The 285,694-nt window shown below is 48.4% G+C and overlaps 3 protein-coding genes, 1 long non-coding RNA gene and 2 pseudogenes across 59 annotated transcripts; 2 read left to right on the plus strand and 4 right to left on the minus strand.

Moving 5' to 3' along the window:
* Positions 1 to 8,653: 8,653 nt before the first annotated feature.
* On the minus strand, positions 8,654 to 35,316 carry USP2 (ubiquitin specific peptidase 2). Of its 6 annotated transcripts, XM_054525254.1 has the most exons (14): positions 35,062 to 35,316; positions 34,029 to 34,296; positions 26,310 to 27,124; positions 13,704 to 13,754; positions 13,056 to 13,179; positions 12,750 to 12,861; positions 12,543 to 12,653; positions 12,292 to 12,356; positions 11,667 to 11,770; positions 11,499 to 11,579; positions 11,274 to 11,352; positions 11,000 to 11,107; positions 10,704 to 10,824; positions 8,654 to 10,371 (listed from the first exon to the last, which is right to left on the minus strand). In XM_054525254.1, exons 3-14 carry the CDS (start codon positions 27,081 to 27,083, stop codon positions 10,284 to 10,286), a joined length of 1,818 nt encoding a protein of 605 aa, XP_054381229.1. In that variant the 5' UTR covers positions 27,084 to 27,124; positions 34,029 to 34,296; positions 35,062 to 35,316; the 3' UTR covers positions 8,654 to 10,283. The 6 variants fall into 6 exon arrangements, with proteins under 6 accessions (XP_054381229.1, XP_024110769.1, XP_054381232.1 ...); XM_024255001.3 differs by lacking the exon at positions 34,029 to 34,296 and having other exon boundaries at positions 35,062 to 35,303; XM_054525257.2 differs by lacking the exon at positions 11,000 to 11,107 and having other exon boundaries at positions 11,232 to 11,352; positions 35,062 to 35,262.
* LOC129048798 (uncharacterized) lies at positions 35,238 to 198,876 on the plus strand. Of its 50 annotated transcripts, XR_010135580.1 has the most exons (6): positions 44,533 to 44,763; positions 45,839 to 45,978; positions 50,422 to 50,544; positions 125,044 to 125,210; positions 171,972 to 172,063; positions 172,183 to 172,522. XR_010135580.1 is itself a non-coding variant. In XM_063711468.1 (5 exons), the coding sequence occupies exons 2-5, from the start codon at positions 45,968 to 45,970 to the stop codon at positions 171,995 to 171,997; spliced, it is 327 nt and encodes a 108-aa protein (XP_063567538.1). In that variant the 5' UTR covers positions 44,526 to 44,763; positions 45,117 to 45,967; the 3' UTR covers positions 171,998 to 172,522. The 50 variants fall into 50 exon arrangements, 5 of the variants coding, with proteins under 5 accessions (XP_063567537.1, XP_063567536.1, XP_063567538.1 ...); XR_010135583.1 differs by lacking the exons at positions 44,533 to 44,763; positions 45,839 to 45,978 and adding exons at positions 35,238 to 35,505; positions 36,025 to 36,306 and having other exon boundaries at positions 50,371 to 50,544; positions 171,972 to 172,522; XM_063711468.1 differs by having other exon boundaries at positions 44,526 to 44,763; positions 45,117 to 45,978; positions 171,972 to 172,522.
* On the plus strand, positions 58,850 to 59,333 carry LOC103891929 (hippocampus abundant transcript-like protein 1; annotated as a pseudogene).
* On the minus strand, positions 73,532 to 78,512 carry THY1 (Thy-1 cell surface antigen; the record flags this gene model as incomplete). Its single annotated transcript, NM_001133391.1, is given in 4 exon segments — positions 73,532 to 74,880; positions 75,416 to 75,751; positions 76,230 to 76,290; positions 78,456 to 78,512. Coding segments are annotated over 3 exon segments (486 nt in total). The 3' UTR covers positions 73,532 to 74,767.
* Positions 198,877 to 230,909: 32,033 nt separating the features above from the next.
* Positions 230,910 to 238,933, minus strand: LOC112135535 (uncharacterized). 2 transcript variants are annotated; one of them, XR_008511455.2, is made up of 3 exons: positions 238,700 to 238,933; positions 235,326 to 235,469; positions 230,910 to 234,773 (listed from the first exon to the last, which is right to left on the minus strand). It is a non-coding gene; the product is annotated as an uncharacterized LOC112135535 (long non-coding RNA). The 2 variants fall into 2 exon arrangements; XR_008511454.2 differs by having other exon boundaries at positions 230,910 to 234,786; positions 235,342 to 235,469; positions 238,700 to 238,878.
* Positions 238,934 to 256,364: 17,431 nt separating this feature from the next.
* On the minus strand, positions 256,365 to 257,825 carry LOC100432296 (keratin, type II cytoskeletal 8-like; annotated as a pseudogene).
* Between the last annotated feature and the right edge of the window lie 27,869 nt (positions 257,826 to 285,694).

Raw genomic sequence — 285,694 nt, forward strand, 5'->3', positions numbered from 1 at the left:
TGGCTGAGAACACCCAGCAGAAGAAACTAGGTGCTCTGTGCGGGGATGTGATGAGGGGAGCTCTCCCCATCCCCATCACCCAAGGCACTGAGTGAGCACTTGAGGGGTCGCTGGGAGGGGAGAGAAGTTGCAGACAGAAGGGAGCCTTGGGTGGTCTGAGAAAGAAGCAGGGTAGAGGGGGTGGACAAAGCCAGCTGCCCACCTTTCCTCCCCACCAGGGTGACAGGGGTATTGGCCAGGCCGGGTCTTTGGAAGGCCCCTGGTAGATCACCGGTGTGACCAGGACAAGGAGAGAAGAATATGGCGTGAGCGGGGGGACTGGCTGCTCATTCCTGGGACCCGTAAGCCCGCAAGAGAAAGGACAGGGAAGGGGGAGAAGGTGCCCAGGTCTTGGGGAGGGTTGGGGTGTGGAGTCTAGCCATTGGGGCTGTTGCACAGTAGGAAACCTACACCCTGCAAACAAGATTACTTCATGCCTGTTTCTCCATGGGCGAAGTCCTCTTGGAAAATCCCAGCCTAGCCCTGCTGTCCTCAGGGAGAAAGGAAAGGGATTGGTAATCTGTTTTGTGTTAGCCATGCTTAGGCTGAGAGTTTGGCAGGGAGGCAAGTGGGGAGAGAGCCTCATATTTCTGGCTACTATTTGTAGAATGTCTGGGCAAGAGGGCTACGTGCAGTTTCTCTCCTTTCATAACTATGAGGTAGCGTCACCATTTTACAAATGCTGGTGCTGGACTCTGAGAGGTTATGTCACTTTCCCAAAGTCACACAGCTGGTAAGATACAGAGATGAGAGTTGAGCCTAGGAATGGATAGATCTTAGGCTCACGTTTTCTATGATGTACCTCTTTCACCCCACATTGGGGCTGAGGCATGCTGGGGGAGCAGAGAGATCAGAGTGACACAGGGGCAGAGTGAGGAACCCCTTGGGGATGGAAGCAAAGAGGACAGACTGCCCTCCTTGCACTCAGGAAAGGAGATGCCTCCACCCACAAGTTTTTCTCCATTCGTCCCTGGAGGGCCTTAGTTTGCTTTTGTTTAGGTGGTCAAGCTGTTTCCTGGACGCTTGGAAGTCTAATGGTGCTTGATCTTTAGGGAAGAGACTTTTTGGGAGCTGTAGGGACAGGTGCTCTTGGAGAGGATCAGACAGTCCCTGACCACAAAGTACTTCTCATTCTGGCTGGATCAAGACAGAGCAGGATCCCTGCCACGCTGTATGTTAAGAGCCTGGCCACAGGGGCAGCTTCATGGACAGAGTGGCCCTGCGCTGAGCTTTGAGGATGATGAGCTGGGAGAGCCACGCCCTTGGGTCTGCTCCTCTGAAGCTGCTCGTTTGCTGTGATCATTGAGAGAGAGGCTGCTGTGCCGGGGTCTGGCCTGGCACTGGGCTCATGGAGCCGACTGAGACAAGGTGCTCTCGTCTCAGGGAGCCCCTGCTCTGCTGTGACAGTTCTCAAAGTGGGACCCGGGGCCTTTTCTTAGAGGGCTTGAGAGCTTAGAACTAGGCTCATACTAACACTAAGACATGATGTGCCTTTTTCACACTCATTCATGTTTTCCAGACGCTCCGTGACGTGTGATATGACAGTGGGTTGAATGCTGAAGGAGACGTGAGTCCAGCTGCCTTCTATTAAGCCAGATGCTAAAGAGATTTGCACAAATGTAAAACCACGCTGCCATTCTTACTAATTTTTTTTTTTTTTTTTGAGATGGAGTTTCGCTCTTGTTGCCCAGGCTGGAGTGCAATGGTGAGATCTCAGCTCACCACAACCTCTGCCTCCCGGGTTCAAGGGATTCTCCCACCTCAGCCTCCTGAGTAGCTGGGATTACAGGCGTGCGCCACCATGCCCAGCTAATTTTGTATTTTTAGTAGAGACAGGGTTTCTCCACGCTGGTCAGGCTGGTCTGGAATCCTGACCTCAGGTGATCCGCCCACCTCAGCCTCCCAAAGTGCTGGGATTACAGGCATGAGCCACCGCGCCCGGCCCATTCTTACTAATTTTTTTTTGTTTGTTTGTTTCAGAAAATATAGGTTTTTAAAAAATTTTTTTAAATTTTTTTAAATTTGCAGTTTTAGTAGAGATAGGGTCTCGCTGTGTTGGCCAGGCTGGTCTCAAACTCCTGGACTCAAGTAGTCCTCCTACGTCAGCCTCCCAAAGTGCTGGGATTATATGATTTAAAAAATATTATTGGCCAGGCATGGTGGCTCACGCCTGTAATCCCAGCACTTTGGGAGGCCGAGGTGGGCGGATCACGAGGTCAGGAGATTGAGACCATCCTGGCTAACATGGTGAAACCTGTCTCTATTAAAAGTACAAAACAAATTAGCCGGGCATGGTGGTGGGCGCCTGTAGTCCTAGCTCCTTGGGATGCTAAGGCCCGAGAATGGGGTGGACTCAGGAGGCGGAGCTTGCAGTGAACCAAGGTCGCACCACTGCACTCCAGCCTGGGTGACAGAACGAGACTCTGTCTTACTTTAGTTTGTAAAGGGTTTATTATATTAAAATTTATTGTTTAAAAATTAGTAAGAAAATACTTAAATTTCTCTCAGCTTTAATATTAATTTGGTAAATATTAATAGATAGAACCCACAGAAAGCAAAGGTCTTTGGGGTTCTCCATAATTTTTAAGAATGTAAGGGGGGTCGGGTGTGGTGGTTCTTGCCTGTAATCCCAGCACTTTGGGAGGCCGAGGCGGGTGGATCACGAGGTCAGGAGATCGAGACCATCCTGGCTAACACAGTGAAACCCCATCTCTACTAAAAATACAAAAAAGTTAGCCGGTCATGGTGGTGGGTGCCTGTAGTCTCAGCTACTTGGGAGGCTGAGGCAGGAGAATGGCATGAACCTGGGAGGCGGAGCTTGCAGTGAGCCGAGATTGTGTCACTGCACTCCAGCCTGGGTGACAGAGCAAGACTCCGTCTCAAAAAAAAAAAAAAAAGAAAAAAGAATGTAAGGGGGTCAGCCGGGTGCGGTGGCTCACGCCTGTAATCCCACTTTGGGAGGCTGAGGTGGGTGGATCATCTGAGGTCAGAAGTTCAAGACCAGCCTGGCCAACATGGCGAAACCCCATCTCTACTAAAAATACAAAAATTAGCCGGGCATGGTGGTGAATGCCTGTAGTCCTGGCTACTTGGGAGGCTGAGACAGGAGAATTGCTTGAACCCGGGAGGCGGAGGTTGCAGTGAGCCGAGATTGCACCACTGCACTCTAGCCTGGGCAACACAGCAAGATTCTGTCTCAAAAAAAAAAAAAAAAAGAAAGAAAGAAAGAAAGAATGTGAGGGAGTCTTTTGAGAAGTGTGGTTCACTGGACAGAGATGAAGACAGTTTACTGGGCCGTAAGTCTGGAGATTAAATGCTGGGTAATCCGAAGAAACAATGACTTCCTCTGATGGGGCCAGCAGGAGGACTTCCTGGAAGAGATGAGCCTTTAGTCTAAAGTTTGAGGGTTGAAAAGGATTTGAATAGGCGAACTTGGGGGTTGGTTAGGGAATTCCAGGAAGGAGGAGAGGCTTAGCACTGTGGCCTGAGGAGCTTGGGCACAACTGGGTCTCAGAACTGTTCCTGTGAGTGGGGAGACAAGAGAAGGGAGGCCAAGGGGAGGCCTGGAAGACCAGGAAGCTTCTCTCTGCTTTGCTGTTACCCACGGCCATCCTCGACTACACCCAGGACTCTGCGGGCACAGGCACTCCTGCATCTGGCTGTGTTTTGAAGGGGTTTCTGGAGGAAAGGAGGGGAGCCAGGGGCCAGCTCAGGGTTGGGGAGTGGCACACCTAAAACACACTGAGAGTGAAATCCACTGCAGACCCCTCAGCTCATCACCTCATGTCACCCTTATTCCAGCCCCGGCGGCAAGAGGAGGGAGGTAGGTGTTTTCTTCTCATTTTCTGGATGCCACTGAGGCTCCTGGAAGTTAAGTGCCTTTGCCCAAAGTTGTACAGCTGCCCAGGGGCAGGGCTGGGTTGCAGAGCTGGGGCTGTTGGAGTCCTGGTTTCCACTTTTTTTTGTTTTTGTTTTTTTGAGACAGGGTCTTGCTCTGTCACCCAGGTTAGAGCGTGATCACAACTCACTGCAGCCTCCCCCTCCCAGGCTCAAGCAATCCTCCTACCTAAGCCTCCCAAGTAGCTGAGACTACATGTGTGCACTACCATGCTTGACCAATTTTGTAGAGAAGGGATCCCCCTATGTTGCCAGGTCTCGAACTCCTGGGCTCAAGCAATTCTCCTGCCTCGGCCATAGGCTTCCCTAGTCTTTAGAAGTGTGGGAGATAGCAGCTCAATCCCATTACTTCCTCCAAGAGGCAGATGCCCCCAAATATCAGGAAATTGGAAAAGCCAATTCCTTGATTTTGGAATCCGTATTTAATGGGCATTCTGTTTAGTTTGGGCAATGCTATACTTACATACATCAAGTGTATTGTTCAGGAAAAGAAGATAAAAGCATCCAGAGAGATGAGAGGAATTAAATATTTGCTAAATAGGGACAGTGTTGGTTTAAAAAAAAAATTTGCTGAGGATCACCCACCATGAGAATCTCAATGGAGCTTTGATGGTGTAGTCCTGGAAATGGGAGTTGAGCAGGGGAAGTGGACGTTTGTTGAGTTGTTGAGTACCTACTATGTTGCCAGACACCCACCCATCCCCTCTTCTCCCCTCCCCTCCCCTCCTCTCTCCTCCCCTCCCCTTCCCTCCTCTCTCCTCCCCTCCCCTTCCCTCCTCTCTCCTCCCCTCCCCTCCCTTCTTTTCTCCTTCCCTCCCCTCCCCTCCTCTCTCCTCCCCTCCCCTCCTCTCTCCTCCCCTCCTCTCTTCTCTCCTCCCCTCCCCTCTTCTCTCCTCCCCTCCCCTCCCGTCCTCTCTCCTCCCTTCCCCTCCTCTCTCCTCCGCTCCCCTCCTCCCTCCTCCCCTTCCCTCCCCTCCTCTCTCCTCCCCTGCCCTCCTCTCTCCTCTCCTCTTTCCTTTCTCCCTTTCCTTTCCTCTCTGTCTTTCTCCCCCCCTTCCTTCGTTTGTGTGTATGTGTGTGTGTGTGTGTGTGTGTGTGTGTGTGTGTGTGTGTGTCAGGGTCTTGTTCTGTCGCTTAGGCTAGAGTGTGCTGGTGTAACCACGGTTCACTGCAGCCTCAACCTCCTGGTCAATTGATCCTCCCACCTCAGCCTCCCAAGTGGCTGGGACTACAGGTGCATGGTGCTATGTCTGGCTAATTTTTGTACTTTTTGTAGAGACAGGGTTTCACCATGTTACCCAGGCTGGTTTCAAACTCCTGGGCTAAAGTTATCTGCCCATCTTGGCCTCCCAAAGTGTTGGAATTACAGGCATGAGCCACCGTGCTTGGCCAGACACTGTTTTTCTTAACTGGCACTCACAACTCTGAATAGGTAATGTTATGCTCAGATTACAGATGAGGAAATTGAGGCTCAGAGAGATTAAGTAACTTGCTTGGGCTGTGAATGCTAGTCTCTTTCTGCTGCCTCCTGCATCCTGCACAGGTGCTTGTTTCTGCTCGTAATGAAGGATGGGGACCCTCAGAGGTGTCCAGCTCAGACAGACCTACTAGGGTCCAGGTAGGAAGCAGATCATGGTGGTTTTGCTGTTGGCTTTGTGTGAATGTCACACTGCTGTTTGGCTCAGTTCCTAATAGATACAGGGTTGGAAAATTTGCCGCAGAAAGTCCTGCAAAATGCTGTCAATTATTCAAACTAAAGGCAGAGTACTCAGATGGAAAGAGAACTGGGTAGGGAGTCAAGATACCCAGGTTCCATCTTGTCTCTGCTCCTGACATGCTATGTGGCCTTGAGCAAGCCTTCTCTAGGGCTCAGTATCCTCACTGCCAAATCGAGATCATGGACAAGGTGACCTCTGTGATCTAACTCTAAAGCTTTATAGAGGCCGGGCATGGTGGCTTATGTCTGTAATCCCAGCAGTTTGGGAGGTCAAGACGGGCAGATCACCTGAGTTCAGAGTTCGAGACCAGCCTGGCCAACATGGCGAAACCCTGTCTCTACTAAAAATACAAAATTAGTCGGGCATGGTGGTGCATGCCTGTAATCCCAGCTTCTCGGGAGGCTGAGGCAGGAGAATCGCTTGAACCCAGGAGGTGGAGGTTGCAGTGAGCTGAGATTGCGCGACTGCACTCTCACCCTGGGTGACACAGTGAGACTCCGTCTCAAAAAAAAAAAAAAAAAAATATATATATATATATATGTAAATATAGCTTTATAGAAAGAAATAAGCATTCTGCGCACTGGTCACTTAAAAAAATTCTATAAACTGGAACCAGGGAACTAGAGTTAAGTTCCGTATCTTGGGACTTGAGCATGTGTTTAGAGGAAAAGTGACTTAGAATGATTGATAGCATGGGAGTGGAGACCTTCAAGATCCACAAGTCCTATCTCAGTAATTTGCAGATGACGCATGGAGGCCCAGAAAGAGGGAGGTTCTTGTTCAAGGTCACACAAGAGCAGTTGCAGGGGAAGCCCTTCCCCTAGGGAGAGGCCTGCTGGATCAAGAGCAAACAATGAGGGAAGAGAGCCAAGTTGCTAGGAGGCAAAGCTTGATGGACAAAAAAACGTGGGGACAGACCTGCGTGTGTTTGTGGTCTGTATAACACTAGGACCTGTTGCCATGGGGATGAGAAAGCACCACAGATTAATTACTGAAGAGCTGGGAGCAAGGGTGGTGGGCCTGAGTGGAGCCCCTGCCCTCAATGTCTCCTACAGTCCATCTGTTCTCCAGTGGAAGACAACAAAAATTACAGGGCTGCTTCTACCTCCAGTGAAGAACTAGTCAGAGTACAGCCATTCACTTTGCTACAAGCCTAATGTTTTTATTTTGAGGGGATCCTGTTTGCCTGTGGCTTGGGGGCAATCATCAGGGTAAGATTTCCAATCACACCCTGGGTCAAGCCACCCTCGGGGCAGGCCAGGGAAGTTTGGGTCCCTCAGGGAGAAATTCCAAGTTTTAAGTCACTGTTATTTTCAATCCCTCTTCTTTACTCTTGGGAAATGCTTAGAAAAATGCCCCCACAGCTGTTCCCCTCCATGAGGTGGGTTTGATAGCAGCACACAGGCCTTAAGTGACAGCAGGTGCTTCTGTCTCAGCAAGGATGGAATAGTCAGGCCTTTATTTTTCAGTGTCTGGAGCAGTGAAGGCAGTGAGGAAGAATCCTGATGAAACACTCCAGGCTCACCTGGTGGAGCCTTCAGCTTCCCTAGTTCTAAGACCAGCAGCAGAAATGGAAAAGCTGAACAGTGCTAATGAAGATGTGAGACCAAAGGAGATGTGGGTCACCGAGTGCACCAAAGGCGTCACCGCTTTTAGGGGTTAAATCTGAAGTCTTAAGAAAAAGCACTTTAGGGAACAAAGCCTGTAACATAAAGGTAACTGTTTCTAAGTATTAAGTGGTAAAGCTGAGATCTTTGATTTATCAAAGACTAAGCCCTGGCTGGGCGTGGTGGCTCATGCCTGTAATCTCAGCACTTTGGGAGGCCGAGGCAGGCAGATCACCTGAGGTCAGGAGTTCGAGACCAGCCTGACCAACATGGAGAAACCCCGTCTCTACTAAAAATACAAAAACAGCTGGTCGTGGTGGCGTATGCCTGTAATCCCAGCTATTCGGGAGGCTGAGGCAGGAGAATCGCTTGAACCCAGGAGACGGAGGTTGTAGTGAGCTGAGATCACACCATTGCACTCCAGCCTGGGCAACAAGAGCGAAACTCTGTCTCAAAAAAAAAAAAAAAAGAAAAAAGACTAAGCCCTGGTCACTCCACATCCAGGTAATGATACTCTGCTCTAAGAGCAAGTTTTGCTATATTTGACATCTGCTGGAGAGATGTATTTTATCTCATCATAGGTCTGTGAAGACACCCAAGTGTTTCTGTTTTCATAGAGACAGGTCTCACTATGTTGCCCAGGCTGGTCTCAAACTCCCAGCCTTAAGCCATCCTCTCACTTCAACCTCTTGAATTACTGGTGTGAGCCACCATGCCCAGCCCCAAGAGTTTCAACAAAGAATTAAGAGAGTAGCCCATACCAGCATTAAAAAGTAGACAGTTCATTAAAAAAAAAAAAGGATATGTGAAAACCGTGTCACATAGGAGAATGTCCTGATTCTTAGGAGATGTATGCTCAAGTATTTAGAAGTGGTGATATAACACCTCACCTGAAAATGTTTCGGCAGACAGAATAAAGTACAGTTGACCTTTGAACAATGCGGGCTTGAACTGTGTGGATCCACTTTCACGTGGATTTTTTCAACCAAATAAGGATAGAAAATACTGCATTTGTGAGATGCAAAACCCACATATATAGAAGGCTGATTTTCATATATGCAGGTTCTGCAGAGGTGACCTTGGGACTTGAGTATGGTGCAGATTTTGGTATGTGCGTATCTCGGAACCAGTCTCCCTGTGTATACTGGGGATGGCTGTATATTTAAATGTGTTTGTAAACAATTGGTGAATCCAGATGAAGAATATAGTGTCCAAAATATGTATTGTTTCAATTTTTAAAAAATTAAATGTTCAAACTGAAAAGTGGGTAACTTTTTCCAGAAACTTGGAATTTACAAACTGGCTGAAGCAATGAAATAGATGGCCCCTAATATACTAGGAGCCCTTCCTAGGTTCAAACACTCCCAAATCAAGATTCCAACATCTGCCAACTGATTTCTCAAAGCTATTATTTATTCTGTACAAGGTTCCACTGTACATTAGACATTCTTCTACTCTTGCTTACACAGTAAACAAGTGTACACTTGCCCTTGGGCTCAGGTTCACAGGTCTTCTCTGGAGAAGGGTGTCAGGCCAGTAAAACTCAGGATGTCTTTCTCTGATGCCTCCTCCTAGGAGCCTGGAACGTGCCAGGCTCCGCGGGGCACAAGCGGGGCCCAGCTGTGTGGGTGAACAGCTTTACTCTCTAGGACAGCACAGAGTTTTATCCAACTATGTAGGGCAAAATTGAGCCCACAGGAAAGAACCATACAACTGAGGCAAGATGTCCCCAAATACCTAGGCTCCAGCTCCCAGGGCAGGATTGGAGACCAACGCCAAGAAGAGCTGAGGGGTGGCCTGGGCATCCCTGAGAAACTCGGTCCAAAGGGCCTATTGTCTAGGAGGCTCTGAGAAGGGGGCGGGGGCAGGAAGGCCAGGGGGAAAGGGATGTTAAGAGAATAAATAAAAGGGAGAGAAGCTCTAGGGACGAGGGGCTTGTGCTATCCTTCAAACAGCTGGGGAGCAGACCAGGGGTGGGTTAGAGGACGTGGGCGGGAAGAACTTGATGCCCTGTCGGAAGGAATCTACCTGCTTTCTTCTTCGCCTCACTGCAATGCACGAGCCAGGGCTAAGGGCAGGATCCCTTTCCCGGGCGGGTTCGAACACAGCACTGGGCAAAAGGGAAGAGGCTGAGGGATATTTCAGGAGGGGCAGTTACCCCCTGGTCCCCAAATGCTATAAGGCACAATTCTTGGAGGCAACTAAATTCCATTCAAAACATTAAAAAACAAAAAAAACAAAAAAAACACCCAAACCCCCAAAACAGAAACTTGTTTTAGATCCCAGGTCTACTGTGGCTGTGCTTGGGGCCTGGCCAACGCCCACCTAGCACCACGGGGGGGCTAGCATTAGAAAAGTTGTACTTGGAAAACAATAAAAGGACCAGTGCAATGTCCCAGCTATGAAGAGGCCTGAAGGAGAGCACTCCAGTCTGAATACTTTAGTTATGGAAATTAAAAAAAAAAAAGTTGGGCTTTTTAAAAACCAAAATCAGCGTTTTCCAAAGATGTCCCTTCGTCTGTCCCCTGGAGTTAGCAGCGTGAAGAAGGCTCTTGGCTCAGGGCTCTGGACGGGCGAGCGGTGCGAGTTGGAGATGGGCGCCGGCTCCTTCGCGGCGCGGGAGTCCAGGCGGCGATGCTCCCAGCGAGCTCCAGAGGGCGCTGTCCCCTCGGAGGCGCGGGCGCTGCGGCAGGAAGCGGCGCAGCGAGGGTCTTCTCCCCACAGACGCGGTTGTTTCTGACACATGGGAAGACCACAAGTTTACAAATGCAAACGGAGACGCCGAGGGCACGGGGCGACGCTGGCTCCACGTCCAGGCGATCTTCCCTGCCGGGCCACAGCTCAGGAACGCCCGGCTCCTTGCTCCAGACCCTGACCAGGCTGCATCCACTCCTGCTCGGCAGCTTCAGGTTTTTCTCTTGTCAGGTTTGTGTGTTGTTGTTGTTGTTTTGTTTTTGTCTTTTTAAAAAACTTAGGGAGCGGGGCCACCACGGGGAAGGGAGAAGGGACGTGGCTCCTGGCGCTACATTCGGGAGGGCGGGCTGGCCAGTTCGTAGAAGAGCAGGTAGGCGTCGCTGGTGCGCACTTGGCTGGAGGACATGGGAGTGACGCTGTGGAGAGAGCGGGGAGTCAGCCCGGAGGGGGCAGGATGCGGAGACCCCGCGCCGGCTTCTTTCCGTGCCCCCGAAGCCGGCCGGCGTGTCTTTCAGGGAGCCTCCCCACGGGCAGCGGCTTCGTGGCCTTAAACTTTCCCATCCATTCGCGGTGTAAGCCGTGCAGGGTGTGGGGGGGGGTGGGGGGAGGGTGGGGGAGTGGGGGGAGGGTGGGGGGAGGGTGGGGGAGTGGGGGGAGGGTGGGGGGAGGGTGGGGGAGTGGGGGGAGGGTGGGTGGGAGGAGAGTGGGTGGCTACAGCCAGGGGCTCCGGCCCTGCCCTGGCTCTCACCTGGAGTCGTTGAAAGTGTGCCACTCTCCTGTCCCTGGACTGCGACAGTAGGCTGTATAGTGGCCACCCATGGTGGTTCCGGAGTGATTGGACACAGCGTACAGGTTGTAAACAGCATGGTCTGAGGAGGAGGCAGCCGTCAAGCCCCCGAGGCCCCCCTGCCCCGACTTCCTCCCTCCAGCCTCTCCTTCTGGGTCTCTGAGCAGCTGGTGCTGGCAGCTCCCCTTCCTCCTGCTCTCCCTCCGGCCTTGCACACCTGCATCTTCATTCTGCCCTGCCTACTCAAAGATACTCACTGGTGTTTTCTGAGGCAAATTCTCTTAAGTCCAGGTCTCTTAGGGGGAAGTTCACAAATGTTGTGAGCTTGCTGGTTCGGATCCTGGATTCTGAGAACCGCTTCAGATCTGGCATTGACGTGACTCAAGGATAGTCAAACCAATGCAGAAGGGCAGACAACAAAAGGAAAGCCTACACGGTCCGTTTTTTCCGACTGTTCCCCTCACCTATGGGCCCCTTGTCATCAGTTACCCTTGAAAGTCATGTCCCAGCCCTGATGGATCTTAAGGATACGGAGCACCAAGATCTTTGGGAACCTCTGGATGGAGAACTTCTTTATACACCGTTTTCTGCCTCGGCAGCGACAGCATGTCTGAGAGACAAGACAAACAGAAAGAACTTGTGGGGGAAGTCAGTGGGCCCCAATCCAGTCACTCCTCAGCTGGATCTGCTGGTATCAGCCTCTTCCCAGTAGGTCCCACGGAAATTTGTTCTTGCTATTACCGAAGGGTGACTTACTGGCTTTTCATCTCCATCAAGCACATCCTCTTTGGTGAAGAGCCTCATGCAGTCCATTAATGTCACCTCAGGATAACCTCGCTGGGAAGGGGAAAAAAGCAAAGGTCAGAGGTCAATATGAAAGGACAGGAGAGGGAGTTCAACAAGGCGGGCAACTGGGGTGCATACCTTAGCAATGGGCAGTGAGAGGTCCCAGAAGGGGTCGAAGACTGTAGAACAGTAACCACAATCTGTACACGTCAGGGAGCTCTTTAGCTGCCCAACAAAGAGATCTGGGGAAGAGAAGGCCATGAGATGCTGAAATACAGGAAGTAGAGCATGGTCTTCTGCACAGCAGCTTTTATTTTTTTTTTTTGAGATGGAGTTTTGCTCTGTCCCCCAGGCTGGAGTGCAGTGGTGCAATCTCGGCTCACAACAACCTCTGCCTCCTGGGTTCAGTGATTCTCCCGCCTCAGCCTCCCAAGTAGCTGGGATTACAGGTGCCCACCACCACGCCTGGCTAATTTTTGTATTTTTAGTAGAGATGGGGTTTTGCCATGTTGGCCAGGCTGGTCTTGAACTCCTGACCTCAGGTGATCTACCCGCCTTGGCCTCTCAAAATGTTGGGTTTACAGGCATGAGCCACCACGCCCGGCCTGCACAGCATCTTCTTTCTTGCTGTTCCTGCTTTGCTTTGTTGAACACCAGGCAGAAACAGGCTTCCCCGGGAGAGTGATTCTTGGGGCTTTTCATGCTCCACTCAGGCAAGAGCAGGCAACAGTGAAAATAGGCCTCTTCCCTTTCACGCGCTTACCCCCGATCCTACTGTCTTCCCGTTCTAGATATTTTCTCCACATCTGTCGGCCTTTCTCGTCATCACTAGGAACCAGAGAGAGACAACAATTGGGTCAAAGCTCAAAACTGAAGTTTAAGGGTCTGTCAATCTAGATCCTAAATCTTCAAAAGTAAATCAGATTATTCCCAAATCATTAACCCCAAAGTGGTGGGTAAAAATCTTGAGTTCACAGAAGTTTTGCTTCCCCACAGCATTCTCCTCTTACTTACGGAAGATGATCGAAGTTCTCAGGGTTGGACTTAGGTCTCAGTGTCACTCGGTTCACCTCATTATGGAGCCCATCCAGAAGAAAGCGAAGGAACTCCTGAGCGTCCTGCTGACTGAACCCAAAGGAAGGAGGGTGAGCAACACCTCTTGTCCTAAGAACCTGCTCCTACTGCCACCCACCTGAGAGGACATGTCTGCAAGGCCCTTACTTATAGCCAACAAAGCGCGGTGCGTATCTCTGGATCTGGGTCTTGAACTCAGATGGGCTCACCACATCACTGGGGGATGAAGTCCATATGGTCTGAATTAGTTTTGCAAACTCTATTGGAAGGAGAGAGTGTACAGGACAGCTGAGATATTTTCTATAAGAAACTCTGAAACTAGAATCCCAACAAAAAGCAAGCAGAGAAAGACAGACAGGATAGGAGTGTCTAAGACACAACACCTAGAACAGCCCCAGGGGAGTGGAGGAGCATCTGGGGGTAGGTAGGGGCACGTGACAGAGGGCCCCTCACCTTCCATGAGGGCTGTGTGTGCATTGCTGCCGTGGTGCAGGTCCCGCATGTAGAGCCTCTGGAGGCAGTAATCTCTCAACTCCCGAGTGTTGCTCAGGCACTGCAGAATTGAGTTCATGAAGCACTGCAAGAGATGACCAGGCTATCAGTGGGGAGACGAGAGTCCCGTCTTCACCTGTGTTACTTACTATCAGAGGCTCTCTGGTTCATCTACCTAGAATCCTTTCATAGGAGGCTATCCTTTCATAGCCTCAAGTTCCTCTTTTCATAAGTGAAAGGGGTGAAGTGAGGCAAACCCCCACTCCAGGCATAGGTGACATAATTGGTTATTTACTATAGAGGTGCACAAAAGGGCATGGATGTGACAGACAGAAGTGTGTGGGAAGTGATGGGCATCCTTTAGGGGAATGATCCAGGAGAGGAGCAGGCTGATGGGTAAAAGGGCAACTCCCTTTTAGCAGTGCTTCCTGCTGGGGGTGGGTAAAGCACAGCCCAGCAATTCTGTGAAACACCAGCCAGGAAGGGCAAGTGCCAACTGGCTGAACGGGTAGGGAGTCAGCCACAACCAGGAGGGGACTCTGGTTATATGGCTCCTGTCAGGATAGTAGGGGGTGGGCCTGGGGAAGAAGCAGCCCAGGAAGAACTCACCGTGTTCCCAAGGTTTCGAAGACCAGCCAGACCCTGGGCACTCTTAGAATTCTGTAAGCAAAGAACATATGGCAATAAGGTGGAAGCAAAGATGCTAGGCCTGTGCTGGGCTCTCTCGTGCAATTTTCTAACCAGCTAGAGCCACAGGCAGCAGGCCACACATAATAGTCTTTCTTCAACTTTACCCATCTATATACTTTGTAGGAAAGAGGATTGAGGAATGCCTGTTATTTTCTTTCTTTTCTTTTTTTTTTGAGATGGAATCTCATGCTGTCACCCAGGCTGGAGTGCAGTGGTACGATCTTAGCTCACTGCAACCTCCACCTCGTGGGTTCAAGCGATTTTCCTGCCTCAGCCTCCTGAGTAGCTGGAACTACAGGTGTGTGCCACGATGCCCGGGTAATTTTTTGTATTTTTAGTAGAGACAGGGTTTCGTCATGTTGGCCAGGCTGGTCTTGAACTCCTGACCTCAGGTGATCCACCCGCTTCGGCTTCCCAAAGTGCTGGGATTACAGGCGTGAGCCACCGCGCCCTGCCTAAATGCCTGTTATTTTCAACAACCAACAAAAATATTCTTCAGGGCTTTACTTTATTGAGTGTGTATTGACTATGCATCTCCCTACCCCCCATCTTTATGTTATTCTCCATTCTCTGCTACAGTGGAGACTAGGAATTCATATATTTGGTACATATTGACTCCTTACTATAAGAAATTTTGAGTCACAAATCCAGGTGCTATCTCAAATGACCTATATTTGTACTCCTAGAAGTCCAATATATAAAGTAGCTCTCATAATAGACACTTTGAGGAGGTTTTGAAAAGTTAAACAACAAAACACCTTGAGTTTCGATCTTCAGTTGGGAAAAACTCAAGTAAGCCTGCCATTGCCAGAGACAGGTGGAATTCCTTCCAGCTGAGCTCAGCTCCTAAGGGCTGATTAAAGGCTGGGAGAATCCTCCCTGCCTGGCTCAGGTTTCAACATCCTGACTGGCCACTGGCTGGGAATCCTGGAGATGGCAGATTGGGCCCGCAGAGGCAAGGGCCTGGCTGAAATTGCCACTCTTGCTGTTGGCCCTATACCGGAGGCGGGTGAGGGGGGTTGGAGAGAGAACGGGTGCTGGATCGAGGACTCTGAGCTTATTTGTCAAGGTCTCTTGGCTAATCCTGGGCATATCTCCAAGGAGTCAGAAAACCTTCAGGCTCAAAGGGTTAAAGGAACAGTTTGCAGATGAGTCTGCCACCCACTCTCTCAGGGAGGGGACTGGGAGCAGGCAACTCTGGAGCAACACTGGGGCATGCGTGGGGCCAGCTCAGCCCTGATCAGAACAGGAGCCTGAAATAACTCAGCTAAAATTACTCATGCCGTGTGCTGACAGCCTATGAGGCTGTCAGCAGCTCAAAGCCCATGAGGTTGTCAGCTTGCGGGGAGGGGGGTGGGTGGGGGAGGAGCAGGCTGAAGGAGGGCTTTTCTCAAGAACTGCCTTACCGATCCCACAAGTAAGAGGATCCCTTCCTGGCCAGCTGTCACGGCTAGCACTAACAGGTAGGGAAGAAAAATATACCCAGAAAAGAGACCCAGTTTAAACCTGCAGCTAGAGAGAAAGGCCAATTGGCAGCAGGTGGGATATAAGCATCCTTAGAGAACTTGGCTAGGGCTGGCAGTATATGGCCCCACACGACATCTGAATCTGACTAACTGACAGTCAGCAAGAGGGCCACAACAGAGATAATTCCCTGGGACAAAGACCTTCTCAGCATTTTCCAGAATTGGTGAAACGCTGCAAAAGTCTCCATGTTGCCCACTCGGAACTAAATGTTAAAGCTTGCCCACAACAGAATACCCATCCTTACGTCTATTTTTGGCAGTGCTTTATTAGTTCTTAGCCCCTGTGCCTCAGATGACATCTGTCTAAACAGGCTGCAGGGGAAAGCATTCTACCACTGGTGACCGTGTCAATGTTCACCAAAGCAGGCCCTCAGCTGAGACAACAGTCACTCAGCGCTAATGGGGGTGGGGAAATGGGAAAACGGAGTCATCTGTCTACAGAAGCACTCCTGTGGTGTTTTAAGATGTTGACACTTAATTCTGACCCAGCAATGAGGGGCAAGAAGGACACTTCATCACCCACGATTACTATTCTTGAGGATCTAACCCCTCTATTGGGCTGGGGGGTGGGGAGATGGGAGAAGCTCCTTTAAGGCATCGTTAGGACCCTTGGTTGTTATGTTTTAGGGTGGGGGTTGATGCCTTTGTCTAAAATTTCCTCAGCTCAAAACCACATGCCAATTTCTAGGTGCTCTGTGTAGAAGGCGGGTGGATAACAGGAGTGGGGGCGACAGAGGAGGGGGAGCAGGGCTGCTCTATGCCCAGCCAGATATTCTTCTGCCAAGAATAGGAAATCAGGAGCTCCAGGGAAAGTCAGCACTTTTCATTTCAGAGGGGAACAAAATGTGCCCAGAATGACCTTTCTTACAGGACAAACAATCCTACCTCAGGGTCGACAGGGAGAAAGGGGCTAGAACTGTGGAAGGTGGGAGACCCTGCACAGCCAACCTCTTTAGGTGAAAGCCAGAGAAGGAAATGACCCCAGGTGTTATGATGGGACACATGTGCAAAGAGTTGAGAAAGTTTGGACCCAGTCTTCCTTCCACTCAGCCATCAGCAAACCTAGTTTTGACTCAGTAGCAAGCACTGTTGCAGGGAGCAGATGGCACCTCCACCATCAGCAAATAGACAGCTTTCACCTCTAGAGGAGAGGAGCGGGGGCTCAGGAGAGCCCTGCCTGGGTTAATGCAGAGGTAGCATCTGGGCACCCTTCCGTAGGAGAGGCCGAGGTTTGTGTCTTCACACCTAAGACCCCAATCAAGGGCTTTCCCGCCTACCTCACCTGTGTGGTGAGGGTCGCCCCAAGTCCTGGCTGCAGCTAGGAAGCCTGGTGTGGCCCTGGCACGGGGCAGGGCACGCACTGCCAGCACGGGAGCTGGTGCCTGTTACATAAGACCTGTCAAGCTCGGGCCCCTTCTCCCTTCCCTAGGCGGGCAGCGCCCAGCCTCGGCCCCGGCATTCCCCTGGGGGCTGCTTCTGCGGAGGGACCCGCTGCCCGCTGCATAAATGGAGAGGACGGAAAGAAGGGGAAGTTGCCCTCTGTCACCTGTCCGCACCTCCTCTGCCCTTCACAGGGTCAAAGGACCCCGGTCACTAACCCTTGGGAAAGAACCCTTGGTGGACAGTGAAGGGGAGGCGGCCCCTTTCTGCCCAGCCTTCCTCGCCGGGGTTTGGCCTCAGAGCAGTACCCCGGCCGGGTCCAGCGTGCTGCCCTCGCACACCGATCGAGACCCAGTCAAGGTTATGCTTTCCTGCACCTGTCCTGATAGGTGCCAGGAATTGAGAGGCCAAGAGCCACCACCTGGTGCCGGGGCCACCGAGAGGGAGGGGGCAAGGGGGACTTCCTCGGACCTCCACCCGGGGAGGGGACCACGAGTAAGCGTGCGATCACCTGGGGAGGGGGCATTCCTTGCCAGGAGACCCTGGGAAAGGAGGGGTGGGGGCTGGGAAGAATCCGTCCCCTCACCTAGGGGCGCGTGGCGGGCAGAGGCCAGGGAGAAGGCGGGACCCCAGGCCTTCGGCGCGGGGGTCCCGGAAAAGGGCCCGCGTACCTTGGCTTTGTTGAGCAGGAGCCCCACGAAGGTGGAGAGCAGCAGGGACGGGGAGAGAGGGGAGCGCGGCCGCAGCTCCTTGGCGAGGGCGGGAAAGGGGGCGGCGGGGGGCTCCTCGGGCAGGGTCACGGTGTACGAGGTGCGCATGCTGGGGGGCGGGCGGCGGGCTTTGGCCCTCGCTTAACGTTGGCAGCGGGGGCGCGGGGGGAGTCCCCGCGCGGTGACACAGTCCGGACGCCGAGGCCGGCGAGACCGCCACAGGACAGCGTCCGCGGCGCCCGGAGGTAACCGTTACCGCGGGGCCCGAACGCGCGCTCCTCCGCCTCAACCTCCCCGGCGTGCGCCGCCAACCGCCCGGGTCCCGGCTCTCGCGCTCCGGCCGACTGGCTGCCCCGCCGGCGCCTCGGGCCCGGCGACGTCAGCGTTGGGGCGGGGCCAGACCCTCAGCCCCGCCCCACCTCGCCTCCATTCCGCCCCCGGCGCCGGCACGCGGACCTGAACGAGGCGGCAAGGTCGGTTCTACCCCGCCGGGCCTTCCCCGCGCTCCCCGGCGCCCCCAGCCCGCTGACCCCCGGCCAGGCAGGCCCGCGGGGGAGGCAGGACCGGAGCCCGGAGGCCCTGGCCGGTCTCGGGGTTGATGCTCAGCTCAGGATAAGTGATCTTTGGGGCCCGCAGAGGACGTCTCCCCAAGACCCAGTGTCAACCGGGTGAGCTTCCCCCAAGGCACCATTACACTTCCTAACTCTTGAGGGGGCTGCAAAACATTTTGAGAGCGTGATGAAAGCTCTTCTGTCTTCAGGGCGAAATACGTATATGCACAAACTTTTGTCTAGAGTTCCGGGGGTACTCAGGCCCTCGTGAAGCCCCAAATTCATGCAGTCTGTGGAGGTCAATGGGCCCAGGTTAAGAAGATGGACCTTCACGGCCTAGGGGCTGAGCTGCCCTCCTCAAAACAGTCCTGTTTGGCTTCTTTCAAGAGAGGCAGTGCTCATATTTTATAAGGTCCAATAGGTCACCTTCTCATTTGGCTCCTGAAAAGAACCTTTTCTGGTCTCTTCTAACCAATTACCCAGCTCCAGCTCTCCCATTCTCAAATTTGACTTGTTTTGGGGAGCTGGGGAGAAAGCAATACAATAGTGGGAAAATAGGCGCTCAGCTGGCATGGGGCGAGTGTTCTACTCTGGCCTTAAGCGCAGCCATGCTGTAAGATCAGGGGTCTTTAGGTTTCGTTTCTGATGCCCCACCCCTCCACCTAACAGGGAAGCTCACGAATCTGCCTAGAGAAAGTATCTTGTTTGGAGCTTGCTGGCTATTTTTAGCCAGTATTTTTAGCATTTAAAAATACTCCAAGAGGCAGCAGTGTATGCTGTTACTCATCTGTGGGCTCCTTCTGTTCCTTCTGGTGTGCTCATCCCCACATGTACACGCACACATGACCGCAGCTACATGGGGACTGTGTCCAGGACACATGTATGGCGGTACCCTAGGCCACCGACAAAGCAGCAATTTCATGCCAATGAGAGAGGGATGGGGACAGTTGCCCCCTCCCCTGTGTGCCAGCAGTGTGGTGGGAGAAGGGGGCAGGGGACAGGAACCACAGGCAGTCTGCTTGTGATCAGTGAGAGTGGGCATATGAGGAGTGGCGATCTCTACAGTCACTGTCCTCACCCAGACTCTGACTGAACCTGGACCCCGGACAAACTGCAGCAGCCTTTCTCCAAGCCTCCTTTCCAGCCAAACGCTTTCAAGCCAGCCCTACACCATCTGAAGCAATATTTGCATCTGATCTCATCACTCTTCTGTCCTGAAACAACTAGAGCACCTGCCCTTGCATCCAGCCCCGAAACCTCAGATAGCCTTTCTCTAAGGCTGTTTCAGATAGCCTTTCTCTAAGGCTGTTTCAGATAGCCTTTCTCTAAGGCTGTTTGTCCACAGGCCCACCACCCTCAGTCTTCTCTGACCACTGCTGTCAGCCAGCCTGTGCTTATCCTCTGCTGAAAAACCAAAACTGCCACTCAGTAAATACTTATTAGATCCCAGGCACTGGGTTAAGGGTTTTATATATATTATCCCAGTTAATTTCTATAACATCATGCTGTAGTAACTATTACCTCTATTTTATTTGTTTTTTTTTTTTTTTTTTTTTTGAGACGGAGTCTCGCTCTGTTGCCCAGGCTGGAGTGCAGTGGCTCAATCTCGGCTCACTGCAACCTCCGCCTCCCGGGTTCAAACAATTGTCCTGCCTCAGCTTCCCGAGTAGCTGGGATTACAGGTGCACACCATCATGCCCGGCTAATTTTTGTATTTTTAGTAGTTTCACCTTGTTGGCCAAGCTGGTCATGAACTCCTGACCTCAAGTGACGTGCCCACCTCAGCCTCCCAAAGTGCTGAGATTACAGGCATGAACCACCACGCCCGGCCTATTACCTCTATTTTATAGGTGAAGGACCTTAAGCCTAGAGAGGTCAAATGACTTTCCAGGACTGCAAAGTTAATAAATGACAATGTGGGGCTTTGTCTTACAGCAAAACCCACGCTTGTAACAGGAAATTCTGGGAGGTACTTCCTGCTCTCTGCCAATTACCTACTTGTAAATTCTGCCTAAAATTTGCATCTTCCAAAAGCCTTCCCTATTAACTCCACCCATCTCTAAACTCTCCATTACTGCATATCCTCAGTCTATGCGCATTCAGTTTGCATGGTGTTAATTTATCTTAATATGTTTATCTTTGTTTTATAAGTGTTTCGAAGAGTCCTATAAATGGTCTTAGATTGTGTGTGGCTTGTCATGGTTTTGCCAGCACACTGAAACCTCCTCAAGGGCAGGGTTGTGGGTTCTCTTAGTGGGTTCTTAATAAATGGTGTTGATCTTGTCTCTAAAGAGGGCCAGACCAGCCTCTGCTAGGAATCCTGGGAGTCCCACTAAGCCTCAGAGGGTGGGGTGTGAGTCTGGTTTTGCGTGTTGAACACATGTGCTGCTGGGCTTGGGGGAACCTGCCCAAGAGGTGCTCACCCCCTATAGCATTTGGCCTGTTTCCCCATTACTTAGACACAGTGATGTAAGCACTCCCACCCAGGACATCTGGGTGTTCTGCCAGCTTGCTCTCCCTCTTCCCTGGGATTTAGGAGGTTAGAGGGGTTGCTAGGAGCAGGGAGGGCCAGATGCAGAAAGCTTTAGCGTGGGAGCACTTTGAGAAGTCTGGGGTGGGGGGAAAGAATTCACACAGGGTCCAGTCTAGTCAAGCAGGTCTGACTGCTGCAGGACATGGCCACAAAGGACCTTGGCTCATCTCTCGGCCAGCCAGGTCTCTGTGAGATCCTTTCTCTTCACTGCCATTCTTGGAGTGGGATGGATACAAAGGATAGAGGCTTCTGGCATCTGAATCTGGCTCTGGCTCAGTGACTCTCTGTGCTTCAAATACACAAAGCTAATCTGAGCTGGGCTCATTCCTGCATCCTGACTGCTGTTCCTCAGAACCTGGGCTTGGCCTGCTTCCCCTATAGGATAAGTAATTTTTGTCACCTTAAATCCTTCCTGGCATGAGATGGAGTGATATAAATGAAAGTTAGGGCTAGCTCTACGAGGGCAGGGACTGAGAGTATCCTGCTTCTCTCAGATCTGCGTGGGCAGCTTAGGCCAGGGTTTGGTGACACTGCTGGGGCTAAGGCAGATGTCTTAAAGCCTGGCTCCCAGCATGTGCCTGCGATTACCACCACAAATGGACAGACCGGTGGCCTGATTGATTGATGGATGAAAAGGTAGGGGCTCTGAGTCCTTGTTAGGGGTTGGGCTTTTGCCCCACAGTGCACCCTGGGGAGAGAGGGTCAGCCCATCCTCCCCACTCTCTGTAGGAAGGTCTGCTTCCCTGCATGACGTGGACCCCAAGAGGCCAAAAGCTCCGCGCTCCTTTGAGCCCAGGCAGTCTGGCCTGAACCAGCTGGATTCCAGAGGCCCACACACCTCCTTCTTTTGCATATGTCTCCGTCTGGGGCGCTAGTTTTATGTATGTATTGAGGTGAGAGAGTACAAGGGGCCACGTGTGCAGCTTTGGGCTCTGAACATGATGTTCATTTCTGCAGCTGGTGGTCAGTGGAGCGGCTCCCCCAGGGGCAAGGAACATTTTGCCAGGCTTGGATTAACTTCTGCATTGCTGAGCCCCACCCCAGCACCACATTAACTCATGAAGACATCCTGGAGTGGGGGTGGAGGAGGAGGCGGGAGGATGGTGCTGGGCACCGATTGAGAAATTGAGCCTGGATAAGGCAGCACCAAGGCTAACAGCCAGGATACAGCCCACAGCCGGTCTGCAAGGGATGGAGACATCAGTATCTTGCTGATTCTAGTCACAAACCGCAAACCCACTGCCCTTTCCTTCGCAGCAGCTAGTACAGCTCCTGGCCAAGGGGCCCCTCTGGCTTAAGGTCCTTTAGTGACCTTCTAATGCTGCCAACACAGATTCATGACCTCAGGAAGTTCAACCTCCTCAGGGTGGCTGAGTGATCCCGGGGTGGGAGTAGGTGAGGACAGACCCCAGGATCTCAGGCTGCCAAGCTGGACAAACAAGAAAGTAGGGATGCAGGCCAGTGTGACTGCGTGAACGGAGCGAGAACGCGAGGGACGAGAGGCGAGTTGTACTTCTCACCTAGGAGCTCCAGGACAGCCCCTGCTATCCGCAATTTGTTCTCTTTGGAGTAACCTCCGCTCACTGCAGGGCGGCATTCAAGTCCAAAGTCCCACCCGAGGGAAAAATCACATGACCTCAGCTTATATAATCTCCCTGTCACTGAACAGCTGGAACCCAAGGCTTCGGAAGATGAGTCAGCAGCCCCAGTGGCAAATAGGACCCAGGTATTCAGTTTCCCAGACCTTTGCTCCTAGAAACAGGTCCTAGAGCAGAGGGCAAGAGTGTGGAAGACACTGGGTGGGTGAGAATAGGCTGGGCCAGACTCTGAGCCTCGGCCCTGGCTCTGCATCCGAGTTGCAGGTGCCCAGCTTGCTGACTGTGCTCTGGAGGGCCCTGGGCCAACCCCTGGCCCTTCCTGGGGAGAGGAGAGGGTGGCCTGGGCAGGGCGGGGCAAGGGCTGGACAGAGGCCAGCGGGCAGAATGCCAGGGCTAGGGAGGAGCAGCTGGAGGGGTGGAGTGGAGGGGGATTAGGGAGGATCGTAGGGGTTAAAGCGCAGCCCTGGCAGGGCTCAGTGGGAACAGCTTGTCCTTCCATAGACCCCGGGAACAGGAGAGGTGGGGCGGAGTGGGGAGATGACAGGGTTGGGATTGGGGCTCCTGGCTCTCTGCAGGGCTGAGCCACCTGAGCTGGCTTGGAGTCCCCACTGGGGGTAGTGAACGCTTTTCTTCCACCATCACTGTTCCTCCTCTCTGTCTGCATTTTAAGTAGAAGGTGGAGTCTCAGGGGAGGCCCTCATTATACAAGTGCTGAGCTGCGCCCCCCTGGCCTGGCATTTTGTTGGTGCTTACACAAGCATGGGGAGAGGATCATTCTGAATTTATGTGGTGCCCCCTGCCACCCCCTGCCAGCTCTGTACTCATGCTCAGCTGAGTCTGTGATATTCAAAGTTAGTGTTGCCTGTTACTGTTAATGAGGGAAAGAAGTCTGGCTAGAACTGTTCTCCCTGGTCACAGCCTGCTGTTGACCTCCCTTAATGAATGCCAGCTGTAGCTCCAGTCAGCTACCCTGAGAACCCCCTGGGACACAAGATGTACTTTTTTTACCCTCTGTTTCTCCCATGGGGTTGGTGGGGGGGGCTTCCTACTCTAGTCAGCTGCCAAATGCCCCCTTTCTATGATCTCTTTTCCCCCCTTAAGTTTAAATGACCTCTTCCGCAGCATTTTATTGATTTCACATTCTTCCACCTTCATTATTTGCTTTGAGCCTCATGGCATGCTTGTGAAGTGGGCAGGGCAGGCGTGATTGTTCCCTTTTACAGTCTAGGAAATACAGCCCAGCTGATAGGTGTCCAAGGTTAGAGAGGCCAACTGTTCCTTCCACTGGTCACGAGCAGCCCGTCCCAGCCTCAGATGACCTCTCCCTTTCCGTCCACCTGTGACACTCAAGAACACTCAGGGCTGCCTCCCGTTGTACCTATTTAAGAACTTATTTCTCGGCCAGGTGTGGTGGCTCATGCCTGTAATCTCAGCGCTTTGGGAGGCCGAGGCGGGTGGATCACCTGAGGTCAGTTTGAGACCAGCCTGGCCAACATGGTGAAACCCTATCTCTACTAAAAATACAAAATTAGCCTGGTGTGGTGGTGCATGCCTGTAGTCCTAGCTACTTGGGAGGCTGACACAGGAGAATCACTTGAACCCGGGAGGTGGAGGTTGCAGTGAGCCGAGATCGCACCACTGCATTCCAGCCTGAGTGAGACAGAGCGAGACTCCATCTCCAAAAAAACAAAACAAACTTATTTCCCTAAGTGAATTGTGAAGGCACTGAGGGCAGGGACTGTTGCTCGCACACATCTCTTGCCTCCCAAAGCACCGGAAGCGTACAAGGAGGACTAACATTTACTAAGCAACATGCCAGGCACTTTCACATACATTATCTTTTCATTCCTCAAGTACTCTATGAAGTGGGAACTATGATCACTCGTTTTACAGAGGAGGACACAGGTTCAGAAGCTAAGGGACCTATCTGAGGTCACACTGCTAGTAAGCTGAGCACCACAAATGAGTGCCTCAAAAGGCAAGATCCCCAGATGGAGATCTAGAAAGAAACGGGACCCAGTTTTAGAAAGAAGTGGTCCAGGCCCCACGAGCAGGGTTGTTCTCACCTCAGCAAGACACGCTCTGCTCCAGGAAACGAGGATAAGAGGGGTGGAGAGATCAGGTCGAGGTTAAATAAAGGTCTTGTACTATTGACCCTGGAGAGGCCTCTGCTGGTTGGCAGTGTCTTCTGGGGCATGAGCTCAGAATGAAACACTAGCTCAACTGCAGGGCATTCCCGGCTAAAGTGCCTTATGAGTTGCTTCTGGATGAGGGTGGCTGAGTTTGTCCCAGGGCAATCTGCCACTTCTTTGAGGTCCTCTCTCAAAATTCCCTTCACCTTGGCCCTGGAGCCGGGGGGAGGAGCCAGGGTTGTCCCTTCTGGAGAGGTGGAGGGCGGCAGACTCCCAGGAGGGTTGGGCCATGCCTGTGTGGGGAGAAGGCAGATTCCCAGTGGAACCTGACCCCCAGTAAAGGGGAATACTGCTCTCATGATTGGGGCTGAGGGTGGGTCTGTAGTTTAGTCTGCGGTGAGGTTTTCCATTTCAGCATGCCTAGAGATCACCCAAAGAGCTTGTGGAAAGAGCAGCTTCCCAGGCCCCATCCCGAGAGAGTTTGCTTCAGTGGGTTTGGATGAATCATTAAGCCCTGCAGTGACTCTGACACAGGCAGTCTGCAGACCCCACTTTAAGGAGCACTGCTGACCATGAAACAACCTTTCTCTTCTGAGCAAGGGGAGGGAGCCCCGCAGAGGCTTCTAGGACCCAAGCCCCTCCGAGGAGAGCCATATTCTAATTGCCCTGGGGTTGAACAGCACCAGCCGAGTCCAAGTGAATCCTGCTCCACTCCAAGCCCAGCACGCGGCACCCTGAGAGCTGATACTTCCCCGCCAGGCCAGCTCTGTTGTGACACATCTCTCTTCTCCACTCCTTTCTACAGTGGATCCAGCCCTGCCTTGTCAAGTTCTGAATGTTCTGGGAGGCACCAGCATTTCTATCTCCTGTGCCACTTCACAGATGGCACAACAAAGCCAAGACTCCCTAAGTCATATTATCAAAGTTGCTCTCTCAAGACCTTTAGTTATGCAAGCTTCAAGGTCCTGCCCCTATTCCTGAACCCCTGCTGCATTTGTCTGGATCAGCCCTCCAAGCAGCATTTCTTGTTGTGGCACGCTGTTGTTTTCAAAATGTACTTGTTCTAGGAGTAGGGAGGGGTACATAAGGTAATGGAGGAGACACAGCACCCAGCCCTTCTGCCCATATGCTTGTCTGTCCATCTGTCCACCTGCCACCTACCCATGTATCCACCCACCCACCTATCCACCCACCCACCACCCACCCATCCATCCATCCATTCATCCATGCAATCAGCAGGTCAGCCCCCATTGTGGGAGGCACGTGGCAGGGGATCTAGAGATAGGATTTCTTTTTCCTTCTCTGAGAGCTTGCCACCTAATGGGCACACTAATAACTACAGAAAAGGCAGATGTCGTCAGTGCCCCAAGAGAGGCTTGTGCAGGGATTAGTTGCGAGCGAGGCCATGCCAGCCCTTGGTCAGTCTCCAGCAGAGCCTCTTCCCTCATTCCAGCTGAGGCAGGGTTGGAATAGAGATATTGGATTGTCTCAAGCCCTAGATAAAAATTTCTCCCCTACTTTCTCCAAAGCCATATGATAAGCATTGCTGTCTGATACCTTGGTCCTGAGTATGCCAGTGTCACTCAGAGGAGAGTCCCTCTTCCCCTGATGTCTTATGTCCAAATGTAAAGCCGGGCCTTGGGGCTAGGGAATAAAGCCTGCACAAGACGGGTGATGCAACCACAGCAAGGAGGCCCTCCTGCCACAGGGTGCACTGGTGGTCTGGGGCCCCCCGCATCTAGCCCAGGTTGGGGCAAGGCCTGCAGGAGACACTGGCATGTCACATAGAAAAGGAGAAGGTGAGAAGAGTGGTTCATTGGGCGCAGCAGAGCATTCCTGAGAACACTGCTGGACTATCCTCGAGTGCACGGGCCCTGAGTGGGCTTTCTAGGCGGAGTGGGAAGGCCCCTCCCCTCGGCACAGAGCCCTAGGGGCACCAGATGTGCCAGGATGACTTCTCTTGTTTGTCTCCACCAGGAGCAGCCACCAGCTGCCATCAATCATCAGTCAGGTTGGGAGTCGAGCCCTCAGCCTGGCTGTTCTCCATCAGTGGCTGCCTCCCCAGCCCATCCCCGGTCCCCAAGGGTAAACTCACCATGCCGTCTCTCCCCGGGGAGCTGGAGCGGCTGGGCCCAGGGGCCTGACCCTTTCCCTTCTCCCACAGTGTGTAGCGGCCAATGGGTCGGTAGGTTGGGCTGAGGATTTCAGGGACTCGTGAGGGAGGGGCCTGGGAGGGCACCTGAGATGCACTGCCCTTGCGACCATAGTTCTCCAGGTAGTCGACCAGGTACTCAGGGCGGCTGGCTGCCTGATAGAGCCCCTGCAGGGTGCAGAGCTCCTTGCGCGTCCGGGCCAGCATGGGGCTGCGGCCCAGGTTCCCGGGGTCTATGCGGTAGCTATCTGAGGTCCGGAGGCTGGAGAAATCCCGGGCCAGGTCTGATTGGCTGTCCGACTTCTGGGTTAGGGTCACCCCCTGGTCATAGGGATTCACGGGCAGGTAGCTGAGGCAGTTGTTGGTCACTCCATGAGGGAATCCGCTGCCCCCGCTGAGGCCACTGCCTGAAGGCCGCTCAGTACCCCGGGTCTGGCTCTCTGCCCGCTTACCACCCCCAGTGATGTCGGGTCTCAGCAGGGGGCGGCCCCGGTCATAGTCCAGGAGGGAGGAGGGGCCATAGGTACGGGGACGGGTGAGGAAGCTGCTGGTGGGGACCGGCTTGAAACCAAGTTTGTCCTTCTCCAGTAAGGAGGCAGCCAGGTTGGCCCCATAGGAGGAGGGGGTGTAGGCACCATAGCCCGACTTGGCATAGTGGGCATCTGTGTAGCGGGCCGATTCTGTGTAGCGCTTCAGGGTGGAGGAGAGCTGGGACATCCTTCCGGGCGGCACTCAGTGGGGACTGGGAGCCTCATGGGCTGAAAGACAAGGAGAGTAGTTGTCAGAGGGCCCTGCCAGGTGTCGGGCTTCCACAGACCCGCTCCTTATCCCCAGCTGGGCCAGAACCTCAGAGCTCCCAGTCCATTTCCACAAGAGGCAGGCTGGCTGCTGAGAAACACACATGCACGCAGGTGTGCACAGGGGCTTGCTTGCACCTGTGTGCTCACACCTTGGTGAGAGTGCGAGGGATGAGGTGGCTTTTATATGCCACACGGGGAGTCAGCGCATCATGGCCATTCAGAGACTCAAACACGCAAGCAGGGGCTACCCGACCTCCACAGCCCACCAAGCCGTGCAGTCTTCCAGCTCAAATCCCATTGCCTCAGCATCTGCAGAAACTCTTGAGCTGGGGGGATGCCACCGACCCCTGGGTTGAGAATGCTGGATATTTCAGGAGTTAAGACCACTTCTGTCCCTTCTGACTTATGTGATGAGCAGGTGTCTTTTTGGAATCCTAGACTGTCTGTGCTGGAATGACCTGAAGATCATTTGGTCAGATCCCCTGTGAGGCCAAGGAGGCTCAGGGGAGGAAGTAATGGGGTGTGGGTGGGCTGGGGAGGTCGTGAGTGAGCATGCAACAATGAGGGGCCAGAACGTGGTCTCCAGACCCTTTCCCCAGACACCAGCACCTGCTGCGTGGTCCCACAGTGAGGGACACTCACTTCACTGAGCTAAGCTTCTGTTCTAAGTGGAGTTAGGGCCCTGTGGTCTCCCAAGAGTTCCTCTACCAACACAGGCTTCTTCTACCAACACGGATCTCAAATTGGTCCTAGCGATGCTTGTGCAAAGGTGGCCCCCTACAGTCCCAAATCTTGCACTGCAGGTGGCATTCCCAGTCCTTCCCTGCTCCAGTCCTGCAGCTGGGGAGGGTCTAGTGAAGGAACACAGACACTGCTGAATGTGGAGCTTTGAGAGCCCCAGAGGATCATGAATTTTAATCTATCTGTTATACAGATGGGAAAAGTGATGCTTATTTGCCCCCAGCCACACACCAGCAGAGCCAGGACTGGAATCCAGGTCTTTAAAATCCTGGCCAGTGTTCTTTCCACTTAACCTTGAGTTACCACCCCCGCGTCAGATTTAGGGTCAGTTGGGGACCCCCAGAGGCCTTCCATCACCGTAAACGTGCAGCCTGTATCCAATGGAGCTGGAGTGGCAGAGGAGCAAGTAGGGTCAGACGCCTTTCCCTGAGGGCATCAGGGGCTCTTGGGGGGCTTTCTAGGGGGACGGAAGCAGAGCCATCCAGGACTCTCAGAGTCGTGGGACTTGCCCTGTCATGGACTAGCTGGGTGATTTTGCACTAGTCATGTAACCTCTCTGAGCCCCAACTTCCTCATCTGTAAATGAGTAAAACCATCATCCTCATAATTCCTACCTCACAGGGCTGTTGTGAGGAATAAATGAGATAACAACATGTGAAGGGCTCCACAATGACAGTGGTTACCATCTCCTCCCCCAGCTACTGCGAGGCAGCATGGCTCCGCCCTCTGAAGGTCTATGATAATATCAGGGCTGGCTGTCTCCCAGCCTGGCCAGCCTCTGACCTCAGCTTGGGATGCCAGGCCTCCCCCTGCAGCCCCCAGCGAGAGAAGCAGGCAGTGGGCAGACATCTGGCCACTCAGCAGACACTGGCTGGGCAACCCAGCCCATTAGGGCAGAGAGGAGCTGGTGCCAAACCCCAAATGCGAGGGCTTGGCAGAAAGCTCTAGAATCCCAGTCCACACAAGGCTTTGGGGTAGGTACAGGGGTGAGAGATGAGCAGGTGGCTTCCACATAGGCCCGGAACAGCATTCCTTGACCCTGCCTGAGAACTCCAGCAGTTTTCAGTCCAGGCTGACATCAGAATGGCCTGGTCCATCTTACTGTCTACCCTTTTGCCACCTGGCCCAGGGGGCCCCTGGCCCTTCATGTACACTCCTTTGCTCACTGTGCCCAGCACAACTTTCACCCCTTTCTAGGAAAAGGTAACTGGGGGATGATGTCACACAGCATTAGAGGGAAACCGCAGGGGGAGAGACAGACAGAGGCACAGGGTGGGGGTGGGGGCCCAGTCCTGCTCTATTTTGCTTTGGAGAACTCCATCAATAATGCAAAGTCAAAGAGACTCCAGGTCTCAGGAGCTGGGCTCTGGGACACCAGGCAGCCAATCAGATACAACCCCCCCAACAAGGGTATGAGCTCATGGCTCCTCCCCACAGCTCTCCCTCCCCCTCCCCCACAGTAAGGCTCTCAGGGAATTGGTATTCTGCAGGCAGCGCCCCAAGCCTGTGACATCCCTTGGCCCTGCTGATGACGCAGAAGTGCTGGGGCCAAACAAGGTCCAGAGGACAGGGACAGAGAGCTCTGAAAGGCTTTGGAGTCGGAGGTGGGGCCACATCTCTGGCCCACAGATTCCCAGGAGGGCTCCCAAATCCCCACTCTCCCTCCCATCTGGCAGGTGATTGCCAGACCCGTCTGCCTGCTCCCAGCAGCCCTCCCATCACTAATACTCTGTGGAAGCTGCCTCTCGGCTCTGACATCTAGCTACAGTTCCGGTGCCTGGGGAGAGGGTTCCTACTGGGGCCGGGGCCTTCCACATGTCTCTCCCCTCCCGCAACCCCCAGTTTCACTCTCAAAGGTCCTAGCACCTTCCAGGTGAAAGCGCAGCCTGGGTTGGTGCCCCTTGGTATTACCTGCACCGCTGTCCCTGGAGGCCACAGGATGCACTATGGGCAGGAGAGCGGGCTGGGGCCCTGGCCGGAGTCTCGCTGCGCAAGACAGGGACAGGACGGGCACTCACATGGCTGCGAGTCTCCCTGTTGCCACAGGAACAGCCTGAACTGAATGGCCCTTTCATGGGGCAGTGGGAGGCAAGCCGATTGGCTGGGATCCCCCATACCCCTCCCTGCCCAGTGCGGGGGGCCCCTGCTGCCCAGCTCCTTTCACTGTTTACCCAGAGCTGGCAAGTACAGGCACGCAGCTCCAGGCAGCGCCTCCCCAGGTGTCTGCCACCTTGGACAATGGGGGTAGTCCCCTGCCCAGCTTCTCCTCCTGGCCATCTTCACTGAGGTGTCCTGACCCTTCTTTCTCTGTCAGAGATTCCTGTCGCTTTGCTCAGTTTCCCTCTCCTGGGAGGTGCAGCAGAGTTCCTCTGCACAGAGGCACTGGGCTTCCTGTCAGGACATCTGAGCCAAGCAGCTGTCACCCCAGCCGGCTGGTGCTGATCACCTCTGAACCAGGCCCCAGGCATATTGAGAACTTCACATGCAGCTTCTGAGTCCGTCTTCTCTGCAGTCTCACATCAGCTCTCATCGGCCTTTGCCATGTGACGCATTCTTCTAGATGTGCTTCATACACAGAGCACCCCAAAAAGTCTTGGTGCAGGTTTAAGCTGGGATTCTTTCAGACATAAATGTCTCCAACTTACACACCTCTTTGGACAGATTAAATTATTTAAATTAAAATTAAAAAACATTCACAATTAATATATAAGAAATTTAAATATGGAAACTTTCAAACGAAGTTCTTAGCATTCGTATTTCTGAAGTTATTAAAGCTTAAAACTGCACTAAGGCTTGGGACACAGTGTATTAACTCACTGAATCCTCCCGACTCCTTTAAGCGGTAGGTGCTGTTATCATGTCCATTTGCAGATGAGGAAATTGGCGATGCTGGGAGTGATGTGGATTTCCCAAAGTCACACTGGGAGCAGTGGCAGAGCTGGGCTGGACTCGTGCTCTGTCTGCTATATCTGGCCTGAAGCCCAGACCCCTGCTTCACTCTTCCCTGGCTCTCCATGGGACGGGTCAGGACTGGGACCTGTGGGTGGGGTTTGAGGGAAGGACCACCACAGGATCCAGGTGTCCGCCATCCAGCAACAGCATGGGGTGTACAGACTCCGGCAGGAGCAGCCCTCTGGATTTTCCACTGCAGGTGAATGAAAGCGAAGCCAGGCGCAACTCGAGCCCCAGAACAATACTGATCGGCTGTGAGATGGTCCAGGAAGCCTCCATTTCACCCACTGTGCCAAGCCCCTGCGTGTCCCCTGGCACCAGCATCTACCCCAGCTCGGGGCCTTGGGTCCCTGGCCTGTTATAGCAAGTCCCTAGCCTCCTACCCTGGCTGCAGCTTGGCCCACTCCTCAAGGTACCCATGCTGGGTGAGTCAGAGGTTAAAATGAACCCCGTCCCCCTGGGGCAGCCAACCCCTTTGCTTTAGCCACTGTCATTTCCTGTTGCTCATGTGAAGGGCTCCCTAACCTGCCCAGCCAGGGGAGGGACTTGCTCCCCAGGAATTCCAGGCGCTCCTGCCCCTGGGGGCAGGGGATGGGTGATGCCCCACATCCCAGTAACCTTCATGGCTTCTCTCTGCCCAGATCTGCTTGGCTTTCTGGGGTGAAAGCCTGCTTTGCTACTGGGGCCTGGATAGAGAACCTCTAGCTGAGTTTCAGAAGCATGCCTAAACAGGGTTAAGTCTCTTCCCTCCTACTCAGGTGCCCAGAAAAGGTGAGTGGGGAGTCCCAGGCAGTCCCGCCAGGTGGTTGGGAGCCTCCACAGTGGTGACCTCAGAGCTTCCTAAAGCCACTTGCTAACAGCATCAGAATGTGCTGACCTTGAAGGACAAGGCGGGTGAGAGGGGGCCCTGTATCCTTCCATCTGCACTCCGACCCTGCCTCCCAGGTGCTCGGGTCACCTGCTGCACTATCTGGGCACAAGTGTCTGGTCCTGGAGGATGGGATGAGGAAATCCTGGCAGGTGTAGAGGACATGGGTAGAGTAGGGGATCGGGGGGCGGGGGCATATTTATGCTCAAACAGTCCTTGAACTCTGCCTACTCCTCTCAGGCCCCAGGGCCTGGGCTGGCCCCCTCCCCTCCAGCCTGTCACTAGGCTCTATCAGGGGCTAGCACCCGCTGATCCACCAGCCTAATCCTCTTGCCTGCCCTGGCAGAGGGTCATCCAAGGGAATTTGGGTCCATTTCTCTTTCTTGTGCTCCCAGTAGTTACCCAAGAGCTGGGGGAGGGGAGGAGGTAAGATAAAGAGACTGGAGATAAGGCAAGAATCCTGACTGGTGGAGAAGAAGTGGATGGGCCCACGGGAGTTTCTATAGGGTGCTCCTTGATTTGGGGTGTGAGTGGGTGGGGATCTCTACACTTCCAAGACAAGGCAAAGAAATGGGCTTCCAGGCAGTATTTGGATCCTTAAATTCTCTTTTCCAAGCACCTCTGCCCAGGTACTCTCCTGGTGCCTGCTCCCCAGGGGAGATCTCCGGTCTCTTTCCTTCTCCTCTAGGGCCTCATCTTTCCTCTGTTCTCAGCCTCCAGAGGAGCCTTTGGTCTTGCCCCTGACACCCACCAGGCCCAGTGGGGTGGCCTCTCACATGCTCTCCCAGATTCACTGATGTCTTTCCTCTAGGTAGAGTCCCAGAGAAGCTCAGATACCAAAGGGGCAGCTACTGACCTGTGTCCAGGGGCACTGGATGGGAGCTGGGGGCTTCTCCTTCCCCAGCAGGGCAGGGAATGCAGTGGAAAGCCCAGAAGCTGGAGCCTGACTCTGGGCTGGGTAATCCGGAGCTCAGGTTACTGGCTCCGATATATATAGTATCTTATCTGACCTCGCAGACTCGCAGAGATGGCGAGTGCAACTCACTTGCATTCCAAGCCCCGGGAGAATTAAAGGGGCAGTGGCGTGCCCACCTTGAGGGGCTGCCCTTTCGGGCCATTGCCAGCCAAGGACGTCTGTGAGGACTCTTGGAAGGGGGGCATTTTGAAGGGGAACAATTGGGAGATTCAAGAGGAAAGAGGACTGAAAGGAGCACAGAGGGGTGGAGGTGGAACTTGAGACAAAAATACGGAGAAAGTGGATTTTCCGGAGCAGTCAGTCACAGAATTAGAGAACAGGAAGAAGCTATACAGTTAGCCCCACTCTTAATTTTGAGATAGAGTAGACCTAGAGAAAGAAAGCAGCTTGCTCAAGGGCATATCCAGATAGTGAGAAGCAGAAAGGGGACTAGTACTCAGGTTTCAGTCCAATATTCTTTTCTAATGGACTTCTAGGCCTGGGCTTGGAGGCTAGTTCTTTCCCTTATTGGCTCTGAAATAGTGGATAAGTCACTTAAGTTCTCTGAACTTTAGCTATTCAATCTGCAAAACAAGAATAATAATAATAATGGTCTATCTCAGTTGTGAGGATTAAATAAAATATTTGTAAATTTCATGGCCCATAGTAAGAGTTCAATAAACAATGATGATTATTTTGAATACTTCCACTTATTATTATAATTAGTGGTATTATTAGTAATAGTGCCTTACCAGGTGAACCTTCCTAGGGAGAAAAGGAAGGTTACTCCTGGGGAAGTGTTCCTTTCTTTTTTTTTTTTTTATTTGAGACGGAGTCTCCCTCTGTCGCCGAGGCTGCAGTGCAGTGGCGCGATCTTGGCTCACTGCAAGCTCCGCATCCTGGGTTCACGCCATTCTCCTGCCTCAGCCTCCCGAGTAGCTGGGACTACAGGTGCCCGCCACCACGCCCGGCTATTTTTTTTGTAATTTTAGTAGAGACGGGGTTTCACTGTGTTAGCCAGGATGGTCTCGATCTCCTGACCTCGTGATCCGCCCGCCTTGGCCTCCCAAAGTGCTGGGATTACTGCACTTTGAGCCACTGCTCCTGGCCGGAAGTGTGCCTTTCTAACGCCAGAGAACAGTCCCATGGTTTTCTGAACTGACCATGTCCCATAACTGGGAAGGGCAAACAAGGCTTGCCATCTTCCTAGATGTCCAGTCCACCAAGCAGAGAAAGGCCAAGCCCATCTGGGCTCCTTCCCCCTTTGCCTAGAAAAATACGGCAAGCGCAGCTTCCCCCAGGCCACCAGGAGAATGCTTGGCCCCTCTGGGGTGGTTCCACTCTACCTGTGGGAGGGCTCAGGATTCCAGGGCCACGGAGCCGGGCTGGGCAGGGTCACAAGAGGAAGGAACCGGGTTCTTAGCCTCTCCGGCCTTGGTGCACTTGTCTGCTCCCAGGACGTTTCTCGATGGCTCTCCCCGAGGACTGGGAGTACCCAGCCTGGTGCCTCCACCCTGTCTTAGCACAGGCTACTGACTCAGCCCAGGTCCTGATGATGCACTTCAGAGGACGCCCTCATTCCAGTCCTCATTCTGACTCCAGTCTGACATGCATCTACAACATCAAAGGAGGGGGCCTGCCTCGACCTTAGCCCAATCAGCTCTCCTTTCCTCTGCTTTACGGGGGTCCATCTGGGGGATGTTCTCATGTCCATTCCAGGGGAGGTGAGCAGCCCTTACCACTACCTCCAGCTCAGTCCCATTCTAAAGGCAGCCAGGTCAGGAGGTAGGATGTTCACTCTTCAGGGAAGGGCTAGAATGGGTTGGCTAGGGCTTCCCTTGACTGTTGAGAAGTTGCTCTCTTCGGAGCACCGCGTGCCTGCTTCTGGTTTGGGACTGGTGAGAATTTCAAAGCTGCCTCTTTCTGGTTTGGGATTGGTGGAAAATCTCCCCTGCCGCTTAATTGTTGCCCACCCCCCGCCCCTATCCTCCTTTAACAAACTGACCAGATACAGCCCGGGGAGCTTTAAGAGCAGCGAGTGAGCTGCACGCACACGTGGGGAGGGGGTTTGTCAGTGTCGCTCTCGGGCCACATACCACCGATATACACAGGGCACAGCGGGGAGGACCCGCCAAAGCAGCATTTCCTTAGAATACACTGATCAGCACACAGTTGGCTCTTCCGGGCGCCCTGGGCTGTCAGCAGGCAGCCCTCACACAACTGGCAGACACAGCTGGAGCGTCCCTGCACAGCCGGCTCTCTCCCTATATTTCTAGTGTCCACTCTGCCCAGGCTGTCGTGGACACCTTACTTTCTGAGCTCCAAACCGGCACTGATCCCCGAATCCCCCCTCCCGGATCCCCGACAGGTGGCACGTACCCTCCTCTTCTTGGAGGATAGACGAGTCGAACCGGGCACAAGCATGGAGCTGCGGGTGAGTCCCGGCTGGCGCTGGCGCTGGCGCTGGCGCGCCGCAGTGAGCACCAGCTGACGCAGAGGGCTCCCCGGCCTCGGCTCCTGCCTGCCTCTCTCCCACCTCCGCCGGGGGCAGAAGGGACCTCCCCGGGAAATCGGCGCCACCCAGCGGGCAGCCGCCTCATCGCGCCTGGGCCGGCAGAGCCACACCCCGCGTCTCGCGTCACTGAGTCGCGTCACGGCTATTGGCTTGTTCCTATTGTGGCGTCATTAGAGCCCGGCCCGGCTGGGGTCTCCCAGGCGACCGATATACACAGAGAACCACGTGGAGGAAAAGCACGCGAGTTTGGAGGGGGTGGAGCAGGAACAGAGGTGGACTGGAATGTCACACGACGGGGCAGCTGGAAGGTATTGGGAAAGAAGAGGGGTCATGGGAGAAGGCTCGGAACTTGAACCCTGGGGCGTATCAACTTTCAGTTTTTAGGGAAGGCTAAACGTCCCCCACTCCCCTTCTCACCGGGCGGGGGGAGGTCCTGTTCCTCAGCCTCTTCGCTTTTTCTCTGCTGTCAAAGATACTCTCCGCTCATTTTACTTTCATGGGACCAGTGATTAGTGATGAGTGCCTGAGTGGGTAAACGGAGGCACTGAGTCAATGAAAGAATTCTCTTTGGTCTTTTCAAGAAAAAGCCGAGACAAAACTTGAATTTTTGCTGCTCCCATTCCTTTTATGTAACCTTCTCCCGACTCCCCCGATGTTGATGAGGAAAATCGCACAACCAGGTAGCTGGGTACCAAGGCAAATCCAGGTTTTCAACTTCAGCTGCTCCATCCACCCGTGCAGCTGCCCTTAACTCCTCCCATCTTCACCATAGATCTCTCTCTCCATCGCTACTCTCCTCAAGTCCTTCCTTCTCTTCTATTTCACAGAGAAATCAGACGCAATCAAGAAGGGAATACTTAAATTTCTACCTACAAACATGTCTGAATCCATTCTCACCAGGAGCAGTGAAAGAGGCACCCCTGTTCTTGTCCAAGGCACTATTTATTCCCTTCTTGATTTCAACTCTTTTTTTTTGTTGTTGTTTTGTTTTTTGAGACGGAGTGTCGCTCTTGTTGCCAAGGCTGGAGTGCAATGGCGCGATCTCAGCTCACTGCAACCTCCAGGTTCAAGCAATTCTGCCTCAGCCTCCCAAGTAGCTGGGATTACAGGTGTGTGCCACCACGCCAGGCCGATTTATTTTATTTTTTTTAATATAGAGTCTTGCTCTGTCGTCCAGGCTGGAGTACAATGGCACAATCTCGGCTCACTGCAACCTCCTCCTCCCAGGTTCAAGTGATTCTTGTGCCTCAGCCTCCTGAGTAGCTGGGATTACAGGAGCCCGCCACCATGCCTGGCTAATTTTTGAATTTTTAGTAGAGACAGGGTTTCACCGTGTTGGTCAGGCTGGTCTTGAACTCCTGACCTCAGGTGATCCACCAGCCTCAGACCCCCAAAGTGCTGGGATTACAGGTGTGAGCTACTGCACCCGGCCCCAGCTAATTTTTTGTATTTAGTAGAGATGGGGTTTCACCATGTTATATTTCCTTAGGGCCCTCATTCCGTCACTTCATTTTACAGATGGATATTGGACATGCCAGTCACTCTTCTAGAAACTGGGGATATAGCAGGGAACAAAACAGGCACAATCCCTGCCCTCAGGGAGCTTACATTCTAGTAGAAGCAGGACTAAATAAGTAGAATATGTAATATGTTAGATGGTGCTAAGAGCTATGGGGCACATCAAGCAAGGAGGAGATGTGTTTGGAGAAGGTAACATTCAAGTGATCTGAGGGAGGCTAGGCGTGAACTACACATAAATGTGGGGAAAGAATGTTCTAGGCAGAGGGAAGAGTAGAAACAAAGGTCCTGAGGTGGGAGCGACCTGCCACTTTCAAGGAAGAACAAAGTCAATGTGGCTGGAGTGAAGAGAGAGAAAGATGGGGAAAGAGTGGGAGATGCGATCAGAGAGGTCAGGGAAGGACTCAGCCTGTAGGTCCCCAAGGCCATTCTGAGGACTTTTATGAAGCTACTGGAAGGTTTTAAAACAGAGGTGTCCAATCTTTTGGCTTCCCTGGGTTATGGTAGAAGAAGAATTATTGTCTTGGGCCACACATAAAGATAGCTGATGAGCCTTAAAAAAAATCACACAAAAAAACCTCATGTTTTAAGAAAGTTTACGAATTTGTGTGGGGCCACATTCAAAGCCATCCTGGGCCACATGTGGCCTGCATACTGTGGGTTGGACAAGTTTGTTTTGAGCAGAGGAGGGACACGGATCTGATTTTTGTTTTAACAAAATACCTTTCGCTACTGTGTAGAGAACAGATCTGAAGAGAGCAGAAGCGGGAGACCATTTAGGAGGTCATTGTGAGCATCTGGTTAGTGTGGTAGCAGGACAGGTGATGCAAAGTGGTGGATTTTGTAAGTATTTTGAATGTGGACTAACAGGATTTTCTGATGAATTAGGCAGTGTGGGGAGGAGGGAGGAATTTTTCACCTGAACCTTAACTGAGGAGGGGAAGGCTGTGGTAGGATAATCGCTTGAACCTGGGAGGCAGAGGTTTTGGTGAGCCGAGATGGTGCCACTGTACTCCAGCCTGGGCGACAGAGCGAGACACAGTTTCAAAACAAAAAACATATGTCTACTAGGCATCCAATGGAGATGTCAAGAAAGCAGCCGCATATGCAAGTTTGGTGTGGTCTGGGCTGGCAATAAAAGATTGAGAGTCATCAGCATATGGAAGTTATTTAAAGCCAGGAGATGAGAAGAATTACCAAGGGAGCAAGTGTAGATAGAAAAGATGTGCAAGGACTTAATTCTGGAGCTCTCCAATATGAGCTTGAGATCAGTTGGAACCATCAGAGAGATGGAGGCATAGGACCAGTGTAGTTGAGGAAAAAAAACCCAGGAGATGGTGGTATGCTAAAGGCCAAGAGAAGGAAACTTACCAAGGAGGAGGGAAAGGTCAATTGTGTCAAATGTGGCCCGTAAATTATGTAAGATGAGTTTGAGAATTGATTGATTGATTTTTTTTTGTTTTATGTTTTGTCCCTCCCTTGTCCCCCCACTGGAAAGTATATAGAGCAAAGATAATTGATGGAAGGTCATTGGTGATTTTGACAAGAACAGTTTTGGTGGAGTGGTGCGGGTAAAAGTCTGATTGCGGATGAGTTTAAGAAAGAATGGGAGGAGAGGGATGGCAACAGTATAGACAACTCTTTGGAGGAGTTTTGTTATAAAGGAAGGAGGGAAATTGAATGGGAGCTAAAAGGAGAAGCGAGGTCAAGAAAACTTTTTAAGTGGGAAAAAATAGTTACATGTTATATGCTGACGGGGAAGAGCCAGTAGAGAGTGAAGACTGACAATGCAGTGGGGAGTGAGGAGAATGTCTGAAGAAATGTCCCTGATGAGGGGAGAAGGGATTGGACAGAGTCCAGAAGCAGGGGGGCTGGCTTTGGTTAGAGGACTGATGGCTCATGCAAAGTAAAAAGAGAGAAGGCACGATATTTGGGCATAGATGTGGGAAGGTGGATTGATGTGGGGGAAGCTGGTGGATATTATCTCTTTGTGGCCTTTTTTTTTTTTTCTCTTAGTGAATTAGGAAGCAGGGTCAGTTGACTGTGAGGATGAAGGGGAAAGGCTTAGAAGTTTGAACCTAGAGGTGGAGTTCTAAAAAAGTCACTGAGAGCAGTGATTCTCAAACTTTAGTGTGTATCAAAACCACCTAGAGAGCCTATTAAAGCCCTCCCACAGCCTGGGCAGCATAGAGAGACCCTGTCTCTACAAAAAATAAAAAAATCAGCCGGGTGTGGTGGTGTGTGCTTGTGGTCCAGTTACTCAGGAGGCTGAGATGGGAGGATTGCTTGAGCCTGGGAGGTCAAGGCTGCAGTGAGCTGTGATCGTGCCACTGCACTCCAGCTTGAGCTACAGAGTGAGATGCTATCTCAAAAGAAAAAAAAAAAGCCCTCCCTTCCCTCAGACGTTCTGATTCAGTAGGTCTAGGATGGGCCCAGGAATCTGCATTTCTAACAAGTTCTGGGTGATGCTGCAGTCGCCTGTATGGGGATGACCCTTTGAGAACTACTGTGTGAGAGAGTGGGGCAGTGACTGGACTCGAATTCCCACAAATGCAGTGTGGTTGTCAGGCGGCATCGGGGGCCCAGCTGAGGTTAGAAATCATGACTTGAAAGTGTCTCCAATCACATCCCACTCACAATTGCTTGCACATGTTTGGAGTTCTATCTCTTTAAAACTTCCATTTTCTACTGACTTTTCCTTTGACATATAAAAGGCTCCACACCCTTCCTCTTTAAAAAATGAAAATCTTTAACTTAGGTTCTAGCTCTCCCCTCTTCACAATTCTCTTGGCAGAGTTGTGCATGCTGTATTTCCCACCTCCTAGTCTATGCAGCATCCACAACACATCTGCTCTCCCTCCAACCTCAGGACTCTTCTGTTAGGCATCATTACTGATCTAGATGCTAAATCCAATGGGCACTTTTTAGTTGTAATCAGTCACTTGACCACCTACAAATCTGATAGCTCCAACCATTTCCTCCCTCAGCTGTCTCCTCCTTTAGGTTTTGTGGACACACTGCTTTTCTGGTTTTCCTCCTGACAGCTGTCGCCTCCTCATTTTCCTTTCCCCCTGGTGTTCCTTTATCCTCCTTTCAGGGCAGCGTATAGCACAGTGGTTGTTATATGTGAAGGTCGTAGATTTACTGGGGTAACTTCTGATTTCTCTGGCTCCTAGCTGTGAGACATGAAACATTTATATTTGTTTCTTCATATATTTACAAAAGTGAGGCTGGGCATGGCAGAATGTGCCTGTGGTCCCAGCTGCCTGGGAGGCTGAGGTGGGAGGATGGCTTGAGCTCAGGAGTTTGAGTCCAGCTTGGGCAACATAGGGAGACATTGCCACTTAAAAAAAAAAAAAAGATAGGCCGGGCGCGGTGGCTCACGCCTGTAATCCCAGCACTTTGGGAGGCCGAGGCAGGCGGATCACGCGGTCAGGAGATCGAGACCGTCCTGGCTAACACAGTGAAACCCTGTCTCTACTGAAAATACAAAAAACTTAGCCAGGCGTGGTGGCGGGCGCCTGTAGTCCCAGCTACTCGGGAGGCTGAGGCAGGAGAATGACGTGAACCTGGGAGGCGGAGCTTGCAGTGAACCGAGATCGTGCCACTGCACTCCAGCCTTGGCGACAGAGCGCGACTCCGTCTGAAAAAAAAAAAAAAGATAGTAGTAGCACCTGCTTCACAGGGTTCTCATTTGAAGATCCAATGAGTCAGTATGCATGAAAAGCTTACAACAATGCCTGGCACGTAGTGAGTATGTAAGCATCACTCCGAGTTACTACTCATCTGTCAGGTACTGCTTGTATAGGCTGATGATGCAAAAAATCTGTATTTTCAAGCAGGCCTCATTCCTGAGCAGCAGTCATAATTATCCACCTGCCTCCTGACATCCCTAGATGCCTCATCAGCATCTCAGCCTTGACATGCCCAAACCTTCAACTCAGCATTTTTCACTCAGTTTTCCCCCTTTCTTTATTCCCCACATCCACGAATGGCGCCACCATCTGTCTGGTTCCCTGTTCAGAAATTCGGTAGTTTCTAGCTTCTCTCAGTCCCTTGATTCTTTTTTTTTTTTGTGAGACAGAGTCTTGCTCTGTTGCCCAGGCTGGAGTGCAGTGGTGAGATCTCGGCTCACTGCAACCTTCACCTTCCGGATTCAAGCGATTCTCCTGCCTCAGCCTCCCGAGTAGCTGGGATTACTGGCGCCTGCCACCATGCCCGGCTAATTTTTGTATTTTTGTAGAGATGGGGTTTCGCCATGTTGGCCAGGCTGGTCTCGAACTCCTGACCTCAGGTGATCCACCCGCCTCGGCCTCCCAAAGTGCTGGGATTACACATATGAGCCATTGCTCCTGGCCACAGTCCCTTGATTCTTATAGTGGTATTATCTTATTCTACAGACTCAGATATGCAGGAGCATACATATAACATTGTTTTTTTCTGTAATATAACTACATTTATAATATTTTTTACACACTTTTTATTTTTCTGAGACTGTCTTGCTATGTTGTGCAGGCTAGTCTCGAACTCCAGGGCTTAAAGGATCCTCTGGCCTCAGTCTCCAAGTAGCTGGGATTACAGATGTATGCCACAGTGCCTGGCTCTTATGTTTCTATTCTGAGCCAACTTCTATTCTCCTGGAATGTTGGATGCTTCATTTTAATCCATTGGTGAAATCTCCCCTCCTCTCTCCAGGGATTACCTTAATTCTGGGAGGGTGTCTCATGTATATATTTTGTCAAAGCATTGGCGGAAGTGGGTCCTGTTATTAAGTGGCCACCCAATGTCCTCTGAGATATCCTCTGCCTGGCTCCTGCTTGTATGGCCTCTTTAGGTCTGGTGTCTCTGTGCTACCTCTCAGTTGCTCTTGGACACAGGGTTCATTCTACTGCTCCCATGCCCTGGAGTAGCATGAGAAAGTGTGGCACTGTCTATGGTTCAAGCTGCCTCCACAATAGGCTACCCTCTGCAGCCATGTCTTCTTTTGGGGGGTCTTGTCTCCTTCCTAAGGCTCTACCTTGGATATAGTTCTGGGGCTCCACTGCCATCAGGTCTCAAAAACTTACTTGGGGGTTTTGCTGTCTCTCTGCACTCAGGTGCCTGAGGACAGAACCCACCACTGTCTGTGCTGTCACTACGTTCCTGCTGGCTCTTGTCTGCGAGTTGTGCTCATGCCATGGAACTGGGGTGAAATCAGTGCGAGGCCTTGCTTTACCCAGAGTATTTCCTGCACATCTTCTATCCAGACTGGGAGTCCTTTCTGTTTTCCTAAGGGCCTGCCTAGGCGATTGAAATTCAAAAGTCAGAAGTGGCTGTTTCCCCTCATTTTTGTTGTTGCATCTTTTCACTGAGGCAGTAGCGCAAAAGCTAGGCTGCTCGAGCTGAGGCCATAGGAGAGAAGGGGAAGAAACCACAAATAATATTGTAAGATGTCATCATATCCCCTATATTCAGTGAGCGCCATGGATTCTACGTCTTTAGTCCCCCTAAAATTTCCCCCTTTTCACCCACATTGCTTCTGTCATAGTTTGGGGTTTTATTGTTATGTTTCTTCTGGTTTGAGAGTATTCCCTTCCTAATCACAGGGTTAGGTTGCTGAAACAGTGGGAGGTTTTGCAGATGAAGATCCTTGATAAAAGATAAGATTCAGAAAACTGAATGACCTATGAACTGCCTGATAAATACTGTATCTTCACTAAAATCACAACTAAAATTTAGCACACTAAATAAATTATCAACAACAGATCTGAAATTAGCAGTAGTATGTATTGTGTAATTTCCACATATCCCTGGGTGATTTAATGTTTTTAGGATTTCCCTGCAGTTCCAACAAGAGAGTGGTAAATCCAGTTTGTTTTGATGCAGATGATGTATTGTTAGATATTCTCTTTGGGTCAAATTGCTAATCCAGACATCCAGTACCTTCTGATTTGAGGATTTCCAGTTATTGCCCTCACTGGCCCCATCGTGGTCTTCAAAGCAGCTCTGGGGGACCTGGCTTGAGATTAGATCCTGTGATTTTTGAAACCTTGGTGAGGGGAAGCAGGAAAAACTATTTAAAAGTTGCAGGCCGGACGCGGTGGCTCACGCCTGTAATCCCAGCAGTTTGGGAGGCCGAGGCGGGTGGATCATGAGGTCAAGAGATCGAGACCATCCTGGCCAACATGTTGAAACGCTGTCTTTACTAAAAATACAAAAAATTAGTCGGGCGTGGTGGCAGGTGCCTGTACTCACAGCCATTCGGGAGGCTAAGGCAGGAGAATCACTTGAACCTGGGAGGCAGAGGTTGCAGTGAGCCGAGATTGTGCGCCACTGCACTCCAGCCTGGCAACAGAGCGAGACTCCATCTCAAAAAAAAAAAAAAAAAAGTTACAGCCAGGCGTGGTGACTCACGCCTATAATCCCAGCACTTTGGGAGGCCGAGGTGGGTGGATTGCTTGAGCCCAGTAGTTTGAGGCCAACCTGAGCAATATGGAGAAACCCTGTCTTTACAAAAAATTAGCCAGGAGTGGTGACACGGGCCTGTAGCCTCAGCTACTTGGGAGGCTGAGGTGGGAGGATCACTTGAGCCCGGGAGGAAGAGGTTGCAGTGAGCCGTGATCATGCCACTGCACTCCAGTCTGGATGACAGAGCGAGGCCCTGTCTCAAAAAAAAAAAAAAAAAAAAAAAAAAAAGATGCAAGCGCTTTTCACTTTCTAGAGAAGGAGACTTCAGTTTTTCAGTTCTTCTTGGGGCTGACTGTTCTTTGCTTTGGGAAAATCACTACAAACGGCTTTATTTCCTAAGTACAAAGCCATATCCATCAGTGACCTGAGCGCGGAATGTTAAACGTGTGTGAGTGGGAATTGTGTTTTTATGGCATCTTGCTTTTTAGGGGGTGACGGGGGAGACAGGCGAAATTTCTTCTCCCCGAGTGTCCAGTGCACTGTGTGGAACACTGTTGCTGGGGCTTGGTCCAGCAGGTGTTCACAGGAACTGAGGAGCAAGACAGAGGGCTAGGGAGGGCTTTGCCTCGTCAGAGGGCCAGAGGTGAGAAGGAAGTGGGTGGGCTCTAGACGTAGGGGGCCCGATGGACATTTCTGGGTGTTCTCACTTGACATGTGCTGTAAGCACGTGAGTGGTTTGCTGGGGCTGGGGGCGCTGTGGGTGTGCGATGTCTGTGCTGCTCTGTAGGAGGTGGACTTCTGCTGTCAGCTGTGCTGAGGCAGGAAATAAGGAATGGGGGAGTGGTGGGCCTTGGACTAGCTGTAAAGAGAAACCTCTCCCTCTTCGGGCCTCATGGCGCTATGTCCTGGACTCTGAGGTTGGGGTGTGCTCAGAGCATTCCTGGGCTGAAGGTAAGCTGACTTTTGCCTCAGGGAGCCAGGCAGAGAGGTTCCTATAAAGGCCCTTCCTCTTGTTCCGCCTCCCTACATGAGTGCAGCAACTATGGAGCCGCTCCGCCTTGAGAGGGCAGTGGTTCAGACACCCCATATACACGGTGTAGTCCAGCGTTGTCCAGTAGAACTTTCTGTGATGACGGAGAATGATTTCTGCTCTATCCAGTACGTCAGCTACTGGTCTCATGTGGCCACTGAGCACTTGAAATGTGGTCAGTGTGACTGAGGAACTGAATTTTAAATTTATGTAAATTTAATTGGTTTAAGTTTAGTCTCATGTAGCTAGTGGCTACCATATTGTACAGCAATACAGATGGCAGGAAACTATAAAGCTGTAAAGTTCCAAAGTCTGAGCCCAGAGCAGTGACAATGGCTGTCATCATCATGAGATCACAGAGGATCAAAGAGGCTGAATCACAGCTGGGTAAGTGGTGGAGCTGCCCTAGAAGGCCCTGCAGCAGGAGGGCGCAGTCTCCTGACCAGGCCAGGGCCCCTCTCTGCAGGTGACCACACCACAGAAGGCGCAGTGATCCCCACATGGTGGAAAAAGTATCAGGCCTGTACTGTAAATGGATTACCTGTCCTCTCAGTAACTGTCTGACTTGACTTGACTCTGTCATACCGATCCTCCCTGTCCATCTCAGTCACTATGAGTCTGGAGAGCCCAGGTAATCCCTAATCACCACAGCTCACGTCTCTCCTGTTGCATCTCCTTGTTTGAGCCAAGGCCTCACCCTTTCCTCTCCCCCTGCACCCTCTCGTGGCCCTGGCACTGCTCTGGGCTGAGCAAGCCCCGCTTTGTCCTCAAGCCCTCCTCCAAAGCTTCTCTTGATTTTCTTGGCTTAAGTGAAACTCGCTTTCCCCTAAGGACATCATTCCCCCGAAGCCCTCTGAAACAGAGCCTGCTTTTCTCTTACCCTCACATGCTGCAGAGTCAGGAGGTGGGATATTCATTTGCATGGGCTGCTATACAAATTACTACGACCAGGTGGTTTAAAATAACAACTTCATTCTCTCCTAGTTCTGGAGGCTGGAAGTCTGCAATCAAGGTGTCAGAAGGGCTGTGCTCCCTCTGAAGCCTCTAGGGGAGATCCTTCCTTGCCTCTTCCAGCTTCTGGAGCCTCAGGTGTTTGTTGACTTGTGACTGCATCACTCCAATCTCTGCCTCCATCTTCACGTGGCCTTCTTCTCTCTGTCTCCTGTTTCTCTGTGTCCAACTTTCCCTTGTTTTATAAGGACACTAGTCATTAGATTAGGGCCCACCTCATCTTAACTTGATTACACCTGCAGAGCCTGTTTCCAGGTGCGGTCACTTTGACAGGTGGTGGGGATAAGTGTCTTGCTTACCTCTCTTCTGGTAAGCAGCCCTGCTCTCTGGAGCTCCTGGTGTCTGGTTTTGGTATTGCCATCTTTTGTTGCTGGCAGCTGCTGGCTTCAGGGAACTTCATCTCCTTTACAACTGGCTCCTGGCCCATTGTCTTCCTCTCTGCCCTTCTCCTTCATCATCTTGGGATGGTCAGCAGCCATGTGGACGATCCTTCCAGCTCTCTGGCCTGTCACTTTGGACCTCTTGAATCCCTTTCTCATTGTGGGTCATCTGCCCACCTGCCAGCGTCTTCACGTCCTTACACAGTAGACTCTATGATGCCTCATTAGACTCTCTCCTTTGCCAACTTCCTTCAATTTTTTGCCCCTCCTTCTTTCTGCTGCTCTTGCCTGGAAACACCTGGATCTTTGCTGAAGCCATCTTCTCCACCTCCCTGTGCCTGCACTCATGCAGTTGGAAGATACAGATCACCTGATTAGGTCCACTTTACGTTCAGGACCACAGACCTCAGATGGACATACTCAGCACTGCCCAGCATTTCTATTATGTTTCCCTGGTATGTTTATTTTCCCGCCATATTTTCTATTGCTGTATAACACATGCCCCAAAATCTAGTGGCTAAAAAAATACCCATTTATTTTATTATTATTTTTTAAAAAATGATAGACATGAGGTCTCATATGTTGCCCAGGCTGGTTTCAAACTCCTGAGTTCAAGCAATCCTCCTGCCTCAGCCTCCCAAAGTGCTAGGATTACAGGCATGAGCCACTGCACCTGGACAATATCCATTTCTTATCTTACAGCCTATAGGTCAGAAGTCCTGGTGGGCTCAGCTGGTTCTCTGGTCAGGGTCCCACAAGACCAAAATCAAGGTGTCAGCTGGGCTGGACTCATGTCTGGAGGCTTGGGGCAAGGATCCACTTCCAGGTTCATTCAGGTTGTTGGTAGACTCCAACTCCTCATGGCTGCAGGTGTGTGGCCCCTATTTCCTTGCGTTAAAGAAAAATCTGAGGCACAATAATATTTTTGAGTTTATTTGAGTAAGAAGCAATTGATAAATTGGGAAACACCAAACTGAAGAGGTCTGTTCTGGCGGCAAGCCATCAGGGGCAAGTATTTATGGGGTAAATACAGAAGCAAAACCAATAAATTATTTGGTTGGTTGCAATTATACAATTGCCTTATTTGGCCTATCCTGTTGGAAAGTCCTTGGTTATATAGTATAACTGTGTTGGCTATCTGACTGGTTGAGCCTATGATTTGTTTTTCCTTAATATAGGCATTTATAAGAAAAAAGTCAAGTTTCACTTATGTTTGCAAATCAAGCAAGGTTTAGGTCTCGTTATGAAGCCTCACTGGTTTTGTCTGCTCAGGGATTCTTCAGGCCTAGTATCCCTTTAAATTTACTTTAACAGCTCCCCACTTTTGGTCATTCTCCCAGCAAGCTGAGAGTGTGACCAAACAGTATAGCATTCCTCTCAGTAACCAGGTTACCATTATTGACTAGTTACTGGAACAAAGAATTGTGTAGATGTTGTCATTCTCAACAGTTTCATTGGAATGTAAGGTCAGGTAGTCATCATTATCTGCAGTTGCAGAGTCATCATAGGCTTGAGTGGTGGGGTTGTTGAGTTCTTCTAGTTGTCTAATCCTGACGGCAATTATTTGATGTGTGAGTGGTTAGGGTCTCACCTGAATGCTGCTGGAAAGCATTCAAATCCCTTGAGAGGATACAATGGACTACAGAGATGAAAACCATGATTATAAGGAGAATAATAGCCAAGAATTGAAAATTCTCTGGAGCAGACATTGAGCTCAGGAGTTCAAGACCAGCCTGGCCAACATGGTGAAACCCCATCTCTACTAAAAATACAAAAAGCCAAGAATTAACCCATTAAATAAATCAGTAGATCAGGTAGATCGCACCTATCTGATGAGGAACTTACATTTGTTTAAGATCATTTGAATTGGGGGCAATAATTTCTTTTTTTAAAAAATTATTTCCATAGGTTTTTAGGGGAACAGGTGGTATTTGGTTACATGAGTAAGTTCTTTAGTGGAGATCTGTGAGATTTTGCTGCATCCATCACCTGAGCAGTGTACACTGAACCCAGTTTGTGGTCTTTTATCCCTCACCTTCCTCCCACCCTTTTCCTAGAGTCCCCAAAGTACATTGTATCATTCTTATGCCTTTGTATCCTCATAGCTTAGCTCCCACTTATGATTGAGAACATATGATGTTTGGTTTTCCATTCCTGAGTTACTTCACTTAGAATAATAGTCTCCAGTTCCATCCAGGTTGCTATAAATCCATTAACTCCTTTTTATGGCTGAGTAGTATTCATATATATATATATATATATATGTATATATCAATCACAGTTTCTTTATTCACTCATTGATTGATGGGCGTTTGGGTTGGTTCCATGTTTCTGCAGTTGTGAATTGTGCTGCTATAAACATGCATGTGCAAGTATCTTTTTCATAAAATGACTTGTTTTCTGGGTAGATACTCAATAGTGGGATTGCTGGATCAAATGGTAGTTCTACTTTTAGCTCCTTAAGGAATTTCCACTCTGTTTTCCGTAGTGGTTGTACTAGTTTACATTCCCACCAGCAATGTAGAAGTGTTCCCTGATCACCGCATCCACACCAACATCTATTATTATTATTATTATCATTTTATTTTTTTTTTGAGATGGAGTCTCGCTCTGTCTCCCAGGCTGGAGTGCAGTGGTGCGATCTTGGCTCACTGCAAGCTCTGCCTCCTGGGTTCACGCCATTCTCCTGCCTCAGCCTCCCGAGTAGCTGGGACTACAGGCACCCACCACCACGCCTGGCTAATTTTTGTATTTTTAGTAGAGACGGGTTTCACTGTGTTAGCCAGGATGGTCTCTATCTGCTGACCTTGTGATCCACCCGCCTTGGCCTCCCAAAGTGCTGGAATTACAGGTGTGAGCCACCACACCTGGCCCCCATTATTTTTTGATTATGGCTATTCTTGCAAGAATAAGGATGTATCACACTGTGGTTTTAATTTGCATTTCTCTGATCATTAGTGACGTTGAGCATTTTTTCATACGTTTGTTGGCCATTTGTATATCTTCTTTTGAGAATTGTGTATTCACGTCCTTAGCCCACTTTTTGATGGGATAGTTTGTTTTTTTTTCTTGCTAATTTGTTTGTGTTCCCTGTAGATTCTGGATATTAGTCCTTTTTTGGATGTATAGATTGTGAAGATTTTCTCCCACTCTGTGGGTTGTCTGTTTACTCTGCTGACCGTTCCTTTTGCTGTACAGGAGCTCTTTAGTGTAATTAAGTCCTACCTATTTATCTTTGTTTTTGTTGCATTTGCTTTTGGGTTCTTAGAGATGAAGTCTGCCTAAGCCAATGTCTAGAAGAGTTCTTTTTTCCAATGTTATCTTCTAGAATTTTTATAGTTTCAGGTCTTAGATTTAAGTCCCTGATCCATCTTCAGTTGATTTTGTATAAGGTGAGAGATGAGGATCCAGTTTCATTCTCCTATATGTGGCTTTCCAGTTATCCCATGGGGCAATAGTTTCTAATTTATTGACATAGAAACAACATTTTTTTTTTGAGACAAGGTCTCACTGTGTCACCCAGGCTAGAGTGCAGTGGTGCAATCGAGGCTTACTGCAGCCTTGACCTCCCAGGCACAAGGGATCCTCCTACCTCAGCCTCCCAAGTAGCTAGGACTACAGGCATATGCCACCACACCTGGCTAATTTTTGTATTTTTTTTTTGGAGATGGGGTTTTGCCACAGTGCCCAGGCTGGTCTCAAAACCCTAGGCTCGAGTGATCTACCCACCTTGGCCTTCCAAAGTCCTGGGATTATAAGTGTGAGCCACCATCCCTGGTAAAACATTTTTTTAATCAATAAAAGCACAAGCTCTTCTTTGTTAAACTGTGAGGTATCAAGCACTTCTGTTTTGGAGTACTTTTGAGGCTAAATTGTTCATTTCAGATTATATTGCTCGAAGAGTATTCAAGTTATTCTATGAAAACAAAAGAAAAACAAAGATTAATATTTGGAGCAAATTATGATATAAGTCTTTGTGTCTGGAGGGTCAAGATTTGTAGATTTGAGTTTGAAGTATCTTTAGATGGTGGAATGAAGATGGCATTTGAGAGCTGGTTGTATCATCAGGTGGTGTTCTGGTGAACTCACATAGCAGCAGGCATAAAGGTTGTCTATACATGGTCTGTTGCAGTGATTTTTGCTGAAGTTTGAAGTCATTCAGTTTCCGCTTTTAGGACTTGAGAAAAGGGCAGTTTTAGTTTTTAATGAAACTAGAAAACTTCAGGATTCAATCCAGTTTATAGATGGATAACAAATCTCAAGGAAAATAAACAGGACTAGAATTTGGTAATTGGTGCTCTACAGTTTTCTATTGAAATGTAATCTTTTTAATAGTCACTCTCATTTTTATAAAAAATAGTCACAGATTTTTTTAACAAAATAAGTCTAGTTTCAATAAGGTAGATCTGATTATATAAGTGCAACACAGATATTAATTCCATGTGAGTTTTAAAATATGATATTTTAGTCAGTGCTTTGGTAATATCCAAGGGGCTTTACTGACTTTGTATCCGTCAACTTCAGTTTTTTAAAACTATGTGGTATCAGCAGTCCCTTAGCCACCCCGGCTGATGTCTCAGTAAGTTGTATGCCTCTACAGTCCACTGGCTTTGGGCTCAGTTCAGCACTAGGACTCGCCTAGGAGTTGCAGTCCTTGTGGCCTAGACTGCCTTTCAAGTTTCTTTAGAGCTCCAGAGCACTTTAGCCCATGCTGGCGAGGCTTGTGGGGACTCAAGTTCATGCTGCTGGGATTGGCAATTCCCCTCTGGCTAGGGCTGCTTTAAATGCTCCCCCCCATGGGTGGGCATTAACTGAGTTTGGTCTGGTTTTGTTTTCTGCTATAACAGGGCACCACTGAGTTCAGTACTTCAAAATTGCTGTGCTCTACCTTTCCCCAGTGCACAGAAACACTCTCCACACCAAGCTGCTGCTGCTGGGGGATGGAGGGATGGCGTCAGCGATTCAAGACTGTTTTTCCTACCTGTTCAGCGCTTCTTTCAGCGATATGAAGTTAAATCCAGGTACTGTGAGTGCTCACCTGATTTTTGGTTCTTATGAAGGTGCTTTGTGTGTGTGTGTGTGTGTGTGTAGATAGTTGTTAAATTGGTGTCCTTGCCAGGGAGGAGGGGACAATTAGTGGAGTCTCTTATTCTGCCATCTTGCTCTTCCTCAGTATGCCCTTTCTTGCAGATCTTTTATAACTCTATATTTGTTCAGTTTGCATCTTACTTGTTTTCTTCTTTATTATTCTGGAACAATCATCTTGTTTTTAAGATAACATCATTCTCTTTTTCCTTTAAAGGAAACACATTCCTTATGTACTTTTTCTTGCTAAAAACACACCTACTTTTAAAATACAGTTTTTATATACAGTTGTTTTCTTTCTTTCTTTTTTTTTTTGGAGTATTCTTTTGTCACCCAGGCTGGAATGCAGTGGTTCAATCTCAGCAGCTCACTTCAGCCTCTGCCTCTCAGGTTCAAATGATTCTTGTGCCTCAGCCTCCCAAGTAGCTGGGATTACAGGTGTGTGCCACCACACCCAGCTATTTTTTTTTTCTGTTTTTAGTAGAGATAGGGTTTTGCCATGTTGGCCAGGCTAGTCTTGAACTCCTGGCCTTAAGTGATTCACCTGCCTTGGCTTCCCAAAGTGCTAGAATTACAGGCTTGAGCCCTGCACCCAGCTGAGTTATTTTCTTTCATCTTTACTACTTCTAGTAGTCTTTATTACATACATTAATTTGAATTATTTTTTATTTTTTGAGATGAGGTCTCTGTCACCCGGACTGGGAGTGCAGTGGTGTGATCTTGCCTCACTGTAACCTCCGCCTTCTGGGCTCAAGTAATCCTTCTACTTCAGCCTCCTTAGTAGCTGGGACCACAGATGTACACCACCATGCTGGGTGAATTTTTTATTTTTGGTAGAAAGGGGGTTTTACCATGGCACCTAGGTGTTCCCCCCCCCCCCCCCTTTGAGACAGGGTCTCGCTTTGTTGCTCAGGCTGGAGTGCAGTGGCATGATCTCGGCACACTGAACCTCTGCCTCTGGGGCTCAAGCCATCTTCCCACCTCAGTCTCCCAAGTAGCTGGGACTATGTGCCACCAAGCCTGGCTAATTTTTAAAATTTTTTGTAGAGATGGGGTCTCACTATGTTGCCCAGGCTGGTCTTGAACTCTTGGGCTCAAGTGAATTAGAATCCTTAAACATTTTTTTTTTTAGAGACAGGGTCTTGGTCTGTCACCCAGGCTGGAGTGTAGTGATGTGATCATGGCTCACTGCAGCCTCATCCTGGACTCAAGCAATCCTTCCACATCAGCCTCCTAAGTAGCTGGGACTACAGGTGCACACCACTGCACCCAGCTATTTAAACATTTTTTTGTAGAGACAAAGTCTTATTATGTTGCCCAGGCCAGTTTCAAACTCGTGGGCTCAAGTGATTCTCTTGCTCTGGCCTCCCAAAGTGCTAGGATTACAGACGTGACCCACCACACCCAGCCTAAAATTCTTAACCCCTAGTAACCTTAATATCTAGTGAAAATTCCTTTCTAGTGAAAAGGAAGCACATGATTTTGTAATTTTGATTTTTATAATTTTATTTATTTTTATATTTTATTTTTGGCCTTTATTATTAGTTTTAATTGACAAATAATGGTTGTATGTATTTATGGGATACAGTGTAATATTTCAATACATGTATACAATGTAATCAGGGTAATTAGCATATCCATTACCTCAAACATTTATCATTTCTTTCTGTTGAGAACATTCAAAATCTGCTCCTCTAGCTTAATAATTATTGTATTAATAATACAATTGTTGTTGGTTATAGTCACTCTGTTGTGCGATAAAACACTAAAAGTTATTTCTCCTGTCTAACTGTACTTCTGTATCCATTAACCAACCTTTGACTATTCCCCTATTTCCCCTACCCTCCCCAGCCTCTAGTAACAAGTATTCTAATCTCTACTTCTACAGGATCAATGTTTTTAGCTTCTACATATGAATGATAACAGTGTCACTTATCTTTCTCTGCTTGGCTTATTTTACCTAATATAATGTCCTCCAAGCTCATCTATGTTGCCACAAACAACAGCGTTTCTTTTCTTTTTTTTTTTTTTTTTTTGAGACACTTTTGGTCTGTCACCCAGGCTGGAGTACAATAGTGCAATCATGGCTCACTGCAGCCTTTACCTCCCAGGCTCAAGTTATCCTCCCACCTCAGCCTCCCAACTAGCTGGGACTACAGGAGTGGACCTCTATGCCCGGATAATTTTAAAATTTTTTTGTAGAGATGGGGGTCTCATGTTTCTTAGTCTGGTCTTGAACTTCCGGACTCAGGAAATCCTCCTACCTTGGCCTCCCAAAGTGCTGAGATTACAGGCATAAACCACTGTGCCCAGTTAGGATTTCAGAATTTTTTTTTTTAATGGCTAAACAGTGTTCCATTGTGTGTATATACACCAGTTTTTCTCTATCCATTTATCTGTTGATAGGCATGTCACCCACAAAGGAAAACAGTAATTCTCCAGTAACAGATCTCAATCATAAGGAAATATATGAAATGTCAGAAAAAGAATTTAAAATAATAATCTTAGGGAAACTCAGTGAGACATGAGACTACAAATAGACAATTCAATGAAATCAGGAAAATAATTCATGATTTGAATGAGAAATTTAACAGAGTATATAACAAAGGGTCCAATAAAAATCCTACAGCTGTAGAATTCAATGAAGGAAATAAAAAATACAATGGAGATCTTTAACAACAGACTAGACCAAGCAGAAGAAAGAATTTCTAAACTTGAAGACAAGTCTTTTGAAATCACACAGGCAGACAAAACAAAACAGAAAAAAAGAAGAAAGCCTACAGGATTTGTGGGACACTATGAAGTGGACAAATATTCATATTATGGGCATTTCAAAAGGAGAAGAGGTGAGAAAGACATATTTAATGAAATAATAGCAGAAAGACTCCCCAAATCTTAGGAGAGAAATGGACATCCGGGTGCAGGAAGCTCAAATAACCCCAAATAGATTCAACCCAAACAGGTCCTCTCTGAGGCACATTATAGTCACATTGTCAAAAGTCAAAGACAAAGAAAGAATATAAAGCAGGAAGGGAAAAGTGTCAAGTCACATGTAAGAGAATCCTCATTAGACTAATGGTGGATTTCTCCCAGCAGAAACCCTGTTACAGGCCAGGAGAGAATGGGATAGTGTATTCAAAGTACTGAAAGAAAAAAGCTGTCAGCCAAGAATATATACCCAGCAAAGCTATTCTTCAGAAATGAAGGAGAAATAAACTTTCACAGATAAGCAAAAATAGAGAATTCATTACCACTGGATCAGCTGTACAAGAAATGCTCACTGGAGTTTTACATTGGGAAGAAGAGATGATAACCACCATCATAAAAACATGCAAAACTATGTAACTAATTGGTAGAGCTGATACATAAACAAGAAAGAGAAAGCAGTCAAATCTTATCACTACAGAAAACCATTCAATTCCAGACATAAACAATAGGAGAGGAAGTAAGGAACAAACAATATACAAAACAATTAGAAAACAATAAAATGACAAAAGTAAGTCCTCACCTATAAATAATAACCTTGAATGTAAATGGACTAAATTTCCCATTTAAAAGATGTAGATTGAAGCTGGCTATGGTGGCTCATACCTGTAATCCCAGCACTTTGGGAGGCTGAGACAGGAAGATTGCTTGAGGCCAAGAGTTCAAGACCAGCCTGGACAACATATTGAGACCTCTTATTTAAAAAAAATTAAAGAATTAGCTGGGTGTGGTGGCACATGCCTGTAGTCCCAGCTGCTTGGGAGGCTGAGGCAGGAGGATCACTTGAGCCCAGGAGTTTGAAGCTACAGTGAGCTATGATCATGTCACTGCACTTCTGCTTGGGAAACAGAGGAATCCCTTGCCTCTAAATAGATAGATAGATAGATAGATAGATAGATAGATAGATAGATAGGATTAGCTGAATGGATTTAAAAAAAAAAGACCCAACTATATGCTGCCAATGAGAAACTCGCCTCACCTATAAAGATACACATAGACTGAAAGTGAAGGGATGGCAAAAGATATTTCATGTGAATGGAAACCAAAAGTGAGCAGGCATAGCTATACTTAGACAAAATAGGCTTTGAGTTAGAACCTGTAAAAAGAGAAAAAGAAGGATATTATATAATAGGGGATCAATTCAGCAAGAAAAATGTAACAATTGTAAATACATATACACCCAACACTGGAGCACCCAAATATATTAAGCAAGCATCATTAGATCTAAAAGGAAGATAGACCCTCAATACAACAATAGTTGGGGACTTCAGCACCCCACTCTCAGCATTGGACACATCATCTAGACAGAAAATCAACAAAGAAACATCAGATTTAAACTGCATCATAGACTAAATGGATCTAACAACAGACATTTACAGAATGTTTCACTGAACAGCTGCAGAATATACATTCTTTTCATTAGCACATGGAATGTTTTCCATGATTGACCATATGTTAGGAGAGAAACAAGTTTCACAAAATTTGTTAAACAATTGAAATCATATTAAGTATTTTATCTGACTGTGATGGAAAAAAACTAAACATCAAGAACTAGAGAAACATTTGATACTATACAAATACATGGGAATTAAACAACATGATCCTGAATGACTAAGTAAAGGAAGAAATTAGGAATGAAACTTAAAAATTTATTGAAACAAATGAAAATAGAGACACAACATAGCAAAACCTATGGGAGATAGCAAAAGCAGTAGCAAGAGGCAAGTTTACAGAAATAAATGCCTACACCAAAAAACTAGAAAATCGCTGGATGCCATGGCTCACATCTGCAATCCCAGCACTTTGAGGGGGCCAAGACAGGAGGATCATCTGAGGCCAGGAGTTTGACACCAGCCTACGCAACAGGAAGAGACCATCTCTATCAAAAATAAAAAACTTAGCCAATTGTAGTGGTGCAAATTTGTAGTCCTAGCTACTTGGGAGGCTGAGGCAGGAGGCTCACTTAAGCCCAGGAGTTCAAGGCTGCAGTGAGCTATGCTTGCATCACTGTACTCCAGCTTGGGTGACAGAGTGAGATTCTATATCTTAAAAATAATTTTAAAAACCTAGAAATCTTTCAAATAACCTAACAATGCACCTCAAGAAACTGTAAAAGCAAAACTGAGTAAAACCTAAAATTAGTAGAAGAAAATAAATAATAAAGACCAGAGCAGAAATAAATGAAATTGAGACTAAAAAACCAATACAAATATCAACAAAACAACAAATTGTTTTTTTGAGAAGATAAACAAAATTGACAAACTATTAGACTAAGAAAAAAAGAGAGAACACCCAAATAAAATCAGAATTGAAAAAGGAGTTGTAACAGTGGATGCCACAGAAATACAAAGGATCATTAGAGACTACTCTGAACAACTATAAACCAATAAATTTGAAAACCTAGAGGAACTGAGCAAATTCTTGGACACATACAATGTACCAAGATTGAACCAAGAAGAAATAGAAATCCTGAAAGACCAAAAACAAATAATGAAACTAAATCAGTAGTAAAAAGTCTTCTAACAAAGAAAAGTCCAGGACAGGATGGCTTCAGCATTCAATTCTACTGGACCTTTAAGGAAGAATTAATACCAATTCTTCTCAAACTTTTCCAAAAATTTGAAGCTGAGGGAATTATTTCTAATTCATTCTATGAGACCAACATAATCCTGATATGAAAGCCAGAAAAGGACAAAACAGCAACAACAAAACTACAGGTCAATATCCCTGATGAATATAGATGCAGAAATCCTCAAAAAAATGCTAGCAAGCCAAATCCAACAACACATCAAAAGGATAATACACCATGATCCAGTGGGATTTATTCCAGGAATGCAAGGATGGTTCAACATATGCAAATCAATAAATGTCATACATCATATCAGTAGAATGAAGGACAAAAGTCATATGGTTCTCTCAATAGATGCAAAAAAAGCTTTTGATAAAATTCATCACTTTATGCTAAATACTCTCAATAAATTAGGTATAGAAGGAAAGTATCTCTACATAATAAAGGACATATATGACAAACCCACAGCTAACATTTTACTGAATGGGGAAAAGCTGAAAGTTTTTCCTCAAGAACTGGAACACGACAAGGATGCTCACTCTCACCACTCCTATTCAATATAGTGCTGGAAGTCCTAGCCAGAGCAATTAGGCAAGGAAAAGGAAATAAAGGGCATCCACGTTGGAAAGGAGGAAGTCAAATTGTCCCTCTTTGCAGATGACATGATCTTCTGTACAGAAAAACCTTAAAACTCTAGCAAAAAAATTCTTAGAACTGATAAACGAATTCAGTAAAATTGCAGGATACAAAATTAATATAAAAAACTAGTAGCATTTTTATACACCAATGACAAATTAGCTGAAAAAGAAATCAAGAAGGCAATCACATTTACAACTACAAAATACTGATGAAAAAAATTGAAGAAGTTACAAATGAAAAGATATCTCATGTTCATGGATCAGGAGAATTAATATTGTTGAAATGACAATACTACCCAAAGCAATCTACAGTTTCAATGCAATCCCTATCAAAATACCAATGACATTCTGCCCAGAAATAGAAAAAAAATCCCAAAATTTGTATGGAATCACAAAATATCCTGAATAGCCAAATCAATCTGGAACAAAAAGAACAAAACCGGAGGGATCACACTTCCAGACCTCAAGATATACTACAAAGCTGCAGCAACTCAGCATAGTACTGGCCTACAAAACAGACACATAGACCAATGAAACAGAATAGAGCACCCAGAAATTAATCCACATATCTACAGCCAACTGATTTTTTACAAAGTTACCAAGAACACTCACTGGTGAAAGGTCAGTCCCTTCAATGAATGGTGCTGGGAAAACTAGATATCCATATGCAGAAGAATGAAACTAGACCCCCACCTCTCACCGTATAAAAAAACCAACACAAACAGGATCAGAGAACTAAATGTAAGATTGGAAATGATAAAACTACTAGAAAAACACATAGGGGAAACCCTTCAGGATATTGGCCTGGGAAAATATTTTATGAATAAGACCTCAAACAGACAGGCAACAAAAGCAAAAATAAACAAATGGGATTATCTCAAACTAAAAAGCTCCTGCACGGCAAAGGAAACAACAAATTGAAAAGACAGCCTACAGAATGAGAGGAAATATTTGCAAACTATCTATCTGACAGGGGATTAATGTTCAGAATATACACAGACCTGAAGTATCTCAATAGCAAAAAACCAGACGATACAATTAAAAAATTGCAAATGATCTGAACAGACATTTCTCAAAAGACATACAGAGTCCAGAGAGAGCCTGGATGGGTGTGCTCAGTGCAGCAGCTCCTAGAGCTTCCTCCTTGGCTTCAGCCTCACTGCTCAGGAAGGTGCAGGCCCTGCCACCACCTGCGTGGTGTCGTGGTGGTCCCCAAGTACCCCCAGCTGGCATGGGCCTGGCCGTGGAGTAAGCATGGAGCCCCCGGGAGCCCCAGGCAGGAGTCTGGTGGATCAGTAGCTCCAAGACCACATGGACACCATGCTGCCACTGCTATCTTCCTTCCTTCCTGGGGCCTGCTGATGCCTCCAGTGTTGGCTGTTCTGCATGAAACAATTCCTCAACACGTTCCTTAGGCATGGTTTCCTTCGAGGCGTAAAGGGCCTGTTCTCTTCCCAGTTCCCCGCTCATATGTGCCCTAGCCAATGTGTGGAGCAAGAAACAATTTCTCCTCTGCACTGTCTTCTTTCCCTGCTCCCCAGTCCCACTAATGAGGATCAGCCCATGGTGGTATTTTGCGATGATTTCTGTGTCTGGTGTCTTCTCAGTCCCGTTCTCTGTGATGTTTACTTGTGTAGCTGATGTCACTCAGGAGCAGAGCAAAGTACTGCTCATGGCTGGGCCTCAGCCACCTTTATAGCTCCTCTGGGCAACAGCCCGGCCATCGGAACACACCTTTCTGCCAGCCGTGGAGACAGCCTCGGGCTGGTTGCTGCAAGGCTTGCTCTCTGGACAGCTGCTTCATCTTAGTGGCTGTTCTGGAATCTCTGTCTGAGAAAATCAGACAGTTTCCTGGGGAGTTCAGATTTCCTGGAAACAAGCTGTCTCTTTTGCATCACTGAAGAAAGTTGGAAAAAAATTCTACTGTCTTACTAACCTGCATCATGTTTCTTGCATGCCTTCCTGAAGCAGGACAGTGTTTAAGTTTTTTTTTTTTTTTTTTTTTTTTTTTTTAATCTCAGGCAGGTCATAGGTTTTGGATCTGTTGAAATTGCGGCATTCATAGCTATGGTAGAAATTCTGTTTGTTATAGCTCAGATGGTCTTTCTTACCATCTTGATGAGATCATTAGGGAATAAGAATATTGTCTTCCTTGGTATGGGCTTCCAGAGACTCCAGTTAGCCCAGTATGCTTTTGGATCTCAAGCCTGGATGATGTGGTCAGTGGGGACTGTGGCTACCATGTTCACCATCACATTTCCAGTAATCAGTGCCTTTGTCTCTCCGAATGCAGAGTCAGATCGGCAAGGAGTTGCCTAGGAGATCGTAACTGGAATAAGAGGACTATGCAATGGTCTGGGGCCAGCACTGTATGGCTTCATATTCTACATGTTTCGTGTGGAAATGACACGGTTGGGCCCGAAATTGAATACTAACGATGTTACCCTGCAGGGATCTGTCATCCCAGGCCTGCCATTTTTATCTGGGCATGTACAGTTCCTATGTCCTTTCTGGTTGCCTTATACATCCCTGAATACAGGAAAGCCAGGGGAGTTCAAAAACATAGCAGCAGTGGCAGTGGCAGCCCGACCAACATCCCAGAATGGGGCAGTGATGAGGACAGTGAGCCACTGCTGCAAGACAGCAGCATCTGGGAGCTCTCTTTGTTCAAGGAGCCTGAGAATCAGTGCACTGAAATATAACTAGGCAGAAAAAGGGGATCCCATCTCTGAGAGCCAGGTGGGAACCACACCACGTGGAGACTTTGTGGTGCTGGATGGGAGGGCCAAGTTTTGTAAATACTCGCTCTAGCCTCCCCTTCCTCCTCTCCCTCCTCCTATTCCCTTTCTTTCTGTTCGTACATTAGAATAAGGTAAGGTTTGGAATACTTCCCTGCAAATAATGTGCAACTCTCAAGGTAAAACTCAAATAGAAAAGTCATATCTCTGGGAGAAAGGATGGCTTTTCTGTAATGACTCTGAAGTAAGAGTGACAACAGTCTTTCCACGCCCTTTCCAGCAGAAGGTGCAGGATTGGTGGGGGACTGCCATATTTGGCAAGATTTCAGATAAAGAATCCCTTCTTATTTTCTTTCTTCTTGTTTCTCTTAATGAGTCCATAGGTGCTAAGTGGCCACTCTTAAGAGTCACTCAGGGATCTGTTGCCTTTGTTCAAAGGTCAAATGAAAACCTAGTTTTACTCTCCTTTTACTTTCTCTACTTCCTATTCTTGGCTAGAATGAAATTCAACATATATACATCTCTGGACATTAATAATATTGAATAGTGATTACCTTTATTTTATGAAAGAGCTTTTTCTTATAAATTTAAATCATGTAGAACTTGCAACTCAGATTTATGAACTTAGTAACCTGATAGGATCCAAGGTAATTTTACAGAAGGAAAAAAACCCCTCAAGCATTCTGGTGGCAGTATAGAAAGTGGAGGGTGCTTCCAAGAAAGTTTTTAAAATTTTGAAATTCCTAAGCGAGAATGAGAGTTAGTAAGTAGATACTAGTAGAGTTTATATCCAAGTTCAGACTCACAATGCATTATTATGATTTGCTCCTTCCCATGTCTCCCATGTCCTGCATCTCAAGCAATTTTTCTCATCCGTCACACTCCTGCCTTAACTGCTCTGCGGTATGTGTTTGTTTTCAATTAATCTTTATTTCAATCTGTTTATCTGACTTTTGAATCTCATGGAATGCTGCACTCAAATTCCTTTCCAAAATATTGTGGTTTTATGAAGCTCAGTTTCACAATGAATGTCTTGATAATTTCTTGAGATGTTTTGTGGACAAAAAAAACTACAAATTTATATGTATTTTGCTGCACCAGTAAATGGACTGCTAGCTAGGGCCCACCTTTAACAGAGCACTCCTTTGAAAGTTTTATGGATATGAAATATATATAGATATTTGTAAGGGGTTTTACTTTTTTTTTTTTTTAGACAGAGTTTCGCTCTTGTTGCCCAGGCTGGAGTGCAATGGCGCGATCTCAGCTCACTGCAACCTCTGTCTCCTGGGTTCAAGCGATTCTCCTGCCTCAGCCTCCCCAGTAGCTAGGATTACAGGCGTGTGCCAACATGCCTGGCTGCTTTTGTATTTTTTTTAGTAGAGGTGAGATTTCACCATGTTGGTCAGGCAGGCCTTGAGCTCCTGACAAGCGATCCACCTGCCTTGGCCTCCCAAAGTGCTGGGATTACAGGCATGAGCCACCATGCCCGGCCAGGGGTTTTAATTTTTGATGGGGTGCTGTGTAAATCTTGTTTTTATAAATGTAATGAAGGTATTTTTAAATTTTTGAGATAGGCTCTCACTCTGTCATTCAGGCTGAGTGCAGTGGCACAGTCTCTGCTCACTGCAACCTCTGTCTCCTGGGCTCAAGCTATCCTCCCACCTCAGCCTCCCAAGCAGCTGGGACTACAGGCGTGTGCCACCACTCCCGGCTAATTTTTGTATTTTTTGTAGAGATGGGGTTTCACCATGTTGCCCAGGCTGGTCTAGAACTCCTGGGCTTAAGCAATCCACCTGTCTTGGCCTCCCAAAGTGCTGAGATTATAGGCATGAGCCATTGTACTTGGCATAACAAGGTATTAACAGAAAAATCCAAAAAACAAAAAACAACTTTTATGATAAAAAAGGAAGACACACAAAAACATAAAAAATGCTCACTATCACTAATCACTAGGGAAATGCAAATCAAAACCACAATGAGTTATCATCTCGCCCAGTTAGGGCGAGTATTATCAAGTAGACGGAAAATAACAAATGCTGGCAAGGATGTAGGGAAAAGGGAACTCATACGCTGTTGGTGGGAATGCAAATTAGTATAACCATTATGCTGTGGGGAGTGTGGAGGTTCCTTAGAAAACTACAAATAGAACTACCATATGATCTGGCAGTCCAACTACTGGGAATTTATCCAAAGGAAAAAAAATCATTATATTGGAGAGACACCTTGCACCCCCATGTTTATTGCAGCACTATTTATGATAGCTAAGATATGGGCTCAGCCTAGGTGTCCAACAACAGATGAATGGATAAAGAAAATGTGGTATAAAAACACCATGGAATACTATTCAACCATAAAAAGAATGAAATCCTGTCATTCATGGCAATGTGGGTGGAACTGGAGGATATTATGTTAAGTGAAATAGGCCAGGAACAGAAAGTTAAACACTGCATGTTCTCATTCATATGTGGAAGCTAAAAAAAGTTGATCTCCACTTTGGGAGGCTGAGGCGGGTGGATCACGAGGTCAGGAGATCGAGACCATCCTGGCTAACACAGTGAAACCCCGTCTCTACTAAAAATACAAAAAATTAGCTGGGCGTGGTGGCGGGTGCCTGTAGTCCCAGCTACTCGGGTGGCTGGGGCAGGAGAATGGTGTGAACCCGGGAGATGGAGCCTGCAGTGAGCTGAGATTGCGCCACTGCACTCCGGCCTGGGCAACAGAACGAGACTTTGTCTCAAAAAAAAAAAAAAAAAAAAAAAAAGTTGATCTCATAGAAGCAAAAAGTAGATAACAGAGGATATTAGAGGCTGGGAAGGGTAGAGGGAAGGTGGGGATAGAGAGACTTCTTAAAGGATACAAAATTACAAGCTAGACAGGAGGAATAAGTTCTAGTGTTCTATAGCAGCTGTCCCCAACCTTTTTGGCACCAGGGACCAGTTTCATGGAAGACAGTTTTTCCATGGACTGGGTGAGGGGCTGTGGCAGATGGTTTCAGGATGAAACCGTTCCACCTCAGATCATCAGGCATTAGTTAGATTCTCATAAGGAGCGTGCAACCTAGATCCCTCGCTTGCACATTTCACAATAGGGTTCACGCTCCTGTGAGAATCTAATGCCGCTGCTGATGTGACGGGAGGTGGGGCTCAGGTGGTAATGCTCGCTCTCCTGCTGCTCACCTCCTGCTGTGTTGTTGGGTTCCTAATAGGCCACGGACTGGTACAGGTCCATGGCCCGGGGGCTGGGGAACCCTGTTCTATAGCACTGCGGGATGACTATAGTTAGCAACAATATACTCTATAGTTTCAAATAGCTAGAAGGAGGATATTGAATGTTCCCGACACAAATAAATGATTAATGTTTGAGGTGGATATGCTAATTATCCTGATCTTATCAGCATACATTATCTGTATCAAAATATCACTATGTACTCTATGGATGTATGCAATAATCATAATAATTATTATTATTTGAGACAGGGTATTGCTGTGTTGCCCAGGCTGGAGTGCCCAGGCTGGAGCCATCATAGCTCACTGGAGCCTTGAACTCAGGCTCAAGCTATCCTCCTGCCTTGGCCTCCCAAAGTGCCAGGATTACAGGCATGAGCCACCATGCCCAGCCTGTATAATTGTTATTTGTCAATTAAAAATTAAAATAAATTGAAAAATTTTAAAAAGAGCAAGAGATCACAGAGGTTAGTGAGTTCGGAATAATTTTTCATTAGTAGGCAGTAGAGATTCCTTTAGAGGGCCTACTTTAAAAAAAGTCATTCTGTCTTTTAGAAACCTCTGTATACTAATAAAAGTGTATCTCATTGTTTCTGAGGCCTTCAAGATCCCCCCCTTTTTTTCTAATGCACACATAAATGAATAATTTCTTCTTTCTTTTTTGTTTTTTTGAGACAGGGTCTTGCTCTTTGCCCAGGCTGCAGTACAGTGGCACAAACACAGCTCACTGCAGCCTCGACCTCCTGGGCTCAAGTGATCCTCTCATCTCAGCCTCCTAAGTAGCTGGGACTACAGGTGCACACCACTACACCCAGCTCATTTTTGTATTTTTTGTAGAGACAGGGTTTCACCATGTTGCTCAGGCTGGTCTCAAACTCCTGAGCTCAAGTGATCCACCTGCCTCGGCCTCCCAAAGTGCTAGGATTACAGGCATGAGTCACTGTGCTCAGCCCAAATAATATTTCATCTCGAATAAAACTTCCCCATTGTGGTTGCTATCATTCTGCTAATCTTCCTGAGGTACACCTGTTTCTCTAGAAAGGCACAGGTTCTGGGCCCATAATTTCTGAACATAAAATTAGCTGGAGTTCTAGATGGAGGAGTCCTAGATTCCTTAGATTCTGACAATCTAAATTCTGTCCTAAAATTGTGCTTTCCTGAGGTCTCCAACTAGATCCAGTTCAGTTCCTGTTGAACACCCAGTTTGATTTCTGGATTCCAGTCTGGATTCCAGATGTAGACAGGATACAATCCAGTTCCTGTCAAACATCCAGGTCAACCCTTGGATCCAATCATAAATAAAATTACTTGAATTCAGAGAGCTCAGGATGCAAACTGCAGAGGTAGAAATCCGAGAGGGACTTATCTGGGACCTCCAGAAGCTGTGAGAAAGCAGGGAGCTCAAGGGGCTCCGTGGGTACCTTTTGCCTGGTTCCTTGATGTTCCCGGAGGCCCTCTGCTGCCACTAGCCAGAGAAGTTTCTCTGCTTTTAAGGGCTCATGTGATTCAATTATGACTACCCAGATCATCTTCTCTCTCTCTTTGAGGATCAGCTATGCCATATAACGCAACACAGTCATGGAAATAAAATCTCATCACATTCAGTTTCCATGCATTGGATGTGGAATCTCAGGAGGCTATTTTTAGAATTCTGCTACCACTCCCACTTTCTGATATGCCTATTTTATGTTATCTCCTTTTATCAAACCTTCCCCTGCCTCCCCTCCATATTCCCACCGTCTCATTCGGCTGATGACTTTGCCATATACTTCCTTGAGAAAGGAGAGACCACTTATATGAAAAGCCAAGAAACCTCAACTTCACAAAATTTCCACTTCCTTACTCATCTTCTTTAACTTTTTTTTAAATAACTTTTTTTTTTTTTGGTAGAGGTGGGGTCCTGCTATGTTGCCCAGGCTGGTCTCAAACTTCTGGCCTCAAGTGATCATCCCATCTCAACTTCCCAAAGTGCTGGGATTACAGGCATGAGCTGCTGCACCCACCTTTCTTTGCCTTTATTTCTAGCTCTTGCTTTTCCAAAGACTCTAATTCTTCGCTTTCTTCTCCCTCTTCTTCATCAGTCTTTCCCTGTCTCCAGGCATCATCACCATCAACATACAGCCATACTCTGGTATTGCCCATCTTCAACATAAACGGACTCTCCTGGACTCCAATTCCCACATCAGTCACAGCCACACTTCCTGAGAAAGAAGTCTACACTCTTCATTCACTCTCATTAACCCACTTCCAACCTGGCTCCTGTTACCACTGGACCGTCAAAAGTGACTCTTGTCAAAGTCACTATTCTGGCTACCTATTGCTGTGTAATAAACCTCCTCAAAATTTAGTATCTTTACACAACAATTTATTATGTCTCATACTTCTGTGGTTGACTGGGCTCAGCTGGGAAATTCTTCTTGGGGTCTGTTTCTCATGAGGTTGCAGTCAACAGCTGGGACTGGAGTCATCTGAAGCCTCAGCTGAGCTGGACATCCAAGATGGCTCACTCACATGGCTGGCAGTGGATGGTGGCTGTTGGGTGGGAGCTTAGCTTGTACTGGCAACTTGAGTGCCTATATGTGGCCACTCTGTGTGGCTTGGGCTTCTCAGAATGGCAGCTGGGTTCCAGGAGAGAGTGTCCCAGGAGTGAGCATTCCAGGAGAACCAGGTGGAAGCTGCAAGACTTCTTATGAGCCAGGCTTGGAAGTCATGCCATGTGACTTCTACTATATACTGTTGGTCATAAGCAAGACAAGGCCATGCCAGATTCAACAGAAGGGATTACCCAGGGGCCCAGTTTACACAGGAGGCCATCTTTGGAGACTAGCTACCATAGTCACCAGTGCATTGGTCCTCATCTTACTTGACTTCATAGCAGTTGACCCAGTTGATCACTGTTTTTCAAAACTCTCCCTTCTTTGGCTCCACAGACCCCTGGATTTCCTCTTCCTTCACTGACTGCTCTTTAATCTCTTTTGCACCCTCAAAAGCCTAAATATTGGAGTGTCTCAGATTCTACTCTGGGCCTAGAATTATAGAATTATTCCTCTGTCATGTCTGCCTGCATGATCTTACTCGTCCCATGGTCGATGTCTACCATCCAAATAATAATTTCCAGCATACTTTTATTTCTAGCCTGGACCTCTTATCTCTTGCTCAGGACTGGGATATCCAGCTGTTTTCTTGATGCTTCCATTTGGATATCTAATGGACATCACAGATTTAATATATCTGCTTTCCCACCTCAATGCTCCCCCAGCCTTTTCTTTCTCAACAGATGTCATCATCATCCACTTGTTCAAGCAAGAGCCCAAGGATCATCCTAGATTCCTTCTCACTTCCTCTCAACCCATCCCTGAAACATCCAAACCACCAGTTAGCAAGTCCTGTGGGGTTTTTTTTTTTTTGCCAAACATTTAATGTATTTCTTTAGATGTATTTAATTTATATTGTTTAGCAAACCAATACATTTATAGGGACAAAAAAGTATTACTAGTTTTATAATATAAAAGCAGTCTGTTACTCCATCCTAAATTCTTACTCCCCAAAGCAACCCTCTCAACTCTAGCTATTTCTTCTGCTATTTACTTCTATGTTTAAAAATTTCTCTCATATATATGTATATATATATAAAGTATATATATATAAAGTATGTAACATATAAAAGTATATAAAGTATATTTTATATATATAGAACTATTTCTTGATTTTTTCAGTGTTAAGTATGATCTATTGACATTTTTTTTTTTTTTTTTTTTGAGATGGAGTTTCGCTCTTGTTGTCCAGGCTGGAGTACAATGGCACGGTCTTGGCTCACTGCAACCTACAGCTCCCGGGTTCAAGTGATTCTCCTGCCTCAGCCTCCTGAGTAGCTGGGATTACAGGCATGTGCCACCACACCCAGCTAATTTTTGTATTTTTAGTAGAGACGGGGTTTCACCATGTTGGCCAGGCTGGTCTCGAACACCTGACCTCAAGTGATCCACCTGCCTTGGCCTCTCAAAGTGCTGAGTTTACAGGTGTGAACCACTGTGCCTGGCCTCTATTGACTTTCAACTATGGAAAATGTGGTTTTAGCTTTCTTATATGCCCATTTTCTCCTTCACCAAATATATACACTTAACCTTTTCCCATCCTCCAATATATCATCATCATAATTTTTGGTTAAAATCCCTATTTAGTGTTACCTTAGTCCATTCATACTGCTATGACAAAATACCACAGACTGGGCAGCTTATAAACAACAGAAATTTGTTTCTCAGAGTTCTAGAGGCTGGGAAGTCTAAGCTCTAGATGCTGCAGACTTAGTATCTGTTGAGGGCCCACTTTCTGATTTATAGACAGCGTCTTCTTGCTGTGGCCTCATGTAGTGGAAGGAGTATGGGATCTCTATGGGGCCTCTTTTATAAGGAGACTAATCTCATTCATTAGGGGTTCACCCTGATGACCTAATCACCTCCCAAAGAGCCCACCTCCAAATATCATCACCTTGAGGTTTAGGATTTCAAAAGATGAATTTTGAATTTTGGGTAACACAAACATTCAGACTAAAGTGAATGTTTATATCAGTATGACTGTGTAAATATTATTCACAGTAAATCCATCTAACCTGTTATGAGCATTCTTTTCTTCTCCCTCTGGAGTTAAATATTTGCCATCTTTTTTTTTGGGTTGTGTTGAAAATTTAAAATATTTAAAAATATTTAAAGTAAATTATAGATTTATAAGAAATCGCATAAATAGTACAGAGAGGTATTGTCTGTACCCTTGGGTTGCAGAGGTTAGAGGTCTCATGTACCCTTCACCCAGTTTCCCCCAATGGCAACATTTTGTATAATTGGAGTACAGTATCAAAACTGGAAATTCATATTGGTAAAATCCACAGACCTTATTTAGATTTCCCCAGTCCTCTCTGTTTTAACTCTAAATGTATCTTGAAGTCACCACTTCTGTCTATCTTAACCACTACAACTTTTGTCAAAGTTGCTGTCATCTATTTTAGGACCACAGCAATATCCTCCTGATTTCTTGTTCTACTGTTATTCTCCTTTATGTTTCCACAGAGCAGCAAGAGGGACCTTATAAAAATATGACCAGATCACATCCTTCAACACTTCCCTGTTACCCTTACAATAAAATTCAAACTCTTCACCATGACCTCCAAGGCTCCTATTGAATCCGGCTCTTGTCTGCCTCCTCAGTAACATCATGGACCACTCCTTACCATTCCCTCCATCTGGCTGTGCTTCCTGCAGCTCTTCCAATGGCTGGCTTGTTCTCACCTTTGAAGTCTCAGCTCAAAGGACACTCCCTTGGGCTCTCCCTTATCACCCTAACTAATAGGTCACTTAATATTGTTATTATTTTTTAGAGACAGAGTCTCACTATGTCACAAGCAATTCTCCCACCTTGGCCTCTCAAAGTTCTAGGATTACAGGCGTGAGCCACTGTGCCTGGCCGTGTCACTTATTATTCTTTATTGTCTTCTATATATAAATGATCCCAATCTATAATTATTTGATTTATTGATTGGTTTACTTGCTTAATATCCAACTCCCATACGAGAATATAAATGTTATAGAACAAGAGATTGTCTGTACCATCCACTGTTCTAGTCTCATTACCCCACACAAGGCCTGGCATGGAGTGTGCACCTAATAAATGTTTGAATAAATATTGACTGGATCAGGGATTCTTCGGATGGGCCTGTGTGCTCTAAGAGCTGTTATATCCACCAACAGTTGTGTATTAACCTAGAGGGGGCTAAGTCCTGTCCTCAGACTGAACCCACGATGGCTTCCTCTCCCTTTTCCCTGATTTTGCAGAGTATAGAAGAAATAACATAAAATTTCTTTTTTTGCAATTAGTTTGCAAAATAGTAGAGGCTGCTTTTTGCATTCTTACTGATGACTCCTCCTCTGGGAAGCCGCTTTCGCCTAGCAAAAGGGCCGTACATATGTGTTCCTATAGCACTTTGATAAGGTATAATTTATATTCAATGAAATTCACCTATTTTAAGTGCACAGTTTGATGAGTTTTGATAAAGGTAACCACCCCAAAGAGTTTCCTGGTGCCTTGGCTTCTTCTATTTCTTTAATATTGTGATAAAATACACTGAATATAACATTTACCATCTCAGCCACCTTTAAGTGTACGATTCAGGCTGGGTGTAGTGGCTCACACCTGCAATCCCAGCACTTTGGGAGGCTGAGAGGGGAGGATCACTTCAGCCCAAGAGTTTGAAACCAGCCTGGGCAACATAGTGAAACCCTATCTCTATTTTTAAAAAAGTATACGGTTCAGTGGCATTATGTACATTCGCACTGTTGTGCTGCCATCGCCACCACCCATCCATGGAACTGTTTTCATCTTGCAAAACCAAAACTCTGTGCCCATTAAACAATAACTCCCCATTCCCTTTCCCCACAGCCCCTGGCAACCACCGTTCTATTTTCTATCTCTATTAATTTGACCTTTGGCTTCTTTTAAAAAGTTGTGGTTAAAAAGTCATAAATTACAATCTTAACCATTGTTAAGTGTATGATTCAGCAGTGTTAAGTAGCAGCTTCTCTTTTTTTTTTCTTTTTTTTGAAGACAGAGTCTCATTCTGTTACCCTGGAGTGTGGTGGTGTGATCTTGGCTCACTGAAGCCTCAAACTCCCAGGCTCAATGGATCCTCCTACCTCAGCTACCTGAGTAGCTGGGACTACAGGCGTGTGCCATCATGCCGAGCTAATTTTTGTATTTTTTGTAGAGATGGGGTTTTGCCATCTTGCCCAGGCTGGTCTTGAACTCCTGGGCTCAAGCAATCCACCCGCCTCAGCCTCCCAAAGTGCTGAGATTACAGGCATCAGCCACTGTGCCTGGCCTGCAGTTTCTTTTTAAGGTAGTTTTAGGTTTAGTTAGCGATGAATGCAGAAAAGCCCAATAACAGTCACTTAAATAAGGTTGTCCATGGCTGCCCTGACAGCTCCACCATCACCAAGGACTCAGGCTCCTATCTTGTGCTTTGTCATTTGTAACACACAACTTCCATCTATCTCATAGTACAAAATAGCTGCTCCAGTTCCAGCCATCAACTCCACATTCCAGCTAGCATAAGGTGAAAGTGGGGAGAAAGACACACTTTCTGTCTTTTAGAGCCCTTCATAGAAATTACACATACTACTTTGTGCTTATATCCCACTGGACAGAACTTAATCACATAGGCCCATCTCACTGCAATGGAACTGGGAAATAGAGTCTTTCTTCTGGATCACACATTTCAGTTCTAGTTTATGGGTCCCATTGCTGAGAAGGAAGAAGATAATGCATGTTGGGGAACCCCCACTGGTGTCTTCCACAACTTTCCCTCCTCATAGTGCTGATCACTGCACTGAAATTGATTCCTCCCTCTTATTGGACTGTGGACCCCTTCAGTTAGGGGCTTGTGTCTTTTATAGCTTAGCACAGAGCCAGGTGCATTTAGGTCCTTAATGTTTGTTGTACAAATACATGATTTCAGCCCAGTCAGCTTATTTTAAGAATTATTGTTTTTATTATTTTTTTGAGACAAGGTCTCACAGTGTTGCTTAGGCTGGCCTCAAACTTCTGGGCTCAAGGGGGGGCTTCCCATCTCAGCTTCTCAGGAAGTTGGGATTACAGGTGCCTGCCACTGCACCAACCTCTAATACTTTCTTTTTTTTTTTTTTTTTTGAGACTGAACCTCACTCTGCCACCCAGGCTGGAGTGCAGTGGCATGATCTCGGCCCACAACTTCCGCCTCCTGGGTTCAAGCGATTCTCCTGCCTCAGCCTCCCAAGTAGCTGGGATTACAGGCGTGCACCACCACACCCGGCTAATTTTTAATTTTTATTTATTTATTTATTTTTTAATTTTTTTAGTAGAGACAGGGTTTCTCCATGTTGGCCAGGATGGTCTCAAACTCCTGACCTCAAGTGATCCTCCTGCCTTGGCCTCCCAAAGTGCTGGGATTACAGGCGTGAGCCACCACACTCTAATTTTAAGACTTACTGAAGTGAAGCCCTAAAGGGGGAAGAGGCTAGGGTCCTCTAGTCCATGTTCTCACCAAATTCAGGAAACTGCTTTATTGCAAACTTGGCAGGTGGCCTTCACCTGGCCACACCACTGCCAGGCACTCCCCGCCTGCACTGCTGGGCACCTCCAGCCATCACAGCCCCTTCCTGGTGCAGAGCTACACTTGGCCTCCATGGAGCTGCCACATTGGTCCTACCCACCCTCCATATGATGTGTCTACATCCACAGGTCCCACTGACCCCAGCTCTTCCTTGTGCCGGGCAAAGATGCCTCCTGTGGGTCTGCACAGGACATGTTTCTCCTTGAGTGCGTTGGGGACATTCCAGGCCTGAGAGTGTCCTGAGGCTGAGAGCCCCTGTTGAGCCAAAGAAAGCTGATGGCCCTCTTGCCTGGCCAGGACTCTCTGAAAGACTCCAGCTCCAACATTTTCTCACCAGTAAATGAGATGATTTACTCTTGACTTGGGGTTTGTTTGTTTCACATGTAAAGACACCTTCACAGCATGAAAGCTGCAGATTCAGAGAGGGACATCAGGTTGAGGAGGCGGGAGGGATGTGTGTCACAGGTCCCCGGACGCTGTGTGGATTTCTTGGTTGGCCAGTGAAAGTCCCCACATCTCACGGAGATCCCCATGCCCTTCCCGAGGAAGCCTCTAGATATCAGAGATGCAGACATTGCGCGTCTCAGTGGACAATCCCATCCAGAAATGGGGGTGCAGAGAGGGGCTTCTGTTGCTCTTGAGTGGGAATTCCACGGCCCTAGGTATGGACTTAGGTGCTGAAGGGGGGTACCCAGGAGAGAGGTTAGGACTGGCGAGGGAGTGGATGGGGAGAGGGTTGGGGCATGTGTACAGGAACCAGGGCTGGGGCCAGCCCTCTATAATTACCTGAGTCACCACAGACACCCCACAGCCTCCACAAGGCCTGCTGACTTGACCAGAGAGGGACCCACGGCTGTCGCGGCCTGTGGCTGAAAGTCTGTGGGCTCCCAGTCCTCAGCATGGTCATTCCGGGTAGGTTTATTTTATTTTTTATTTTTTTGAGACGGAGTCTCACTCTGTCTCCCAGGCTGGAGTGCAGTGGTGCAATCTTGGCTCACTGCAACCTCTGCCTCCCGGGTTCAAGTGATTCTCCTGCCTTAGCCTCCTGAGTAGCTGGGATTACAGGCGCAGGCCACCATGCCTGGCTAATTTTTGTATTTTTAGTAGAGATTGGGTTCCAAGGCTAGTCTCGAACTCCTGACCTCAAGCGATTCGCCTCTTCCCAAAGTGCTGGGATTACAGGCGTGAGCCACTGTGCCCATCTCTGGGTGGGTTTGCGTTGTGAGGCCTAATGCCTTGTTCTTCTCTTCTCCTTTCTGAAGTCCGTGGCCCTCTGGTGGACTCTGTGGCTTCTTGAGCTGACCTCACCCACTGTGGGCCTCAGGTTCTGCTCCCCTAAACATGGCTGCAGAGGGCAACACCATCTCCCAGCACTCTTCTAAGAGTGTGGCTGCTAAACTCTTCAGGGACATAGTACTAGAGTGTGACAAAGACCCCATAGGAGGTGTCACACAGGTGCGAGGCTTCACACAGTGCCGCTCATTTCCTTCCAGAAATACCTCCATACTGTAACTTTTACTACCCTGAGGGTGGGGCACCCCACATTTCTCTGGCATTTGATCTCCCTTCCCCCACAGCAGCTCTTCTCACCAAGATGCCTTTCCTTGGCACGGCACTTGCAGCCCAACCAGGGCTGAAGGAGAGGGGCCTGAGTCTCAGGGGTGTTCCTCCCTTTGGAGAGCTCTGGGCTGGCAGCATCTTGCTAAGGGGTCGTCAGCCTCCCAGCCTGGGACACGGACAGCTCCTCCTTCTCTCTTTGTGCATGGTAACTACAGGGGTAGAAGGCAAGGCAGAGAGGTTGACGGGAGGTAGCAAGAGTGGGAGCCGGTGGCATAATTTAGATCTGAGACCTTTAAGAAAAATGCTCAGAAACAATCATCCTACCCAGTGCTAAATATCAGATGAGTCAGCCTCTGGGCAGCTGTCACCTTCCTCCCCCAAATTCCCTGGCAAAGCAGGGAGGCTGGCTTGGGGCTGCCTCTCTAACTCTGACAGCAATTGGAACCCACAGCTACCCTGTGGTCCCCCTCTCGCCCCCAATCCTAGGATGCTCGCTTCCGTTTTACTCTACTTTTAGGGAAGGAGCCAGGGATGGGGCTCAGTGTTCCCTCCCTACTCCCAAAGGGACAGTATTTGTCCCCAGTCCTTTCTCCTGCCGATGCTTTTGGATTTAGGAAGTGATGCCTTGAGGACATGGGCGTCTCCCACCCTTCCTGCTCACCCGTGCTCACCCTCGCAATAGTGGATGTGCCTGGAGGGGACATTTCTGAAGAACTACCAGAGCTGAGAAGAAAAAGCAGACTGCATAGCTTAGCGCAGATTCACGCAAAGCCACTTGTGCATTCCAGAGCCAGGGCCACGTGGTTCGGCCCATGTGTTGGCTGTAAGCATGTTGTTCCAGCCAGGTGAGTCAGCAGACATGGGATGTTCGTTTATTTAGGCAAATGTGTCTCGTTAAGGTCATTCTGAAAAGCCCAGTGTGCAGTCATTAGCCCCCGGGGCAGCGTCGCTACTAAGTGGCTGGGGAGAAGTCAGGGAAGAGGTGGTGCCCCCCAGCCTCACCTGTGGAGACCCCAGCGAAGCGGGCCAGGCAGGCACTGCTGGAGGAGCGAAGGCCAGGTGGACACGGGGACAGATTCCAGAGGCTTGGTTTTATTGTGCAGTTTTCTTTTTCCTCAATGAGATGCCATAAGCTGTGGTGGCACTATACACACTCACAGAACAGGAACAACCACCGGGTAGGGGCTGGGGGTTGGGAAAAGCCATTTCCCGAGAAGTGTCCGGCTCCTGGGTCTCACTCCATGGCCTGCCTCAGGCCCCGCAGAGGTCCCTGAGAAGGCAGGCCTGCGGGGCAGGGGGCTGTCTGAGGGGCTCAGGCACCAGCCAGCAGGGGCTGGCACTGATGGGCGAGGGGAGGAAGTGCCTCCCTTAGAAACTTGGGCCAAACCCTGTGCAGCTCTGGGACTCCACCCCACCTGACTTGGAGGCTGTGGGTCAGAGCTCTGGAAGCTCTTGGGAGCTTGGGACAGCCTGAGAGGGCCTTGTCCTCCTTTGTAGCCCTCTCCACTGTGGGTGGAGGCAGGGAGGGGCAGCAGGGCCATGCTTTTAGCTTCCTTAGGCAGGGAGGGATGATGAACCCTCATCCTTTACCTCCTCCTCCAACCCTCCACTAGTGCTGCTTTCCTGGTCAAACCTGCATCTTCACCGGGTCATGCCCCAAGGCCTCTAGGGGACTTCCGCAGTGGTAAGGAGGGCTGCCCTTTTTTTTTTTTTTTTTTTTGGTTGTGGCTGAGAATGCTGGAGAGGCTCAGTTCTCTCCCTCACAAGGTAGGCCACAAATTCTTGGTGGTGCCCTCACATCTGGGGTCTTCAGGCACCAGCCATGCCTGCCGAGGAGTGCTGTCAGGACAGACCATGTCTGTGCTAGGCCCAGGCACAGCCCAATCACTCCTCATCCAAGTCTCTCCCAGGTCTCTGGTCCCGATGGGCAAGGATGACCCCTCCAGTGGCTGGTACCCCACCATCCCACCACCCCTCACATGCTCTCACTCTCCATCAGGTCCCTAATCCTGGCTTCCCTCTTCACGAACTCTCAAAGAAAAGGAAGGATAAAACCTAAATAAACCAGACAGAAGCAGCTCCGGAACAAAGAGTACAAAAAGACAGCCAGAGGTGTGCGGAGAGGGTGAGGTGGCCGCGCGGATGTGGGTAGATAATCGCATGCAGCACTGGAACTCCTGATGAGGGGTGGGGTCCCCATTTCTCCTCAAGGTTTGAGGGATTGGGGGGAGGGGGTCAGCTGACTCAGAGAAGTAGGATCTCTGCACTGGAACTTGAGGCTTCCTGTCTCCTCCATGGGCCCCACCAGTCACAGGGACATGAAATCCGTGGCCTGGAGGAGGGAGAGGGAGAGCAGGAGCAGCAGCAGCCACGAGGTGTTCTGAGCCAGCAGGCTGATGCCCTCACACTTGACCAGTTTGTCTGCAGAAAGAGAAGGGGGCCGGGGACAGGGTAGGAAGGAAGACGGATCAGGACTCAGGCAGGCACAGGCCCAAAGCAAAGGTGTACTCCCTTTGGGAGGTGGGTACTGCAATGTCTTAGCTGGGACCAGGAGCAGCCCGGTCTCACAGAACCAGCCATCTTTCCCATTTGCAGATTACTGATCTCTTGCACACATATCATCTTATGAAAACCTTAGTAAACATCATGACAAGAAAACTGGCTGAGGGAGGTGGTGTCATCCCTGTTTTCCCGCTGGGGAGAAGGAAGATTAGGGAGGCCAAAGGCCTTGCCCACAGTTCTGGTGGAACCACACTACTCTGCCTGTCTGCCTGGCCCTGAGCTCTTCACCCCATTCACACTGAAGGCAATGGTTCCCCAGTTGGCCAGGCAGCAGTTGGGAGAGGGTGAGAGCGTTATGGGGCTATTCTCCTCTCCAGCCCAGCCAAGGGAACTGCCTGCTGTCCCCAAGCCTGGCTCTCCCAGCTCACTTGACCTTGTTAGGGGCTTGCCTCACCTCTGAGCACAGTGACGTTCTGGGAGGAGATGGGTGGGGAATGGCCAGAGTGGTGGAGTGCGCACGTGTAGGTCCCCTCATCCTTGCTAGTGAAGGCGGATAAGTAGAGGACCTTCATGTTGTATTTGCTGGTGAAGTTGGTTCGGGAGCGGTATGTGTGCTCAGGCACCCCGACAGTGCCAAAGAGCACATGCTTCTTTGTCTCACGGGTCAGGCTGAACTCGTACTGGATGGGTGAAGTGGTGGTATTCTCATGGCGGCAGTCGAGACGAAGGCTCTGGTCCACTAGGCAGGCCGTTAGGCTGGTCACCTTCTGCCCTCGGGAGACCTGCAAGACTGGCACCAGCAGTGCCTCCTTCAAATTGGAGGGGCCTACGGCGCAGAGGCCTCCCACCCACCTGAAGTGGAGAGATGGGCCTGGCTAGGGAGGGGACCGGTGTCTGTTCTCTGAGTGCCTTTCCCCACCCCAGGGATCCCACTTCTCCTTTGCAGACCCCAGCCTCCCTCCCCAGTCTGCTTGAGCCTTGGATCCTATCAATGTGTTTCAAGGACAGGAGATCTTGGGGAGTTGATGCAGGTTCCGGGTTCTCAGTTGGGGATTCTAGTTCAATAGTGTGAGGGAGGGCTCAGCAAACTGTTTCCAAAAACCACCTCAGGCCGTCAGAATATCAGCGAGGTGGACTGGCTGACTTCGGGATGAAAAAGAGCCCTCTGCGTCACCTGCGCTTTTCTGAGACTGTGAGGGAGAAGCTGCTTCTCTGGAGGGAAGGAAGCCAGAGTGCCTGGAGCCCCAGTCCTGCCCCATGCCGGGTACCTGTTAGCAGGAGAGCGATGCTGATGACCAGGTTCATGGTTCTGGGATCTCAGTCCTGGATCTGGGGTGGGAACAGGATGGGAATCAGCCAAGCTGTGCCACACTTACCGCCCCCAGGGCTGGGGGTCCCTGGGAACATGACATAATGGCTATGGCAGACATCTAAGTCCCTCTCTCCATTCCCCCTCTCGTCCCTACTTCTCACTGAACGTGATACTGCCACTGGCTCTTTCCTGCTCAGGAAAAGCAAGGAAGGAGGGAGAACAAGCCCAATCATGGTGTGTTTCTGTGCTTGGCCATGGAGCACTTACTAGCTGGGTGACTTTAAGTGACTTTACCACTCTTTCTCCTCTTCTTTCATTAACATAGTGTATGGTAATGTAAAACTTATGAGGGCTGGGGCTTCCTATTTTTTAAAAAAATTTAATCGTGGTAAAATACAAAAAGCATAATAATTACTATTTTAACCATTTAAATTCAGTACTTAAATTCAGTATATTCAGCAGTGCTGAATACATTCACGTTGCTATGCAGCCCATCTCCGGAACTCTTTTTGTTTTTCAAAGTAAAACTCTGTATCTGTTAAACAAAGACTCCCCATTTAGGGACTTCCCATTTCCTGTTCAGAAGAAAATCCCCAATGCTCAAAACCGTTTCCATTTGCAGATTACTGGCATATAGCATACACTCCAAAGATATTTATTGTGAATGAATGAATTAATCTCTCTGAATCTTACATACCCACCGGGTTATGATGGGGGTTAAGAAAAACAACCAACATCTGGCGATGACTGCTTCATATACGTGAGACACAAATCCCTAAGTCATTCGCCATCCCCAGTGGATGGCTAGAGACCATTCACCATAGCTAAGGATGCTCCCAGATAGGGAGCATCTATTCCTATCTGGATAGGACACAAGCTAATCGTGTTCCTGGAGGAGAGAAAGCCATAGTGATCTCCTATGTGAGCCAAGGATGCTTCCCAATGTCCAGCTCTCTGGAGTTCCTGGGACTGCAGTTTTCCAGCCCAGTTTCAATAGCCACCCTGGATAGGCTGTCTGCCTGGTCTTTTTTTTTGCAGCCTCGGCTGAACCAACCCTTGGCGAGGCGACGCGGAGCCGGTAGCCTAGCCTATCCGCAGAGCAGTGCTCTCCCAGGAGAGGCCACAGAAGGGGCGTGCACCCGCGAGCGCGCGCAGGGCATTGCCTCGGTTGAGTGCGCCCGGGTGCGCCACTAGACGAGTTCAGGGTCCCTGGCGCTCAGCCCCTTGACGGGTGAGGCTAGGATCCCGCGGCGGCTGCAGCTACAATCAATGCTCTCTCTGTCCCAGGGTGGAGCTGCTGTCCTGAGCCAGATCCAGGAGGAAGGGGGGTCGGCATCTGGCTTTTGATTCGAGGACTCTTGTTTGAGATGTTGTGCGGGCTTGGGATCTAGGAGGGGAAGGGGGAGCAGTGGCCAGAGCAAGAAAGGGAAGAAATGGGTCTGGGGCTGGAGAGGGTAGAAGAGCCAGGGGAGGGGTGGAGAGCGGCTGGGGAGGTGCAGTCTGTATTCATTTCCTCTGGTCTGTGTCCTCAGGGGCTCCAGACCCAGAGAAGGTCTGCTCTTCCTCCCACTCAAGCCCCGGCGGGCCTCACCCTTATTCCATTTCCATATTCCAATCCTCTCCTTTCCCAAATGAGTCCCCCTTCCCCCTCTCTCATCCTTTTCCAGTTCTCCCCTCCCCCGTCCGCCCGCCTTCCACCCAGTCCCCGCCTGCGGCACTGCGGCTTCCTTCTCCTCCGGTGCCCCGCACCCAGCCCGCCGCGAGGTCACCCGGCGGATTCCCTCCAGCTCGCCATCCTCCGTCCTCTCCCCGCAGTTTCATCCGTCCTCCTCCCCGTCTCTGCGAGCTGGGTTTGGGGACGTCTGGGTGGAACGTAGACCCACAGGCTGTCCTTGGTGCCCTTCCTCCCTGTTCTCCAGCGCCCCAGCCCCAGACACCAGTCCCCTAGCGGGCGAAAGCCCGGGAGCGCCTTCCCCGAAAGACATCGGGGTGCCACGCGGCCCCTGCCCTGCAGTAGCATCCCCTTCCCGCCCCTGCCTGGAAAGCAGGCCCCTCCCTAAGCTCTGCGCCCTCCTTTCCTGGGCGCCTTCGGACCGTGGCCCAAAGCCTAGTGTTGGGAAGGCTTGCATGGGAGCCTGACGGCAGTCCCCGAGCCCCAGGTCCCACCGGCTCCAGTTCCCACCTGGACTGGGGTCTTCCGCTGCTGCAGCCTCCTCCAGACGCGCCGCCGCCTCCGGTTGCTGCACCCAGCTCGGAGCCTGCAGTTTTCACCAGGGATGGAGGAGAGGGGGAGCGGGGAGCCGGGGGCTCAGCCAATCAGAGGAGGAGATTGGGGGAGAAAGGATGGCAGGGTGGGGTGGGGGGTGGGGAAGGAAGAGAAGGCGGTCCCGCATTGGTGTGAGAGTGGCAGGTTGCGGCGGAAGGGGGCCCTCACCCTGTGGCTGGCAGGCCTGGCCAGGGACGGGAGGGTTCGGGACCCCGGGGATCAGGGTGCGGCAACCCAAAGAACATTATCCTCTTCCCTGAGCCCCGCAATGGTTGTTCCCCTTTTAAGGCTTTAACCCTTTCTTCTGACCTATTCTTCGGGAGTCTGTGGGAAAACCAAAGTGTAAGAGGTGCAGGATGCAGGCCGGGAGCGCCCACGCCTCCGCATTTCCTTTTCAGCTGGAGCCCACCTCCTCCAGAGCCTCCAGTGAGAACTTTTGGAATATTCCAGTCTTTCTGAAAGGAAGCTGGTTGGGTGTTTTTCAATGTTGGAGCAGCCCTTCGGAAGCAAGGCAGGTCCTGGACCCACCCTGTCCGTCCCTGGTCCCCAGCCCCATTTCGCCCCCTGGTCCCCAGCCCCATTTCGCCCCCTCATCTATTCCAGAGCACCTAGCCCTTCAGGGGGCTGCAGGCGCTTTTTGCTCTGGGCATTACGTCTCCTTCAGCCTCTGGGCTGGGCACCTTCTGGTCCCGACAGCTGGAAGGTTCTTCTGGATTTCCTGAGTACAGTCTGCTTGTTTGGTCTTCAGACCAGGAAGAGAGTGTTGCCTTTTAGCAGGCACTGTGCTGGGCACATTACATTCATGGCGACCTTTAACCCATGGCCGCCTGCTGGGTTCATCCCATCTCAATCCTCACCTCCTGTCTTGGCTGGTAAGTGGGAGAGCTGGAGAACTGACCTGGGCTATGGACCCCATCTCTCAAGGGTGAGCCATTCCTCTCGCTCATCCCTGCCCAGTGGGAGAGGAGAGAGAGGAACTCTGGGAAAGAGGAGGAGACAGCACAAAAAGGACTGAGTCGAGGCCAGCTCCTGATCACCTGGGGCGCTCCTGATAACCCACAGATTGGATGTCACCAGAAGCCCTGGGGTCATTTTTAGAGACAGTGCTGATGACCTTCTCTCACTCACAGGTGTGATGAATTTTTTTGAACTAACGTTTATTTGATTGATTTGTATCCTACCGGCCTCTTTATGAATTCTGGTCACTACATTCTGTGGGCTGGCCCTGCCTCCCCAGTGTCTGCCTGCCCGTTCTCCTATTTCTTCATGGAAGTCAGCCCTGGCACCTTCCCTGCAGTTTCTGATACTGCAGTGGCACTGTTGGAAGCCACTGTTGGAAGCTTGCAAGTGGGAGGAGATTCGCTTGGTTTCCCAGCATTTAGGGTGATGGAACATTCTAACTGGAATGAGCCTTGCAGACAGTTAAGTCCAAAGGAGCTATTCACTTTGGTAAACCGCAGAGGTTTCTAGGGCATTTTATGAAAAATGCAGCTGGCCTTGCCCACCTAGGACCTCCTTAATCTAGTACTAGAGCCAGCTGAGTCTGCACTTTTCTCACGCTCCCCAGGATCTGGGGACTGTAACACATGATCTGGTAAGACTGTCCCTCTTCATAGGTGAGCTAACCTGGCTTCTTGTTTGTAGGGTACTTTTTAAGGCCATGGATGTCCAGGCCCCTGGCTGCTGACTTCCCTCCTCCCTCCAGCTGCATCCCAGCCATCTTCCCATTCATCTACCTGATGCATTCCAGACACGCTGGCTCTGGCTTCTGTCTGTCTCTTCATGGCAGCATGCTCCTTCCTGCTTAACAGCTTTCTGATTCTGAGTCCAGGGATCTTAACAGCAGAAGGCATCTGGGCTCTGCTGGCTGAGACCCTGGATGCTCCGTTTCCCACTCTTTGGCCCTGTCTCTGAGTGTTGCTGGGTGGAAGGCCTAGCAGTGCTATTTTGATAAGGTTATGAGGACCTGGCCTAATTTCTGGGTCCCCAAGCACCTTGCTTTTAGGAAGGGGAGGGGAGTATAGACTGTAGAAGGTGTGGCAATTCTGTGTCTGCCAAAGCAAGTTCTCTGGATGGAATTAATGGCTCAGATGAGACATCTGAGGTCAGGGGATAGAGCACAAGGTGGTGGAGGGAGGAGATTTTAAAACTCCATTTACTGTGGACAGGATCGGAGTGCTGAAAGCAGCAAGGCTTTAGAGGAATCCAGCTAAGGCAAGACTTCCTGCCAGAAGGCTGTGGCTGCTCTGTTGGTCTCTTAGATCTCTCTTTTCCCACCATCTCCTGTTGTCCCACCCAGAAACACATGGGGATAAAAACTCTTCTAAAAACACATAGTCCTTTAGCATGACCTAGGGACTGCCAGCCATTCACTTGTTTCATCAGATTGTCTTTGTAGAATCACAGAGGTGACTGCAGTGGTCCCATCTTTTAAATTTTATTTTATTTTATTTTATTTTTGAGCCAGGGTCTCTGTTGCCCAGGCTAGAGTGCAGTGGTGCAGTCACCACTCACTGAAGCCTTGACCTCCTGGGCTCAAGCGATCCTCCTACCTCAGCCTCTTGAGTAGCTGGGACAGTAGGCACTTGACACTATGCCCAGCTAATTAATTTTTTTCCTTTTTGTAGAGATGGGATCTCACCATGTTGCCCAGGCTGATCTTGAACTCCTGGGCTCAAGTAATCCTCCTGCCTGGCCTCTCAAAATGCTGGGATTACAGGTGGGAGCCACTGCACCTGGCTTACCCCACCATTTTATAGCTGGGACTTGAGGCCCGAGAAAGGTAATGATTTGTCAAGGTCAGACAAATATTTTGAAGCATGGTCTGGACTATTAGATCTTAGGTCTCCTGACTCCGTGTTCCGACTGTGCTCTCCAGTGCTCTCCGGTGCTCCCAGGGCGGACCCTCAGATCTCTGCTAGACTCATTTCCCTAGTTCATGGTGAAATAAGTAAAACAAGGACAGTCCGGCGTACTCTGAACATAGCTGTCAGGTTATCACCTTGTTTTGATTTTATATTCTTCACCCTATCGATGAGGGAGAGATTCCCATCCCCTAAAGTTACGGGGATCACGACATGACCTCAACAGTGGACGAATGAGAGCAATAGCAGTTTATCCGTCACATATGCCCGTACCTGGGAGGATAACACTGTGTGCCATGAACTGCTTCATGGGAGTTGCACTCAGAAACAGGTATTACCAGGAGCTGTGGGAGGCAGGCTTTGTAATGTCAAAATGGTGGAGTGCCCCCGTTTCCTATAAGAGAATGTGATTGGCTGTTTGTGTAATTCTGTGGGCTGGCAGGATGCTGAAGCCCACTACTCAGGGATAAGCAGAAATTGTGCCTGGCCCCCACAGTAAGGAGGGTGGTTTGGCTGGGGGACCGCATCAGCCAAGTAGGGAGGGGATCTTGTAATTAGGGGATCTTGTAATTTGAGGTCTCCCTGATACCAAGGCAGCCATAATATTTGACTAATTTGAGTCAAACTTTGACTAATTGAGACTATACACCTGTCTTTCCTATACTTTCATTCTAAGGTTATATCTTTCCACTTTTCTGAAGAGATGGTGGTATTGATATGTGTATATGTGTATTTTTAATGTCCTACTTTATATAAAAAAAAGAAAATTGGCAACTTTCTGTTAACCCTCACACTTCTTTGGAAATGTGACTAAGTCTATGAAATTAAAAAATCTTGGAACCGCTGCTCTACACTCTGCTACCTCTCCTAACCTCTAGTCGAGGTCAACTTCCTGAGCGAGGTCAGCTCCCTGAAGAACTGCATGTTTGGTTGGAGAATGCGACAAATACGAACTAAACATTATTTCTTGGAATGCAGGGCAGAAGTTGAGAGAAAGCACCAATGGAGATAATTTAATCTTTGATGGTTATTTTAAAAACTTTATTCATGGATGGTTTAATTGATCAAATAATTAAGACATTATTGGTACCAATAATGTTCCAAGGCACAGGCTAGACGCTAGGTATACAAAGATTAGTAGAACACAATCTCAAAGGCTTGTTCCAATGGGGGAAACAGAAATGATACATAGATAATTAGAAAAAAGAGGGTAGACACAGAGGTAGAGACGTGTAAAGGGTACTGTGGGAGTCCAGAGGAGGGACAGGTGATGACCCAATCTGTCAGAGAGGGCTTCTTGGAGGCCAGGCATGAACTGAGCTTTTAAAGATAAGTGGGAGTTACCCAGGTATGGTAGACTGTCACATCAATGGCCTCCAGTGAGTCACGCCCCCCTGGTGTCCATGCTTTTGTGTAATCCCTTCTGCACTGATTCTGGGCTTGGCCATGTGCCTTGCTTTGGCCAATGGGCCATCAGCAAATGTGATGAAAGCAGAAGCTTGTGAAATGTTTGTACATTGGAGCTTGCTTTTTTGGAGTTCAGTTGCCACTTATGGAAGTCTGAACTATCTCAGTTTACATCAATCACTATTTGGGATCTGCCAGCCCCCAGTTGACCTGCCATGGGACCACAAAGGCATGTGTAATTCCAAGTGATTCCAAACAGAAGAGAAATGAGCCACCCAGATAAGGCTACTGTGGTGATTCTAAAATGTGGACACAAATTCTTTGACATTCCTTCATCAAGAGGTGACATCTAGGCCAGGCACGGTGGCTCATGCCTGTAATCCCAGCACTTTGGGAGGCCGAGGCGGGTGGATCATGAGGTCAGGAGATCGAGACCATCCTGGTTAACACAGTGAAACCCCATCTCTACTACAAATATAAAAAATTAGCCGGGCGTGGTGGCAGGCTCCTATAGTCCCAGCTACTCGGGAGGCTGAGGCAGGAGAATGGCGTGAACCTGGGAGGCAGAGGTTGCAGTGAGCCGAGATGGTAGCGACTGCACTCCGGCCTGGGCGACAGAGTGAGACTCCATCTCAAAAAAAAAAAAAAAAAGATGACATCTATGTCCCCTTGTCTTAAATCTCAATGGGCTTGTGACTGCTTCAGCTAATAGAGTAGGACAGATGTGTTGCTAAGAGACTTCTGTGCTGAGGCCTTAGAAGGCCACATAGCTTCTATCCTTTTTGCCAGAACACTCACTCTTGGAGCCAACATGGAAAACATCTGGCTATCCACCTGCAGCCACGATGCCTGGCTCCAGGCAATTTCAAGTAAGGAGAGACTCTTTGGCGGCTGGAACAAGGGTGACTCAGGTAGTGGTGAAACAACTGGCAAAAACAAAATTTCTCGTGGTAACTTAGACAACAGAAGAAGTGCTTAATGAATTTGTAGATTTGGCTAAAGGGACCTGGAGACAGAATGCTCAAAGTGTCATTTGGGTGCTTCTAGTTGGCATGATAAAGTATTACAAGAGAGCTGAGCTACAAAAGGACCTGCTCAGTTTGTTAGGTGGAAAAGAAAACCAGCTCTCATTGCCAGTTTCAGTATCAGGCAATGGGCTCTCAAAATTAGAACTGGCCTAAAGGTAAAGATTAAATCAAGGGTATGATTTTACAACCGTTAAGACCCCAGGAGATTTAAATGGTGTTCAGTAGACCTTCTTGACAAAACAGAAGGGTTTCTAAGAATGTTAAGGACGTTGTCCTTGCCAGGCACAGTGGCTCATGCCTGTAATCTCAGCACTTTGAGAGGCCGAGGCAGGAAGATCACTTGAACCCAGGAATTTGAGATCAGCCTGGGCAACATAATGAGACCTCATCTCTACAAAAAATAAAAAACTAGCTGGGTGTGGTGTCACGTGCCTATGGTCCCAGATACTTGGGAGGCTGAGGTGGGAGGATCTCTTGAGCCTGAGAGGTTGAGGCTTCAGTGAGGCACCCCAGCCTGGGCAACAGAGCAAGGCCCTGCCTAAAAAAAAAAAGGCATTGTCCTATAGCTGAAGTGGAGTCTTTTTGAAATTAATTATGTATGTGGCTTTTGGTGCATGAAGTGGACCCCAATAATATTCACAGAAAACTCATAAAGTTTTAAGGAGTATTGTATTGGCAAAAGCTCCGCCAGTTTGGAGTAAAAGGAACTGAAACAGTTCAAAATGAAAAGAAGCTCTGGGCCTCCAACTTTCTATGGGCAGGAAGCTGGCCCCTATACACAGGTCCTTCTCTTAGGGAAAAGAAGGATCTCTCGGAAGGCAAAACCAACAGCCCAGAGAGTGTAACTAAGAGCCAGGGAGAACTGGGTCCTGTTCAAGTAACATTCCCTGCCTCTAGCATAGGGATCCCGACGACATGTGCCTGCCTGGATTTCAGAATTGCTTTGAACTAGTGATTGCTATGTGCCTCTCATTTCTCCCCTTTCGATGGGAGTATCTATTGAGCTTATCCTGTCCCTGTGTCACCATTGTACATTGGGCATGTGGTCTTGTCTTTTTAGCTCACAGGTCCCTAAGTGAAGAGGAGCCACCCCTGAGGAGTTGTACCTAAGGAAACTCAGCCACAGCCAGACCTACTGCATGTTTTGAGATCATGGTCTTGGAGCCTGATATCATGATTGGGTGCTTTGGGAAGGGTGGGTGTATTTTACAAGTGGGAGGACAGAGCATCTTTAGGAGTAGAGAGCAGACTGTGGTAGAGTGCCACATTAATGCCCTCAGCCAGTCATGCCTCTTTCACACTGACTCTGGGCTTGGCCATAAGACATGTTTTGGCCAATAGGAGTTCAGCAAATGTGGTGCAAGCGATTTCCTCAGTGCTTGCCATCTTAGGCAAGGACCCCAGGGCCCTGTGAGGAACCTGGAGCTGGTCACAATGGAGAGACCTGAACAGAAGTGCTGTGGCTACCATCCCCCACCCGAGTCTGGGAGTTTCCCATCACTGAGTGAGCCTTTCCGGGATCACCCAGTGTCCAGCCCACTTGTCACCTGGCCACACATGCAGGAGTGAGCCCAGCAAATCCCGTATGGAGCTGTTCCCTGACCAAACTGCTGACCCACAGAAAAGCTGCCTTTGGTTACTAGTTGGGGTGATTTGTTACAGAGCAATAGCTAACTAAGAAACCAGGCGAGGAGAGGGGAGAGGATCTAAGACAGAGGAGGTAGCATGAGCAAAGGAACAGAAATACAGCAAAGCAAAGCAGAGGCAGGAAAAAACAGGCAGTTTTGTTTCTCGTGGCAGTGAAGGCTGAGAGAGGATGATGGAGAAATGGGGAAGAGGCAGTTGAGGAAGTCCTCGTCTGTCTGGACTTGGATAATGAGGCATCATGACAGGTTTACAGGAAGAGTGTGAAATGGCTGGATAGGTGTATTTTTTAGAAAGATTACTCTGGGAGGCTGGGCGCAGTGGCTCACGCCTGTAATCCCAGCACTTCGGGAGGCCGAGATGGGCAGATCACCTGAGGTCAGGAGTTCGAGACCAGCCTGGCCAATGTGGCGAAACCCCATCTCTCCTAAAAATACAAACATTAGCCAGTTGAGGTGACAGGCACCTGTAGTCCCAGCTACTCGGGAGGCTGAGACACAAGAATCACTTGAACCTGGGAGGCGGAGGTTGTAGTTAGCTGAGATCGCACCACTGCACTCCAGCCTGGGCAACAAAGTGAGACTCTGTCTCAAAAAATAAAATAAAATAAAATAAAATAAAAGCAAGATTACTGTGGGGGCAGCATGAGTCCTCTCCTGCCTGTGGTTCTTTGCCCTGCAGTGCACTCAGCGTGGAGGTAGGGAGGAGAAGGTGGCTTCTGGGGAAGAGGGTGGTGTGATGCACACTTCCTTGGGGTCAAGACCCATATCCATCTTATTTGCTGCTGTAGCTCTGGGGCTTCCAGGTCCTGGCACAAAGTAGAGTCACGCAATAAATATTTTTGGATAAATCTAAGGAGTAAGGGCATTCAAGTATCATAGGTGCTGCCCATGAGGCAAGAAGGAGGGAATTCAAAGGAGGGTTTGGGAGAAAGCAGTGGTTGTTTTCTGGAAAGGGGAAGAAAGGCATTCCCGACAGAGGGAGCCCCAGAAACAAGGGTGGAGGTGTGAAGTGCGCCTGGGAGCTGCATCAGTGAGGGGGATGAGGGTCTGAGATGGGGCAGGAGCAGTGGAGGTGGAGAAGGTGGGGCAGATGGGAGAGACCCAAGTCAGGGGATGTTCAGTGCCTTCCTGGATATCTTTGGGAGGCATCACAAGGACTCCCAGATTTTGGGGTTGGCTACTCTGAAGGATCAGAGAGAGGAAGCAGCTTTGGTGCAAAAGATCTTGTATTCAGTGCTGGCCACGTTGAGCTTGAGAGCATGTGGGATGTGCACATGGAGAGGTTCAGGCCAGAGCTGAGGAGCGAGGTGGGAGGAGAGGAGAGATTAAGGTTAACTGCTGGTTGCTGGCAAGTAGGTGGTAATGAGCACCCCGGGAGCATGTGTAGACCTAGAAGAAAACAGAACCCAGGACAGGACCCCAAAGAGCGCTGACACTTAAGGGAGTGGTTGCAGCTGAGGAGTCTGAGAAGGTGGCCAGAAGGATGGAGAATGAGGAGAGGGCAAAGCCACAGAAACAGGCAAGTTCAATGAGGGTGTGGTCAGCGGTGTGAGGTACAGACAAAAATGTATCCTATCCACTAGATTTGGCAACAGGAGGTCACCTGGTGAGGACAGTTTCAGAACAGTGGGAACTGAGGTCTGAAGTCATTGTTTCAAGATATAGTTTTTATTATTAGGTACGGCAAGGGCCGCAGGGCAGGAGGCGGCCTCCATTGAAAAGATGTTTTGTTAAACTCATAGATCCCGAGTAGGGGGCACGCTACACGGTGGGGGCCGCTGGGAAGCACTGGGTCGGTCAGGAGGCACAGGGGGAGGGGGCAGTCGTGGGTGGGCGCCTTCATTGTGGTTTTCAAGGGAACGAACGGGCAAGGCAGGGTAAGCAGGCTTAGGATTGGCTATGTTGAATAATTGCAGTGGGCTCTGGGCATAGGGGCTGTCCTAGTTGTGTGGAACCTGGCCTTGGGCAATCAGGGCAGGTGGCTGGTGGCTCTGAGTGTGAGAGCCAATAAAGGAGGTGTTTGGAGCGTGCTCTCTGGACTGGTTGGGTGGGAGAGTTATCTCCGATCTCTATGAATTGGCTAACCGTGGGAGGGACAGTCACCTCAGTTGTTAAAACATCATAATAGAGAAAATAAAAGACATGGTTAATATAGTCATGGGTTGAGGAGTGAGTGGGGAGACAAGATGGAGGCTGCAAAGCAAAGAGGAGCTTTGTAAATGAGCAGCGGCTGCTTGAGGCCGACAGGGTCCCTTCTTCTCCTGAGCGGCTGGCCTGGGAGGTGGGTTGCAGGGTGGCTGAGGGACGGCCAGCGTCTTCTGTGGAAGCCGGGGCCTGCCTCCTGGTGAGATCCTCCTTGTGCCTGCCGGCTGGGCAGCAGCATCTGGCATGGACACTCCAGGCATGAGGTGTGGGACTGCTCGGACTGTCAGCTTCAACCTTGTGGTTTCGGCTTGGCTGAGCTCAGCTGTTCTCAGCGTGCACCAAGCCAAGGGAGAGCCAGACAGGGCTGTCTGAAAGGTGAGGATAGTCCCCCGAGACTGAGTCAGTCTCTCCAGCAAAGAGAAAATGAATTAGCTTTTTTTTTTTTTTTTTTTTTTTTTGGCGGGGACAGCTATGCCTAGGGAATAAGCAAGACTCATCCTTGTGGAATGTGAGGAGTTAGCTTTTTTTTTTTTTAAATATCTTTTGAAGAAAAAATATACAAGCAGAGATCCCACGGTTGTCCAAGACCACTTCCACCTCAACTGTCCAGGACCCATCACCAGCGAAAGTGCTTTGTAAGCAAGCCGCTGCTCCCTGATATACAAGCTGTAGCATCCCCACCGCCTTCCAAAGAAGCCGACAATTCCCTCAAACGTTCCTTGCCAGCTGGCTTCAATTAGTAGTTGCAGAATGCAAATGAAGCATGCTGCAGCTACTACTCTGGGTCGGGCTGCTCCAAAGTGAGGGGAAATTCAACTCCCAGATAGGGAAGAGGAAGAAAGTCAGAAATACTTTCTTTATGATAGAGGCATTTCTGCTGCTCCTTGGCAGGAAGGAAAGGAGAATGTCGTGGGTGTTCATTTTTCCAAAGTGCACTGTGTAGGAAAGCATGTGAGTTTCAACTTCTCTGGGTGAGAGCATGGGGAGCAGCCTGAGAGTCCACGTGCTGGTGTGCGTGTGTGTGTGTGTGCGCACACGTGTGCGTGTGTGCACATGTGTGGGAGTTGGCAGCAGTCGGAGCTCTCTGCTCACCTAGGTACAACCTCAGCCTTGGATACCCCTGTCTTCAGCTCACCCAGGCAGATCTCTGTCCTTTGAGCCTCCCAGAAAGTATTGGAGGAAGGGGCAGACCTGAGGCAAGTGACTCCAAGCCTGAAATCTTTCTCAGCCAAATCCTGTGAGTCATCCTTTCTCATCTTCACCCCCTATATCCAGTCATTCATCCAAGTTTGGATTCTATCTGCGGAATGCTCCTTGGAGCCAGGTCTTTCTCTCCATCCTCACTGACACAGCCTTAGCCCTAGTCTTCATCTCTCTTGCTTAGACCATTGCAGTAGCCTGCTAGCTGGTATCCTGTCTCCAGTCTCTCCCTCCCTGCTGCTACTAGAGTAATTCACCATCCCCCAGCCATTTTATTTGTTTTTTTTTTTTTAAAAGAAATTGTTTACTTAAAAAAATTCTAATACATATATGTGGTTCCAAATACAATGGAAGAAAGAACATAGAGTAAAAAGTAAATCTTTCATCAACTCCTGTCCTCTAGCTATTGCTACAGTTGTTAGCAATTGTGTAACTTCCAGAAATCTTCCATGCATGTAACAATATCAGCAAATCTGTTTTATTGCTGGGTGTGGGGAGCACACAAATGTAGTCTATCATACACTTTATTTTGCCTCTTGCTTTTTTTTCACTGAACAATGTCTCTTGGGGGTCATTCTGTATGAGGACATATGAAGTTGACTTATTTTTATCAGTTGTATAATATTCCATTTTATGGACATATTACTATATATTTGATCAGTCCTATATCAATGGCTATTTAAGTGATTTACAAACTATACTATTACAAACAATGCGCTAATGAATGATTTATGCAAATGTAATTTCATATGTTTGTTCTATCTGTAGGACAACTTCTTTAGAATTTGAGTGCCATTATTATGAGTATTATTATTAGATAGGCTCTGTCTCCCACACTTGTGTGCCGTGGCACAATCATAGCTTACTGCAGCCTTGAACTCCTGGGCTCAAGTGATCCTCTACCTCAGCCTCCCAAGTAGCTGGGACTACAGGTGTGTGCCACGACGCCCAGTAATAATTTTTCTTTTTTGAAGAGATGGGGTCTCAATGTATGGCCCAGGCTGGTTTCAAACTCCTGGCCTCAAGCAATCCTCCAGCCTCAGCCTCCCAAAGTGATGGAATTACAAGTGTGAGCCACCATGCCCAGCTCCTTTGACTATTATTACTAAATATTTAATTCAAATTAAATTATTTAAATGTTTTCTTTGTGAAAGATGAAGAGCAGACCTCTATCTTCAGTCCAGAACTCTTCCCTGAGCTCTGACCCATCAATTAGCCATGACTTAATATATCCACATCGGTATATCAAATCGTTTACTATGTCCTAAATTGACCTCCAGTCTTTCCCATCACATAAATGGCACCCCCCATGCATGCAATTGCTTAAGCCAAGCCCCTGAAGTTGTCTGTGATGTCTTCATCTGCACCTGCTTGTCTAGCCCATTGTGGTTCCCGTGTGCTTCACCTCCTATTAGCTTTCTTTTTTGCTTACTTCTCTCCATGCTCTTGCACCATCAGTAACCCTTTTAACTCCACAGCCCCTTCAGTTGCAGCCCTCCGCAGGAGTGATTTCACTGCCCCACTCAGAGCCTGCATCATCTCCTTCTGGACTAGTGCAGTCATAATAAAAGCATGGCATCCAAAGTGCTTGTGGTGTGTCAGCACTGTGCTAGGTGTATTGCCCACACCAGCTGCTTTTCACCCTCGCAGCCATCCTCAGGGTAGCTATACTATCACCATCCCTCTTTCACAAATGAGGAAGCTGAGGCACTGAGAAGTTCACCAGCTGGTAAGGGGCTGAGCTCTTCAACACTATTCTTGAGTGTTCTTTGAACCTCCTAAATGATCCTCTGCCTCCATTCACACCCCTTACAGGCCATTCCCCAGCATTCAGCAGATCATGGCCTGCCCAACTTTAAAACCTTCAGTGGCTCAGCCTCCCATTTCTCTTAGAAGGAAACTCAAATTCCCACAAGGGGCTGCATGTGGAGACCTCACGCCCCTCTCCGCCTCGCCACCATCTTCCTCACCAGCATCACACCTGACAGCCTTTCTTTTGGTCCCTAGAGGTTTCAGCCATTTCCCACCTCAGGGCCCTTGAACACACTGTTTTTAGGGAACAGTGCTTCCCTACTTGGGGTATTCTCCCACCCTCTGCTCCCCTCCCTTCCTCTGGGGATATTTGGCCATGTCTGGAGACATTTTTGGTTGTCGTGATTGGGGTGAGTTGGGGATGGTATTGGCCTTTAGTGGGCAGAGGCCAGGGATGCTGCTAAACATCCCACAATGTGCAGGACAGTCCCCAGCAAAGAGTTACCTGGCCTAAAATAACAGCCAATAGTTGGTAAACCCTGGTCTGGAAGCCACTGCATCTTTTCATGCTTCATTCATTTCCATGTGGCAGATGTTGGCTAAAAATATCACCTCCCCAGAAATGTCTCCCTGACTCTTCTATTTAGAAGAGAGCCAGCCTCAAGCCCTATGCAAGTTATCACTATCATTTTCCTAATGACTAGTACTTTTGCTTCATTTTGTTCTTTTTTCTAGTTTTCTGGGTTCAGTGCTGAGGCACTGTTTCTAATCTTCATTAAAAAAACAAAACAAAACAAAACAAAACAAAAAAACTCCTTAGTGAGCTATTCTAGGTTTCCTTAGTTGGAAACATATTTTTACTGTACCTTTTCTATGTTTAGATATGTTTAGATGCACACATAATTACCATGATGTTACAGTTGCCTGCAGTGTTCAGTACAGTCACAGCCTGTACAGGTTTATAGACTAGGAGTAAAAGGCTGTATCATACAGCCTGGGTGAATAGTAGGCAGTACCATCTCGGTTTGTGTGAGTACATTCTGTGATGTTCCCACAATGATGAAATTGCCTAACGATGCATTTCTCAGAATGTATCCCCATCGTTAAGTGATGCACGACTATATACTTACTTAAACAGTTTCTGTTTCATCCAAAGGAAAGTGACACAGTCTTAAAACTTCCCTTCATAATGAGAGGATCTAATTCCATAAATGAATCCTCCAGGAGTACAAGAAAGAGAGCGGGTGCTGAAGAAGTACTGCTACATCCTCCATTTTGCCTTCTTCTGAAATGTGCACTCAGGATGCCTGCCCTTATCTTTGTCCACTCAGAAAACAAAAGACCCTTGCAGAAATGAATGTTGCTAAGGATTATGGAAATGGGATGTGCCCATCTATTTGGGCCCTCCCTAGAGCCCCCATTCCAAGCTCTGGCTACTACTTTGTATCCAGCTCCTTTGCAGGTAATGCAGGGCCCTGAGCCCCTGCTACTGAGTGATGCATCCTCACTCAGGCGGCCAGGAGACTGCTGGGTTTTGGAGACTGAGTGGAGTATCAGGGAGAAGGGTAGGCCTAGGTTTGTGCTGTCTAAGGCTGAGGTTGGCACTTCAGGAAGCACCTTACTCTGCAGGAAGCACCCTCATGTGTTTGTGTTTCTCAGTCTGCTCTGGGGTTGGAGCCAATGAGAGGAAGATGAGGGCAGGCTCCCCCTTGATGGCTAATCAGGCCGCATTTGTGATGGTTTCCCAATGTTGCTGTGTTGAAATTTAGAGCCAGTACTAGGGTGAGGTGAGTGAGACAGTTGCCTGTGGTGCAAAATTGAAGAGTGTCTTAGTTTGGGCTGCTGTAACAAAATACCTTGGACCAGGTAATTGATAAATAACAGAAATTTATTGCTCACAGGTCTGGAGGCTGGAAAGTCCAAGATCAAGGCATCAGCAGATTCAGTGCCTAGTGAGGGGTCTGTTCCTCATTGATGGTGTCTCCTTGCTGTGTCTTCACCTGATGGAAGAAGCAAACAAGCTCCCTGAGGCCTCTTTTATTTTTTTTTTCTATGTAATTTTTTTCATTTTAATTTTTAATTTTTTTAAAAAATTTTACTTTAAGTTCTGGGAACATGCAGGTTTGTTGCATAGGTATACATGTGCCATGGTGGTTTGCTGCACCTATCAACCCATCATCTAGGTTTTAAGCCCGGTATGCATTAGGTATTTGTTGTAATGCTCTCCCTCCCCTTGCTCCCCACCCCCCAACAGGCCCCAGTGTGTGATGTTCCCCTCCCTCTGTCCATGTGTTCTCATTGTTCAACTCCCACTTATGAGTGAGAATATGTGGTGTTTGGTTTTCTGTTCCTGTGTTAGTTTGCTGAGGATGATGGCTTCCAGCTTCATCCATGTCCCTGCAAAGGACATGAACTCATCGTTTTTTTATGGCTGCATAGTATTCCATGGTGTATATATGCCACATTTTCTTTATCCATTCTGTCATTGATGGGCATTTGCATTGGTTCCAAGTCTTTGCTATTGTAAATAATGCTGCAGTAAACATACGTGTGCATGTGTCTTTTTTTTTTTGAGACGGAGTTTCATTCTTCTTGCCCAGGCTGGAGTGCAATGGTGCAATCTCGGCCAACTGCATCCTCTGCCTCCTGGGTTCAGATGATTCACCTGCCTCAGCCTCCAGAGTAGCTGGGATTACCAGCATGTGCCACCATGCCTGGCTAATTTTGTATTTTTAGTAGAGACAGGGTTTCTCTATGTTGGTCAGGCTGGTCTCGAAATCCTGACCTCGGGTGATCCGCCTGCCTCGGCCTCCCAAAGTGCTGAGATTACAGGCGTGAGCCACCGCACACAGCCATGCATGTATCTTTATAGTAGAATGATCTATAATCCTTTGGGTCAAATGGTATTTATGGTTCTAGATCCTTGAGGAATCACCACACTGACTTCCACAATGGTTGAACTAATTTACACTCCCACTAACAGTGTAAAAGCATGCCTAGTTCTCCACAACTGAGGCCTTTTTTATAAGGGCAGTAATCCCATTTACGGGGGCAGAGCCATTACGACCTAATTGCCTCTCAAAGACCCTGCATCTTAATGCAATCACCTTGGGAGTTAAGTTTCAACGTGAATTTTGGGGTGACACAAACATTCAGACTATATATAGCAAAGGGGATGCCAAAAACCTCAATAACCAATATAAATACTATTATGAAAGCCTGGGGAATAAAATATCAACATTCATTTTTTTTTTTTTTTTTGAGACAGAGTCTCGTTCTGTCGCCCAGGCTGGAGTGCAGTGGTACGATCTTGGTTCACTGCAACCTCCACCTCCCTGGTTCAAGTGATTCTCATGCCTCAGCCTTCCAAGTAGCTGGGACTATAGGCACACTCCACCATACCCAGCTAATTTTTGTGTGTGTGTGTGTTTCAGTAGAGACGGGATTTCACCATGTTGCCCAGGCTGGTCTTGAATCCCTGAGCTCGGGCAATCTGCCTGCCTCAGCCCCCTGGAGTGCTGGGATTACAGGCGTGAGCCACTGCGCCTTGGGCAAAATATCAAGATTCTAAACAAAGACAGAATCTGACCCTGCACTTGTGTGAATCATTTCATGTTACCCTCACGCTGGCCCTGTCACTGGATAAAAGCTACTGTTACCATCCTAAATGCAGCAGGAAGAACTTCCTTTTTATAAAAAGACAAAACAAAACTTCCTTTTGTTGGAGTTTAAAACACATAGACAGTATGTGCAGATCACTGGTATGTGGCTTGATGACTTTTTGCAAATTCACACACAAGTGCAACCAGAACCCAGCCCAAGAACCTGAGTTGACCAGCACCCCCAGGAGCTACCCTCATGCCCCATTCCAGGCACTAACCCCACTGCAAGGTGAGCTAATCCTTAACCTGGCTTTTTTTCTTCATTTTTTTCATTGACGTGAAATTCACATAACATATAACCTATTTAAAGTGTACAATTCAGTGGCATTTCGTATACTCACAATGACCACCTCTGTCATGTTCCAAAACATTTTTATCTCAAAGAAAACTTTTAAAATTTTATTTTTTGTTATTGCTTGGGAATGACTCTTACAAAAGGAAAACTTTTATCACAATTTTTTTTGAGATGGAGTCTTGCTCTATCACCCAGGCTGGAACGCAATGGCACGATCTCAGCTCACTGCAACCTCCACCTCTGAGGCTCAAGAGATTCTCCTGCCTCAGCCTCCCAAGTAGCTGGGATTACAGGAGCCTGACACCATGCCTGGCTAATTTTTGTATTTTTAGTAGAGATGGAGTTTCAACATGTTGGCCAGGCTGGTCTCGAACTCCTGGCCTCAGGTGATCCACCCACCTCAGCCTCCCAAAGTGCTGGAATTGCAGGCGTGAACCACTGCGCCTGGACTTATCACAAAGAAAACTTTGTGTCCATTAAGCAGTTACCATTTATTCCCTGTACTCCCAGCCCCTGGTAATCACCAGCCTCCATCTCTCTGTAGGAATTTGCCTATTTTGGATATTTCTTGTAGGTGAAATTACAATATGTAAACTTTTATGTCTAATTCTTTTACTTAGCATAATGTTTTCAAGGTTTACCCATGAAACCAATTTCCTGGTTTATCCATATTGTAGCATGTATCAGTATCAGCACCTCATTCCTTTTTATTGCTGAATTATAGTTCACTGTATGTCTACAGCACATTTTCATTTATCCATTCATCTGTTCATAGACATTTGAGTTATTTCCACTTTTTGGCTATTGTGAATAGTGCTGCTAAGAGCATTCGTGTACAAGTGTTTGTTTAAATAGCTGTTTTGGCCAGGTGGGGTGGCTCATGCCTGTAATCCCAGCACTTTGAGAGGTCGAGGTGGGCGGATCACTTGAGATCAGGAGTTCAAGACCAGCCTAGCCTATCCAACATGGCGAAACACCGTCTGTACTAAAAATACAAAAATTAGCTGGGTGTGGTGGTATGCGCCTATAGTCCCTATAGCTGCTTGGGAGGCTGAGGCAGGAGAAGCGCTTGAACCGGGGAGGTGGAAGTTGCAGTGAGCCGAGATTGCACCACTGCACTCCAGCCTGGGTGACAGAGTGAGACTGTGTCTCAAAAAAAGAAAAAAAAAAATTAAATAAAAAGTAAATAAATAAATAGCTGTTTTAAATTCTTTTGGGTATATACCTAGAAGCAGAATTGCTCAGTCACATGAAGATTTGATGTTTAATTTTTTGAGGAAATGCCAAACTATTTTGCACAGAGGTGGCACCATTTCATATTCCACCCTCAATGCACAAAACTTCCAGTGTCCATATTTTCACCAACAGTTATTCCTTCTTTTTTTTTGACGGAGTCTCGCTCTGTTGCCCAGGCTGGAGTGCAGTGGCACCATTTCGGCTCCCTGCCAGCTCCGCCTTCCGGGTTCACGCCACTCTCCTGCCTCAGCCTCCTGAGTGGCTAGGACTACAGGCACCCACCACCACACCCGGCTAATTTTTTATTTTTAGTAGAGATGGGGTTTCACTGTGTTAGCCAGGATGGTCTCGATCTCCTGACCTCATGGCCCCCCCGACTTGGCCTCCCAAAGTGCTGGGATTACAGGCGTGAGCCACTGCGCCCAGCCTCCTTCTTCTGTTTTTTTAAAAATTAGTCATTCTAGTGGTTGTGAAGTGGTTTCTCACTGTGGTTTTGATTTGCATTTTCCTAATGACTAATGATGTTGAGCATCTTTTCATATGCTTATTGGCCATTTGTATATCTTCTTTGGAGAAATGTCTATTCAAGATTTTTGCCCTTTTTTTTTCTTTTTTCACCTCCATCCTCTCAGATTGTGAACCCTTTCCGCTTTTTATTGGGTTGGTAGTCTTTTTGTTGTTGAGTTGTAAGAATGCTTTCTGTATTCTGGATACTAGACACTTAAAATACAGGATTTACAAATATTTTCTCACATTTTGTAAGTTGCTGTCTTAGTCTGCTCAGGCTGCCATAATGAAATACCATAGGCTGAGTGGTTTAAACATCAGAAATTTTATTTTTTCACAGTTCTGGAAGCCATAAGTCCACGATCAAGGTTTCAGACAGTTTGGTTTCTGGCGAGGGCTTACTTCCTGGCTTGTAGACTCTTATCTTCGCTCTGTGTCCTCATGCAGCCTTTCCTCACAGTGGGTGGGGGAAGGAGCAAGAGAGCTCTCTGGTGTCTCATATCTCTTTGTACTGGTGTTTCATGTAGCTGTAAAGGAATACCTGAGGCTGGGTATTTTATAAAGAAAAGAGGGCTAGGTGTGGTGGCTCATGCCTGTAATCCCAGCACTTTGGAAGGCCGAGGCGGGTGGATCACTTGTGGTCGGGAGTTCAAGACCAACCTGGCCAACATGGTAAAACCCCGTCTCTACTAAAAATACAAAATTAGCCGGGCATGGTGGCACATGCCTGTAATCCCAGTTACTCGGGAGGCTGAGACAGGAGAATCGCTTGAACCCAGGAGGCAGAAGTTGCAATGAGCTGAGATCATGCCACCACTCTCCAGTCTGGGCATCTCAAAAAAATAAAATAAAATAAAATAAAAGAGGCTCACAGTTCTGCAGGCTGTACAAGCATGGCACCAGCATTTGCTCAGCGTCTGCGGAGGCCTCAGGAAGCTTTTACTCATGGAGGAAGGTGAAGGGGGAGGAGGTGCATCACGTTGGGAGAGCGGGAGCAAGACAGGAAGGGAGGAGGGTCAGGCTCTTTTAAACAACCAGCTCTCACATCAACTAATACAGCAAGAACTCACTCATTACCATGGGGGAGGGCACCAAGCCATTCGTGAGGGATCCACCCCCATGACCCAAACACCTCCCACCAGGCCGCACCTCCAACACTGGGAATCACATTTCAACATGCGATTTGGAGGGGGACAAACATCCAAACTGTATCACTCCATAAGGACACTAATCCTATCAGATTAGGACCCTACCCTTGTGACCTCATCCAGCCTTTGTTACTTCCTTAGAGGCCCCATCTCCAAATATAGCTGTACTGGGGGTTAGGGATTCAACACATGAATTTGGGGGGACACAAACATTTAGTCCATAACAATTGTCTTTTTACTTAAAATTTTTTTCTTTTAATTGTTTTTAATTTAAAATTTTTCTGGCTAGGTGTATATATTGTAGCAGGTGTATATATTTATGGGGTATATGGGATATTTTGATATAGGCATACAATGTGTAATAATTTCATCAGGGCAAATGAGATACCTGTCACCTCAAGCATCTATCCTTTGAGTTACAAACAATCCAGTTATATACCCTTTTGGTTATTTAAAAATGTACAATTAATTTATTATTGAATAATAATGTTTGCTATTTTTTTTTTTTTTGGTTACTATTGACCATCCACCCTTCTTCCCCACCCCCACACTATCCTTCCCAGCCTCTGGTAACCATCCTTCTACTCTCTATCTCTATGAGTCAATTGTTTGAATTTTTAGCTCCCACAAATAAATGAGAACATGTGAAGTTTGTCTTTCCGTGCCTGGCTTATTTCACTTAACATAATGGCCTCCAGTTCCATCCATATTGTTGCAAATGACAGGATCTCATTCTTTTTATGGCTGAATAGTACTCCATTGTGTACATGTACTACATTTTCTTTATCCATTCGTCTCTTGAGAGACACTTGAGTTGTTTCCAAATTTTGGCTATTGTGAACAGTGCTGCAATAAACGTGGGAGTACAGATACCTCTTTAATATATTGATTTATTTTCTTTTGGTTATCTACCTAAGAGTGGGATTGCTGTATAATATTGGTAGCTCTATTTTTAGTTTTTTGAGGAACCTCCAAACTGTTTTTTATAGTGGTTGTACTAATTTACATTCCCACCAGTAGTGTACGAGGGTCCCCTTTTCTCTACATCCTCTCCAGCATTTGTCATTTCCTGTCTTTTGAATAAAAGCCATTTTTAACTGGGGTGAGATAATATCTCATTGTAGTTTTGATTTGCATTTCTCTGATCATCAATGTTGAGCACCTTTTCATATACCTGTTTGCCATTCGTATTTATTCTTTTGAGAAATTTATACTTTTTCAACATGATATACTTTGATGCACAGAAGTTTTCAATTTTGGTGAAGTCCAACTTGCCTGTTTTTTCTTTGGATGCTTATGCTTTTGGTGTCATATCTATGAATCCATTGCCAAATCCAAAGTCATGAAGATTTACCCTTATGTTTTCTTCTTAAAGTTTTATAGTTTTAACACTTACACAGGTTGTTGATTCATTTTGAGTTAATTTCTGTGTGTGGTATGACAGAGCTTCATTCTTTTGCATGTGGATATCCAGTTTTCCCCCCACCATTTGTTGATGGTTATTTTTCCTCAGTGAATAGTCGTGGCACACTTGTTGAAAAATTAATTGGGTGTAGGTGTATGGGTTTATTTCTGGACTCTCCGTTCTGTTTCATTGGTCTGTATGTCTCCATGTCTATCTTTATGGCAGTACCTCACTGTTTTGATTATTGTAGCTTTGAAATAAGTTTTGAAGTTGGGATGCGTGAGTCTCATAGCTTGGCTTTTATCACCAGGAATTAATTTTGCCTAGTTTAACAATTTATATAAATGGAATCCTATAACATGTGCTCTTTGTGTCTTCTTCTTCTACTTTATATTATGTTTGAGAACTACCTTTTCAAGTTAAGTAAAAAAAAAAATCACTTTAATTAACACATTTAAATTATTTTAAACATTTAAATAGGATGAAAAGATTAAAATGAAAAGCAACGCTGAGTACCCAGTGTGAGCAGTTTCTTGAGCATTTCTGGAGGGAAATGGTAGGCATGAACAGGCCTCTGACTGTGTACCTCCCCGCAACAAAGAGATGGCAACGCAACGCATACTATACCTGGAAGAGAGCACTTCGTTAGACTTGCTTTCTAAATCTTTCCTCTGTTAACGTACTTCCTCTCCATTCCTATTGCCATTTTCAGTCCGTTTTTTAAAGAGTGCAGGGCTATTACTTTGTAGCCTGTCACTCAATTTTGGGGTGTCTGGCATTTCCTCATAATTATATTCGGTTTACCCATTTGGGCAGTGCGAACCACAGAAGTGACTGTTTGTGTTCTTCTCAGTCTGTCATATCACAGGCACCTCATGTCAGTTGCTGCTGTTATAGGTGAAATGAATTTTAATCACTTGGTTAAGGGGGAGTCTACCAGGTTTCTCCACTGCAAAATTATCAATTTTTCTTTTGCAATTAATAAGTAATCTGTGGGAAGACTTTTTGAGGAAATGTATTTCTTGTTCCTCATCAGACATTCACTTAAAGGTTTTAACCTCCACTGACGATTTTTGCCTGAATCAATGATTACCCTGATGATGGCAAAATGGTTTGTATTAATTGCATTTGCATGGTCTTTGAGCTCTCCTGAACTCTACAGGAGTAGAAACCTGGCCTACCATCTCCAGAAGGCTCAGCTTCTAGGCCCAGGGGGGAATTGAAGACCCAAGAAGAGTGAAAGAGAGATCTGGAGCCCAGGGCGACACCGTCAGATACACTGAATTTGCCTCTGTGCTCTCACTCCTGGCTCCAGAGAAATCTGATGGCCGAGGGACAGAAGCGACACAAAATGGTGTATCTTGAACTGTCTCATCTCAGAGGTCATGTCTCTTATTTTTAGTCGTATTTTTGTTCTAAGGCCTGATCAGGATCTCTTTTTCTCTGAGCCAGGAATCTAAATCTTTAATTTTGAAACCAAATTTGGACTCTTGGCTGTAGAACTCCAATTTTCAGAGCAAGCTGTCCCCTGGAATCAATTCTAGAGTAAGGGTTGTTCTCACACACCTTGATTAGGGTATGTAATTAGGAGAAGGTGTGTTTGGAACAACAGCATCTGGCTTCTTTACCTAGAACCCTGTCTTCTGTCTTGTCCATGGTCTTGGCTTGGTTCTAAGGCCTCTGTAGGCCTTGGCCTTTTCTGGAGTAGGTACCCATATCTTCAATTCTGAAACCAAATTTGGGTTCTGGACTCTTCAGTGTTGCTTTCTAAAGTGAGTTAGTTTTTGTTTAGAAGTGTAACCTGGGTAAGGTTTTTGGTTGAATATGTTGATGTGGATTTTCAGTGGATCCTCCGTGACTTTGGTGCAACTGCGCCTACCACGTGTAGCTGCATTCTTGTTTGCAGAGTTGTCCTGGGGCATGTGGGAAGAGCGTCCTGGCATCCGTCCTAGGATACAACTAGCCAGAGCGATCTTTTAAAAGTGAAAATCTGACCAGTCCTGTGCGTGACTGAAGATCCTTAGACAGCTGCATCCCTAACTTTAGGCTGCCAGCCCCTGGGATCTGTGAATTCATGTGCAGCATCAAGCACTGTCATGTTGGCCTTTTTTTGGCCCCAGAGATATGAGATGTGAATTTGAAGGTGACTATAGTCAATAACACACGCAGCATGGCAGGGTTCATTGTCATTTCTGTTGTTGTGCATTTCAATCTCTAGATTCTAAAAATGTGATTGTTATATCAGGGGGATATCCAAATTATTTCAACATTAAAAAGGGGATTCTTATTCAGGCAGTGGAATGTTACTCAGAATAGAAAGAAATGAGCTCTTAAACCATGAAAAGACACGGAGGAATTTTGAATGCACATTATTTAGTTAAGCCAATCTGAAAAGGCCAAACACTGTGATTCCAACTGCATGACATTCTGGAAAATGCAAAACTATGAAGACAGTAAAACATCAGAGGTTGCCAGGAGTTGTGAGGAGGGAGGAATGAACAGACAGAGCACAGAGGATTTTTACAGCAGTGAGGCGACTCTGTCTGACACTGTCATGGTGGATGCATGTCAGTACATATTTTTTGAAACCCATAAAATGTACACACCAATAGTGAACCCTAATGTAAACTATGGACTTTGGGTGATAATGATGTGTCAATGTAGGTTCATCAGTTGCCATAAATGAACCCCTCTGATGGGGGATGTTGATGGTGGGGGAGGCTGTGTGTGTGGGTGAGGAGGGGACTACGTGGGAACTGTCTGTATTTTCTGCTCAATTCTGCTGAGAACCTAAAACTTCTCTACAAAATAAATGTATTAATTTTTTAAAAAAAGGATTCTCATGATCAAAAAATGCTTAGAAGCCCCAGCATTCTGGGTCAAGTCTAGACTCTTCCATGTGCAGGGCTGTGATGATTAGGCTCTGTGCCCACCCTGCCCCACACCCAGTGGGACAGACTGTGCCCCGGCCCCACTGGTTGCCTTGTTGTCGCATTCTTCCTTGCATTGTGCCTCCATCGCTCCCTTTCCTTCAGGGCTCTGCCTGGTGGAATCCACAGGTTCCTAGGCTCAGCTCACATGCCTGGTCCACCGTAGAAGATTCCTTGGTGCATTCTGTTCTGGGCGCCACTTTGCCCCCAAAGCCCTTTCATCAGCATGCTTTAGAGCAGCATCTTTTGGCAGACACAACTGTGTTTAGATTCTATTCTCGTTCTTTATCCATGATTTATATTTCTTTCTCTCCAGCTAGATTGTCCTTTTATTTAAAGGGTGAGGGCCTGGAATGGGGTGGGGTCCATGGATGAGAAGGTCTGTGTGACATAGGGCCAGGCAAGAATGAAGTCCCCCAAATTCCAAAGCCCAGGCTGCTCACGTCTCTGTCTTCCTTTCATACATGACTTCTCATCTGATCCTTTCAGCAGCTCTTCAAGCGGGGTATAGTATCCCCATTTTACAGATGAGGACACTGAGCCTCAGAGAGTTCAAAGGGCTTGCTCAGGTCACATAGAGGTGAGGCAGGGATGTAAACCCATGTCCTCTGACTGTTTCAGAGGACTAGACCCAGGACCAGAGCACCATGTTGACTTCGTGTAGCAGAAACACAGCTGAGATCCTTCCTGCTTTGAGAGTTGGGGACACGGTGGCATAGATGATCGAGGCTTGCTTGCTGGCTCCTGGGCATGCCCAAGTTGAGAGGGGAGCTCCAGAAAATCCTCTCCTGCCTGATTTTCCTCCATTTCACCCAGCGGGTGCTGCTTCCTTCTAGGTTGGGCCTAGATTTCCTTTCTCTTCACCTGGCAACCCCTGAGAGAGCTGGGTCAGAGGGTGGAGCTGGGGGGTCTTGGGGCTTAGGCCACTACCACCTGTACGTGGCCCCAGACCAGAGGACAAATGCTTTCTTCCTGCTAGGACAGTTCTGTTCCTCTCTTTTCTCCTCTAGCAACTCTTGGCCTGTGTGAGCCTGGGTGTTGTCCTCTGAGAAACGGGCTGATGTCGGCTCTGCCTGCATCGCAGGCCTCGGGTAAGCATCCAGCATCGTTCCAGGGCTGCATCTGGAGGCTGTGCTCTGGGTCCTCCCACATGCTGGGTCCTCAGAGAATCAACCTCCTGCCTAGGATATTTTCAGACACAGCTTAGTTGAATAAATCATGAGCAGGAAGAGAAGGGACTGTGACGGGCTCCTCTGAAGGCTGGAAGCTGGTTCCTGAGAGGCCTGGGGGTGTTGCCCAGCTCCTTCCCCACCCACCTTTCTCTGCTCCTCTGCTGTAAACAATATCTTCCTCCTCTCCCAGAGCCAGCCCCAGCTCCTTTAAAAGATTTCCCCACCTGTCTCCACCTGCCTCCACCTCTGAGCAGCATCAGCTCCATGTTTCTTCTTGTTTTCGTGTCTTGACCCGGGGCCCATTTCATTCAATTTTTAAAAAACACCAATTGAGTCCCTGCCTGGGGTGAAGGTGGGTTGGAGGCAGAGGGGTGAGTAAGGTGTAGTGTTTCACCTAGAGTTGCTCATCCTCCATGGGGCTTTCGAGGCAAGAACACACATGCGAGGAAAGTAACACATGTGTGGTCTCATCAACGCCAGATGCAGCTCAGAAGAGGGGAACATGGCACCGGTGGGGAAGGTGGTGAGGGGCTCAAGGAGGTGCTGGCCCGGGCTTTTCCATGTCTGTCTTCTTTTGTTCCCATTTCCCTTTCCTGCACTTGTCTTTTTCAAACACGCTGTTCTGTATTAGAGTCTGTTAGGCATTGGGAATCCAAATGCACTGGTTTTAGTTAATTAGCTCAGATATGCAAGAAATAATGCATTTCTTTATTTTCTTTAAGGCAACTTACTTTAGACTCCAAGCCACCTTTCTGCTGGGCTGTGAGAAATGCATCTTTGTCCTCTTGGAGCCTCCCTGCCCCAGGTAGTGCAAAGGTCCCAGGTCACAGCAGAGCCAAGGCTGGGGTTGCAGCCACCAGTTTGCTTTCTGTACTGCTGAGGCTCCCTCGGGTCTGCTCTGCTGGGCTCTTCTGGTCTCAGACTCAGGACATGGTAATCACAGGATAGGCTGGGAAAGATGTAGGTGTGTCTCTGTGGAACTGGTCATCCACTGGGGAACTACTGGGGAACTACTGGGGAGCAGGCTGTGGTCCGCACTGCTGGCGATACCTCCTCCTCTGCTGGGTGTGGTGGCTCATGCCTGTAATCCCAGGACTTTGGGAGGGCAAGGCAGGAGGAACACTTGAGCCCAGAAATTCGAGACCAGCCTAGACAAGATAGTGAGACCCTGTCTCTACAAAAAATAGAAAAATTAGCCAGGCCGGTAGTCTCTACAAAAAAAAAATTTAGCCAGGTGTGGTGGTGCATAACTCTAGTCCCAGCTACTTGGAAGGCTAAGGTGGGAGGATCATTTGAGCCCAGGAGATTGAGGCTGCCGTAAGTTGTGATCACACCACTGTACTCCAGCCTGAGCAACACAGCAAGATCCTGTCTCAAACAAAGACAAATCTTCTTCCTTGCCTCTCTGGCTCAGAGGAATCTTTTTAAAACAAATTTTAATTAGTTAATTTTTTTTTTTTTCAGAGATAGGTCTGTTGCCCAGGCCAGAGTGCAGTGGTATGCTCATAGCTCACTGCAGCCTCAAACTCCTAGGCTCAAGTGATCCTCTCACCTCAGCCTCCAGCGTAGCTGGGACTACAGGTGTGCACCACCATGCTCAGCTAATTTTAAAAATATTTTGTAGAGATGGGGTCTTGCTCTGTTGCCCAGGTTGGTCTCGAACTCCTGGCTTCAAGCAGTTCTCCCACTTCAGCTTCCTAAAATGCTGGGATTACAGGCATGAACCACTGTGCTCAGCAGGAAAATCTCTTTTTAGTTCAGAAAAATCTCTCTCTTCCCATGTTTACAAGCAAGTCTCCTCTCCCTCAAGGACACCTAGTGTGTTCACACAGGGGAAAACAGAAGCCAGGAAGAAAAGTATATTAGTTGGTATTATGGTCTGGATTGTGTATCCCCTTGCCGCCCCCCATAATTATATGGTGAAGTTCTACCTCCCAGTATCTCAGAATGTGAAGTATTTGGAGATAAGGGCTTTAAAGAGGTAATTAAGTTAAAATGAGGTCGCTAATGGGCCTTAATCCAATATGACTGGGTCCTTATAAGAAGAGGAGATTTGGACATATATGTGTGTGTGCACAGAGAGAGGACCATCTGAAGACAGCAGAAGAAGATGCTTTAGAAGAAATCAACGCTGCTGACATCTTGATCTCAGGCTTCCTGTCTCCAGAACTGTGAGAAAATTAATGTCTGCTGTAGAAGCCATCCTGTGTGTGGTACTTTGTTATGGCAGCCCTGGTAAACTAAAACAGTTAGGGTTTGTGTTTGACTGCTGCAACAGAGGAATCCAAAACACAGTGGCTTAAACCAAAGAGAGGTTAATTTTTTTCTCATGAAGCAGTCTGAACATGGGCATCAGGGCTGATGTGGGGCTGGGGCTGGGGATTCACACTTCTGATGTGCTACTCTGCCATCCCCTGGGACGATGTTTTTATCTTCCCGATCCCACAGATCTCCCCATCATGTTTCTTGGTCCATGTCTGACCAGCAGGAAGTGAAAGAAGGAGAAGGAAAGGGAGTGACCCTCTTTTTAAGAGCAAGAACTGGAAGGTGCTCATGTCACTCTACTCAGATATTAATGGACCGAATTTAGTCCCTTAACCACATCTAACAACAAGGGAGGCTGGGAAATGGAATCTTTGTTTGGGATGTCCATGTGTCCAGCTAAAATATGGGGGTTCAAACATTATAACAACAAGAAGATAATAACTACTGGGGGACAACCAGCAGTCTCTGCCCTCAAAAAAGCAAGGAAGAACAGGAATGGCCAATTCTCTTGAATAAAGGAAAAGGAAAAGGGAAGATGGCAAGGAAAAATCAGTATCTCAAAAACTTCTGCCTGAAGCTGAGGAACAGTAAGAACTGTGTGGACCCCACTCTCAAGTTGCTGCCAAATTCTCCCATTTCTAAGGAGCATCACTTAAACACAAGCAATTGTAACACAATATGACAATACACAATGGAGTGAAAACTGCTATGTTTACAACTTTCACTGAAATTGCTCTTAGGAAGAAACCATGTCTGTTTGGAAAGATTTCTTGCTGAGTCACGTGGTGATGGATAGTAAGGGCTTGGAAACATGGATTAGCAAGATTCCGGGAAAGGAGAGCAATAGTCCAACCGAATCTGTGAAAACAACATACAGGAATCAGACATGATGGAGTGCGGAAGGCAAGACCAAGTCATGGGTGGGAAGGCAGAAAGGAAACTGATGGAATTATTAGGACAGGATGCTTAAGTTCAATTTAAATTATTTGGATTCTGTAGTGTAACTCTCCCCTACAAACCTTCAGTCAAATCTACTAAACTTGTAAAGATTTTTGTGTGGCATGATTTCACACCTGAGTCATTTCAGGGCAGAATGGGGCAGCATTATGAGATGGTGATGTAAATATTCATTGAATAAATTAGGCAAAAGCGGGACTGAAGCAGAGGTAAATGGAGAACCATGAGCTAGTATCCCCTTTAGAACTCCAGAGAGACTGGGGCAGAGGGGGGAATGGGGAATGGGATTTTAGTCAATTTTATTTTTTATTTTTTCTTTTTTTGAGACAGAGTCTCACTCTGTCACTCAGGCTGGAGTGCAGTGGTGTGATGTCGGCTCACTGCAACCTCTGCTTCCCGGGTTCAAGCGATTCTCGTGCCTCAGTCCCCAAGTAGATAGGACTACAGGTGTGTGCCACCACGCCCAGCTAATTTTTGTATTTTTAGTAGAGATGGGATTTCACCATGTTGGCCAGGCTGGTCTCGAACTCCTGACCTCAAGTGATCCTCCAGCCTTGGCCTCCCAAAGTGCTGGGATTACAGGTGACATCGTGCCAAGCCTAGTCAATTTCATCAAATCTCAAAGAGTGAAGTACTTCAGCCAATGCCTGGATTATAACTATCGTGGTAGAAACCAGGTATCCGAGCAGACTTCCCTCTGCCCAAGGGAGTCTCAGGAGGTATTATAGAGGGAGTGACACTTAGGGCTACCTTGAAGAAGGAGTATGTTAGCCAGTGGAAGAGAGGGTCTCTCAGAAAAGGGAAGAGGTTTTGTTACAAGGCACTGGAAGGTTTTAAACAGGGACAACATGATTGGATCTGGGCTTTAAGAATGTGTTGAGGATTAAAGTTTTTCATGTGGATGTGAGTGTTCACATCTTCTCTCTTCCTCTGCTCACTAAGGACAATGCTGTCTTTTTCTCAAGATCTTCTCCCCTGTCCTGCCCTCTGGGGGATGGTTGTTTTCATCAGCTTGGCTCCTGGGTTTTTGTGAAGCAAAAATCCGTTGAGAGTGGCAGAAAGAGAAGGAGAGAAGCCAGGATGGGGACAGGCATTGGAAAGGGCTGAGATCCACCCATGGGAGACATTCAGGTGTACAAGGTGACTCTCTAAGTGGTGCCCCTCTTCCTTGCCTAAATCTTGGAACAACTGAAAATTAAGACCAAAGGCTGGGTGTGGTGGCTCATGCCTGTAGTCCCAGAACTTTGGGAAGCTAAGGCCGACAGATTGCTTGAGTCCAGGAGTTCAAGACCAGCCTGGGCAACATGGCGAAACCCCATCTCAAAAACAAAAAGACAAGGTGTCAGGCTGGATGAAGACGAACTATTTACATTATGAAGGAGCCATTGTTGGAGATTGTGACTTTTTTTTTCTCTTTTCTGTTTTTTTTAATTAAGCAAAATAATCAAAAACAAAAACACAACAAGCCTAAGGCTGAAATAGCAATAAGCCAAATTGCTGCAGCAGTTCATGGATGTACCTGGGGTACATGCTCCCTCACTGTGAGGCAGGATGTAGTTTCTTGTATTAACCCATGGGGCATAGCCATTAAGTCTTTAATCAGCCAAGGAGGTGTCTGTCCCCTCCCTGGGGAGTTGTTCTACAGTCTCATTTATCTTTGCATTCTCAGCACCTAGCACAGTGCCTGGCAAAATGGCAGGTACTCCGTACAAATTTATTTTGACGGAAAGAAGAGAGGAAGGAAGGCAGACATTGCCTAAGAGAAGAAAAGGGATTAAGAGACAGCACCCTGTCATCCCTTGGCTCGGGGTTAAACTGTACTTTAATCCATATAGAGAGATGAGGAGAGAAGCCCATGTCTCTCTGGGAGCTTGAGGAATGCAGACACGTCCCTCCCTTTGTTACTTCCCATGTTTTTCAAGGTGCTGATCAATTTAGTAGCTTATGACCATAATTTAAAATGAAATTGAAAATATGAAAGGGCATTATATGTAGTGAGGTAGGAATTGTTTTGTGAAAATTGCTTTGTGTGTGTTTGTGTTTGTGTGTGTGTATTTGTACTGGGTTTCTGTGTAAATTGTATATTTTACTATGAGTTGCAGTTAAAAATGTCAAAACAATGGACTTCTCCCATTCAGCAGGACTAAATGGCAACTGCTATCTCTTTTCCTATAAGGGGGTGAATTATAAATAATGGGGTACAAGTAATCAAGGGATGAGGAAAGAAGAGGTCACTTTAAGCCGAAAATAACAAGTCCGTTAGTCACCCCTTTGGGGATTGTGGCCAAGGGCTTTGTCTGGATGGTGCTTTGTAGCCGTGCTTGTCCAAGGCTAGGAAATAAAATTACACTTGAGCAACTGGCTGCCATGATGTCTCCACACCATTGCCAAAGCAGGAAACCCAGGAATTGTGCAAAGAGTTCAATTTTATATTTTTCCTGTGTCTGTGGAGCTGGTTCATGTAACCGGGGTGCTGGTCATCGTGGTTAATTTTAGTAACAATATTGATATTGGCAGTACTGACATTGTTGTAGATTTGAGTTCTTTCCAGTTTTCGTAGGTCTTTTACATCTGTCTTCTCATTTAATTCTACAACAACCCTGGGCATAGCCAGGGCAGGATTACTTAAGAGGAAACAGGCTCGGAGAGGGTGGTCTGTGCTCATGCAGCCCCTGCTGTGTTTCCCAGTTCTCAGCTGGGTCCTTTTGGCATTTGAGGGGGCCCAATGAATAATACCTCTTTCCATGCTGGAATTCAAAGCCTACTGAGAGGCAGAAACACCCGTGAAGACAAAAATATCAGCTTAATTTTGGACAAATGCTGAAATGGGCCAGGATTATGACTACCAGGGGCTCTGAGAGACCCTCCTGCTCCACCACAATTCAGTCCCAGATAGGACCCAATTTTTGAGGCATCACTGGTCTTACATAAAGAGAGGTCTTCAGGGATCCACCCTTTCAAACCAAACCAGCCAACCAATCAACCAACCAACAAATGTGGGCTGGTTCTAGAGTGGCTAGGGGTGCCATTTGTGGCAGCTGGGACCTGGGATTTGATGGCTAAGAGTTGTGGAAGGAGCTCCCTTCCTTCAGGGAGGGCGGGTGGCTGGGAGCAGGAAGCTGGATGGGGCAGAGAGAAGCCAGAGTGGTGGGAGCTAGCCTGGATCAGCAGGCATGGGGAAAGAGAGCCTGAGCCTGGGTTCTACAGCAGCATTGTTATGTGTTTACTGACATGTGGAAAAGCTCTGAGGTGGAGATACTGAGTCTGGATCTATTTTATGAGCCAAACTCTCAGTGGGGACTGAGGTGGTCTTGATCAGAGGTGCCTTTAGCAAACCCTCTCTGGAAGAAGGCATTCTGAAGTCAAAGGACCCTCCCAGGTTAAGATCAAACAGTTAACTCATGAATAAAGATTATTAAACCCATAAGAAGCCATATCACTGTGCCCGAGAGTCGGCAGAAACAATGGACAGTGATGAACAGCACATTCAAGGACTGCAAATGGTATTGAATATAGAATAGTTACGTGGAAAATGCTTAAAGAGATTAAAATACCACTTTTTTACTGTACCTTTTCTACATTTAGATATGTTTAGATGCAGAAATACTTACCACTGTGTTGCAGTTGCCCACAGTATTCAGTACAGTAACATGCGGTACAGGTTTCTAGCCTAGGAGCAATAGTTTATACAATACAGTCCAGGTTCGTAGAAGGCTGTACCACCTGGGTTTGAGTAAGTACACTCTAGCATGGTCACACAATGACAAAATTCCCTAACAACACATTTCTCGAAACATATCCCTTTGTAAAGTGATGCATGACTTAACAAAGCATGACGTATTTGGAAAAAAAGAAAACACTTCTAGATGTCTTATGCATCAAGAAGAAACATTATGATAAACTTAAAAGTACTTAAAACTGAACAATGATGGAAATACTATGTATAAAAACTTGTTGAATGCAGCAAAAAATGTTTCAAGGGAAATTTATAGTCTTAAATTTTTATATTAGAAAAAATGAACATTAGTATTGTGTGTCCAATCTGAGTGGCTGGGAAAGGAACAACAGAATAGGCCCAAAGAAAGCAGAAGGAAAGACATAGTAAAAATATAAGCAGTAATCATAAAATAGAAAACATCGATACTATAGAAAGACTACAGAAAGCTAAAAATTGGTTTTTTAAGAAGAGTAATAAATAGACAAACGGGTCGGGTGCAGTGGCTCATGCCTGTAATCCCAGCACTTTGGGAAGCCAACACGGGTGTATCACGAGGTTAGGAGTTTGAGACCATCCTGGCCAACATGGTGAAACCCCGTCTCTACTAAAAATACAAAAATTAGCCAGGCGTGGTGGTGCATGCCTGTAATCCCAGCTACTTGAGAGGCTGAGGCAGGAGAATTGCTTAAGCCCGGGAGGCAGAGGTTGCAGTGAGCCGAGATTACACCACTGCACTCCAGCCTGGGTGACACAGCAAGACTCTGTCTTGGAAAAAAAAAAAAAAGACAAACATCTGGTGGAACTAGGAGGAAGAAAGAGAGAGAGGGAGAGAGAGAGAACATTAATAGTATGAGTAAAGGGATGTAACTACAGATGTAACGATGTTTAAAAAGATAATATACTGTCAACAAATAATACCATCAATAAATGTGATATTGGAAAAAATGGAAAAATTCCTAGAAAATGTGTAACTTACTAAAACTGTGTCAAAATAAAATAAAAATTTGGAATTTCCCCTATAACATTAAAACATCAGTTCTGTATGTTTTTACAAGAGAGTTCTACCACACGTAAACCAAAAAAAAAATTGAATTTTATTTTAAGTTCTGGGATACATGTGCAGGATGTGCAGGTTTGTTACATAGGTAAACATGTGCCATGGTGGTTTGCTTCACCTATCCACCCATCACCTAGGTATTAAGCCCCATATACATTAGCTATTTATCCTGACTCTCTCCCTCCCCCGGCACCCCCTACAGGCCTCAGTGTGAGTTGCCCTCTCTGTGTCCATGGGTTCTCGTTGTTCAGCTCCCGCTTATAAGTGAGAACATACGGTGTTTGTTTTTCTCTCCTGCGTTAGTTTGCTGAGGATAATGGCTTCCAGTTCCATCTGTGTCCCTGCAAAGGACATGATCTCACTCCTTTTTATGGCTACATAGTATTTCATGTGTATATGTACCACATTTCCTTTATCCAGTCTATCACTGATGGGCATTTGGGTTGATTCCATGTCTTTGCTATTGTGAGTAGTGCTGCAGTGAACTTACACGTGCATGTGTCTTTATAATAGAATGATTTATATTCCTCTGGGTATATACCCAGTAATGGGATTGCTGGGTCAAATGGTATTTCTGTCTGTAGGTCTTTCAGGAATTGCCACACTGTCTTCCACAATGGTTGAACTAATTTACATTCCCACCAACAGTATAAAAGCGTTTCTATTTCTTCACAGCCTCGCCAGCATCTGTTGCTTCTTGACTTTTTAATAATCACCATTCTGACTGGCATATCACACTTTTAAGGAAAAGGTTATAATTGCAATTTTATGCAACTCATCCAGATAGTAGAAAAAGAAGGCATATTCCCCACTTCATTCTATGAAGCTAGCATAACATGACACAAAAACCAGATAAGGACAGATGGTGTGAAATTTATACACCCATCTAAATAATAAACATACATGCAAAATTCTAAACCAAATGTTAGCAAATTGAGTAAAATAGTAATAAAAAGATAAAATTCTACAACCAAGATGTTATTTAAACAAATAAAGGAGAAAACGTTTTGATCTTCTCTACAGAAAAAAGCATTTCATAAAATTAAACACCTATTGATAAAAACTCAGTAAATAGAAATAGACTAGAATTTCTAAACCTGGAAAGAAGGATTGAGAAAAACCCTACTGAGCTTTATTCCAAGTGGGAAAATGGGAGAAGCATTCCCTATAAAATCATAAAGACAAGGATACCTACTGTTACACTCCTTCCCCACATTATGTTAGACATTCTTTCTAGCACATTATGTGCATGCGCACGCGTACACACACACACACACACGATCAGAAAGGAGGAAACAAAATTGTTGTTACTTCTAAGTGATACAGTTTCTATACAGGAAATCCAAAAGGATATACATGATAAATTACTTGAAATAACAGAAAATTTAGTAAGAATTTTAAGACATAAGATCAATAATATACACAAGTCAACTGTGGGTCTAGATCTTAGCAACAAACAGGAAAAACAGTTAATCAATTAAAAAAGTATATTAACAATAACAAAAATCTTAAACTACCTAAAAATAGATCTCATGAAAGATATGTACGATCTGTAAGCTATGATTCCATTTATATGACATTTTGTTAAAGACCATGGTATAGGAACAGAGGACAAATATTGATCGCCTGGCATTTGGCAGGGCTGGGGTGGAGAAGGCTGACTGCACAGGGGCCTGAGAGGAAGGTTTTGGGGTGATGGAAACGCTCGGCCTTGATTGCAGTGGTGGTCACGTGACTGCATACGTTTTCAGAATTTACAGAATGTTATACCTAAAGGGTGAATGTAAATTATGCCTCAATGAACCTGACTTAAAAAAATAAGATTATTTTGTTTGTTAAATGACAAAGTAGGCCGGGTGCAGTGGCTCACGTCTGTAATCCCAGCACTTTGGGAGGCTGAGGCGGGTGGATCAGCTGAGCTCGGGAGTTCGAGACCAGCCTTACCAACATGAAGAAACCCCGTCTCTATTAAAAATACAAAAAAATTAGCAGAGCATGGTGGCACATGCCTGTAATCCCAGCTACTTGGGAGACTGAGGCAGGAGAATCACTTGAACCCGGGAGGGGGAGGTTCCAGTGAGCCAAGATCGTGCCACTGCACTCCAGCCTGGGCAACAAGTGAGAAACTCCGTCTCAAAAAAAAAAAAAAAAAAAGACAAAGTAATACACCCACATTCATAGCAGCATTATTTACAATAGCTGGAGGTGGAAACAACCCAAATGTCTGTCAACAGATGTAGTATATACATATAATGGAGTATTATTCAGCCTTATAAAGGAAGGGAATTCTGATACATGCTACAACAAGGATGAACCTTGAGGGAAATATGCTAAGTGAAATGAGCTAGTTGCAAAAGGATAAATATTGTATGATTCCACTTATATGTGTTTCCTAGAGTAGTCAAATTCATAGAGACAGAAAGTAGAATGGTGGTTTCCAGGGGGATTGCGGGGAGAATGGGGAGTTAATGTGTAATTGGCATGGAGTTTCTGTTTGGGAAGATGAAAAAGTTCTGGAGATACGTGGCAGTGATGGTCGCACAATAATATGAATGTATTTAATGTCACTGAAAACGGTTAAAATGACAAATTTTAAAAAATTAAAAAAATTTAAAAATTAATTAAAAAAAATAATAAAAATGTAAAAATTACACACAAAAAAGACAAGGCAAACCTAGACCAGGAGAAGGAGGCCATAATATATAGATTCAGCAAAAGACTCATATCCAGAGTATATAAAGAGCTCCCACAAATCAATAAGAAAAAGCCAAACAAACCAACTTAAAAATGGATCAAATGGCTCATGTCTGTAATCCCAGCACTTTGGGAGGCTGAGGCAGGCGGATCATGAGGTCAGGAGATCGAGACCATCCTGGCTAAAACGGTGAAACCCCATCTCTACTAAAAATACAAAAAATTAGCCGGGCGTGGTGGCGGGTGCCTGTGGTCCCAGCTACTTGGGAGGCTGAGGCAGGAGAATGGCATGAACCCCGGGGGGTGGAGGCTGCAGTGAGCCGAAATCGCGCCACTGCACTCCAGCCTGGGCGACAGCGAGACTCCATCTCAAAAAAAAAAAAAAAAAAAAAAATTTGGGGCCAGGGGCCAGAGAAGAATGTTCGCTCTGGCTCGTGGATGTGACTCCCTTCAGGCCACGCAGGAAGAAATTTAGAACCAAGAACAGTCGTTGGCTCAGTCCCCACTTCCCCCTTAGCTGAGGCCTGTGTGCTGGTGGATCTGTTTAATTGGGGTCCAGGTGTTTGAAAAACAACTCAGGGACATATGTTAAGATGTTATCTTTAGTTTCTATAGGGAACCAAACATCTGACCCTAACTTTCTTGGCTGTTGTTTTTAGTTACTATTACCTTCTTGCTTATCAAGTTGTTTATTTACATCTCAGGACTAGCTAGGTCCCTGAAGTTTCTCTTGAAGGAATTCAAGATTTTCCTTTATTTTCATGCTTGGGGGGCCTGCAGGTCCCTAAAAAAGGGTCCTTGCTCCATCTCAAGTGTAATAATATCTAAAGTACAGGGTCATTGGAAGATTAAATGGCATGGCATATGAGAAAGCTTTTGGCACAGTGCCTGGCATCTAGTGACCGTCAATAAAATAATGTCTCTTGCATTCCCTAGCTATATGACTGGCAGCCAGTAGGCAGACAGAGGGGTTGGGTGAGGGTCTCTGGGCAGGAGCTGGTAGGAAGTTGTCTCTCCAGGCCTGGACAAAGGGAATGCGGGTGAATGGAGGGCTGCAGCACTGTGGGGAGGGTCACTGGCACATCAGGCAAATAAATGGATGTGGAAGCCTGGGGCACCCTCTGCATCTGAAAGGGGAGGGGAGCAGGGGGTGGATTTGAGATCATCCTGGGAGGTGATGACATGAGAAGTGGGTCTAGGACAAAATTCTGGAGAACAACGTATTTGAGGAGCTGGCTGAAGAGAAGTCAGAAAAGGAATACGGGGAGAAGAAGGAGAGGCCACATCGTGCAAGCCGAGGGCATGGCTGTGGCTGGCACCGGGCACTGCAGAGCAGTCGGCAGGAAGCTTGTGTCACTGGACCAGGCTCCAAAGGTCATGGCAGTCTTTGTGGTGCGGCTGGAAAAGCAAGGGCCCAGAGGGCACCGGACAGACTGTTGAGAAGATTCAAGGTCATGGGAGGAGGGCTTAAAAAATGAAGTGCTGTGTGCAGTTTCTATGCCATGGGGAAGGAGCCATTGGCTGAGAGCGGCTTTGAAGTGGGAAGGGGGAGAGGAGGGAGGGAAGAGGCAAAGGCTGAAGGTTTCGTGGGCGGGTCAGGCAGGGAGTTAGTGGGGGCTGCCTGGAGGGTCACAGTTGTCTCTGAAGGAGGAAGGACTTGAGCTGGAGCTTGACGGAGGGAAAGCATCAAACTGACAGGCCAAAGGACATCCTGGATTAGGATGAGGAGGAAAAGGAGGGACGAGGTATGGAGGTGGAAAATTGGCTAGAAAGGGAGGGGATGAATTGCAGAGAGATGGCCTGACAGCACAGGACGAGCACGGTAGCGAGTGATGGAGGATAGCGTGTCGCTGGCCAGACGGAGGATAGCGTGTCGCTGGCCAGGTCTGGTCACTCCTGAAGGGCCGGGGCCTTGCAGGCCAGGAGGTGGCTCTGTGGGCCAGAGAGCCCTCCCAGCGCACTCAGGTGGGGTGGCTGCCACGGGAGATGGGCAGGGCCTCTCCTTGCAGACAGAAGGCAGGGGCCGAGTTGTTCAAACGGGCCCTGATAGTTTGCTTTTCTGCCTTCTCTCTCCTCCTGGATTTGTGGTTTGTTTGTTTTGGTTTCCCCCCCACCACTTCCCCCCGCACCCCACAGTCTCTGGAGACTAAGCCAGGGTCTCCATGTTGCAGTTACATCTCATGTATTTAATTTGGCCCCCTTAATAAACAGAGGGTGGGGCAGAGGCTGTGAGAGAAGGATGGAATTAAAACCACATCCTGGAGTAATGAGATCTCCGTTTGGCCTCCTTCCCTTCTTTTCCCACTCCCAGGCTCTGCTCCTCTACCCTCCTTTCTTGGAGAGAAACACAGCTCTGCTTGCCTAATGGAAGTCAGTGGGAAAATTCTGTTCACATTCCATATATAGTAGTCACTCAGTATGTGTGGGGGATTAGCTCCAGTACCCCTTGCAGATAACAAAATCCACAGATGTTCAAGATCCTGATATAAAATGGTATCGTGTTTGCATGCAACCTCCTGTATACCTTAAATCACGCATCCTCCTGTATACTTTAAATCATCTCTAGATTACTTAGAATACCTAATACAATGTGAATGCTATGGAAATAATTGTTATACTGTATTGTTTACAGAATAATGACAAGGAAAAAAGTCTGTGCATGTTCAGTACAGATGCAATTTTTTTCCCAAATATTTTCAATCCTTGGTTGGTTGAATCTATGGACACAGAATCCATGGATATGGGGGCTGACTGTATAACCTTGTTGGCATAAACCCTTTCCACGGTGAGAGAGCTTTGAGGAGTGGAATCTGTATATGAATATATTTATAATCATGTTTGGATGACTGCAGGCTTGCTCTTGGGCAGAGCAGAGTTGGGCTGTAAAAAAGGATGGGAAGATTTTTCCCATCAATGGAAAACTCCCTGTTTGCCCCGACCCTTAGAGAAGGGAATGGAAGAAAGCTCTGAGTGATGTGGCCTTTGGGAGACCTCATGGTAGGGAAAAGCCAGGGAGCAGATCTGAGCCGCAGGGAGACGATTTGTACAGGAACTGACTCGTAGTAAAATCAAATCTCAATTCTCCAGGCTTAGCATTTGCGACTTAAGATTGGATTCTGAAGTCTCATTTGTCTTCCGGGATTCTGCTCCCCTTGGCTCTCTGATACAGGGTTCTATGGCCACCCCCTGCTGGCTTTAGGTGGCTGGCCCAGCCCAGGTTTGACCTGGGATCATTGCCTCAATTTGCTAAATACAGCTGAGTCAAGATTGGGGTACTTAACACAATATTGTTCAAGGTTCAGGAATGACAAAGGGGAAATAAACATAGAAAGTAACATGAAACCAGCCCAGGTGCCAGGGGCAAGGATGGCTGCTTCTTGTTCCCCCTCCTGCCCAGGGCTCTCTCCCTGGCTCTGGCCCATCACAGAGGCCACCTTCTTCCACCTCTCCTGTCCCTGGGACATAGCTTTGCCTTGGGGGCCCCAGAGAATAATTTTCTCAGACAACATCAAATAAGCCTGTAGAAGGGAGAAACACAGACAGTGACACCAGCTTGGTTGGCCACTGCAATCCTTCTTTAGCTGTTTTCTACTCCCCAGCTTCAGTGGCACCAGAGGGTCATGAGACCATCTGTTAGGACAAGGCATTGTTTGCGTCTTGATTTTTTTTTTTTTTTTTTTTTTTTGAGACGGAGTCTTGCTCTTGTTACCCCGTCTACAGTGCAATGACACGATCCTGGCTCACTGCAATCTCAGCCTCCTGGGTTCAAGAGATTCTTCTGCCTCAGCCTCCCAAGTAGCTGGGATTACAGGCACATGCCACCATGCCCAGCTAATTTTTGTATTTTTAGTAGAGATGGGGTTTCGCCATGTTGGCCAGGCTGGTCTCGAACTCCTGACCTCAGGTGATCCTCCTGCCTCGGCCTCCCAAAGTGCTGGGATTACAGGCTTGAGCCACCATGCCCGGCTTTTTTTTTTTTTTTTTTTTGAGACAGGGTCTCACTCTGTCACCCAAGCTGGAGTACAGTGGCACAATTTCAGCTCACTGTAACCTCTGCCTCCTGGGTTCAAGCGACTGTCCTGGCTCAGCCTCCTGAGTTGTTGCAAATGACAGGATCTCAATCTTATTTATGGCTGAAGAGTACTCCCTTGTGTATATGTGCCACATTTTCTTTATCCATTCACCTGTTGATAGACACTGATATGGTTTGGCTGTGTCCTCAACCCAAATTTCGTCTTGGATTATAGCTCCCATAATTCCCACATGTTGTGGGAGGGACCCAGTGGGAAATAATTGAATCATAGAGGTGGTTTCCCCCATACTGTTCTTGTGGTAGTGAATAAGTCTTATAAGATCTGATGGTTTTATAAGAGGAAACTCTTTTGCTTGGCTCTCTCATTCTCTCTTGTCTGCTGCCATGTAAGACATGCCATTTGCCTTCTGCCATGATTGTGAGGCCTCCCCAGCCACGTGGAACTGTGAGTCTATTAAACCTCTTTTTCTTTATAAATTACCCAGTCTCAGGTATGTCTTTATCAGCAGCATGAAAATGGACTAATACAGACACTTAGGTGCTTCCAAATCTTGGCTATCATGAATAGTGCTGCAATAAACATGGGAGCTCAGATATCTCTTCAATACACTGATTTCTTTTCTTTTGGGCATATACCAGCAATGGACTTGCTGGATCATATGGTAGCTCTATTTTTAGTTTTTTGAGGAATCTCCAAACTGTTCTCCATAGTGGTTGTACTAATTTACATTCCCACCAACAGTGTACAAGGATTCCCTTTTCTCCACAGCCTCACCAGTCATTTGTTATTGCCTGTCTTTTGGATAAAAGCCATTTTAACTGGGGTGAGATGCTATCTCATTGTAGTTTTGATTTGCATTTCTCTGATGATCAGTGATGTTGAGCACCTTTTCATATGCCTGTTTTCCATTTGCATGTCTTCTTTTGTGAAATATGTGTTCAGATCTTTTGCCCATTTTAAAAACAGGATTATTAGATTTTTTCCTATTTAATTGTTTGAGCTCTTTATATACTTTGGTTATTGATCCCTTGTCAGGTGGATAGTTTGCAAATATTGTCTCCCATTTGGTGGGTGGTCTCTTCACTTTATTGATTGCTTCCTTTGTTGTGCAGAGCTTTTTAACTTGATGTGATTTCATTTGTCCAATTTTTGCTTTGGTTGTCTGTCTGTGCTTGTGGGGTATTAAGAAATCTTTGCCCAGTCCAATGTCCTAGAGAGTTTTCCTGATGTTTTCTTATAGTGGTTTCATAGTTTGAGGTCTTAGATTTAAGTCTTTAATTCATGTTGATTTAATTTTTGTACATGGTGAGAGATAGGGGTCTAGTTTTTTCTTCTGCATATGGATATGCAGCTTTCCCCATACCATTTATTGAAGAGACTCTTCTTTCCCCAGTGTATGTTCTTGGCACCTTTGTAAAAAATGAGTTCACTGTAGATGTATGGATTTGTGTCTGGGTTCTCTATTCTGTTCCATTAGTCTATGTGTCTGTTTTTATGCTAGTACCATGCTTTTTTGGTTACTATAGCTCTGTAGTATAATTTGAAGTCAGTAAATGTGATTCCTCCAGTTGTGTTCTTTTTGCTCAGGATGGCTTTGGCTATTCTGAGTCTTTTGTGGTTCCATATAAATTTTAGGATTTTTTTTCTGTTTCTGTGAAGAATGTAATTTTTATTTTGATAGAGATTGCGTTGAATCTGTAGATTGCCTTGGCTAGTGTGGACATTTAAAAAATCTTGACTCTTTCAACCCATGAACATGGAATATCTTTACTTTTTTTTTGGTCCTCTTCAGTTTCTTACATCAGTGTTTTAGAGTTTTCATTGTAGAGATCTTTCACTTATTTGGTTATGTTTATTCCTAGATATTTTATTTGTAGCTGTAGTAAATAGGATTACTTTCTTGATTTCGTTTTCAGATTATCCACTGTTGCCATATAGAAATTCTACTGCTTTTTGTATGTTGATTTTGTGTCCTGCAACTTTACTGAGTTTATCAGTTCTAATAGTTTTTTGTAACATCTTTATGTTTTTCCAAATATAAGATCATATTGTCTGCAAACGATAATTTGACTTCTTCCTTTCCAATTTGGATGCTCTTTATTTCTTCCTCTTGTCTGATTGCCCTAACTAGGACTTCCAGTACTATGTTGAATTAACAGCGATGACAGTGGGCATCCTTGTCTTCTTCCAAGTCTTAGAGGAAAGGCTTTCAGTTTTCTCCCATTCAGTATGATACTAGCTGTGGGTCTGTTGTATATGGCTTTTATTGTGTTGAGGTATGTTCCTTCTATACCCAGTTTTTTGAGGGTTTTTATCATGAAGAGATGTTGAATTTTATCAAATGGTTTTTCACCATCAATTTAACTGATCTTATGGTTTTTGTCCTGTATTGTGTTGAAATGATGTTGTATCCCATTGATTGATTTGTGTGTGTTGAACCATCCTTGCATCTCTGGGATAAATCCCACTTGGTCATGATGAATGATTTTTAAAAATATGTTGTTGAATTTGGTTTGCTAGTATTTTGTTGAGGATTTTTTGCATCAATGTTTATCAGGGATATTGGCCTGTAGTTTTCTTTTTTTGATGTGTCTTTGTCTGGTTTTGGTATCAGGATAATATAGGCCTCGTAGAATGAGTTGGAAGTATTCCCTCCTCCTCTTAGTTTTTGGAATAGTTTGAGTAGTATTGTTAGTAGTTCTTTAGTTCTTTAAATGTTTGGTAAAATTCAGCATTGAAACCACTGGGTCCTGGGCTTTTCTTTGACGGGAAACTGTTTATTATGGCTTTGATCTCATTACTTGCTATTGTCCTGTTCAAGTTTTGGATTTCTTCATGGCTTAATCTTGGTAGGTTGTATGTGTCTAAGAATTTATCCATTTATTCTAGGTTTTCCATTTTATTGGCAATTTATTGGTAGGCTTCCTTATTTATTAGTAGCCTCTAATTTAAATCCTCTGAATTTCTGTGGTATAAGTTGTAATGTCTCCTTTTTCAGCTCTGATTTTTATTTATTTGAATCTTCTCTCTTTTTTTCTTAGGCTAAAGATTTGTCACTTTTTTATCATTTCAAAAACCAACTTCTGTTTCTTTGATCTTTTGTATTTTTTTATTTCAATTTCATTTATTTTTGCCCTGATCTTTATTATTTCTTTTCTTCTACTAATTTTGGGTTTGGTTTACTCTTGCTTTTCTATTTCTTTAAGATGCATTGTTAGGTTGTTTATTTGAAATCTTTCTACTTTTTTGATGTAGGCGATTATTGCTATAATCTTTCTTCTTAGTACTGCTTTTGCTGTACCCCATAGGTTTTGGTATGCTGTGTTTCCATTTCCATTTGTTTCAAGAAATTTTTAAATTTTCTTCTTAATTTCTTCATTAACCCACTGGTCATTCAGGAATGTACTGTTTAATTTCCATGTGTTGGTATAGTTTTCTAAATTTCTCTTTTTTTGGTTTCTAGTTTTATTCCATCATGGTCAGAGAAGATACTTGATTTTTTTTTTTTAATTTTAAGACTTGTTTTGTGGCCTAATATGTGGTCTATCCTTGAGGATGATCCAGGTGCTGAAGAGAAGAATGTGCATTCTGTAGCCATTGGATGAAATATTCTATAAATATCTATTGGGCCCATTTGGTATATAGTGCAGATTAAATCTGATGCTTCTTTGTTGATTTTCTGTGTAGATGATCTGTCCAACACTGAAAGTGGGGTGCTGAAGCCTATTATTGTATTAAAGTCTATCTCTCTCTTTAGCTCTGATAATATTCGCATTATATATCTGGGTGCTCCAATGTTGGGTGCATATATATTTACAGTTGTTATATCCTTTTGCTGAATTGATCCCTTTATCATTATATAATGACCTTTTTAAAATCTCTTTTTATAGTTTTTGTCTTGAAATCTGTTTGGTCTGATAAAAGTATAGCTAATCCTGCTCTTTTTTCAGTTTCCATTTGCATGGAATATCTTTTTCTATTCATCTTTTTATTTTCAGTCTATGTGTCTTTATCAGTGAAGCATGTTTCTTGTAGGCAACAGATCATTGGGTCTTGTTTTATTCATTCAGCCACACTATGTCTTGATTAGAGAGTTTAGTTCATTTACATTCAATATTATTATTGATAAGTAAGGACTTACTCCTGCTATTTTGTCATTTGTTGTCTCTTATTTTTGGTGATCTTTGTGTCTTTATTCCCTTCTTTCCTGTCTTCCCTTTAGTGAAGGTGATTTTCTCAAATGGTGTGTTTTAATTTCATGCTTATTTTTTGTTTATCTGTTGTAATGCTTTTTGAGTTTACCATGAGGTTTGCAAATAGTATCTTATGACATATTATTTTAAGCTGATGATAACTTAATACTAATTGCATAAACAAATGAACAAGCAAGCAAAGACAAAACTAATACAAATTCTACACTTTAACTTCATCCCCCTGATTTTTTTTTAACTTTTTGTTGTTTATATTTATGTTATTGTACTGCCTATATCTTAAGAAGTTGTAGTTATTATTTTTGATAGGTTTATTTTTTAGTCTTTCTACTTAAGATATAAGTAGTTTACACACCACAAGTACAGTGTTATAATATTTTATGTTTTTCTGTGTACTTACTATTACCAGTTTTTTTCCTTCAGATGATTTATTGTTCATTAACATTCTCTTTTTTCATATTGAAGAACTACCTTCAGTGTTTCTTGTAGGATAGGTCTGCTCTTGATGAAATCCCTCAGCTTTTTTTTTTGTCTGGGAAAGTCTTTATTTCTCCATGTTTGAAGGATATTTTCAACAGATATACTATTCTAGGGTAACAGTTTTTCTTTCAGCACTTTAAATATGTCATGCCACTCTCCCCTGGCCTGTAAGGTTTCCACTGAGAAATTTGCTGCCAGGTGTGGAGCTCAATTGTATGTTATTTATTTCTTTTTTCTTGCTGCTTTAGGATTCTTTCTTTATCCTTGACCTTTGGGAATTTGATTGTTAAATACCTTGAGGTAGTCTTATTTGAATTAAATCTGCTTAGTGTTCTATAACCTTCTTGTACTTGAATATTGATATTTTTCTCTAGGTTTGGAAAGTTCTCTGTTATTATCCTTTTGAATAAACTTTCTACCCCAGTCTCTCTCTCTACTTCTTCTTTGAGGCCAATAACTCTTAGATTTGTCTTTTTGAGGCTATTTTCTAGATCTTTTGTGTTTGCTTCTTTCTTTTTTATTCTTTTTTCTTTTGTTTCCAATGTGTGTTTTCAAATAGACTGTCTTCAAGCTCACTAATTCTTTCTTCTACTTGATCAGTTCTGCTGTTGAGAGACTCTGATGCATTCTTCAATATGTCAATTGCATTGTTCAGCTCCAGAATTTCTTCTTGATTCTTTTAAGTTATTTCAACCTCTTTGTTAAATTTATCTGATAGTATTCTGAATTCCTTCTCTGTGTTATCTTGGATTTCATTGAGCTTCCTTGAAACAGCAATTTTGAATTCTCTGTCTGAAAGGTCACATATCTCTATTTCTCCAGGATTGGTTCCTGGTGTCTTATTTAGTTCGTTTGGTGAGGTCATGTTTTCCTGGATGGTGTTGATGCTTGTGGATGTTTGTCAGTGTCTGGGCATTAAAGAGTTAGGTATTTATTGTAGTCTTCACAGTCTGGACTTGTTTGTACCCATCCTTCTTGGACAGGCTTTCCAAATAGTCAAAGAGATTGGATGTTGTGATTTAAGTCTTTGGTCACTGCTGCCATATCTGCTTTAAAGGCCACCCCAAGCCCAGTAATGCTGTAGCTCTTGCACTAATAGAAGTACTGCCTTAGTGGTCTTGGTAATCCAGAAGAATTCCCTGGATTACCAGGCAGAGACTCTTGTTCTCTTCCCTTACTTTCCCCCAAACAAACAGAGTCTGTATCTCTGTGCTGAGCTCCCTGGAGCTGAGAGAGGGGTGACACAAGTACCCCTTTAGCCACCACCACTGGGACTGCACTGGGTCAGACCCAAAGCCTGGACAGCAACTGAGTCTCACCCAAGGCATGCATTGACCACTGCCTGGCTACCACCTATGTTCACTCAAGGCCCAAGAATCCCTACAGTTAGCAGGTGCCATATTGAGCCAGGCTCGTGTCCTTTCCTTCAGGGCAGTGAGTCCTCCTGGCCCCAGGGGGGTCCAGAGATGCCATCCAAGAGCCAGGGCTGGAGTCAGGAACCTTAGGAATCTACCTGATGCTCTATTCAACTGTGGCTGAGCTGGCACCCAAGCCACAAGACAGAGAATCCTTCCCACTCTTCCCTCCCCTTTCCTCAAGTACAGGGGTCTCTCCCCGTGACCACTGCCACCCCAGGCCTGTGGTAAATACTGCCTGGCTATGTTCAGTCGAGGCCCAGGCTGCTTCAGTCAGCTTGTGGTGAATGCTGCCTGTACCTAGTCCCTCCCTTCCAGGCAGCAGGCTCCCCTCTGGCCCAGAGCAGGTCCAGAAATGCCATCAAGGAGCCAAAGTCTAGAATTGGGGACCCCAGGAGCCCATTTGATGCTCTACCCTACTTGGGCCTAGCTGGTACCAGGTTCTTAGGATTTTTGGTTCTTATTAAGGTGCTTTTCTGTGTGGACAGTTGTTTAATTTGGTGTTCCTGCAGGGGGACGAACGCTGGAGGCTTCTATTCAGCCATCTTGCTCTGCCTTCCCCTCATTGTCTTTTCTTGTCTTTTTCTTTTTTTCTGAGATGGAGTCTTGCTCTGTCACCCAGACAGGAGTGTAGTGGTGTGATCACAGCTCACTGCAGCCTCCACCTCCTGGGCTCAAGTAATCCTCCCATCTCAGCCCACCAAGCCGCTGGGATCACAGGCGTGTGCCACCACGCCTAAGTTTTTTTTTTTTTTTTTTGTGGAGATGGGGTCTTGCCATGTTGCCCAGGCTGGTGTCATACTTCTGGGATCAAGTGATCCTCCCACCTTGGCCTCCCAAAGTGTTGGGATTATAGATGTGAGCCACTGTGCCTGGGTCCATTGTGCCTTTCAATGACATATTTTAAAAAGTTTCCTGGCAGGTCCTTGGTTAAAGCTTCCTTCCGGGAATTGCTCTTTCCATAAATCATGGTAAGGAGGTTGTGCCCTCAGAAGCTGAGCCCACCCCGGCCCTCCTGGGTATGCGGAGAGCAAAGCCTCCTCTGCTGAGGAGTGAAGCCAGTTCCCTAAGGGCTGAGGGAGGACTGGAGAGATGCATGTTTTAGAGCAAGGGCGTAGTCTGTCCCTTTGGGCTTCTCAGAAGGCCATGATCACAGTGGCTGTTTTCTGGCCCCTGGGTCTCCCCTTGAGCTGAGGAGGAGATGTGGCCACCTGGTTAGGCTTGGAGATTGATGGCTTGGTCCCTGGATTTTTGAGGGTCTTATTTATTTTCTCAGGCTGAGTTCCCACCTGGTGGGAAGCACTGTGCAGGTTCCTGGGGACGCAGCCCTGCACAGCCCAGACTGGACTCCTTTCCCATGGAACTTACAACACACGGGAGAGGCAGAGAGATCCAAGTGCACAGAAAAACACATGAAGATTCAGCCCTGTCATCTTGTGCAAAGTGAGTTCCACATAATTCAATTATAAAATGAGAGATTGTGTTTCTGTGAGCTTCATAAAAATGAACTATTTCTCTGTCACAAAAGGTAAAGACAGTACACACGACACTGTGCATCGTAATCCTTACACTGAATTGAGAACATCTCGAATGGTCCTGAGGCTACCACTTTCTGGACACCGCATCTCCTCTCCGAAGACATGAGCTAGGGCTTTGCCTCATCTACACCAGGACTGGGTGCTGGCTATGGGAACAGCATGTGCAAAGGCCTAGAGCCCCATCTGTGTCTAGCCTGATTGGTGCCAGGTGAGGACGCCAGGACCATGAGCATCTCCTGGGCAAGGCTGCTCTTCTCGGGTAGCCCCAGCACCCAGCCTGGTGTCAACACACAGTAGGGCTCACAGGTATTTCTGGACTGAGGGAAGCTCTAAGCGGAGGTGCTCAAGGCCCAGGAGGCAGGCTGGCCTGGGAAACATCACTGCACTCCTTCCTGGCAGCATCTTCGTTTGTGCCTTGGCAGATGTTCCAGGAAAACTGGCCCACGCCCTTCTCGCAAGCCTTAAGACGGCTGCCTTTTGCCTGCATTTAAATGCAGTGTACCAAATGTCAGTTGGCCACTGACTCATAAGTTTTCTGAGGCCACACATGCCTTTGAAATGCTTGAGAGAGCACTTCTTACAGAAAATCTGTATACTGCACCCACCCAGTTAGATATGGAGTGTTCTGGGGTCCTCTCCGCTGGCCTGCCTGTGAGGTGGCCCAGCTGTAGAGCTCAGAGACCCCGGCTCCCACCCCACCTGACCCCTCTCTCTCCAGACTCTCTGATGCCTGCTGTGTCAGGTGTCCCAGCCTCCCCTGGGAGATCTCCCGACCAGGCTCTGCCTCTCTCCTGTGCCCATAGCTGGGCCGGGGGCAGCCTGTTCCCAGCAGACAGTCAGACCAGCCCCACCTGGTAACTTAGACTCCTAGACCCCAAACCTGAGGGGCTGCTGTGATGGCGCCCCCAGTAGCTCTCCCTGTCCCTCACTGGCTCTTCCTCCTCTGAGAGGCCTGGGAAGGTTCAGAGGCTCCAGATGCTGGAACACCCGCTTCCCTGCAGAGGCTCAGCCAGCCCGGCTCTCCCCTTCTCTGTGATCCCTGTGGTCCCACCCAGCTTGCTGGCTTCTAGTGAGCCAGCCCCGCTCTCCCCTTCTCTGTGATCCCTGTAGTCCCACCCAGCTTGCTGGCTTCTAATGTCACGAATGCCTCTGCTTTCACTTCGTCTCCCATCTTTGCTTTCTAGTCTGCACTGATCGTGACATTTCCACCATCTCTTGCTAGAACCCTGGACTCCCTTACCCCTCTGCCTTGCTCCTGCCCGGTGAACCCCTAGCCCTAGATGGCCCCAAGAGGGTGTCCTCCCCAGCAACTAGTCTGGCTGTTCTCCCTGCACTTCCCTCCCGCTTCCCTGTGCTCCCACGTCCCCTTTCCTCCCTCACTCCCAGGCTGTCTTCCATTTCCCAGGGACTAAGGGAGGTGAGAGGGACAGTGGCACTCTGAAAAAAGACCAGAGGCAGCAGGGGGCCGGGGAGGAAGAGACTCTGAAAGTGAGCAGTACTCAGCCGTACCCAGCAGGACTCAGGGTACTCAGTTGTATTCAGCAGGACTCAGAGTGCCCAGCCATACCCAGCAGGACTCAGGGGCCTGGCCGTATCCAGCAGGACTCAGGGTGCCCAGCATACTCAGCAGGACTCAGGGTGCCCAGCACACCCAGCAGGACTCAGGGTGCCCAGCATACTCAGCAGGACTCAGGGTGCCCAGCATACTCAGCAGGACTCAGGGTGCCCAGCACACCCAGCAGGATTCAGGGTGCCCAGCATACTCAGCAGACTCAGGGTTCTTGGCTGTACCCAGCAGGTCTCAGGGTTCTCGGCTGTACCAAGCAGGTCTCAAGGTTCTCGGCTATACCAAGCAGGTCTCAGGGTTCTTGGCTGTACCCGGCAGGTCTCAGGGCACCCGGCCATACCCGGCAGTACTTTAGAAATACTCAGTAGTACTTAGGGTGCTCTAGTGTGGACTTTGTCCCCCCAGTGCCTTTGGCTGAATTGGGTCCTCACAAAATTCACATATTGAAGTCCCAGCCCCCAGCCAGGACATCAGAATATGATTATACAGTTAACCCTTGAACAACAAGGGGTCAAGGACACCAACCCCCTTGTAGTCAAGACTCACATATGACTTTTGACTCCCCCCAAACTTAACTACTAATAGGCTACTATCGCCTGGAAGCCTTACCAATGACAAACAGTTGATGAACACATATTATGTATGCTATATGTATTATGTACTGTATTCCTACAACAAAGTAAGCTAAAGAAAATGTTATTAAAAGAAACAAAAGGAAGAGAAAATCTATGTATTAGTCATTAAGTGGAAGTGGATCCTCATCAAGGTCTCCATCCTCCCGGTCTTCATGCTGAGTAGGCTGCAAGAGGGGTGGGGGGTGGTGGGTCTTGCTGTCTCAGAGGCAGAAGAAAATCCGTATGTAAGTGGACTCACAAAGTTCAAACACATGTTGTTCCATAATCGCCTGTATTTGCAGACAGGGCCTTTACCGAGGTAATTAGGTTACCATGAGGCCATATGGGTGGGCCTTAATCCAGTATGACCAGTGTTCTTATGAGAAGAGGAAATGAGGGCATAGATTCGCACAGAGGAGAGTCTGGGTGAAGGCGCAGGGGAAGGCGCTTCTGCAAGGCAAGGAGAGAGGCCTCAGAAGAAACCAGCCATGAGGATGCCTTGATATCGGACTTACTTCCAGCCTCCAGAACTGTGAGGACATTTTTGCTGAGGCCTCTCAGTCAGTGGTGCTGCAAGCTGGAAGAAACCTCGGAGGTCATCTCATGATCCATCCACTTCTGTTTACTGATGGGGAGACGAGGCCAAGAGCGAGAGTGCAGGGCCACGAAACAGGTCAAAGACAGCACTCCCAGGCCAAGGATGGCTTCTTAGCCTGGCGGATGCCAGGACTGAGGTGCTGGAACAAGAGAAGCTAGGGGAGAGACAGGTGGGGTGCAGGTGGGAGGAGAGGGCACCCTCTCCTGGGGCAAGGCAGGTACAATGTGCTCAGGGGAGGAGGAACCTGAGGGAGCGCAGTTCGAGCTGCCTGCGTGTGCGTGTGCGTGTGCATGTGCGTGTGCGAGTGCGTGTGCATGTGCGTGTGCACGAGTGCGTGCTGGTGGTGTCGGGAGGGAAGGCAGGGAACAAGCGTTGTCTCTGCCTCCAGGAAGATGTGGTTGGCGGGGGTGGAAAGTGGCCCCTGGAGGTCTGACCAAGTTGCCTCCGGTGGCTCATGTCTGTAATCCCAGCACTTTGGGAGGCCGAAGTGGGAGGATTGCTTGAGCCCAGGAGTTCAAGACCAGACTGAGCAATATAATGAGACCCTGTCTCTACAAAAAAATTAAAAATTAGCCAAGTGTTGTGGCACACACCTGTGGTCTCAACTACTTGGAAGGCTGAGGTAGAAGGATTGCTTGAACTTTGGAAGTGGAGGGAGGTTGCAGTGAGCCGAGATGGCGCCACTGCATTCTAGCCTGGGTGATGAGCCTGTACTTCAGCCTGCACTCCAGCCTGGGCAAGACCCGCACCTCTCACCCCTGCCAAAAAAAAAGACTACTCTGGCTGCCGTGTGGAGGGCACCAGTAGAAACAGAGCAGCACCACCCTCAGCCTCATCTCACCTCCCTGAGCCATGCTTCACATAGAGGTGAAGGGTGATGGCAGCATGGCTCAGGGAGGTGAGATGGGGCTGGGAGTGGTGCTAGGATCCGAGATCCAGGGTGAGGGCAGAGTGAGCAGGAGGGGGAGGCTGATTGAATTGGGTGCAGTGGAGGCTGGGTGAGGGCCACTGACAGCAGGTGGATGGACTGGTCTGGAACCCAGAAGAAAGATCTGGGCAAGAGACTTAATTTGAGAATTAAGGCTAGGTTATAGGAGCAGACATGGCTAAGGGAATATATGCAGAGGAAAAAGAGAAGAGGCCTGAAATGGAACCCCTAGAAACACCTACGTTTATAGGATAACCTTTAGAGAAGGAGCCTCTTTGAGTTTTCTCATCTGTAAAATGGGTATAACTATGCAGGCCGTTGTAAGGATTAGAGAAGCTGATGTATATAGTGTTGGTGCTCCATTGATGGGACAGTCACATGCCACTGAACGTCAGGGACAAGTTCTGAGAAATGCATTATAAGACTATTTCATCACTGTGGGAACATCGTAGACTGTGTTCATGAAGCCTAGATGGTACAGCCTGCTTCGCACCTAGGCCACATGATAGAGCCTGTTGTTTCTAGGATACAAACCTGTACAGCATGTGACTGTACTGAACAGTGTAGGTGACTGTAACACAATGGCAAATATTTGGGCATCTAAACACAGAAAAGGTAGAGCAAAAATACGGTATTATAATCTGATGAGATCATCACCCTATGATGTGCATGACTGGATTTGTAACTATGACATGGTCCGCATTGCTCTTCCTCCTGTGCTACGTTGGCTGTTCCAGAGCTGTAGCCTGAGGACTGGGCTTCATTGCTGAATGCAGTCCTGTATCCAGACATTTGGTTCTGTTAATGCAGCCCAAAGCTGCACTTGGCTGCTGCTGAGCATGGGGTCAGCCAAGACCCCTGGATCTATGTGAAGCACGCCCTGCACCCAAGAACCCATGAGGCCCTCGTCATGGACCAGGCCCCGTGGCAGGAGCTGAGGGCAATTCTCAGACCTAGAATCGTCACTTGCCTTTTTCAGGCAAAGACAGGGAATTGATGGGCATCCTGAGGCTCCGTCCTTCAGTGCTCTGGGAGCCCAGGCAGCTGTCAGGAAAGGGACAAGGCCAGGGACTGGGAATGTGGAGGGAAGGGGCAGGTTTGAGGAGATCCTGGGTGATGAGAGAGGGACTCTCCAGGCTAGGGCATAGATGCTCTGGGTGCCCCTATCCCAGCCTCTTACATCTCTCAGTGAAGCCATGTCTGCTGCCCATGACAGGGAGTCTGGCTGTAACCATCTTTTGGAAGCTGGACGCCGGGCTAGTGGCAGTGGTTGGAGCAATGCTACCTCCTAGTGGTCTGATCTGCAAGTGCAGTCAATGGATGTGCCAGAGATCTCAGAGCTGCCCTCTGGGACCCCCACCCCACCTCTCCTGGGGTCACAGACTGCCTTTTGGTCAGCCTGTCTTAGTCTTGTCTGTAGCCACCTGTCAGCCTGCCTCCAGCTGTTTTTACCTTGGCATGTCCCTTCCGTTCTGGCTCATGTTAGCCGTTGCTCTGTGGCTGTCCGTTCCTCCGTGTCTCATTCCATCAGTTCCCGGCTCACCCTCTGCCGGGCCCTGGCTCTCTATTCTGCTTCTCACCTGTTTTGGACTTCTCCCTGCCCCCTATATCCCGTCCCTGTGTCCCCGAGCTGGGGTCATGCCTGGGGTTATGTCTGCCCTCTTCTTAACATTGAAGCTGGTTCTTGAGAAATACAGAGGCTTTTCTGCTTTTTCCAGGATGAGTCAGGAACTCCTGGAGTGAGAAGGGCTCAGGCCTCACCCAGCAGTGACCTCAGAGAGGGTGTGCAAGGTCAGAGGAGCCTCCAGCTGAGCTCAGCACTGTGACAAGAGACTTTCCAAAATACGCTTAAGGGTCTGGCCGGGGCTGGATGTGCTCCAGCAGGTGTCAGGGAAGAAGAATGAGCAAGCTGGCCGAGTCTGAGCCTGGCCCCGCCTAATATTGTCTCCTCCCTGAAGCCTCCCCTCCCTTCTGTGCTACCGCAGCTCTTAGGTCTGTGGCGTCCCATCCTGAAGCCACTGGTGCCATGTGATGGTTTGCATTTCAATTAATTAAAATTACATGAAATGAAAGACTTAGTTCCTCAGTCACACTAGCCACATTTCAGATGCTGAATGTCCACACATGGCTAGTGGCTGTTGACCATATTGAGTAGCACAGAAGAGAACATTAGCCGCATCACGGAAAGTTCCATTAGTCAGCACTGTCTTAGAATAATCTTTGGAAAACATCCCTTTCTTCTTATACTTTCCTACCCTCAGAGGGAGGATAGGATCATAATGTGTCCATCTCAGGATCCCTAGGGTCCAGCATGTCAGGTTATATACATTTGTTGGCTGGCTGGCTAGATGGATATATGGATGGATGGATGGATGGATGGGTGAAGGGAGGGAGGGAGAGAGAGATGGGTATATGGGTGGATAGATGGGTGGGTAGATAAATAGATGGATGATGGATGGATGGATATATAGATGAATAGGTGGATGGTGGGTGGGTGGAAAGATGGATAGGTAGATGAATAGATGGATGAATGATGGATAATGGATGGATATATGGATGGATATATAGATGGATGGATATATAGGTGGATGAGTGGGTGGATGGGTGGGTGGATATATGGATGGATGGATGGGTGGGTGGGTGGATGGTTGGATAAATGAATGGATAGATGGATGGATGAGTGGATGGATGGATGGGTGGGTGGTTGGACATGTGGGTGAGTAGATGAATGGATGGATGGATATATGGATGGATATATGGATGGATGGATGGATAGATGGAAGCTTGAATTCCCTAACTTCTATGCCATGGAAATCCCAGGGGGACCCAGGAAGTGGGCAGAGTTCCCTCTGAACTGGCCAGATGAGCTGGTCTGTGGAGATGTTGCTCCGCTCCAGGTTCTGCAAATGAACAGAGGGCCTTTGATGACCCTCTGCCTGAAAACTTGAACTTGTGAGTAGCTCTCAGGGGACTTAGAGCTACAGAGCTTGGAGGTTTCTGCAGGTAAAGCGAAGGACTGAAGGGCCAGCTGTGGAGACTTCCTGTTTCAGGGCGAGCACCTAGCTGTGTCTAGGGTGAAAGTAGCCAAGGTGGCTGGGAGTGGATGAGCTGGAGGAAGGGTAGCCAGATCCAGGCCTCAGGGATGGGCTGTCTGGGCTCACCCTTCTGCAGCTTGAACCCCAAGGAGTGGGGCCAGGTTCTGGAAGAGGGATGGGGCAGCTGCGAGGCTTGAGTCCAGCTCAGTCAAGGGCAGACAGGAGTTGAGGCCGACCTGGGAGGAACCCTTCCCAACACAAACTGTCACCAGCAGCTGGACCTGGTCAGCCAGAGTGGTAGTGGTCTGATCCAGAGCAGGAGTCTGATCCAGCAGGAGCAGGAGCTCAGTGGCAGCCTCTGTTCTATCCCCGCGGGCTGCTCTCCTCTCAGTACTCCGGAAGGCTCCTGAGCAAACTTGCTGCCTTGTTTGGACTACTCTGAAGGGGAAAGGATCTGCTCATCCCTGGGCAGGAGAGAGGGTGGTGCAGGCCATAGTTAATTCACAGACACCTGCTGAGCACTCACTGGCTGCCAGGCGTGTGTCAGGGCCGGGGGGTCTGTGTTGAGGATGCCACAGTCTTGCCCTGGAGAATACCTGACCCTAGCAGACGTCACATGACCCAGAGCTACAGAAGAGCAGAGGAAGGAATGAAGAGGGTGGGACTGTGGCTTCGCAGGGGCACGGCTTGCAGAGGCCAGTGTGCCGATTCTGCAGCCTCACTGTGCAGGTTCCACTTACAGATAGATGGTAGTAGCACCACGGGCAAATTACTTGGCCTTTTGTGATTCCTATTTGTTTGTTTGTGTTTTTAAAATCTACAATGCTCGATAGTAAAGTAATAGTGTGGAACCCATAGAGCTGTTGTGAGTTCATTCATGAGAAGTGTTCAGAATGGTGCCTGGTACACAGTAAGCATTATATAAATCCATGCTCTTAGCATTACGGAGCTACCCCTCTCACCTTTGGTTCTATTGGATTGATCAGACACCTTCTTCCCCAGGGAGGTAGCTGGAGGGGAGCAGCAGTGGCGTGAGGGGAGGAGAAAAAGTGGAGGTTTGGGTGCTGCAAGTGTTCCTGCTTTTCTGAACCTCATCCCTTGTCTAGGGGTGAAGAGAGGTGGGCAAGGGGAAAGCCCAGGTGTCAGGACCCGCCATGATCTCCAGGGACCAATGCACAGCATTGTCTGGGCTAGGGAGGACGCTGGCCTTCCCGGGTCCTCTAGTCCAGAGAGGGAAAGAAGCACAAGAGGGCACAATGAGTTCTTTCCTTTTTATTTTATTTTATTTTATTTTTTTTTAGAAAGGATCTCCTTCTGTTGCCCGGGTTGGAATGCAGTGGTGTGATCACAGCTCACAGCAGCCTCAAACTCTTGGGTTCAAGCGATCCTCCTGCCTCAGCCTCCCAAAGTGCTGGGATTACAGGCATGTGCCACTGAGCTCAGCCTTCTTTCCTTTTTAAATTTCCAAAGCATATATGCTCCATGTTACATGTTCAAAAAGCATAGTTCAAAAAACATAAAAAGCACGCAATGAAAGCCTCCCTCTGAAATCCCTTCTGCCTCATCAACCCCCCTCAACCCTTCCTGCAAAACCTAGTTCTTGAGATTAAACACCATTAATAATTTAGAGTGCATCCTTTCCAGGCCTTATGCATATTTTAATAATCTAAACACACACGTGCATACATACCATTTTGTATAAAAAGAAAGGAAAGAAAATTATATAATATTACACACATTATTCTGCAACTTGATTTTCCACCCATGATATGCCATGGAAATCCTTTCATGTTAGTACGTCTGGACCACTTCATGGCTTTTACTGCTTCAGAGTATTCGATCGTGTGGATGTATTATAATTTTTAAAAACCACTTACCCAGTAATGGACACTTAGGTGGTTTCCCATCTTTTGAGATTGCTAACAATTCTGCCGTGAGCATCCCTGCATATGCAGCTGTGTCTGTATGCAAGTGTTACCGAGACTGAATTCCCCAAGAGGAATTGCAGAGTGACAGAGAATGTGCATTTTAAAAGGTGATGGGTAGTAGGTAGGCATATTTTTAGGGTTTGTATCAAACTTCCATGGGAACCCCTGTATGTCCAGGGAGTGGGCAAGCCGTGTCACGTGGGGAGCACAATGCTGGTGACCCAAGTCTCCACACTGTCAGGCTGTTGGGCCCACTTGACATGGGACCACTGCCCCCTGCCTCCCAGCACATATTTATTGCACCTTTGCTTCCTTCCCATGGGCCTGATGCTACCTGGGAATCCTCCTGAATCTCCATAGCCCATTCATTTCCTCTTGCGGTGACATATCTGTTCTGTCCCTGTGCTCTTCCCTGGAGCCTCCATTTCTACTCTCAGCTGATGATGTCACTTCCTGTCTCACTGAGGAAATAGAAGCCACTGGGAGAGAATGTCCATGGTCCCCACCCCCACACCACACACCTGCTTGCATCTGCCTGGGTCTTCTGCTTCCTTCCTGGGCTGAGGCAACCCCTCCACTCTGTATGACCAGATCTTCAAAAAAAATTATTATTGAGATATAACTCATACTCCATGAAATTCACCCCTTTAAAGTGTACAATTTAGTGCTTTTTAGCGTATTCACAGAGTTGTGTAACCTTTATCGCCACCTAATTCCAGAACGTTTTCATCCCCACAGGAAACCCCGTTCCCATTAGCAGTCAGTCCCCATTCCCCCTCCCTGGTCCCTGGAGACCTCTGAACTATGCTGTCTCTGAAGAAATCTAGTCTCTCCAGACTCACCTGTTCTAGACATAAATGGAGTCACACACCATGTGGTCTTTCGCGACTGGCTTCTTTCACTTGGCATTTTGTACTCATGGGTCATCCATGTTGTAGCCTGTATCAGAACTTTGTTCTTTTTTATGGCTGAATAATATTCCATTGTATGGGTAGACTACATTTTGTTTATCCATGCGTCAGTTGATAGACATTGGTGTGGTTTCTACTTTTTGGCTCTTATAGACAATGCTGTTATGAATATTTGTGTGCACGTTTTTGTGTGGCTGTATATTTCTAGTTCTCTTAGGTACATACTTAGGAGTAGAATTGCTGGGTCATATGGTAACTGCAGGTTTAACTTTTAGAAGAACTGCCAAACTGTTATCCAAAGTAGCTGTATCATTTTACATTCCCACCAGCAGGGCCTGGGGGTTCCAGTTTCTCCCCGTTCTTGTGATTGCCTGGCGTTCCATTCTAGCCCTCTGGTGGGTGTGAAGTGCATCTCCTCTGGAAGCACAGTCAGATCTTCTCACCTGCTTGAGGACAGCACTCTCATATTTCTCCCTGACCTCTCCTTCGATACATTTATCCCTTTGTACCCCAATCACCCGTCAGCATGGAGGCAAGCTCTTATTTTTTCCCGCCTTAAAGAAACCTCTCTTGACCCACGGCCCCTCCAGCTAGCTCCCCATCTCTCTTCTCTCTTTTACAGCAAAACCCCACAGAAAAATTGTCTCAACTTGTCTCTGATTTCTCTCTTTTCATTCTCCTTTGAACGTACTCTTGTCAGACTTTTATCCCCACTCTGACCACAATCAAGGTCACCAGTGACCTCTACATTGCTAACCCCAGGGGATCTTTCTCAGCCCTGACTTAAGGATCAGTGGCTTTTTATGTGGTTGGTCGCTTCCTCCTCCTTTCTGACTCGGGTTCCTGGGAGCTCCCCTTTCTGGTGTCCTCTCCTTCGCTGGCTCCTCCTTCTCATTCTCCCCAATTCCTCAACATCTTCCTGATCTGGAAATGTCAGAGGGCCCTGGGGCTCTGTCCTTGGTCCCTTTGCTCTGCTTTCAGAGTGTCTGATATCTCATCCAGTCTCACTCTGAATGTCACCCAAGTCCTGACAACTTGCGGATTGTAGCTCTAGGCAGGGCCTCTCCTCTGAGCTCCACAGTCATTTATCGACAGCCCCTGTGACATTTCCCCTGGCAACTCTGACCGTCAATTCCCAAATGGAACTCCTGACTTTCTCCCATTGAGCCTGCCAATCCCACAGCTCAGCAAAAGACAGTACTGGGACAGCTTCTTTCTCTACCTAAGGCCAAGGCCTTGGCATCGTCCTTGACTCCTCTCTCTCTTACACCTGGGAGAATCCTGCCATTTTCACCTCCCCACTGTCTTTGCTACCCCAGGGCCAAGGTGCTTGGAGGTTGCAGTAGACCCCTAACTGATGTCTGTTTCCACCCTTGACCCCACGGTCTGTTCTCAACACAGTGCCCAGAGAGATCCTCTTAAAACACAAGCTAGTTACGCCATCCCGCTGCTCAGAGCCCGGCGATGAAGCCCCATGTCATGGAGGCAAAGCCCTCATGATGGCCCACAGGGTCCTTCAGGGTCTGCCTCCACCCCTGCCCTCTCCAGCCTCCACATAATCCTCAGGGCCTTTTTCTGTTCTTCAGACCCTCCAGGCAGGCCTTGGGCCTTCGCACTTGCTGTGCCTGCTGTCTGGGATGCCCTAGCTCAGAAGTCTGCTCAACTCTCTCCTCGTCTCCTCCCAGGCTTTACGCAAATGTCACTGCCTGAGTGAGACCATGTCTGGCCACTTTGTGTAAAACCACAGCCTCCCCAACACTACTCACCGCTTCCGGCTTTATTTTTCTCCTGGGTGCTTATCCCTCTAATACACCGTCTGTTTTACGTGTTGACCTTACTTATGCATTACCTCTTTCCCCCATTAGGATGTAATCTCTGCAAGGGCAGGGCTTTTAGTCTGTTTCTTTACTGCTGTATACCCAACCTCTAACATCACTCCTGTCCCAAGGGAGGTGCTGAGTCAATATTTGCTGGATGCCTGATTCAAGGCCTGCGGTCTGGAAGTTCTCCGATGGTGGAGCGGCCCCTACGGCCACGCCGAGGCCGGCCAGGAGGTGGCGCTGTGACTGCAGAAATGGCGGGCTCCGGCTGCCCGGCCTCTTCTCAGGAATGCACCTGGGACTCCGGCTTCGGAGGCAACGCGCTGCGGGTGGGGGGCGCGGAGGTGCGGCCATGTGCGCCCCCAGGTCAACCTGCTGCTTTTCTCATCTCTGGCAGGACTCCGGGGAACCTGTGCTTATTTCTGGGCTGGTGAGGGTTACCAACACCACCCTGATCCCAGGCCCGGTGACGTCTGCACAGGGCAGCCTCAGGAAGCCAAGTGGATTTGATTGGACGCCCGAGTCTTTCCTGGGCCCTGGGACAGGGGTGAGGCTTTCGTGCCCACCTGCTCTTGCTCTCAGCCATGGGACCTGTTCTGCCCTGGCCTGCATCCAGCTCTGAGCCTCGTCAGCAGCCAGGAGAGGCCCTCGGCTCAGCGCTCCTCTCAGCTGGCTTTTGGAGGTGCCAGCGAGGATGCTGCAGTTCCTGGCCCTGTTTCTTGTCGGCTGGGTGACCTTGGGCAAGTGCTGAGCCTCAGTGTTGCCATCTGTTCGATGGGAGAGACATGCCTGCCTTGATGGTCGTGGGGAAGGTTAGATAAACTTGTAAAACCGCATTTGGTTCTGGGCAGGCGCAGAGCAGGTGCCCTTGGCCAGTGCCAGCTCCCACTGAGGCAGTGGGCAGTGCCAGGGCTGGCTGGGCGTTGGGGTCCGACCCAAGGGGCTGCCCCAGGCCCCGCATGTTCATGCATTCACTCCGACACCTGTGCAACGCGGCTCCCAAGTGCCTGGTGCTGTGTAGGGGATTGAGGGAACCATAGGGATGAAAAAGACTTTGCCCCTGTGTTCCAGAAGCTGAGAACTAATGGGAGAGACAGGAATAATCCTACGTGAAACAAAGTTAAGTAACAAAGATGAGACAAAGCACAAGAGATGTGGGCAGGCTGCTGGTGATAAATGCCCAGCGAGCAGGACAGACAGGAAGTGCTTCCAGCCCCGCCAGAGGAGCAATGGGCTGTGTGGTCCAGAGAGGTCACTGCCAGGCTTGGGGCCGGCAGGCAGGCAGAGGTCATGGCCGTGGCTGTGGAGGCAACCAGCCTGCAATGAGGCCCGCTGCACCTCTTTCCCCCACTGATGTCCTCTCCCCACGGCCTGGTCTTGGGCTGGTTTCCAGAGGCTGCTCCTTACTGTGATCCAGGGTTCAGGCTTTTGAAAGGAAGGGTGGGCTGGAGGGTGTCTGCTGCCTGCCCGGGACTGGGACTGGGGCTGGCACCAGCCGAGGCCCCCTGGAATCTGACCTGGCCCTTGACCAGAGAAGGTTCCAGGGATGGTGCTGTCCATGGACATCGCAGAGTGGGAAGGCACCCTGAGACAAGGACACCTGGACCCACTGAGCATTGGTTGGGGTGGGGATGGGTGAGCTCGTACCACTGGGATGGGAGGTCCTCCCCTGGGAACAGGGGTCAGTTAGGACACTTCTGCTGGACTCTGAAGATGGCGAGCATGATGACGGATATCACCACCCTGCCTGCAAAGTCCTAGTGTAACTTCTGGGAAACAAAACTGCCAAGAGCCTGTGAAAGCTGCTACATCTAGGGGATGAGAAAAAATGCAGAGGTCGTGGGCACGGTTTCCTGGTGAGACCTCCAGCACCATGTCCAATCAACCTGTGGCCCACTTTCCTCCAATGCATTTTCCAGGTTATGCCCAGGCAGGAAGCTGTCAGGATCTTGGGTTAGCATGGGGTGAGTCTTGGGGAGGGTGGAATGGCTCCAACACCCTCCAACCCTTCGCCTTCACAGACCTGTGGCTACCATCCCTGCCAACATCAGTGCAGTGCCCAGCCTGCGGCCAACTTCCTGTGCCAAATCTTAGACCTGCTGCCTCCACCCTTCTTCCCACCTTCCCCCCTCTTTTACCTTGGTCCTCTCAGTTTCCCCGAGGGGGAGATTGAGACAGCTGGGAAGGACCCAGGAGCCCAGGTTGCTTCTCATCACCAGAGATCCTGTCCTGCCAATGCTCGCCCCTCCAAGCTGCTGTCTCTGGGTCTCCTTCTGCCAGGGATGCTGTCATCGTGGGTGGCCCGGCAGGCACTGGGCAGAGAGGCCCAGGCTGGTCCTGGAGGGTCTGCTGCCTCTGCCCCTCCCGCCTGTCTGGACTTGGTGCTCAGCTCTGCCCACGTCCTGGTGTGGCCCAGCTGCCTGCCTGGCACAGAGGACCACTGCTGGGTCTGTGGCTGGGACACGCACCCTCCCTCATGGCACCCTCCCTCATGGCACAAAGCACAGCGAGCGCTCACTTAGATTAATTAATCTGCTGCCCAGCCTGCTCCTCCGACCCATCTTTTATTCATGGACAAGCAGCGCTTTCTGCTTTACCAGGACTCGGGCATCAATATTTCATCCTTGCTTCGCATGCCAGCTTCCTGCTCCCTCCCTCCTGCAGCTCTAGGACCCACAAGGTGCTAGGACCTGGGGCACACTGGCAGCGCCTGGCTCAGCCTGGATGCCAGGAGGGCCTCTTAGGCCTCTCGACTGCCTTCCATGCACCAGAAGCCTTTGTGAGTCAGCAAGCTGGGGAAGCAAGGCAGAGTGGCCGGGCATGGAGGAGGGGGTCCCAGGAATCTGAGAGGTGCGGGGGGCCTGGTCTGGGGGAGGCTGGGGTGGCTGGTCCAGTCCTGCCTTGGTGTTGCTGGGTTGTCAGGATCAGAGCTGAGGGCTGCGAAGTGCCAGGTACAGGTCCTGCATGGAGTCCTTCCCCTTTCCACCACAGTGTCTTGGCCAGTGTTCGTAACCCAGGTCTGTGGAGGGCCTTCTGGAGGGTCATGAGCCCTGGAAACACAAAACCAAATGTGATGTGTGTGCATGTGTGCAAGAGTGAGCGTGTGTGAGTGTGAGTGTGACAGAGAATGGGGGTGAGGGTCCCTGGCTTTCACCAAGTTCTCAGCAGGGTCTATGAGCCATAAACAGTCATAAGCCACATGATTCTAGGCAGGCCCAGCCTCCTCTTTTTAACATGGAAGGAAGAGAATTAATGGGGTTACTCACCCAGGGAGCCCCAAGGAGTAAGTGTGCGTGGCAATATGGACGTTATGGGGGTACAAATACACACCCTTGTGTGTGGGTGTGACTGTGTGTATGTGAGTATGAAAGCACGTGTAAATGTATGAGTGTGAATGTGAGGATGCAAAATCATATGTGTGTGAGCATTTCGAGTGTGCGAGGGCGTGTGAGTGGCTGTGTGTGACAGTGTGTGTGTATGATTTTGTGTGCATGTGTGAGCATGTGTGTGTGTTGTGTGGTGGCACTGGGGTCACAGACACGCATTGCTGTCCTGTGCTGGAGGAGCCCAGCGCAGAGCTAATGAGGCAGTGACACCCAGGCGCTGGGGACAGGTTGGGCCTCCCTTCCCAGGCTGGCAGTGCCCTCATCTCCGCGGGGGGCCTGTGGTCAGAGGGTGCCAGCTGGGCTGAGATGAAAACTGGGGAACGGCTCTGGCCTGGGCTGTGCTGAGCAGGAGTGGGGACAGGGGTAAGGGGTGTGGGGAGGCAGCCGCAGCAAACTCCCCTTTGCGCTTAGTGTGGAAGCTTCATGAGGGCACCGTGAAGCACTGCACTCCCCGCCTTTCCTCACACCCTATTCCCCATCAGCCAGGAAGTCCTGCCGCCAACCCTCCAAATACATCCAGAGCCCAGCCAAACCCACCCTGCCTCGGGTCCCTCCATGGCCCCTGCAGTCCCTGCTTAGCACAGAGGCTCCATCTTGCCTCTGCTCCCAGGAAAGCCAGGCTCTCAACTGCCCGGAGCCCAGACTGCTGCCCTGCAGGCCTCCCCACTGCCTGCACCTCGCTCAGGCATGCCAGCCACCCCTACCGCACATGCCTGCATACCCGCACACCCACACACTCACACACCCGCACTACCCGCAGGCTCCCCCAGGGGCCTCTGCATTTTTCTCTCCTCACATGACTGCCTGGCTCCCTTCCTCACCTCCTGCAAGTCTGCTGCCTGACCCTGTCCCTTTTATTTCCCTCCATGGCATGCATGACCTTCTCCCACCCCAGCCGATCGCTCGTCTGTGTTATTGCACTGTCTTCTGCCAACACAACAAAAGCTCCCTGAGGGCAGGAATTTTTATGTTTTGTTCACTGATTCATCCTAGAGCAGTGCACACTGGGAAGGGCTCAACATATATTGGAGGGTAAATAAATGGGTGAATGAATAAATGAATGGATGAATTGCCGAGCCCATTCCTCAGTGGCCTGTTTGGAACTACCCATGGGGGATGTATTTTTTTTTCTCAGGCTTAAGGGCTGTGCTGAAAAGCTGGTGTTCATTCATCAATGATTCAATATACTTACTGTGCACCTACTGCATGCTGGGCACTGTCCTTGCTGCTGCTAGAGGGTAATGAACACGCAAGTAAACACCACTCCTTTCTCCCAGGGAGCGTTTGTCTCTTGGATTCTGAGGACCTTGTCACTGTTTTCCTTTCTGTGGTGACTGCCCCCATGCTCAGAGCCAATTTTCTGAAATGTTCTGAGTACAAAAACATCCCCTCTGATCTCACCTCATTATTCGATGTTTCTTCTCCCTGTGTCTTGGTTGTTTTTGACAGAAAAGGGAAATTCATGATGAGCATGTGGAGCCCTTGGTGGCCCAGTGCAGGCCTGGGGAGCTGCCGGGTTGAGGCGCTCTTGTTTCTCTCTGGAACCTCTCGGTCGCTACCTCTGCCCCTCACCTCTGTCTCTGGGTCTTTGCCACCCGCCTCCTCCTTTCCTCCCTCCTGGACCTGCTTTCCCTCTCACTTGCTGAAGATGAGGCCCCACCACTCTTGCTTTGATGAAATCATCCATTTATGTGTTTAATCTTATACTATTATATGCATTCTTTTACATGATTTCAAAATCTTTTGGCAGCAAAATATGCATAAATGACTGCTTATAGATGAATGCACGTGCACATGTGTGTTTGGGGAGGGGGTGGCGCTGGCTTTGCCTGGAGAAGTCCCCCCTCCCCAGTACAGATGGAAGATTCCCTGGAGAAGAAGCTTGAGGTGACAGAAGTCTTGCATTACAGGGGAGGTCCCTTGCTGCTGCTGCCCCAGATAGACCCCTTGGTTAACAGTCCGTGTGACTTGCTCAGCCACAGCCTAGCATTGCTGGGTCTGGATACACTCTTGTTGACAGGATGGTGAACCTGTCATCTCCTGGTTAGCTCTCCCCTCCCTGGCCCCGTCAGCCAGACTTGAACTTCCTGGTCTCGTTCCCAAGTGATGTCACTGGTCCTTTTGTCCTTGGCTCCCTGTGACTGTCCAGTGGCTGGGGTGACCCTGCAATCTGAAGCTTGGTGCCAGGAGAAGGGATGGATGGGGATAAGGGAAACAAGGGCAACTGGCAGAGAGAGCCAGAGATGGGGGACACTCAAGAGGGAGATTGGGAGGCTCCGGGGTGGGGTGGAAGGAACCAGGAGACTAACAGCCAAGCAGCCATGTGTCCCAGGGTACCCAGTCCACACCCCCTCCTTCAGCACCACAGCCTTGAACAGCATGGACTATAGGTGAATGTTGGGTGTCGGGGGAGAGGGGTGTGATAGACAGAGAAGGTGATTTTGACCTGAAAGTCAGGGCAGAGACATCCCCATCCTCCCTGTGGGTCCTGGGTCTGGGGTTCTTACTCTGACAATTAGCCCCCCATTTATTCCTTGTCCCGCAACTCCCACAATGTACATTCTGGTTCAGGAAGAGGAGTCGGTGGGAGGAGAAGTAGCTTCCTCGGTGTCGTGGCTGAGGCTGTAAGGGGCAGAGGCTAACTAGTCACATGCCTTTGAATGCCTTAAGCAACCTCTCTGTGCCTCAGCTTTTCCATCTGCACACTGGAGATGATAACAGTACCTGTCTTAGAGGATTGTAAGTATTAAATGAGTTAACAAGAGAAAGAATTTAGCAGAGTACCTGCACATAGTTAGCCACTGCATAAGAGTGACTAGCAAATGACAATAATAGTGGCTAACCTGTGCAGGCTAACTGTGTGCAGGTTAGCACACAGCCTGCACAAGTTGGCCACTATTATTGTCATTTGAGGAATTCTAGAAGTTCTCCTCAACCCTGTGTCTCCTCCACACATGCATAGCCTGAAGTTCCTCCTGCACTTATCTCTTGGGATGATGATTGTATTAGTCCGTTTTCATACTGCTATAAAGAACTGTCCAAGACTGGGTAATTTATAAAGGAAAGAGGCTTAATTGACTCACAGTTCCGCATGGCTGGGGAGGCCTCAGGAAACTTACAATCATGGTGGAAGGTGGAGGGGAAGCAAGCACCTTCTTCACAAGGTGGCAGGAAGGAGAAGCTCAGCCAAGGGGGAAGAGCCCCTTATAAAACCATCAGATCTCATAAGAACTCATTATCATGATAACAGCATGGGGGAAACTGACCCCACTATTCAGTTACCTCCACCTGTTTTCTCCTTGACATGTGGGTATGGGGATTACAATTCAAGATGAGATTTGGGTGGGTACACAAAGCCTAACCGTATCAATAGTTCTTCAAAGGCACCTTTAACAAAACTCAGACTAGCACCTGACAACACAGTGTGAACAGGGTTAAGAACGGGGACTTGAGGTCTCGGCCGCTGTGTGCCTTTAGGCAGTTCCATGGCCTCTCTGAGCTTTGATCCCTTCTCTTTAGATGAAATGACAATAGACCCTCCTGGAAGATTCTTGTGAAGACAAAATGAGATTACTCACTTAAGCACTCAGCATAGGGCATGGCACGGCATTAGTGGTCAGCAAACAGCAGCCTGCACTCTTTACAAGGCGCCTGCACCTGCATCATCCCATCTGATCCTGGCCCCAACTTTGGAGGTGGCCTCACTTCCGGGTGAGACGACTGAAGCAGAGAGAGCAGTGGCATTCTGAGCAGGGCTGGAGTTCGGGCTCCCTGACTCAGGCTGGTGCTTTCTTGAAGGGGTGACCTTCAGAGGCCTGGCACAGGTGGCATAGATGGAGCAGTAGATGTCCTGGATGTCTTGCCTCTGACCTGAGACCTGTAGGGACCTGGAGTCAATGGAGGATAGTCCTGGAGGGAAAGGGGCATCAGGAGACAAAGTGAGGCTCCTACTTCACAGGTTTGCCCGACTCTCTCTAGCCACAGGCTCCCCCTGTCCCCCAAGTCTGCCCTCTCCTGCAGCTCCCCGGACCTGGCCTCTGGGCTTATGGAGCCCTGGAGTAGAGCCTGTCTGCAGGAATGGAGCCGGTGCTGCCCTAGCTCAGCTGATGCTTCAGGCTTCTGCAGACCTCAGGAGGGAGAAAGGCTGACCAACGAGGGGGTCCGCTTTTGACTGTTCTCATTTTTTACTAAAATTGCAAGGGAGAGAGTTGGGGGAGGGGCAAGACAAGTAAAAAATAGTCTCATTTGGACTGAGCAGGGGAGAAAGCAATTTCCTTCTGAAATCTCTTTTCCTGATTCTTGAAGGATGTAATTTGGAAATGTCCTGGTGGCTCTGGCTGGAGTGTGGGCCAGACCACCCATAAGGCATGGAGTGGGGACCTAGGGGTGGGGAGCAGGGAAGGCCAGTGGGGAAGGAGACAAAGGTCTTGCTGATGGTTTCAGCTCAAGCCTCAAGGACAGGCCAGCCAGGGGAGATGTGGTAAGAAGGACTGTCACAGCACAGAGGACAGCTGAAGAGTGAAGTGGCAGAGACTGACTCGAGAGAGGAAGAGGATCTGGGGGTCCTGATGGACCAGGGCCAGGGGGATACACTGGGGAGAATTCCAAGCCTGGCTGGGGTAGGAGGGTGGCCCAGTACCTAAGAGAGGTCCATGCTCTGTGGTCTGTATCTCAGGAGATTTCATGGGGCAAAGGCACAAATCCATCCTGAAGGACTATGCATCCTCAAGTTTCTTTGCTGGAAAGTCATCTGGGTGCTGGGCAATCTGGCAGCAACTTGGAGGCTTATTCAAGAGCCTGCAGGAGAAGCAGGGCCTTGGCATGGGGTGGTAAAGGGGCACAGGGGAGGCTTGACACGCCCAGAGTTCCTCTGCTTGTCGTCCTTTGGAGTCATGCTCCAAGTTCCTCCACAGCCTCTTCTGCAGCCCTGCCACCTTCCAAGCCGCCATGGTGTGGCTCTGAGGGTCCCAGCTTGGGGAGCAGCATTGGCCCTATGAGAGGGCAGAAATGGAGACCGAGACCTACCAGCACTTTAGGGGCCTCCCTGGAACTCATCCTTCCTTTTGACATGATGCTCACTCCATGTCCTGAAGCATCAGCTCATCACCCCATCCTTCAACTAACCCATCAACCAGCCAAATCCACCAACCAACAAGCCAAGCCACACCCTACTCACCAATCCATCATATACCACTCTACCTGTTACCCTACACCCTGCCATGCCACCAACTCAGCAACCTTCTAAGCAACATACCAATTCACCAACCAGATAATCTATCTACCAACCGGCCTATTCTTCCACCATCTAACCATCCCACTAACCAGCCTATTAGCCAACTCACCAACCAACTCATTACCACACTGTCCACTCAGGAGATAGAAGCTACGCAGTGCTATGAACAGAAAGGTTTAATATAAAGAATTATTAACTATAACAGGAAATCACCCACTAACCATGACAGGAGATCATCCAATAACCATGACAGGAGATCACCCACTAACCATGACAGGAGATCACCCACTAACTGGGACAGGAGATCACCCAGTAACCATGACAGGAGATCACCTAGTAACCATGACAGGAGATCATCCAATAACCATGACAGGAGATCACCCACTAACCATGACAGGAGATCACCCACTAACCATGACAGGAGATCACCCACTAACTGGGACAGGAGATCACCCACTAACCGTGACAGGAGATCACCTAGTAGCCATGACAGGAGATCACCTAGTAACCATGACAGGAGATCGCCCACTGACTGTGACAGGAGATCACCTAGTAACCATGACAGGAGATCACCCACTAACTGGGACAGGAGATCACCTAGTAACCATGACAGGAGATCACCCACTAACTGGGACAGGAGATCACCCAGTAACCATGACAGGAGATCACCCAGTAACCATGACAGGAGATCACCCAGTAACCATGACAGGAGATCACCCACTAACCATGAGAGGAGATTGCCCACTAACCATGACAGGAGATCGCCCACTAACTGTGACAGGAGATCGCCCACTAACCGTGACAGGAGATCACCTAGTAACCGTGACAGGAGATCGCCCACTAACCGTGACAGGAGATCACCTAGTAACCATGACAGGAGATCGCCCACTAACCGTGACAGGAGATCGCCCACTAACCGTGACAGGAGATCGCCCACTAACCGTGACAGGAGATCGCCCACTAACCATGACAGGAGATCGCCCACTAACCATGATAGGAGATCGCCTTCCTAAGGAGCACTTCTACCTTTAGGGCTGAGGCCAAGCATCGAAGGCAGGAGGAAACCTGGAAGCGTCTTCCTGCAACCCTAACACCCAGGGCTGAGACCCAAACCTTGTTAGAGATGGTACAGCCGAGGCGCCCTGGCTGCAGGAAAGTTTGCTGAAGTGCCGGTGTGGGTGGAACTCTCTGGCAGGCCACTCTCTGGGCTGCTGCGGGAGGCTGGATGCTGTGGGACACCTCATTGAGGAGCCTGCAAGAGAAGCCCTTCCTCATCCTGTCTCCTGAGAAAGCCGAACATGGAGCCAGCTGGTTAAAGAGAAATATTGACAGGGTCTAGCTCCACGATCACAGACCAGGCCCCGGAGAGTACATCTGAAGCTGAGACGCAATTCAGTAATAACTGGCACACCTGTTCTCTTGCTTCCCCACCAACTCTATAACTCACTAACCAATATACCATTCATCCACCAACCAACCAATCAGCTAACAAGCCTACCCTTCCACCATTTCACCACCCCACCAACTGCAGTCCTCTGACCAGAATACCCATCTACCCACCTACCTGCTACCCCAGCAACCCAGTTTTCTTGAATGTTCCAGGCACTGTGCTGAGGGCAGTGAGGACTACAGCAGTGAAAGGGAAGTCTGCACCCTGAAGGAGAGACACTCATTTATTCAAATTGGGCAACATATGCAACCTATGCCTATGATTTACTGTGGGCCGACAAGGCCCTGTTTCACGCAGGTGCCATCCATTAAATGGACAAACAGTGGGCAGACAGCGGGCTCTGAAGCTAGTGGTGGGGGAGACCACTGTGGCCTGATGGTAGAGAGCAGCCTCGTGGAGGAGGGAAGTGATCTGGGCATTGAAGAATGAGCAGAGTAGAGATTCCAACTGGGAAAAGGAAAAGAAAGGCACGGGGGCAGGAATGTCTGGTATCTCTGGTGTGAAGGAGGACTCGGCACAGGGAGACTTCTGCACAAGAAGGGCTCGCCATGCTGGGGGCGCCACAGGCCCCAGCTGCACGGGCCTGCAGGGAGCTGACGTCCATCTCATCCGTGACAGGCAAGAGCTATCACGCCCCTAGGAGAGGCTGATCCTATCATCAGCTTCTTTCTCAGGCAGTGAAGGGGCTCCTCCTTTTCATCAAGGGCTAAACTGCAATTTTGGAAAAAAAAAAAAAAAAAAAAAAGAGGCTCACCCAGCATCAAGCAGACATCAGAAAGAACTTCCAGTCCAGACCAGCAGGAGGCTCAGGAATGCGATTCTTCCAACTGTCTGGGGTGGCTGAAATATTGACCTGCTCGGAGGCAGAGGAATATCCGCAATGACCTTTCCTCACCCTGTTGTTAAAGGGCTCCTTGTGGCCTAGGTCCACCTACTCCCAGGCTTCCATCAGCCCAAGTGCCATTAAGAATCTCGGAATAAAAATCTGACTTCAGAATCAATTGATGGAGAGGGGTTCTCCAAACATTCGCTGGCGAAGGTAATTAAATTCCAATCGGAGAAGATGGAGCTGTGTGACGGGGCGGTGGGGGCAGCGGCTGGCGCCTGGCTGCTGAGCAATGAAATCACGGGCGTGCGCAGCCCAGAGCTGGCAGCGGCACAAAGGAAATTGGAGCAGTCAAATATTTCCCTCCTCGTTGAGTTCCATTTACATGTTTATAATAGAGGTTCTTAAGGCCCTAATGAGAAGGCTGCTCATTGCAGGCAAGAGGATGATTAAGGCTCCGCCAGACGAGATCAGGGACGGGAACAAAGACCTGTTAATTACTACAGAGGGACAGGAGGAGCGCCAGGCTCCAGCTCGCTGCTCCCCCAGAGCCTCCCCAGCCTGGTGCCTTCCGGTTCGCTGAGGCTGCCTCACCTTTGCTCCCAACCCAGGTGACCTCCCAGGGGTGGGCTAGATTCCCCAGAGCTGGAGTCAGGGGTTCAGGGACCATTTCCACTTTCCCTCCCTAAGGGGTGATTTCAGGCAGTACCCCTGGCACATGCAGATTTGTCTTCTGAAGGTGCCCTGTTGGGGGAAATGGCTCAGAGGAAGCCACGCTGCTGAACCACGAGGTTCACCTGCCCACCAGGGGGGTCGCTCACTTGAGCTTCCAAGCCCTAGAGGGAGGACCACCCTGGGCGGATGACAAAGCCTCTCTTCCCAGCCTTTGGAGCATCCAAGAGACACAGTTATACCTGTGGAGACCCAGGCCAGAATTAGTGATGGATGATGTCATCTGGTACAAAGGCAGAGGGTTCTTGCCAAGTTGATTTTAAGGCCTTTCTGACAACTGGAGTTCATGGTATGGTGGAAAATGTAAAGGTTTTGTGTCAACAGGCTTAGGGTCAGGCAGACTTGGGCTCAAATCCCAGGTCTTCTGTTTGCTAATGAGTTGCCCTGGACAGGTTATTAACTTCTCTGAGCCTCAGTCTCTTCATCAGTTAAAAGGGGGTAATCTCACCTACTAAACTTGGGCTGGTTTTATGATGCAATGAGATAATGTTGACTAGGTCTGGCACAAAGTAGGTGGTCAGTTCACATTGGTGACCTTGTCCCCTATTCTGAGGGGCTGGGTTGGTATGCTTTGGAAGTCCTGCCTATCTATGACCTGCAGGACATGGGGCTGAGTGTGGGCAGTATCTGGTTTCCTTCAGCCTGTTGCTGCTCCATAGCACCTCTTCTTGTGACATGGCATCTGGCAATATTGAAGGGAAAGAGGAGATTGTCTGGCCAGGGCTGGGAGGAAATCAGACTCTGTGCACTGCTTCCCCAAGTGTCCCTCACCTGTGTCCCACTCTACCTCCGAGGGCTCCAGAGATGAGGGGAAGATGAGAGGAGGGAGAGGAGAGTCATACGTTTGGGGAGCTCCCTGATTTCTCCATGAGAAAGAAAAGTCAGAGAAATAAGTTATGCCATGCATAGTGGAGTGAATCTGGGAGTCAAGAGTTGAATTTGAAGAACTTTGATTTTTAGGAAAATGGTCATCTTGTAAAGGCCCAAACCAGAGCTTTCTCAACTAGAATCCGATTTTAGGCCCAGGGGATATAGGGTCTAAGAGGAGAACGATTCTGCGGTTAACACAAAGACTCAAAGATGAGAGACCCCCCAACTCCCTGGAGAATATGGTGCCATCTTGGTCTTCCCGGGGTCAGTGGTGGCAGCTGGGAACATCTCAGTGGCTTCTTGGCTTACTAAGGTGCTTCCCTTGGAGCTGTCCACGGTGCTGGCCTCAGAGCCTATCTGGCCCTGGCTGCCTGGCCACACCTACCTCTCCAGCTGGCTGTCTGCCAGGCCTGTCACCTGCAGAGCTTCTGCCCAAGCCCACAGCACTGAACCTTGCTGCAAGCCCCAGGATTTTCAGACACACCTAATGCTAAGATGCATTTTAGCTCGAGCCTTAGGGCTAACAATAACCTAGTCCCTAGAGTCCACCTTAAACAGAACTCTCACCAGAATCCAGACTTGAATCCATATCAATCTGAAGTACAGCTCAAATCATCATCCCTTCCTTAATATGAATCTTAAACCCTATTCTCATTTCTAGTCTCCAATCGAGTACTGGTCTGAAGTTCACCTCTTACCCTAACCTCAGAATGAACCTGAGCCCTAAAGACTTGATCTTGGGCAAAGGATTGGCCCATCCCCTCTTCTCTCCCTCCTTATGAATGTGGCAGAGCCTCTGTGGTGAGCACTGCGGGTAGAGAGACGTGTCCTGTGCTGCCCCTGCTCTCCAGGAACTTGGCTGTGTGCCCCTACCGCCCTCACCATCAGACAAATTCATGTCAGTGTCAGCATTGACAATATTCTCCCAAGAGAGAAAGTCTTTAGAGAAGATGTTATCGTCATTTACAAGGCAAAACATAGAGGTGGGCCATGGAGAGCTCTGAATTCTTCCCACTGTGCACCACCTGCCGAGAGGCTCTGGCTCCTGCCTCTTGCGCCTTTGGTCCACACTGCATGCTGGTGTGGGTGGGGAGTGAAGAGTGGAGGAAACTTTCAAAGGGGCAAGGCCCACCTGTCTCTGTGGAATATGGTCCACATAGTTGTAAGTAGATGCTGAGGAGGCCCGGGTAGCACAGGAAGTACCAGACCCTGAGCACCTACCATTAACCAGGCCCCTCGCTGACCTTCACAACACTCACTGAGCAGGGCTGAGGAAGCTGAAGGGCCTTTGTATCCATTACAAAGATAACAGGTAGAAGAGCTGGGAATGAAATACAAGTCCTCTGGCTACTGAGTCCTAGAGGCTGGGGACGGTGAGGAGAGAGGCTTTCTAAAGGAGGTGAGGTGCAAGTGGTGGGGACACAGGCAGTGTGGGGTGCAGCATCAGGAGGGATGAGTGGGGGTTGAGGTGAGAGGTGAAGAAGAGAGGTTGACCGAGGCTGGGAGATGCAGATGGGATGGGGATGGCCCCATGGGCTGGTCTGGACTTTCCCTGTGCCCAAGGCCAGGCACTGGGGAAAGCTCAGGGAGAGAAGAGAACTTGCAAAGTGGAGTCACATTCTTCTCTCCTATGGCGGGTTCCTCCCGAGGGGCCTGCTCTTGTGAGATGACATGAAGAAGGGGAATGGGGAGAATGGCTGCCAGGAGAAGACATATGACGTTCCCCAGGGTCGATGGTGTGGTTCATGTGTCTGTCTACTGGCCCTCCACTCCTCCTGCGCCACTTTCTTCCTTCCCCACAGCCACCATCCTAGTCCGGGCCATGCCCAGCCACTGGCTGCAGCCTCCATTGCCTCCCTTCTCCATCCTTTGGGTCCTCTGCCCACAGCCAGAGGGACCTGCCTGAGGCTCTCATGAGGACCCTCCTCCCCAAGAAGATGGGCTGCTCCCTCTTTCCTGCCAAATTCCACTCGCCTCTCCTCCTTGGCTTTCTGTCACTTGTAGCTGTGGCAAACTCGTCCGAGCTGGGACACTGATGAGGAAGGCAGTGCTGTGGATGATGATGAGGGCAGCAGGCATGATGCCAGGATGCCCCCTGACTCCTGCCTCCTCTCCAGCCGACCCCCCAGGATTTCCCAACACCTCCCTCAGCTCCTCCGGATCCTGCCAACTGCTAGGCTGAGGCCCTCCCGCAGCTTCCCCGGCCTGGAAAGGGCGCTAGAATGGGAGTCAGAGGAACCGAACCCAGTTCCTTACTGACTGCCCTGAAGCCTGGGATAGGGCGCCTCTCCTCTCTACTGTCTTCCCTGTAAAATGGGGATAATTCCTCCTGCTCCACTCTTCTCCCAACGAGAGGGAGACTATGACAGCACTTGGTAAGTAACTGCACTGCATAACGAGGCCTGCTGGAGTTACTGGCCCCCATTCCTGCCTACATTTCGGCCCCATTATTTGCATTTAGTTTTATTCCCCTCCTCCTGGAGTCTCAGTTCCCTGCCGCGGGGTGTGCAGCTCGCACCCTCTGTGGCCTCCAGCATTCTCTGGCTGAGCCTGCTGCCTGCCACTGATCAGGCCCGTGCAGGGAAGGTGGTGCCTTTCTTCCCTGCCAGTCTTAGCACAGTCCTGGGCTCCCAGGGGAGCTCTGTCTAGTTGACTCGATATTGACTGAACCCAGGTTTAGATCAACGGTTCTCAAGCTGAAGCATGTATCAGAATTGCCTGGTGAGCTCATGAAACCCCAAATTGCTGGTTCCCTCCCCAGTTTCTGACTCTAGAAGTCTGGGTAGAGCCTGAGGATCTGCATTTCTGACAAGTTCTCAGGTGATGCTGATGCTGCTGGTCCAGAAACCACACTTTGAGAACCACTGTTGTTCTCAGCGAAAACCTGGGTGGCTCTGCCAGGAAGTCTTCTGTCTAAGTGGGCTGAGATGAGATGGCCTCATGGGGAGGATCTGTGTGTGGAAGGGCCTGGGGCCGTGGCACCCCAGACACCAGGAAGTGAGCGCCTCTTGCCTAGAGGCAGAAGCAGCCTTGAATGTCCTCAGTCAGAGCCGTGACATCTGAGTTTAATCTGTGTGGAGCAATTCAAGGGAGGGAGCCAAGGGCGGGGGGAGTGGGAACTGGGAAGGCGGCTGCATATTTCATACTGTTCCCAGCTTTGAAGGTCCAGGGAAAGCGTGTGGCAGTCGGTGACAGCTTCATCGTAATGAGGGATGGGGAGATGCACCCTGCTTGGGGTGAGGCACTCATCAGAGGGCTGGAAGGATGGTCAGGGAGGGGCAAGGGAGGTGGTGGTAGGTATAGATGGGAAGCGGTGGTGGGGGAGGGTAGAATCTGTAGTGTGGGCCCCTCCTCTAGACTCATCCCCGTCTCCCCAGCATATATGGGTGGTGATGAGATTCCTGGAGGGTTTTCAGATGCAGTCTTTAAGGGCCTGTATCCATCCCCAAGGTCACATCTGGAATATCCTCTCCCTCCAAAGAGGTATCTCAACATCAGCAGAAGCTCTAGCAGGGCAAAGCCCCACTGTTCCTGAAACTGTCCCCAACTGGTCCCTGGTGGTATCTGGAGCCTCTGAACTGCGTGAGAATAGGGCTCGTTACCATCAGCCTCAGATCTGCACCCTGTTCGCCCTTCCTGTTCCATCCCCCCATCCCCGACCTCCCACCAGCAGGGGCCAAGGCCATTTCTAAAGAGCTTATAATCGAGGGCTTGGGAGGAATCTCTGAACATTCTAAAAAGTCCTCCTCCTTTCTCTTAGTTTTGGGCCCCACCTGTGGTACAGCCCTGATGTAGGAATTTAGCATTCCAGATCTATGGCAATGGAGGAGTTGGGGAGACACTGCTCAGAGGCAGGGTTGGCCGGGGGACACTTTCTGGGACCAGAAAGGGGGTGTGCACAGGCTGAATGCCCCCTGTTTACAGCCTCAAAGGGCTCTCAGCACCCAAGTTGGTTGTATTGACAAACATGCCCCTTCTGGGCTCTGCAGGGATCCAGGCCAGCCTCCGAGGAGTCACAGAACCATTTAGAGTCGGTGACCATAGTTTCCTTACAGACAGCAGGGTATGTGCAGAGGGATACCTGGCAGGAGTCACACAGACTTTGCTGCTCCGGAGCTGCCCAGCCCTGCCCCATGGTCAGGGCTGCATTTCCTCTTCAGAGGCCTTCGGAAACACAGGGTGGGCGGGACCCTGGAAGGTGAGAAGGGAGGATGGCAATGCAGCCCAGCTTCCCTCAGACAGACCTGGGCCCAGCCCTGGCTTTGCCTTCTAGTTTCTAAGGATGTGACCTTGGGCAAGTCATGTGGCTTTTCAGAGCCTCAGTTTGCTCATCCTTAAAATGGGAACAATTGTATCAATTTTGCGGGGCTGATATGAGATGACATATGGACAGCATGGAGCACAGTGCCTGGCACTGGTCTGCTCTCAATAATAGCATGTGCAGACCTGGGGCGGGAGGCATCCAAAGCTGCTTAGGGCCTCCCCCACCCCAGGGCCTCCTCCCTCCATCCCAGACCTGGTGGAACCAAGGACTGGCCTTGAGCCCCCTCCCTCAGAGCGGCTGGAGTGAGCATTCAATCCTGATTAGCTCCACCGGGCTCCCTCGTAACCTTTTCATTAGGAAATTATGTTTAATAGAAATTGTTCTGACACCTCTCAGCAGCGTTTCCCTGCAATTCATTACCACTAGGGAGGGGGCAGGTGGCAGAGCGGCTCTGGGGCCCAGCTCCTTGGGGGAGGGGCCGCCTCTCTCCCCACTGCTTTCCTGGTTCAGCCTTTGCTGTATGGGTGGAAGGGATGCAGGACAGAGGTGTTCCTGCTTGGCTTCCCCACAGAGAGGCAGGCCAGCTGTTGAAGCACATCTGGATGGGGCCAGTCACTCTCAGCACCCTCCCCTGGGTCCGATTTGGGACTACCCAGCTGTTGCCAGTGATGCTCATGTGTTAATGGCACTCTCTATTCTTGTTTAGTCCTCACTGTCCCCAGAAGGAAGAGAGGCACACAGAGCTCCCCAGTCACTGGAATCCAGGAAGAATTAAGGTGCTCAAGACCCACCACCTCTTTGCCTGCGAACTCTAAGCTCTCTGTCCTGCTCCCTTGCTCCCAGAAGTGGCACTGGATGGATCCCATCCAGGTCAGCCCAGGCTGTTATTTCCTCCCCTTCTGTACCTAATCCCAGTGAGATGAAGAGTTTACACGTGTTTCTCACTTGAATCAGGGAAGTCTAGTTTGCATTCTCCTGACTGGATGGGCCTGGGGAAGGCAGAGACTGCATTGAATCTTTCATCTCATTGGTCTGGGGATTTGGTTCCGAAGATCAATACCTTCCAGAATCTTCCTGTCTCTCCCCAAATTCTGGACAGTTCTGTTTCCAGCACTCATCCATGATAGGGGGGTACAGGAAATGAGTGTCGAGGGAAAGGCATCCCACCTTCTCTCTGTTCCACCTTCCAGATCTGACAACTCACTGGAAAGTTCTTCTCTGTGTCCCTGTCCCCCGTCTGGTTCTGAGGCCGCCACTTTCCCCAGCCTTGGTGCCTTGGGTTTTTCTGCTCTGTGAAATGAACAAGGTCCATTATCCTGTTCTCCCCTGAAGAAAAGAGGGTGTGGGGGGCTTGGCACAGGAAATGGCCCTTGCCTTTCACAGGCTTTGGGGTCTGAGGGCAGCTCTGATGCCCCAGCATGCTTTTCCGACCCAACAACTGGGAGACCCCCTTGCCATTTTCCCACCCAGTATCTGAAATTAGCAGCTGCCTAATCTCTCTCTGCCATATCACTCAATGGTTTAATTGTGCAGAAAAAAATGTATTAAAATGCAAAACACTCAGTTGTACTTCTTTATGTTAAATCCCTTCTTCACTCTATCTCCCTTTTAATTTTACAAGGTTTTTTCTCTTTCCCCATTTCATAAAAGGGAGAACTGGGCACGCAGGGAATCATTTCAATTCCCCTATAAATCTCCAAAATGAATACTTAAATTCGAGGAAAAAATACATTCTTACACCTTTAATTTCCCTGCTATGAAGTGTAATGAAAAAGCCTGATTATTTTTAATTCTTCCCTTTAATAATTCAGCGGCAGAGTGATTTAAGACTAGGATTCATAATTACCTTTCTGCTTTCTTGGCAAATGGAGTTTTAATAGAAATGAGAGCTCTGGCGACTGAAATGGATTTCAACAGGTCGCTGGGGGGTCAGGTTCAACACCAATTGGTGGAAAGGTGTTCCTAGAGTCCCTCAGGTATGGGGTCTGGACTGGTTACCTGGGCCCATGTGGACGGAGGAAGTATATCACCTTGTGCTCACTGGGAACCATCTGTTGTAATAGTAACCGAAGGTCACAGTGTGGGTGCCTAATGACTCATTTATCCTGGAAGGAAGAAACTGGTGAAAAATGGCCATCAGGACAGTCTTCTTGATTAGTAATAATAACTAATAACTATGATGTTAATGATAGCAGCTACCATTAATTGAGCAAATACTATGTGTCAGGCACAGTGTTCAGTGCTTCAGAGACATTCTAGGCATGCATGATGGTGTGCACCTGTAGTCCCACCTACTCAGGAGACTGAGGTGGGAGGATCACTTGAGCCTGGCTCACTTGAGGCTGCAGTGAGCTGTGATCATCACCACCACCATCATCCAGCCTGGGTGAGAGCGTGAGACCCAGTCTCTAAAAAGAAAAAAAAGACATTATTTTTTCTTATTTTCACAATAATCTTTTCTACATGGGGGGAAACTGAGGCTCAGAGGCTTATATGGTTTGGCTCTGTGTCCCCACCCAAATCTTATCTTGTAGCTCCCATAATTCCCATGTGTTGTGGGAGGGACTCGGTGGAAGATGATTGAATCATGAGGGTGGGTCCTTCTCATGCTGTTCTCATGATAGTGAACGGTTTTCACAAGATCTGACGGTTTTAAAAACGGGAGTTGCCCTGCACAAGCTCTTTTTGCCCGCTGCCATCCACTTAAGATGTGACTTGCTCCTCCTTGCCTTCCACCATGATTGTGAGGCTTCCCCAGCCACGTGCAACTATAAGTCCAATAAACCTCTTTGTTTTGTAAATTACCCAGTCTCCGATATGTCTTTATCAGCCTTGTGAAACAGACTAATATAGAGAGGACCTAGCAAGTTAAAATGACCTACATTCTCTCTTATTCTAAAGCCAACACTCGTTTCCGCTGACTAACTTCCCAAGCAGTACCCAGAGCTCATTACCCAAACATGGTACCTGCCTCCCAGGAGTAAGCAGAGATAACCAGACACAGTGGTGGAGTAGAATTTTAAAGAGACCTGTGGAAAGGGCACCAGGTGGGGTCAGAGTCGGAGCCCTGAGCCTTCCTACCAGCTCCATGGCCCATGAGCTTGGAGACACTGGGAAAGCCACCTTTCTGAGCCTCAGTTTCCTCACCTATAGAATGGGGATAATAAAAACCAATTTGTCTAGTTCAAGGGATGGTAATGAGATTCAAAGGAGAAAATACGTGTGGAAAAGTTTTGTAAATCCTAATTTGCTCTACAAGGGTCAAGTTTAATTAGTATTATTTGATAACAGAATACTACTTAAAACTGACCCATGTCTGTCCAACCCTCCACAGCCATTTTTCCTGCTGTCTGTATGCCCAGCCTTCCTATCAAAATCCAGCTCATGCTGGTGCAGTGGCTCATGCCTGTAATCCCAGTGCTTTGGGAGGCCAAGGAGTGAGGATTGCTTGTACCCAGGAGTTCGAGACCAGCCTGGGCAACAAAGCGAGACCCTGTCTCTACCAAAAAAAAAAAAAAAAAAAAAAAATTAAAAAATCAGCTGGGTGTGGTGGTGCGTGCCTGTGGTCCCAGCTACTTGGGAGGCTGAGGCAGGAGGATCCTTTGGGCCCAGGAGGTTGAGGCTGCATTGAGCTGTGATTGTGCAATGGCACTCCAGTCTGGGTGACAGAGAGAGACCCCATCTCAAAACAAAAAACAAGCAAAAAATATCCAACCCAGACCTTACCTCCTCTGCCAGAAAACCTGGATTGACCTCTCTCAGGCCCCATTGTTCCATGACCCTCCACTCCCTCTTTTCCTACATTTCCCATTCAGTTGTTTAGAGTCCTTAAGTTCCCAAAGAGAGCACAGAGGTGTGTGTGCACATCCTCACATCCTCTAGATTGTCACGTCCCAGGCCAGGGCTTTTAAAATTCCCTTTGTTTTGTCAGCTCAGAACTCAGCCTCTGCATTCAGCATATCACATCAATATGGTTGATTCACTGCCTGAATAGAGACATAGAGGGTGAAAACCCACAGACAATCCCAAACCATGAAATATGGGTATTGGAGTGCTGAGGCACGAAGTGAGACACCGGTGCAGAGGCGCACACATGCGCGCGCACACACACACACACGCGCGCGTACACACGCACACCCCTACCATCATGCCTGCGCCTGGCTCACCTGAGCTTGCCTGTACTGTGGTTATCCAGTGGGGAAAATTGTACCCAGCGCTTATTTTCCAGTTTATCAAGTGCTTTCCCATACATTAAAGAACATGATTCTCTCAATGGCCTCCTGCAGAGAAAGGCAGGGCCGGGAGGGCGGGTTGGATCATTGTTTCTTTCAGAGCAGGAGAGATTAGATGGCTTGCTCAAGGTTCCTCGGCAGAACATGAGAGCCCGGGCCTTCAGATGCCGGAGCCCTGGCTCTCTCCAAGACAGCCTCGGGGCTGCTGCTGCTGCAGATGGGGAGTTCTGGTGCGTGTGCTGGGGAGGAGCCCGGCTGAGGGCAGAGGGGGCTGCCCAGGGGGCCCAGGACTGCCAAGTCATGAGCTGGGAAATAAAGCCCTTCTTGAGTCCAGCAGGAATTTGAACTCAGACCCAGGCTTCCCGCAGGCAACCCGTTGGGCTTCCTTGTACCGGGTCTTACTGAAGACAGGGGAGTTGAGCCTCCCAGCTCTGGAGTCCCTGCCCCACCCCACCCCACACTCTGTGCTTTGACTTGTGGGAGTTCAGGCCCTCGGGGCCTCAGTAGGAAAAGAGAGTGCTGGAGTAAGAGGAGTGGGCTGTGAGGACCTCTGCCCAGATCCAGTGGGTTCCCTGCCTCCCCTTCTCCTATTAGTGCTCCCTGGAATGAGAAGGCACCAGAGGGGCCCTCAGAGACACTTGAGGCCTGATTAGGAATAAGTGTCTGATAATGACTCCCATGAAATGTCAAGCGGCCGTGCTGTGCTCCTGGGGCTGATTGCTCCCCCTCGAGGGGGGTGTGTTGTGGGGGACGTCTGGTCCTGGATGCTTTGCTACTGCGGAGATGCCACCCCAGGGCTTTGTCTCCGAGATGAGCTCTTCCTGGGCTGGGGACAGCCTCCACTCGCTTTGCAGCTGTCCCTGTGCGCAGCAAGGGGTCTTCACCTCTCCTGATACTGCTGAGGGGTGGGGCCTGCAGGTGGGTGGAAAGGGTGGGGCTGAAGTTAGAGCTGACGTCACTGCCCTGTGTGGGTCGGAGCCTTGCAGCTGGACAGAGGAGGTGGACGCTCAATCAGGCTCTTCACAGAAAAGGGTCCTCCTGCTTCTTCAAGGCTCTGGGTGGCCACAGGCCTCAGCTCCTCAAAGGCTATGGCTTGGGGGTCTTTCTTTTACTACTATTATTAGCTAGTACTTGGAGAAACTCAGTGACTTAACAATATTTATGATTTCTCATGAGTCTAGGGGTGAGCTGGTTGGTTCTTCTGTTCTTGGTTGGGATCACTTGTGTATCTGAGTTTGGCTGTGGTTTGAGGAGATGCTTGTGTTGATCTAGGATGGTTCCTATGTTTGGGGGTCAGCTGGCCATCAGCAGGTTTAGAGAGGTTTAAAGTTTGGGTGTCATCCCCTCCAAATCTCATGTTGCAGTGTGATCCCCCATGTTGGAAGTGGAACCTCGTGGGAGGTGTTTGTGTCATGGGGGTGGATCCCTCATGAATGGCTTGGTGCCCTCCCCATGGTAACAAGTTTACATGAGATCTGACTGTTAAAAAGAGATGGGGCTTACCTCTCTCCTCTCTCTTGCTCCTGTTCTCACCATGTGACATGTCTGCTCTCCATTCACTTTCTGCCATGAGTAAAAGCTTCCTGAGGCCTTACCAGAAGCTGAGCAGATGCTGGTGCCATGCTTGTACAGCCTGCAGAACCACGAGACAATTAAACCTCTTTTTAAAATAAATTACTCTTCCTCAGGTATTCCTGTATAGCAATGCAAAATGGACTAATATAGGAGGCCTCCGCTGAGACAACTGGGCCTTTCTCCACTGGGTCTGTCATCCTCCAGGTGGCCAGCCAAGGGTAGTTCATGGGGTACTTCAGGGCTCTAAGAGAGAACGGAAGGCTGCAGAGTCTCTTGAGGTTGAGCCTTGGAATTGGTGCACAGTCCCTTCTGGTGAGTTCTATTGGTCAAAGTAAGTCACAAGGCAGCTCAGATTCAATAGGGGGAATAGGCTCCACTTCTTATTGGGAGGAGCTGCAAAGCTATGCTGCAAAGGGACATGGATGTATGGAGGGGAGAATTAGAGGACATTTTTACACTCAATCTACTATGTCCAGCCTCTGAAGCCTCTGTCTCTGCTCCTTCAAGGTCTGAGTGGGAGGACTTGGCTTGGATGGCCAGGGAAGGATTGGCAGGGTTTGGCCACATGACCTAGGATTCTTCCAGTTCTGATATTTTGGGATGAGCTCGTGGTCTTCTGTCAGCAGGTCCATCACCTCATTTTCCAGCTGTGTGACCTTGGGCTACTCACCACTTCTTTTTTTGTCTCAGTTTCCTCATCAGGGAAATGAAGTAGTTGGATTAAACCTGATGATTAGATTAGATGGTGAATTGTTGAGGACCTACTCTGTGCTAAGGATAGGTGTTATGGCAGGGAATGGGCTGGAAGATCTCTAAGGGCCTTCCAGGGAGACACAAGAGGACTGCAGAGCCCGTGATGGGGTGGGCAGGATGGAGCAGCTGGTTCTAACGTAAGGTCACGTCCTTCTCCACCACTTTGCACAAGTCAGTTCCCCAGCCTGGGCTCATTTTCCCTTTGGCACAAATGGGCTGTGAAAGCATTTGGCAGGATAGTGAGACAGCTAGCTTGAGCAACAAGGCAAGACTCCACCTCTACAAAAAATTTTAAAATTAGCCGGGTGTGGTGGCACATGCCTGTAGTCCCAGCTGCTTGGGAGGCTGAAGTGGGAGGATCTCTTGGGCCTGGGAGGTCGAGGCTTCAGTGAGCCATGATTACACCATTGCATTTGCTAACTGTAAAGTTGTAAAGTGTGGTGCACAAGTTCATTGCTAGAGTCACTAGATCCCTCCAATTTTAATTGTGGAGGGCTGTTCTCCAGTCTTGGGGGCTCATGGGTTTTATTCACTTCTGCTAATATCTGATGTTGGTTTCACACCATTAAATAAGTGCTCCCCAGGCTGAAGCAGCATTGAGGAATTTGCTGAGCTAGGCTTGAGGTGAAGAAGGTTGTGGAAACCAGGTCATTGTTTATCCTCAGGTAGAGGAGGCTCAGGGGACTAGGTCTGACTCTCAGAGCGTTCAAGTAGATCCAGATTCAACTAACATCCCTGCCTGCCACATCCCAGGCATTTGCTTAGATGATATTTAATTGACTTAATCCTCACCATGACTTTTTGGGGAAGGTGTTTTTTTTCCTGCTGTACAAACAGGCATGCCGTAGCCTGTGGCTGGAGAAGTAGAGTAATGTCCGCACATCCACACAGCTAGTGATCATGTTCTTGGAATCTGTCTTGTGCCAAATGGATTTAAAGAGAATCATGGCTAATAGACATGGCTAATAGATGGGGGTTGAGCATAGCTCTTTGTTTTCTAGCACCATTACTTTTCCTGCCACATTGCACTGGGGACTGCTGAGCCCCATGCCTACTGGGAATGGAACAGGCTGGAATGGCCTTAATAGGCTGTGGGTAGGACTCAGATGAGATGAACCAAGAACTTCCTGACCACAGTGAGTCATAATAATAAGAATAGTTAACATGGGGCCAGGTGCAGCGGCTCATGCCTATAATCCCAGCACTTTGAAAGGCCAAGGCGGGAGGGTTGCTTGAGGCCAGGAGTTCAAGACCAACCTGGCCAACATAGCAAGGCCCCCATCTCTATTTCTAAAAAATAAAAAAAAAATTAAAAAGAATAGTTAACATAACAGGACTTCCTATGTGTCAGGCACTGTGCTAAACCCTTTGCAAACAGTATCCCAGTTAGTCCTCAGAAAGACCTGTGAGGTAGGTAGTATTTAGGCAACTTGCCAAGGTCACACAGAGTGAGAAGAGGAGCTGGGCTTTGACTCCAGGTGGTCTGGCTCCATCTGGGGCATAGCACTCATAGCTAAGGTCATGGGGCAGGTGCTTTCTGTCTTGGGCCTGCCTAGGCCCCTCTGCTGATGCAATGCTGTGTGCTGCCTGAGGAAGGGGAAATGCATGGTTTTGTCCATGCCCAGAGAGGTGCTGCTGGGCTTTGTGTGAGTCTGCTCCAAGCAGAGCAGTGTACGGAGAAAATGTGCGTGTGGGGAGAGCATCTGGACCAGGCTTTGTTTTTCAGGGAGTGACGCATCACTGAGCTACCCAAGGCCATTAGCTCCTGAGATGGGGGCTGCTCTCTGCTTGGTTATTTATCATGCCCAAGGGCATGAAATTGATTCCAGAAAGTCTGTCCATTTCCTCTAGCTCTTCCCATAGAAGGGGTAGAGTGAGGAGGAGTATGTGGGCAGGGCTGGACAGGATGAGGGACACCCCTGGGTTGGCAACATAACCCCCATGGGAATATCTCTCCAAGGGCCCTAGGAGCACCATCTCCATGTCCAAGGATGGAGACCTTGTCCCTGGCTGCAGGTGGAATGAGAGTGTGTGGTGGGTGGAAAGGCTGAGAGGGGACCAGCTGGCCAGAAGAAATAAATGCAAGGCTATCTGTCAGGAGTGATCAGGGAGTTGGGCAAGGGCCAGAGGGCAATCTTGTGGTATTTTAGGGGACATTCTGATGGAGTCTGCAGCACCTAAAGCCCATGGACGTGAGGCTCGTGGCTGAGTCTGGAGAGAGTAAGGACGAGGTACAAGCCATTCTCTGTGTGTATTGCTCAACCCAGAGTCAGGCACAGGAGGCTGTTTCATGTCAAATAATGATGACAGTGTCAATGATCACATTAGCAACAAATACTTAGCGAGCGCCTTAGTAAGCACTCTGGGTTCTAAGCTAGACCTGAGGATGTAACAATGAAGGAGACATGGTCCCAGGTCTCAGAGAGCTCAGAGGTAGGTGTGTGTGTGTGTGTGTGTGTATGTGTGTGTGTGGAGTGTGGAGGGATGGTGGAGACTCACATAGAGGTTTATGCCTCTGTTCACACTGCCATGATCGAGGCATGAGGCTGGGCATGATGGCTCACGCCTGTAATTCTGGCATTTTGAGAGGCTAAGGATGGAGGATTGCTTGAGTTCGAGACCAGCCTGGGCAACATAGTGAGACCCTATCTCTACACGCACAAAAAGCCAGATGTGGTGTCGTGTGCCTCTAGCCCCAGGTACTCGGGAGGCTTAGGTGGGAGGAATGCTTGAGCCCAGGAGTTTGAGGCTGTAGTGAGCTATGATTGCACCACGGCACTCCAGCCTGGGTAACAGAGCGAGACCCCATATCTCAAAAAGGGGTGGGGGTGAGGGGGAAGAGGAATGAACAAAATGCCTGGACTTGAGGGAATTCAGGCAAGGGGCCACCCAGGGTGAGTCTTCAGAATGAGTCATTCTCATCAAGGGTGGGGCACACTTCTGCAGCAGTCAATGCTGTGGTCTGAATGTGTCCCCTCAAGATTCTTACATTGAAATCTTGGCCCCCAGAGTGATGGTATTTGGAAGTGATGGTGTTTGAAGGGTGACTAGATCATGAGGGTAGAGCCCTTGTGATTGGCATTAATGCCTTTTGAAAGAGGGCTTAGAGAGCTCTGCCCCTGCTAAAATGTGAGGACACAGCTAGAAGGTGCTGTCTGTGGACATGAAAGAGGGCTCTCACCAGAGACTGAATCTGCTGTGCCCCAGTCTTGGCCTTCCCAGCGTCCAGGACTGTGAGAAATAAATTTTTATTGCTTATAAGCCACCCAGTCTATGGTATTTTGTTATAGAAGCCCAAAAGAAATGAGACATCCAGGGTTCATAGCTTTAGGCAATAGAAGCCAATTCAGACTGGCTAAGCAGGAAAGGAATTTATTAGAAGAGTATGGAGTGTCTCATGTAATCAATAGCGTTAGGGAGGGCTGGAGAACCAGACTTAAGGCTACGCTTCCAGGCACGATGCCCACGACATACAGAACTAGATGGATGGGGAAACCACAGCTGCTGCTGCCTCACCAGCTTCAGCTGCCACTGTCACTCCCCACTGACTGCACTTCCAGGCCAGGAACTTAATCTTGCTACCATTTCTAACCCCCAAAGCTGGACACATTCTTACCACCCTTGTCAGTATGATAGGTTCTGGGTATGGTCTCGTTCCCCAAACTCCTCCCTTCTAGAGAGAGGTCTCTGGGGAGTGAAGCCAATGGGTGAAGTCAGAGTCACCTGCTGTGCTCCAGCTGCAATGGAGGCTGGGTAACCCAGTTTCTGCTTTCTGCTTTCAGAAAGTGTGACTCATAAGACTGGAAACTCCTGAACGTAGCAAGGATGTTTGCAGCCAAGCCAACTGACTACAAACATGATAAAGTCCATTACAAGGATGGAAAATCCACAGAACAGAAAATGTGTCTATTTTTTCACCAGTGACCCTCCAGCACTCAGCTATGCCTGGAACAAGGTAGACAGTCAGAATAACATGTCAAATGAATGAATGAATAAATGGCAGAGAGGGTGGTGATTATCATGGGGCTTGGACAAGCAGTCCTTTTACTTACAGATATCCCAGGAAAGATTTGAGGCCTCTGGACAGCTCTTTGAGCTTAATTTGGACGAGTCTTGCCACCCAGTCTGTGATCTGGGCCATTGGTCTGATTCTCTACTCTTTGATGAATGGGCAAAGGCCTGGCTCTTGGAATTAGGCAAAAAGAAATTGACCCAGCTCAAGCGGGGAAGGTTGATGCACACATGGTTAATGATTAAAACATATATTGATTTCAGCAATCTCTACACACTTCCTCCACTGTTACTACAGTGGATGTTGTTTAATCCAGCGTCCAGTCTGAATTTCCTCCTTCCTAACAGGCCCTATTTTTGTTCTGGCACCCCTCCTCAGGGTGTGTGTCTCAGGGAAGGAGTTGGTCTCATCCCAGCTCCTGAACCACCTGCTTGGTCTAAAGTAATCCTCTCTCCTTGCCAACGATTGATCAAGAGTGGGCCAATAAGATGCAAGCAGATATTTTTGGGGGGTGGGATGGAGGAAGACATCTTTACACTTTTGAAAGAGTTTTTGAAGGTTGCTCTAATCTAGTTTTTTTGGAATGTTGTTGTGGGTGAGTCTAAGGCCCTTAACTGCCCCAGCCATCTCTGATCTAGTCATAGATAGCGTACACACACACACACACACACACACACACACGTCACAGGGAAACAGGGCCAGGCTTCCAGACAACACCAGCCCTGAATTCTGCCCTACCTGCAGGTTTCCAGAGCTCCATAAGATCGGAGCCACTTTGAGTTTTGGATATTCGGTGTTTTGTCTCTGAGTACCCCCCAACAGCTACCCCGACCACTGCTTGCTCGTGTGTGTGACGGCCCCAACCCCAAGGCGAGACTGGCATCTGGCTGATGCTGAGGGGCTAATAAAGGATGCCCCCCTGCTCGTTCTCAAATGCCCTCCTATGGGCGCATGTGAGTCTGAGATGCGTCAGGGATGGGCTTTCCTTTCAAGGCAGCCCTGTGTCTAAAGGACCCTGTTTAGGATAGAAATGCTTCAAGAATAGGTGACCCACAGCCAGTTAGCATCTCAGAGCATGAAGGATTTGGTCAGGGAGGTGTGAAGCCAGCTGCCGGCCACCCTCAGGACTTGGATGGAAAGAGACCTTGGGCAGAGGGAAGAGAGGCAGAGCTTCCCTTCTGCCCAAGGTCTCTGTTGAGCAGACTCTGCTGAGCACGTGGCATATCCTGTGACCTCCAATTAGGAAAGCAGTTGCGGGAACATTTCTGCCTCCACATCACCACCCCACAGGGGGATGGACTGGTTCCACATTATTTAAAGAGAAAGGAGGGCCTGTTCTTCAGGTCTCCAAAGGGCTCGCTATTTCCCTGGGAGGGGAGTCGGGTGGAACATAAATAAGACAATTTATTCAGAGAAACCATCTCCCCTATTTACATTTAAATTGAATAATTTAAAACACCTTTACCCATTTCCATAAATTATCCCCCGTCGGACGGGCAGCACAACTGTGCAGAGGGGGTTCCATCCTGGGGAAAGGCCTAATTACATTCTCTGCACAAGGCTGGGTGGGAGAGGGAGCGTGGGGAGGTGGGCAGGGGTGGACAGGCCTGGGAGGAGGGAGCTCCACGAGGGGCAGATGTTTGCCTTATAATTGGCAGGAAGAAGGGGGTGAGGTAATAAGAAAGTGAGGTGCCTTTAAGAGCTTTAAAATCCAGGGGTAAAGGGCCTCAAATCTTCCTCATCACAGGAGCAAAGTCACTGGGATCAATCTCCTGCCTCCCAGCCAAGGGCGTCACTCAAACTTTGATCCTGGATCCTGGGTCATCTCTCCTAGTTTTACAACTTTTGCAGCCTCAACCTCCTGTACCAAGGGAGGAGGAGGAAGGGGAAGAAAGAGCAGGGTTTCCTCGGCGATGCGTTAGTCATGGTGTTTCCCAGGCACCTATTGTTTGCCAGGCTCTGAGCTGAGTGCTGGGGACACAGGGGTAACCAGCCCCAGCCCCACCCTCCAGGGCTCCCTGGGGATGGGGGAGGAAAGTGAATTTCATACAAGCTGTGTACTTAGAGCAGAAGCGAGAGAGACAGAGAGACCCATATGAGGTCAGAGGTGTGAGAAGAACTGTACCCTGGGGGTATCTGGGCTTCATGGAGGAGGTGGCTCTTGAGGTGCCCCTTGGGGGATGGGTAGCCTTGGGCAGGTGCTAAGGTAGGTAGAGGGCATCACCAAGCAAGGTACAGAAGCGAGGAGGTCTCGGGGCCAAGATGCCCACAGCAGACTGGAGAGGCTGGGGAAGGGATCGTGTGGGAGAGGGGCCTGAGGCTGGGCTTTATCTTTCAGGAGAAAATGGAGAGGGTGCAGGAGGCAGAGCTGTTGCTGGGCTTGGTGGCCTTGCTATGGCACTATTTTCTTTAACAGCACAGAGAGAGCTTGCGTGGGTGGAGCCTGGGCATTTGGATTCTCTGTTATCAACTTCTTTTAGGCTGCTTAAGAAGGATAGCTCTCCTATTGCCCAAATGCCTCCGTTTCCCCACCAAGGGCCCAGTGCAGCTGGAGGCTTTTCCCAGGTCCTGCTGATGCAGAGGGGATCTGGCTCCTGGCAACTGCCTGCTAGCTCTTCCAGGCCCTGGTGTCTCTGTGCCTCCAGGATCTCCTGGGCTGTCACTCTTGAGTCCCCCAGATGCGAGAACTACAGACCTTCCCCACCCTCACCCAGGAACTCCTCTTGGCCTTTCCCAGAGATGGGGTTCTCGCCAGCTTCTCTCCTCTCTGGACTCAGATCAGAGCCCCAGACGACTCCACTCCTCCCCGACTGAGGGGGAAATGGCTGGTGAACCGTGTGATGATTTGGCTTAGAGAAGAGAACAGCCAAGGGTGGCTTGGAAGGAAGGCTGGTGACAGGCTTTTAAATGCTTATGACAATCCTACAGGGCAGGCATCATTAGCTCTGCCTAAGAGATGAGGAAACTGAGGCTCCAAGCTGGGGAAAGCAGGACTTGCCCTCCCTTCTGTCTGCCTTTGAAAGCCCCTGCTGCTGCTGGCAGGCTGAGCTGTGTCGCTGGCGAGGATGCTGACAGCAGTGGATGGTGAGCAGGGCTGCGCTGGGGGCCCTGCGAGCAGATGGGGCATAAACCTCTCTGGGAAAACAGATTAAAGTGGCTGTGGTGGTGCTTAAAAGCTATGCGGTCCCCTTGCATGTTCATGGAATCTTATCAATGTGTTCCTCTGCCAACTTCAAGGGCCCTCCTGGGGGAGGAGGGGTGGATCCAGAAGTGAAAAATGCTTGTGGGACAAGGCACACCTGGCTCCGCCTCCTGCCTTTTCAGAGCCAAGGCTCCTAAAATAAGCTCCTCTATGCTAAGAAAGAGGGGTCTCCAGCAGTGGCCTCGGAGCTGGCTTTTAGCCTCTCCCAGCACCTGTCTCCTCCCATCAAGTCAGTGGCTTGTCCTCTCCTATGGATTGAGACCCTAATCTAGCATTGACTAGCTGTGTGACTCTGGGAAAGTCACTGTCCCTCTCTGAACCTGAGTCTCGCCTCAGAAGGTGGTCATGAGAGTTGGACGAGACTGTATAGTGAGCCACATGGCATGGAGTGGCATACCATGCAGCTGCTCTCTAAATGCCAGCTTCTTCTCTGATAGGCCTGCCACCTGTTAAGGAGCTCCTCCTTGCCTTTCTCAAAAGTCCCAGGGAACCTTGTCTGGGAGACCTACCAGAGTGTACTCCCTGCAACAACTGTCACAACGTTTGGTGTCCCCTGGCACTGAGGTGTTCAGTTTGCAGGTGTTTGCGTGTGGCTGGTGGCAGAGCCGGGCCAGGCAGACCTGCTTCATCTCCTGGCTCCACTAACTTCTTGCTGTGTGACCTTAGGCAATTGACATAAGCCACTTGTGTCTCACTCTATTTGTGTCTCATTCTCCTCTTCTGTTAAAAGAGGCAAAATAATGGCTACCTTACAATGAAATTGTGAGAATTAAGTGAGAAATAACTTGAGTTAAGTACATAGCATGGTGTGGAGTACACAGCAGTCACTCAGCAACTGCGCTGTGTGTGTTGAGGGGGGTAGGCTGCTCCCTATCAGGCTGAGTCCTCCCAGGAAAGGACTGACTCCTCTTTGCCCTGGGTCTCCCCAAGCACCAAACAAAGACAGTCCCCATTCTGGAGGGTTCATGCTAATGGGGGGGAAAAACCCATCCCCCTCCTACTGCTCACTTCCTAGGCTCCCAGGCCATTCATCTTATTAACTTGGTAACTGTGCATTAACTATTGGCAGAGGGCTTGCCAGTGTGGCTGTGGAGCTATTTGGGAATGATTATCTTCCCTCTTTTGAGGTTTCCCATTTGAGTTTAGGGGATCAACGACCTACAAATGGAGATCTCCTATTTCATTCGACAAAGAGTGATTGAGTATCTAGGATGTGCAAAGCAAATGCTAAACTGCATCCTGGACTGGTATTGGGGCATCAGAGATACTGCAAGATCCTAGCCCCAAGGCGTCCCCAGATGCCATCTTGCTCTTGCCAGCCCAGCCCCAGGCATGGTCAATTAGCCAACTTTTTAGCCCTGGGAGAGGGAGTCCAGCAACGGGCAAAAGGTGGTTTTGTCGGGGAGCACTGCCCAGGATGTCCTGGACGACGGCTCAGCCACAATCAGCTGTTTGATTTTTGAATGAGTTTCTAATTTCTCTTGGCCTCAGTTTTCTCATAAAATCGGGAATTTGATTGGATGACATTCAAGGTCACCTGTCAATCCTAAAGTACTGTATTTCTAGAACTTTAGGTTCTTTGGTGGGTCTCAACTGAATCCCTTTTGCTGCATTTGAAGCCAATGGGAACTATATACTTGGTAACAGGTGAGCAACGTGGGGTAGGGGTGAACAAGCCTAGTTCTCAGCATAGACAGCTGCATTTTAAATTAATTTATTAATTTTTAAATTTTTTTATTATTATTTTCTTGAGGTGGAGTCTCACTCTGTCACCCAGGCTGGAGTGCAGCGGTGCGATCTCAGCTCACTGCAACCTCTGTCTCCCAGATTCAAATGATTCTCCTGCCTCAGGCTCTCGAGTAGCTGGGACTACAGCCATGTGCCACCACACTCAGCTATTTTTTGCATTTTTAGTAGAGATAGGGTGTCACCATATTGGCCAGGCTGGTCTTGAACTCCTGACCTTAGGTGATCGGCCCACCTCGGCCTCCCAAAGTGCTGGGATTACAGGCGTGAGCCACCGCGCCTGTCCTGCATTTATTTTTCAGTCTCTCATAGTGAGAGAGCTCTGGTGGGATTGCATTCTAATTAAATATTTAATGGAGAGTGTCTGTCTGTTAAAATCACTGCCGCTGCCTTGGGGATGGGTCTCCTTTGTATCCTTATTTGCAGCTTGCCCACAAATTGCAGGACTAAGCCTAGCTGGAAATCTCCCCCTAAGACCACGTGGGATCTCTGAGTCCAGAGAGATTGTCCGAAGGCCAAAGGAGCATTTCAGGGCTCTGATCCCGCCCCTCCTACCCAACTTCTCAGAGCCTATTATGATACCTCAATCAGGAACCAGGAAATGGGCTCAGCCCCATGTTTGGAGCTTCTCTTTATTCTGCCTGCTTTCTGAGAGCCGGGGGGAAAAAAGAGTGTGTGCTTTTTTTCTGCGTTAATAAAACCCGAAATGAGTCTTCATTAAGGGCTCCATTAAGAAGCCACTGTTATTCTTGGCACTCATTAGCATTGCTGCTCAGCACTAAATTGCCACACTGGCGTTTTCCCTGGGCTTCGCAGAGCCTCCTCCCGATACTGGAAAGCTGCTCTTAAGATAGATCTCGACTTGCTGAGTTTCAGAGATGGGGGGACTAGTTCCTGATGAGTTTATCTCATCCATTCCCCTGTCTCCAAACACATGCTTTTCCTTCTAGCTCTGCCAGCTTCTAGAGCCTCTCTCACTATACTGAAGACTTAGTGGACCCTGGGTGGAAGTTCTTCCCCTTGTGGAACTGCCCTGTTTTGCTGCAACGTCATCCCATGTGGATCCTTCATTCTGACACTGAAGAATATCTTTCTTTCTAAGAGCACTTTGCTTTCTTCCTCCTACTGAATTCAGATCCTCGGTCAATTTTTGTAAGTGATGAAGCCCTGCCTCCTTCCAGTATCCCTGTGGTAAGACCCCACCCTAGACCATATACTTCCCTGGGGTAAGTTTGTCTTTTAGGTTCATGGCCCCCTGTATTTGTGCCCTTTTAAGAGAAGAAACCGACTTCACCCTTGCTTTCAAGGCAAGGCCTTTGACAATGGCCAAGCCTTTATCCAGGACCTGTGGCTGCCTGACCCCTTCTCCCCAAGCAATCAACTAACACATATTAAATTCAGACGATATGGCAAGCACGGGGTCAGGTTTTCCATCTCATTTAGCCAGAATCATAATCCCAACAAGTGAGATTTTGATTGCTAACATGTTATAAATGAAAAAAACAGACAATTTTAAAGGAGTTTAGGCCCTTAATCACACAGATAGTAAAAAGTAAAGGGAGAGTCAAACCCAGATCTCCTGACTCCAAGTAGAATGCCTGCCCACCTCCCCAGACCATCCTTGTCTTCTCTCTCCTTCACATAATGACTAGTAAACATCAGAAAGGACTCTGAGATGCACTGCTAATGGCGAGCTGCTGATGTGACAATAAAAAGTTAGACTAAGGGTTTTGCTCACTTGTTAGAACTTTTACATCCAAGTGGCATTATTCCCATTGGTGTAATTCACTTGGAAAGCTCGATACCCATTCCGGTCATGTCGTGCTGTCAAATCACTTTGGGAACTCCCCTTTGGAAGTCTGTGGCATGTGGTCTTGAATATTGGCAAATGTTTATTCTTTGAGGGTAAACTGTATCTTTGGAAACACCCCCAAAGGCATTTGGATTGAAGTCTGGAGAATAGGTAAGTCACCAAAACACGGGACTTTGCTTTGGGCCAAAAACCTTTTAAAACATTTCTCAGTGATGTGTAGATACTTATTGCAAACAGGTCCTAGCTTCTGTGTTGCAAGTAAGAGATCTCAAGTGTTCCAGAATCTTGCCATATGAAATAAAGCTTGACTGACCATTTGATGGGTGTGGGGTGGGATAAAGGCGGGCACTGATACTTGAAACCAAATGACCCATATTCTCCCCTCATGTTTTCACCACTGTTTTGGGTGTGGAAGAGATGTTGGCTCCCTGATCCTGGGTCAGCTGGGGCACCAAAGGTCATTGATCACCATTTTCCTGCCAACAATGCTAAATGGAGATGCTCTCTCTTCTGTCCATCACAAGAGTGTGGCTCAGCCTTTTATAAAACCATTCCCTGTTCCTGCATTCCCTGAGCTCTTCAGCCATCATGGTCATTTTTTTTTTTTTTGAAATGGAGTTTCACTTTTATTGCCCAGGCTGGAGTGCAATGGCATGATCTCGGCTCACCGTAACCTCCGCCTCTCGGGTTCAGGCAATTCTCCTGTCTCAGCCTCCCTAGTAGCTGGGATTACAGGCATGCACCACCATGCCGGGCTAATTTTGTATGTTTAGTAGAGATGGGGTTTCTCCATGTTGGTCAGGCTGGTCTCGAACTCCCGACCTCAGGTGATCCACCCGCCTTAGCCTCCCAAAGTGCTGGGATTACAGGTGTGAGCCACCACGCCCGGCCTCACCACGGCCGGCCTCGTGGTCACTGTTAATTATCTCTTCCAATGAACTGAGTCTTTTACCTTCTTCAATATTTTCATTAGTCCCAGAGAGGGAAGAGGAAGAGGGCTGGACAATTGCTTCTGGCTCCTGGGTCCTTGCTCCTCTTTCTTTAAACTTGGTGAGTCTGTGTAACAATCTATTGCTTTTTGGCATGACTTCACTTGGGCACACTTTTTTGAGATGCTCAAGTGTCCCCTTTGAGCTCTCTGACTTTAGCCATGTTTGACCTTGATTTTCAGGTCTCAGGAATCTTCAATGGGGCTGAATGCAGTGGGATCAGGAAGTGTGTGAAGGACCAATGTTGAGGAATTGCTGCTATGGACTGAGAGGTGTCAGTCTCTCCTCCTCTGCTTTCAGGGGAAACCCATCTGGTGAAGTTATGGTCATATTAAGCATGGACAACTTAACAGGGACCCCTGGAATTAGGTGCCCTTGTCTCTGTTATTTCAGGCAAACTCAATGGGAACTTGGGCAGTGACCATCCCTGTGAGCTTCAGTTTTGTCATCTGTAAAGTGGGATAATGATACCTATCTTCGGAGGCTGTGAAGACCAAGTGAGGTGATTCATACAAAAAGCTTGACTCGTGACTGTTGCATACCAGGTGTTCAAAATGAGTGCCACTATGTATGGTGATACCAATGTATTAGTGACTCCAGCTGGCTGTGAGCTGGAGCTAACTCATCTGGGAGGGAGGGGAGGGGAGAGGTGAGGAGTGGGTGGGAGCTGTCCATGGTTCTGCGCCCATTCAGCCAAGAAGCCATTTGATTGATTCAGTAAACATCAGTGATCACCTCTTTTGTGTCAGCACCCTTCTTGGTACTGAATTCTTCAGGCAAAAGGAAAGCACTTATCTAGGTTCTCAGAGTCTCATTCACACAGAGGTGACAGTGTCGGCGAGCGTGGGGCTGTCTCATGTACGTGCATCTCTGTGGGCAAGTTGTTCTAACACTGTGTGTGTACTGTGGGTGTACTCTCTCTCTCTCTCTCTCTGTGTGTGTGTGTGTGGTGAGAGAGAGAGAGAGAGAGGAGGGAAGGTGGGAAGGGGCCGTGTGGGTGGCAGCTGAGATGAAGGCGGGGTATTGCTGTAATAGAGCTCACCTGTGTAAACTGGCTGGCAAGGAGGCCTCAGCTCAGCCACGAGGAGAGGATGGCCTCCCAGAAATCCCTGAAGAGGCTGTAGGGCACACTGACTTCCACCCCAGGCCCATCCCAGCCCACCAGAGCAGAGTAAATCTGAGGACAGAGCTGAGCTGTTCCCCTGCTGGGCACTCCAGACTGATTTTCTGGTACATTATACACTTGGCCTTTTGAACAATCAATGGCCTTAAATGCTGTTTGGTTCCTGCAGCCAAATCCAGGAGAAATAAGACGTAATCCATCTGGCGGATATGGCCAGGGCAGAGAGTGAGGGAGGGAAAGAGGAGTCTAGAGTTGCTGGGACGGGACCTCCACCTGGCTCAGGAGGGTGGGGTGGGGCTGGGGGTAGAATTGAGAGGGACCTGCCAGGTTTGGAGAGAATGGGCCTTTAAGGGGTATTGATGGCCAGCTAATCGCAGGCCCACTTGTGTCAATGCATCCTGGCCACTCCAGCTGTCACTCCCTCAGGGGCTGAGCTCTGGTGGGGGAGGGCTGGGATACAGCTCAGGGTTCAGGGCTCAGGGCGGGGACCCCAGCCTTGGTGTGGATGTCCTCGAAGCCAGGACAGATGTGTCTCAATCTGAAGTTAGATTTTGGGCAGAATCACCTAGGATCCCTGAGATGGCACTGGGCAGGATGTCCTGAGGGCAGGGACTGGTATCCCAGAACAGGCTTAGGACTGACTGAAAGAACCCACCCTGGCTCAGGAGGACAGCATGACCACTGCCAGCCCTGGTCTGGGGCGAAGCCTGGCAGAGGGTGGAGTGGAGGGGATGCATGTGGAGGAAGGGGCTTGGTTATTCCATAGTGAGAGGGAAAGCAGGATCTGCCTCTTTCAGAGCCTCTGCTGCCCACAAGGGTGAGACCCCTGGAAGGACCAATAGCCCAGAGTCTCAGGCTACCCTGGTGCCACCAATGGCCCAGCTAGAGGACTGTACCCCAGGGACCCCAGGAATGAGGTGGGGGAGTCAAGGACCCCAGGGCCCAGTTTCCCATCTTTTCTAGAAATAACCACGGTCTAGAAATAGGTAGGTAGAGGATACAGACATCTTCTGGACCCATGGGCTTGGACCTCTGCTGGACTCAAGGGTGGGACCTTGTGGGAAACTCTCTGGAGCTGGGAGAGCTGATGTTTGTGGTGTGAGGTCAATTGTCTCAGCAGCCTGCTGAGATGTGGGGGAGGTGAGAAAACGCACCATTCCCAAGGGCTATTTGGAAGTGGCTTACCTGGGCAGGCATGTGGGTGGAGGGGGTGGTGTGTGGGAGGTGGCAGCTCCCTGCACCTGGCTCTGGGAAATGGGACCCACCCTAACTGCCTGTCTGCATCTTCAAGCACTATCTCCTGCCTGGGTTGCTGCTGGTACCATGCCTGAGATACAGGTCACACCTCAGCCCCTGCGGGGAGAGGGGGTAGAGGAGGCTAATAAGGGGCCTACCCAGGTGCCAGGGCAGAGACAGAGATAGGGGACAGGGGGCCTGGGGAGGGTGAAGGGGGACCTCCCTCGAGATGGGCAGGCAGGTGGGGGCTCATGGTGGGTGATGCCAGGAAGGAGAGAAGCCAAGCTTGGCGTTTATTTGGGCTGTGGAATCCCCTCCCTTCCAATTATTCACAGCCAGGCCCACAAGGTCCCCTCCAAAGCATGGCCCTACCTGGCCCTGGTTACCTAGAGAACTGCTCCTGCTTCCTTGGTTTGGGGACATGCAGCCTTCAGCTGCTGCAGCAGCGACAATATAGTGGTGGCAGCAGCTCTGTGATAAAGGTGGGGCCTGTGCACCTCTCCAATAAGTAATTATGCCGAGAGTGTGTTCTATGGAGACGCGGGGCTTGTCTGACAAGGCACACTCTTGTTCCTGCTGCCGAAGCAGCTGGGGAGCTGAGTGGAGAGGCCAGGGGCTGGAAGCGATGGTGCTGCATGGGGACCCGGCATGGATAAAGGGGTGCTGATCCTCAGGGGCTCTCATCCAGGGGGTGCACCTGCCCCTCCCCAGGCCAGAGGAAGGAAAAGGGGGGCTGGGTTAGAGGACTTCCCAAACAGGGATGTGTAGAGGAGCTGGGGGATGTTACACACTTATATTAATACCTTGTTTCAACAATTATTATAGTAGCAGAGATACCTAATATTTACATAGTGTTCTGTACTTTTCAGAGCATTTTCATGTTTGATTCTTCCCATAACCCTTTCATGAAAGGGCAGATCTTTTCTCCCATTTGAATGATGAAGAAGCCAAGACCTGAGAACATTTGGTGGCTTGACCAAGGTCGCTGGACAGAGCTGGATTTCTTGACCTGTTGGTTGGGCTCCTTCCCTAGGTCCAGGTTGGCCAATCCCCCTGACACAGCCGAGCCCACATGGCACTCCACAGGCCCTGTGTGTGAGGTCCCCAGGCAGGAGCTGAGAAGAGAGGTCTGGAGGGAGAAGGGACTTGGAACCCTGCATTGGGAACCTTCTGGCAGCAGGACAGGCCATTCCTGCAAGGCAGAGTGAGGTGGCTCCACAGGTGTGGACCAGCACGTGTTTCCACGCAGACACGACAATATCCTAGGAGGGGGCTGCTGACACTGATTGCCATCTGCGTGCCGGGTCTGGTGTAAAAGACACTGCATGACAACCAGCCCTTTCCACACCATGCACACGTGAAGATGGTGCCAATGAACCCCAGGAATTCTGCCCAGGAAGCACTGAGAGCCCAGAAGAGATGACAGGCACATTCAGTGGGCCTGGGCGAGCCAGGGAAGCTTCTCGATGGAGGCAGTTCTGAACGGAGTCTGGAGGAAAAAAAAAGGACAGGCACCATCAGATGAGAAACAGAGGGCCTGGGGCAAAGGGATGAGTGGTCTAGGATGGTGAGTGTTTCAGCTTGGGTAAACCCAGGGGTGGATGAGGGGCCAGGATGGCTGGCAGTTGAAATAGAAGGTCAGGTATGAATTTGATATGCTAGAAATTAAGGAGCCCCTGAGGATCATCACAAGGGAAGAAATATGATCAAAACAGTGTGACATGAGGATGGGAAGGAGGGACTGAAGACAGGCATGGGGTGAGCACTCTGGTTAGCAGTGTTCCTTCTGACTTGGAATTCCAGGCCACCATGGAACCTAGACTTCTCTGGCTGGCTGCCGGGCTTTGGGACCTCTAGCGCACTCTGCCACCAGACTGGGCTGGTTCTGGAAGGTAGGGATGGATGGCTCCCACAGCCCATTGCCCCGACCCATGGCGCCTTCCTCCCCCGAGCCAGGCTCCAGCCTTCCCTCGACAGGATGCCAGTTCAATGCTGGATTCTGCCTCAGGCTCCAGGAAAAATCTTGCTGCTCTGGGAAGATGCCCTGCTGCTCCTTCTGCTCTGCTCTGTGGTGATTGATGGCTGTGGGTAGGTGGGTAAGAGCCTTCCTTCCCCTGCTCCAGATGGTTGGAGTGGGTGAGGCTGGCTCCTGGAGTAGCCAAAGAGGAACGGATGGGCCGGGGAGGTGCCCAGAGGTGGGAGGTGCTCCAAGGGTGGTTCTAGATGGAGTGGCTGGTTCTAGGGGCCAGGAGATGGTTGTAGAGTACCATGCCATTATCTTAATAGTGAGTTTTTTTTTTTTTTTTTTTTCTGAAGTGCAGTCTCACTCTGTTGTCCGGGCTGGAGTGCAAGGGCATGATCTTGGCTCACTGCGACCTCTGCCTCCTGGGTTCAAGCGATTCTCCTGCCTCAGCCTCCCGAGTAGCTGGGAATACAGCCATGCGCCACCACCCCTGGCTAATTTTTGTGTTTTTAGTAGAGACGAGGTTGCATCATGTTGGTCAGGCTGGTCTTGAACTTCTGACCTCAAGTGATCTGCCCACCTTGGCCTCCCAGAGCGCTGGGATTACAGGCGTGAGCTACCACAACTGGCTAATACTCGCTTCTTCTAAGTAGGAAGAAAGTAACATTTTGCTGCCTAATTTCTTGGCCTTTCAAGGCCACCCTGGACTAAGGCCCTGAAGTACTCATGATGGCTGAGCAGGAAGGGCCTGCTATTGTCATAAAGGGGAACCAAGGTCCAGGGCAGAAAAAGGTAGTTTATCCTTAAAAGGGTGTGCTCTGCAAGTGACACTCCAAAGCGCCTTCACTAACCCATCTGGGTCCCCACAGTGTGAGGTAGGACAGGATTGCTTCTGTCTCCCTCTGCCAGGCCTTCCTGGGAAATTTTAAAGGGACAAATTCTCTTCCCAGGATTGGGGGTGGAGGGAACCCAGGAGCTATAGGCACCTGTAAACCCAATTTAAAAATCAGTCTAGCCAACCAGCCCCCAAAGGAACCAGAGGGAGCTATAGAGTAACTCAAAAGCAGACACTAATGGAGGAGAAAAGAAATGTAGTTACATATTCATCAGCTTTTAAATATTCATGAGGATTGTAAAGCAGATTAATTTTCATGCCTCATTTCTCCCGAGGTTCCCGCTGTCCATATTTTACCATAGCAAGAGAAGAAAAGGGAGCGATGGATCACCTGGCCACTGCCCTTACCATTACTTAAGGAGCAGCATGCGTGAGCGTATGTGCGTGAGTGTGTGGGTGTGTGTGTGTGTAAGGGCCGGGGAGCAGGAGCTGTGGTCGCTGTGGAGGTGTAGACGCTAGCCTCCTGAGGGACCAGCTCTACCTCCTGCCAGGCCAGGACAGCGTGAGGACAGCAGGGCACAGCTGCAGACAAGGGTGGGGAGGAGGTGGGGGTGTCTGAGGACAAGGGGGCATCCTGGAGCGGGGCAGACTCTGGAGCCATCAAGGTAATTTCCGGCCTCCCCAGGGTGAAGAGAGAAGAAAGAGGACCTTTACCAGAGTCAGCAGGAGCTCCACCTCCACTCCCCTCAACTCATGGTCTAGACGAATGATTGAGTGAGGTGAGGGAGTAGAGGAGAGGGCATGGAGAGGGGCGGAGAGGCATGAAAGACACCGAAGGACAAAGGGAAGGGGCAAGAAACAGGGGCAGAAAGAAGCCATGGGTGAGGAGAAAGCAAAAGGGTGAAGGTTCCAGTTGGAGGGCTGAGAATGAAAGGACGAAGGGGAAAAGCAGAGGAGATGTAGGTTAGATATCTGGAAGGACTTCCAGATCCCAGGGCTATTGGACCTTCTCTATATAGGGCATGGGAGAAATATTCACCCAAGCCATACACCAGCGGTGAGGCACAGTAGAGAGGAGCTGAAATCAGAAATGTGCCAAGATTGCTTGGGAAACAGCCAACAAATGTCCCGGCCAGCAGGGGCAAGGCAGAGTTGCGGGAGACTCCCTGTCAAATGCAAGGTGTCCAGGTGAGACATCCATGGGCTAAGGGGACAAATCTTGTTGTCCAGAGTCATGAATGTGAACCAGAGAGTTCTGTGAAGAGCAGAATACGGGCCCCTGGGGGACAGCCGGCTGCGCAGCTTCTTGGAGGTCCTGGAGTGTCGTTCTTGGGTAGGGATGCAGTCCATTTAAAACAAGGCCAGGCCAGCAGCCTTCTGTAGCTTGAATCCGCTTTCTTGGAATTAGAGGAGGAATGGTCCAGCCTCCAAAGGGGCCACGTCAGTTTTCCAGCTCGTGCCACTTCATGGAGACTGAAGTCTGTTCCAGGGAGTGGGAAACGCAAGGAGCTCTCTGGTGATGTTTGGGCATCACTAGGCAAGACCTCCACCAGTGGGCTCCTTCCCCAGCTGCCTTCCCTCCACACTCTCTGGGATCTCCCCACTGAATTCCTAACTTGTGTGTCCAACTGCTCATGGGATATGTCCACTGGGAGGTCCAGTAGGCATCTCAAACCTAGCACATCCACAGCCACGCTGACCCACGCACAAGCCTGTCTGGCTGCAACCTTCTCTATACCAAGCCAGTGGCAACTCCATCCTTCCAGCTCCTCAGGGTTGTCAAAAGTCTAAAGATCTTAAATGGCTTTTATTTGTGGTTCTAGAATCAGGTGACACCTTATTTTATAAAACAGAATGAGTGTTCTGAAGAGCTAACCAGAGGAGGTAGGTTTTATGGACAGGAAAAGGCTGAGCAGAAACAGTGAACGAAAAGTGAATTGGTCATTTCGAAGTTCCTTTTTCTTGTAAAGGTTAAAGCAGAGGGGACTTCCTTTCTTGCCGATGAAAATTGGCCAGTTTGGAGACTTGGCTATTATCTCTCTCTCTCTCTCTCCTGATTCCTCCCAAGTTCAGATAAAGACCTTGGTTTTGGCTTGGTGGCGTGGAACTTCAGCAAGAATGACTCCACTTTGGTTTGGTCTGTTGGGCCCAGTGCAGGAGCTTAGACCAAGCCATTGGCCTCCTATAAATTGCATTTAACAGGGCAAACAACTTAGGAGTCACCCTTGCCTCCTTGCTCCTTCAGCCCTGTAACATAATAGTCAGAACCCCACCGCTCCCACCACCTCTGTGGCTGGGCCCAAGCCCACATCTTCTCTCGTTTGGTTGCAACAGAAGCCATCTGCTTCCCTCCTGACCCCCCCTGTCTATTCACACAGTGGCCAGACTGAGGCTTTTACCAGGGCAGAGCATGTCCTGTCTCTGTTCCCATCTCAGAGTCACAGCCCACATTCTCCGTGGCCTAGACGGCTCTTTGCAGCTGGCCTCCCCATTTGTCTCCCTATCTCGCCTCTTTCTCATGCACAGCCCTGCAGCCACACTGGGCTCCTTGAGCAAGCCAGGCCTGCTGCCACCTCAGGGCCTTTGCACGGTGCTCCCTTCCTCCCTCCCAAGCATTTGCCTAGATGTGCCTTCTCAGTGAGGTCTTCTCTGAGCACCTGATTTAAAATTGCCATCCTGTTCCCTGGCGCTCTCTCACCCTGCTCTATTTCTTTTCCCCCATAGCGCTTTTTGCCTTCTACCGTGCTACACAGTTATTTTGTTTGTTGGTATTGTATACTGTCTGCCTCCACCCACTGGACTATTAGGTCTCTGAGAGCAGAGATTCTGTCCATTGAGTTCAGTGCTGCATCCTCAGCACCTCCAGCAGGGCCTGGTACATGTGGAAATCCTGTGGGAGATTTCCACAATCAATATTTATTCCACAGGAGGCATCCCCTTCTGACCATGAAGGGTTAACCGCTGTAGAAATTGCCCATCTACCTATCACTTTGGGAGGCCAAGGCGAGCAATCACCTGAGGTCAGGAGTTCGAGACCAGCCCAGCCAACATGGCGAAACCCTGTCTCTACTAAAAATACAAAAATTAGCCAGGTGTGGTAGTGCTTGCCTGTGATTCCAGCTACCTGGGAGGCTGAGGCAGAAGGATCGCATGAACCCGAGAGGCAGAGGTTGCAGTGAGCTGAGATTGAGCCACTGTACTCCAGCCTGGGTGACAAGAGTGAGATTCTGGCTCAAAAAAAAAAAAAAGAAGGACAAAGAAACTATTCATCTAATGCAAACAACTGAACACTGGATGTGGATGAAATATAGGGCTTGGTGCGATGGCTCACGCCTATAATCCCAGCACTTTGGGAGGCCGAGGCGGGTGGATCACCTGAGGTCAGGAGTTTGAGACCTGCCTGATCAATGGTGAAACCCTGTCTCTACTGAAAATACAAAAGTTAGCCAGGCGTGGTGGCACGTGCCTGTAGTCCCAGCTACTCGGGAGGCTGAGACAGAACTGCTTGAACCTGGGAGGTAGAGGTTGCAGTGAGCCGAGATCGTGCCACTGCACTTCAGCCTAGGTGACAGAGCGAGACTCTGTCTCAAAAAAAAAAAATAATAAAATAAAATAAAATAAATAAATAAATAAATAAATATAGGAAATGACTGTTTTCAGACAGTGGGCATCAGGTGGCATAGGGTGGTGGGCCCCAAGAGAAGGGAAACAAGTTAGGTGCCCCCACCCCAACACAGTACAGCAGCTTACTGCCTGGAGAAAGTTGGCAGAGCCAGGTGGTTGAGTTGGTGAGACAGAGATTGGGTTGGAGGAGGCTAGAATCTGTGAGGAAGAATCCTGGGGAGAAGGGAGCTGCAGGCAGAGTTCGGGAAGCCTGTAGAAAGGTCCTCAAAACTTTGACTGAACACTGAGCTTGACAGAAAGCAGTAGGATGAACAATTAATTCCTGGAGCTTATATGTGGCTGTGGCTCAGATTCCCACCAGTGAGTGGAGAGTCCTTGCAGTACCTGGTGCATTGGATAGAGGCCTCCTGAAGATGCTACTGTAGCCCTGACGCCTGTCCTGAACTCATTCTAACAGAGCTTAAAAACAAGCATTAAAAGGATCAAAGCAATTCCAAATAACTGAGCCAGAACAAAGTCCAACACTCTTTAAAAGAATAGAATAAGATCCAGAACTCAGCAATGTAAAATTCACAATATCCATCATCTAATAAAAAAATTAAGTCATGCAAAGAAGCAGGAAAATGCGGCTTATAACCAGAAGAAAAATCAATCAACAGAAACAGACCCAAAAATCAACAGAAACAGAAAAATGATGAAATTAGCAGAAAGGATACTAAAGCAGTGATTATAGATTATGTTCCATATGCTCAGAAACGCAGAGGAAACATGAACATGATGAGAAGAGAGATGGAAGATTTAAGAAAAACAAATGTAATTTATAAAGATGAAAATAGAATATCTGAAATAAAAATACTGTTGAACAAATAAATGATTTTATTTCTGCTGTTGCTCCTATCAAAACCATATGGGTCAGGGGTGGGGGAGAGCGACTCAGTGGCTCACGCCTGTAGTCCTAGCACTTTGGGAGGCCGAGGTGGGCAGATCGATTGAGCCCAGGAATTCAAGACCAGCCTGGGCAACATGGCAAAACCCCGTCTCTACAAAAAAAAAAAAGAGAAAAAAAATTAGCTGAGTGTGGTGGCATATGTCTGTAGTCCCAGCTATTTGGACAAGGTTCATGAGAAAGTGACAAGGTTCATGAGATCAGTGTGGACAGGTACTTAGGGAGAAAGAAAGCTTCATGTGGAGGTCAGAGAAGGCTTCATGGAAGAGGTGGCATCTCCTGGGTTTTGAAGGATGGATAAGATTTGGGCTGCTGGGAATGAAGGGACGCGTATTCTGGGCAAAACTGGGATTCATCCTGAACTCCCTCACCTCTTATTTCCCCTTCTCTCAGCGCCTTTGTTGGCTGCCTACCAGCACTGCCATGAAGCCTGGTCCCGAGCACCTGAGCCTCTCACTTCTCATCCCCCTCGCATTTCATCTCACCCCTTTCCTTCTCTCCCCGTTTTGCATTTTGAATGCAAAATATGAACAGCTCCTAAAAAGGGCAGAGTTGTTCATCGATGGCTTTCCACATATCAGCTGACCTTCAGGGTGCCTTGGGGTGTGGCGGGCATGTGCAAATGAGCAGGGCTGGAGGGAGGCTGAGCAGTGGGTGGCGGAGGTGCCCATCCTTCAGGTATGCTTGTTCTAGATAAGGATGAGCTTGTTATTGACAATGATGTCACTGGACAAAGCCCAAGGAGGAAGGATCAGGAGTGGGGGTTCCCCGTGGTGGGAGGTTTGAGCAAATGGGGAGCTCAGACACCAGCTCTGAGGTGACGCATGCACCCCTCCTCCTTTCCCACCTCTCTGGGTCTGCCACCTTCCCTGGAATGGCTTCTGCCTGTCATCCAGGCAGATGTCCCTCCTCTCCCTTCCCCACAGCAGGGTGGAGAGGTGGTGTCCACGGGGTGGCAGACAGAAAGTCTGGGTGAGCTCTCAACCTCCTAGGACTTTCCACCTGAAACCTCAAGATCCAAGCTGGGGCAGTGCTGGCCTGTGGCCCTGGGCATCAACTGAGCCAGCCTGGGGAAAATCTGGGAAGAGGGCACCACAGTGGGGTGGCTGTGAGGCCTGACTTTGGTGCCCCGTGGTGCTGGGCCAGAATTGCATCTCCACTATCTAAGTGCTTGAGGTAAGTTACTTAACCTCCAATCTGCAGTGTCCTTATCTGTAAAATGGAGATAATGAAACTGCCTACCTCTCAGTGTGGGCATGTTAAGCAGTGCATAAGGGCAGGTGCTGTTATGATTATGTCACCTCGTTGTTGTTGTTGTTGGCAGACTTGCTGAGAGGACGGTGGCTGTACCCCCACACCTTGTCCTGTTTCCCCTCTCATCACCCCCTCCTCCAGCTGCTGTTTCTAAGCCCAAGCTTCCTGGCCCCTGCTCTGGACCCTTGTCTGACAGCCCCCAGAGGGACTCATCATGTCCTTAATTGCAATTCTCTTGCTCAGCAAAGCCATCAGCACCTAATGTCCCATGTCATTGCTGGTTCTCTGTCTGCAGACACCTTGCTCCTCCTCGGAGCTGCTCAGCCACCCAGGGCAACGCCATCTGGCCAGGAAAGGCCACAGCATGGAGCAGTGCCAGGACCTTCTAGGGATGCATTGGTGACAATTTGCTTACAAATAATTTAATATCAGATGGCAAAAGACTTCATGACTCTATCCCTGGCTCTTTCTGCCACTATGAACCTCCACTCTATCTTCTCCTTGAAATCACAGAGGTACCACTTGTCTCTAACACCAAGGCCTTCCCCATCTCCTGCCGAGCTGGCCCCAAACCCAGTGAAGAACTGCAATCCCCTCGCCTGACTTGGCTCTGATGCCCTTGTTGAGTTTTTAAGGTGGAGTCCAGCAAAAAGCCAGAGCTGGGGAAGGGGAACTTGAAGGAAGACTTGGAACCCAGCAGAGACCAGGATTAAGGGAGAACTTATCCCAGGAGTCTGCGTTCCCATTCTCTGGGCCCCAACACAGGGCCCCCTACCCTGGGCAGAACCTCTGCTAATCCAGTCAAGCCACTGCTGAAGCCATTCTCACAGGGTGAACAAAAATTCTGGACAGAAATATGGTGATAAGCATTAATCAGGCTGCACTTTGACCCACGCACTTCTTTGTAACCGACAGTCACGTAGCACTTGACACTGGCCATTTGCATCCCAATTGTTCCTATAGATAAGATATCTGATGTTAGAGTCATAAGACTTTTGTTTAAGAATTACTTAAGCAGATCCTGAATTCCAGTGAAACACCTGACACCAATCAGTCTGAAGTCCCCTAAAGAGGAACCAAATCAGGGTGAGAACACAGTTTCTTCATCTCCCTGTCCCATAACTTCACCCTGCACTCGAATCAATTGACAATCTCCACACTCTGGCCCACTCCAAAACCATTCAAAACCCTAGCCCCAGACTCCTTGGGGAGACGGATTTGAGGTTTCTTTCTGTCTCCTTGTTTGGTGGCCCTACAATTAAACCTCTTTCTCTGATGTAACCTGGTGTTTCAGCATACTGACTTGTCATGCACAATGGACAACAAACCTCTTACGGTTACACTGCTGCCCCTCCTCCCAGCCTCAGCACCCAGGGGCACCCAGGGGCACAGGGAGCAGCTTCCTCAGGAGTCCACATCCAGCCCTGGCCTGAGAGTGGCTTGCTTAGGCTGCCTGCCCCCTACCCCCAGGATGAGGCCGAAAGTATGTGGGCAGTTCTAGCAGCCAGCCCAGCCGAGTCCAGGACAACAGACTTTGTTCCCAGGGAGCCCAGAGACACCCCAGGTTCAAAAGAGAGCTCAAAGAGAGGCCCTCCCAGGGAGCAGGAGCCCTGCTGGCTGCAATCCTGGTCCCCCCCACCTCCAGTACCTCCACGTCCAGCCATGTTCCGGCCACCTCCACTCCCAGGCTTGTGGGGGATTTGTCTGTCTTACCATGAGCCCAGGAGGAGACAGAGACCCCGTTGCTGGTTTCTCTCAGTACTGCTGGGATCCGCTGGCATTCTCACAAAGAACTTCCATAAATACTAAGGGAGAACAAAAGGGAAGTAATTACAGCAAATACAAACAGCATGAAAATAGTCAAGTTTTTAAAGTACCGGTTTCCCAGCCTCAGACAACCACCCTGGAGCCCCAGAGGCTGGTCTGCCTCCCCAGCAGGCCCTGTGCCAATGCTCCGACCTTCCCAGACTCGCCTGGTGCTGCCCATCAGGATCTTGGCACCTGCAGGTCTGGGGGCCAGGCTGAAGCCCCCACCTTTCATTTCTAGTTTTCCATGTGAGGATTTGCCTCACCACAGCTGGCCACTGGAGCTGCAGCATCTGACATACTGAATAACTCACCTTTCAGGCGCACGGGAAGGCCTCAACCATCTGGAGAACACCTGCTGCAACAGATAACACCCCCGTGTCCAGGCCCAAGGCCTTGTCCACTGCACACCCACCACGCAGCCCTGTTTTCACTACCTTGATGGACAGTTGTTGGAGTTAACTCTCCAACTATCCACGAACCGTGATCCATCCTGCTCACACACAGCAGTGAGCACATCGAAGCCATTTGTTCAATGTGACCCAACCCCCTGAATTGATGCTGGCTGGATTAGAAAAGGCACCTGAGCCAAGCTGGATCCATGAGAATTGAGTCTTTGGGGCACTGGAGTCAGGGCGCAGGGACAGTCTCTTCAGAGAGTTCTCTATCTATTCCACATACATTTGGGAGCTGTGGGTGGTCACCTTGGGTCATGAGGTCTGCCCACAGAAAAAAATGAGGCAGGTGTGCAGGAGAGATGGTGACCTGGAATTCCTAGTGCCTGGTGGCTTTGCTGTCCTCGATACCCTTCCTTGCTGAGGTTCCATCACACTCCTGCCTTTAGGTTCTACAAGACACTCCTAAGTTCTTTCAGTAAATTGCCTCTTTGGGCTTAAATGTTAGTTTGAGTGGGTTTCTGTAACTTGCAACCCCAGAATCTCAACCCCTCGCCACACTGTAAGGGATAAAAACGTAGTGTAGTTGGGGCCCCAAGAGGACCAAAGCTAGGCACTTGCTGGGGACTTGCAGGAGGGACTGAGAAGGCCCTTGGAAACGGGTGAGAGAATGGAGGGGCACCAGGTATGTCTCTCCTTGGTAGGGGAGCTGTTGGGGTGGGGACTCCGGAGAGCTCATGAATGGGGCAGGTCTAGCAAATGAGAGACCCTTTAGAGCACTGCTCCTCCAGTAGAATCAATATCAACTTGTCAGTAAATGGACTGCTGATGCAGCAGGATCTTTAAGCCCAAGTTCCCACACTCTTTCCAGCATCCCACCTTCTGGCCAGACCCCCACTCCCACCCCCTGCCTCCATGGCTGTGTAATGCACCAGACTAGGAGTCTGAAACCCGAGTTTGAGCCCCAGTTCAGCCACTGATGGGCTGTGTGAGTTTGGGCAAGTAACTCCACCTCCCTGGGCCTTGGAACCCTCATCCAAAACATGGCCGCCATAATCCCCTTCTATTTTGCAGGGCTCCTTCGAATTCTCCCTCCCTTCTCCGGTCCCTTCCTCCTTTGCCCCTTCCTTCTGCTTGGCACTTGCCTGCCCAGCAAGCCTCCCCTTCTGATCCATGCAGTTCAGTGCACACCCACCCCATTCCTACAGCTCAGGAAACTGTGAGAGCCAGGCACCGGTGTGTACGGCGCCTTTGAATATTACTTTCGGTTAAGATGCTCACCCGGTTTCCCCTTTCAGAAGGAGACCCTCTGAGGGCAGAGATCTGGTCCTCTTCTCCTTCTTCTAGACCACTCAGTGTGCCCGGAACAGGGCTGAGCCCAGAGCGGGGTGCCTGGATGAGCCCTGCCCTGCCGCCCTGCTCCCTGATCTTTCCTCCTGCCCTTTCCCTTCCCCTCTCCTGGCAGGGAGGATGCTCCAGAGCCCGCATTCCAAACTAAGCCAGAGTTGGGGGTCCCCAGCCTCTCCAGAAAGCCAGCTCCAGCCATGGGAGGGGGCAATGCTGGCTGTTTCTTCCCCACAGGCCTGCTCTCCTCACCCCTGCACCCTTCTGTCTGGAGGGGAGGCAGTGTGCCTCACCTGAGCCAGTCACCACAGCCTCAGTGCAGCTGGCTCCTTCCCTTCCTCTCCCGCTCCCTGGCATGGACCAGCACACCGTTCTTCTCCCACCGCCCATCCTCAGTCGCCCCTCGCCTCCCCCCACCGCCTTCTGTTTCCATGCTGGCGTGTCTCCCCCCCAGGCAGCTGGGAGCAGGGCGCCTTCGATTTCTCTATTCAGTCTGAGGCGTAGCAATTTTCTGCTCTCCCATAATTAGGGGAATTTTAAGCAAACTCCCCGACGGATGATTACAGCAGGTTCAATCCCGGCTCCTTTGATCAAGGAAGAATGAGGACGTTGTTGGAATATTCCTCAACCTGCCGGCCAGACAGGCTCTGCGGCGCACGCCCGGCTCTCGGGCTCCCCCTGGAGGGCTTTGCACTTGTGTCCTGGCGTCTGAGTGTCCCTGGGTGCTGGAGTCTCCCCAGGAGAGGACTGGGTTCAAATTCTGCTTCATGAAGGATTATCCCAGATGTAGCTTCTCTAGCTTTGGGCCAATATCTGGGCTCAGAGCCAGAGTTGGAGGTGGTCTCTTGGGTAGGAAGGAAAGTTAAAGGGTCATGTAGGGCAGTCTCCCAGGGCTGCTGTGAATCGCTGTGCAGGCCATACACTGTGCCCTCTAGGGGACATTATTCTCCTTGTAGCTTGTGTGAATGGGACTCCTAGGGTTTGTGCAGTGTCCAGCCTGTGCAACACAACTGACAGCTTGAACCGCTTGAATGACTCCACTTTTCTAAAACGGCAGAAGAGCCGCCTCCTTAGGGTTGAAAGGGGCTCTCATCTGTTTAGTCCATTTTCCTCGCCTGTTGTGCCTGCCCAAGGCAGTGTGGAAGAGAGAAAAAAGCATGGCCTTTGCAGCCACAGACTAGAGGGGAATTCCAGTGTGAATGTTTCCTGGCCGCGTAACCTTGGGTTAGTTAATGAACCTCCCTGAAGTTTAATATCAATCTTAAAGGACTGTTTTGAAGATTAAGTAAAAGATGGACTAAAACATTGCTTGGCCCTTATGAGTCCTCAATAAATATCACTCCCCTCTCCTTTCCCTGCCCACATCACACTTTCCTCTTAAACATTTCATCTTCCCAGACAAACCCTTTCTCCTCCGTCTGCCCCAGTCCCGAGTCCCCCAAAGGCTGTGCCAGATAGCAGACTGGATATGTATATATATGTATATATATTTTTTTGAGACGGAGTATTGTTCTGTCACCCAGGCTGGAGTGCAATGGCATGGTCCTGGCTCACTGCAACCTCTGCCTCCCGGGTTCAAACAATTCTCCTGCCTCAGCCTCCTGAGTAGCTGGGACTACAGGCGCACACCACCACACCCTGCTAATTTTTGCATTTTTAGTAGAGACCGGGTTTCACTATGTTGGCCACGCTGGTCTCGAAATCCTGACCTCATGATCTGTCCACCTCGGCCTCCCAAAGTGTTGGGATGACAGGCGTGAGCCACCGCTCCTGGCCCAGACTGGGTATATTAATAAGCTACTAATGTCTCTGGCATCCCCAAGCAGTGGTCCTGGCTTTTCTATAGGTTAATTAGGCCATATTTCAGAATAATTACGACTGTATATTTCTACACTAATTAAGTGGCTCTAAACCCTCTCCACAATGCAGTTCTGTGAATCATAATTAAGCCTTACCACCAAGTTCCTGTGCCAGCCACGGAGCCCTGCGAGCAGCCTGTTGTCCCCACTCCCAGTCACGGGAAAGGCTGCATCTGAACCATGGATTTGAAAAGGACCTATTTTCCCGGGATCATGTCGAGATGATTCCCAATGAATATTGGATGAGGCTTTGCCCTGTTCCTCTTTTGTTTTCACAAGGAGAGAGAGGAATAGAAATACAGTGTTGATACAGGTTTATCTCCTTCTCCTCCCCGCTCTGTTGAGTAGATGTAAATGGATTCCCAGGGGATGCAGGTGGTCGGGGATGAGAAGGTGATGCATGCATGCCTGGGTGTGGGGTGCGTGTATCAGACTTTTGTGAGCGTACGTGAGAATGTGTGTGCTATAGCTATTGTTCACTAGGGACTTATGTCTAACATTAGCCAGCCAAGTTCATGACTACCCGACAGTGAAAACACGTATACCAGAAAACACCTGTTGGAGAGGGCTACATCGATCTTCTCATTCCCAATTGTTTTGTTCTTTAATTTTTTTTTCTTATTTTAGAGACAGAGTCTTTGTATTAGTCTGTTCCTCACACTGCCATAAAGAATGACTGGAGACTGAGTAATTTTTTTTTTAAAAAAACGTTTAATTGGCTCACGGTTCTGCAGGCTGTACAGGAAGCATGGCTGGGGAAGCCTCTGGAAACTTTCAGTCATGGTCGAAGTGGAAGCAGGCACGTCTTACATGGCCAGAGCAGGAGAAGAGAGAAGAGGGGGAGGTGCCACACATTTTCAAACAATCAGATCTCATGGAAACTCACTATTACAAGAATAGCAAGGGGGAAATCCACCTCCGTGATCCAATCCCCTCCCACAGGCTCCTCTTTCAACATTGGGGATTACAATTTGACATGAGATTTGGGCAGGGACACAAATTCAAACCATATCCTGGTGGATAGTCTTGCTCTGTCAGTCAACCTGGAGTGCAATGGTGTGATCATAGCTCATAGCTCATTGCAGCCTTGGACTTCTGGGCCCAAGCAATCCTCTCACCTCAGCCTCCTGTGTAGCTGGGACTACAGGAGCACACCATTACTTCTGGTTAATTTTTTTTTTTCAGAGATGGGGTCTCACTACATTGCCCATGCTGGTCTTGAACGCTTGGCTTCAAGCAATCCTCCCGCCTTGGCCTCCCAAAGTGCTGAGATTACAGGTGTGAGCCACTGTGCCTGACCTGTTTTGTCCTTAATGGACCTTGCAAATTAGGCTGTGCACAACCTGGTGTTGGCCAGCCCTTCAGGCTAATGTCAGGATTAGCCTGAATTATGGAGTTGCCAGAAGATCCAATTTTGAGTCTTGGCTCTACCACTTGCTGATTACGTTACCTTAAGGCAGTCATTTGGCCTCCTGAGCCTTAGCTTCTTATCTGGAAAATGAAAATATTACCAACTATCTCACAGAACTCCTGAGAAAATTCAATAAGACCTGAGGATGGAGCCAGTGACCCCATGTGAGAAGGCAGTGAGTTCTGAGCTCTTCTTTCAGCCATGGAGAGGGGGCTCATGTGGAAAGGGCCACACTCCCTTCCAGGTCCTCTATTTGGTGGCTGTTGGTCGTGGTGTGTTCCATCCGTGTTCATGGACCGCAGAGGAACAGAATCCAGGAAGTCATTGCAGTAGCACCAGCGTTCACCACTAGGACTCACTGGGATGCATGTATTCTCCTTAACGAGGGAAAACACGAAGCCCCTCTCATCTTGTACTGCAGGAGCTTGGAGAGGCCACCATGGGTCAGGACAGCAGATGGAGGATGGACATGAAGATGTCTGAAAAGGGTTTCTGAATCAACAATGCATGGACCTCGATCCCAGGCTTGCAGTCCTTAAAAACCCTGGCCTCCCTGTCCTTGAAAGCAGCTTCATTCCCCCACCCTGATCCCTGTAGTCCCACCTCCCCCACCGTTCTGGGGCCAGCAGCCCAGGCAGCAAAGAGGAAACAGCAGAGACATGTCCTCTTTTTTGCTCTCTTTCTGTGAAGACATGGCCCCAGGCACTCTGAGTAAGACACTAATCAAATAAGGACAGGTGACAATACACCAACATCCGTGGAAGCCAAGGAGACACTAGGCTGTCCTCAGTAACAGGACAGGGAAGGGAGGCAGTGTTTGTTTAACCTGGTTGTCACACACCGCCCCTGGCTTCTTTGACAAGAGAGCACTGTGTGAAGGCACAGATAAGCTCTGCTGGAAAATTGACAGCAATGAAGGAGGCCCCAGCCTCTTCACTTCTGTGGCCTGTGGATTACGGCTCTGTTCAAATAGAGGGAGGTGAGAGGCACGCGCAGCTTCCCCGAAACATGATCTGTAGGTGCAGGGGAGTGAGCCTTGTTCTCTGTAAGGAGGAAGGGAAAGCCCACCCTGGGCTAGCAGGAGGTAAGAGCTCGGAGGATGGTCCTAGCTGACTATTGATGGAGAAGGAAACTTGCTTTCTTGGTAGAGATGCAGAGCAGATCCAAGGTGGACTTTCTACTGCCTGTGCTGAGGGAAGTGAGAAAGGGTGGAGCAGAAGGCAGAGGCTCAGCACATAGGAGTGGTGAGTGAGCTGGTCACGGTGAGCCTGCACAGCCAGACTGTGCCCACAGAGCTCCCTGGCAGCACAAACAAAGCTTGTAAGAGATCTCAGCCAAGGAGGAGTCTCTACTGAAGTGGGAGGCTGGGCAAGAGATGGGGGGAGGCAACAGAGTGGAGCCACAGAGGCCAGGCTAGGGAAACAGATCCTTCTGCCTGTGACTCTCACACTCACTTCTTGTGCACAGGAAGGCATGCACAATGCCTATTTACACACTTATGCATGCCCATATGTGTACAAACATCTGTACATGCACACTGCTGTGGTGGTATTTTTTATTTTTTGAGATAGGGTCTCACTGTGTTGACCGGGCTGGAGTGCAGTAGTGCAATTATGGCTCACTGCAGCCTCGATCTCCTGGGTTCAAGGAATGCTCCTACTTCAGCCTCCTGAGTAGCTGGAACTATAGGCATGCACCACCATGCCCAGCTAATTGTTTTATTTTTATTTTGTAGAGACAGGGTCTTGCTACATTGCTCAGGCTGCTCTCAAACTCCTGGATGCAAGTGATCCTCCCACCTTGTCCTCTCAAAGTGTTGGGATTACAGGCATGAGCCGCTACACCCAGCCATGGTTTGATTATATGAGCCCTCTAAATCTTATGTTGAAATGTAATCCCCAGTATTGGAGGTGGGGCCTGGTGAGAGGTGTTTGTGTTGTGGGGTTGGAACCTTCAGCACCATTCTCACGGGAGTGAATGAGTTTCCACTCTTAGTTCCCACAGGATTGTTGGAAAGAGCCTGGCACCTCCTCCCCTCTCTCTGTTGCTTTCTCTCTTGCCATGTGACCTACACATGTGTCTCTGTTTGTCTTCTGCCACGAGTGGAAGCTTCCCAAACCCCTCACCAGAAGCAGATGCTTTGGTGCCATGCTTCTTGTACAGCCTGTAGAACCACGAACTAAAGAAATTTCTTTTCCTTATAAGTTACCCAGTCTTAGGTATTCCTTTATAGCAATGCAAATAGATTAAGATACAGACCTGGTGTTATGACTGAATGTTAATCCCCGCCCCCACAAATTCCTGTGTTGAAGCTCTCACCCACAATGTGATGGCATTTGGAGACGGGGCCTTTGGGAGGTGACTAGGGTTAGATGAATTCATGAGTGTAGGGCACTCATGATGATGAAACCAGCCCAATTTCCCCATAAAACCGAAGCTTGAGAAACTTACATTTGTTTTATTTGAGTTCCTTTCTCAGGAAACTGTTAGTCCTGCAACATACTATCAAGAAAATAAAACAGGCTGGTGCGGTGGCCCACACCTGTAATCCCAGCACTTTCAGGGGCTGAAGCAGGAGGATTGCTTTAGACCAGGAGTTCAAGACCAGCCTGGGTAACATAGTAAGACCTTGTCTCTTAAAAAAAAAATTAGCCTAGTGTGGTGGCACATGCCTGCAGTCCCAGATACTCAGGAGGCTGGGGTGGGAAGATCACTTGGGCCTGGGAGGTTGAGGCTGCAGTGATCTATGATTGCACCACTGCACTCCAGCTTGTGTGAAAGAGCAAGACTCTGTCTAAAAAAAAAAAAAAAGAAAAAGAAAAGAAAAAGAAACGAATGAACAAACAAACTTCCCAGACCACCACATCCAATGAGACACACCTGCTGCCTGTTGATCAATACCTCTTCCTTACCCCTCCCTAATTCCTGTTTTCCTGCATGTGGTTACAATGGGACACCAGACCCTTCATCTGACGGCCTGCTGCCTATTGATCAACTCCTCTTCCTTACGACTCCCTAAGTCTCTGCTATATAAGCCCCTAACTTTAGTCAGTTAGGAAGACAGATTTGAGAATAGTCTCCCATTTCCCTGCTGATGTCACCTGCCTTAAAGTGTTCTTCCCCAGCAACACTTGTTGTGTCAGTGATTGGCTTTCTGTGCAGTGAGCAACTGGACCTAGGTCAAACCCTTGGCATTCAGCAACAATGGGATTAGGGCCTTTATAAGAAGAGACACAGAGAGCTCCCTCTCTTTCTCTCTCATTCTGCTCATGCACTGAGGAAAGGCCATTTGAGCACATAGCAGGAAGGTGGTGTCTGCAAGCCAGGAAGAGGGCCCTCACCAGAACCCAGCCATGCTGGCACCCTGATCTAGACTTCCAGTCTCCAGAGTGTAAGAAAGTCCATTTCTGTTGAGTAAGCCCCTGAGTCTGTGGTATTGTGCTATGGCAGCCCTAGCAGACCAAGGCACCCATGTAAGCACACATGCATTAATGTGAGGGAGCAGAGGATGTCCTGGCTGGAGCACTCATTCAAGGCCACAGTGTAGCCTTCCACATAGTTCACCTTGCTGAGCCTCGGTGTCTCCTTCTCCTCAGGGGGTTCACACTCCCTTCCTTGCTTACTTCAAAGAGCTGCCAGGATAATGAAACAGAAGAAAGATGGGAAGGCTCTCTGCAGACAGTAGATCTGCTGCGGCCCTGAGGCCCACTGAGGGCTCTATTGTGGTTCTCCCCAGGCCTATCCTGACCAGGGGCCAGGGCACTGGTGGCAGCTCCCTGTGCCTCCTCCAACAACCTCCACCAGGTGGGGAGGAGGATGAGGCCTGGGAATCCTTGCTGTCTCCTCCTTTGCCCTTGTCAGAGCCATGGGGGATGGGAAAGGGGCTCTGAGGTAGCCACTGTGCTTCTCCAGCTCAGCCCCACTAACCCACAGAGCCCAGCACCCCCAGCCCACACAGCCATGGCTGTCCAGGGGTGCAGTGCTGGCCTTCTCTGTCGAAGGGCTGTGAGGGACAAGAGCAGGAAAGACCAGAGGACCCAGAAGCTCCCCACCCAGAGGGAGCACCTAGAAACAGACTAGGAGGGCTGGGTTCTGCTCTGATCACAGCCTTTCCACTGCAGAGGACCCAGGAACCAGGTGTCCCTCTGGATGTGGGGCAAGAGGGCCATGGAGCTGGTGGGCTTGGGAGCTGATTTGCCTTTGTGTGTCCTGAGCATATGGAATTGGGGCGAGGGGTCGGATGAACCCTCATCATGGCGAAGGGGGGCCTGTGAGTAGGGGTGGACATCATGGCGAAGGGGGGCCCGTGAGTAGGGGTGGACTGAAGCTTTGCCTCCAGCTTCCTAATTAAAGGAGGCCTTTTGGAGTCCCCTCCTGACCACTCAGTGCTGTAAGAAGGAGAGAAATGGGGAAGGGCAGAGAGGAAGACTCGGTGTCTCTGCCCTTTCAGTGGGCATGCCGGGCGCTGGCACTCTGAGGTGATGTCATGGAGCCCTCCCAGCTCCAGAGACAAATGTCCGGATGTACCACGTGCAAGAGAGGCAGAGAGATGGGTACCTCTTTCTTCCTCTCACTTCCTATTTGTCACAAATATAGGCTCTGGAGTCACACAGACTCAGATCCAATCTGGACTCCACTACGCTCTAGCCCTGCCACTTCAGCTCCCTAAGTCTCAGGCTGCTCATCTCATCTGTGACATAAGTATAACCGTAATGTCTTCATTACACAGAGTTGTGTAAATGAAATAAGGTGGTGCATGTAAGATGCTCACAGAGGGCCCAGCCTGTGATTACCCCGAATGGACATGAACGGTGGCTCTCTCATTACCTTGCGTTCCCTCCTGTCTGTAACTGCAGCTTAGGGCAGCCTCCCCTAACTAGTTTCCTACAGTGGTAAATGCTGTGTGTAAAGAAGGCAAAGATGGTAATGCTGAATGAGAAGAGGGTTGACTGATGTAGACAAAGCGTGAGGGATGGGCCCTTTGAGGAGGTAACATTTGAACTGAGCCTGGAATGACGAGAACTGAGCCTTGATTTTGCCACAATACAAAAATTGGCAGAGATTGGAAGGGTGGAGAGGTAGGAGGTCACTTCAGGTGCCGGGAACAGCAAGTGGAAAAGCCCTATGAGGGGAGCAAGCTCAGCATCTTCAAGGTGCTGGGAGAAGGCCAGCATGGCTGGGGCATCATAGATGAGGAGGAGAGTGATGAGAGTGCTGGAGACTTATTCAGGGCCCAAGTGCCTCCAGGACCCAGGACAGGGCCTGGCACAGAGAAGAAAAGGAATCAATGTTCTTGAATGAGGCAATGAGGGAATGAGGGAATAGGGGAATGGCTCCTGGAGCTCAGGTCCTGGAAATACCCTTTTCCTAGACCTCTTGACTTCCTCAGCTGTGGCACAGAGACCAGCGGGGTTGGGGACTCAGATCTGGGGAATGTTCATTTCAACTAAATCTAATTATGTGGATATGAGGTCAAATTAGAGTCAAGAAGCTCTCCTGGCCAGGTGTGGTGGCTCACGCCTATCTTCCTACCACTTTGGGAGGCCAAGACTCATTTCAGCCCAAGAGTTTGAGACCAGCCTGGGCAACATAGTGAGACCCCATCTCTACAAAAAAATTTAAAAATGTGTGGAGGCTGGGCCCAGTGGCTCATGCTTATAATCCCAGCACATTGGGAGGCCAAGGCTGGCAGATCACTTAAGGTGAGGAGTTCAAGACCAGCCTAGCGAACATGGTGGAACCCCATTTCTACTAAAAATACAAAATTAGCCAGGTGTGGTGGAGCACAGTGTAATCCCAGCTACTCGGGAGGCTGAGGCAGGAGAATCGCTTGAACTCAGGAGGCAGAGGCTGCAGTGAGTTGAGATTGAGCCACTGCACTCCAATCTGCACGACAGAGCAAGACACTGTCTCAAAAAAAGAAAAAAAGTGCATCGAGGCAATCACCTGTGATCCCAGCTTCCCAGCTACTCTGGAGGCTGAGACAGAAGGATCACTTGAGCCTGGGAGGTCGAGGCTACAGTAAGCTGTGGTTGCACCACTGCACTCCAGCCTAGGTGACAGAGTCAGGTCCCATCTCTAAAATAAAGTAAAATATAAAATAATAAAAAAGAATCTCCCCCAGGGATAGAGAGAAAGAATATTGAAAAATTAAGAGATGTGGAGGCCAGGAAGGAGAGGGCTAATAAATACTTATATGTGTCTATAATGAGTCTCTGAAACAGATGAAAGAGTACACAAAAAGGAGAAAATATTTTAAGAAAGTGACTTAACATTTTCCAGAACTAAAGAAATATATAAGCCCTCAGACAGAAGGGGTTAAAGAAGTACTGAACCAGATAGAAAAGGAAAAAGACCTTATATATAGACACATTAGCGTGAACTTCTTAAAAATTGTTAATAGATTTTATTTTTTAGAGCAATTTTAGGTTCATGGCAAAAGTGAGCAGAGTTTCCATATACCCCCTGCCCTCCTCACCTGGTGCCACTATCAGGTCCCAGCACCAGAGTGGTCTATTTTTTACAACACACAACTATCGTCAAAAATCCATAGTTTGCATTATGGTTCAGTGTTGTTGCTGTCCATTCTATGGGTTTGGACAACTGTATAATGGCATATATCCATCACTGAAGCGTCACAGAACAATTCCACTGTCCCCCAAATATTCTGTGCTCTGTCTGTTCGTTCCTTCCTCTACCCTAACCACTGGCAACCACTGATCTTTTCGCTGTCTCCATAGTTTTGCCTTTTCAAGAATGCCTTAGAGCTGGAATCGTTTTGTATGTAGCCTTTTCAGATTGGCTTATTCCACTTAGTAATATGCATTTAAGAGTATTCCATGTCTTTTCATGGCTCATTTCTTTTTTTTTTTTTTCGACAGAGTCACCCAGGCTAGAGTGCAGTGGCATGATCTCACCTCACCACAACCTCTGCCTCCGATGTTCAAGCGATTCTCCTGTCTCGGCCTCCTGAGTAGCTGGAATTACAGGTGCCCACCACCACGCGCGGCTAATATTTGTGTTTTTAGTAGAGATGGGGTTTCACCATGTTGGCCAGGCCAGCCTCGAACTCCTGACCTTGGGTGATCAGCCCGCCTTGGCCTCCCAAAGTGCTGGGGTTACAGGCATGATCATGGCTCATTTCTTTTTAGCACTGAATGATATTCCATTGTCAGGATGTACCACAGTTTGTTTATCCATTCACCTACTGAAGGACATTTTGGTTGCCTCTAAGTTTTATCAGTTATGAATGAAGCTGCTATAAACATCTGTGTACAGATTTTTGTGTGGACACAAGCTTTCAACTCCTTTGGGTAAATACCAAAGAGTGGGCTTGCTGGATTTTACGATAAGAGTATGTTTAATTTGTAAGAAACCACCTAACTGTCTTCCACAGTGGTTGCTCTATTTTGCCTCCCCACCAGCAATGAATGAGAGCTCTCATTACTCCCTGTTTTCACCAGCATTTTGTGGTGTCAGTGTTTTGGATTTGGTCATTCTAATAGGTGTGTAATGATATGTCATTATTGTTTTAATCTGCAACTTCCTCATGACATCTGATGCTAAGCATCTTTCAATATGCTTATTTGCCATCTGTGTATCTTCTTTGCTGAGGTGTCTAGATCTTTTGCCTATTTTTTAATCGGGTTGTTTTCTAATTATTGTGTTTTTTTGGAATTCTTTGTATATTTTGGATAACGGTCCTTTATCAGATATGTCTTTTGCAAATATTTTCTCCCAGCCTGTGTCTTGTCTTCTCATTCTCTTGACAGTGTCTTTTGCAGAGCAGTTAATTTTTTTTTCCTTTCTGGAGATGAGGGTCTCCCTATATCTCCCAGCCTGGTCTCAAACTTCTGGGCTCAAGTGAGCCTCCTGCCTCTCTGGAGTAGCTAGGACAACGGATGTGTCCTACTATGTCCAGCTTAGAAGTTTTTAAATATACATATATTTTTTGAGATGGAGTCTCCCTCTGTCATCCAGGCTGGAGTACAGTGGTGCGATCTTGGCTCACTGCAACGTGTGCCTCCTGGGTTCAAATGATTCTTGTGCCTCAGACTCCTGAATAGCTGGGATTACAAGCACACACCACTATGCCCGGCTAATTTTTGTATTTTTAGTAAAGATGAGGTTTCACCAGGCTGGTCTCGAACTCCTGACCTCAAGTGATCCACCCACCTAGGCCTCCCAAAGTGCTGGGATTACAGGCATCAGCCACTGTGCCCAGCCTAGTTTTCAATGTTAATGTACCCCTGATTATCAATTATTTCTTTCATGGGTTGTGCCTTTGGTGTTATATCTACAAAGTCATCACCAAATTCAAGGTCATCTAGATTTTCTCCTGTGTTATCTTCTAGGAGTTTTACAGTTTCTGTGATCCATTCTGAGTTAATTTTTGTGAAGGCTATTTTTGTGAATGTGTCTAGATTTTTTTTTTTTTTTTGGCATGTGAGTGTCCAGTTGTTCTAGCACTATTTGTTGAAAAGGCTAAATTGTCTCCATTATATTGCCTTTCCTCCTTTATCAACGATCAGTTGACTATATTTATGTGGGTCTACGTCCTGCTCTCTATTCTGTTCTGTTGATCTAGTTGCCTCTTCTTTTACCAATACCACACTGTCTTAATTACTGTAGGTTTATAGTAAGTTTCGAAGTAAGATAGTGTCAGTTCTCTGATTTTGTTTTTCTCCTTCAATATCATGTTGGCTATTCTGGGTCTTTTGCCTCTCCATATAAACTTTAGAATCAGTTTGTCAATCTCCACAAAATAACTTACTTGGATTTTAACTGGGTTGCAGTGAACCATAGATCGAGTTGGGAAGAATGGACCACTTGAAAATATTGGGTTTTCCTATTCATGAACATGGAATATATCTCCATTTATTTAGCTTTCTGATTTCTTTCATCAGAGTTTTATAATTCTCATCATATATATCATATATAGAGGAAGTTAGATTTATATCTAAGTAGTTCATTTTTTTGAGTGCTAATGTAAATGATATTGTATTTTTCATTTCAAATTCTGCTTGTTGCTGGTATTAAAGTGAAATTTAAGCACATCAAAAACAAAGACAGAAAGCTTCCAAAAAAAAAAAATATCACCTACAAATAAGGAGAATTAAATGGACATTGAAATAATAATCAAGCAATATCTAGAAACTGTTGGGGAAAAAAAATTTGAACCTAGAATTTTATATACCGCTGATAGCAGTGGTGGACTGTCTGGAGCGGCTGCTGCCATCATGTTGGCTGCTGCAGGGAGTGTGCTGGGAGGAGGCAGATAGCCCTCTCACAGCCTGCCACCCTGGGAAGAGGGAGGCCCTGAGGCAGAGCTGGGCTGGGGCCAGTGCTGTGGTTGCACACAGAGTGGGGTGGGGGTGGGGGTGGGGGACCAGGCCTGGGGTGCATAGCTGGGGCCGTGCTTCAGGGGCTGGGGAGGAAAGTAGGAGTGGCACCTGCTTTGGGGACCAGCCAGCGGCACAGCCACTGTGCCCATACCCCAAGGATGCCAGGTTCCTGTGCCTCAAGAGGAGGCTCTGTGAGGGGCCACCAGGAGCTGCCTGGTCTGTGTCTCTGGGGTCTGCCCTGTGATGGGAGACCACCGAGCCTGACACTCCAGATGGCTGGGCCCAGGTCCCAAGATCCACTTTGCCTCGGGCTGCCCCTGAGCACCAGGGCAATGCTGGGAGCTTGTGGTGATGCTGCCCCTGCCCTGAACACTGGCCTGAGCTCTGTGAGGACTGCAGCCCCTGCCCCAGGCTGCCAGGGGGCATAGCTGGGGCTGCATGCTCCACAGAGGTGGCTGCAGCCAGAAGCAAGCAGCAGCCCTGCCCTCCCAGGTGCAGCTGCAGCTGCCCAAGTTGGGGTTGTGAACTTGGGCCTCCATATGCTCTTAGGGGCCCAAGAAGACCTCGCCACCCCCTCTGCCCTTACAGGCTTGGAAGTGCCTGCTCCTGCTGCCTTGCTTCTCCCCCCTGTCGGTGCTGACTCCCATCTTGGAGCAAGTTCGGGGCCAAGTCTGGGTGTTGTTGCAGCCCAGCTGGGTGTGCACATGCTTGGGGCAGTGCTGACATACCAGCCCTCTGCCACCTTGGCCCCTTCTGGACTTTGGGCATCAATGAGCATGGGAGGGAAGCCAAGGGGATGGTGAGGGCAGCTTGGCACTGGCCTGTAGGCATCCATTGGCACAAACAGCCTGGGCCCCATGAAAGGCAGCAGGAGGCAGACAGGCTCCTGGGCAGAAGGGGGTGGTTCCCAGTGAGGCCCCCACCTTCAGGCCAGAGAGGGCCTGAAGGCTAAAGCCTGGGCTGCCAGTCCTGTGGACTGCATGGACTGCAGTGGGAGCTTGAGGTGCCTTTTCCACCTGCCTCTGGTCGTCCATGGACCAATCAGCACGCACTTCCTCCCCTCTGAGGCCCATAAAGGCCCCAGGCTCAGCCAGAGCTGACAAGATGTCTGAAAACCAGCTGCAGAGGGACACGACCCACTTCAGGGCCTCCTCTCTGCTGAGAGCTGCAGAGACAACTGGATGACCTGCCTGCAGAGAGGAGTTTCCCACTCCAGGATCTCCTCTCTGCTAGGAGCTGAACACCTGTTGGGACACCCTGGCTGTGGAAAGGAGCTTCCCCCTGGGGGAGACTGAGCTGTTCTATCACTCAATAAAGCTCCTCTTCATCTTGCTCACCCTCCACTTGTCTGTGTACCCCATTCTTCCTGGTCACAGGAGAGGAACTCAGGACCCATCAAATGGTGGGGCTAAAAGAGCTGTAACACAAACAGGGCTGAAACATGCCTCTTGCTTGCCACATTGTGAGTGAAGAGGAGAGAAGAGCTGTGGCCCTTCAGGTAGCCCAGACTTGGGAGCTACCCAAGCCAGGACTGTGACTCTCTCTTTGGGGCCCTGCAATTCCTGGTGTCTTCAAGTGTCCAGGTGCCACTGTGTTCCCTGATGCCAGTGTGGAAGCTGCTTGCTGTGTGCCTGGTCCAGCTGCAACCTTATAGGGAGCCAATGCCTGTGCCAGCACCTGGAGCTGCCCACCCCACTGCAGCAGCTGGCATGTCTGACTGTGAGCAGTGGCTGGACCCCATACTCACTCACACACCTTTCACCATTCCACGCCTGACTTGCTCTTGGCAGGCATGGGACCCAGACCAGTAGCAGGAGCTGAGCACAGACTTCCAGGCCAAGAGGGTGAAACAAGCCCAGCATTCTTGACCAAAAATTGGGCAAAGGTGCCACTGGCCACAGAGGTTTCCGGCCAGAAAAATGATACCCCAAAGATTCCGTAACACTGCTAAATATTAATTTAAATATGAAGCCAAAGTAAAGTTATTTGCAGGCATAAAGATTGCATGAAAAATGTATTTCAGCAATTTAAAAAAAGTGGGGGGCTGGTGTACTTCTGTAGTCCCAGCTACTCAGGAGGCTGAGGTGGGAGGACTGCTTGAGCCCTGGAAATCAAGGCTGCAGTGACCTAGTATCGCACCACTGCACTCTAGCCTTGGTGAAGAGCAAAACTCTGCCTCAAAATAATAATAATAATAATATAACGTGACTCTAAGAGGTCGTACAAGAAAAATACGATTGGAAAAGAACTTATTGGCTGGGTGCGGTTGCTCAAGCCTGTAATCCCAGCACTTTGGGAGGCCAGGGCGGGTGGATCACCTGAGGTCGGGAATTCAAGACCAGCCTGACCAACATGGAGAAACCCCATCTCTACTAAAAATACAAAATGAGCTGGGCATGGTGGCACACGTCTGTAATCCTACTTACTTGGGAGGCTGAGGCAGGAGAATCACTTGAACCTGGGAGGTGGAGGTTGCGGTGAGCCAAGATCACACCATTGCTTTCCAGCCTGGGCAACAAGAGTGAAACTCCATCTCAAAATAAATAAATAAAAGAAAAAAAAAGAAAAGAACTTATTAAATTTTATTGATGCTTGAATAAATGATGAATATATATCACATCTAAAGCTAAAATCCAAATAACATCAACATGATAGTAGTCGAGAGAGACAGGAGGTGGGAAGAGATGAAAAGAATAGCCAAAATATCTTCTATGTCTCAAAAATAAAAACATACTACTTTCTGGCCTTTGGATTAAAGAGGGAATCTTAACGGAAATTATGAATTACTTAGAATTGAATGTCAAAAAAACCTCTACATGTCAACATACTGCTAAAGCATAGCAAGAGGAAAATTTATAGCTTTAAGTAAATCTCTCAGAAAACAAAAAAGGCTGAAAACAAAGGAACTATGTACTCAAACCTGGAAGAGAAACCCAAACAAACAAGAAAAGGGGGAAATGACAAGGTAAGAGCAGAAGTTGATGAAGTAGAGAACAATATCAAGAACAACAAAAACAATATGAATGATGAGTAAAAACAAATTTTTTTTGAAAACACTCACAAAATAAACTTCTTAAAAATGCTGATAAAAGAAACATCAAGAACACAAGAGAGCATTTCAAATAACCAAACTACAGAATGAAACAGGGGCTAAAACTAATATTTTAAAACATAAAATAATACTAGAACAATTATACACATGTACAACTATATACATTGGAAACCTAGATGAAATGCACACATTTCTGGAAAATATATAATGCTGAAATTGATACAAGATAAACAGAAAACTAATAGCAAAATAGACAGATTTAAATGGTAATTATAAAAATCTCCCTGCCACCTTGAAAATCCAAAGGCTCAGGATATTTTATAGGTAAAGTCTACCAAAATTTGAAGAGACAGCTAATTATGCACATTAAATATGTTCAGTGTTTCATATTCCAATTATACCTCAATAAAGCTGAGGTAGAGGGAAGAAAAAAACCCAACTAATTGGTATATAACACAAATTGTTGCAGAAATAGAAAAGAAGGAAAGCTGTTCAGGCTGTTTCATGAAGTTGATATAACTTGTATAAACTTGATTCCAAAAAAGAAAAAGACACAATACAAAAAGGAAATGTTAGGCTACTTTTTTTTTTTTTTTTTTTTTTTGAGATGGAGTTTCACTCTTGTTGCCCAGGCTGGAGTGCAATAGCATGATCTTGGCTCACTGCAACCCAACCTCCGCCTCCTGGGTTCAAATGATTCTCCTGCCTCAGCCCCGCCGAGTAGCTGGGATTACAGGTGTCCGCCACCACGCCCAGCTAATTTTTGTATTTTCAGTAGAGACGGGGTTTCACCATATTGGCCAGGCTGGTCTCAAACCACTGACCTCATGATCCCCCCGCCTAGGCCTCCCAAAGTGCTGGGATTACAGGCGTGAGCCACTGCACCTGGCCTAGGCCACTTTTATTTACAAATATAGGTATAAAAAGCTTCAGTAAGGTATCAACTGAATCTAATACTATTTTTTAATACATAATTTTTCAAATAATATAATACTAAATAACATGAAACATCTAACTACTGACATACATAGTATAATTGGATCCTTACTGTTCAGTGAAAAAGTCAGTCACACAAGACCACATACTATATAATTCCATTCCTAAGAATTTTAAGATAGGAAAATGGATTTGTAGCAGGAGAGTTCAGAATTGTTACCTTGAGGGTGAGAGGGTTGGCAGTGTAAACTGGCTGAGAGCATGAGAAAGCCTACTATATTGCTGGAAATACTCAGAATCTTGGTCTGAGTGATATTTAAATGTGTATACATATGTAGAAATTCATCAAGTTGTACATCTAAGATTTGTGTAATTTCCTGAAGTAGTTTATGCTACAATGAAAAAAATAGTCTGAATGGAAAGGATTTATTTCAGTAATGTGAAAGTAGTTCAGTATTAGAAAGTGTAGTATATCAATGTAATCCATCACTTTAAAGCAGAAGTCAGACAACTTTTTCTTGTTGAAGGCCAGATAATAAATCATTTAGGCTTTGTGGGCTAGCTGGTGTCTGTCTCCTTATGCAACTCTTCCACTGTAGTGTGAAAGCAGCCATAAACAATATGTAAATGATGGGTGTGGCTCTGTTCCAATTAAGCATTGTGAAAAACAGGTAGCAACCCAATTTGGTCTGCAGCCTACATTTTGTCAACCCTGATTTAAAGGAATAAAAGAGAAAAATTATAGGGTCTCCTGAGTGGATGCAAAAAACTTCTGATAAAGTTCAACACTAAAAGTTGAGCTTTTAAAAAACTCTAAGGAAACTAGGAGCTTTCTTAACTTCATAAAAATTAGCTAACAAAACCCTGCAGCAAACATCATGCTTAAAGAAGACACTTTTTATGTATTCTTATTAAGGTTGGGAACAAGAAAGTAACATCCACTGTCACTGCTATGCTGTTCAACAGAATAATGAAGGTCATGACCCATGCAATACATCAAGAAAAAGAAATGAAAAATATAATATTGGGGCCAGGTGTGGTAGCTCATGCCTGTAATACCAGCATTTTGGGAGACTGAAGTGGGCAAATTGCTTGAGGCCAAGAGTTGGAGACCAGCCTGAGCAATATGGCAAAGCCCCATCTCTGCAAAAAATACAAAAATTAGCTGGGCATGGTGGTATGTGCCTGTAGTCTGTAATCCCAGCTACTTGGGAGGCTGAGGTGGGAGGATCACTTGAGCTCGGGAGGTGGAGGTTGCAGTGAGCCGAGGTGGTGCCACTGTACTCCAGCCTGAGTGGCAGAGCAAGACCCTGTATTAATATATATATATTATATTAGAAATAAAGATAAAATAGTCACTATTTGCAGATGATATGATAATTTAATGAGAAAACCCAAACAAGTCAACAGATGAACTTTTAGGACTATTCAGAGAGTTTAATAAGGTTTCTGGATTCTAAATCAAAATAGAAATTTGAATACAGAAAACATTAATATCATTGATAATATCCATGGACAAATCCAGTTGTCTTTTTTTTTTTTTTTAATAGAGACAGGATCTCACTATGTTGTCCAGGGTGGCCTCAAACTCTTCACCTCAAAAGATCTGCCTGCTTCAGCCTCCCAAAGTGCTGGAATTATGGGTGTGACCCACCAGGCCTGGCTCAAATCCGAGTTTGGAGGAGTGGAAGTTTGTGCAATTTGGGGAGCTGTCTTTCAGAAAAATAAAATAAAACTACAGATTCAAAATTAGGTATAAAATAAATGTTTATTTAGAGATAGAAATCACAACTAATTACAATTTTTAAAAACTGAAAAATATAATGACCATGACAACAGAAAAGCAACATTAAAAAAATTAACTGCTTATCTTTGCACTTTTATGTTCAGATATCCAGTGAGTCAGGAGAGTGGCTGGAATGAATTCCAGGAATTTCTGAAAGTCACTCTGACACCAAGACATCTAGCCATGACTTAACTAGACCTGGATGTGATCCTGAGGCACATAAATACATGCCATCAACCCCAAGTTAGTGTATCCCCATCTCAAATTCCTCTTAGCTGGAGCTCCAAAGCACTTGTGATCACTCCAGTGCTGTCTGACGTTAGGGGAGATGTGATGGAGGGGAACTTGGGATGGAAAGAGACAGCAGCCTTAACCAATTGTAGTTAAAATACTTCACTTTTTAATTAAAAGTAAAATACTTTACTTTTTAAATTGTAGTTAAAATGCTTTACTTTTACTTTTACAATGATAGAGGCACTTTTCTAGCCCCTCCCAGGATCCTGGAAAGGAGAATAAACTTGCCTCTGATAATGGAAATGAAGACCAAGAAGTTCCTAAGAATTAACATAACAAAGAAGGCCCAAGAGCATAAAGGAAAAAAAAAAGTAAACTTTACTAAAGGCCATTATATAAAAGACCTAAATAAATAGAAGTACTATATCCATGTTTGAGATGATTTAATCTTGGAAAGATGCCTATTAGCCCCAAATGAATTTCTATATTTAATTAAATTCCAGGAGGGTTTTTGGAGAATTAAACAACTTGATTATAAAATTTGTAGAGAAGAATTGAGATCCACAAATAGCAAATCCAATTTTAAAAGAAAAACAAAGAGGCAACATTTGTTCTGCTGATAATCAAACTATGATGACAAGGTCATAATAGTAAAAGCAGTGTGTAATTGGCATATGGACAAACAGGCTGAAGAAACAGAGTAAGAGACTAGGGACAGATGTAGACATACATACATAAATTTAGTAAATAAAAACAAGTCTAAATTTAAAAACTACAAGGGAATGCAGCACATGATAGACACATCACAAATCAGTGAGGGAAGGATGAGTTGCCTAGTACAGAGTGTCAGGAAGAGCAGTTCACCGTTTTGGAAAGAAGTTAAGTTGGGCTCCTACTTGATACAACATTTAAAAAAAAATCCAACTGGAGAAAGACCTAAATGCGAAAAGTAAAATTATAAACAATAATATTAATAAAAGAAAATGTATTAAAAATAACTCTGGCCAGGTATGGTGGCTCAGGCCTATATTCCCAGTACTTTGGGAGGCTAAGGCAGGTGGATCTCTTGAGCCCATGAGTTCAGGACCAGCCTGGGAAAAATGATGACACCCCACCTCAACCAAAAAAAAAAAAAAATTAGCCAGGTGTTGTGGCACACCTGTAGTCCCAGCTACTTGGGAGGCTGAGGTAGGAGGATCGCTTGAACTTGGGAGGTCAAGGCTGCAGTGAGCCAAGACTGCACCACTGTAGTCCAGCCTGGGCAACAGAGCAAGACCCTGTCTCAAAAAATAAATAGATAAATAACTAAAAATAAAAATAACTCTGAACCTCAGAGTTAGTATTTTTTTATTCTTTTTTTCTTTATCAGTCAAGATTCAAGTTAATATTTCTTTGAAAAGATTAAAAATAAAAAAATACACAAACCATTAGACACAAAATAAATGGATTTGATTACATCAACATTAGAGATTTCTGTTAAAAAAAAAAAAAAAAAGACAAATGACAACCAGTATAAACAAAGTTAACAGTAGGATGACAGAGTGAAAGTGGATTTTTAAATTTTTTTTCTAGACAGAGTCTTGCTCTGTCACCCAGGCTGGAGTGCAGTGGTGTGATCTCAGCTCACTGCAACCTCCACCTCCTGGGTTCAAGCGATTCTCGTGCCTCAGCCTCCCAAGTAGCTGGGACTACAGGCACTCGCCACCACACCTGGCTGATTTTTTTTTTTGTATTTTTTTAGTAGAGAGGGGGTTTCACCATGTTGGCCAGGCTGGTCTCAAACTCCTGACCTCAAGTGATCCACCCGCCTTGGCCTCCTAAAGTGCTGAGATTACAGGTGTGAGTCACCGTGTCCCGCTGAAAATGGATATTTTTAAAAGTCTTAAACTGACAAAGGTTTATGCTCCAGCTTCTGTAAATAAAAGCAAATCCATAAGAAAAACATTCATCCAACGGCAGGAAAAAAGGAAGAGGATTTAAATCAGCCATTCACTGAAGTGGACATTTGAATAGCTAATAACTGTAAAAAGAATTGCCCAATCTCTTTAATTCAAATTAAAATAAGAAGGTACCACTTTGGCCAGGCGCGGTGGCTCACGCCTGTAATCCCAGCACTTTGGGAGGCCGAGGTGGGCAGATCACCTGAGGTCAGGAGTTCGAGACTAGCCTCAACATGGAGAAACCCCGTCTCTACAAAAAAAAAAAAAAAAAAAAAAAAAAAAAAAAGGTACCATTTTAACCCCTTAGATTGGCAAACATTAGAAAATTGGAATCATATCGAGTACTAGTGAGAAAGTGGGAAAGGGAAAACATTTCAGTCCCTGTTGTTAGGAAATGTGAACCAGGACAACCAGGTTGCAGAGAAACCTGTATTATTAATAGTTATGCATCGGGAGGCAGAGGTTGCAGTGAGCTGAGATCACACCACTGCACTCCAGCCTGGGTGATAGAGCGAGACCTGGTCTCAAAAAAAAAAAAAAAAAAATTATGCGTGAACCTTCCCCATCACTGGTACTTACCCTTGGCGCACAGCTTCAGAGAGTTGCACAGAGGCCCATGAGAGATGTGTACAAGGATGAGACAGTCATGCTGGTCTGGATCTGTGTCAGCCTGGTGTCTTTCACTAGGGGATGGGTAAATAAAACATGTTTGTGTAGGGTGGAATACCACGCAGCCATCAGAAGTAATGAACTGGGTCTTCATTGAGCAACTTGGAAGATCTCACAGGCAATCCAGAAGGAAGAAATGTAAGACACAGAATGGAATTGATAGCATGAATCCATTTGTTTAAATTTCAAAAACACAAACAGCACTGTGCTTTTAAAGAGCATCCATATGTCTAAACAACCAAAACCCCAAACATTTGAATGAAAGAATGTTTTGACCCCTCAAGTTTGACACAGGAGACATTTTGATGGTGGCTTATTATCCAGAACTGTTTGCTATAGAGATGCTTGCCTCTCCCTGTGCCCCTAGGGTGGGATTTGGGGATGGGGTGAGGAGTCTGCTTTGCTGTAACTTGGCAGTAAGAGCAAACTATAAGTTTAATGGCTGCTTGAGAGGCCACATCAAGTGTCTTCATGTCAAAATGGTTTCATCAAGATGTCACTTACTCTCCCAGAAATAAGTTAAAAGCCCTGTTCTGGTAAGCCCTCTGGGCTGTGGAGGGGCTAATCTTATCTTCTCTGTGAGAGTCATTTGCCCTGTGAATCTCTGTGTTGCTGTAATGAGTCATTTTAAAGTGGGAATGGCAGCCTTTCCTGGAGGACCATTCTGGGGCCAAAGCTCATGCCCTGGGGTCCCCGGCCTCAAGATCCAGCCTCATTAGCCCGGGAACCTCCCTCTTGGCCTCTCCTTTGTGATTCTGCTGTCTCCCTACTTTCGTGTAAAAGCAAAAATAAAAAAGAAGAAAAGTAAATAAGACCAAAAACATTTTTTAAGCTAAAGGAAGACTTAATAAAACGGTAGAGATCGGCCAGGCATGGCGGCTCACGCCTGTAATCCCAGCACTTTGGGAGGCCAAGGCAGGAGAAACACCTGAGGTCAGGAGTTTGAGACCAGCTTGGCCAATATGGTGAAACCCCGTCTCTACTAAAAATACAAAAATTAGCCGGCTGTAGTGGTGGACACCTGTAATCCCAGCTACTCAGGAGGCTGAGGCAGAAGAATCACTTGAATCTGGGAGGCGGATGTTGGGTCTACAGTTTTGGGCTGTAAGTACAGTTCTCACCTCCCGAGGCACCCTCCTGGGCCCCTGCTGGTTCTGTGCCTGCCTACCATCTACCTTCCTCCTCCCTGTGCCCGTCCACTCAGCATGGAGCGGGGAGGGGCCACAACGTTTGTGCTTGACTCCCATTTCTGTCACCTACTAGCTGTGGGACCTGGGAAAATGGCCAAGTCTCAACTTCCTTCCCTCTATAAAGGTGAGAATTGTCACAAGCATCCTTTGGAATCCTAGGGCCCTATGGAAATGGGAGGGCTTTTTATGAATGGAGGCTCAGTTCAAGATAGCCTCCCCCTTGAAGCCCTCCAGGAAGGAAAGAGCCTTCAGGCCTCTTCAATATTCTCCCACCCAAACCCCTCGCCCAGGCTCTGGAGCACTTAGAGTGCACCAGTTTATATTTTAACATAGTGCTATTAACACCCAAGATATTCCCTGTATGCCTGGAAAAGTGTGGTGGTTATTAGTTAGTGCTTAATAGACATTAATCGATTGATTGAAAGGTCTTCTATTCTCTTTGTTTTCCTGCTTCCCCAACCAGATAGTGAACTCTTGGAAAGACAAACCTCTTCTTCTTCCTCCCTCCTTTCCATTTATCCTATCAATCAACAAATACTTGGGCATCTATTAATATTATGTTCCAGACCTTGCTGTAGGTCTCAGAGATACCAGACAGACACAGCCCTGTACTCATGAAGCCTTCATTCTTGGTGGCAGAGAGGGGAGAAGGCAGTTTAACACTTTAAAAAGAAACAAATAGATAAAAACAACTACAAATTTTGAGAAGCACAATGGATACAAAAAAAGAGATGAAGCTGGGCGGCAACTAGGGGAGGGGATCTACTGAAGCAGGGTGGCCAGGCCAGGCCACTGCTTGGTGAGGGCACTTTAATGGGAGAGCTGGCCATTAGGAAGAGATGGCTGGTGGCTGCTGACAGAGGTGGGAAAGAGTGGTGTCCCTGGCAGAAAAAACACTCTGTAAGGCTCAGAGGCAGCAAGCAGCCTGTGGTTTTGAGGCAGGATAATAGGGTCTGGAGGCAGGGAACCTAAGGCCAATTACACTGACTTCCTAAAACTAAGTCAAAAGGAAAACCCCAACACTCCACACCCAAGTAACAAAAGAACAAAAGTAACAAGAGGTTACTCCCTTTGCAACCCTCCATCTTTTTGTGTCCCAGGTGAGAAATGGAAAGTACCTCTGATTGGTCCCCTCCCACAACCAATCAGACTGGTCATGGGCCTAGTCTTCATTTGCATAGGGGTATAACTTTGTAACTTCACTTCAGGCTCTGATTGGTCCCCTCCCACAACCAGTTGGATGTTTGCATACGGGTATAACTTTGTAACTTCAGTTCAGCCTCTGACTGGTCACCTTCCACAACCAATCAGACTGGTTGCAGGCCACTACTTCATTTACATAGGATGTAAACCAAGAAACCAATGGGAAACCTCTAGAGGGTATTTAAACCCCAGAAAATTCTGTACCCAGTGCTTTGCTTTTGAGCACCCTGCTCAAGCCCACTCCCACTCTGTGGAGTGTACTTTCGTTTCAATAAATCTATGCTTTCATTGCTTTATTCTTCCATTGCTTTGTTACAGCATTTTGTCCAGTTCTTTGTCCAAAATGCCAAGACCCTGGACAACTGATAGTCAAAACCCTCCACCGGTTACAGTTTCAAAGTAGGGAAAGGAGACAGAGGGCACTGGAGCAAAGCTGAGGGGACAGGACAGAGGGTGGAGAGGTGGGAGGTGAGGTTTGACCGATCATAAGGGCAGGTCCTTGAAAAGGCCAAGAAAAGGGTATGGATTTTCTTTTTAGGGCAACAGGAAGCTGTAGAAGGGTTTCAAGTAGGGGAATAATGTAACCATTTTATACTTCTGTAAAGATCTTTAGGGAGACTGAAGAGGATGTTAAATAACATCATGAGAATGCAATCAGTCACTGAGAATGTGGGACATTTCACAGGACAATGACCTATTTAAGGTGGTGGAGGCAGGAGGGAGTGGGGTGAAGAGGTCGGGGCAGTTAAAGACTCAGGAGACATCAACCCAATGCAATGGACAGGCCTCGTTTGGATCTCGACTTGTCCTGTTTTGTTTTGTTTTTGAGACAGAATCTTGCTCTGTCTCTCAGGCCGGAGTGCAGTGGCGCAATCTTGGCTCACTGCAACCTCTGCCTCCCGGATTCAAACAATTCTCCTGCCTCAGCTTCCTGAGTAGCTGAGACTACAGGCACCCGCCACAATGCCAGGCTAATTTTTGTATTTTTAGAGGAGATGGGGTTTCATCATGTTGGCCATGCTGGTCTCCAATTCCTGACCTCAAGTGATCTGCCCACCTCATCCTCCCAAAGTGCTGGGATTACAGGCATGAGCCACCACACCTGGCCTGGATCCCAATTTGAACAAATCAACTGTGAAAAGCTATTTATAAGGCAACTGGAGAAATTTGAACGTAGAGTATTACATAATATTAAAAAGCCATTGCTCATTTTGTTAGGTGAGTTAATAGTGTAATTAGGTTAAGGGAAAAGAAGTCCTCATGCACAGTGAAATATTTACAGGTGAAATGAAATAATGTCTGAGATTTGCTTAAAATCTTCAGGAAAAAAAGTGCATGGGGGAGAATAGATGAAATAAGATTAGTAAGTGTTGATAATTTTTGAAGCTAGGTGATGGGTACATGAGAGTTCACTATACTAGTTTCTGAAATTTTCCATTAAAAAGTAAAAAAAAAAAAAATAAGTTCTCTGGTTTTCTGTGGTGGGGTATGTGGTGTCCACCATGTGCAGCACCCTGGCACTGGTCCCAGAGAGTGGGACTCTAAGGATGGAGTGAGGACTGTGGTCTGGAAGATGACATGCATGGGGACACTTTGTGAACTGATGGGGGAGGAAGTGATAGGGGCCATCCATGGACACTGTTCACTGCCCCCAGGCATGAGCCCAGCCTGCCCCCAGTGAGAGGCAATGGGGGAGATTGACTGTGAGTAGTGGGGTCAGACAGACCCAGGGCAACCCCCAAGTTGGCCAGTTGCTTTCTGCTACCTTGGGTGGATCCTCTGTTTCTTAGCTGTGAAATGGGAGTACTTGCAGTAGCTTTCTCATTGGGTTGTGTATTAGCCTGTTCTCATGCTGCTAATAACGACACACCCAAGACTGGGTGATTTATAAAGAAAAGAGGTTTAATGGACTCACAGTTCCACATGGCCTGGGGAGGCCTCACAATCATGGTGGAAGGCAAAGAAGAAGAAAAGGCACATCTTACATGGTGGCAGGCAACAGAGCTTGTGCAGAGGAGCTCCCATTTATAAAACCATCAGCTCTCATGAAACTTATCCACTATCACGAGAACAGTATGGGGGAACCATCCCCGTGATTCAATTATCTCCAGCTGGCCCCACCCTTGACAAGTGGGGATTATTATAATTCAGAGTGATATTTGGGTGGGGACACAGAGCCAAACCATATCAGCTTGTTACAAGCGTTAAATAGAATGGTGCATGTAAAGCCCAGAGCTCAATGCCAGGTGAGGGTCACTGCTCCCTTCCTGGTAGCCATCAAAGGCATGACACAGGCTGCACTGAGGCACAGCAGGACTGGGTTCTGGACCCTCTTGGGACTGGTCTCCAGTATCTAGAAAGCTGAGAGCTGATACATATGTTGAAATACGTGCATCATCATGCGTGTGCACACACCTGTGGCTACATTCACGCACACACACACACACACACACACACACACACAGACATCCCTCCAAGGTGGGGATGGGGCTCCTCATGGCAGACCTGAGCAGGCCTGGAGCTTGGCCTCCAGGAAAGGCTGTGGATGGTCCTCCCTAGAGGACCCAGCATGGAGGTGAAGGAGGGTGATGCTCAGAGGAGACTCAGCCAGGGGCCCAAGGATAAGCCTGGGCACCTGGTGAGCCCAAATGGGAGAACACAGCTAGACACAAGGGCAGCACCAAGGGGTAAGCCAGGGTCTGAGGAGGTGCTGCCCTGACCAGAAAGGGACAGGCTAGGGCATGGGGAGGGCCTGGCTGGAAAGTCTTTAAATATGAGGGAGAGCATCACCAAAACTGCAAGCCCCATGAGACTGGCTGAGTTTCCTGGGGCCTGCTTAGAGCCCTCAAGTTGCTAACCTTGAGTTGCCAAGAGCTGGACAACCTCACAGGCCCCTTGCTGCTCCTGCAGCCCCCACATGTCTCCACAGGGTTCTTTCTTTGTGGTCAGGCCAGAGAAATGTAAGCCAGCCAGGCCTCCTGGGACCCTTCCTCTCTGAAGAAGCTTCTGGAACTCAGGTCTAAGGGAGGCGAGGGTGTGCAGACAGAAGTTTGGAGTATCATGCTTGGGCACCCGTGGCTCCCAGGAAGGGATGCCAAGGAGGCAGGGCAGAGAGAACAAGCACCCCCTTCCTGAGGCTTCCCTTCCCCAGACCTCAGGCACAAGAAAAGAGCCCACTAATTCAATCCTGTCTCTATCAGTGGGAAGGAGCTTTTAATCAAATCCTAAGTTGAGTGGTTGGGGAGAGGAAATCCATTCTGCCTTCACTTGCTCTATTCCAGAGAACAATTTGGGGAGTCGCCAATCCTGCGAACATCACGTTAACACCAGTAAAACACCCCTACAGTTCCCACTTGCTAAATGTCAACATTTATTAACTTCAGAACTCAGCACCATTTCAGAGTAGCCTCCCTGCAACACAGGCCTGGTGAGAGGAGCAGCTGGAATGGGCCCTCGAGGAGGGAGACCTGTGGCCGTCACCACTGCACCTGCCCTGGGTCTTGCCCTGAGCCCTGGGGCAGGCCAGGACGGGGCTCAGAGCTAGCAAAGGCTGAGGCATATCCCGCTGGCAGAAACTTGGGGACACCCATGTTGGGGACGGGACTTCCCTTGCTTCCCCTAATTCAGAGGACCTTGAGGAAGTTCCTCTCCCTATCCCTCATCCTAGGAAAGAACAGCTCCCCTTCTAGCCTGACCCCTGCCCTCCTCTAATTTCCCACTTCCTCTCCTGGAAAAGAAATCAAGATTTTTTTTTAGACATATTTTGAGTTGGGTGTCAGAGGGCCAGCAAACAGAAGTGGACCTGCAAAGCTGTCTTTTGGGGAGAGATTTGCATCTGCACAGAATCTGCGTTGATGCAGCCCAGCCTTCCCTCATCCTCAAGGCAGTAGATAAGCTTCTGCACCCCATCATGGGGGTGGGTCTTCATTCTGAAGGCTTTTGTGTCACATAAAACTATGATCAAATAAAGTTGTATGTCTTTTCTCCAATTAACCTTTTGTGAGCTGATCTTTTAGTGAACCTTCCAAAGGTGAAGGGAAAGCTTTTCTTTCCCACTACACCTGGGAAGGAGTCCTAGTGACATTTGAAGGAGAGTGTCCTGCTGGCACTCGGGCCCTCCCCAGGCCAAATATGGCTGGGAGCTGTGGCTCCTTTGACACAAAACAGAAGACCAGACACAGAAGGCTAGTGGGTCTGCAGGGCTGGGGCTCAGGGCCTGGAGGGCAGGTGAGCTCTTCGTCTGTGCAGTCCCCAGCCAGCCCTATCTGCCTCAGGGCACTCAAGAGCCTTTGCAGCTGAGGAGATGTCCGGGAGGCCCAGCAGGTTCCAACAGCTGAGCTCTTGAATCTGGGAAATCACCTTCAAATTTTCCTACTTGGGAACCCTTCCCCCACATGGGAGTGAATATGAATACCCCAAAGTTGATCATTGCAGTGGGGGAGTCTGAGGGCACAGTCCAAAACAACCACAGCTTTTCTTTGAAGCTCATTCTTTCTCTCTCTCTTTCCCTCTCTTCCTTCCTTTCTTCCTTCTTTCCTTCCTAACTTCCTTCCTTCCTTCCATCCTCCCTCACTCCCTCCCTCCCTCCTTCTCTTCCCTTCCCCTCCCCTCCCCTCCCCTTTTCTTTCTTTCTTTTCTTTCCTTCCTTCCTTCCTTTCTTTTTCTTTCTTTCTTTCTTTCTTTCTTTCTTTCTTTCTTTCTTTCTTTCTTTCTTTCTTTCTTTCTTTTTCTTCTTCTTTCTTTCTTTCTTTCTTTCTTTCTTTCTTTCTTTCTTTCTTTCTTTCTTTCTTTCTTTCTCTTCTTTCTTCTTTCTCATTTCAACAGAGTCAGTGGATCACTGTAGCCTCAAACTCCTGGGCTCAAGGCATCCTCCCACATCAGGCTTCTGAGTAGCTGGAATTACAGGCACACACCATCATGCCCAGTTAATTTTTTGTACTTTTTGTAGAGACAGGGTTTTGCCATGTTGCCCAGGCTGGTCTTGAACTCCTGAGCTCAAGTGATCTGCCCACCTTGACCTCCCAAGGTGCTGGGATTACAGGTGTGTGCCACCATGCCCAGCCTCAACATTCTTAAAAAACAGAAAGTCCAACTCAAAACTTCATATCTGGCCAAACTAACTTAATAAGGAAAGGAGAAATAAGATTCTTTTCAGACAAACAAATGCAGAGAGAATTCATTACCACCAGACCTGCTTTACAGGAGCTCCTCAAGGAAGCACTAAATATGGAAAGACTGTTACTAGCTTCTACAAAAACACATTTAATTACACAGACCAGTGACACTATAATGTGACCACACAAACAAGTCTACATAATAACCAGCTAACATCATGATGACAGGATCAAATCCACACATATCAATACTAACCTTGAATGTAAACAGACTAAATGCCCCAATTAAAAGGCACAGAGTGGCAAGTTGGATAAAGAACCAAGACCCATTAGTATGCTGTCTTCAAGAGACCCATCTCAGATTTGATGACAGCCATGGCCTGAAAATAAAGAGATGGAGAAAATTCTACCAAGCAAATGGAAAACAGGAAAAAACAGGGGTTGCAATCCTAATTTTAGACAAAACAGACTTTAAACCAACAAAGATCAAAAAAGACAAAGAAGGGCATTACATAATTGTAAAGGGTTCAATTCAATAAGAAGACCTAACTATCCTAAATATATATGCACCCAACACAGGAGCACCCAGATTCATAAAGCATGTTCTTAGAGACCTTCAAAGAGACTTAGACTTTCACACAATAATAGTGGGAGACTTCAACACCCCACTGACAGTATTAGACAAATCATTGAGGCAGAAAATTAACAAAGATATTCAGAACCTGAACTCAGCTCTGGATCAAATGGACTTGAAAGACATCTATAAAACTCTCCACTCCAAAACAACAGAATATACATTCTTCTCATCACCACATAGCATATATTCTAAAATTAACCACACAATCACACACAATACACTCCTCAGTAAATGAAAAAGAACTAAAATCATAACAGCCACTCTCACAGACCACAGTGCAATAAAATTAGAGATCAAGACTAAGAAAATTGTTCAAAACCATACAATAATATGACAATTGAATAACCTGCTCCTGAATGACTTTTGCATAAATAATGAAATTAAGACAGAAAGCAAGAAATTATTTGAAACTAATGAGAACAAAGATAAAATATACTAGAATCTCTGGGACACAGCTAAGGCAGTGTTAAGAGGGAAATTTATAGCATTAAATGCCCACACAAAAAAGTTAGGAAGATCTCAATTTAGCAATCTAACATCACAACTAAAAGAACTAGAGAAACAAGGGGAAACCAACACCAAAGCTAGCAGAAGACAAGAAATAACCCAAATCAGAGCTGAACTGAAGGAGATTGAGACACTAAAAACCATCCAAAAGATTAATGAACCTAGGAGTTGGTTATTTGAAAAAAGTAATAAAACTAGATAGACCACTAGCTGGACTAATAAAGAAGAAAAGAGAGAAGGTACAAATAAACACAATTAGAAATGACAAATGGGATATAACCACTGACCCCACAGAAAACAAAATAATTATCAGAGAATAACATGAACACCTCTGTGCATACAAACTAGAAAATCTAGAAGAAATGGATAAATTCCTGGACAATACACCCTCCCAAGACTGAACCAGGAAGAAACTGAACCCCTGAACCGACAACTAATGAGCTCCAAAACTGAATCAGTAATAAATAGCCTACCAACCAAAAATAAAAAAGCCCAGGACCAGATGGATTCACAGCAGAATTCTACCAGATGTATAAAGAAGAGCTGGCACCATTCCTACTGAAACTATTACAAAAAATTGAGGAGGAGGAACTCCTCCTTAACTCATTCTGTGAAGCTAGCATCATCCCAATACCAAAACCTGGTACAGACACAACAATAAAAGAAAACTTCAGGCCAATATACTTGATGAACATTGATGCAAAAATCCTCAACAAAATACTGGCAAAACAAATCCAGCAGCACATCAAAAAGTTTATCCACTATGAACAAGTTGAACTAAAGAAAAAACCATGTGATTATCTTAATTGATGCAGAAAAGAATTTAGATAAAATTCAACACCACTTCATGTTAAAAACTCTCAATAAACTAGGTATTGGAGGAACAATACCTGAAAATAAGAGCCATCTATGACAAACCCACAGCTAACATCATACTGAATGGGCAAATGCTGGAACCACTCCCCTTGAAAAATGGCACAAAACAATGATGCCCTCTCTTATCACTCCTATTAAACATAGTATTGGAAGTCCTGGCCAGAACAATCAGGCAAGAGAAATAAATAAAGGGCACCCAAATGGGAAGACAGAAAGTCAAATTATCCCTGTTTGCAGATGACATTATCCTATATCTAGAAAATCCCATAGTCTTGGCCCAAAAGCTCCTTACATTGATAAACAATTTCAGCAAAGTCTCAGGATACAACATCAATGTACAAAAATCACTAACATTCCTATACATCAAAAACAGTCAAGCTGAGAGCAAATCAGGTACATGATCCCATTCACAATTGCCACAAAAAGAACAAAATACCTAGGAATACAGCTAACCAGGGAGGTGAAAGATCACTACAAGGAGAACTACAAACCACTGCTCAAAGAAATCAGAGATGACACAAACAAATGGAAAAACACTCCATGCTCATGGAGAGGAAGAATCAATATCGTTAAAATGGACATACTGCCCAAAGCAATTTATAGGTTAAATGCTATTCCTATCAAACTACCAATAACATTCTTCACAGAACTAGAAAAAAACTATTTTAAAATTCGTATGGAACAGAAAAAGAGGCCGAATAGCCAAGAGACTCCTAAGCAAAAAGAACACAGCTGGCATCATGCTACCTGACTTCAAACTATACTACAGGGCTACAGTAACCAAAACAGCATGGTACACAGAAACCAATGGAACAGAATAGAGAGCCCAGAAATAAGGCTGTGCACCTGCAACCATCTAATCTTCAGCCAAGCCAACAGCAACAAGAAATGGGGAAAGGATTCCCTATTTAAAAATGGTGCTGGAATAACTGGCTAGCCATATGCAGAAGATTGAAACTGGACCCGCTCCTTACATCATATACAGAAATCAAGTCAAGATGGATTAAAGATTTAAATGTTATAGTTTTGAGTTTTACATTTAAATGTAAATCTAGGCAATATCATTCTATATATAGGAATGGGCAAAAATTTCATGATGAAGTTGCCAAAAGCAATTGCATCAAAAGCAAAAGTTGACAAATAGGATCTAACTAAACTAAAGAGCTTCTGCACAGCAAAATAAATTATCAACAGAGTAAACAGACAACCTACAGAATGGGATAAAATATTTGCAAACTATACATTTGACAAAGGTCTAATATCCAGCATCTATAAGGAACTTAAATTTACAAGAAGAAAAAAACAACCCCATTAAAAAGTGGCAAATGACATGAGCAGACACTTTTCCAAAAAAGACATATGTGTGGCCAACAAGCATATGAAGAAAAGCTAAACATCACTGATCATTAGAGAAATGCAAACAAACCACGATGAGATACCATCTAACACCAGTCAGAATGTCTGCTATTACAAAGTAAAAAAGAAACAAAAACAAAACAGCTACTGACAAGTTTGCAAAGAAAAAGGAATACTTATACACTGTTAGTGGGAGTGTAAATTAGTTCAGCCATTGTGGAAAACAGTGTGGGGATTCCTCAAAGAAATACCGTTTAACCCAGCAATCCCATTACTGGGTATATATGCAAAGGAATATTTATTGTTCTTTCATAAAAACACATGAACATATATATTCATTACAGCACTATTCACAATAGCAAAGAGATGGAATCAACCTAAATTTCCATCAGTGGTAGACTGGATAAAGAAAATATGGTACATATACACCATGGAATACTATGCAGCCATAAAAAAGAATGAAATCATGCCGTTTGCAGGAACGTGGATGGAGCTGGAGGCCATTATCCTTGGCAAACTAATGCAGGAAAAGAAAACTAAACATCACATCCTTTCACTTATAAGTGAGAGCTAAGTGATGAGAACACAGGGACAGAAAGAGGGTAACAAGAGACACTAGGGCTTATTGGAAGGTGGAGGGTGGGAGAAAGGAGAGGATCAGGAAAAATAACTAATGGGTCCTAAGCTTAATACCAGGGTGATGAAATAATTTGTACAACAAACCCTTTTGACAGAAGTTGACCTATATAACAAACCTGCACATGTACCTGTGAACTTAAAATAAAAGTTAAAAAAAGAAGTGTATTTTGGGGTGAAATATTTTGGTTTCCCTTAACCTCATCTCAAACCTATTTCCAAACAGAATCACATTCACAAGTACCAGGGGTTAGGATTTGGACATAGCTTTTTAGGGGCACTATTCAATCCAATACAGGAGCCTATTTTAGCAACACTGGGTGGTGTCAGGATACAAAGTGAAGCAAGGCCCACACGCCGGAGTCAGACAGGCTAGGGCTTGAGCTCTTGCTCTGTCACCAGCCCTTACCACCTGGCTGGGTGACTATGCAGGTCATTAATGCTCTCATTGTTACAATATTTAACGTGGGTATAATAATAACCATGATATGTTAACTCATGGAATGGTGGTGGAGGTTAAATGGCTGAATGGTTTGAATGTGTTCCCCAAAATGCATGTGTTAGAACTTAATCTCCAATGTAGCAGTGTTGAGAGGTGGGGCCTAATGAGAGGTGTTTGGGTCATGAGGGCTCCACCTTCATGAATGGGTTAATGATTATTATAAAAGGGCTTGAGGCTGCAAGTTTGGTCTCTTGCTCTCTCTTTGCTCTTACACCATGGGAAGATGCAGCACGAAGGCTCTTGGTAGATGCCAGCCCCTTCGTCTTGGACGTTTCAGCCTCTAGAACCATGAGCCAACAAATTTCTGCTCATTATAAAGTACCCAGTCTCAGGTGTTCTGGTACAGCAGCACAAAATGGACTAAGATAATGACCTAATGAAATGAAAGATCTTGGAAAATTATGAAGTGCTATCTATGTACAGGGTAATTAGCAAGCATCTCAACTTACTAATTGTGTGAGCTCAGGCAAGTTTCCGAACCTCTCGGAAGCTGTTTCCTCATCAGAAAAATGGAAAGTACTCACCTCGTTGGGTCACCGGAAGGCCTCAATGAAACTGCATGTGAGGCACTTAACACATAGAAAGTGCTCTTAAAGTAAAAGCTATGAGCACTGTGGTGGGGCCTTTCCAGAGGGATGGCCTGGCCTAAATGTCCAGAAGAGAAGTGAATCAGACTCTTGAGTTTTGAGATTTTGTGTGTGTTTTTGAGACAGAGTCTCATTCTATCGCCCAGGCTGGAGTTCAATGGCACAATCTTGGCTCACTGCAACCTCCATCTCCTGGGTTCAGGTGATCCTCCTGCCTCAGCCTCCTGAGTAGCTGGGACTACAGGCGTGTGCCACCGCACCCGGCATTTTTGAGAATTTAGGAGATTAAGCACCTGTTCCCTACCCCTTGGGGTTTTGAAAATTAGGTGGGAAGAAGCTGATTCTAGGTTTTGCAAGTAAAGGGGGACCTAGTACTGCTGGGGCCAGCTTGCACCCAGGAAGTGGCTGGTAGCTGAGCAGAATGAGCCACTGATGACAGCTTTGGCTCTTTGGCCTTAGGCCTAGTGAGTCCCCAGGGTTCTGCTGATCTGAGCATTTTGCTGGGGAATTTCCCTTTTCTGAAAGGGCTCCACACTAAGGTGGTGGCATCAGCTGGGGCCTAGGCCAGGCACCTTCTGTCTATGGACTCTGGCCTGAGTTTCAGGGACATCTTGACTCACAAGGGGAGCTTTTCCCTCCCACCAATCAAGGCATTGGGGGTGGGGGGTGGGCAGCCACCCTGGATGACATCACTCAGTGCACACCACTGCTGGCCCCTGTGGCTGTTGCATGAAGAGGAGACGGGGCCCCATTTTCCAGAAATTGTCTGTGCTAGGCATCCCAGTGAGGGAGCTGAGCCAACCTCTAAGTTTCCTCTGAGACACTAGGAAGCACTGGGGGAACCCTGAATGCACCCAGGCAGGGACTGGATGAGGGAGGCTTGAGCATTCGCTCTTTTCTCCCACACGGGTTGGAGGCCACTCTGCCTCATTATCATCCTCTACATTTGTGTGACTACTGTCCTGTGAAAAATCTCCACTTGTGAGCCAGCACAAGTGTGACTCAGCGTGTCTCTTTAATTCCCTTCGGGCACAACCATCAGAGTCGGTTTACAATAACCAGACGCCTGGCTTTACAATCACTCCTCATTGTTGACCCAAAACAGCATCCTGCAGCTTGATCATTGCCCATGTGCCAGACTTCTCTCAGAATGACTCTTATTAAAAAAAAAAAAAAGAAAAAAAATCACATCTGGTGCATTTAGTGGCCTACAGCACATACCCTTGAGAATTCATCAAGGCAGAAAGTATTTGTTATTCGAGGATGGGTTTGATTTTTGGCAATGATGTTGAGGCTCTCTGAGTCAAGTCTGGAGGATTATGCAGCAGGGAGAGCTCTTTGCTTAGACCACTGCATCAGACCGCCCTCCTCAATCTCAGGGCTCAGCTACCACTTCCCTTCTATAGCTCCCCCAGTCGCCATGGCAGATGTGGCCAGACACCTCACTCTCTTGCCATCCGCCCAGGGTTTCTCTGCCACCAGGGCCATACCCGCCTCTTCCTTGTCTCAGGTGCATTTTGCATGGTTCTTCAGAGGTTCCCTAGCAGGATGGAGCCTCAATGACCCACAGTGATGACCAGCTTATTTAAGAAAACTTAGCTTGGCCTTTCTGCTTCCCTATTTTATGCTTCCCAATCCCCGTTGGGATTCTAGGGAACCATTGCTTTTCCTTGGAATCTCTTTCCAAAATAAGCTACTTGAACCAAAGTCTCTTTATGTGGGGGAACCCAGGAGAGGACAGCTGCCCTGCTGACTTTTTTTGTAAGACTTTCAACAGAGCTTGAGGACGGAGTTGAGGGGAGTCTATTGAGATGCTAGGTCATAGGAATTCATAGTGTCCCGAGGCATCATATATATGGGCCATCTCTTTTGCTCTCTCTTGCCCCCTTTTTAAAAAACAGTTTTTTTGAGATATAACTCAACTACCATATAATTCCCATTTAAAGTGTGCAATTTGGCCAGGCATATGGCTCATGCCTGTAATCCCAGCACTTTGGGAGGTGGAAGTGGGAAGATTGCTTGAGTCCAGAGGTTCAAGACCAGCCTGGGGAATACAGTAAGACCCCATCTCTATATAAAAAAAAATAAAGTGTGCAATTCAGTGGTTTTTAGTATATTTACAGAGTTGTGCACCCATCACTACATCAATTTTAGAATATATTTATCACCCCTAAAAGAAACACAGTACTCATTAACAATCACTCTCCATTTCTACCACAACCTCATCCCTCTAGGCAACCACTGATCTACTTTTTGTTTGCCTATGGTGGACACTTCACTTAAACGGAATATGTATAATATGTGGCTTTTTGTGCCTAGCTTGTTTACTCAGCCTAATATTTTCATTATGAAGGAATGAAGGAACCTCAGCATAAGGTTAATCTGTGTTGTGGCATGTATCAGTACTTCATTCCCTTTTTTGTGTGTGTGTGTGAGACAGGGTCTTGCTCTGTTGCCCAGGCTGGAGTGCAGTGGCACGATCATGGCTCACGATAGCCTCGAACTCCTAGGCTAAAGTGATCCTCCTGACTTGGCCTTCTAAATAGTTGGGACCACAGGCACTGTGCCACCATGCTGGCTATTTAAAAAAAATATATATATATTATATATATATACATATATAATTTTTTTTTTTTTTTTTTTTTGTAGAGGTGAGGTCTTGCTATGTTGCCCAGGCTGGTCTCAAACTCCTGGGCTCAAGCAATCCTCCTGCCTTGCCCTCCCAAAATGCAGGGATTACAGGCGTGACTTCATTCATTTTTATAGCTGAATAATAATCCATTGTATGGATATACCACATTTTATTTATCCATCAATCAGCTGATGGACATCCCAGTTTTGTCCACCTTTTGGCTATTAAGAGTAATGCTGCTATAAATATTTGTGTACAAATTTCTTTCTGTGAAGGTGTATGTTTTGGTTTCTCTTTTTTATATGCCCAGGAGTGGAATTGCTGGTTCATTTTGCTCCTCTTTTAATTTTTAATTTTACTGTTAGGTTAGACAATACATTCGCATGCCATCTCACAATTTAAAAGGTACAAACGGAGAATTTCTATTCTCTCCTTAATCATAAGCAATATTTCCCACTTTAAATGTATTTTTGGAGATATCTCCAGCATATATAAACAATTATGAATATTTCTTCTTCCTTTTTCTATCACAAATAGTGATACAATATACATGTTCAGTACCTTACTTTATTTGTTTAACATTAAATCTTAGAGATTGCTCCGTATCATTACAAAAGAAGCTTTTCATTTTTGTATCTATGTAGCATTCCCCTGAATGGAGAGAAATAGCTTATTTAATTTAAATGATTTATTTAACCAGTCCCTAATTAAAAGGCATTAGGTTGTTTCCAATCTTTTGTTATTACAAACAATAAGGCAATGAAAAACCTTAAACAAATATTATTTCCCACATGTGTGAGCTCATCATAGGATATATTTCTAGAAGTAGAAGAACCATATCAAAAGGTATGTGAACTTGGCTGGGGGTGGTGGCTCATGCCTGTAATCCCAGCACTTTGGGAGGCTAAAGTGGGAGGATCATTTGAGCCTAGGAGTTCAAGACCAGTCTGGTCAACATGGCGAGATCCCATCTCATTAAAAAAAGAGAAAGAAAGAAAGGTGTGTGAACTTTAAATCTTGACACATATGCCAATTGCCTTCCATAGAGGTTATACAAATTTACAGCCCATCAGGAACGTGTGACCTGTTTGCACACGCCCTCACCACTTTGATGGGTAGAAAATGATATCTCCATGTCATTTTAATGTGAAATTATGAGTTAGTTACAGTGTCTTTTATTTCCTTTTTGTAAAATGCCTGCTCATATCTTTCACCTGCTTTTTCAATCGATATGATCATTTTCTTGATGATTCGGGAGTATTCTTATTTATCAGAGAAATTAACCCTTTGTTTATGAGTATCTAAAACTTCTCCCAAAGGGTCAAGTCTTTTGCTTTTGTGTACTACTGTTCATGAATACCCAGATCCTTCCCTGAAAAGGCATTATATTCCCTGCCCTTGTGAACCAAGGTGCAGCTGTGTGACTTGTTCTGGTCAATTAAATGCAAGCGGAAGCACATGTGACACTTTGGGCTGAAGCTTGAAGTGCTGGTGCTTTGCTCACCCTCTTTCTCTCTGACATGGGAATTGGCATCAGCAGATGATGGCTGTGTCTTCAACTTGGGAGCCTAAAGTGAAAGTGACAATACTGACAACATGGGAGTGGAGGCCTCAGCCAATCCATAAAGGGATATGTACTGTGGGCCAGAAATAACCACTTGTTGCTTTATACCCTTCAGATTTTGTCTTTTTTTGTTGCTGCGGTATAACCAGCCTATCCAGACTGATTTTTGTCACAAAGACTTTTGAAAAAAATTTTATTTTGATGAGGTTAAAATGATTAATCCTTTATTTTATGACTTCGGGGTTTGTGCTGAAAGATATTCCTCAATCATGCAATGAAAAACCTTAAATATTATTTCCCTGCCAGGCATGGTGGCTCACGCCTGTAATCCCAGCACTTCGCGGGGGGGGGGCCGAGGCAGGTGGATCACCTGAAGTCAGGAGTTTGAGACAAGCCTGGCCAATATTGTGAAACGACTTCTCTACTAAAAATACAAAAAAGTTAGTCAGGTGTGGTGGTGGATGCCTGTAATCCCAGCTACTCAGGAAGCTGAGGCAGGAGAATTGCTTGAACCTGGGAGGCGGAGGTTGTAGTGGGCCAAGATCGCACCACTGCACTCCAGCCTGGGCAACAAGAGCAAAACGAAACTCCGTCTCGAAACAAACAAACAAACAACAAACAAACAAAAACCCCCAAAACAAATATTATTTCCCACATCTGGATTATTATTTTAAAAATCCTCCCATGCTTTGTTGAAAATCCATTATTTCCCTTCCAATTTAATGCCATCAGATGCCACTCCTCTGACTGTCATTGTTTCGTAGTTCAAGAAGTGGAGCTTGGTGCAGCAGCTGTTCTTGCCTGGGCCCACCACCATAACCCCAGTGTTCAAGACTGTGTCTGGCTGCTGCTGAAAACAACTTGACTGCAGATGTGTATTCCAATCAGGAGCTTCTCCTGTCACACAGAAGCCTAGCATTGGGCATTTCAGGGCCAGTAGGGCAGCTCCAGGGGCGTTCTTATGTGCTTCGGTTTTACCCTCCTTAACATGTGGCTTTCCCAGACCTTGTTGTCCAAGATGTCTGCTGGAGCTCCAGCCATCAAGCCTGAGTTTCAGGCAGGAAGTAGGAGAAGGCAGGTGGGGCCAAAGGGACTATGCCAATTGTTCATCTCCCTTTTAAGGAACTTTCTTGGATGTCTCACCTGCAGTCTTCTGTTTATACCTCATTGCCCAGAACTTAGTCACAGGGCCACACCTTGTATCGAAGGGGAAAGACACGAGAGTTTATGGTGTTGGTGTGATGGAATGCTGGAGGTTGCTGATGAGATAGGGTGATAGATAAGTTCTCTGATAGTCTCAGAACTTTGGGGGCAGGGCCTGCTCCTAAAAAACAGAGCTTCCTGGTAGCAAATCTCAGCAGAAGGCACCACAGCCCTCCCCATCCCCTCCTTGCCTTCTGGCCATCTCAGGCCATATCCAGCTTTTGGGGACTCCCCACAAGGGGCTGCACCTGTGAGTGGGAGCTGACAGCTGGGAGGGAGCCCAGCCCCTACTCTGGGAGACAGAAGCCCTCTCGGTCTTTGGCCAATTCACCCTTGGCTGGCGTTGACTAACTGGCTTGAATCTCTGAGCCTTGGGCAACAAGAGTAGCTTCCCAGGGCTGCTGTGCTAACAGACAGAAGTTGCATCTTGGAAATTGCATCTAAGAAAGCCTTAGGAGGTTGCAGCTGTTGATTTTGGGAGAACAAGGGAAGACTGCCTGGGAGTTCCTGCTGCCACCAGCAGGGGTGGCCTGGGTGCTGTCAGAGAGGCCCAGAGGAGAAGTGTGTGGTGCTCTGTTGCTCTCACCTTTCCCACAGCTTCCTGATCCCCCTTCAGGATTTTTCACCTGTCCACACACCAGAAATCACCAGCACTCCCCAGCGTCCTCACCCCAACTTCCCCGGCTCAAGCAATCCTCCTACCTCAGCCCCCCAAGTAGCTTGGGACCATAGGTGCATGCCACCACACCTGACTAATCTATTTCTTTTTTGTACAGATGGGGTCTTGCTATGTTGACTAGGCTGGTCTCAAACTCCTGGCCTCAAGCAATCCTTCCACCTCAGCCTCCCAAAGTGCTGAGATTACACGCATGAGCCACCATGCCCGGCCACATTGGTTTCTTGTTCTCATGAAATTCCCATGCCTCTCTGGGACAGCTCTCCCTGGCAATCCAGACAGCTTAGATCTGATAAAGCCTCCACCTCAACGCTTGCCTCAAAGAGTGAAGAGAGAATGAGGGCCTCATATCTACTCTTCTGTGCTTCAGTCTGGAGGTAACACTTAGACCCATAGCCTGCTGGTCAGAGCAAGGCGCACAGCTCTGTGACCTGCAGGCCCTGGGAAATGCAGGGAACACACAGATTGAGTGTCTGCAGTCAAGCCTCTGTTAGCAGCAGTAACAAATGTAGTAGCTGTGTCTGCTAAGAGCCTATAGGACCATGCTACCAGTTCATATCCAAGTTCCTGCCTAGTCCTCGATAACTATGATCTGGCCTGGCTGATGCCTCCCAGCCCATCACCCCCATCTCTCTTCAAATGCATCTTGTAAAGTCCTTCCTCCCAGCACTATTCATGCTCTTTTTCTGCTTTATCAACTGTCACCACTTCTTTCCTCTTTCCTAAGTTCTTCAGGGCCCAAATCAAGTTCAATCTCTTCCTCAAAGCCTCCTTTTGGCTTATGCCTTAGTGCTATCCCTTCTTTGAGCTCCTCCAGGGCTGATTTTTAAGCTTCTCAGTCAGCCCTGAGCATATACTCCTTCTATATGTCCTCTCTAGTGTAGGGGAAGAAAAATAATTTTGTCTTCAGGCTTCATAGGTTCTTTGTTAGCATGGACCCCTGTAACAGAGGACAGATTAACAAGAGAAAATAAAGTTTATTCACCTGTATATTTCATATATACATGGGAGACACCCAGAGAATGAGTAGTTCTTAAAGAGGCAGCTTTGAATTCCAGCTTATAAGCATCTTCAACAAAGAACAGTCAGTTTTGTTTGTTTGTTTTTGAGACACAGTCTTGCTCTGTCACCCAGGCTGGAGTGCAGTGGCACGATCTCGGCTCACTGCAAGCTCCACCTCCCGGGTTGAAGCGAATCTCCTGCCTCAGCCTCCCGAGTAGCTGGGACTACAGGTGCCCGCCACCATGCCCAGCTAGCTTTTGTATTTTTAGTAGAGACAGGGTTTCACCATGTTGGGTCTCCAACTCCTGACCTCATGATCCGCCCACCTCAGCCTCCCAAAGTTCTGGGATTATAGGTGTGAGCCACTGCGCCTGACCAGAACAGTCAGTTTTTATGGTCAGGTGCAGTGGCTCATGCCTGTAATCCCAGCACTTTGGGAGGCCAAGGCGGGTAGATCACTTGAGGTCAGGAGTTCGAGACCAGCCTAGCCAACATGGTGAAACCCCGTCTCTACGAAAAATACAAAAACTAGCTGGGCCTGGTGGTGTGCGCCTGTAGTCCCAGCTACTGGGGAGGCCGAGGCAGGAGAACCACTTCAACCTGGGAGGTGGAGGTTGCAGTGAGCAGAGATTGTGCCACTGTACTCCAGGCTGGGTGACAGAGTGAGACTCTGTCTCAAAAAAAAAAAAAAAAAAAAAAAAAATACACTTTGACTCTCCAGGGGCAGCAACTTGTGGGTAGGCAAATAACTGGCAGATAAAGGTTAGTTAGTAAAGCTTGTTAATATAGATTCCTGTGGTACCATCTTCAGGCTGGTAAGGGTCTAAAGTTGTCCTCCATGGTTAGCTTGCATTCTCTTAGGTAGAAGAGGGAGTGGGATATCTTTTGTCTTTGTAAATCGATGTCCTGATTTTGGGCACATAGAGGCAGAGTAGAGAGCTTTCCTGCATCTGCTTCTAAATTGCCTTCAGCCCAACAATCCTTCTTTTGGGGTGGCTTTCTGGTCTCCCCTACTAAACTATAACCTTTGGAGGTCAAGGGTTATATCTTTCTCTTTTTTGCTCTCTCAGTGCCCTACTCTGTAGGGCTCCTAATGACTTTAATTCCCAAATGGTTACTGGGCACCTACTAAACAGCAAACACCATGCTAAGCACTAGGGATGCAAAGAACAGTAAAATATGACCTGGGAAAGAAATAGGATTTATATGCACCTGCTATGTATCATCTAATGACTAAGAAAGAAAGACAGCTCTGGAGTCTGCCTGGGGTTGAATCCCATCTCTGGTGTTAAATTAACTACAAGACCTTGGGCAAGTTACTTAATTTCTTTAGCCTGAGTTTTCTCATCTTCAAAAATAGTAATGATCATTACCTACTGTATTAGCTCCCTAGGGCTGCCGTAACAAATCACAAACTGGGTGGCTTAAAACAACAGAAATTTATTCTCTCAAAGCTCTGGAAGCCAGAGTCCAAAATCAAAGTGTCAGCAAGGCCATGCTCCCTGGGAAGGCTCTGGGGAAGAACTCCTTCCTTGCCTCTTCCTAGTTCTGGTGGCTTCTGGCAGCCCTAGGTGTTCAGTGGCTTGTGGCTGCATCATTCCAAGCTCTGCTTCCATCTTTACAAGACATCCCCTCTTATGCTCTCTGTATCTCTCTGTGTCCTCTCCTCTTCTAAGAAAGACACTAGTCACTGGATTTTTTTTGTTGTTGCTGTTGTTTGAGACAGAGTTTTACTCTTGTTGCCTAGGGTGGAGTGCAATGGCGCTAACTTGGCTCACTATAACCTCTGCCTCTCGGGTTCAAGTGATTCTCCTCCTTCAGCCTCCTGAGTAGCTGGGATTACAGGTGCCTGCCACTGCGCCTGGCTAATTTTTTTGTATTTTTAGTAGAGACAGGGTTTCACCATGTTGGCCAGGCTGGTCTCGAACTCCTGACCTCAGGTGATCAGTCCACCTTGGCCTCCCAAACTGCTGGGATTACAGGCGCGAGCCACCATGGTGGGCCCCAGTCACTGGGTTTAGGGCTCACCCTAATCCAGTGTGACTTCATCTGAACTAATTACATGTGCAAAATGCTATTTCCAAATAAGGTCACATTGTGAGGTTCTGGGTTGACAAGAATTTTTGGAAGACACTTATTCAACCTACAGCACCTATTTTATCAGGTCATTGTGAGGATTAAATGAGATGATGCCTGTGAAGCATTTGGCACAATGGCTGGCACATAGTAAAATTCATTGAATGTTAGTCATTTTTAGGACAGTAAATTAATCAGCATTATTTTTATTTGTGAACGTCAGAAACCCAATTCAGTCCTTGTGTGGCTGGATCTGGGTGCTTGAATGAGGCTATGGAGGGCCTTTCCTTCTTTGTCGCCCAGCTTTCTTCATTGTCTTTATCCTTAGGCACACTCTCCTAGAGAGGTGGCAAGAATATCTCTCAGCAGATCTAGGGCTCCATTTGACCAGCTCATCATTCTTGGTGGAAAAGGATCACCTCTTTCTCAATAGTTTCAACCAAAGTTCCAGGGCTGAATCTCATGGAACCAATCTGGAATATGAGCCTATCCCAGAGCCAATCTCTGTGGCCAGGGGGATGCAATGTCCTGAACTGGGGGTAGGGTGGAGGGTGAACCACCCGAGTTGCAAGTGAGGGAAGGGTGGCCCCCAAAAGAGAAGTCAGAATGTGAACCCTCAGATACCAAGTCTGCAAAAACACAAATATAGACCGTGACAATGTTGTGTGCCAGCTCCTAGTATGGTCTTTGGCACAGTGTAGAAGTTCAGTAAATGTTTGTTGAATAATCGTATGAATAATGCAAGAAAACATGTTAGGCACCAAGTAAAATGCTCATGTTGGCGGGGCGCAGTGCCTCACCTCTGTAATCCATGCACTTTGGGAGGCTGAGGCAGGTGGATCACTTGAGGCTAGGAGTTCAAGACCAGCCTAGCCAACATGGTGAAACCCCATCTCTACTAAAAGTACAAAAATTAGCTGGGCATAGCGGCGTGTGCCTGTAGTCCCAGCTACTCAGGAGGCTGAGGTGGGAGAATTGCTTGGATCTGGGAGGCGGAGTCTACGATGAGCCGAGATTATGCCACTGCACTCCAGCCTGTCGACAGAGTGAGACTGTCTCAAAAGAAAAAGAAAAACAAAACAAAACAAACAAACAAAACTCATGTTTTCTCATTACTTCCCACTGCAAAGAAGATATTCCATTTTGCAGGTGTGGAAATTGAGGCTGACTGAGTTTAAGTGATCTAAGATGACAGAACAAAAAGCAGTAGAGCTAGGATTCAAAGCCAGGTGGGTTTCATTGCAGTGCCTGTGTTATTTCTATTACACCATGCTGCCTTTGTCCACCAGGCTCATAGCCAGAGAAGAAAGTTTGAACACACACCACTGTTAGGTGCAAAAACAAAATGAGTTTGTTGATGAAGATGCTGATTTAGAGGAGGTAGTGGAGGAAAAAGGAGAGGATAAACCTAAAGAGGATGTTGTAGGGAATTCACCCTGAGAAATTCGGATCCCCATCTGGGACTGGAGAAGGAGGACATTCCAGGAGCTCCGAAAGAGCCCAATAAGTGGGTGAATCAGGTGACCTAATCCACTAAAACAGCTGCTGTGTCTCCAAGAGGGAGGGGGACATCAAGTCTGTGAGGGTCACCCATGTGTCAATAGTTCATCAATTATTGATGGTTTTTCTTTTTGATTGCTGTGTAGTATTCCATTGTGTAAATATGCCATAATTCTATTTTTTGAGATGGGGTCTCATTCTGTTGCCCAGGCTGGAATGCAGTGGCCTGAACTCCTGGGCTCAAGCAATCCTCCTGCCTCAGCCTCCCAAGTAACGGGGACTACAGGAAATATGCCATAATTATTTTCTCCATTCAGTTGTTGACGATATTTTGGTCGTTTCTAGTTTTTTGCTATTAGGAATAAGCCACTATGAACACTCTCGTGCATGTCCTTTGGTGGCCATAGCATGCATTTCTGTTGGATACACTCAGGAAAAAAATTGTTGGGTCGTCCAGATGTCCCCCATTCATCGTTGGCTGTTCTTTGTCTTCTACCTCTCAAAGTCCCTGAGATAGTGCAGAACTCCTGCCTGTCTAGAGCTCTCTAAGCCTGGAGGCAGGGGTTGGATAAGGTGATCCCCCGAGGCCTCTCTCAGCATTTCTCTGAAGGATTTAGCCACGGGTCTGTGGCCCCAGCTCCCGCCAGCATCACTGTTTGCTCACGAAAACGTTTCATGCGATTAGCCAAGTAATGACATCTTAAAACTGTAGAGCTAATATATTACGTAATAAAACACAGGAGCAAATCTCTTTGACACATACTGGTGATTTACTCCACCAGCCATAAAGATAATTACATTTCAGGTTGATATATAAAAGGCGGCAGGCAGAGCTTAAGAAGAATTAGCATAGCTTTGTGTGGGACCTCTCCATTCATGGGGACCAGTTCATCATTCCTTCTGCAGTTAGCCAGCAAACACTGACTCAGCTGGGCTTTCCCAGTGACTGGTCACCGCTGCCACTGGAAGGCCCTGTTGGCAGCATGGAAAGGGCAGGTGGAGAGAGGGCCAGGTTTGAGGTGTGAGGCATTCATTCCTACAGGCAGCTCTGTGACATTGAAGCTGTCTTCACGGGGTTAACAAGAATTCTGAACAGAAATATGCTTATGATTAAGCATTAATCAGGCCGCACTTTGACCAGCTTCCTTGTAACCAACAAGTCACGGTAGGACTAGATAGATACTGGCCGTTTGCATCCCCATGGTTCCTATAGATAGGATTTCTGATGTTAGAACCACAAGACTTTTGTTTAAGCTAGATAGGATCTCTGACATTAGAATCACGAGGCTCTCATTTAAAAATTGCTTACAATGTCTTTCGGATCCCCAATTCCAGTAAAACAGCTTATGCCAACCCGTTTGAAGACCCCCACAGAAGAACAGAATCAATATGAGAATACAGTTTCTTCATCTCCCTGTCTTATGGCTCCAACCTGCACTCTTTGACCAATCAACAATCTCCACACTTTGGCACACTCCAAAACCCTTAAAGACACTATCCCCAAACTCCTCAGAGAGTCAGATTTGAGGTTTCCTCCTGTCTCCTTGTTTGGTGGCCCTACAATTAAACCTCTTTCTCTGCTGCAATCTGGTGTCTTGGGCATATTTAAAATTGCCTTTGCAAAGATTATGACAGTGAGAGAAGTCTAGCAAGGCTGACTCCCTCTTGCTTCTAGCCCCCCAGGCTGGCTGTCCTCACTCATTCCTGGGCATAGGCCAAGCTAACCATGGGAGGAATTTAGTTTACAGTTTAACTTTGAAGAAAGGATGATAATAGTCCCTCTCTAAAACTGATCCCCTCCTTGTTAGGGGGCTGAAACTGCCTTTGTAAGACTAATGGAAGGCCACAAGTTTACAAATATAGGAGGGACCTGAATTCTGCTTAAATGTAGGGTGGGGCCGGGCGCGGTGGCTCATGCCTGTAATCCCATCACTTTGGGAGGCTGAGGCAGCAGGTTACGAAGTAAGGAGTTTGAGACCAGCCTGGCCAGCAGAGTGAAACCCTGTCTGTACTAAAAATACAAAAAAAAAAAAAATTAGCTGGGCATGGTGGCTCATGCCTGTAGTCCCAGCTACTCGGGAGGCTGAGGCAGGAGAATCACTTGAACCTGGGAGGTGGAGGTTGCAGTGAGCTGAGATTGCACCATTGTACTCCAGCCTGGGTGACAGTGAGACTCTGTCTCACAAAAAAAAAAAAAAAAAAAAAAATGTAAGGCATAGTTTCCATCATCTCTTATTGCTAAGGAGTTGTTGTGGCTAGAGGTCACAAGTTTTGTGACTTCCCCATTGCTCCTACAGATAACACCACTACCGATCCCAGAATCTAAGATTAGTCTTCTGAGATGTTTCTCAGACTTCTGCATTCTGGCAACCAACTGAGCCCACCTGGACTTAATGACTCATGACTCAACCAGTCCTGTGCCCTCACCCCAACCAGAGGCGGACACAGTGGATGAGGACAGTTTCCCACTATGATTGCATCCCTGACCAATCAGCAGCACCCATTCCTTAGTTCCCTGCCCACCAAACTATCCTTGAAAAATTCTAACCTCCAAGTCTTCAAGGAGATTGATGTGAGCGATCTCCAGTTCTCCCATGTGGCTGGCCTATCATTAATTAAATTCTTTACTATAATAAATACCACAGTATCAGTGAATGTATCACTAATTAAATTCTTTACTATAATACCACAGTATCAGTGAATGTATCACTAATTAAATTCTTTACTATAATAAATACCACAGTATCAGTGAATGTATCACTAATTAAATTCTTTACTATAATAAATACCACAGTATCAGTGAATGTATCACTAATTAAATTCTTTACTATAATACCACAGTATCAGTGAATGTATCACTAATTAAATTCTTTACTATAATAAATACCACAGTATCAGTGAATGTATCACTAATTAAATTCTTTACTATAATACCACAGTATCAGTGAATGTATCACCAATTAAATTCTTTACTATAATACCACAGTATCAGTGAATGTATCACCAATTAAATTCTTTACTATAATACCACAGTATCAGTGAATGTATCACCAATTAAATTCTTTACTATAATACCACAGTATCGGTGAATGTATCACCAATTAAATTCTTTACTATAATACCACAGTATCGGTGAATGTATCACTAATTAAATTCTTTACTATAATACCACAGTATTGGTGAATGTATCACTAATTAAATTCTTTACTATAATACCACAGTATCGGTGAATGTATCACTAATTAAATTCTTTACTATAATACCACAGTATCAGTGAATGTATCACTAATTAAATTCTTTACTATAATACCACAGTATCAGTGAATGGGTTTTGTCTGTGCAGCAGGCAGAAAGAACCCACTGGGCAATTACATACTGACTTGCCGAATGCATCAGGCCATGGACCTATTGCAGTTACAACACTGTAGAAGAAGCATCTGGCCTGGGAGACAGGGTGCCTTGTCTCTGGGCCTGATTTGCCACCACCAGCCTTAAGCAACTCACCACCTCTCTTGGAGTCAACATACACGCTGGGAGCAAGAGGCTCCCAACTCCTCGCTGATCACCCAGGAGAGGTTTACAGTAAATGCTCTGAACTTCCAGGACCAATTTTCCAAAGCAAAAGTCAGGTCTCTCAGTCTGACAAGTTGTTTCTTCTTCTTCCTTCTTCCCTTCTCCTTCTCCTTCTCCTTCTCCTTCTCCTCCTCCTCCTCCTTCTTCCTCCTTCTCCTCTTCTTTCTCTTCTTCTTCCTCCTCCTCTTCCTTTTCTTTCTTTCTCTTCTTTCTTCCTCTTCCTTCTCCTTCTTCATCTCCTTCTCCTTCTTCCTTTTTAAATCAGGCAGGCTCCCAAGCCCGAGTAGGCACAGAGAGGTTACTGGCGCATTTCTAAGGATGAAGGGACAAGGAATTTGCAACTGAGCTGTCCTGGTGTCATTGACCTCAAGGATTCTCTTCCCCATTGTTGCCCTAAAGGAAAAAACTGAGGCAAAATTAATATAAGAAGAGAGTTTGTTTGCACCAATTTCGAAGACTGCAATCAGGGAGCATAGATTTAAGTTGCCCTGAACATAAGCTTAATTAGCAGCAGTTACAAGTGGGTTTTCAAAAGAAAAGAGAAGGCAGTTCACAGGTTGTTTACCAAGAATGTACACTAAGATAAGCTGGGCAACAGAGTGAGGCCCCTGTCTCTACAGAAAAAAAAAAAAAAAAAAAAAAAAAGGCCGGGCACAGTGTCTCACACCTGTAATCCCTGCACTTTGAGAGGCTGAGGCTGGTGGATTGCTTGAGCCTAGGAGAGCAAGGTCAGCCTGGGCAACATGTCAAAACCCTGTTCCACTAAAAATACAAAAAATTAGCCAGGCGTGGTAGCACACGCCTGTAATCTCAGCTACTGGGGAGGCTGAGGCACGAGAATTGCTTGCACCTGGAAGGCAGAGGTTTTGATGAGCCAAGATCATGCCTCTGTGCTGAAGCCTGGGTGACAGAGTGAGATTGGGTCTTAAAAAAAAAAAAAATTACCTGGGTATGGTAGTACCTGGCTGTAGTCCCAGCTACTCCAGAGGCTGAGGCAGGAGGATTGCTTGAGTAGAGGAGGTTGAGGCTTCAGTAAGAAATGATCATGCTACTACCCTCCAGCCTGGACAACAGAGTGAGACCTTGTCTCTAAAAAACAAGTAATAATAATAATAACAACAACATAAGCTATTCATTCGTCATTTGCTATTCTTTGTATCACAAATTTAGGAACCTGAAGATAATGGGTGAGGCAGCTAGTCAGCAACAGAATCCCTTTGAACAATTGCTCCTGGGCCTGGGTGGAGTGTGAGGAGGGATATGTATGACTGAATTCCCAAACTCCTGTCTCTCAGGGCCTGATCAGTTTTGCAGGGCTTAGACCGCTCTGAGCTATTTTTCTTTTCTCACCATGTTCTCTACTGCTCCACACCATGAGGCAAGGGCTCAGAGGGAGTTCAGAGAGAAAATAATTTGGAAAAACGCTCAGGCATCAATATTCAATGTCCTTGTTTAGAAATAGGAAACTGAGGAAGACAGGAGCCCCTGGGTCATCCAGATGCTGTAGGGGAGGAAAAATACCTTTTCCTTCCACCTTTCTTAGGTTCATTGGCTGGAACACCTGTAACAAAAGACAGATTAACAAGAGAAGAACAAACAGAAGCTTATTAACCTCTATACCTCATGTATACATGGGAGATGCCCAGGGAAAAAGAAGTAAATCTCAAAGAGGTGGTTTAGAATTCAGGCTGAAATACCATCTTCAGCTGAAACAAAGAAAGAAGGGTATGAGGGAGGCCAGTTACAGGGAGGTGACCAGGAAAAGCACAGTAAACAAGGGTAAGGTTTGCTATGCATATTAAAGTCAGTGCTTATCCATTGATAAGTCTCTAGTGATTTGGAGACATCCTTCTCTTCCTGGTACAGAGAGGGAGACATCCTTACAAAGAGAGATTTCCTTTGTAAATGTAAATTTCCTATACGAAAGGGTAACTTCTACTCTGTTTTCAGTTTCTCCTGTGTCTGCAGATTCTCAAAATAATTAACTCAAAATAATCCTTATGCCAGAGAGGCATATGCTAGGGCGGTATATTCTGGTCCCCTACAGTCATATTTTGGTCTCCTACAATTCACAGAGAAAACTAGTGTCAGAGACGAGACTAGAAGCCAACACGAGATGTATAGAGCCGAAGATATGTTGCTGCCATTCTGGGTGAAGGAGCCCAGAATCTAATGTGGTGTCTGCTCCTTCTCTTACCTGGGCACAAACCGATATCTTTTTTTTTTTTTTTTTTTTGAGATGGAGTCTCGTTCTGTCGCCAGGCTGGAGTGCAGTGGTGCAATCTCAGCTCACTGCAACTTCCACCTCCCGGTTTCAAGCAATTCTCCTGCCTCAGCCTCCTGAGTAGCTGGGACTACAGGTGCATGCCACCACACCCAGCTAATTTTTGTATTTTTAGTAGAGATGGGGTTTCACCATGTTGGCCAGGATGGTCTCGATCTCCTGATCTCGTGATCCACTCACCTTGGTCTCCCAAAGTGCTGGGATTAGAGACATGAGCCACCGCGCCCAAACTGCAATCTTAAAGGAAACCCAGCCTCATGCTTCGTCTTTTCTCATGTTTCTCCACCCCTCTTCTCTTGCTCAGGTGCTGGCAGCCTGTCTAGTGGAGAGTTGCTCTGGATGCAGCAAGGTTGGACAGGATGAGCTCTAGAGAGCCAGGGCTTTTGATCTTAGACTTGGGGAGAGGTGGGACCTGGGAGGTGAGCTGCAGGTAACCCAGTTGCAGTAACCATTAGCCAGCTGTGAGCCCTTGGGAACTGGGAGTCAGGACTCCTGGGATCTGCTTCCCTTCTCTCTCCTCCCTGGTCTTCTGAGGCCAACTCATCTTTGGTTTTCCACTGGGAAATGTTTTCACCTCTCCAAACCTGGACAGAGCGCCTCCTCCTGGCTGAGTGGGGATGTTCTCCAGTGAATCTTGGGACCTTGGGGAGCAACACTGCACACATGGGGTTCATCAAAAAGCCATTTGCAGGCCGGGTGCAGTGGCTCACGCCTGTAATCCCAGCACTTTGGGAAGCTGAGGCGAGGAGTTCAAAACCAGCCTGGCCAACATGATGAACCCCCATCTGTACTAAAAATACAAAAATTAGCCGGGCATGGTGGCATGCATCTGTAATCCCAGCTACTCGGGAGGCTGAGGCAGGAGAATGGCTTGAATCCAGGAGGCAGAGGTTGCAGAGAGCCAAGATTGCACCACTGCACTCCAGCCTGGGTGACAGTGTGAGACTCTGTCTCAGAAAAAAAAAAAAATTCCATTTGCAAGGGTGAGAGTTGCATCCTCTGAGCCCCAGCCCCTCCTCCTTGGCCTGAATGCAGGAATGGCAGGCTTGGGCACTAGTTGGATGGTTGGAGGAGGACTCCAACTCAGCAGAGCAGCACGCGGGGCTTAGAAGGCAGTATGGGAGCCACTTCTAGGCTCTGGAATGTGCAAACTCAGCCACGCACAAACCCTCAGCTTCCGGCCCAACCTCCTGCTGAGTTATTGATGCAGATAATGGAAGAGGGGGGGCGCCTAGAAACCCCCAAGCCCCTCCTCCTGCCCATTGTGTCCTCCGAATCCCTCTCCCGCGGCTCAGCGCGGCGGAGCTCAGGGGCGCAGGCTCTTAGAGCTGCGGTGGGGCGGGGGCCGCGGGACGTCCGTTTGCTCTCCGCGGAGGAGGCGACGCGCCGCCAACGACCGCAGCTCCACGTCCTGGCGCTTCTGGGAGCCGCCCCAGCGGGAGCCAGAGAGAAGATGAATCGCCCTGAGTGACACAGGACATGGCAGATTGGATGTTTAATTTGGGTATCTCTTTAGAACGCCCCCCACGCCCACCTCCTCTGCTCCCACTTAGCATCCAGCCGGCGAGAAAGCCCTGCTCCTCACAAATTGCCTTGTCGGCTCAGAGAAAAATGCCAGCGTGACTGATTGCTAGGTGGGTCCCTCCAAGTGCGCGGGAAGGAACCGGCACGACCGCACAATGCTCCTTCCTACAGAGACGCGGCGTCGTGCCAGAGCCGGAGATTTGAGTCAGACACCGGGAAGGACTGCCCGTGGAGGAGGGCGGCTCGTGGGGCTGGGGGTTTGTTTAGGGGTCTCTCGGGGCCAGAGGGAGGGTCAGGCGACCCTGGCTGGGGTCTGGTGGCTGTAGGGGGCCTGCGGGGCCCAGAGGAAGGGGCCGGCACCCGGTCCGCGAGAGGGGGGACGTACGGGGCGGGGAGGCAGAACGCAGCCCCCAGCAGACGGACAGCCTTCCCCAGACTGCCTGGAGCTCGGAGCCCGGCGCCGAAACCTGCAGATCACAACCTGTCAGTCGCGCTTTCCCGGCAGCCTCACCTGCCTCCAGATCTTTCCAAACAAGGAAAGGAGCTGCAAACATGGCAATCACCTTCCCGGCAGCGGCAGACAGCTGCCAGGGAGCAGCAGGCGACGAGCCAGCCCAGTCCGGGAGGCGGAGACGTGATCAGGCTGTGGCAGCCCCCTATACCGAGCTAGAGCTAGGGCGGACCCCGCCCCCCACCCCGCCCCCGCAGGGACTTTGGTGGATGTCCAAGGTCACCCTCAGCTCGGCAGGGATTCAGCACCGGAGCAGCCACCTGTTCAGGTGGCAGTTCTGGAAGGACCCCTCGGGGCTGGGGGAGGGTGGGACTAGGGCCGCACCCTGGCTTTTGCTAACCATTTGTGTGACTGGGGCAAGTGCCCTGGCCTTGGACACTGACGGCACCGCACAAGGCCTGGGGTCGCTTCCATGCAGCTCTCACATTCTGATTCTGGAGATCTCTTGGGAAGAGCTAAGGGTGGCTTTTAGGCCCTGAAGCTGGGTAGGGCCCAGAAACCACACTTTCTAGGTGGTGGAGTGGCCCTGATCCTCTCTTCATTGTCCAGATGATTGCTTGAAGCCAACTCAGTGGAGTGTTGAGGTGGCTAATCCCAGCTACTTGAGATGAAGAGGTGTTGGAGGTCTGACCCGGGATAAGCCTGAGTGATCCGGGACTCAGGGCTCCCAAAGGGCTGGAATGAAGAACCTCCTTTGGAGGGTTAATATAGGAGAATTTAAGAGGTCCTCACCTTCCTTCCCATCAGCCTGCTGGGTGTTACTGCCCATGCCAAGGACAGCCAGATGGGTAAGCCAGCTTCCCCTAGGGCTGACTGCCTTTTACTCCATGAACTGTTTGAGATTGCATGGGTTCCTCTGAGTTCTTGAAAGTATGAGGACAAACAGAAGGGAGGATGCTCTCAACATGAATGTGGATAATTTGCCCCCAGTGAAGCCGCAGTGTGGGTAATTTACCTGTACAAATCAAGAGATGGATGCCTTTTCCATCTGGTCTCATTCAGATGTCTTCTCAAATCAGAAAATATCTACTCTTTAGCTCCCAGCCCAGGTGACACTTACTACTCCTTCACCAAGCCCGCCTTTCCAGCTTCCTCACATACAGTAGTGGATGAATCGCCCCCACCATGCCACACGGAACAGGGCCATCAAAGTGGCCCTAGGCCACGGGGAGGTCTCTGCTCCCTTCCCCAGCCCTGGGCTACCCTTGGGTCCTGCTCGTCAGACCACTCCCCTGTCCCTGGCCCTGTGGGGAGGAGGCTGCCCTGGTCATGGCCGCCTGCCTGTCATTCCTGACTCACCACCATCCCCAGGTGTACCATTCCTGCCCTCTGCTCAGCTGCAATTGAAGGCTTTAACTTTGCACACTTTGGGATCACGGTTGTGTCATTGGAATAAATCAAGCAGGTCTCAACCACCACCCCCGCCAGGAAAAAAAAAAAAGCCGGGGGGGCCCTAGGATGAGAAAGCTGGAGGGAGCGGGCAGGAATCCACTTAAAAATATTCCTTAAGCTTAAAACATGCTGTAGGTGGGGAAAATATCATGATCAGATGGAAGTTAGGGTGGCAGAGAATGTCACCAAGTCATCTGGATCCATCACAAGAAAGAGACTGGGATCTGGGTGCTGAGGAAACCTTCACCAAGCTGTGTGAAGACTCAGCCTTTTCTCAATATCCTAGCTAGCTCCCCCTTCCCGTGCCACACCTTCTCTACTCTCTAAAGGGGCTTAACATCCTCATGCTCTCTGCTTGTTCACCAAGTTTTCAGCAAAGTGTCTCTAATAGTCATTTACACCTGCATCAGAAGATAAGTTCCCGGGTGACAGCTTATGTAAATGTTCAGGTCAACTTTTCAGAAGGTATTTGCTATGGTTTGAATGTGTCCCTCCCAAAAGCGTGTGTTGGAGACATAATTGCTATTGTAACCATATTAAGAGGCGAGCCTCTTAATATGGTGGCTCATGCCTGTAATTCCAGCTATTTAGGAGGCTGAGGTGGGAAGATTGCTTAAGGTCGGGAGTTTGAGACCAGCCTGGGCAACATAATGAGACCCCATCTCCAAAAAGTAAAAACATAAAAAATTAGCTGGGTGTTTGTAGTATGGCTATTAGCTGGTAGTTGGTGCCAGCTACTCAGGAGGCTGAGACTGAGGTGGGAGGATGGCTTGAGCCTAGAAGTTTGAGGCTGCAGTGAGTTATAATTGTGCCATTGTACCCCAGCCTGGGCAACAGAGTGAGACCTCGTCTCTAAAAAAAAACAGAAAAAGAGGCTGGGCATGGTGGCTCACACCTGTAATCTCAGCACTTTGGGAGGGTGAGATGGGCAGATCATGAGGTCAGGTGTTCGAGACCAGCCTGGCCAACATGGTGAAACCCCATCTCTACTAAAAATACAAAAATTAGCTGGATGTGGTGGTGTGTGCCTGTAATCTCAGCTACTTGGAAGGCTGAGGCAGGAGAATTGCTTGAAACTGGGAGATGGAGGTTGTAGTGAGCTAAGATCATGCCATTGCACTCCAGCTTGGGCAACAGAGCAAGACTCTGTCTCAAAAAAAAAAAAAAAAAAAAGAAATAAAGAAATAAAGAAAAAGAAGGAGGCAGGATCTTTAAGAGGTGGTTAGGCCATGAGGGGTCTGCCTTCATGAATGGATTAATGCCATTGGCCATTTTCTCAGGAATGGTTTCCTTATAAAAAGAGGAGGTTAGCCCTTCTCTCTGTCTTCACCCTCTTCCTCCCCCACCTCTCTCCCCCACCTCCTCTCTCTGTCTCTCCCTCTTTCTCTCACTCACCCATGTGATGCCTTCTGCCATGCTATGATGCAGCAAGGGCTTACCAGACGCTGCCCCCTCGGTCTTGGACTTCCCAGCCTCCAGAACCATAAGCCAGTAAATTTCTATTCACTATGAATTACCCAGTCTGAGGTATTCTGTGGGAGCAGCACAAAACAGACAAAGATGATATTCATACTTAAATAATGTAAGACTTTGTATATCTAACTCTGGGCTTTCTTCTCTGGTAAAAATAAGATCAATGTTGATAGCACTTGGTCTCAGAGCCCCTGATGTTAGCACTAAGTTATAAGCATTTACTCTGCCATCAGATATGGTGGCCCTGCTGAGGCTCTGGCAGTAGGACGAACCCAAAACAAAGCAAGTGGTCCCAGTGCCCTTCCCTCCTTCCACTTCCTGCTCCAGGTTGATGGGCTGGACACAAGGGTTAAGATTAGGGGATCTGGCCAGGAGCAGTGGCTCACACCTGTAGTCCCAGCACTTTGGGAGGCCAAGGTGGGCAGATCACTTGAGGCCAGGAGTTCGAGACCAGCCTGGGCAACACAGTAAAACCCTGTCTCTACTTAAATTACAAAAATTAGCTGGGTATGGTGGTGCACGCCTGTAATCCCAGCTACTCAGGAGGCTGAGGCACAAGAATCGCTTGAACTCGGGAGGCAGAGGTTGCAGTGAGCCAAGATTGCGCCATTGCACTCCAGCCTAGGTGACAGAATGAGACTCTGTCTCAAAAAAAACCAAAACACAACAAAACAAAGCAAACAAAAAAATTAGGCAGGTGTGGTGGCACACACCTGTAATCCCTAGCTACTCAGGAGGCTGAGGCAGGAGAATTTCTTGAACCCAAGAAGCAGAGGTTGCAGTGAGCAGAGATCATGCCACTGCACTCCAGCATGGGCCACAGAGCAAGACTCTGTCTCAAAAAAAAAAAAAAAAAAAGATTAGAGAGTCAGGCCCAGAGATTCCTGAGAGGAACTTTGTCAGTTCCCCCTTGTCCAGAAAGGACTGAGTAAGCCCACTCTTGGTCTTTTTCTGAATCAGCCTAAAAGTGGCCTCTCTTGGTTGGGGCAATTTTGGAGAGCAAATTGCAAGGGGCAGAAGCTTGGAAAAGGCTAGAAGGAAGGAAGGAGGGTATTGTTGCAGCCAATGCCAGCTGTTCCCCCTCCCAACCCAATGCTGTGGACTGCTGGCTAATGGGTGCACATGCTTTTTAGCCTCTGGCTCTTCTCTGCCATTCCCACCCCACAGCTGGAGTGTGCTTGGCAGAGGCACATAATTCGCTCTGTGCATTGGAGCCAGTGAGGGAAGCGCTACAGTCTGAGGGACGGAAGGGAGATGACAGGGAAAGAAGGATCCTGCACCTTTCTCTCTGCCTACCCACTGTGATTCCTTCTGCCCTCAGATGGGTCACAGAACGGTGGAACGGAAAGCTCAAGAGATCTGCAGTCAGAAGACCTGAGACCTCTTCATTTGCTAGCTGTCACCTAATTTTGTTTAGCCTTATTTTTCCCATCTGTAAAACTGGAATATTGGTTAGGGTTACAGACAAACACAGGTTGGGAGGATGCGTTTTGATGTGGGAAGGAACTTGATAGTCTGTAGAGGGATGTGCAGATGTGAGTTGTTATTCCTACTCCCGTCTTGCAGGAAGTGGGATGCCTGGCCAGACACCTCAGCATGCATATCACTCATCAAACCACACCCACCCCTGCACATACAGGTGCATATTCCACGGTAAACCAAAACAACAGCCTCGAAAACAACCAACAAAAACTGAAGGTGTGATGTTTATCCACGTGGGTTCCTCCCAATCCAACAGAAGTTAGACTTGGGCCTCTAGGACTCATTCCAGTGAGGACCCTCTGAGCACTCATGAAAGCTTTCATGGGAGTCTGCAGGAGGGAAGGAGGGTGGAGGAGGGGCAGGATCTCTTCAAAGGGCAAATTAATGCATGCCAAGCTAACACATGCCAACCAACATTACTGAGCATCCCCTGAATGCCCATATTTGCTGGACATTTCACAGGAGCCAAGACAACTCTGAAGGGTTTTACAGTCAATGGAGATGATAAGTAAACCTTCCTTCAAACAGGGAAATAATGGGAAACATAGATTGCATTACACACAATTGTAGAAGGAAGGAAGCTGTTTTCAGAGCCCTAGGCCCATCCCATCAAACAATGGTGTTCCAAGGGTAAATTGAGTTCTCTTTGGCTGAGCAGAGAGCATGAGGCCAAGAGGGAAAGATATTGGGGTGCCGGGCATCACAGCAGGCTCCCTTTCTGCCTTCCCACACCAGTCTCCTGACACCGACTGGATGTCACTCACTTCAATTCAGTTCAATTCGATTCAATTCAATCCAATTTAATCAAATTCAATTCTGACATCAGCTACCTGGCGTTAGCACAAATCCCACAGGTTAAGGGGCTTAGTCCTACAAGACTGCCCACTTCAGGTACCAACTACAAGTCCTGGGTGTCCTCAAGCCACTCACACTTCTGCCTGCCCAGCTATAAATTCAGGGGTTCCTCTACACACCCATTTTGGGTTGATAAAGAATGACTCAGAGAACTCACTGGAAACATTATATTTACAATTACCATTTTATTGTAAAAGATACAAATAAACAGCCTGATGAAGATGCACACACGGCAAAGTCTGGAAGAGTCCCAAGCACAAAAGCTTCTGTTGGAGTCAGGGTGTGCCACCCTTCTGGTATGCCAATATTAGTATGTTTACTAACCAGGAAGTTCTCCAAGCCTTGTTCAGAGTTTCTATTGAGGTTTCATTATGTAAGCATGATTGATTTAATCATTGGCCATGTGACTGGACTCCATCTCCATCTTTTCCTGGAGGAGGAAGGGAGAGGGGAGGGGCTGAAAGTTCCAACTCTTTAATCCCTTGGTTGGTTTTCCTGAGAACCAGCCTCTGTTCTGAAACTGTCTAGGGGATCTGCTGTGAGTCATCTCATTAGCATAAACTCAGGTGTGGCTGAAAAGGGCTCATTATGAATAACAAAAGACATTCCTATCATTCAAACTTCTGAGGGTTTTTGAAGCTCTGTGCCAGGAACCTGGGACAAAGACTAAATATATTATTTTTGACTTCATCCCACTTTCCTACTCACAGAGAAGAAGGAAGAGAATGGGGGAGCGTCCTGAGTGTTTCGTGACTTCATTGTGGGAGGAGGCGCCGGAACTGTGTGAGTGGTTGAAGGAAAGTATGAAGAAAACAGAATCACAGATCATCTTAACTGGAGGTCTATCCTACAGAAGAGGGAGCCTCTGCCAGGAGGAATTTGGACCAATGAGTGAAAGTAATGGGAAACCAGTTTTCAGCAGGAGCTGATGGGGTGGGCTGCCTTGAGAAGTAATAAGCTCCTAGAGGATATTTTAACAGAGCCGAATGCAAGTTCCATGTGAGCATCAACTCAGTCGGACTTGACTTCTGCTGTGTGCCTGGGGCCTGAATATTACCTGACAAAGAGTAGATCCTTACTAAATATTTGGTAAATATTTGTTGAATGCACATTTGTCGAGGAGAAGGGAAGTTAGTTTAAATAACATGAAAACCTAGGCCCGGTCATAAGTCTTTAGTATCCAGCCATTGTGCTGGCTTTTGAGGCAAAAAACAAAAACAAAAACAAAAAAAATTCTTCTTAAGAAGCTCACCACAGTAAGTGCTGTAAGTGGGGAGATAGACATTTATGTCTAGAGCAAAGTTTAATAACAAACAAATCAGTTCCAGTTAAAGATGGCAAGTTGAACCCATTCATTAGTTTACACTCCCCAAAGCCCATGGAAATAACAGTAAAAGGATTTTATTAAAAGGCATAAGCCCATCAGTTCAAAGGTGGAATGCAGATGGAGACTTCCAGGTAAAGATGGTGAATTGAATGCACACAATTCATCTTGCTCTTCTTGAAAACCCTAAAGTGACTATAAAGGGATTTTTTAAAAATCAGAAACCCATGAAGATGGAGATGAGACAGAAATTTGGCAGGACTTGTTTTACAAGATACAGGTCACAAGGACACTGCTGATAAAACAGGATGTGGCAAAGAAGCCAGTCAAAACCTGCCAAAACCAAGATGGCAACAAAAGCAACCTCTGATTGTCCTCACTGCTCATTATATGCTAATTACAATGCATTAGCATGCTAAAGGCAGTCTCACTAGCGCCATGACAGTTTACGAATGCCATCGCACATCCAGAAGTTACCTTATATGGTCTAAAAGAAGGAGGAACCCTCAGTTCTGGGAAATCTCTGCCCCTTTCCTGGAAAACTCATGAATAATCAACCCCATATTTAGCATATAATCAAGAATTAACTATAAATATAGCTGGCCAACAGCCCACAAAGGCTGCTCTGCCTATGGAATAACCACCTTTTATTCCTTTAGTTTTTTTCTTTTTTTCTTTTTTTTGAGATGGAGTTTTGCTCTGTTGCCCAGGCTGGAGTGCAGTGGCACGATCTTGGCTCACTGCAACCTCTGCCTCCTGGGTTCAAGTGATTCTCCTGCCTCAGCCTCCCGAGTAGCTGGGATTACAGGTGCACGCCACCATGCCCTGCTAGTTTTTGTATTTTTTGTAGAGATGGGGTTTCTCCATGTTGGCCAGGCTGGTCTGGAACTCCTGACCTCAGGCGATCCATGTGCCTCGGCCTCCCAAAGTGCTGGGATTATAGAGGTGAGCCACCGTGCCCAGTCTATTCCTTTACTTTCTTAATAAACTTGCTTTCACTTTATTCTGCTTGCTCTTGAATTCCTTCCTGTGCTTGAATTTCTTCCTGCACAAAGCCAAGAACCCACGTGGCCTCCCGGGCTGAGCCCCAATTTTGGGGTTTGCCCTGTGCCAGAAATAATGGGAGAGAAGACAACAGCAGCCCAAGTTTGGAAACTGTAAAGCAATGAATGAGTAAACTGAGTAGACTGGGAAAAGCTGAAGCCCAAACTAAAAGAGGGGAAAGCTAAAAAGCCAATTCCCACTCCTTTCTCCAAAACCCCTCCAGAGTCTCAGGCATTGGTGACACTACTGTTGCTGGAAAGTAGAGTGAGGAAGGGAGCTAAAATAAGGAGATCTTGGGCCGGGTGCAGTGGCTCATGCCTGTAATCCCAGCACTTTAGGAGCCTGAGGCAGGCAGATCACTTGAGGTCAGGAGTTCGAGATCAGCCTGGCCAACATGGTGAAACGCTGTCTCTACTAAAAATACAAAAATTAGCCGGGTGTAGTGGCAGGCACCTGTAATCCCAGTTACTTGGGAGGCTTAGGCAGGAGAATCACTTGAACCCGGGAGGCAGAGGTGGCAGCGAGCCAAGATTGCGCCACTGCACTCCAGTCTGCGGGACAGAATGAGGTGCTGTCACAAACAAACAAACAAAAACAGAGACTGGGTAATTTATAAAGAAAATAAATTTATTTTTTATAATTCTGGAGGTTGGGAAGTCCAAGAACACGGTGTCATCATCTGCTCAGTTTCTGCAAGGGCCTTCTTGCTGTGTCATAACATGGTGGAGGGTATCACATGGCAAGAGGGCAGGAGCATACATGTCAGCTCAGGTCTCTTTTCCCTGATGGGACTGGTGGCTTTATAAGAAGGAGTTTCACTCTGATGATCTTACTTAATCCTAAGAATCTCCCAAAGGCCCCACCTCCAATTGACATATAAATTTGAAGATTGTTTCCAACACATGAAACTTGGGGAACAGATTCAAACCATAGCAGTGGCTGGGCACAATGGCTCATGCCTGTAATCTCAGCACTTTGGGAGGCTAAACCTCAGCATAGGAGTGGTTTCCCCCATGGTGTTCTCATGATAGTGAGTTAGTTCTCATGAGATCTGATGGTTTTCTAAGTGTCAGGTTTTATAAGAGGCAGGAAAAATCACCTGAGGCCAAGAGTTTGAGGCTAACCTGGGCAACATAGTGTGACCCTTCTCTTTTTTTTTTTTTTTTTTTTTTTAGATAGAGTCTTATTTTGTTGCCCAGGCTGGAGTGCAGTGGTGCAATCTTGGCTCACTGCAACCTCTGCCCCCCAGGTTCAAGCAATTCTCCTGCCTCAGCCTCCTGAGTAGCTGGGATTACAGGCACCTGCCATCACGCTTAGCTAATTTGTGTGTTTTTAGTAGAGATAGGGTTTCACCATATTGGCCAGGCTGGCCTTGAACTCCTGACCTCGTGATCCACCTGCCTCAGCCTCCCAAAGTGCTGGGATTACAGGCGTGAGCCACCGCGCCTGGCAGTGTGACCCTTCTCTACAAAACATTAAAAAATTAGCTGGGCATGGTGATGTACACTTGTAGTCCTAGCTGTCTGGGAGGCTGAGGTGGGAGGATCCCTTGAGCCCAGGAGATGAAGGCTACAGTGAGCTGTGATCACACCACTGCACACCAGCCTGGGCAACAGAGTGAGACTCTGTCTCAAAAAGAAAAAAGGAGTAAACTACAGCAGTGGATAATTGCTCTTTCTCCATGCTGGCAGAAGACTGAGGTTTGTTCTTGGAAATGGTAAAACGAGATCTCTGGATTGGGGGATACCAGGTTGAGGATAGAGATACTATGTTAAAAAAAAGGGGAAAGAGATGAAACTGTTGGAAGAAAAAACTTCCCTTTACCAGCTTGGGTCTGTGTAGTTGGGGCCCTGCAAATGAATGGACATTAGACAGATTAACAGGAGAAAAGACAAATGTGCAGGAGCAGTCAGTAGTGAGTGCCTTGCTGGACAGCAAGAGTAAAAGGTTTATACATGGTTAACAAAAGAAGGGGTTAGGGCTTCAAGTTATGGGAGGTTCTGATGAAGTTTCTTTACACAATTTTTTTGGAATGTCGTAGTGTCCAAGGTCAGTTGACCTCCCTGGAGGGTGGGAGGGGGGCAGGGTTGTGGCCGCTGACTCACATAAAGCTGTGTTTTAGTCAGATAAGGAACATGCGGATCATATATCTTTCTGTTTCTCCTTTTGTGTTTTTGGTCTCTTCAAAATGAACTTATGCATATAGGAGCCTGACGCCTCCATATCCCTCTCCTGAGAATGCTGACAGTCAGGCCTTTACTTTCTAAGCCAAAGACTGGAAGAGTTTTTTTCTGGGGAATCTGGTTGGCTCAAGAGGAAAGATTTAAAGATACAGACATCAGAGGTTCCCCAACTACATAGCCATTCACCCTACAGGGATCTCATGGTCAGACAGGTCCCACTCACCCACTAAGAGCTTCCAATTAACACTCGGTCCCCAACTCTCACACAGGAGCTAACAATGCGGGAAAGTCAAGACAAACAAGACAATAAGCAACTCAGCAGTGCTAAGTGCAATGTAGGAAGAAGAAAACTTCCGAAGAACTATTATTAATATCTTTAGATAGATAAGTGAAGATAATTGCATGAAATAAGAAATGGATGCTATATAAAAGAACAAAAAAAGAGCTCTTAGAAATTAAAAATATAACAGGAGAAATTGAAAATTTCAGTAGAAGCATTAGAGGATAAGGTTTAGGAAATGTGGGGGCGAAAGCCCTCGGACCTCTGGAGTTTTGAGGAAAATTTAACATGCAAAAGACGAGTATGAACAGCTATGTAGAAATAGGATAGAAAGAAAGAGGGTCTGACCTAATGCTGATAGACTGAGTGGGGAAACCCAGCAGGGTTGTCTGTCCAGATTCTTCTCCCCCTCTCTGAGAATGCTTTCCTTCTGTTGGGTGTGCATCAGGACCCTCTCTGGATTAGGGGGTCTCACAACCTACAGTCTAGCAAGGTAGGTCAGATAATTTCTTTATGGCCAGTTTTTTACACAGAAAGGCAAAGGGAAAATGAGAGTAATCTTTTTAGGTTTCATGGCTGGCTTTGGGGAAAAAGGAACAAAGGCCAGCTTTGTTTCTGTGGCTGGCCTTAAGGGAGAACTGGACTGACAGACAATGGGCTAGAGAAGATCAGAGAAGAGCTTTTGCTTCTGAGGCTGCTGCTGAGGCCTTCATTTTAGGGTATTGTTTCCTGAGCTCAAACAAATCTCTCAGAAAGTGGAATGATATGGTTTGGCTGTGTCTCCACCCAAATCTCATCTTGAATTGTAGTTCCCATAATCCCCATATGTCATGATGGGGACCTTGTAGGAAGTGATTGGATCACAGGGGCGGTTTCCCCATGCTGTTCTCATGATAGTGAGTTCTCACACGAGATCTGATGGTTTTATAAGTGTCTGGCATTTCCCTTGCTGGCACTTCTCTCTCCTGGCACCTTGTGAAGAAGGTGCTCTGCTTCCCCTTCACCCTCTGCCATGATTGTAAGTTTCCTGAGGCCTCCCCAGCCATGGAGAACTGTGAGTCAATTAAACCTCTTTCCTTTATAAATTACCCAGTCTCAAGTAGTTAATTTTTTTTAATTTTTTTTTTTTTTAGACAGAACCTCACTCTGTCACCCAGGCTGGAGTGCAATGGTGCGATCTCAGCTCACTGCAACCTCTGCCTCCTGAGTTCAGGATTCTCCTGCCTCAGTCTCCTGAGTAGCTGTGATTACAGGTGCATACCACCATGCCCAGCTAATTTTTGTATTTTTAGTAGAGATGGGATTTTGCCACATTGGCCAGGCTGGTCTTGAACTCCTGGCCTCAAGTGATATGCCTGCTTTGGCCTCCCAAAGTGCTGTGATTACAGGCGTGAGCCCCTGCACCCAGCCCTCGGGCAGTTCTTAATAGAAGTATGAGAATAGACTAATACATAGAACAAAGAAGACAAAGAGATAGAAAATAGAAAAGATAAGAAAATTAGTGGAGTGGTCCAGGAAGTCCTCTATATGAAGGAAAGAAAACCTAAACAGAGGAGGGAAAGTTGTAAACTAACTCAAGAAAAGTACCAGGCCAGAAGAACATGAGTTTCCAGACTGAAAATGCCTACCAAGTGTCCAACATGGTGAAAAAATAGCTCACACCAAGGTGCAAAATCATGAAGAGAAGATTCTACAAGTTTCCTGAGAAAGACAACGGAAAAGCAATCACTTACAAAGGATCTAGTATCAGAAAGGCATCTTTAGCGTCACAATCATGTAAATATTGATCTAACAAAAATTGCAATATACACAAATTGTCAGGATGGAGAGGAGTGTGTGTGTGTGTGTGTGTGTGTGTGTGTGTGTGTGTGTGATGGCAGGAGGGGGAAGACGGCCAAATCTTCATACTATATAATGGAAAGTCAATAGATAATGCCAAAAATGGAATAACAAAGACGTAGCAACATAAGCACATTTTAAAGAGATTTGGAGGTAAATATCAAAAGAATCAGCTAAAAGCATTGAAATAGTTGCCTCTAAGGAGTGGTTGCCTCTGCCTGGGGTGGGTGAGGGGTTGGAAAGCAAGGGATTACTGTCGTGTTTTGTTTTTAATTTCAAACCCGGTAGAATTATGTAACTCTTTAAACCTTGTGGATGCATAACATTCATAAAATTAAAAAGTGGAACTAAAAAAATGTTGGGCATTGTTTTTTGCTATGATATTGTATGTATTTGTATGTCATCTTTCATAATAAAAATGTTTTAAGGAAAAGAAAAATCCCAGGCCTGATGATAACGTCAGAGGAGGGAGAGATTTCTGTGGGCTGGAGAAGCCTTCGTGAGTGGGGCTTTCTTGAGCTGAGTGGTGAGCTTGGATGAGAGTTAAATGGGCAGCGGGAGGCAGGGGGCTTTCTGTGATGAGGAGGTGGCAAAGAGCAAGGGCTCAGGGATGCTCTGATGTAGGTGTGTTTAGTATGTCTCTTGCTCTGGTTGGGTAAAATGCTATCCCCTCCCCCTGTACTCTGCTCACACAGTGAAAGATGAGGTGGATTTTGGGGGAGACAGAAAGCCAGGCAGAGGGATCTGGACTTCCCCTGTGAGGCTGGCACCATGGGACGAAAGGTGTGCCTGAAAAAGCAAGCTGCCCTGGCCACAAGCAGGATGGGCCCATGGGAGAAGCTGGGGCAGTGACTTTGCAGCAAACCAGTGACGGCCTTGGGTGGTGGCAGTGGAGATGGAAAGAAGGGAAGGGTAAAAGAAGGTTTTGAAGTTGAAGTAAAAGAACTTGTTGGCGGCTGGAGGAGAGAAATGGAGGGAAGAGTCCAAGGTGGTGGAGGCTTTGGGTGTGGGAGAAGGATGGAGATGTGGGGAGAAATAGGAACACAAGGAGTGGGACTGGGGGAACCAAGGATGGGGTTTGAAAGTGTGTAGGGGCAGAGGGAAGGACCCGCAAGTAGAAAGGACTTCCTGGGAATTGGGAGGGAAGAGAAACAGCTGATCTAGAGAAGTTCGAGGTGACGGGCCAAAGTCCACTGTGACAACTGACATGTTTCTCAGGCTTTGCAGCCTTTCTCAGGCCCAGCCTCATTCAGCTTTGTGGGAGAGGCAGACTTATCTCCATTTTACCAAAGGGGAAACTGAGGCTCCCAAGAACTTACCCAATGGTCACATATCAAAACTCTCATTTTTTGCCCAAACCACTGTGGTAGGTGATCGGAGTGGATGTTGCCCTTGAAGGAGGTGTGTAGAGTGAGGAGAGCAGAGGGTACAGGGGCTGAGCACCCCCAGGTGGAGGGCAGGGGAGGCAGGGGAAGAGTCAGACAGGGAGACAAGAGAAGGGAGAGTCTGGTACAGATGGGGAGAAAGCACAGGGTTGAAGGGGATGTCAGGACAAAAACAGCTGCAAATGAGATGTACTAGGCTCATGCCCCAGGCCGAGCACTGTGCTCAGCTCCTTATCTTATTTGGTCCTGACAACGACTCTATGAAATAGGTGAGGAATTAATGAGGAAACAGGAACTAAGCCCTTTCCAAGCCCACTCATCAGTGAGTGTTGCAGCCAGGATTTGAATCCCAGCATCTGACTCAGAGACCTGGAATCTCAACTCTGCCATATTGCAGGCCATAGGCGTGCCAGCTGGGGGGTAGGAGATAGGAGCAGTGCTTTTTATAAGAATTTAAATATCTTTTTTTTTTTTTTTTTGAGACAAACTCTTGCCCTGTTGCCAGGCTGGAGTGCAGTGGCATGATCTCAGCTCACTGCAACCTCTGCCTCCCAGGATCAAGTGATCCTCCTGCCTCAGCCTCCCGAGTAGCTGGAACTACAGGCACGGGCCACCAAGCCCAGCTAATTTTTTGTATTTTTAGTAAAGACAGGGTTTCACCATGTTAGCCAGGATGGTCTCGATCTCTTGACCCTGTGATCCGCCTGCCTCAGCCTCCCAAAGTGCTGGGATTACAGGCATGAGCCACTGCGCCTGGCCAAACATCTTTTTTATATTAAAAAGATAGATTTTTAAACCATTTACCAAAAATAGTGATGCTCATCATAATAAATAAAAGTAAACCACTACTAAAAGCCAATGGGACTTCCTCCTTTACCCCCTCTACCCCCAGACATTGGTGCACTCACCCCGCTATGGGTAGAGATGGCACTGCCTGGGACCCCAGATCAAGGGACAAGCTTCGGACCTGGGTGGATTTCATAAAGGACAAAGCCCTTGGGATGGTGTATGAACGTTTGCGTTTCTGCAGACACAAACAGCATGGCTGTGGGGAGCAGCCATCGGCGTGAGGGCCCCTCAAAAGTTAAAAAGCTACTGATGCTGCCCTGTGGCCTGGCCTGCTCTGTGGTGGGCGTCCTGCCTGTGCAGAGAGAGAGGAGTGTGTATGAGAGAGTGTGTGTATCAATGTGTGTATGTGCACATATTTGTGAGTTTCATTGTGTGACTGCGTGTGGGTCTTGTTTGTAATGATGAATTGTGTCTGTGAGCAAAGAGTTGTGTATGTGCTTATAAACCAATGTCTGTATGTATGTGTGTGCAGGTATGTGAGTCTGTAAGTGAAAGTGTAAGGATGTCAATGGTGATAAACTGTGTATCTGGGGACGGGTACATTTGTGCATGGGAGCACCTGTGTATGAATGTGTGTGCATATGTGCATGTGAACAGAAGTGTGGGATGCATGTTCTGTGATTATGGGTCGTGTGTAAGAGGGCAGATGTATATAAATATGTGTGTCAATTATGTGATGTTGTCTGTAGATGGAGTGTGAGGTGTATGTGGTTATGAATCATGTGCCTGGGGCAGGTTGATTTGAGGTGTGTGTGTGTGTGTGTGTGTGTGTGTGTGTGTATGTGTAGTGGTGCCTGGGCATGAGTGAGAGTGCATGGGTGCAGGTCTGTTTATAGCCTGTGTGTGCTGGGAAAAGACATCAGAAGTCCTTGCCATTCCCCCATCCCAGCCCCCCAAACCCTCAGAGCCTGCTCCCATTTGGGTCTAGAGCAGCATGTTTGAGAGAGATGTGAACATCCTTTCAGCTGCCTGTAGCCGGTCTGGGGAACAGTGACAAGGAAATGTGCTTGGTTATACCCAAATACCTTAATAAACCATAAAATTTACATGTGTGTTGCGGGGAGGACGGGAACAGGCGGCATTCAACTTGCAGGACATGCAGATACTAAACTCAATGTGAAAGTTAATTTGTAAGCCCAGAGAGTGAGTCGTGCTAGAGACAAGACTCCCAGGCCCCTGAGAGATCTGGGGCACCATTTCCTTTTTCGCTTCTCTCTCCCTTGCACGGCTTTTAGCAGAACTTTGGAGTAACATTAATTTATCTAATGCGTGCACGCCATAAGTTACTTTTTTAATTATTATGATCAAAATATTGCTTAAAATTGATGCCAGCTGCATGTGTTTCTGTTGGAGTTCATAATTGCAATTGTAAATTGGGGAGCAGCTCGGCTCCAGGAGCCTCCCTGAGTAACGGCCCCAATACCATTACCGAGAGGTGGATAAAAATAAAACTGCAGATCGTGCGGCAAAAATACACCAGTGCGAGTTAAAAGGGTAATTAGTGGAGCAGAAAGGGAAGCGGGACTCTTGTCTGCTCTGTGGCCCACGGGGGCGAGGACTGTGCCGGAGGCTGGCCCCAGGCTGGGCTAGGGCTGGGCGGAAGAATGGCTCTTAGGGAAGGACCCAAGCAGGTCTCTGCACCTGTTTCTCCTTCTGTAAAATGGAGATAATAGGAACACCCAGTGGCTCCAACCAGGTATACATGTGAAAGTCTTCCAGAAACCCACAAGTTCCCTATCTAAGTAAAGGGATTATTCATGGGCTAGGGAGACAGTGCTTTTTTCACCTTCCCCATCAGGAATGGTTTAGGCTGACTTTGACTCTCAATGGAAACTGCAGGTCTAGGACCAGAAGGCTGTCTTAGAGTGCAACGGTAAGGAGCACAAGCCTTACAATTCTTTTATTCATCCATGCATTCACTTGACAATATTTATTGTGCACCCTCTATGTTCCAGGACCCATCCAGGCATTAGGGATAGAGCAGTGAACAAAACAGAGATCCCCGCACTGCAGAGCTCACATTCTAGCAACGGGGCCAATAAGCAATGAAGATAGTAAATAAACTGGGTAATACAGAAGTGAATTATATGGCACATTACAAGATTACAAGTGGATACATTGTAGTTGTATGACTTTAGACAAGTTACTTAACCCAGCACTGCTGAACCTTTTTCACTAGACATAGTGGCCCACGCCATCATCATCTTAGTGACAATGCAACCTACTAACAACCCATGTGATTATCATAGTGGTAATAGTAAGAACAATCACTTATAAGACATCAACTGGGTGCCAGACACTGTTCTAAGGACCTGCCATATAAGCGATTGATGATGATGGCATGGGCAAGGCTATCTTTCTTGAACCTTCATGCTATGCCATTAACCCTCACAAGGAATCTATGAGGCAAGGAAGTGATCATATACTGTAGGGCTGGTGGGGTAGACCCATGGAGCTGCCATTCTGCAGCTGAGCAGAATGAATTTCCATATCAGAGAAATGGGAACAATAACAGTGCTCAGCTCCCAAGGGTTGAGAAAATGCCTGGGAAGTGCCCAGCACAGTGCATGGCACAGCATGAAAGTTCAAGAAAGATAAGCTTGTTTTTGTTACTAACCAGTAAGCCCTGAGACAGGGGAGAGTCGGGAAGCTGGTTAGGGGCATAGAGGAGAGCTCATTAACCTATCAGTGAACCTGGTTACCTGCAGAGCTGATACGTCACCTAAGGGACCAAGTGGAGGCCACTGAGGGTAGATGGCCTGTGAGAGGCCATTTCAGTGGGGAAGAGTTCTTGTTCCTGGCTGGTGTCAAACAAACAGCAAATCAGGACTTAGGTGAGAGAGGTGAGAGAAACTATGTGAAAAGACAATTGCAGTAAGAGGGGAGGGTTATTCCAATAGGGAAAACACAAATGTCTCAAGGTCAGACACAATGGGCTTTTAAAAAAACAGGGAGGCTATTATTATTATTATTGTTGTTGTTGTTGCTTGTTTGTTTGTTTTTGAAACAGGGTCTTGCTGTGTTGCCCAGGCTGGAGTGCAGTGGCATGATCTCGGCTCACTGCAAACTCTGCCTCCCAGGTTCAAGTGATTCTTGTGCCTCAGCCTCTCCCTCCTGAGTAGCTGGGGCTACAGGTGCACACCACCACACCTGGCTAATTTCTGTATTTTTTGTAGAGATGGGGTTTCACTATATCGCTCAGGCTGGTCTTAAACTCCTGGCCTCAAATGATCGCTCGCTTTGGCCTCCCAAAGTTTTGGGATTACAAGCATGAGCCACTGCACCCAGCCTATTATTATTATTATTATATTATTACTCTTTGGCAGAGCTAGCTGAGGTTATTTTGGACCAAAAAGAAAAAAACAATTGAATTGTTTTGTAGCTGGAGGCATGGGCAACGGGGGTCCCCAGGCAGTAAACTCCCCCATGGGTGGGCTGAGGGCTAGGGCTGAGCCTCAGGTGGGTCTCCTGTTCCCTGTGCTCCCCAGCACAGCAGCCTCCCTCCAGGGCTCTGGGGCAGCCGCAGGAGGGTCAGGCTGGGAGGGGCTGCCATGGCTGTTCACTTGGGCAGGACATCAGAGGACTTCAGCTTCCCATCGCGGGTCTTGATCTTCTTCACAACCACGGCCCTGGTGGAGCCGGTGCTGCTGAAGGAGCTGGAGCCCGTGCCAGAGCCAAAGCTGGAGCCCAGGCTGTAGCTGAGGCGGGGGCTTGTGAGGCCCCCAAAGGCTTAGCTCAGACCACCTGCATAGCTGTTGGTGGTCTTCGTATGGATGCTCATGTTCTGCATCCCAGACTCCAGCCGGCTCTCCTCGCCCTCCAGCAGCTTCCTGTAGGTGGCGATCTCGATGTCCAGGGCCAGCTTCGCGTTCATCAGCTCCTGGTACTCACGCAGCGGCCGCTCCATGTCCTGCTTGGCCCGCTCCTGGGCGGCCTCCAGCTCGGACAGCTCGGCGTTGGCATCCTTAACGGCCAGCTCCCCACGCTGCTCGGCATCTGCGATGGCGGCCTCCAGGGAAGCCCTCTGGCCTTTGAGACCCTCAATCTCAGCCTGGAGTCGGCTGATGTTCCGGTTCATCTCGGAGATCTCAGTCTTTGTGCGCCGCAGGTCATTCCCGTGCTTCCCAACCAGCGTCTGCAGTTCCTCATACTTGATCTGGTACATGCTGTCAGCCTCAGCCTGGCTGTGGTTGGTGATTTCCTCCTACTGCGCCTTGACCTCAGCGATGATGCTGTCCATGTTCAGGGAGCGGCTGTTTTCCGTGGACAGCACCACAGATGTGTCCGAGATCTGGGACTGCAGCTCCCAGATCTCCTCTTCATACAGCTGCCTGAGGAAGCTGATCTCATCAGTCAGCCCTTCCAGGCGAGACCCCAGCTCTACCTTGTTCATGTAAGCTTCGTCCACCTCCTTCTTGATGAGGACAAATTCATTCTCCATCTCTGTAAGTTTATTGATCTCATCCTCATACTTGTTCTTGAAGTCCTCCACCAGCCCCTGCATGTTGCCAAGCTCCACCTCCAGCTTCAGCTTCTCCTGGCCCAGAGTCTCCAGCTGCCGCCTGAGGTTATTGATGTAGCTCCCGAACATGTTGTCCATGTTGCTCTGAGCCGTCTTCTGCTGCTGCAGGAGGCTCCACTTGGTCTCCAGCATCTTGTTCTGCTGCTCTAGGTACCATATCTTGTCTATGAAGAAGGCAAACTTATTGTTGAGGTTCTTGATCTGCTCCTTCTCCTGGGTGTGCACAGCCTGGATATTGGGGTCCACCTCCAGGTTAAGGGGGCTCAGCAGGCTCTGGTTGACCGTGACAGTGGTGATGCCTCCCATGCCGCTGGCCCCACCATAGCCTCTGCCCAGGCCACCCCGGAAGCTGCTGCTGCCCACTCAGGAGAAGCTCGAGGAGCTGATGCGGGCACTGGGCCCACTGGTGTAGAAGCGGCTGCTGAAGGCCCGGGGTTCAGAGGTGGACACCTTGTAGGACTTCTGAGTCACCCTGATGGACATGCTGGAGGCAGGAGTGGAGGCAGGTGGGCTGAACCAGGCGGAGATTCCAGAAGGAGGGGAGAAGCTGCTTCTTGGTCTATTATTTTTAATAAATAAGGCTAAAAGGAGCCAGGTGCGGGGAGTGGGGCCAGCAGGTGGTCTGGCTGGCAGTTGACGCAGGAATGTTTGCCCCTGCATCCTGGGAGGGGGCATTGAGAAGTGCGTCCCGAGCTCCTATGCTGGCTCAGGCTGAGGGTGGGGCAAAGTTCAGGGCAGAGATGCCTGACTCAAGTGTGGTTGAGTCAAGCTGGCGGCATTTTGTCTAGATTGGCTGCTGGTTTGGCTAATCAGTTATGAGACAAAGGATGAGACTTAGTAGTGTCTGTGCCTGGCCTTCTCACACCTAAGCAAGGAATCTTAGAGAAGGGGGCTTCTTGGCAGTGAGCCTTTTCCTAGAACACAAAAGGGTGGGGAGTTTCTTGACCATCAGGCACAGGGCTCAGGATGCATTTAGCATTGCCACTGGCCACTGCAGGCTGGGGTGGAATGGAACAGCAATTTAGTCTCACCTTGGAAATGGGAGGGCAGGGATGGGGGAAGCTTTAGAAGCGGGTCCTGGCTAGAAAGAGGTGGCATGTGGTAAGAGGAGGCAATGGTGCTGGGCAGTTCACCGCTTGCTTGACCTCCCTGTGCTCCCCACCTGTGGCCCAGGGAGACACTGGGGGCTGGGCCACTCCCTGGTGTACGCCCTGGACCAGGAGAGGCAGAGCCCCTTCCCTCTGGGTGGGAGCAGAGGCTGGAGGTGGGAGCCCAGGAGCCCGGGCCCTGCTCTGCCTGACCAAGTTTAGAGGCTGCCCCACGTCTGACCTCTGCCCGGTAGGGACAAGGATTTTCTTTAGCCTCTTCCCTCCCAAGCCTTCTTTCCAACCATCTTATGGGAAGATGTGCAGGAGCTGGCTGTGGTTACAGAGTGCCCTGAAGCTGGCGGGGGCCTGGAGGCTGGACTGAGAGGCATCCACTTTGTCTAGAGCCTCTCACTCTCACCCTCCCACTGTTCTTGCTGTGCCAGCCATGGGCTGTTTGACTGGAGCGACGGATGCCTCCCCACAGGGAGAGGGCAGGAGAGGAGCTCAGCCGCTGCGCTTTCTCCAGGCTCTGCTCTCCAGCCTGAGCCAGTCCTGCGGCACCCCCAGCCACCTCTGGCCTCCCGGGCTGCCGATGTACCACCCGCTTGTCTTCCCATCGCTCAGGGTGACTCCGTAATGACTATAATCAGGGTATGCGCGGAGAGGTGAGGGAGGGACAGCGAGTGCTTCCCTAGACAGCCCATCCATTAGTGGGGCAGCGGCCTGTCACAGCTGTCCAGAGGTAGATGAGCCTGGACCAGGCCAGAGAGGCCTGGGGAGGGAGACCAAGAACCCCTGTCTTCTCCATCCCTTCTTCCCCTTCCCTGTTCCTTGGCCTTCTGCTTAGGAACTCTGCTCTAATTATAAATGGTTTGACAACTTTAGGCCAGGCTCTGTAATTAAAAATAAAGAAGAAGACAGGCAGCATTGTCTCCTAACGATGCCTTTAATTGGTGGAGTTAATTTTAACAGGGCCTAGTTCGGTGCCTTGGAGGAGGCAATTCCAGAATTGGGGCTCTTGCTGGCATCCCCTGAAAGGCTCGCCCAGCCCAGCCCATTTACCTCATCAGCCAGGGGCTCCTCAGGCAGTGGGGGCAGGATCTTTCTTTCTTTATTTTTATCTCCAGTGCTGGGCACACAGTAAGCAGAAGAAGGGACCTGTGGTGAGGAAGACCCAAAGCATCTGGAGCTTCTGGCCAGTCAGGAGGATTGTCTGAGGCCAGAAGTTCGAGACCAGGCTGTGCAACAGTGAGATCCTTGTCTCTACAAAAAAAAATTACAAAACTTAGCCAGGGGTGGTGGTGTGCACTTGTAGTCTCAGCCACTCAGGAGGCTGAAGAGGGAGGATCGCTTGAGCTCAGGAGATGCAGGCTGCAGTGAGCTGTGATGGTGCCATTGCACTCCAGCCTGGGCAAGAGAGCAAGACCCTGTGCCCCACTCCAAAATAAAGTAATTTAAAAATAAAAATAAAAAAGAAACACATTGGGATGGTGACTTGCAAGAAATAGAAAGAAAGCTTCCCAGACTGGCTCAAGTGACAAGGGAGACATTGCAAGGGCAAGGTGGGGGGGCTCTTGTGGATACCCCAAGGAAGAAAGGGAACAACAGCTGATCCACGCAGGAGCCCGTGTCAGGGAGGGAAACCCCTCCCTCTCCCTCCGAGACTTCCATAATTGAGTCTATGAAATAAACTGACAGCAGGCAGATTAACAGGAGAAAAGGTAGACACGTTTTTTGTGTGCACAGGAGCGTCACATGAAGGAAAACTGTATACCCCAAACCCAGTGAGATCTAGAAACTGAGATGCATTCTTCACAGAGGAGGGAGAAGGGGGGATGCAGGCAAGTTAGGGGAGAGTATACAAGGTTTGGAAAAATGAATGAGCCCTTGGGAGAATAAGCGACAGTCTGACAAAGTCTGCCTGGGGAGTGCCCCCTAGACCCCCAGTTTCCTCTCTCTCCTGTGATAGGAGCCAGTCTTCTCTGGTTGATGGATTCCTGGGGAGGGATTCATGACAATTGGCTTCTTTTTGGAGGACCTGTCTTTAGGCAGATACAGGGAGTTCAGAGAGAGAGAGAGAGCCCGTGACCTCATTTACTGTACCCCAAGTGCTCTCAGTTTGAGGTAATCAGCATACCAGAGCTGAAGAGCTGAATATTTTGGGGTGACATTTCCTGAACTTTTTTTTTTTTTTCAGAAACCAGGGAAGCCAGAAACCCAACCTACTTTCTCCATCTCTCAAGGCCTCCCCAGTAGCCAAGACTTCTCCGTCTCAGGGGTCTCACATCCCTTTGGGGACCAGCCTCCCCAGAGGTAAGGGACAGTTTTTCCCTTTTAACTTCAGCTCATGCTGAAATTAAATCCTTTCTTTAGTTCTTTTAGTGCTGCCAAAGACAGGCTGGTATTTTCAAATATAACTGTATCTGTTAAAAGCTAGAAAATAGAAATAGAAAATACAAATAGCAGAATCAGTTTTCCAAAGGGCAGATTCTGAGTGCTAGGAATCCTGGAAGAAGTAGAAACTCAGTTTTCTAAATTCCAAGCTATGCAATAACTTTTCTCGAACCTTCCAAGAGCTGGGACAATCCTACCCCTGCCCCCATAAGATAGATGCCTCAGGTGGAATCTATAGAAGCAGAATTGTCCCAGTCTTTTCGAGGAACCCCTTCGAGAATAGAGCCTGGCACATAGTAGGTGCTCAGTAAATATATGGCATCCTATTTTCCATCAAGTGGAACAGTTTAGCAGGATATTTATTCCCTCCTGGGAGGAACAAGAAAGACCCCCCCCCCAAAGACAAACCTTCTGTAAATTAAACCTCTTGGATCTAAGCCTTCCCTCATCCCCATTACCTAAGCTTCATCCCTAAATCTTGCCAGTTTCATAAGAGGCTGGATAATGTTTTTGAAATAGTAAACCTACGTGTTCCTATTGCCTGGTAGCCCTGCACCCACTGAGTCAATGACATCGATGCCTCTGGGGAGGGCGGCTACAGCCTAGAACAAAGAAGTCAATTGAGTTGCTGAATGGATTTTTTTTTTAACTCGTGGCAGATGCAGATACAATAGTCTATGGGCAAAGCATTTTGATTTGCAAGAGCTAGAGCTTAAGAGAGAAACAGTTTAGCTTTAAATTCCAAGAAGGCTTAGTTTAAACTCAGGACTGATCATTGAATTTCTGAAAGTTAACCATAGAGTGTCTGGGGATGTCGTAGGTGTTTAAGTGTTGATTAAGTCAACCTTTCTCCACGTGCAAAAATCCACCTATGTGACTAAACTTTTATTCTCATGCAATACTTTAATGAGTAGCAGTAGTTAACATTGTGATTACCTTGTGCTACGTACTGTGCTAAGGGTTAGATAACTCATTTAATATTCTCAACAACCTCATAGAAATGGTAGCACGATTATTCCTATGCTCAGATGAGCTCATGTCGATTGCCTGCTACCCAGCTTTAACAGTGCCTCTCTTTCAATCAGTTCTCTCACTTCTGTTTCCATTGCTCCTTCTCCATCCAGGTTCTTGTGCGTGCTCTTCTCTCTGCTGGGAAGATCCATTGACACCTTGTCTCTTTGGAGAAATCAGACCCCCTTGTTCTGAGGCTTCCAGAGACAAGTAATCATATCCTTTTCCATGCCCCAGCTAAACCTGTGCACACACAGGTTTTCTTTTTGCACTTTATATACAGAACATTACTGTAATTATCTGTGTACATTGGTCTTATTGTTTGCTCTGACAGTAGTGGGGTTTTCTCTGTATCTTTAGAATCTAGCAAATGCTCAGCACATAGTAGGGACCAATGATTATTAAATAAGTGACTAAATGATGGATGAATGGGGGAAAAAAGTTAACCACAGAGCAGAGACCTGAGGGTAGTTGCCCCTCCATGCAGGAAAGGCATCCTGGGAAATTGGGGAGCCCAAGGAGAGAGGTAGAACCATCGTTTGGAAGGAGCTGTTGGGTCTGGTCTCCACCTCTGCCTCCTTTTCTTTTTACTTAGAGGTCAGAACCCCAGGGGGTGATAGAGACCACAGGTGCATCTGCTCAGCCCCAGGCAGTTTATGCCCTGCTTCCCTCTGGAACTCTCATAATAGCCTGCACCAGCAGGGAACAGACAAGCAGAGCAGAAGGTGCCTTTAGGCAGTGCGAGGGCCTGAGATCCTTGCAGCTGATCCTTCCCCATAACCCCCTTCAAGTTCCTGGCCTGTGGCTGGTACCAAGGAAATCTGGAGTGTCCTCCAATCTGAGAGATGAGGACTAGGGGGACGAGTCAGGGCTAGCAGGAGGGGAGCAGCCCAGCAATCAAGATAAATATTTTAATGCAATACTTAAAAATTGGCAAAGTATGGCTTATGGGATTTCTGCCTAGTTTTATTTTTAATTCTTTTATTTATCTATTTATTTATTTATTTACTTATTTATTTATTTTTTGAGACAAGGTCTCAGTGTTACCTAGGCTGGTCTCGAATTCCAGGGCTCAAGCAATCCTCCTGCCTCAGCCTCCTGAGTAGCTGAGACTACAGGCCTGTGCCACAGTGCCCAGCTGTTGCCTGTTTTTTTTTTTTTTCTGGTTTTGTTTTGTTTTTGTTTTTGTTTTTGTTTTTGAGATGGAGTCTTGCACTGTCACCCAAGCTGGAGTGCAGTGGTACGATCTCAGCTCACTGCAACCTCTGCCTCCTGGGTTCAAATGATTCTCCTGCCTCAGCCTCCCCAGTAGCTGGGACTACAGGTGCCTGCCACCACATCCGGCTAATTTTTGTATTTTTCAGTAGAGACAGGGTTTCACCATATTGGCCAGGCTGGTCTTGAACTCCTGACCTTGTGTTGTGATCCACCCAGCTCAGCCTCCCAAAATGCTGGGATTACAGGCGTGAGCCAATGTGCCTGGCCTGCCTGGTTTTATGAATAAAATGTTATTGGAACTAGGGCCAAGATTAGAGTGAGGTGAGTGAGACAGGATCATCCATGTGCAGGGTTGGATCCTCCCTCTAAAATTTGATATATTGTTCTGATTAAAAAATTTTTTTAAAATTAATTTATTTATTTAGAGACAAGGGTTTGCTCTGTCGCTGGGGCTGGAGTGCAGTGGTGTGATTATGGCTCACTGCAGCCTTGAAATTCTGGGCTCAAATGATCCTCTTGCCTCAGCCTCCCAAGCAGCTGGGAGTATAGGCACGTGCCACCACGTGTGGCTAATTTTTAAAAATTTTTGTAGAGATGGAGTCTTGCTATATTGCCCAGGCTGGTCTTGAACGTCTGGGCTCAAGCAGTCTCACTGCCTCAACCTCCCAAGGAGCTGGGATTGCAGGTGTGAGACACCACAGCCAGCCCAGTTGCTGAGTTCTGGGGCTATACCTTACGTTCTGTGCCTGCGGTGAGTGCCTTGGTTTCCTTCCCCCAGTCTTGGCCTAGGAGGTGGGACCTGTGTCAGAGGGGCTGGGGGAGTGGTAAGGGCTGCTGCCTCTATAAGATGCCTTTGCTTTTTGACAAGAGCACAGGCTGGATTTCAGTTTCTTTCACCATCTCAGCAGCCCCCTCTGTACAGAGTACAATCTGCACAACTTTACGGGGTGGCCATGTCTGGAGAACAGACTACAGATTAGTCCACCCACAGGTAGTCCACTGCAGAGGCAGATGCACCACGAACAGAAACCAACACCCAGGACCATTGAGGACAAGCAACCCTTCGGCCTCCCTTCTGGGGAGGCAGGGGGAGCCCCTTGGCTGGGTATGGTGCAATCTCAGCTCACTGCAACCTCCACCTCCCAGGTTCAAGTGATTCTCCTGCCTCAGCCTCCCAAGTAGCTGGGATTACAGGTGTGCACTATGCCTGGCTGATTTTTGTATTTTTAGTAGAGACACGGTTACATCATGTTGGTCAGGCTGGTTTCGAACTCCTGGCCTCAAGCAATCCACTTGCATAGGCCTCCTAAAGTGCTGGGATTACAGGTGTGAGCCACTGCCTCTGGTGGGTGATTTATCTTTTAATTGCTGAGTTATTAGAGTTCTTTATATATTTTGTATACGAGAATGTTATCAATGGCTTGCTTTTGTGTAGAGGATGCATTTCAGTCCCTTCAGCTGGCCTGCAAGGTTCTTCCAGATCTAACCTGATTTCCTTTACTGCTGGCTCTATCTCCTTCTACTCCCTTCCTTTTACTGATAACGCTTTTTCACTTCCCTGTCCAGAAAATGCTTTTTCTCACAACTGGCCTTTTGCAGATGCCATTCCAAGGACATTATTGTCCCTTCTTGCCTGGCTAAAATCCACTCACTCTCCACTTAAGGTTCTTCTCTGTGGGCTAAAAAGATGGTGCAGGCCGGGCATGGTGGCTCATGCCTGGAATCCCAGCACTTTGGGAGGCTGAGGCAGGAGGATGGCTTGATCCCAGGAGTTTGAGACCAGCCTGGGCAACATAGTGAGACACTCTCCCAAAAAAGTTAAAAAAAAATTAAATAAATATTAAATTAAAAAATAAAAAGATGATGCAGCAGGCAAGCTCCATGCCTGAGAGCTGGTCTACGTTCAGGGCCAGCTGCTGAGGGCACGTGTGGATTCTGGCCCTGTGATGCTGACGGTGAGGTGGTGGAAAGTGATTGTAACACTGTCCCTGTGATCCAAGGCGGGCAGTGAATCCCTCGAACTTAGAGGAGATTTTAAAGGTTATTTAGCCCACCCTCCTGCCCTGGAAGTTGGAGCATTTCTGCATCACCCCCATCTAGCCTGTCTGGTCTCTGGATTCCACCACGGACCGCTGGGGATACTCAACATGGCCTTTCGGGAACAGGGGTGGTGTGTTTACCTGCAGGCAGGCAGCCCTGAGCTTCAATCCTGGCTCCACCCTCAGCCATGGAATCTAGGGCAGGTCTCTTTAGTTTTTCAATCTGCAGAATGGGCCTAGGTAGTAACACCTGCCTCGTGGGGCTGTTATTTGGCATTGGGCAGGCACTCAGCAGTGTTGGTTTCCTTTCCTACCTGTTAGAAAACTCATCCTCAGATTGAGCCTAAATCGGTTTTCCTGTGAATTCTAAACATTGGTCTTGGAGCCACAGGGGGCACATCTCTCTCGTCCCCGTCTGTTCCATGTTTGGAGTTTGTCCCCTTAAAAGCCTCTCTTCTGCAAACTCAACATCTTCACCTCCCTCAGCAGCTCTGCCCAGTCACCCATTCTGAGGTGAGCCTCACCCAGACGTCCTTGAGAGGCAAATCCATTCCACAGTCAATGGGTGCATTATTGATATGGTTAGGCTTTGTATCCCCACCCAGATATCACCTTGAATTATAATCCCTATAATCCCCGTAATCTCTTATCTGTCAAGGGAGAGACAAGGTGGAGGTAATTGGATCATGAGGGCGGCTCCCCTCATGCTGTTTTCACAATGAGTTCTCACGAGATCTGATGGTTTTATAAGTGTTTGGTAGTTCCATCTGTGTTCATTCTCCTTCCTGCTGCCTTGTGAAGAAGGTGCCTTGCTTCCCCTTCTCCTTCCACCATGATTGTAAGTTTCCTGAGGCCTCCCCAGCCACGCTGAACTGTGAGTCAATTAAGCCTCTTTTCTTTATAAATTACCCAGTCTCAGGCAGGTCTTTATAGTGTGCGAAAATGGACTAATACTATTATCCATGGCATTAGGTCATTTCTGTCAGGATGGGAGCCATTTCTGATTCACTACGTGGGGTAGAGCGGTTTGCACTTGCTAAGTATGTAATAAATATGTGTTGACTGAGCCTGTCTCCCTTGGTCAGAGGGAGTACTCTTGCCCCAAGTCTTCTCTCCCTTCCTCAGCTACAACTTGAGGCCAGGGAGTGAGGCAGGCAGTGTATTGTAAGACCTTCCATTAATTCACTCGAAACATTTACCAAGCACTAGACTAGGGGCTCTGATAAGAACTCTATGAATTTCCTAGGGCTGCAGTAACAAATTACCACAAACAGCATGGCTTAAAGCAACAGACATTTCTTCTCTCACAGCTCTGAAGGCTGGAAGCCCAGAATCAAGGTGACGGCAGAGTCATGCTGTCTCTGAGGTTCGAGAAAAGAATCTGTCCTACACCTCTCTCCCAGCTTCTGATGGCTTCTGGCAGTCCCTGGCATGCCTAGGCTTGTAGAGCCTCACTCCAATCTGTCTCTGTCTTCACATAGCATTCTCCCCTGTGTACTGCTAGGTCCGCATTTCCCTCTTCTTAAAAGGATGCCAATTGCGTTGGAGTGAGGGTCCACTCTAATCCAGTGTGAACTCATCTTAACCCTGATCATATCTGCAAAGACCCTATTTCCAAATTAAAGTCACATTCCCAGGTTCTAGATGGACATGCATTTTGCAGGGACAGCAGTCAATAGTACGGGAAACAATGCTTGCTCTCAAGGAGCCCAATGTCTGGTGGAAGGGGGAGCAGACCTGTTAACATAGAGGAGCGATGTGGTGATTGCTGGAGGCACGCTGGAGCAGAGAGAGAGCCTGTGTGCTGGGAAGACCCCTGAACCAATCTCTGAGGGCATAGGAGCTGGTCAGAAGAAGGGTATGAGTAAAGGTGGGAGAAATGGCCTGGGGCATGCAGAGAACTCCCAGGAGCTGGTGAGGCTAGAGCCCAAAGAAGGGATCAGGAAGTGATGAAGACAAGGCTGGGAGGTGAGCAGGGGGCAGTTGTGGAACACCTTGGACACCACGGGCCTTTATCTTACAGGCAGCCGATCAGAAGCCAATGAAATACTTTATGCAGGAAAAAGATAAGGCCAAATGTATCTTGAAAGCTGACTCTGGCATCCATGTGGGATGGGTTAAGGGGTGAGACTGGAGGTCAGCGAACTAGTTAGATGCTGTTGCTAGTGCAGGCTAGAGATGTGAAGCTGTCAGCAGCTGATGGGGGTCTTGGCCAGTTCATGCCCACTGTTATTCTAGAGATAAACACTGTGGACCTGCATCACAAACACCATTCTGCAGGTGGAACTTGACCTTCATGAAAGGAAGACGGAGAAAGACGTCAGAAATTGTTTTTTAAGAGCAAATGTTGGATTTTCAAGGGATCTGAAGTCAAGGTTGAATTTTCCAATGAGCCAGCTGGACTCTTCTTGGCATTTAGACAACCCAGGGTTTGCTTTCCATTGATTTTCCAGTGGGAACCTCCTTCTCATGCATGATCTTCCTCTTAAACTCTCAGCCCCTTGTCAGGTGCAGTTTCTGGTGAGGTCTTAAATTTTTCAATGGTGCCCAGCTAGCTGGTGAAGAAGCCCTTAGGTCTGGGCAGCCTGGGGATGCCCCTTTCCTGTAAGACTGTGTCAGGCACTCTTTTTCCTGGGCTAAGATCTTCCATGGGCCAATGCCAATGTGAGTGGCAAGGGAGTCCACGCACTGTAGGGCTCTCCCTCCCAGCCCATCTGTGCCCTTGCATGGCTGTTCCGAGTCAGAGGCCCCCTCCATTTAGGACATTGTAATGCAGCCTTCTTTCTTTACTCTAGACAAAGGAGATACTGCACAGGCAGTTGTAAGTGTGAGTATGGGGTGTCAGTATCACTGTGGGTGGAGTTAGTTGGCAGTTGAAAGGCTTCAAGGCCAAGCTGTGGGACCACCCACTGTCTGATGGAAGTGGGTGATGAAAGAAGCATGACAAAGTGCAACCCCAGAGAGATGGGATTGGGGGTGGATGGGGGAGTGGACGCTCCCAGTGGCATCCCAGACAACTGTTTTCATTGATGCGTTCTATAGGGAAAAATTGTGAAAGACTTTGAAATGGACCAAAAAGATGATTGGGTGTCTTATCTAGCATACTCTTCTGGGTTTTTTTTCAGGCTTTCATGGTCTTTGAGCTATTTTACAGCCCTGGAAGTTGCAGAAAACTGGTAATAACACAATGAGGAAAGGGCACGTGAGGCCATAGCAAGAGGACACATGAGCCAGGAAGTGAGCCCCCATCAGACACCTGAACCTTGGTCTTGGACTTCCAGCGTCCAGAACTGTGAGAAATAGATTTCCCTTGTTGAAGCCACCAGCCTGTGGTGTTTTCTTATGGCAGTTGGAGCAGACCATGAGAGCTATATTTCAGATTCTTTGAGATTTTTTTTTAACCAATTGTAATATCTTACTGGTTCCCCCATGAATTAATGAACTAAATACAATTTTTGACATAGGTTGATTATTTGTATGAGAGTCACAATTTTGTCCTTAAGAAAAAGTTATTTTTTGACCATTCAATCATTCAGCAGAATGTTTGTTGATGCCGTGCCTGGTCCCGGCACTGTGCTGATGGCTGGAAATACAAAGATGAGTTCAACATACTCCTTGTCCTCAAAGAGCTCCTTGTGTGGTGCAGAGGCAGGCAGGAGGCACACCAGTGAGCATCAGAGTGTCGGTGCTGAGGCTGCAGTTGGAGGAGGTCGCTTTTGGCAGGGATTCGGGGCAGGGCTGGGTTTTTCTTCCTGGGAAAAGCATGAGTTTTGGAGTCAGACAGGCCTAGCTCTAAGTCCTAAATTCACCACTTCAAAGCTTTGTGGCTTCAGATACATTCATTTTCTTATCTGTGAAGTAAGGATAGTATTTTCATCTTAAGGGTTTATGAGAAATAAATGAGGTATTGTGTGCAAAGAGCTTAGCCCAGTGCCTGGCATATACTAAATGCTCAACAAATGCTAGTCTCAGCCTTCTGGGCTATGATTTCAGAGGTGCAAGGAAGGCCCCTGATTCCTTCCTCTCCCTGCTAGGAGACACCTGAAATTCCTTTAGGAGAGGAAAACCCTTTCATTACACAGCTAGCAAAGCACTCCCAGTATAAACAGCTTGGGATAGGAAGTGTAGTGACTCAACACACGTTAATATGTAATTTGCTGATGCCAGGGCTTCCGCTTAGAGAAAGTTTTCATAAGCATAACCCCTTGCCTGTGAGTGCCTCTGAAAGCACTTTCACATCTCTGACCTCATGTAATCCCCCCAGTGCCTATCTGGGGAGGGCAGGCCCTGGAGGATCATCCTTACTCATTTTACCAAGGAGGGGACTTGGGCTTTGAGCTATGAAATAAATAGTCCATTCCAGGTTACCCAGCCGTGATCCAGGAGCCGGGTCTCAGACCTCGGTCTCCAGACTCAAACAATGCACCCTTTCCTCCAGTGGAGTGAAAAGGGGAGAGGAGTCACTCTGGAAGAGAACTTGGGGAACCTGAGCTTGAAGAAGCTGAGTCAACCCTGGGTGGAGGAAGCAAAGCCTCCCAGGATGGTGGGTTAAGGATCTGCTCTCTATAAGCTGTGGAATTCTTACCATGTTGGGCCTTGATTTCTTCTTTTCTAAAATGGACGTAGTAATGCTTATCTCACAGGGCTGCTGTACGAATAAAGAGGATAAAACAAGCAGTGTCTAGCACAATGCTAGATGGAAGGCTTCAAGCCACACACGAGCAGGGACAAATCTGACTTGCTCCCCATTGCATCCCAGCAATCGGTAAAGCACCAGGCACGTGGTAGGTGCTCCAGGAGTATTCAACGAAGGATTGGATCAGTGAGTGGCATGGGCTCAGTGCACGGCCACTGTTGTAGTCATTGTGTAGGAACAGGATCGCTGGTGGAACTCACCGAGCCTGGGGACGTGGAAGAGAGGCTGGAGGAGCCGGGTTTGCAGACACCTTTCAGTGGCTGTGGGGAGGGCAGGCTCAAGGAAGAATTCAGTTTCTTTGGATATGAGGGCTTTGGGACACCTTCTGCTCTGAATGTAGGAGCCAGGAGCTGGGATACTCCACACCCAGGCCAGGGGACAGGGTGACTTCGGGTAGAAGTTGTAGGCACGCAAGTAAGCCCCAGAGAGCGTAAGGAGAGAGAAACCCAGGTCCATGCTAAACCAGCAGGGGCAGCCCATGTGGGTGGTGCAAGGACCAGACAAGCAGCCTCCAGGGGGTGGGCAGAGAGCATCGCTGTGGCCCCTGTGCTGGGGTAGAGGGCATGGGTGGCCCAGAAGGACCCAGGATGCCACTGTATTTCCTGAGAATTGCTTCCCCAGCCCCTAGCTGTTCCTTCCACTAGGAGCCATTTTCACGCCTACTCTGACTCTCCTGAGACCATGGCTCATGGTCAGGCCCTGATCTTCTCGTGGATTTCTATCAATTCGGATGTTTTTGACAGAGCGGGTCTTTAGGAGAAGCTGGTGGGACCTTCTGCTCCTGAGCCGCGATCTCTGCCTCCATCTGAATTTTCACCTCTGCTTTCTACCTCCCCTCTTCACTCACAGCCGCTGGCTCAACTCTCCCACTTAAAACAAAACAAGCAAAACCCTCTCTCCCTTGGCCCCAGCTGTCTCTTCAGATCACGTCTTATCTTTTCTCCCCCAACGCATATCTTGGGAGGATTAGTGTTCCTTGCTGTCTGATGTTCTCCTCTCTCATTCACTTTTTTTTTTTTTTTTTTTAGCAAATGGTCTTCCAGGTGTTTTTCCTCTGAGTGGCATCACCAGTGGTCTACAAAGTCACCAAGTCCCCTCTCCAATCCACCCCCTTACCACTTCTAAATCCAACTGCTGTTCTCAGGACGTTTCTGCCTCCCATGGCATTCGGCCATGTGGGCCGCTGCCTGCTTGGAAGTCCAGCCTCAGGTCCCAGGCAGAACCCCGCCGGTGCCTGTGGCCTTGGACTTGGCTTTGGCCTTGGCTGGCTTCTTACTTTCCTTCGCTGGTCGTCCTCCCCCTTTGCTGTGGGTGCTCCTGTGGATCCCAGTCCTCACCTCCTCCCTCCACGCATTCTTCCTGCGTGAGCTCATCCTCCCTGTGGCTTTAATTACCATCTGTAGGCTGCTGGCCGCTCCAGTGTGGGCTTGTCTCAGGAGCAACAGCCCAGCAGCTTAAGAGCATCTCCATCCCCACATGTGTGAACTTGAGCACGTTCTGAACACCCCGACCGCCTTCCCGCATGGCCACCATCTCAGTAAGCATCTCTTCAGTTGCCGGTCAGAAACCTGGACAGGACTCCTGATTCCTCCTTCTCTGTCAGCCCCCACACTCAGTCCTTCTGTTTGGTTTGATCCAACCGCCCCTTAGGTTTTCCTCCTAATTTGCTTTCCAGTCCACCTGCTTATCTCCTGCCCGCCTCAGTGATGGCTTCCTCCCAGGGTCCCTGCCTCAGTTGCCCCGGCTCACTCCCATGGGCTCAGCAGGTCTTGGGCTCTGCCTCATGCCTTGGGCTTCTCTGTCTGTCTGTTCCCTCCCTCCAAGCTTTCCTCAAGCCTCACCTCTTTGAAAGTTCGTGTCACAGTTAAGAGGGATAGTCTGGAGCCCACAGACCTATTTCAAATCCAGATGTCACCACTTAGCAGCTTTGTGACCTCAGCCTCAGCAAACTTCTTACCTGCTCTATGCCTCAGTCTCCTCTTAAGTAAATGGCGATCCCTGCTTCTCATAGATTGCTGTGAGTCAAGTGTGTGTCTCTAGCTGCTTTTGTATTCTAGAGAAAGGCATTCATTGCTGCCAGGGAAACAGGGATCTTTGTTCTGGAAAATGACCTATTGATTGTGTCAGATAAAGCTCTCTACCCACCAGAGTGAAACTGGGAAGGCCAAAGAGTGGGGCTGAACTGCTCCAAAGACAAAAGCCATTTCAGCAGGAAGTGATGAGAATCAGGAAATGGGAGAGGGGGGTCAGCCACGGGATTGGAGGGCAGAGGCTGAAGACAGACCCCAGAAGATGTGACTGGTTCAGGAGGAACTGGCAAGAGCAAGAGGTTTGATTTTTAAATTTTGAGTCACTTGTTAGGCTTCATGAAGGTCCCTCCTACTCCCCAACTTCTAGGAAAATTATCTTACAAGTTCTGCCATAGGTTAGTAACATTTTGGGAGAAAATTCAGGACGGGACAGATCCCATCTGCTACTTCTTCCAGGAAGCCTTCCTGGACTCTCCCTGTCTCCCAAGTCTGGTTTTGGTATCTCCTCTTCTGTAGGTCAAAAAGAAGAAACAAACAAACAAACAAAAACAAAAAACAACCCAAAAAATTGCATGAACTCAAGAACTGAGTCAGAACAGGATTGAGAGAGAAGAGGAAATCAGAATGAGAGGAAATCATGAAAATGCCAGGTCCTGGCAATTCTTAGGAATCTTGGAGACTGTACGGCATGGAACTATTTTTATCTGAATACTGAAAGTGACCCCCAAAGCTTTAAAGGGACATCAAGAGATCATCTGTGTTACTAAGAATTAAATTAGATTATGTACATAGAGTTCTTAGCCCCAGCCCCAACACATAAGAAACTCAAATTTGGGAGTTACTTTTTTTTTTTTTTTTTTAACAAACATTATAATGTCCTATTTTATAGATAGCAAGGATATAACAGTCTCATCAGAGGTGAGGTGGGCAGAGATCTACAGGAACAGAGGGAGCTTATCTCCTCTTAACTTCTCTGGGCATCCAGACCCCCTAATGGGGACACAGCTGCTGGTGACACTAGCCAAACAAGGACAATCTGACCATATCTAGAAATGTCCACTTTGTTGTTATTGTCAGCTACTATTATTATTTTTAATAGGACAGGGTCTCACTCTGTTGCCCAGGCCGGTCTTGAAATCCTGGACTTAAGCAATCCTCTCGCCTCGGCCTCCCAAAGTGCTGGGATTACAGTCTGAGGTGCAGCACCCAGCTCTATTATTTTTAACAACACTGTCCTTCCTCAAGGTCCCCAGAGTGCCTCTGCCTGTCCCCACTCATCTGTTGTTGAGTGTGGATCTTGGATTACTACTTTTCTACTTAGATGTAAGAAATCTGGCTGATTTCACATGTGGTTTATGGAAATAGAATGATTTTTTGGTTCCATCATGTATCCTGTCTTCCTCCCTCCAATTTCACTGCAAGCTCTGAGTTGGAACTCAAATGGCCAGTTCTCCTTGGGTCCCTTGTGCCTCACGCACAGCAACGGCTCCACCGATGTCTGTTGCTGTGGGTGTTAATTTTATCCCTGGATGGGTCCAGAGAGCCCACACCTGGGCAGGAGACTCAGCTCGGAAGCCCCTGCTCTGTCTTTGCTTGTGTCTTCACACAAGTCTCTTGGGACAGACTGAGCTGCTGAGATGTGGTGGTGAAGAGGAGACAGAGATGGGGTCTTTGAGAAGAGAAGGACGAGCAGTGTGAAACTTAAGGGGGTGGTCACAGGGTGTGGGGGTTGTGTTTAATTAGTCACAAAGCCCTTTCATGAGATCTTGAGCCATGGTCCCTTGTTGAGGAAATGTGTATACATGTGAACTACATGGAAAAGGACCTCAGGGTTGTCACATCCAACTCTGATCCATTGCAAGAATCTCCTTTTGTACTTCTGACAGGTTTTATTCAGTCTTTACTTGAATGCGTCTAATGATGGAGAGTTCATTACCTTTAGAGCAGGAACGTTTGGTTACCTAATCATTTTTATTTTTATTTATTTTTCCTTTTTAGAGACGGGTCTCACTCTCACCCAGGGATGAATGCAGTGGTGTGGTCATAGCTCACTGCAGCCTCGAACTCCCAGGCTCATGCGATCCTCCTGCCTCAGCCTTCTGTGTAGTTGGGATTACAGACAGGTGCCACCACACCTGGCTAATTACTTTTTTTTGGTAGAGACAGGGTCTCACTATGTTGCCCAGGCTAGAGAACTTGACTTTAATTAAGTACTCACCCTCCTTCATAACTGATCCAAAGAGTTGTAGTGAGCCCATTTCTCTTCCCAGTGGATAATTTAGGCGAGTGTATGAGCATGTGACACAATTCTAGCTAATGAGGTAGAGAGGAAGCCCAGTAGGGGCTTCTGGGAAAGGTTTCTTCTCTTTTAAAAAGAGATACAAAAAGGGCTGGCCTGTTCTTCTATTAGAAATTTGAGCAGATATGCGATGTCTAGAACTGTGGCAGCTATCTTATGACCATGAGGGGAACTAACCTGAAAGCCCAGAGGACAAATTAAGGCTAACAGAACAGAAATGTGTTAAAAAACAAAACAAAATAAACATGCAAGCAAGCAGGAAAACAAACTGGGGTCACTGATGTAATCACTGAACAGCTAAGTTAATCAGTGCTGGGGGTGCACCTACTATTTAAAGCAAACCTGAAAAGCTGTTCACTCATTTTTAACATGAGGTCAACGAAATAGTTTATATGAACTGGAACCAAACAGGAAATCTCTAATTCTAAATGTCAGTGGCCGAGTTTTGAGCCTAAATAATGAACTTTATATCCATCTGTGTTACACTTTATTTTTTGGTTTTGATCTAACCTTCCACCTTTTACAGACTTTATGGATTTCTGTTTTAACTCTACAGAACATTCCTAGTCCCTCTCAACTCTCTCTCTCTTTTTTTTTTTGAGACAGGTTCTCACTCTGTTGCCCAGGGTGGAGTGCACTGGTGTGATCTTGGCTCTCAGCTCACCACAACCTCTGCCTCCCGAGTTCAAGCGATTCTCCTGCCTCAGCCTCCCTAGTAGCTGGGATTACAGGGGCCCACCACCACGCCTGGCTAATTTTTGTATTTTTAGTAGAGATGGGGATTTCACCATGCTGGCCAGGCTGGTCTCAAACTCCTTACCTCAGGTGATCCTCTCGCTTCGGCCTCCCAAAGCGCTGAGATTACAGGCATGAGCCACCATGCCCGGCCTCAACTCTCTCTCTTTCACTTTTAGAGCTTCCGTGAGCATAATTTCTTCATTCAAGGAAATGATAAGTTGAAAAGAGCCAGGCCAAAGAGACAGCCTGGCAACACCACACACGGCACTGGGGGCCAGACACTTTGGGGTCACCTAGATGTATCACACAACCCACATTTCTCTATCTTGTCTGCATTTGAACAAATGCCTTGCTGAAATCAGGATTTAGTGACTATGATACACTGACCTATTCTTCCTTATAAAAAATGGAACCACCGTCAGCAGAACTATGCCGGGTCTGCCTGTGCCAGGGCTGTGACCTTCTCTGTACAAGTCTGTTTGCATGTGGGGAGGGATGGTGAGTTTGTGGCCTTTTCTACACGTTTCATATCTGGACCCATAGTTCAGTTTTGGGGGTTAGGACTGAGCTCTGGTTGGCACTGGCTAGGGCTAGACGCTGGGAAGATGGCTGGAAATATTGATGACAGATAAGCCTTTTTTGTCCAAGGCCAGACAGGTTATATCAGCTCAGACTGGGAGCCTTCTGAGTCCCCTCCCCTCTCCTCCACTTACTTCTATTACCCTGGCCTTGCCCTGGGCCTTCCTCCTTCAGAGCTTTCTGGCTGTCTGTTAGGGTGGGGCTCCATCTCCCATTGATCCTGAAAATAGATCTTGAGGGGACTCTTGAGAAGTGTGTATGGGAGGAGTGGAGGCCCCCAATCTCCTCAGCCTCTGGGGGCCCAGATGAAACTCAGAATGGGGGACAAGATATATATTTTTTTCTTTTTTGAGACGGAGTCTCGCCCTGTTGCCCAGGCTGCAGTGCAATGGTGCAATCTTGGCTCACTGCAACCTCCACCTCCTGAGTTTCAGCAATTCTCATGGCTTGGCCTCCTGAGTAGCTGGGACTACAGGTATGTGCCACCACGCCCAGCTAATTTTTGTGTTTTTAGTGGAGATTGGGTTTTGCCACATTGCCCAGGTTGGTCTCGAACTCCTGATCTCAGGTGATACATATGCCTCAGCCTCCCAAAGTGCTGGGATTATAGGCGGGAGCCACTGTGTCCGGCCTGACAGGAGATTTATTCTACCTGGGACTGAAGTTTTCCTGAGCTGCCCTGAGGGTGCCGGCTCCTGTCCCCACCATTGTAGATCTGGTCTTTTCCCTGCATCTTTTGGCCCCTTGTTGGCACAGGAGAAAGGGGATGCCTGGACTCCCAGTGCTCTGGCCATTCCCTCCCAGCTCACACGGGGGCTGCTAGCCTGCGAGCAGGGGTGAGGTAGTGAGGGCAATGGCAGCCTTATACAACCATAGGATGCACTGGGCTCACTCTGGAGATGCACCTGTGCCAGGCCTGAGGGTTTGGAAGATGGGAATCTCTCTCTCTGGCTTCCTGGGTTGGCTCTCCCCCAGCTGGAGGAGAGTCAGGCTGGAACAGCACTGGCCTGGAAGTTTGTAACCCCTAGCAAGAGGAGCCCCCTCACAATCCAGGAGTCTCCAAGCCTCCTGGACTTCCTCGGCCCTGATGGTCGGTGAAGGGACTCGGCCCAGCAGAGATGTCCGAAGCTCTGAGTGCCCAGAAGAGGCTACATTCTGGTCTGAGTTCCTTGGCTCCTTTAGATGATCTGCCTCTAAAGGCATGATCCTGAGCTAATAGGGCGTAGGAAGACGGATGTTGGTTTAGAGTTTGGAGGTGATTTGGGGGTGGCTGGAAGGTGGGGGGAGCTGCCTCTTGGGTTCTACTGCCTCTTGCTATGGCTCAGCTTCCCAGCAGTAGAGGAAGGGCAGGAGGCTCAGGCCTGGCAGCCTGGGCTGGTGCTGAGCCTGGGAGACGGAGGAGGAGTCTGGTAGCCTCTGTGAGAGGATGAGAGTGTGTGGCAGTGGCAGGGTGCCCACCTGTGCACCCTCAGGCACACTCGTCCTTTCCCATTCAGAATTCATATTCACCCGCGGGAGTCACGCTCAGGTGTTCACCCACAGGTTTATCCCCGTGATCGGGGTGGAGGGAGGTGGAGCCTGGGGACTCTGGAGGTCTGGGAGGAGGGAACCGAGATGTAGGATGGGGCTTCTGTCCCAGGCTGGCCTGGACGCAGCAGGTAAGGGCAGGGTGTGTGTGTGAGAGGGACAGAGTCTTGTCCACAAATGCCCTTACAGGAAGGGGCAGAGCCCAGGGAGGCCAGTGAAAAGAGGCTGGAGGAAATGGTCCTGGGGTGGCAGGTGGGCAGCTGGCCCCAGGTCATGGTCTTCCCAGATGTCAGGGTAGCTCTGGAGGTCCTGGGGGTGGCTGTTCTCACCCTGGAGTTCTAGGGAAAGAGAGAGGAAGAGGGGAGAGCGGGGAAGAGAGCTGGGGATTATGGTTGCCCACCACCCGCCAGGCATGCAAGCAGCGCATCCTGAAATCCCCTCACCCTGTCCATCCCACCCTCCCAGCGGGCCCAGGAAGCTCCACCCCTTTGCCCAAGGTCATACACAAGTAAGTGGCATAGCAGGGTTTGAAATCAGGTCTGCCTGACTGTAAAGCCCATGACCGATCTCTCCCCTGCACCAGGAGCCGGGGACAGAGGAAGGCGGGGAGGGAAAAGAAGGGCACTCTGTCTGGGCAGGGTGTGGGTGGCATGGGGTGGTGTGTTCACTTGGGGTCCTGTACTGACCTCCACTTGGCTTCCCACCACCCTAGGCCCTGGAGGGGATGTCTTGGGTCCTGGTCACTCCATCCTGTCTCCCACCCTGGACCTGAAGTCCCAGGCAGCTTCCCTGGGGGAGCTTAGCTTGGGGAGGGGCTCCCAGCCTTGCATATGGCACGGGGGCACGTTTCCCAGGCTGTCCAGCAGGGGGAGCCCCACCCCCACCCCCCGCCTCGGTTATCCCGGGTCCGACAAGACCCGAGGGCCCAGGCAGCCGGCCTCTGCTCTGCCCTCTAAACACAGCTGGGGCCAGGGCTCCAAGGCCTAAGGACTGGACAAGAGTGGCTGGCTCCTGTCTGACCCTGGCCTGCCCGGTCTCCCATAAGGTTGACAGAAGACTCTGGCCACCAGGCTCCCAAGCCCTCTCCATGGGTGAGCCTGGGCCCTCCCGCCTCCTCATCAAAGGCCTGGGAGGGTGCTCAGGCTTCCAGGGCTCCCGGGCTGCACACCCAGACTCAGGAGCCTACTGTGCACTGCGGCACCTCTCTTCTCAGGGTGTGCCCCCCTCCACTCGCTCAGCTGAGGACACTGTCCTGGGCTGGGGAATTCAGGAGCCAGGAATTTTTCTTGCCCACCTGATATATTCCACTGCTGCAGGTGTCTGCAGAGGAGAAGGGCAGGGACCAGACATTTGGGTGGTGCCTCTATCTGCACTGTGCAGTGTGGCAGCCTGTAGCCATGTTTAAATGAAATGAAAATTAACATTAGCATTAACATAACGACAACACCGGTTACTCGGTGGCGCTGGCTACATTTCCAGTGTTCCATAGGCTCCTGTGGCTAGTGGCTATGTATGGGGGAGCATAGAGGTGGAACATTCCATCAGGCTGTTCTCCTGGACGACACTGGTCCAGCCCCTAAGCTGGGGGAGGGGGAGGCCCTGGTGTGGGGGGTTGGGGTCGAGGAGCTGGAAGCTGGGTGGGAGCCAGTGTATGTGTGGGGTGCTACCATGGGGTACCCTGGGGTGCGGGAGGAGGGAGGGGCCTCAGAGGAAGAGGGCAGACATCCGAGGGCCTGGGGACATGGCGGGGGTGCAGGTTGGAGCCTTGTCTGCGTATCTTAACTCTGAGCTTCCATGTGCCCATTTACAACCCAGGAAGACTGTTCCAGTCAGGTGGCGGGGCAGAGAGAGCCCGAGAGAGGCTTAGGTCTGCTTTGTCGCGCTGCCTCTGCTTGCTGTGACTTGGGGCAGGCTCCTTCCCCTCCCGAGCCTCAGTCCCTTGCTTGGTGACACAGGACCTACAAGGTCTGTGTCTCAGGGCTGCTTGGGGCTCAGGGAGACGCAGGGTGTGTTCCGCCTGTGGGAAGCAGGGCAGACTGGAGATCGGCACCTCCTCGTCTCCTGCTGTCCTGAGGGAGCTCAGAGATCTTTGAGTTCTATCTCCTCGGTTTTTTAAAATTACCATGTAGACAGAATCTGCTTCCTAAGGAGGATTCGAGGCAGCTAACCCCTTATTTTACAAATGAGAAAACAAGCTTTGGGAGGTTTAGGGACTTACTTAAGTCACGTCGTCTCTGAAGTTCCCTGATGTTCAGAGCCAAGAAAATTTTCATAAATGCAGCCTCGGCCTCTCAGCCCCACCTCCCACCCCATCCAGACGCCTTTATCCCCTTAAGGGATGTGGGGCTGGGCTGAGGGTGAGGAGGAGGACTGGGGCCAGAGATTGAGGGTGAGGTGGCGGCCTGGGCAGAGGAATCCCGTATGAGGAGAGAGCCCAGTGCCTAGCGAGGGAGGGTAATGGGGATAATGGGGACTTTGAAGTGGCCACTACATCCTGCAAAGCCCAGGCCTAGAGAATAGGGTTTATGTGGAGCCTCTGTGTGGAGAGGGGCTCAGACTGGGGATGTCAGGGTCCCCCTGCCCTTCAGGGCAGCAGCAAGCCTTCCTCCCAGCACCTCTGCTCTCATCTCCACATGCGCTCATGCAGAGGGCTTTGTAATGGCAGTAGTGTTAACAGCAGCAATTCATTGAGCACCTGCTATAAAACAGGCACATCACTAGATATTTTACCTGCTTTCTCTCCTTTAATTCACTCAACAACACAATCAACTCCATAATAGCCCTATTTAAAACCTAATGTAACTGTGAGTCAGAGAGGGTCAATGACTTGCCCAAGGTCACACAGCCTAAAAGGGGCTGGCTGTGTCAGCTTTCCAGCTGGTTCCCTGAATCACACATGCCAGGAGCTTTCCCCCAGGCTCAGTGGTCTGTCCAGCACCGGGTGTTGGCTGATGATGTACTTCCCAGGGGGCTGGAATGCAGGACTCTGGCCTGTCAGGGAGAGTTACAGTCTGATGGGAGGGGGCTGCTCCTGGCAGAGCCCGGTCTTTGATGGGGGAGCCCAGCTTTGATCTCCTTTTGAAGTCCCGGCCTCTGGAACCAGCAGCTTCAGTGGGGAGACTGCAGGGGAAGGGGGAGATGAAAGGGCAGGGGAAGCCAGAGTGGGAGAGAGAGGGGGCAGCCACAAGGAGAGAAACAGATGTGTACATGAGGACCCGGGAGACAGGGATCTGGGAGAGGGAGTGGGAGCGGCTGGTGGGAAGAACTGGGGGAGAGGAAATGCTGTGGGCAGACAGGGAAGGCCAGGAGGGGGAAGGGCTGAGTGTGCCCCTGGCGGGCAGGGGAGACATGAGAGACAGGCTGGGCCCAGCAGCTCCTCACCCACCATCCCCGGCTTCAAATCCCCCTTCTCTTCCCAGGGAGGCCCTTCTGGCTCTGCCATGGGCTGACTGTCAGTGTCTAATGGTCCAGAAGTTCCAGCAAGGTCCTGGCTGAGGCCTTATTCAATGGCCTGGGGATGGGGCGAGGGGGAGGTGAGGAGCTCACATCCAGGACTTTTCAGGGATCTACCGCCCAGGCTTGCACCCCGGGTGAGGGGGCCGGGATGAGGGATGGGGGAGGGTGTCTGCCGCATGGCGGTGCACCTGTTCCTGTCTGACATCCTGGTTCCTCCTGTGGGGCTGCCAAGCAGGCGAGTGAGAGTGCGTGGTGGGGCGGGCTGCCTGGCAGGAAGGGCTAATTCCCAGCTAATCCCCCAAGCCTACCCCACCCATTGCCTTGCACTGCCCTCCCATCCCCCACACTCTCAGGTCCCCTTCAGTTCCCCGCAGCGCCTCCCCTGTCCTGGCACCCTGGTCCAGTGCCCTTCAGACCCTGCACCCAAACAGAGGGCCTCTCTGGGGCTCAGGGCAGCAAGTGAAAGCCAATGAGGGGGCAGCAGTAGACCCCCCCCTTTTTTGGGTTTCCTTCAGGGGCGCCCAGGATTACACCCACTCCAACTCCACGTACTTCAGAGAGGCCGGGAGGAGGTCCAAATTAGGGTTTATGGGATTAATGAATTTTCTTCTGGCCCCCTAGACTGTCTCCGCAACTCCAAGCCTCATGCCTTCCTCCCCTTGGCCTCTCCCGGCACCCAGACCTCACAAGGAGCTGCAGTAGCCAAGCATGCCTCCTTTGGCTTATAGGGGCTGGGGAGGGAAGGAACCGCACCTGGCACCCAGCCCCTTCCTCATGCCCAAGCACCCCTTCCTTGGCGAGGGAGAGGACAGGCTGGAGCAGGGACACATCTTGGTTCCCACACCAGGTTCGCCAAGGATGCTGTGCAGACGGCCTCGGGCCCCTGGCTCTTCACTCCTCCATACCTAAGTGGGGGACTGAGGCTAAGCACATTTCTGTTGAGGTGGCAGAGGATGGCGTGTCACAGGAGGATAGGAGGTGGTTGAGATGTAGTAGGGGTGGGGAACACTGGGAACTGGGGAGCAGAGTTCTGTTGTTTGTGGGTCCTGGGACCCAGCGGGCTCTCCTGGTGGGTGGGAAAGGTTCTGTAGGGGCCACCAGAGAAGTCCCTCCTGGGCCCATCCCCCTGTGCCAGCCCTCTCGGGACCTGCTGGCTCCTGGACCCATGGGACCCCTCTTATACTCAGCGCCATCATGTCCCTCCCAGCAGTCCTGTCTCCTCCAACTGTCCTTGTTTCTGTCCCCGTCTCTGTCCCCTCCCACCCTGCTTATCCCAAACCACTCAGCACAAGGGCCGAGGCCAGGCTTCCTCACTGGATGTGGCCCCTTGGCCTGAGTCCCCAGCCCTCAGATTCCAGTTTCTCAGTCTGAGACACCTTCACCTTCCTTTGGCTCTCAGGGAGGTCACATGTTTGCTGAAACTCGTCTGATCTTACCACATCCCCCAGACATTGCCTGGGGTCTTTGCACTGTGGCCTCTGTGTACCTCACAGTATCTTCCAGGGCCCATGGTGAAGACAGCCCTGCTCACCGCCCATCCCTGCAGAGCCTGTGGGCTCCCCTTCAGCCCAGGGCTTAGAAGTCCCAAGATGGCCACTCTACTGAGAGTGCCTCAAGGCTAGGAACTACCCTGGACCGTGGGCCCTCTGCGCAGGGCCTGGAATGAGCAGGCACTCAGTAAAGGTTGGTTGAATTCAACTGTCCAGCTGGGCCAGGGGGTCAAGAGGAAATGTGGGTGTGCAGCCTTGACCCTGGGGGCTCCTTGGTAAGAAAATGAAGTGGAGGCCAGACGCGGTGGCTCACGCCTATAATCCCAGCACATTGGGAGGCCAAAGCGGGTGGATCACCTGAGGTCGGGAGTTTGACACCAGCCTAAGGGGCCAGCTGGGATGCAAGGAGTGAGGCCACTTCTGGGGGCCACAGAGGGATAAGGAGGACTGTTGGAACAGGAAGGGGCCCTAGACTTGATTTGGGTTTCACAGATGGGGAAACTGAGGCTCAGAGAGGGGAAACAGTGTGTGGCAGAAATGGAACAACATTCCTGCCCTCTGGGCTCCTGGTCCACATTTCTTCTCCTGTGCTCACCAGGCCCCTGCCCACCTCCCCAACCCTTTCATTGCCAAGCCCAGCAGGTGGGGTGCAGGCCCTTCCAGGAAGGGCAAGAAGGGGCTCGCAGAGCAGGAGGAAGGTGGGTGGGTTTACCTGTGGTCCAGAAGCAGGGGTGGGTGGCTAGCGGTTATGTGCTAGGGTGGGCTCAACTGGATGGTGGCATATTCCACAGCCTCTGCAGGCCCTGGCACAGGGGTCCACAGCCCTGGCATGAGTTCCAGGGCAGAGGTGTCCAGCTCTGCATACTGGATGTCAGTGTCCTTTAGGCCAGAGCCCTAGGAATGAGGCAGAAGGGGCAGATGGCAGGAGGGGTCGGTGGGGGGGTGGTCAGGACCGGACGAGGCACCCCAGGGCCAGGCGTCGGGGGAGATGGGAGGTGTGGGTGTGCAGGGAAGCATATGAGAGAGAAGGGAACCATGAAGGGTCAGGGGGATGGGGGGAGAGAGAGACGCAGAACACCAATTACTCAGTGACAACAGAGGAAACAGGTTTAGAAAAGGTGTTTACAAAAATTAGTCACAAAACATTTACCTGCTGTGCTAAGCTGTGTCCTCTCAGGCCATGGGCATGGCTGGACAGAGGCAGGGTGGGTCCCACTCCTGAACCCCCTGTATTTGCCTCGGAGACATTATTTGTGCTAACCCTTTCATTTTGCGGAGGGAAGAGAGATGCCTGGAGAGGGGACATGCTGTGCAGGGGGTCACGGGGAGGTTCCTGGGGCATAAAACGGGAACTTGGAGCCAAAGGGCCTGGCTTTAAATTTTTGCCGGACCCCCTGCTGTGGCTTGACAGGCAGATGGCTCAACCCATCTGAGCTGAGTTTTTCTTTTGTGAAATGGGAAAATAGAACTCATAAGCATATCACTATGGTTAGAACCCAGGGCTCCAACTCCCACCTCTAGCTATTCAGCGGCACTGCAGTTCTTTGACTTCTTAGTGTGATTTGCAAATTATTAGAATAAGAATGCTCCAAGGACAGGGGCTGCCATGAAGTTGAGTAGCAGAGGCTCTCCCTTCCTCTGCTGGGAGTTGCAGATGTGTGAATGGGGACCCAGGAGACAGGGAGCTGGGAGAGGGAATGGGAGTGGCTGGTGGGAAGAACTGGGGTAGAGAAAATGCTGTGGTCCAGAAGCAAGGGTGGGTAGCTACTGACAACTCACCCTGTGGCTGTGCCAAGCTCCTTTCCCTCCCAGGGCCTCGGTTTCCCCTTCAGCAAAATAGGAGGGTGGCTTGATGATCCCTGAGGTCCTTCCAGCTCTTCTCTCTAGATCTATCCTCACAAGCTCCTCCTCCTCAGCTCAATGCTCAATGCCAGTGTGCAGGCAGATAGATCAGCTGTCCACAGAGCAGGGGCTGAGGGAGAGGAGGGCTCTCGCACGCCGGGAGGGCAGGGGCTGGTACAGGAAGAAGGCTGTGTGCTATTGCAGGGATCTCTGTGACCTGGACTGCTGCTCACTCTTTTCCTTGGCTGGGCCGCCTGGGCAGCAGGGAAAGCCAGGTGTGCTGATTTCAGTTGCCCTCCAGCAACACCCATCTCGCGTCCATCAATGACACATGGCATGGGCAGGGACACATGGCAGAGCTAAGATGAATGCAATCAGCTCCTGATTGCTCACAAGGGAAAGTCACATTCTGACACCTGCTCCTCCCTTTGGCCCTGTGCTTCCACAGCCTGCCTGGAGTTGGACGTGGGGTCGGGGGTTGGGAGGAGACACTTCTTTTCCAGAAGGAAGCAGCCTGGGTTGGAGGTTGGGGATACAGGAGACCAGGGGCAGAAGGAAGGGGAAGGAGGCTAGATAGACAGGAAGTCTGGGTCCCAACCCACGAGTCGGGGGAGCTATAAGGGTGGCTGAGGGGCGGGGAGGTGGGATCTGGGCAAGCAGCACAGTGCGAGTAGGAGATGCTGGGAGCAAAAGTGTTTTTTTTTTTTTTTCTTTTTTTGTGAGACTGAGTGTCACTCTGTTGCCCAGGCTGGAGTGCAGTGGCGCGATCTCAGCTCACCTCAAGCTCTGCCTCCTGGGTTCACACCATTCTCCTGCCTCAGCCTCCCGAGTAGCTGGGACTACAGGCGCCTGCCACCGCGCCCGGCTAATTTTTTTGTATTTTTAGTAGAGATGGGGTTTCACCGTGTTAGCCAGGATGGTCTCGATCTCCTGACCTCGTGATCTGCCCGCCTCGGCCTCCCAAAGTGCTGGGATTACAGGCTTGAGCCACCACGCCCGGGCTTTTTTTGGCGGAGTTTTGCTCTTGTTGCCCAGGCTGGAGTACAATGGCGTGATCTCGGCTCACCACAACCTCTGCCTCCCAGGTTCAAGCGATTCTTGTGCCTTAGCCTCCTGAGTAGCTGGGATTACAGGCGTGTGCCACCACATCTGGCTAATTTTGTATTTTTAGTAGAGACAGGGTTTCTCCGTGTTGGTCAGGCTGGTCTCGAACTTCTGACCTCAGGTGATCCGCCCGCCTCAGCCTCCCAAAGTGCTGGGATTACAGGCATGAGCCACTGCACCTGGCCACAAAAGTTCTTATCCCCAGGAGCTGCCGAGACTTTGGCTCTGCTGGAGGAAGTCCCATAAAGATGGGAAGAGTGGCTGCTGCTCTGGGATGGTGTGAAGGCCATCCTGCAGAGGCAGCAGGGTACATTGATGGTGTCCCCATGACTAAATGGATCCTACCTCTTGTCCCTCCCATCATCCTGAGGATGCCTGGGGACTGGTTCTTCAGGTGAATGCGAGGCCAGGTGTGTCCTGGGGTTGTGAAGACTCTACAGATTTCCACTGGGGAGGTCTTCCAGACAGCTTCTTTATGCAGATCTTCCCTAGCTGCATGCCACTGGATGGGAGAAACCTGACTCTGAGCCCCAGGGAAGCCTTGGAGTTTAGAGGGTGATGGCCAAAGGTGGTTTGGGAATATCTCACCCAGGTAAGTGGAGAGGAGCTCAACTACATGGTTTGGGACCACCTTATCCAAGATGTGGGGCTGCCCAGGGAGCGCTGGGCACTTTGCCTTTAGCCATCGTAGAATCTGTCTCAAAGATGACAGAAAGCAATGACCTGTGACTCCTGCTGGGTGATACCAGGAAGGTCCCAAGAAAACAGGCGGCAAAAGGTAAAATAGAGAATTGGGCCAGCACCTGCTGGCAAGGAGGACCTCACCCAAAGTGGAAGGCAGGCCCCGGAGAGTTCC

The sequence above is a fragment of the Pongo abelii genome, chromosome 9 (assembly GCF_028885655.2).
Source record: "Pongo abelii isolate AG06213 chromosome 9, NHGRI_mPonAbe1-v2.0_pri, whole genome shotgun sequence".
Classification (NCBI taxonomy): domain Eukaryota; kingdom Metazoa; phylum Chordata; class Mammalia; order Primates; family Hominidae; genus Pongo; species Pongo abelii.

Bases quoted from the DNA above. Each gene is read 5' to 3' on its own strand.
- LOC129048798 (XM_063711464.1), top strand. The intron at 45,979-50,421 runs GTATGTTTATTT...ACCTTTCCCCAG, and splicing joins ATTTCTATTATGTTTCCCTG to TGCACAGAAACACTCTCCAC. The intron at 50,545-64,843 runs GTACTGTGAGTG...CTTCTTCATCAG, and splicing joins CGATATGAAGTTAAATCCAG to TCTTTCCCTGTCTCCAGGCA.
- USP2 (XM_054525254.1), bottom strand. From the start codon at position 27,083: ATGTCCCAGCTCTCCTCCACCCTGAAGCGCTACACAGAATCGGCCCGC. The intron at 11,771-12,291 runs GTAAGCGCGTGA...TCTCTTCCCCAG, and splicing joins GGAAGACAGTAGGATCGGGG to ATCTCTTTGTTGGGCAGCTA. The intron at 11,353-11,498 runs GTAAGTCACCCT...CTTGTCTCTCAG, and splicing joins TTGATGGAGATGAAAAGCCA to ACATGCTGTCGCTGCCGAGG.